The following is a 288,358-nucleotide window of genomic DNA, read 5'->3' as shown; positions in this document are numbered from 1 at the left end:
TCTAGAACTTTATTTTTTCTCATTTTTATAGTTTCAAATGTAAAATTTAAAAAAAAAATTTTTCATGTTTGATTTAGGGTAAGACAAAACGTAAGGTATTGCTAAATTTAAATTCCCTTCTCTAAGTAAGATGTAAGCTGGGCATGTGTACTGTACATCAGGAATTCCTCCAAAGGACATACCATGTGGAGAATAGAACCCAACATGTTATAAAAATAGTGCACTGGAGCCAAGCTCAAATGGACTAGAGTTGTCTTAGTTATGCCTCCAGGGAGCATGGCACATAAGGAGAACATATAAGGTACAATTCGCTCTTTTCCTCCATATTCAGAATTATACATTGAATCACCTTCTTGGGTACAAGGAGACAAACATAAGTGACTGTTGCCTAACTTTCTAATACTGAAAATTATTATGCTCACTTCAAAAATCTTTTTTTTTAAGCACAAAAGCATTACTTCTCACAGATTCTTAAATAATATAATATTTTGTGTCCAATCAAATATTATTATTGGGTATGGACCACAGTAGGACCACCTGGCAGGCATATTATTTGGGACCAAATCCCAACCTGTGTTTTTGTTTGTTTGTTTGTTTTTTAACACTACACAAAATGTCAATTAGACATTAGCCAGGGCTCAAAATGAAAACATATGCATGAGCCATTCAGAACTTATGAATAAATAAAAATGGAAAGGTCAATAATGGTCTTTCTTCCTCACTGTTACTAAGCTTTTGAATTAAGCTCAGGAAATGTATGCAGGTGGTTTTTGATTAATTTGATAGAGGTACATCCATGGAACCAATTTACAAGTGATTTGCAGGCAGACTAGCATTACTGAAATAAACGGTGCTATTACTATGATTTATGCTACTATTTCTAACACAAATGATAAAGTGAAATTTACAGTCCTTAATTACCACCATGAAAAATTGGGAGGAAAAGAAAAGAGCAAAGATTGGCAATTTGCAAACTTGTCATTAAGGCAAGATACAAAAATCCATTTGCTTTACTTTAAAAAAAAATATTGCACAAATAGGTCTTACTATATTGTTATCAATCCATTGGGGAGGAGGAGGAAGTTAAAAAACAAATAAGAAGAACTTGACCTTCAGATAACAGGAAGTGTGGTTTTGGGAAAGCAGCTGACAAAATGTAGGCTCTAGTTATAAAAAACAGGAAAGTGACAAAATACAACACAACTCTACATATTATTCTGACCCTCTCACAAGACCCGGTTTGTTCTTCAAATCACTTCAGTTTCATTTTTCAAAATGTCTTATAGCAGTTTTTTTTTTTAATTTTTTATTTTTTATAAACATATATTTTTATCCCCTGGGTACAGGCAGTTTTTTTTTTTAAAAAGCAAATTAAAGAAATCATATCTTAATTTTTAACTGAATGTTTTTTTTTCTTTTATCCCATTTATGTCCATATAGCACTGGAAGTCTGTTAAAGATGTTTTCAGAGGTATTGCTACCCCAGAATTCTAACAAAGCTACACAGAGGAGAACCTAGTTTAGCAGACACAGCTCAAGCCATGCAGTTGTCAAGAGGTTGTATATAATGTGAATGCCCAATTGCCTAGGCTAGGGCTCTTTCCTCTCTCCATGTTTAATTACTTCCTATTTTAATATTCCACCCAGGCTTTTATTTCCAATACTCACGTCCTGTGTGACTGACCTACTTACCAGGGAATACATAGAGTTCTAATGGATCTCCTAATCACTATTTGCTAAGTTTGGTTCAATATATAGCAATAACATGTAGTGGTCATTCACACTGCTTCATAGACTCATCTATGGCAAAACTCTGAAAAGTTACAAAACATACCAACTGGTTGTATATGAGGGGCAAGGGAGATGAAACAAACACAGCAGAAGTTTCTTGTCTGCATGACTTACAAAATAATGGTGCAACTTTAGATATAGGGATGGCACAAGCCAAACCTGGGAAATGGAGAGGTTAGTTTCAGAAATACTAAGTTTAAGTTGCTGGCAGGACATCCAGGTACAGATATCCAGTAGACATTATCAGGAATGTAGGACTAAATTCTGGAGATAATTTGGGCCCAGATATACAAATGTTGAAGAAATCTGAAAAAAAAAAAGTAGAGGCTAAAGGATGAAAGAGGGTCAGATGGCCATAGGGCAAAATGTAAAGACAAGACACCTGACAGCAAAAACAAAAAGAAGACGTATTTGGAAGATGGAGAAAAAAGAGAAGAATGAGATCAAAAAGAACTAATCAGAGGAGAAATTTAAAAAACCCTGAAAAGAATCCCAAGTAGAAAGGAATGATATAAATGTCACATGCTACATAGAAATCAAGAAGAATAAGCAGATTCCATTAAATCCTACTGACCAAGATAACTTCAGAGATAATTACCAAAATGATAGTTTAAGAAATAAACACATTTGAGCTAAAGGAGCTACAAGTATAGAATTTTCCTTTAAAAAATCAAACAGGAGGGGCGCCTGGGTGGCTCAGTGGGTTAAGCCTCTGCCTTCGGCTCTGGTCATGATCTGAGGGTCCTGGGATCGAGCCTCACATCGGGCTCTCTGCTCAGCAGGGAGTCGGCTTCCTCCTCTCTCTCTGCCTGCCTCTCTGCCTACTTGTGATCTCTGTCTGTCAAATAAATCAATAAAATCTTTAAAAAATAAAAATAAAATAAAATAAAAAATCAAACAGGAAAAAGCTAAGGACAACACTTCAGAGATGGATCAGTAGAAGGTGTTCTAAATAATAGATGTACAGCATATATAAGTATCTCATTGATATTTGATTTCTTGCCACTTCTTAAAAGTTTCTTCTTTTATGACTGGGGTATTATAATGAGTAAAAAGCCTTCAGATAAGTCTTTGATGGAGTTTATCCCTTTGTATGTAGGACCCCAATGATCATGACAGATAATTTTATCTTTGCCTTGTTCCCAGAAAGCCTAAGAACATTTGTGCATTCTACCACAAAGCAGTCTCTCCATTTCTACTTCCTATCAACACAGGCTTTCTTCCCACTCCATAAGCCTTCATTTTTTAACCAGCATTTTCTTCCTTTTAATCATCTTCCTCATGAGATTTTAAATTACAATAAAATTTTCACATCTACTCTAATAATCTCCTTAATTTCAAATTCATGCATTTCAGACTTTTCCTCAAGAATTGTCCATACTTCCATTCATCTGTATTTAGATACTGTCTCCTTTTCATAAGCATTTTCTAAGTCATATTTTCTGTACCATACTGAAATCCACCACGTGACATTTGCAATGCTCTGAAACAAAAAATTCTGGTTCTTCTAATTTATAAATATTTTCATCAATAGTTAATATTAACTAGATTTTGAGGGCTTATTCTATGTATCAAACATTTTGCATAGTGCTTGATATTGATTATCCCATTTTATCATCTCCAAAGCCCTTTAAAATGAGTATTTCTATCCACTCCAACCCCTGGACAAGGAAATTGACTGCTGTCAAGATTAGGTCCTTAATCTAAAGTCACATAACAAGTAAGCGACAAAACTAGAGTTTGAACCCACATTGATTTGACTCCAATGTTCATCATCTACCTCATGGAAAATTCTATTTCAATCCTTTTATAGCCCTACTTTGTAAGTATTACTGGAACACTGCACAAAATAAATTCTCATTACTGAAAATAGGCATCTGGATCATCCTAATGCAAAATACTCAAAAGGATAGAATTTAAGAAATTTTTTGTTCCTTCTTCTTAGCCTGTCTTCACAATTTACCAACATGCATCCTGTCTCCCAAGAGACCCATGAGTTGTTTTAATGGGTCTTTCCTCTGTCATTCTTCCTGTTCTTTTCTCTATCTTATTTACTTTGGGTGCATATTTACTGGTAGATAGTATGAATATGCATGAGATCACAATTTGAAATTACTCCTTAATTTTCATCAATATTATGATACATCTTCTAGAGTTGACTTTAGTACATATATTATTTCTTATCCAATATAATATATATCACATATCTGTAAGCATATATACACACTATTTAATGGTATTAAGTTAGTAGCATATCCTCATATTCTATAGCTTAGTGTGAACATGTTAATTTTTTTTATTTTTCTATTCATACACATACATATGTAATCTAATGGTATTAAACCAGCAGTATGTTTTCTACTAAGTAGTTTTCAGACAATGTATATAGTGGTTCTTTACTACATTCCTTTTATAACTTTTCTCTCCTTTCTTCTTTCACAATTAAAATACTAGTTATATTTGTATCTTCTCAAACAATTAAAAATTGAACAACATAATTATATTTAAAAGAAAATGCTATGCCTCTATGTGATACTTTCACTAGAACTTCCCTTTCCAATATTGTAGCCATTAGTCATACCTGGCAATTTGAATTTAAATTTAAATTAATTAAAATGAAAAAATAGTTAAAATTTATTTTCCCAGTTACAATAGTCACATTTCAAATATTCAAAAGCCACATGTGGCTAGTGGCTCTTGTTTTGGACAAAGAATATATAAAACATGTTCCAACATCATAGAAATTTCTATTGGACAGTGATGATTTATGATTTTCAGTAGATGAGTCAATCTTAAGTATGTTTTGCTACTTCTCTTATTACCCTCTATGAATGAATAAAGAAAATATGGCATACACATATAATGCAATATTACTCAGATTTTTAAAGAGAGGGAGATTCTACAATATAGGACAAAATGGATGAATCTTGAAGACGTTATGCTAAGTGAAATAATAAACCAGTCTGAGAAAGACAAATACTGTATGATTCCACTTATATGAGGTATCTGAAACAGTCAAATTCATAGAATCAGAGTGGTATGGTGTTTGCAGGGGTTAGAGGAATGAAAAATAGGGAGTGACAAATCAACAGGCATAAACTTTCAGTTTAGGAAGATGAATTAGGTCTAGAGATGAGGTATGTACAACATTGTACCTACAATCAACAATAATGAATTGTAAACTTAAAAGTTTAATAGGGTAGATCTCTTCTTTTTGTCCTTACCACAATAAAATGTAAAAAAAGCAAAAAAAGGGGGGGGGGCTATATCTGGCATGGTTCAGAGGAAAACAAATGGCAGAAAATAAATTATTCTTTTACCACTGGAAAAAATATTATTATCTTTCTTCCTATTTTTTTTATTGCCAATACATAGCCCTTATAAATTTTTCTACTACTACCACTTCGAAATAATAGTCTTGGAAATATTTTACAACATAATATCAATAATGAAAATGTCCTTCAATTCAAAAAGTCTCCCATAGCTTTTTCCTAAACAAAATAGCCAGTAGACCTTGAGTCATTTCTTCATTATTTCCCCTTGTTTCAAAACTTAAATAATAAAACAAAGCAAGACACACCTTTCTAATAGAATATGCAACTGTTTGTAAATTCCAGTGATGTTCCTACTGGTGGTTCCTTGCTGAGAATTTTGTTGCTAGAGTTGGAAAAGAACTCCCCAATAGTTTGTTGTGATTTTTATAGATGGGTCATTATTTCAGCTCCTAAATCCTCTATTTTTCCCACTGTCAGCAGCTTTATAATAGGCATCCGGTTTTGTCCTTGCTTTCCGATTTTCTGAAAAGCTTGAAACCAACAGACTAGACATGTGAAAAGTTGACAAAATTTAAGGTTGTAGTCTATAGTCTTAAAACACAAAAATAAGAACTGGGCAACATATACACCAAACCCCTAATCTTGGCCTTCTTAGCACACACTCTTTGACTGAGATAGCCTTGACAACAGAGAGATTACATCTTAATGCATTTATTAGTAGAAAAAAGATATACATCATACTGTTGTGTCTTAATGATTAAAAAGAACCACCAAAACACAGCATATGGAAACCAGAAAAAGAACCAAAACTCCTAAAAGCAGTTATATGTGGGAAAAAGGCTGGAGTGAAGAATACTGGGACAAAGGAATACTGTATTTAGTCCTATAAGACCTTCAGTTGACTTTTAAACCATGTGCATTTTACTAATAGTTTTTTAAGTAATAATAAAAAAAATTTTAATCTATGGAAATAATTTGTCCACCAGTTGAACATGGGAATTTTACATATTAGAATAAAGTGCAGCAATTAAAATGAGTGGATACAGGGGTGCCTGGGTGGCTCAGTCAGTTAAGAGTCTGACTGTTGATTATGGCTCAGGTCATGATCTCGGGGTCTTGAGATGGAGCCCTGCCTTGAGCTCAACATTCAGTACCAAGTCTGCTTGTTCATCTCTCTTTGCTCCTCCCCTCAAAAGGCACTCTCATTCTCTAATTAAGAAATAAATGAATAAATAAATAAATAAAATCTTTAAAAATAATAAAATGACTGAATACACACACACACACACACACAAGTGAGTGAACTATTGCAAAATATTTGGCTTTTGCCCTGTGTGTGTGTTTCTGCCCTGGAATGTGCTACTCACAAAAACATCTTAGTTAATAGCTCTTCCCAGTTTACTGAAAAAACTATACACTTCAGGGGCACCTGGGTGGCTCAGCGGATTAGGCCTCTGCCTTCAGCTCAGGTCATGGTCTTGGGGTCCTGGGATCGAGCCCCACATCGGGCTCTCTGCTTGGTGGGAAGCCTGTTTCCCCCTCTCTCTCTGCCTACTTGTGATCTCTCTGTCAAATAAATAAATAAAAATATTTTTTAAAAAAGACTATACCACTTCATGAACTTTTAAAATATATAAAATGTAATAGTTTTATAGGCACACACAGATGTTTAAAAAATAAGAAAATATATGGAAATAATGTAGACCAACTTTAGAATAGTAAAAACTGAAAAAACTGGAAAAGGTAAGAAGAGGAAATGAATGAGGGAAGAAAGAAGCATAAGAGATGGACCCTGGAGTCTATAATAATTTATTTTTCAATATCTATCAAGTTTAGGTGCTAAACATTAAATCTAGGTGGTGTGTGTGTGATTATTTTCTATACTTTTCAGTTGTTTAGAAATATTTCACTTAAAAAAATTATGCTTCTTTACTGTTTAAAGTGTCCTCAGTTTATATAAGATTTTCCAACTAAGTACACACTATTCTCTGCTGCTCTTTTTAGGAAGCAGAGTAGAAATTCTATCCCCAGAAGAGCAGTTATCATTATTAAATCCAATCTGCAAGGGCACATATAAAACAACAAGCCTTATTAATGACCTACTCATAAACTAGTCAAACAAGTGACTCATTAAAAAAAAAAATTAACCTTGGGCATATCAGTCCTACCCAGGCCCTTGAAGCAACTTGTTTTGCTCATTTTCCTATAACTTCAGAGAAGGAAATAAAGGTTAAACACCAAGTATATCAATATCCAAATTTCTAAAAATATTTAAACCTACATTTAAAAATAGTCATTTTAAAACAAAGATTGATTTGATTGAGTAAAAATTTCTAGTACTCACTGCAAACGCATCACCACTAAAAAGCAATAGGACTAGGTGCTGTCCATGCCTAAGTGCACAAAAAGAAAATCATAGCGATAAAGTTGAACTTAGGACAGTAATTCAGGCATTTTCAAATTAAAATGTCATCTAATTTTCATTTTTCTCTAATCTTAGTCATGAATTTTCAGTAGATCATTCTCAGAAAACTGTAGGTTACTTAAGTGATTGAACCTATGAATAATTGGTGGTGAGACACAGAGTACTTGCACTGATATACTTAAAAGGAGGATAACTGTCTTTTTTCCACTTGTGTAGATAATGTAAATATCTTCAACTTACAAAAAACCTACTATTAAAAAACTAAGCGTTGCCCATAAATCTAAACTTCACCTAAATTTTCAGCTCTATTTCTATTAACAGGGGAAGTTAATTGCCAGATAAAAGAATATCAATTTCAGGATCAGCTGTTTGGATTTGTGTTTATAATGATGAACAATAATAATGTAATTGTGTAGTAATATTATTAATGATGTGTTAATAATAATAATGTAAAATGTTGTACAATAATGTACAACACTGTACATGATACGTGCAAGTATTCCATTCACAAAATAGTCAGAGATGGCAATATACCAGTATCTGTTCAACCCAGTCAATTTATTGCCATTCACAAAGGAGATGTATGTGCATTAAAGTCTGCATTAAATACATACTTGCATGGTGCCATATTTACAAGGTCAGAAACTAAACTTGCCTCATCAAAAATCTTAAGGAATGAACATCTTTGAAGTATTCCTTAAGAATTCAGATTCTCAGAGGAGCAAGATGGCAGAGGAATAGAAGGCCTAAATATCATTGGGTCCCAGGAGTTCAACTAGACAGTTATCAAACCATTCTGAACACCTACAAATTCAACAAGAGATCTAAAAGAAGAATGGCAGCAATTCTAGGAACAGAAAAGCAACAACTTTCTGGAAGGTATGACTGGCAGAGAAGTGAATCCAAGGTGATATATGGGAAGAGAGACTGCCGGGGGAGGGACCAGCTCCTGGCAAGTGATAGAGTAGCAGAGCAAAAAATCAGAAAATTTAGAAGTCTGCTCCACTGAGGGATGCCTCTCCAGAGGCTAAGCAGCAGGGGTAGAGCTCTCATGGGGACAGTGTGGTCTCAGGAACCACAGAGACACAAAAAGACCAGGGATGTCTGAGTGTGGCAGAGCTCCCAGGTATCAGAGCAGGGAATCCAGCTGTAGAGACAGAACTGAGAAGTGGGCTCATAGCTCAGGATTACCTTACACTGTGATCTGAGGTGCAATTGGGCCATTGCTCTTTGGGCAGGGGCCCCGCAAGTGACAGATCTAGCGAGACTTACCTTCTTCCTCCAGGAGGAGTGATGCAGGAGTGTGCTACAGGAATCCACTGGGTTTGGAAACTCCAAATGGGCCCTGCACCAGAGATAGAAACACTTGGTCACAGGCTGGGTGATCACAGAGTGTGGCGGGAGACCAGGGAGACAGGAGGGATTGACTGCTTTTCTCTGAGGGCACACTGAGCACTGGGGCCCTGAGCTCTTGGCTCCTACAGACCAGAGATTCACAGGCCACCATTTTCATTCCTGTCCTCCAAAACTATACAGGAAGTGTTCAGGGAACAAAAGCTACTGAGAGTGAACCCAAGCAGATAATTTAGCCTGGTCCCTGGCAAGAGGGGTGCAATTACACTTTGGGCAAAGACATTTGAGAATCACTGCAACAGGCCCCTCTCCCAAGAGATCAGCAAGAACATCCAGCCAAGACCAAGCTCACCAATCAATGAGAACTGTGAAACTCTGGAGCTTATGGAAAGTAACACATAGAATTCATGGCTTTTTTCCCATGATCCTTTAGTCTTTCAAAGTTAAATTTTTTCAAATTGATTTTTATCTTATTCTATTTTTTAAAAATTTTTCCTCTTTCCTATTTTAACATTTTTAACTATTTTATCTTATCAATAGCTTTTTAAAAATGTTTTTAAATTTTCATTGTTATAGTCATATTTTCTCTCTTCATTGTATTTTACCTAATTTCTTACATACATATAGGTTTTATTTTTCCTTAAAATTTTGGGATACTCTTTCTCTAATAGATCAAAGTATACCCTAAATCTAGTGCATAGCTTTGTTCTAGTCTCCAACCTGATCACATTCTTCCCTCTTTGCTTTTTCTTCTTTTTCAACTAACTTCTTATCAATTCTTTTTTTTTGAATCTTTTTTAAATTCTCATCTTTACAGTTATAGTCCATCCCTTCATTGTTTTTACCCTTATTTTTGTGTGTATATATATATATATATATATATATATATACATATATATAAGATTTTCTTTCTTTAAAATTTTGGGAGATAGTTTCTTCTAACAGGCCAAAATACACCCAAAATCAAATGTATGTCTCTGTTCTCTTCACCAGCCTAATTATATATACTTATTTTTTCTTTTTTTCCTCCCCTGGTTTCATGTCTCTTCTGATTTGTTTTGTGTACATTTTTAGTATTTAGTTCTCTCACCTATTCTTATCCAGATAAAATGACAAGGTGGAAAAACTTACCACAAAAAAAAAAAAAAAAAAAAAAACAAACAAGAAGCAGTCCTGATGGCTAGGGACCTAATCAATATGGACATCAGTAAGATGGCAGAACTAAGTTCAAAATGACAATGATCAAGGTGCTAGCTGGGCTCAAAAAAGGCAAGGAAGATATGAGAGAATTCCTTTCTGGAGAAATAAAATCCTTTTCTGGAGAAATAAAAGAACTAAAATCTAACCAAGTTGAAATTTAAAAAGCTATTAATGAGGTGCAATCAAAAATGGAACCTCTTACTGCTAGAATAAATGAGGCAGAAGAGAGAATTAATAATGTAGAAGACCACATGATGGAGAATAAAGAAATTGAGCAAAGGAGAGGCAAACAACTACTGGACCATGAGGGGAGAATTTGAGAGATAAGGGATACCATAAGACGAAACAATATTAGAATAATTGGGATCCTATAAGAAGAAGAAAGAGAGGGGCAGAAGGGATATTGGAGCAAATTAAAGCAGATAATTTCCCTAATTTGGAGAAGGGAAGAAGCATCAAAATGCAGAGGCACAGAGAACCCCAATCAATGAAATCAATGATCAAGGGATCAATGAATCAATGAAAATGGATCCATACCCCACCATCTAATGGTAAAAATTACAAGTCTCAGTGACAAAGAGAAAACCCTGAAAGCAGCTCAGGACAAGAGGTTTGTAACCTACAATGGTAGAAATATTAGAATGGCAGGAGATCTATCCATAGAGACCTGGCAGGCCAGAAAGGATCGGCATGATATAGTCAGAGCAATAAATAAGAAAAATATGCAGCCAAGAATACAATATCCAGCTGGGCTGTTACTGAAAATAGAAAGAGAGATAAAAAGGTTCCAGGACAAATGAAAACTTAAGGAATTTGCAAATGCCAAACCAGCCCTATAGGAAATATTGAAAGGGGGTCCTCTAAGCAAAGAGAGAGCCTAAAAGTAGCAAACCAGAAAAAACAATGACAATATATATTAACAGTCACCTTACAAGCAATACAATGGCACTAAATTCACACCTTTCAATAGTTACCTTGACTGTAAATGGGCTAAATGCCCCAATCAAAAGGCACAGTGTTTATCAAACTGGATTTAAAAAAAAAAAAAAAAGACCCATTGATATGCTGTCTGCAAGAAACTCATTTTAGACCCAAAGAGGCCTCCAGGTTGAAAGTGGGGGAGGTGTGGAAAAAAATTTACCATGCTAATAGACATCAAAAGAAAGCTGAGGTGGCAACCCCCATATCAGATAAATTAGATTTTAAGCCAAAGACTATAATGAGAGATGAGGAAGGACACTATGTCATAATTAAAGGGTCTGTCCAATAAGATGATCTAACAGTTTTAAATATCTATGCCCCTAACATGGGAGCTGCTAACTATATAAACCAATTAATAACAAAATCAAAGAAACACATTGACAATAATACAACAATAGTAGGGGACTTTAACACCCTTCATACTGAAATGGACAGATCATCTAAGGAAACAAAGGCTTTAAATGACACACTGGACCAGATGGACATCACAGATATATTCAGAACATTCCATCCCAAAGCAACAGAATACACATTCTTCTCTACTGCAAATGGAACATTCTTCAGAGTAGATCACATCCTGGGTCACAAATCATGTCTCAACCAGTACGAAAAGATTGGTATCATTCCCTGCATAATTTCGGACCACAATATTCTGAAACTAGAATTCACTCACAGGAGGAAAGTTGGAAAGAACTCAAATATGTGGAGGCTAAAGAGCATCCTCCTAAAGAATGAATGGGTCAACCAGGCAATTAAAGAAGAATTTTTAAAATTCCTGGAAAAAAATGAAAATGAAAACACAACTGTTCAAAATCTTTGGGACACAGCAAAGGCAGCCCTGAAAGTATAGAACAATAACATGCCTTTCTCAAGAAACAAGAAAGTTCTCAAATATGCAACCTAACCCTACACCTAAAGGAGCTGGAGAAAGAACAGCAAAGAAAGCCTAAACCCAGCAGGAGAAGAGAAATAATAAAGATCACAGCAGAAATCAATGAAATAGAAACCAAAAGAACAGTAGAACAAATCAATGAAAGTAGGAGCTGGTTCTTTGAGAGAATTAATAAGATTGATAAACCCCTGGCCAGACTGATCCAAAAGACAAGAGAAAGGACCCAAATTAATACAATCATGAATGAAAGAGGAGAGATCACAACCAACACCAAAAAAATAAAAACAATTATAAGAACATATTACAAGCAATTCAGTTATTGCTTATTGAGGCTGTACTCTATACCTGCCCATGTTCTGGACACTGGAAATAATATAGGCCTGTGGTTAATAGTGCAGGCTCCTAGGGTAAAGGGGTCTGGGTTTGAATTCCAGCTCTGTCACTTAGTATACCTCAGTTTTTTATACTGCAGTTTCCTCACCTATAAAATGGGCAAGATAACAATGCTTTCTTCCCAGGTTAAAACCAAATAGGATTCTGAAAAAAAAAAGAAGAAGAAAAAGAAGAAAATCAAATAAATAAGATAATACATTCAATGTGATTAACATTTCCTTTTATATGGTAAATCCTCAATAAATATTATTTATAATTCAATCACATAGCATCTATAAAATAATGTCAATAATACAACCATTCATATTATAATCTATGTACTATAATTAATTGGACAAAAATTCTATGAAGAAAGGATTTTTGCCCATTTTTTCTTTTCATTACTGTATCTCCACTGCCTACAGGAGTGCCTAGAACATAGTAAGCACACCAAAAAAAAAGTTTTAAATAAATGAATAAGTAATCAACAAATATTTAAAATGATTTCATTTTCTTTATTATAGACATTAATTTCAAGAATTAGAAACTAACTATATGGAAAAATGCTCTATTAAGATTAAATAAGGGGTGCCTTGGTGACTCAGTGGGTTAAGCCTCTGCCTTCAGCTCAGGTCATGATCTCAGGGTCTTGAGATCAAGCCCTGCATCAGGTTCTCTGCTCAGCAGGGAGCCTGCTTCCCCCATCTCTCTCTGCCTCCCTCTCTGCCTGATTGTGATCTCTGTCTGTCAAATAAGTAAATAAAATCTTAAAAAAAAAAAAAAAGATTAAATAAAGGGATGCCTTGGTGTTTCAGTCAGTTAAGCACCAACTTTTGGTTTCAGCTCAGGTCTTGATTTCAGGTTTGTGAGATCAAGCCCTGTGTGGGGCTCCACGCTCAGCAGGGAGTTGGCCTGGGGTCCTCTCCCTTTTTCTTCTTCCTCTGCCACAACCCCTTCCACTCTATTTCTCTCTCTAAAATAAATAAATAAACCTAAAAAAGAGAGATTAAATAAAGCGTGACTTCTATCATACCAAGATAACCTAATTCCTTCAACATGCTCTCTTTGAAAAACATGGACTGTTATACAGGCAGTAACTACTTAAAGTAAAAATCAACAACACAAGAAACAACAGGTGTTGGCAAAGATATGGAGAAAAAAGGAACCATCTTACATTGTTGGTGGTGCAGTCACTGTGGAAAAGAGTACAGAGCTTCCTCCAATAGTTAAAAATAGAACTACTCTACATGATCCAGCAATTCCACTCCTGGGTATTTACCCAAAGAATATGAAAACACTAATTCAAAGGGATACAGCACCCCTATGTTTATAGCAGCATTATTTACAATAGCCAAATTATAGAAGCAACCCAAGTGTCCACTGACTGATTAATGGATAAATAAGTGGTATATATGTTTACAATGGAATATTACTCAGTCCATAAAAAAAAAAGAATGAAATCTTATCATTTGCAACAACTTGGATGACACTAGACAGGATAATGCTAAATGAAGTAAGTCAGCCACAGAAAGACAAAATACCCTATGATTTCACTGATATGTGGAATTTAAAGATTTTATTTATTTATTTGAGAAAGAGAGAGGGAGAGAGAGTGTGAGCAGTGGGAGGGGTAGAAGGACAGGGAGAGATAGAACCTCAAGTAGACTCTGAGCTGAATATGAGCCTGATGTAGAACTCAATCTCATGACCCTGACATTGTGACCTTCACTGAAATCAAGAGTTGGACACTCAATCAACTGAGCCACTCAGTCATGCCTTATATGTGGAATTTAAGAAACAAAACAAATGAGCAAAGGGGAAAAAAGAGAGAGAGACAAACCAAGAAATAGACTCTTAATTATACAGAACAAACTAATGGTCACCAGAGAGAAAATGGGTGAAGGGATGGGTTAAATAGGTGATAGGAATTAAGAAGTGCACTTGTTGTGATGAGTACTGGGTGTTGTATGGAAGTATTGAATCACTCACTATATTGTACACTTAAAACTAATATAACACTGTATGTTAACTAATTAAAATACTTTTAAAAACTATATACAAACTAATGATGTACTATATGTTGGCTAAGTAAACATAATAATTTAAAAATTTTGAAATCAATAAAAATAAGTAATAATAAAAAACTACTTACAATAAAATGCCTACTTCTCTACATAATGTAAATAAAATCTTTATATTGGAAATGAATGTGGTGAGTTAATTAAACATACCTGTTAGATACTCAGAGAAGTCTTAACACTGAAGAACTTAATTCTGAAACACTGTTAAACTCTTGATTTTCTTATCAATCTCAGGCTACACAAGACAAATGCTTTTAGCAGAAGAAATTAGAATATTAATAATTCTAATCTTATATCCCAACAACATATTTTAGTAGTTCTTGGTGTATGGCAAAATGGCTTATGCACATTTGTTTTTCCATTCAATATTCCAGAAAATCCACCAAAAGCCATCGTTGCAAAAGGAAAAGAAGAAAGAAAACAAATAATTTAAGTAACCCACCAGGATCTGCATTTAAGAATTATACAACGACTATGCTGGAGTTGTGAAGATATAATGAACACAGTCACTTCTATCACATTTTCCTTTTCCTTTTTTTTTTTTTTTTTCAAAAGCCTTCTAACCTTTGAAGAACTGCTCCTTACCCTTCTGACTGTATGCTTCAGGCAGGGCTGCCAATTACAATATCATAGCTTCTTTACATACTGAAGTGGGAAGAAGAAATCTATTTCTTTTATAGTGGCTACATTAGGATTACTGCAAGCTTTCAACTTCTTGAGTCATTTCCCTCACTACCACCTCATAAAAGAAGCCCCTCTCAACAGGAGGAAAGAATTTAGATAGATACACAGAGATATGGAAGAGATATAGGATGGATGGGGGGGTCAGACATGGGGATGTGGGAAGAGAAAAGAGGAAGAGAAAAATACCTATTGCCATCACTCTAATTTTTGGATAGAGGAAAACTGAAGCAGCACAACTAGTCCTCATCTTTTTAGGTTCCTGAGCCAGTAATTCTCTCTTTCTACTCACATTTCCTTGAGTTTTACTTTCTCCACTTACAAATAAAAGAATTTTGATGAATATAGTAGACTTTCAATTTTACTTAGTTATAAAATTTGTAGAGATACAGTTTAAGTTTATTGGTCAAACTATTTCAAGTCTTATGTATATTCAAGATTTTCAACTTCAGGAACTGTTTTTTTGTTTTATATTTTTAATGTTTTATCCATTTATAGAATTAAAATTACAAAACATTTGGGTTTTACTCATTGAAATTATTCTCTTTGAAATGTGAATGCCCACACAATAAAAGTGAAGAAGTGATTCATTTTGAAGAAATTATTCTAGCAATTCAAGTTAATATAATTATCATCAAGTTATTAACAAAAGGAGGATAGCACAAAGATTAAAGGGCATGGACTCTGAAGCCAGACTGCCTGGACTCCAGTTGAGACTCTTCCACATTCAAGGCATGAGAGCTTGATCAAGTTATCCAAAAGAGATATATTTCCTCACATGTGGTTAAAGGATTTGATATGTGAAAAATGCCTAGAATGACATTTGACACAATGTAAGCATTATATTAGCGTTAGTCATTATTGTTGCTCTTGTTATCCAAAATAACATGGTGCTTTAAAATGTCCCCTTGAAAAAAGGAAAAAAAAAAAGAGGGGGCCTCATTATGTTGGCTTGTTTTATCACTTCACAATTTGCTTCAGTGAAAGAAATGAGGATTAGAACTACTTGATAAATGCACAAAAGTTTAGGCATACATATCAAAACTGATGAAGCATTTTAGCACCAAATCCAAGAATGGCATGGTGGTTCCCTCTGCCACTTACCCTTTCCTCTAAAGAAGAGAAATGTAGTGGAAAGCAAATGACCTGATTCGGACTTGAGACTTAAAGAATCTAATGCTGATTGGTTTGGTTTTGCTTATTTTCTACAACAATAGGATGATGGTGTGTGTGTGTGTGTCTGTGTTTAAGGCTGCACTGTGATTCTAGAGATTGCATGCTCAAAAATACAGAGGACCAGGCATGCACTATAACCATGAGAAACATTCTGAGTCTTACAAATCGTAAAAACACACTGTAAGCTCAAAAAAAAATAAATAAATAAATCTGCTGACTATTTTGGCCATTGGGATGCCTGGTTATACATCCTAAGGTGAATAGTGATTTTATCTGGGTAGTAATATTACAGAAGTCTTTTATTTGTGTATGTATCTTTTCTTTTATCCTAAGTATTTTATAATGTATAGAATTTTCTTTTACTATCAAAGAAGAAAAATATACAAAATATGTAAACTTTTTAGAAAAAGTATAAGTTGATGACTCAGCTACACTGAACTGAATTTGCTAATTTGCTGCACCTAAGAAATCATCAAGCCTTAGAAGAAGAACACAGCATAAATAAGAACTTTAAGAAAAAACTTCATTGAAAGATAAAGGAATCTGTGAATGAGGTTAATTTAAGGAGGTGAAGAACAACCTTAGATGACTGGCTGTCATACATAAAAGTTCAGTGTAGCATTTTCAACAGGCAGAATGTGAAATGATTCAAATAGACTGAACATGGTAATTTCTTTTTCAGCATGGTAAAATTATATTTAACTATGCAAAATAACTAAATAATTTTTTTCTTTAAGGATATAGACATGCAATGCATCTCTGAACCATAGTCCTTGACTGAACATCTTTACACATATCAATATTGTTTGTCCAGCAAAATTAGAGTCAGAAGAATCCATATACACTTGTGCAGACTTTGTGTAGAAATGGGTGATGCCCTTGACACAACTGAATTTATTGCTTTAAATTTTATAGTTTTAAAGCTTAAAGCAAAGGCTTTGGAGCTCAGAATTCATCTCACTAGGAAATTATCTTCTAAATTTTGTTTGTTTATTTAAAGTCTATAAAGCATGGGGGAGGTATAGAACTTATTTAGTGAAATTGAATTAATATTCTAATAATAATATCCTAAAACATACTGGGTATCATGACTCCCTAGAAGCTCTCTACAGTGTTCGGCTCTTTGAGACTAGTTTCATGAAGTCACCAGTCCTGATTAATTTAAATCAGGAAGTGGGTCAACCTTAGGAAATATCATAATCTCTGTCACCTATGTGATTTTGCATTACAGAGGAATTGCATAATTTCTTTAATGCTTCTAACTTTGAACAATGCCTACAATAATAAATATGGGTGAGACTCATCCATATTTTGCAAACCAAACAGAATGTTTGAGAGTTTAACAATTTTTAAATCTACTTGAAAAACTACCCTAAAGCAGCAAGCAGGTTTAGTGTGCATTAAAAGAGAATTTATCAGCAGAGTTCTAACTCCAGGTACTTTTCCCTCTTGCTTTACAAAAACAAAACAAAACAATGTTTCAAGGCAGTGCACCTAGCAGTCCCATGGGCCTGTCTCTTGCTTCAACAGTTTTTGAACCAAACAAATCCAAGAATGCCCCTACTTTCAGCTGCAGACCACCCTCCAACTTCTTTTCCAGTAGCAACCTTTGGAACCATCTTCTTAGCCATCCTCTACCTCTGGCAACAAGCCAACACCCTATTTTGAGCATAGGTCCTTATTACCAATCAACTATGAGCTATCACATTCATGAGAATTATTCCACTAGGGTGGACGCTGCCCTCAACTGCCTGATTAACATGCATCTTCAAGCCTCCTATACCTACTTCTCTCTCTAGGCTTCTATTTTGACCGTGACAATATAGCTCTGGAGGACACGGGCGGCTTCTCAGAAACTTGGCTGGATTTGGCTGAGAAGCTCAAAGGCATCAACGTCTCTTGATGCAAAACCAGCTCAGCAGGTGTACCCTCTTCTAGGTTATGCAGAAGCTGTCCGAGGATGAGTGAGGTAAAACCCAGGATGCCATAGAAGCTGCCATGGTCTAGAGAAGATCCTGAACCAGGATATTTTGTATTTGCATGCCCAGCACTTTAGACCTGCATCTCTGTGACTTCCTGGAGAACCACTTCCTAGATGAGGTGGTGACATGCGTTAAGATGGTGACCACCTGACTGACCTCCCAAGCTGGCTGGTCTCCACTCTGGGCTGGGCCAGTATCTCCTGGAAAAGCTCATCCTCAAGCATGCTAGAAGCCTCCTAAGCCCTTGAGGGGCCTCTCTTGCATCTCCCTCTTGTCAGGGTTTCTGCCTGAGCCTCTCCCAGCAGACACTAAGTAGCTTTTTAACCACTCTGAGGCCCTCTTCCAAGCTGGGGACCAAATGGAAACAATAAAGGTTTTTGCAGAAAACAAACAAAAATGATTAAACAGCTGCAAATAAATAACAATCATTGTATTGAGAAATTTAATCCAAAAGAGTCAAGAAAGTAAACATTTATAAAAAGTTACATTCTAAAGAAGGGAAATCTAGACCTTAAAAAACAAAAGTTTTATATTCAGTATTACTGCAAACTATTAGAAAAGTCAATGTAACATTCTCACGACCTTGTGAATATTTAACATTAGAGAAATTTATCTGTTGTCCATACAAAATGTTTGATTCCAAACTTATATATATGTATATATATATATATATATACACACACAAACACACACACACACGCAATTTTACATATATTCTATTCTAGTTGTATCCTAGAGTGATTTCACTGAAACATTAATTCCACAGAGCTTTTATAGATAGTTAAGTATTAAATGTGGGGGACAGCTTAGAATAGTAGTTGAGTTCGAATTATGTCTACTACACTGATGTGATCTTGGGCAAATTTCTTAACTGCCTTATGCCTCAGTTTCCTAATCTATGAAATAAAGATAAAAATGGTATCTGGATCGTAGGACTAATGCATGAAGTGTTTAGAATAGTGTCAGGCACATAGTGAATAAGTGGCAGTTGCCATTGTTATTGATATTGCTGTTATGTAAAAAAAAAGTACAGTGGACAAACATGTTTGTGATATTTTGGGTCATTAATATAAAATAGATTTGTCTTTTGAAGGATTTTGGAGTTACTAATATGCTAATATTCACAGAGACTCTCCAAGGGACAAATAAAGTTTCCAATGCTTTCCAAACTTATCTCACTGGAACCTCCCCCCCAACATCATACTTTTCAAAACTAATATCAATGAACAGACCTGAAGGATGTAAGTAGTGAAAAAAGGATTTCAAAAAGAATTTTTTAAAAAGATAATACAAACAAATCTGTCTACTCTAATCACTTTAGTAAGAAATTTTTTAAATTCTAGTTCTAAAATCAGACCCAGAGCACCTGGGTGGCTCAGTGGGTTAAGCCTCTGCCTTCAGCTCAGGTTATGATCTCAGGGTCCTGGGATCCAACCCCACATCGGACTCTCTGCTCAGCAGGGACCCTACTTCCCTCTCTCTCTCTGCCTGCCTCTGCCTACTTGTGATCTCTCTCTCTCTGTCAAATAAATAAATAAAATCTTTTAAAAATTAAATTAATTAAAATAAAATCAGACATGCTTTGAATACCAGCTGCACTGATTATGTATTATGTGATCTTGGGCAAGATAATGAACATCTCTGAGCCTCTGCTTCCTTATTTGTAAAATAATGATCATATCCATATCTATCTCACAGGACTGCTATGAGGATTAAAGGGAATAATAAATATTGTACTTGCAATTGTAAATAAAGTAAAGTTAAGTTGTAAATAAACTACTTGCCAGAATGCTGTTAAGCTTGGGACAAAGATTCTGTTTGGACCATGTTGTGCACTGAGGTGTCTCCACTCCCCCACCCCACCCAAATGAGTCTATGATCCTCTGATGCTGAATGACTTAGAACCAGGAGAATTCAGATATCTCCAAATGTTTCTGGTTAAGACTAATTATTGTTAATATAAGATCTTTTTGAGTAATAAAATAATCCCAACTATAAAAGAACTATATAACAAATTATTCAAATTATTATCCAAATGAATGTGGAGTTAATATATATTACAGGAATTCAAAACACAGAGTGATCACCATGTACTGGATTATCCTAGGAGGCTTCACAGAGGAGGTGATGTTTTAGTCAGGTTGAAAAGAGAGAATTAGAGTGGGCAGAAAGAAAGAAAACTTCTATGTGTTCAAAGATTTGAAGCATTTAAGTTAAAATGACAGGCCCGCTTCATTGAAACAGAGGTTTCTGGAAGACAGAAACTGATCATGGTTATAGATGAGCCAATTAAAGACTTTGAATAGCAGTCTAACAATTTGGGGCTTGACCTTGCAAGCAAAATAGAGCTAATAATCTTCTTGAAAATCATAAAGTGGTGTTATAGGACCACCAGCCACATCATTGTGTATGGAATAAACAGGATCAGAAAGACACTGGCAGCAGGAACACTATCTGAAAGCATATTATAGAAGTTTAGATGGTCCTCAAGAAGTAATGTTGAGGATGGAAATGAAGGGACATATTCAAGGGACATCTCCAAAGAAGAATCAACATGATTTGATAACTACTGGGACAGGGAGGGTGAAAGGTAAATGATGACACAGGATCTCAAGACTGATAATGTGGAGAATAACTTAAGAGAAAATTGAAATTCAGAAATAACAGTGATTTTGTATGACAACAATCATATTTAGGTGTGAAAAATCTGGGGTGAAGGAAAAATATATTCAGATTTTCATTTCTTTAACAAAGTTGTAAATACATTTTCAAAAGAGATTTAAGAGAAAGAATTTCTACTCATCAAATTCTAGTAGCTTAAGAAATAGATTTTTGGGGAACAATATGGCAGAAGAATAGGAAACTGAAATATCATCAGGTCCAAGGAGTTCAGCTAGATAGTTATCAAACCATTCTAAATGCCTACAAACTAAACAGGAGATAAAAGAGAAGAACAGCAGCAATTCCAGGAACAGAAAATCATGTTCGGGAAGGTAGGACATGAAGAGAAGTGAATCCAAAGCCACAGGAAGATAGACTGTGGCAGAGGGGCCAGCTCCCAGGACAGTGAGAAAGCAGTGGAGCACAAAATCAGAACTTTAGAACTCTGCTCCATGGAGGGACATTGCCCCAGAGGCTAAGGAGGGGGTGAAGAACTCGCAGGGATAGTGTGATCTTAGGAGCCACAGAATCACAGAAAGACCAGGGGTGTCTGAGTGAGACAGAGCTCCGAGGTATCAAAGCAGGGAATCTGGCTACAGAAATGGAGCCGAGGAGTGGGATCTCAGCTTGGGGTTACCTTAAACCATGATCTGCAGCACAGTCTGCCACTGCACTTTGAGCAGGGACCACACAAGTGGCAGATCCAGGGACACCCCCGCTCCTTCCTCCTCCAGGAGGAGTGGCATGAGGATGTGCCTCAGGAATTGACTGGGTTTGAAGTCTCCAAACAGGCCCATGCACCAGAGACAGAAACACTCTGTCACAATCAGGTGAACTCAGAATGTGGTTGGAGACCATGAAGACAGGAGGGATTGACTGCTTTTCTCTGAGGGGGTCACTGAGGAGTGGGGCCCTGAGCACTTGGCTCCTCCAGGACCAGAGATTGGGAGGCCGCTGTTCCATTCCTGCCCTCCAAAGCTGTCCAGAAAGAATTCAAGAAACAAAAGCTACCCAGAGCGAACTTGAACGGATTACTTAGCCTGGTCCCTGGCAAGGACAGTGCAACTCTGCCCAGGGCAAAAACACTTCAGAATCACTGAAAAAGGCTCCTCCCCCAGAAGATCTGTAAGAACATCCATCCAAGACCAAGTTCACTGATCAATGAGAATGAAGGATCTCCAGGCTAGGCTAAAGCAACACATAGAAATCATGGCTTTTTCCCCACGATCCTTTAGATTTTCAAAGTTAAATTTTTTAAATTTTATTTTATTCTTATTCTATATTTTTAATGTTTCCTCTCTCCATTTTAATGTTTTTTTAACTATTTTATCAATACCTTTTTAAAAATCTTTCTAAATTTTCATTGTTATAGTCATATTTTATCCCTTCACTGTATTTAACTTCTTTCTTCTATACATGTAGGTTTTCTTTTCTTTAAAATTTTGGGATATAATTTCTCTAATAGATCAAAATATACCCTAAATCTAGTGCATAGCTTTGTTCTAGTCTCTAGCCTGATCATTCTTCCCCCCACTTTTTTTCCAACCAATTTCTTATAAATTCCATTTTTAGAATCTTTTTAAAATTCTCATCTTTCAGTCATAGTCCATCACTTCATTGTTTTTATGCTTAATTTTGTATATATATATAAGTTTTTCTTTCTTTAAAATTTTGGAAGGTAGTTTCTTCTAACAGGCTAAAATACACCCAAAATCAAATGTGCAGCTATATATATGTGTGTGTGTACATACATACATACATATTCCCTCCCTTTTTTTTCTCCCCCCAGTTTTGGGTTTCTTCTGATTTGAGTAGTATACATATTACTGGGGTTGTCGCTACACTGTAAGTATTTTCTTCTCTAATTCATCTATTCTTACCTGAATAAAATGACAAGGCAGATAAACTCACCACAAAAAAAAAAAAAAAAAGAAACAAGAAGCAGTACCTATGCCTGAGGACCTAATCAATATGGACATATGGACATTAGTAATATTTCAGACTAGTTCAGAATGACGATTATCAAGGTGTTAGCTGGGCTTGAAAAAGGCATGAAAAATATGAGAGAATCCCTATCCGCAGAAATATAATCCCTTTCTGGAGAAATAAAAACTAAAATCTAACTAAGTTGAAATTAAAAAAGCTATTAATGAGGTGCAATAAAAAATGGAGGCTCTTCTTCTGGGATAAATGAGGCAGAAGAGAGAATTAGTGATATAGAGAATAAAGAAACTGAGCAAAGGAGAGGCAAACAACTACTGGACCACAAGGGGAGAATTTGAGAGATAAGGGATACCATATGACAAAACAATATTAGAAAAATTGGGAATCCAGAAGAAGAAGAAAGGGGAAGTAGAAGGGGTATTGGAGCAAATTATAGCAGATAATTTCCCTAATTTGGCTAACAGTACACGCATCAAAATGCAGGAGGCAGAGAACCTCCCTTAAAATCAATGAAAATAGGTCTACACCCCACCATCTAATAGTAAAACTTACAAGTCTCAGTGACAAAGAGAAAACCCTGAAAGACCTCTTACAAGAAGTCTGTAACCTGCAATGGTAGAAATATTAGATTGGTAGCAGACCTATCCACAGAGACCTGGAAGAACAGAAAGGATGGGCATGATATAGTCAGAGCAATGAATAATAAAAATATGCAACCAAGAATACAATATCCTGCTAGGCTGTCACTGAAAATAGAAGGAAAGATAAAAAGCTTCCAGGACAAACAAAAACAAGGAATTTGCAAACACCAAACCAGCCCTATAGGAAACATTGAAAGGGGTCCTCTAAGCAAAGAGAGAGTCTAAAAGAAACAGAAAAGAAAAAAAAAGAAGAAAGAAAGAAAAAAAAGACAGAAAATATACAGTAACAGTCACATTATAGGCAATAAAATGGCACTAAATTCACCTTTCCATAGTTACCCTGAATGTAAATGGACTAAATACCCCAATCAAAAGACACAGGCTATCAAACTGGATTTTAAAAAAAGAAGAAGAAAAGACCCATTGATATGCTATCTGCAAGAAACTCATTTTAGACCCAAAGAGGCCTCCAGGTTGAAAGTGAGGGGTTAGAAAACAATTTACCATGCCAATGGACATCAAAAGAAAGCTGGGGAAGCAATCCTTATATCAGATAAATTAGATTTTAAGTCAAGGCCTATAATAAGAGATGAGGAAGGACACTATGTCATAATTAAAGGGTCTGTCCAATAAGATGATCTAACAGTTTTAAATATCGATGCCTCTAACATGGAAGCAGCTAACTATATAAACCAATTAATAACAAAATCAAAGAAACACATTGACAATAATACTGTAATAGTAGGGGACTTTCACATTCTCCATACTGAAATGGACAGATCATCTAAGCAAAAGATCAACAAGGAAATAAAGGCTTTAAATGACACACTGGACCAGAAGGACATCACAGATATATTCAGAACATTCCATCCCAAAACAACAGAATACACATTCCTCTCTAGTGCCCATGGAACACTCTCCAGAATAGATCACATCCTGGATCACAAATCAGGTCTCAGCTGGTACCAAAACAGTGAGATCATTCCCTGAATAATTTCAGACCACAATACTTTGAAACTAGAACTCAACTGCAAGAAGAAAGTTGGAAAGAACTCAAATATGTGGAGGCTAAAGAGCATCATCCTAAAGAATGAATGGGTCAACCAGGAAATTAAAGAAGAATTTTTTAAATTTCTGGAAACAAATGAAAATGAAAACACAACTGTTCAAAATCTTTGGGACATGGCAAAGGCAGTCCTGAGATGAACGTATATAGCAATGCAAGCCTTTCTCAAGAAACAAGAAAGGTCTCAAGTACATAACCTAAACCTACATCTAAAGGAGCTGGAGAAAGAATAGCAAAGAAAGCCTAAACCCAGCAGAAGAGAAATAATAAAGATCACAGCAGAAATCAATGAAAAAAAGAACAGCAGAAGAAATCAATGAAACTAGGAGCTGGTTCTTTGAAAGAATTAGTAAGATTGCAAAACTCCTGGCCAGACTTATCCAAAAGACAAGAGAAAGGATCCAAATTAATAAAATCATGAATGAAAGAGGAGAGACCACAGCCAACACCAAAGAAATAAAAACAATTATAAGAACATATTATGAGCAACTATGCATCAGCAAATTTGAAAATCTGGAAGAAATGCATGCATTCCTCGAGTCATATAAACTACCAAAACTGAACTAGGAAGAAATAGAAAACGTGAAGAGACCCATAACCAGTAAGGAGATTGAAACAGCAATCAAAAACCTCCCAAAAAACAAGAGTCCAGGGCCAGATGGTTTCCCAGGAATTCTACCAAACATTTAGAGAATATTTAATACCCATTCTTCTGAAACTGTCCCAAAAAATAGCAATGGAAGGAAAACTTCCAAACTCATTTTATGAGGCCAGCATTACCTTGATCTCAAAACCAGATAAAGACCCCACCAAAAAGGACAATTACAGAAAAATATCCTTGATGAACGCAGATGCAAAAATTCTCACCAAAATACTAGCCAATAGGATCCAACAGTACATTAAAAGGATTATTCACTACGACCAAATGGGATTTATTCCTGGGCTGCAAGATTGGTTCAACATCTGCAAATCAATCAATGTCATACAATACATTAATAAAAGAAAGTACAAGAACCATAGGATACTCTCAATAGATGCCAAAAAAGCATTTGACAGAGTAAATCATCCTTTCTTGATCAAAACTCTTCAAAGTGTAGGCATAGAGGGTACATACCTCAATATCATCAAAGCCATCTAGGAAAAACCCACAGTGAATATCATTCTCAATAGGGAAAAACAGACTTTCCCCCTAAGGTCAAGAACATGGCAGGGTTGTCCACTATCACCACTGCTATTTTAAATAGTACTAGAAGTCCTAGCCTCAGCAATCAGACAACAAAAAGAAATAAAAAGCATCTGAATCAGCAAAGAAGAAGTCAAACTGTCACGCTTTGCAGATGATATGATACTCTATGTGGAAAACCAAAAGACTCCACTCCAAAACTGCCACAACTTATACAGGCATTCAGTAAAGCATCAATGCATGGAAATCAGTTGCACTTCTCTACATCAACAACAAGACAGAAGAAAGAGAAATTAAAGAGTCGATCCCATTTACAATTACACCCAAAATCATAAGATACCTAGGAATAAACCTAACCAAACAGGCAAGTAATCTATACTCAGAAAACTGTAGAGTACTCATGAAAGAAATTGAGGAAGACACAAAGAAATGGGAAAACATTCCTAGCTCATGGATTGGAAGAATAAATACCGTGAAAATTTTTATGCTACCTAGAACAATCTACATATTTAATGCAATCCCCATCAAAATACCATTAATGTTTTTTTCAAATAAATGGAACAAATAATCCTAAAATTTATATGGAACTACAAAGACCCCAAACAGCTAGAGGAATGTTGAAACAGAAAACCAAAGTTGGTGGCATCACAGTTCCAGACTGCAAGCTCTATTACAAAGCTGTCATCATCAAGACAGTATAGTACTGGCACAGAAACAGACACATAGATCAAGAGAACAGAATAGAGAGCCCAGAAATGAACCCTCAACTCTATGGTCAACTAATCTTCAACAAAGCAGGGAAGAATGCCCAATAGAAAAAAGACAGTCTCTTCAACAAATAGTGTTGTGAAAACTAGACAGCCACATGCAGAAGAATGAAACTGGACCATTTCCTCACACCACATACAAAAATAGACTCAATATGGGTGAAAGACCTCAATGTGGGACAGTAATCCATCAAAATCCCTGAGGAGAACACAGGCAGCAACCTTTTCGACCTCAGCACAGCAACTTCTTCCTAGAAACACCGCTAAGGGCAAGGGAAGCAATGGCAAAAATGAATGATTGGCACTTCATCAAGATCAAAAGCTTTTGCACAGCAAAAGAATCAGTCAACAAAACCAAAAGACAACTGAAAGAATGGGAGAAGATATTCACCAATGATATATCAGATAAAGGGCTAGGATCCAAAATCTATAAAGAACTTATCAAATTCAATGGCTTTAATAGAAGTTTGGGAACACAGAGCGGGAGCCCCTCGTTCTGTCAGTGGGAACTGGAAGAGTGGGGAGAATCTCAAGGACTTGACAGAAGTTATAATTAAAGACATATAGGAACAGAAGAGGGAAGAAAAGCAGTATATTATAAATGGGAAAAATAGCATGAACAGAAAGCACAGAGCATGTTGAAATCTGAGGAGAGATGGGTGAGCAAATATAAACAGAGCATGCTGTGCATGGTAGAAGGTGGTGGGTAGAGGTGATATGGCCAGAGAAGCAGAGAAGTAAGGCTGGTAGAGTGGGTGCAGATCCCAGGAGCTAACATTAGAGTTTATGCTGAAGCCACATGGAACCACTGCAGGGTTTTAAGCAGAGAATTTACTGACAAGGTTTATGCTTTCGAAGAATCACTTTGGAGGATGTACAGAATAAAAATACTCTAAGAAATTTTGAAGTCTTATCTAAAATTTATTTTTCTATCCCAACTTCTCCTAACTACACTGGTAATCTTTCATTTTCAAAGTTATAGTCTTTATTTCAAATGATTCTTTTGAAATGTCTGAAGAAAAAAGGATCTTAAAAAATTGAACTCAACTCAGTAACAATGGAACTCTTTATTCTCTCTCTGCAAAATTATACTTTCTGAATGTCCCTGTGCTAGACACACTTATGCCTTCTCAATTATTCCTTTCTCTTTATACAAAGAAAATTAACCAGAGTTATTCTGACTGAAGGAAAGAAAGCAAAATTTAGAGCCAAGAATAAATTACCATAAGTATTGAATGCTATAGGTTTAAACAGCCATTAAGAAAACTATCCCATCATAAAATCAAAAAAAAATTATCTGCACAAAAGTTTAAAACTCCATACATTCAATGGTATTATTGTTCTTTTGCTCCTAAATATTCTCAAATTATGTCTAGCTCTGAGCTACTTTTCATAGAAAAAGCGTTGGAACAATTTTAAAATGTATTATGTTGAGGTTTTTTTCACCTTTCTTTACAAATAGATTATGTTCTAATAGCCCAAAATGGTCAAAAGCATTCTTACAGCAACTTGCAAATTTCAGTAAAACTATCACTAACTTTAGTAAAAATTCAAAATGTCAAATAATCTTAATTACACAGGAAATTTTAGTTATTTAGTTATATAGTTTAAAAATATGAAACACCAACAAGAAAACTTAAAGAACAAAATAAAATTAATATGCCTGGACAGAAAGCACATATTTTTTATTCTAATATTCAAATGTTCTCTGGTGTTAAACTTCTTAAATGAGGTATTTATTTTATTAAACACACTTGGTATATAAAGAAAAGCTTAAATGCAAAAAACAAAACAAAACCTCACAACACCATACATGGCAGTTTGGGGCTATCCTAGTGTTCAACTGCTGATGCAATTATGATGTCAACCTCCTTCCAAAATTCCTGATGTTTACTAAATTCTCAACTGCTTAAAGAATGCTTTCTTTTAAACTTGCGAAATTCCCATTTGATGCCAGCGCTACATAGAGCAGAATTTGACATGATGAAATTATAGTTTTAGTTTCTTAAATCAAATTTCCACAGAGGAATAATACATCACCTATAGTAACAGGGCCATGTTATTTGGACAAAAATGCTATGACTCCTGAAAGGCAACACTGAATTTTTCGAAACTGGAGTAAGTAAACTTCTAAAAGTCAAAAAAGAGCATATAACTCTAAACAGACATGTCTTGTTTAGCTATATAAACTTTCATTGATTTCTTTTTTTATTTTTTAAAATTGAAGTAAAATTGACATGCAATATTACATTGGTTTCAGATGTACAACAGAATCATCTGGGATTTTTATTCATGTGAAGTTATCATCACAATCTAGCTGGCTATCATCCTTCACCATACAAAGAAAAAAAAATTTTTTTCTACCTTTGTGATGAGAACTTTTAAGAGTTCTCTTGGCAACTTTCACATATGTGGTACAATATTATTGACTATAATAACCATGCTCTATATTACATCTCCATAATGACTCATTTATTTTACATCTGGAAGTGTGTACCTCTTGACCACATTTACCCATTTGTCCCATCTCCAATCCTTTTCCCATTTCACAACAACTAATCTGTTCTCTGTATCTACAAGATTTGCTCTCTTTATTAATTTGTTTTGGTTTTTCTTATATCCCACATATAAGTAAATCATACATTATTTGTCTTTCTCTGACTTAGTTCCCATAACATAATGCCCTCAAGATTTACTCACGTTGTCACAGTTGCAAAAATTGCATTATTTTTTATAGGTGAATAGTATTCCACTATACACACACACACACACACACACACACACACACACACACACAAACACACCACAGTTTCCTTATCCATTCATCCACCCAAGGACATTTAGGTTGCTTACATATCTTGGCTATTGAAAATAATGCTGTAGTGAACATAGTGTACTCATTTCTTTTTCATTTTCTTCAATAAATATCTAGAAGTGGAATTGCTGGATCATATGGTAGTTCTATTTTTTTTTATTTATTTATTTATTTATTTATTTATTTATTCACTCATTCATTTTAAGAAACCACATGCTGTTTTCTATAGTGGCTGTACCAATTTACATACTCACCAACAGTACGCAAGGGCTCTTTTTCTCATATCCTCATCAATACTTGTTATTTCTTGTCTTTTTTATACTAGCCATTCTAACATATGTGAGGTAATATCTCACTGTGGTTTTGATTTCCATTTCCCTGGTAATTAGGGAAGTTGAGCATTTTTTTACGTGTCTTTATATCTTCTTTAGGGAAAATGTCTACTTAGTCTCTCTGTTCATGTTTTAATTGGACTATCTAATTTTTTGCTATTGAGTTGTAAGAGTCCTTCATATATTTTAGATATTAACCTTTTATCGAATATATGATTTGCAAATATTTTCCCCATTCAGCAAATTGTCAGTTCATTTTGTTGGTTTTTAGTGCAGAACCTTTTTGGTTTGATGTAATCCCTTTTAATTACTTTGCTTTTGTTGCCTTTCAGAGTCAGATCCAAATTAAATTTAGTGTTCCTGGTTTCATTGATCTGTTCTATTGTTTTTTTTAGTTTCTATTTATTTCTGCTCTAATCTTTACTATTTCCTTCCTTCTACTGACTTTGGGCTTTGTTTGTTCTTCTTTTTCTAGCTCCTTGGGTGTAAGATTAGGTTGCTTCTTCAAGATTTTTCTTGTTTCTTAAGGTAGGCCTTTATTGTTATAATCTCTCTTAAAACAGCTTTCGCTGCATCCCAAAGATTTTGAACCATTGTGTTTTCATTTGCATTTGGCTCCATGTCTTTTTTTTCTCTTCATTTCCTCTTTGACTTCTTGGTTGACCCATTTATTGTTTAGTAGCATGTCATTTAACCTCCACATATTTGTGGTTTTTTTCTATATTTTTTCTTGTGATTGATTTCTAGCTTTATACCATTTTGATCAGAAAAGACACATGAGATGATTTCAATATTTCTCAATTTGTTGAGACTTATTTTCTAACCTTTCCAGAGAATGTTCCATGTGCACTTAAAAAGAATGTGTAATCTGTTGTTTTAGGATGAAGTATTCTGACCATCTCTGTTAAGCGTATGTGGTCCAATATTTCATTTAAATAGATTGTTTCTTTGTTGATTTTCTGTTTGGATGATCAATCCATTGATGTAAGTGGGGTCTCCCCTACTATCATTGTATTAATATTGATTTCTTCTCTTATTTCTATAAATAGTTGTTTCGTGTTGGGTACATAAATATAATTGTTATATTTTCTTGTTGATTTGCTCCCTTTATGATTATGTAGTGTCCTTCTTTGTCTCTTGATACAGTCTTTGTTTCACAGTCTATTTTGTCCAATGTAAGTATTGCTACCTCAGCTTTCTTTCTGCTTCATTTGGATGATAAAGATTTTTCCATCCTTTTACTTCCTATCTGTGTGTGTCTTTACTTATGAAATGAGTCCCTTGGAGGCAGCATATAGATGGGTCTTACTTTTTTTTCCATTCAGTCACCCTAAGTGTTTTAGTTTGAGCTTTAGTCAATTTGTATTCAAAATAATTAATGATAGGTATATACTTATTACCATTTTGTTGCTTATTTTATGGTTGTTTTTGTAGTTCTTTTCTGTTCCTTTCTTCTCTTGATCTCCTCCCTTATGATTTGATGGGTTTCTTTAATGATATGATTGGATTCTTTTCTATTTTTTGCATATCTGTTATAGGTTTTAGATTTGTGATTACTATTAGGTCTATATATAACATCTGATGCATATAGCAGTCTGTATTAAGTTGATGGTCACTCTTAACATTTGAACCCATTCTAAATGCACTAAATTTTTATACTCTCCTCTCCACCCCACTCCACCCCCTTTTATGTAAATGATGTGATATTTTACATCCTTGTATTTTGTGATATAAATAGTGCCCATTAGCTTTTTTGTTCCCAGAGATGTCTCCTAAAGATCCCTGTCCCTCTAGTGCATATTCTGAGATTAGTAAATAAATCTCCTTCCTGTAAACTCCATAAACTCCTTTTCAAACTGTTGCTTCTAATACTTTACCTTGGTGGGGTTGTTTGTTATGCTGTCTCTTTAAGGGCAGGGACTTAGTTTCCTATTGCCCTCCAGCCCTCCCAGAGCTGAACCTACTGATTTTTAAAGTACCCAGAGTTAAGTCCCACAGATTGTAAAATGTAAGCCCCACTGGTTTTCGAAGCCAAATGTTATAAGGACTTGTCTTCCAGTGCAGGTTCCCCATGTCATGTGTGAGGTCTGTTCCTCTCTCTTCTCTGTGCTTTTGGTGTTTCTCCAATTTGTGGTTAGTCTTGCCAGGAATTTAGTTCCTCATCGGGTCTCTGATGCTCCAATATTTTTCAGTGTGGCCTCCTCTTTAAGATTAACTGTGCAGAGTATGTTTTGTCAGTCTCCAAGTTGTTTTCTGGGTTAGTTGCTCTGATGTGGCTGTTATCTAGGTTTTAATATTAGCAAATGAATCTCCTTCACATATAGTCTAGGTATTTTTCAAACTGCTACTTTCATACTTACCAGTGAGATGAGGAGAGCTTAGGATCCTCCTACTCCACTATCTTCCCAGATTCCCAATGTTAAATCCTCATGTTGGATTGATCCCTTTATCTCATGATAAAGGGATGCCTTTCTTTGTGTTTTATTATAGGTTTGTTTAGTCTATTTTGTCTGATATAAGCACAGCTATAACAATTTTCCTCTCATTCCCACTTTCACAGGATATCTTTTTCCATCCCTCTTTCAGTCTTGTATGTCCTCACATCTAGATCAGTGTTTTATAACAGCATATAGATGGGTCTTGTTTTTTATATTTTTTTAATACATTCAGCCACTCTGTCTTTTGATTAGAGAATTCAGTCCATTTACATTTAAAGTAACTTTTTTAAAGATTTTATTTTTATTAATTTGACAGAGAGAAATCACAAGTAGATGGAGAGGCAGCCAGAGAGAGAGAGAGAGAAGCAGGCTCTCCGCTGAGCAGAGAGCCCGATGTGGGACTCGATCCCAGGACTCTGAGATCATGACCTGAGCCGAAGGCAGCAGCTTAACCCACTGAGCCACCCAGGCGCCCCTAAAGTAACTTTTAATAGCTATGCACTTATATCCATTTTGTTACTTGCTTTGTGGCTGTTTTTATAGTTCTCTCTGTTTGTTTGTTTGTTTTCCTTGCTCTCTTCCATTGCTGTTTGGTGATTTTCATTAGTGTTATGATTTTTTTTCTCATTATCTTTTGTGTATGTACTACAGATTTTTGCCTTGTGATTGCTGTAGAGGTCAAGTTCACATACTACAGTCTATTTTAAGTTGATAGCAACTTAAGTTTAACATATTCTAAACACACAACACTTGGTGTGTCTTATATATATATTATATATATATGTGTGTGTATGTATATATATATATATAATTTTTATTCTTTTAAATGTAAATGTTTTATGTTTTTGGTGTCACATTTTACATCTTTTTATTTTGTGTATCTCTTAATTAATTATAGTTGTAGTTAATTTTACTACTTTGTCTTTTAACCTTCATACTAACTTTGTGAGTAATTGATCTACTACCTTTACTACATATTTACTTTTACCAGTAAGATTTTTACTTCCCCAACATTCTTCTTACTAACTAACCCATTTTCTTTTTGGCCTAAAGAAGTGACTTTAACATTTAGTATAAAGCCAAGTTAGCAGCAAAGAACTCCTTAGCTTTTGATTGTCTGGAAAAATTCTTTATCTTTCCTTCATTTCTGAATGATAATCTTGCCAGGTAGAGTATTTTTCGTTCAAATTTTTTTTCTTTCAACACTTTGAATATATCATGCCACTTTGTTCTGGCTTGAAGAGTTTCTGCTGACAAATCTTATGGGAGTGCTTTTGAATGTAACAAGTTGTTTTTCTCTTGCTGTTTTTAAGAGTCTCTATCTTTAATTTTTGACATTTTGGGTATAATGTCTCATGGTGTAGATTTGTTTGGATCTATCTTATTTAGAACCCTCTGTGATTCCTGAACCCAGATGTCTGTTTCCTTCTCCAGGTTAGGGAAGTTTCAGCCATTATTTCTTCAAATAAGTTTTCTGTCCCTTTCTCTCTCTTGTATTCTTGGACCCCTTAATGCAATGTTATTCTGCTTGAAGTTTTCCTATAAGTCTCTTAAGCTATCTTCAGTTTTTAAAATTCTTTTTTTCTTATTGCTGCTCCTTTTGGATGAGTTCCACAACCTGTTTTCTAGATTGCTGGTCTGTTCTTTTGCTTCATGCAGTCTGCTATTGAACCACTCTAGTGTATTTTTCACTTCACTTATTGTATTTTTCAGCTCTGTGATTTCTTTTTGGTACTTTCTTATATTTTCTATTTGTTGAAATTCTCACCGTGCTCCTCTATTCTTCCCCTGAGTTTAGTGAGCATCTTTTGACCATTACTTTGAGCTCTTTATTAAATAGATTACTTATCTTTATTTCATTAAAGTCTTTTTCTGAAGTTTTATCTTTTTCTTTCATTTGGAACATATTCTTCTGTTTCCTCACTTTGCTTGACTGTATGTCTTTCTACATTTTAGGTATAACAGCTACCTCTCCCAGTCTTGAAGGAGTGGTCTTTCATAGGAGATGAACCTGATCATTCAGCCTTGCCTTAGCTCTTGGTTGTCTTTCCAACTTTTGTGACTACCCAAGTAACTTGATTTATTCTTGATAAATCCCAGTTATTGAGGTTGTACCAAGATATGTCAGTGTTCTAAAGGGTGGAATCTCAGCACCAACTTTCAGGCTGATTGGAAGTCAGATCTTCAAGCAACAACATTTAAGGTATGCAGATACATACAGTCTCATAGGATCACAATTTTAAACCCTGTTGGCCTCTAGACTAGGAGATCCGAGATGTCCCCTGGCCAACAGCTGAAAAATTAGGACTTCAGACAAGTGTATAAGCTTCTTTCTAGGAGGCACCTATGAGCTGTAGCAAAGGCAAAGGAGAATGCAAAGATGATATCTCCCTGTCTTGGGTCCCTGAAAGCTTCTCCATATCCTCTAGATGTATGGCAAACCTAAAGCCTATTTCTCAGACTGAAGCTCTAGACCAAGTAAATAAGCCTTTGTCATAGAAGACTGGGGATGTGTTTTATTCAGCTGTCTGTATAGAGCTGTGGGGGTGGTAGCCTGTTGAGAACTGTCTTTTGTCTTTTTTATTGCTACAGTCCTGTGGGGCCCAGTTCCAAGTCCTCCTGACCATCAGGGTCAGGTGACCAAGGGGCATTTTCTGTGTAGACTCCATACAAACACTAGCCTTAGCAAGGCAGTGGGGAAGTGTTGAGGCTGGGGCACACCCTCTGGCTTCAGCTAGGCAGTGAAAGAGCACTGGGAGTAGTGGGGCACACCTGCTGGCTTTAGCAGGGCAGTGGTAGAGTGCTTGGACTGTGTCTATCTTCTAACCTTAGCAAGGCAGCAGGAGGGTGTTGTGTCTGTTTGTGACCACGTGTGCTAACAAAGGAGCCAGGGAGAGCAAAAATGGCACCAATTAGTGCCTCCATCATTGGAGAATCCCAACTGTCCCCTGCCCCCTGGCAGATGTTTTAATATTAGCAAATGAATCTCCTTCACATATAGTCTAGGTACTTTTCAAACTGCTACTTCCCTCCCCTGTCCTGGGGCAAGTGAATCCACATTTAAGCTTTTTAAAATGAGTGTCTCTCTTCCCTACCACCTTTCCAGTCCCTTGGACATTAGCCTTATTGGTTTTCAAAGCCAGACATTTTAGGGGCTTGTCCTTTCAGTTCAGGTCCCAAGGTTTGGGGCACCTGGTGTGGGGCACATACCACACTTCTCAGAAAGGAGCTCTGGATTTGTGAGATCCCTCCCAGTTGTGGGTCACAGCAGTAGGGGTGGGGATTTTGGCAAGGTCGCATCTCTGTGTCTCCTAATTGTCTCAGAGAAGCCCCTTTATCTTTTGTTGTGGAAGAGCTATTCAGATAGTTCTCAGTTCTTTTTCAGAGGAAATTGTTCCATATGTAGTTGTAGATTTGGTATGTCTGTGGAAGGAAGTGAGTTCGGAATTTTCCTGTGTGGCCATCTTGTTGATAGTTTTCTTTCTTTCTTTTTTTAATTTTAGAATAGTTTTATTTATTTTTTATTTTATTTTATTTTTAAAAGATTTTTTATTTATTTATCTGACAGAGAGAGATCACAAGTAGGCAGAGAGGCAGGCAGAGTGAGAGGGGAGAAGCAGGCTCGCCACTGAGCAGAGAGCCTGATGTGGGGCTCGATCCCAGGACCCTGGGATCACGACCTGAGCCGAAGGCAGAGGCCTTAATCCACTGAGCCACCCAGGCGCCCCATTTTTTTTAATTTTTTTATAAACATATAATGTATTATTAGCCCCAGGGGTACAGACCTGTGAATCACCAGGTTTACACACTTCACAGCACTCACCATAGCACATACCCACCCCAATGTCCATAACCCCACCACTTTCTCCCTACCCCTACTCCCCCCCGGGGCCACCCTCAGTTTGTTTTGTGACATTAAGAGTCTCTTGTGGTTTGTCTCCCTCCCGATTCCAACTTGTTTCATTTATTCTTTTCCTACCCTCCAAACCCCCCATGTTGCATCTCTACTTCCTCATATCAAGGAGATCATATGATAGTTGTCTTTCTCTGATTGACTTATTTCACTAAGCATAATACCCTCTAGTTCTATCCAAGTCATTGCAAATGGCAAGATTTCATTTCTTTTGATGGCTGCTTAGTATTCCAGATAGTTTTCTTTTTTAAAAGTTTTTATAGGAAAATCTCCAATAATTTTCAAGTGATAATAACTGGAAACCAAGCTGCATTAAAGTTAGGGCTGAGCTATATCAAATTAGAAAATTTTATTTATAGATTTTCTACTTGCATCTACAAGGGCAGAGTTATAGTTATGCAATTATGTTGAGTGGATAGAATCAATGTAAATAACAGTCTGGGTAACTAGGCTATAAACTCCTTGCTATATCATTTCTTTAATTATAGAGCATACAATTTATGTTCAGCTTTTTCAAATAAGTACTTTTATTCTCTACCTAGCCTGTGTAGACACAGCGCTTTTTAAAAATCCAAAGAATTTATGTAGATTTCTATAGCCATTTTTAAATTTTTCTGATAAATACATTTGAAATTGTATTTTTCATATCTAACACTAGTACTGAATTACAATTACTTTTTTAACATTTTAATTATAGATGAGCAGAGAAATTATAAAATCAAACTAATGTCACTTGTAGAAAGATCAGCTTATTTTACACAATATATGAAGTGTCAGCAAAATAAAATTATTAGCTTTATCTAATGAGATCAAATCATGGCTAATAATTTATTTGTATTAAAATTTCACTGGGACTACTATTTTGAATTAAGGAAATGGGCATATATGTGATATTGGTACAAAGTTGCCTTATAGAATAAAATGGTGAAGTTATTTATAATCTGAATTTATTCATTTGCAATTATAAAAACATAAAATAATGTATTCAGGTAATCTAACAATCCTATGTATTATCATACATATATCAAATCTAAAGAGGATTTAATAAATAGCATTTTCATCCTATTAAGATATAAAACAACATTTAATTTTAAGTTTTAATTAAGCCTTATCTGTAAGCAATACATAGAACAAAATAGGGAAATAAAGCTTAAAATTATATAAGGGTCTCCTAAATACATTTCTAGCAACTAAAATAGTGATGAACTAGATACAAATAATATTATATGAGTACCATAGAATATAAACTCAGGAAAAAAAGTTACAAGACCCACATTGAACTATACAAAATTATAGTAACATAGAGCTTGTCCTACTGTAGAACAAGGTGATCTCTGAAATTACAAGGCAGTGAATTCAAAACTATAAAAAGGAAATATTACTTTATAACCTTTAGTTAACCTGTAGCTACAGTTCCATAGGAGGTCATAAAATCAAATTCTGTGGTTGGATTTAAAAGCTGGATAATTTTATGGCCACTCATAATATCAAGGTTCAAGCTCATTGCCTTCAGTGGCTGGAATAGAATTCTTTGATCATTCATAACAGTAGACTACTAGGTATAAATGTGTGTGGTACTATATTTTGTTTTAAAAGTTAAATATTGAAATAACTTCTTGGGAGTCAAATGACACTGTTTACCACATTAGTCTCCTTTCCAGCATATGTTAGAGGTGAAGAATGAAAGCCACAGGAGTCTATGTTTGATAAAATACTGGCATCAGACGGTTGTTAGTATTCCTAGTTCCAGGTTATTTCATTTTCAGTGATCTTCTGTTTCCAAACTGAAAAACTGCACTTTTCCAGAATGCTCACTCTTCTCCCCTACATGAGGATTTAGCTAATGAAGACATTTCTTATAACTATTATCTGCTTAAAAAAATACAGTCACAATGTCGTACTTAGGCATGCTTTTAAATTGCTTTTTAAAACATACTGTCCTTTCATCTTTAAACATTTTTAAGTTGTTATTTCTTGTCTCTGTGGCTTTGCTCATTCTGACTCTCACTGGAATGCCTTTCCCACTTCAAGGATCTATTTTAATTCCAGTTTTTCATGAAGTGATCCCTGATCTCCTCCGATTAAAGTGATAATCCAAACCCACCTTCTCTATCCAGCCTGTATTGCATCTATATTTCTAATCTCTATCCATTTCTGCCTCATTCAAAATGTATGCATAAATGAATATGGCTTACCTCTTGATTGGCTCTCTTCTAGAATGTAAAAATCTTATAAACCATTGCTACACCTAAGTCATCCCTTGTGCATTTCTATGCACCTAGCCAGTGTCTTCAATGTGCCAATTTTTCAGTAAGCATCTGTGACACAAAAGAATAATTAAATGAATGAGTTTTGATGTGAGTATGTGCTTCCTTGGACAATAATGCATATGAAGAATTACTTTGGTGGCATATCTGTTAGTAAGATCTTTACATAATTCTTGCCTCTCCTCTTCCAGCTGGTGATTATTTGCTTTTTTGGTTACTTTTGAAAATTCTAATACTTTAAAATAATAAAAAGAAAATTAACCAATACAAAAAATTAAAAAAATTCATAAAGCCAGTATTCATATGAAAAGAAATACTGTAGTAAAAATATATAAATTAAAGAATGCTGAGACTGCATTCTTTTAAACACAGTCTTGAGGTTGGTTGTTTCTGGGTAGAATTGAATGAAGCACCAAAAATATTATTTTGTTAACCTACTTCTTCCATCTAGTGGCAAAAAGCAGGAAGAAACAATGTCCTAGAAAAACACCATGATCAAATGGTTCTAAATGCCATTTCAGGAACTACTGAGAGTCTAACATCCAAGGTTTAAGTTCTAAGTATATTTTTAAAAGTATATAAAGTATATAAAAAAGTATATTTAAAATTCTATAAAAATAATTCTAGCAAATTGGTAGTGTTCACCTAGGGTAACAGTCAAATTCACTTAAATTCATATATGTATTTACACATTTTAACAAAAACTTCTAGTACAGATATAAATGTTTATATCACCCTGAACTAAATTGGGATGAATTTGTTTGGGTATGTAGTTACATTTCCAGACCAAATTTTAGATAACTATTAAGAATTCCATTATTCCTTAACTATAGGCACAGGGCTCCTGTGCTGTTATAAGCTTCAAGAAATATAATTGAGAGCCAGTGAAATTAACCTATCCCATTGGAATTTCCAGTCAAAACACTTCTCCAATAATAAGCACTGTACTTTACGACCTGTCAAGTGCAGGGTGGGGAAAGTAAAAAAGTTTAAAGGAGGCACAATCAGCTATTCTGCATTGTTAGAGCTCCTTCAAAGGCATTAATGAAAACTAACATATAATGAACAGCATAATTGTACATTTTCTGCACTCTCAAAGGCCACCAGCTTTATCCCCAATGCATGAGGTTTAATTGCCCCTCCAAGACTCTGTTTGCCACACTGCTGATGTAATTACTGTTTTAAAGTTAAATGTGGGCTATACAGAAATTTTTTTTTTTAAAAAAGTGTTCTCCAAGAGAGAAGTTTTTCCCTTCCCCTATTTAAGTGAGGCACATAACATGTTCACAATTTAGAATGGTAATATACATATAGAGTTTGTTGGGGCACCTGGCTGGCTCTGGACGTGGAACATGCGACTCTTGATATTAGGGTTGTGGGTTTGAGCCCCACTTTGGCTGTGGAGATTACTTAAAAATAAAATCTTAAAATAAAAACAAAAATAAATAAGTTAAGAGTCTGTCAACATTTAAAAATATATTAAGACTACATGGGGCACCTGGGTGGCTCAGTGGGTTAAAGCCTCTGCCTTTGGCTCAGGTCGTGATCCCAGGTTCCTGGGACTGAGCTCCACATTGGGCTCTCTGCTGAGTGGGGAGCCTGCTTCCCTTCGTGTCTTTCTGCCTGCCTCTCAGTCTACTTGTAATCTCCGTCTGTCAAATAAATAAATAAAATCTTTAAAAAAAAATTATATATATATATATATATAGAGAGAGAGAGAGAGAGACTACATATGGGGGCGGTGCCTGGGTGGCTCAGTGGGTTAAAGCCTTCGGTTCAGGTCATGACCTCAGGATCCTGGGAGGGAGCCTGCTTCTTCCTCTCTCTGCCTGCCTCTCTGCCTACTTGTGATCTCTGTCTGTCAAATAAATAAATAAAATCTTAAAAAAAAAAAAAAAAGACTACATAGGGGAAATATAAGTATTAGTGAATATCATAATTATTTCAAATTCGTATTTTTTATTAAAAGACTTTTTGTTTGTTTCCTAATTTTCAAGAACAAAGGAACCCTGCCTTAACACCCTCAACCCCAAAAGCAAATATAAATGTAGTAGGATTGGCTGCAATGCAGTGAAGCCCTAAGATCAGAGAATGGAAAAAAAATCATTCGAAAGCACCCAATCAATTTTTCTGTCTCTGTGTAATCTGAGTTGGAGTGAGGCTACAATATGGTAAAAAAAAAAAAATTGTAAAAACGTATTTAGAGAATAGACATATTATCATATTTGGATAGAATACATGCAATTCTACATGCCTATTCAAGATTTGAAATACATTCTTTGTAATTAATGAGGAAGAAAGGACTTATAATTTGCACATAAATGTATCTGAGTTATTACAGTCACTCACTCTTGTTTATTCTTCTGAAGTCACTTGCAATTATTAATTGATCATCTTTAACATGCAAAATATTTCTGAGGGACTCCCAAGATTACAAAAAAAATACAAGATAACTTCAAAATATTTTAGGCTTCTAAGTGAAAGGTTTTTCTTTGCATGTCACATACTTTTTCTTTCTGAATCTACCCATTGCTTTAAATAAAATCAGAAGATACAGATGTGCTCCAGTTTTGACTCAATCTATTGGACTTTAATATAGAATTTTTTACAAAACATCAAATCTTTCTGATTTACCCATATCAATCTGTATATCCCATGGAACACGAGGTTTGATGCTGAACATTCTTTAACAGTTCTAAATTGTTCTGCTAACTATTCACGAGCAAAAGGGCCTCTGGCATACAGTTTTCTTTCTCACCTTTTGAAATCAAATTGTTTTGGATGATTCTACAAGTGTTCCTGACAAAGTTTACCCCAACTTGACAATGATTTAAATGCAATACTTTCATAATAAAACCTTATTTATCTAAAACTCTAGTAATTAGAAATAGTCACTAGTATAACCAACATCTCATTTTTCTACTATCTAATAGAAATTTTATTGCACCACTTTTATTTTAAGCACATGGTGAAAAATGAAAAAAAAAAAAAAAACACTGATGCGAAATTCTTCCTAAGATAGGAAGAACTATGACCCTCCCTAAAAAACAGTAACTTCCCTGCAGGATTGAAAAATTATAAAAATGAGTCAAATACATCTTTGGTAAAGAGCAATATGCAGGGTCTCCACAGCATGCTGCAATAAGAATTAGAATCAGGATTGCCTTCACTTTTAAAAACTAAAACAGGAGCTCCAGGGTGACCAGTGGGTTGGCCTCTGCTTTCGGCTTGGGTCGTTATCTCAGGGTCCTGGGATCGAGCCCTGCATTGGGCTCTCTGCTCAGTGGGGAGCCTGCTTCCCCCCCTCTCTCTGCCTGCCTCTCTGCCTACTTGTGATCTCTGTCTCTGTCAAATAAATAGATAAAATCTTTTTTAAAATAAATAAATAAATATAAATAAAAACTAAAACAAAAAAAGGGCACTCAGCTGGTTAAGCATCCAACTCTTGATTTCGGCTCAGGTCATGATCTCAGGGTTGTAAGACTGAGATCTTGGTTGGGTTTCAGACTGGCGGTGGAGCCTGCTTAAGATTCTCTCTCTCCCTTTCCCTTTGCCCCTACCCCCGCATGTGTGTGCACTCTCTCTCTTTCTCTTTCTCTCTCTCTCTCTCTCTCTCTCTCTATATATATATATAAAACTTTAAAATGCATTCTGCACATTATTTATATCTTAATACAACTTAACAAGCTTACAACATTAGATTTCATATTTATGAGAAAGTTTATTTACTGTCCTTGATTGTATTTATTAATAGATAATGGTGATGGATTAATGTGGCAAATACATGGTCAGAACAAGGTAGACCAATATCATATAGACTAACTCTGATAGAGTCACTTATGGTCACTAAAAGCAATGCTAACTTTTTTTAAAAGTTGTTTTTCTTTTAAAATATCATAATAATATTATTAATGGAGGAAAAATGTTTATTGACTCATTGCATAAGTCTAGAGGAAATATTGTTAGCAACTTTTAATTAGTAATCAGCCTTTAGCCTCTAAGATGACATTTCTTACATCTTCTAAACTAAAATTGGGACTAGATCTTCATTAACTAAATTATTTTCATTTATTTGAACTTATTTCTAGGACTTACAGGAATAAAACATTTAGCTTATACTGTAGTGAGGAAAAGGCAAACTAGGCGCAAGTCATGTCCCCAAGTAGCTCAGTTTAGTTGGGGAGATAATTGAATAGATAAGACAAATGCAAAAATAATAAGGCACAATAAGAAAAGCATGTACATAAAGGTTTCATGAGATTTTTGGAAAGGAATTTTACTAACAACAAAACATTGAAAATTTGATGGGATATATGCATGTTCTAAGGAAAAGATTTGCATTCATTCATTCTTTCTTTCTTTCTTTCATTGATTCATGTGTCAGCCAATTACCCTACTAGGACACAGACTTAGATTTGTCCACTCTGTGAGAAGAAACTAAACAAAAAATTGTTGTAATTTCCTTCCCCACTAGCCAGAATATAGCCATGCAATGTGGTATATTTCTGAATTTCTTCACTCTTGCATTGTAGGGCCTATAGGAGAAGTTCACAGAAATCTGAAATTCAACCAACACGTCCAATTATATTTGCATGTGTATGTGTGTGCACTTGTGTGTGTGTGTGTGTCTGCATGGAAAGGAGATAAAAATGGGTTCAGAGGCATTTAAATGGTCAACTTGTAGGAGGACAGAGTGTTTGAAGTATTTTCTGAATGTAAACTGCAGACAGAGGTTTAGGAAATTAGAAGATTTTGTGCAGGAGGGAGGAAAAAATGGCAGAGGGGTAGGAGACCTAAATTTCATCTAGTCCCAATACCACAACTAGATAGTCATCAAACCATTCTGCGAACCTACAGATTCAACAGGAGATCGAAGAGAAGAACAGCAGCAATTCTAGGAACACAAAAGCGACTACTTTCTGAAAAGCAGGACATGCAGAGAAGTAAATCCAAGGCAATATATGGGAAGATAGACAACAAGGGGAGAGACTGGCTCCCAGCAAGTGAAAGAGCAGTGGAGCACAAAATGACAACTTTAGAAGTCTGCTCCATGGAGGGACGTCACTCCAGAGGCTAAGCAGCAGTGAAACCCTTGCTAGGACAGTGTGGTCTTAGGACCCACTGGGTCACAGAAAGACCAGGGGTGTCTGAGTGCAGCAGAGCTCCCAAGTATTGGAGCAGGAAAACCAGCTGCAGAGATGGAGCTGAGGAATGGGATCTCAGCTCGGGGTCACTTTAAACTGTGGTCAAAGGCATAGTCTGACTACTACTTTTCGAGCAGGGACCCCACAAGTGGCAGTCCAAGGAGACATTCCCTTCCTCCACTGGGAGCAGCAGTACAGGAGTGGGCTGCAGGAATCTGCTGGATTGGAGACTCCAAACAGGGCCAGGTACCAGAGATAGAAATGCTCGATCAAAGGCTGGCTGACCTTGGAGTGCAACCAGAGACCAGGGAGACAGGCATGGTTTACTGCTTTTCTCTGAGGGCTCACTGAAGAGGGGGGTCCCAAACTCTTGGCTCCTCTAGGACTGGAGATTGGGAAACTGCATTCTTCATTCTCCTCTTCCAAAGCTGAGAAGAAATCATTCAGGGAACAAAAGCTACTGAGAGAAAATCTGAGCAGATTGCTAAGCCTGGCCCCTGGCAAGGGCAGTGCAATTCTGCCTCTGGCAAAGACATTTGAGAAACCCTGCAGTAGGCCCCTCCCACAGAAGAGAGAAAGAGCATTTAGGCAAGACCAAGTTTACTGATCAATGAGAACTGCAAAACATCAGTGCTAGAGAAATAAAGCACATAGAATTCATGGGTTTTTCCCATGATGCTTTGGTCTTTCAAAGTTAAATTGTTTTAATTTTGGTTATTTTTTTTCTTTTTCTATTTTTTGAATGTTTCATCTTTCCTATTTTAACTATTTAATCTTATCAAAAACTTTTTAAAAAATCTTTTTAAATTTTCATTGTTACAGTCATATGCTATCTTTTCATTGTATTTAACCTTGTTTTTTGTATACATATAATTTTTTTTACTTTGAAATTATGGGATACAGTTTCTTCTAACAGACCAAAATATACCCTAGATCTAGTGTATGGCTTTGTTCTAGTCTCCAGTCTGATCACATTCTCTCCTTTATTCTTTCTTTTTTCAACCAACTGGTTATCCTACCAATTCCTTCTTTAAAATCTTTCTCAATTTTCATCTGTACAGTCATATTCCATCCCTTCATTGTGTTTACACACACACACACACACACACACACACACATATGTATAAATGTATATATTTTTTTCCTTTAAAATTCTTAAAATTTTAATTCCTTTAAAATTTTGGGAGGTAGTTTCTTCAAACAGACGAAAATACACCCAAAATCAAGTGTGTGTCTCTGTTCTATTCACCAGCCTAATCATATATAATTTTTTCCCCTTTCTTCTCCCCTCAGTTTCAGGTATCTTCTGATTTGGTTAGTGTATATTTTTCTGGAGTCATTCTTACCCTTAAAAGGGTAACAAAAAATGCTAAAGCATTCTGCTCTCTCACTCATCTGCTCCTCTCTGGACAAAATGACAAGGCAGAAAAACTCATCTCAAAAAAAAAAAAAAATAAGAGACAGTACTAATTGCTCGGGACCTAATAAACATGGACATTAGTGAGATTTCAGAACTAGAGGAGAGTGACGATTATAAAGATGCTAGCTGAGCTTGAAAAAAAGCATAGAAAATATTAGAGAATCCCTGTTTGGAGAAATAAAATCCCTTTCTAGAGAAATAAAAACTAAAATCTAACCAAATTGGAATCAAAAAAGCTAATAATGAGGTGCAATCAAAACCGGATGTTCTGACTGCTAGGATAAATAAGGCAGAACAGAGAATTAGTGTTACAGAAGACCAAATGATGGATAATAAAGAAGTGAGAAAAAGAGAGCTAACTACTGGATTATGAGAGAATTCAAGAGATAAGTGATACCATATGATGAAACAATATTAGAATAATTGGGATACCAGAAGAAGAAGACAGAGGGGAACAGAAGGTATATCAGAGCAAATTATAATAGAGAATTTCCCTAATTTGGAGAAGGGAACAAGCATCAAAATGCAGGAGGCACAGAGCACCCCACTAAGAATCAACAAAAATTGGCCAACACCCCGCCATCTAATAGTAAAACTTACAAGTCTCAGAGACAAAGAGAAAATCTTTAAAGCAGCTCAGGACAAGAGGTCTGTAACCTACAATGGGAGAAATACTATATTTGCAGCAGACCCATCCAGAGAGACTTGGCAGGCCAGAAAGGACTGGAATGATATGTTCAGAGCACTAAATGAGAAAAATATGCAGCCAAGAATACAATATCTAGCTGGGCTGTCACTGAAAATAGAAGGATAGATAAAAAGCTTCCAGGACAAACAAAAACTTAAAGAATTTACAAACACCAAAACAGCCCTATAGGAAACATTAAAAGGGGTCCTCTAAACAAAGAGAGAGCCTAAAAGTAACAAACCAGGAAAAAACAGAGACAATATACAGTAACAGTCAACTTATAGGCAATACAATAGCACTAAATTCATACCTTTCAATAGGTACCCTGAATATAAATGGGCTAAATGCCCCAATCAAAAGACACAGGGTATCAAAATGAATTAAAAAAAAAAAAAGACCCACTGATATGCTATCTGCAAGAAACTCATTTTAGACCCAAAGTCACCTCCAGATATAAAGTGAGGAAGTGGAAAACAATTTACATCAAAAGACAAGCTGGCATGGCAATCCTTATATCAGACAAATTAGATTTTAAGCCAAAGACTGTAAGAGACAAGAAAGGATACTATATCATACTTAAAGGGTCTGTCCAACAAGAAGATTTAATGTTTAAAATATCTATGCTCCTAACATGGAAGCAGTTAACTATATAAACCAATTAATAAAACCAAAGAAACACATCGACAATAATACAGTAATAGTAGGGGACATTAATACTCCCCATACTGAAATGGACAGATCATCTAAGCAAAAGACCAACAAGGAAATAAAGGCTTTAAATGACACACTGGACCAGAGGGACATCACAGATATATTCAGAACATTCCATCCCAAAACTACATAATACACATTTCTCTCTAGTACACACGGAACACTCTCCAGAATAGATCACATCCTGGGTCACAAATAAGGTCTCAGCTGGTACCAAAACAGTGAGATCATTCCCTGAATAATTTCAGACCGCAATACTTTGAAACTAGAACTCAACTACAAGAGGAAAGTTGGAAAGAACTCAAATACATGGAGGCTAAAGAGCATCCTCTTAAAGAATGAATGGGTCAGGGTGCCTATGTGGCTCAGTGGGTTAAGCCTCTGCTTTTGGCTTGGGTCATGATCTCAGAGTCCTGGGATCAAGCCCCATATTGGGCTCCTTGCTTCCCCTCTCTCTCTGCTTGCTTCTCTGCCTATTTGTGATCTTGATCTCTCTCTCTGCCAAATAAATAAATTTAATTTAATTTAAAAAAAGAATGAATGGGTCAACCAGGAAACTAAAGAAGAATTTTTTAAATTTCTGGAAACAAATGAAAATGAAAACACAACTGTTCAAAATCTTTGGGACATGGCAAAGGCAGTCCTGAGAGGAATGTATATAGCAATACAAGCCTTTCTCAAGAAACAAGAAAGGTCTCAAGTACATAACCTAAACCTACATCTAAAGGAGCTGGAGAAAGAATAGCAAAGAAAGCCTAAACCCAGCAGGAGAAGAGAAATAATAAAAATTACAGCAGAAATCAATGTAATAGAAGCCAAGAGAAGCACAGAACACATCAATGAAACTACGAGCTGGTTTTTAAAGAGAATTAATAAGATTGATAAACCCCTGGCCAGACTTATCCAAAAGAAAAGAGAAAGGACCCATGAATAAAAGAGGAGAGATCACAACCAACACCAAAGAAATAAAAACAATTATAAGAACATAATATGAGCAACTATACACCAGCAAATTTGACAATACGGAAGAAACTGATACATTCCTAGAGATGTAAAAACTATCAAAACTGAACCAGGAAGAAACAGAAAACCTGGAGAGACCCATAACAATTAAGGAGATTTTAGCAGTCATCAAAAATCTCCCAACAAACAAGAGTTCAGGGCCAGATGGCTACCCAGGGGAATTCTACAAACATTTAGAGAAGATTTAATACCTATTCTTCTGAAACTGTTCCAAAAAATAGAAATGGAAGGAAAACTTCCAAACTCATTTTATGAGGCCAGCATTATCTTGATCTCAAAACCAAACACCCCATCAAAAAGGAGAATTACAGACCAATATCCCTGATGAACATGGATACAAAAATTCTCATCAAAATACTAGCCAATAAGATACAACAGTAGTACATTTAAAGGAATAATCACCATGACCAAGTGGGATTTATTCCTGAGCTGCAAGGTTGGTTCAACATCCATAAATCAATTTGATACAATACATTAATAAAAGAAAGAAAAAGAACCATAGGATACTCTCAATAGATGCTGAAAAAGCATTTGACAAAGTGCAACATCCTTTCTTGATTAAAACTCTTCACATTATAGGAATAGAGGCTACATACCTCAATATCACAAAGCCATCTATGAAAAACCAATAGCAAATACCATTCTCTATGAGGAAAAACTGAGAGCTTTTCCCCTAAGGTCAGGGACATTTCAGGGATGTCCACTATTACCATGGCTATTCAACATAGTACTAGAAGTCTTAGCCTCAGCAATCAGACAACAAAAAGAATAAAAGACATCTGAATCACCAAAGAAAAAGTCAAACTCTCACTCTTTGCAGATGATATGATACTTTATGTGGTAAACCAAAAGACTCCAATCCAAAACTGCTAGAACTCACACAGGAATTCAGTAAAGTCCTGGATATAAAATCAATGCACAGAAATCAGTTGCATTTCTATACACCGACAGAAAACAGAAGACAAAAAGACAGAAGAAAAAGAAATTAAGGAGTCAATCACATTTACAATTGCACCTAAAACCATAAGATACTTAGGAATAAATATAATCAAAGAGGCAAAGAATCTGTACTCAGAAAACTATAGAATATTCATGAAAGAAATTGATAAAGACACAAGGAAATGGAAAACATTCCATGCTCATGGATTGGGTTGTGAAAATGTCTATGCTACCTGCAGCAATCTACACATTTAATGCAACCTCCATCAAAATACCATTGATTTTTTTCAAATAAATGAAACAAATAATCCTAAAATTTATATGGAACCTGAAAAGATCCCAAATAGCCAGAGGAATGTTGAAAAAGAAAACCAAAGTTGGCGGCAGCAGAATTCCAGATTTCATCCCTGTTACAAAGCTATAATCATCAAGACAGTATGGTACTGGCGAAAACAAGCAAACAACAACAACAACAACAAAAAGACACACATAGATCAATGGAACAGAATCGAGAGCCCAGAAATGGACCCTCAACTCTATGGTCAACTAATCTTCGACAAAGCAGGAAAGAATGTTCCATGGAAAAAACACAGTCTCTTCCACATGGCATTGGGAAAGTTGGACAGCTGCATGCAGAAGAATGGAATGGGACCATTTCCTCATACCACATACAAAAAGAGACTCAATATGCGGGGTGCCTGGGTGGCTCAGTGGATTAAAGCTTCTGCCTTTGGCTCAGGTCATGATCCCAGGGTCCTGGGATTGAACCCTGTGTCAGGCTCTCTGCTCAGCTGGGAACCTGAGAGAAGGAACTTCCTCCTCTCTCTCTCTCTCTCTCTGCCTGCCTATTTGTGATCTGTCTGTCAAATGAATAAATAAAATCGTAAAAAAAAAAAAAAAAGACTCAAAATTGATGAAAGACCTCAATGTGAGAAAGGAATCCATCAAAATCCTTGAGGACAACACAGGCAGCAACCTCTTTGACATCAGCTGCAGCAACTTCTTCCTAGAAACATTGCCAAGGGCAAGGGAAGCTATGGCAAAAATGAACTGTTGGACTTCATCAAAATCAAAAGCTTTTGCACAGCAAGGGAAATAATCAACAAAACCAAAAGACAACCAACAGAATGGGAGACGATATTTGTAAATGACATATCAGATAAAGGGCTAGTACCCAAAATCTATAAAGAACTTACCAAACTCAACAACCAAAAAACAAATAACCCAGTTAAGAAATGGGGAGAAAACATGAATGACATTTCTGCAAAGAAAACATCCAAATGGCCAACATTTGGCCATTTGGTTGAGTAATGAAACATTTGGTTGAGTAATGAAAAATTATTCAACATCATTTGGCATCAAGGAAATACAAATCAAAACCACAGCAAGATACCACCTTACACAAGTCAGGATGGCTAAAATTAACCAGTCAGGAAATGACAGGTGTTGGCAAGGATGTGAAGAAAGGGGACCCCTCCTACACTGTTGGTGGGAATGCAAGCTGGTGCAGCCACTCTGGAAAACAGTATGGAGATTCCTCAAAAAGTTGAAAATAGAGCCTATGACTCAGGAATCGCTCTACTGGGTATTTACCCTAAAGACACAAATGTAGTAATCTGAAGGGGTACACGCACCCAAGTGTTTATAGCAGCAATGTCCATAATAGCCAAAATATGGAAAAGAGACTACATGTCCATCAATCAATGAATAGATAAAGAAAACGTAGTGAATATATATACAATGGAAAGCTATGCAGCCATCAAAAAAAACTAAAACCTTACCATTTGGAATGATGTGGATGGAACTAGAGGGTATTATTCTAAGCGAAATAAGTCAATCAGAGAAAGTCAATGATTATGATCCCAATGATATGAGTAATTTGAGAAATAAGACAGAGGGGAAATGAAACAAGATGAAACCAGAGAGGGAGACAAACCATAAGAGACTCTTTATCTCAGAAAACAAATTGAGGGTTGCTGGAGGGGTGTGGAGGGGATGGGATGGTTGGTTGATGGACATCGGGGAGGGTATTGCTATTGTGAGTGCTGTGATTTTGTAAGACTGATGAATCACAGACCTGTACCTCTGAAACAAATGATACATTATATGTTAATTAAAAAAAAAAAAGACTTCAGAAAACAAAATTCTGAATGAATTCCTCACAACATACCTATACTCTAGTAAATGTTAAGGGAAGTTCTTTAGGCAGAAGAAAATGATGCCAGATTGAAAAAAAAAAAAAAACAACTTGGATTTCAAAGGAATGAAGAGCACTAGAAACAGTAAATATAAGGGCAGACATAGAAAAAAAAGAAAAAAAAACTTACTTTTCTCATTTTTAAATTATTATAAAATATAATTAAGTAATGAAAGCAAAAATAAAAATACTGTATTGTGGATAGAAGAGTAAAAAAATATATTCTAGCAGTGAATTGTATTGTGAATTCAAAGAACAGACATTACAAAACATCTACTCTTTGAGTAATACATTTAAGAAAATTAAAAGACAAGCCCAGCTATAGATAGGGAGAAAATATTTGCAATCTATACATTTGTCTAGGGACTTTTTATCCAGAATATATATGTTTTTAAACATCTCAATTATAAAAAGATAGAAATCAGCAAACTATTTGTACAAACACTTGAGAAAAAAAATATATGAATGGCTAAGAGGTAGACAGAATTATTGGCCAGTCAAGAAATACAAATTAAAACATTAAGAAAATAGCACATCCACACTTGAAGGTCTAAAAATAGACTAACAATATCAAGGCCAATGGGAATGTAGAACAAGAACCATTATGCATGTTGCTATTATAAAATGGTAAAACCACTTTGCAAATAATTTATCATCCTTTTAGAAGTGAAATATACTGTTACCATATAATCCAGTCCTCTTAGACATTTTCTGAAAAGAAATAAAAACTTATGTTTGCAAAAATACTTGTATACAATGTTGGTAGCACCATTACACAAAATAGACAGAAATTGGAAACAACATGAATGTCCATCAACAGGTTAATCAATAAATAAATTGTAGTATATCCATTTGATGGTATAGTACTGAGCAATAAAAAGGAAAAAACTACTGATACATGCAACAACATAGATAAATATCAAAAAACATCATGCCAGTGACATCCCAGACACAAAAAAACTGGGATCATAGTGTACAATTATGAACATATAAAATTTCTAGGAAAGGAAAAACCATGGGGCCAAACAAATAGATTAGCTGTTCCTTGGGTTTGGGGATGGGAGTAGGGATTGAAAATAGATAAGCAAGGGGGTATTTTCCAGTGGTCAAATTACGCATTTAAATGAGTACACTTCAGAGGCGCCTGGGTGGCTCAGTTCATTAAGCATCAGTCTTCAGCTCAGGTCATGATCCTAGGACCCTGGGATCAAGCCCTGGGATCAGAGGGGAGCCTGCTTCTCCCTCTTCCCCTGCCCCTCCCCCTGCTTGTGCACCTTCTCTCTCACTCATGCTCTCTTGTTCTCCCTCTTTCTCAAATAAATAAGATCTTTCTAAAAATTAATCTTAAAATAAATAAATAAGTGCATTATATTTTATGTAAATTTCACCCAGATGATATTGCTTTTTTTTTTAATTTTTTATTTTTTATAAACATATATTTTTATCCCCAGGGGTACAGGTCTGTGAATCACCAGGTTTACACACTTCACAGCACGCACCAAAGCACATACCCTCCCCAATGTCCATAATCCCACTCCCTTCTCCCAAACCCCCTCCCCCCAGCAACCCTCAGTTTGTTTTGTGAGATTAAGAGTCACTTATGGGGGGGCGCCTGGGTGGCTCAGTGGGTTAAGCCGCTGCCTTCGGCTCAGGTCATGATCTCAGGGTCCTGGGATCGAGTCCCGCATCCGGCTCTCTGCTCAGCAGGGAGCCTGCATCCCTCTTTCTCTCTCTCTCTCTCTCTGCCTGCCTCTCCATCTACTTGTGATTTCTCTCTGTCAAATAAATAAATAAAATTTAAAAAAAAAAAAAGAGTCACTTATGGGGGCACCTGGGTGGCTCAGTGGGTTAAGCCTCTGCCTTCGGCTCAGGTCATGATCCCAGGGTCCTGGGATCGAGCCCCACGTTGGGCTTTCTGCTCTGCAGGTAGCCTGCTTCCTCCTCTCTCTCTGCCTGCTTCTCTGCCTACTTGTGATCTCTGTCAGATAAATAAAGAAAAAATCTTTAAAAAAAAAAAAAGAGTCACTTATGGTTTGTCTCCCTCCCAATCCCATCTTGTTTCATTTATTCTTCTCCTACCCACTTAAGCCCCCATGTTGCATCACCACTTCCTCATATCAGGGAGATCACATGATAGTTGTCTTTCTCTGCTTGACTTATTTCGCTAAGCATGATACGCTCTAGTTCCATCCATGTTGTCGCAAATGGCAAGACTTCATTTCTTTTGATGGCTGCATAGTATTCCATTGTGTATATATACCACATCTTCTTGATCCATTCATCTGTTGATGGACATCTAGGTTCTTTCCATAGTTTGGCTATTGTGGACATTGCTGCTATAAACATTCGGGTACACGTGTCCCTTTGGATCACTACGTTTGTATCGTTAGGGTAAATACAATTTACCCTAGTGCAATTGCTGGGTCATAGGGCAGTTCTATTTTCAACATTTTGAGGAACCTCCATGCTGTTTTCCAGAGTGGCTGCACCAGCTTGCATTCCCACCAACAGTGTAGGAGGGTTCCCCTTTCTCCGCATCCTCGCCAGCATCTGTCATTTCCTGACTTGTTTATTTTAGCCGTTCTGACTGGTGTGAGGTAATATTATATATCACTCGGCATCAGGGAAATACAATGATATTGCTTTTTAAAATTGCATTCTGGCTTCTGTGTAGAGAATAGACTTGAATGGTGGCAGGGGAGCAGGGCAAGGGGAGAATCAGGTAGATGAGTTCAAAGACTACTACAATAATCCAAGGTTACAATAATCTAAGGAAGATAATAGTGATTTGGGCCAGAGTGGTAGTAATGAAGGTGTTAAGAAGTTGTGAGCTTCTAGATATATTTCAAAAATGGAGACTAGTTAAATGGACTAGATTTGGGTCAAGCAAGAAAGAGTTTTTGTTCTGAACTATAGAAGCCTTGCCGTTTAAAATGAGATAGACTTTAGGAATATCAAGAATAGTGACTGAAAATAGTTCTGTTTGGGGCATGTAAATATAAAATGCTCATCACACAACCTAGTGGCAATAGCAAGAGGTATATATGTCTGGGAACATATTAAAAGGATGAAGATATATGTGGTGGAATCATCAGCACATATATTGCATTTTAAATCACAATATTGACTGAGGTGACCAAGAGAGGGAATAAATAGAAAGAAGAGTTCTAAAGATTGAGTGTTGGCAAATTCCATTTTTAGGTTTTCTTTTTTTTTTTTTTAAGATTTTATTTATTTATTTGACAGAGAGAGATCACAAGTAGGTAGAGAGGCAGGCAGAGAGCGAGAGGGAAGCAGGCTCCCCGCTGATCAGAGAGCCCGACACGGGACTTGATCCCCGGATCCTGAGATCATGACCTGAGCTGAAGGCAGCGGCTTAACCCACTGAGCCACCCAGGTGCCCCAACATTTTTAGGTTTTCAAAGAGAAGGAACTAGCCAAGATGAATTAGAAGAAGGTGAACTGAGAAAGTGATATCCCGAAGACAAATGAGGGATATCTAGAAGCAACACTGTCAAATTCTGACATACACACAAATGATATATAACAACCTTATAAGGTTAATGCAAATTATCTAACATACCATTTCTCACCTATCAGGTGAGAAAAATCTTGAAAGTGCAATAACATACTCTGGTGAAGATGCTGTGGGATAAAAGCAACTATCATAGTTTAAAATGCAAATTTCCCCATAGAGCATAATTTTGTACTTTTTAGCAAAATTGTATAGGCATTTGACCTTAGACTCAGAAAATACCTTTCCAAGGAATTTATTTCAAAGATATATTGGCAAAAATACATGTCTTTGCAGAACAGCAATCTATTTCTTCTTTTACATGGGATATCCTAGGTGAAAAGAAGGTGATTAAGGGGCACCTGGGTGGCTCAATTAGTTAAGCATCTGCCTTAGGCTCAAATCATGATCCTGGGCTCCTGGAATAGAGTCCTGCACTGAGTTCCCTCTTGGATAGGAGTCTGCTTTTTCCTCACCCTCTGCCCCTCCCACCTGCCCTGCTCCTGCTCTTGCTCTCTTGCTTGCTCTCCTTCTCTCAAATAAATAAATAAAATCGTTGAAATAAAAAAAGGATGATCCAGTCAAATCTCTTTGTAAATCCAATCATGACCAATCTGGAAAAATATGTGCTAGCAAGAGATTCCTTACTTATGGAATGCTTTTAGCAGGATGTATTTGGTTGGTTTAAGATTACTTATGATAAACAAACCAACCAACCAACCTAGACTTGGATTTATGTGGTACAGATCCTTGGGAAATATCATATAAGCAGCATAATAATTCAAATATAAAATGGAGATGGTTCTTGGCTAAAATATAGCCTCCTTCAGTGTTAAGTCCTAAAGCTGAAAACATGGGTCATGTTGCCTGTGCCCTTTTTATGGAGAATATTGACCAAGTTCACCCTTCACCTAACTTTAATTAGCCATGCTAAGCACCTCCAGAATTGGCTAAATCCTTGTCAGTAGTAAACATTAATCAATATAAAATTCTAGGACAACAACAATAGATCACGCTTTTAATTAAGGAAATCATTGAGGAAGCAGTTTTGATTCCCATTAACTCCCTTTTTCAGCAGTCCTAGCTACCATATAAAACAGAAAGTTCCAAGGGATGCCTGGTTGGCTAAGTAAGTAGAGCATGTAACTCTTGATCTCACCGTCATGAGTTTAAGCCCCAGGTTGGGCCTAGAGCTTACTTAAACAACAACACACCACAGAAGTTTCCAAAACATTCCTAAAGATAAACAGTAGACTATCAAAGATCAAACAAAGTAGTTCCTTAGATTGCCTCAGTTACATCTAATATGGTAAAGACTGTAGAGGAAGTACAACAAGCCAAGGGGGCCTGGTATACACCTAAAAAACAATGCTTTATTCTCAATCCCAAATTCAGAATCCTGCCAGAGACAGTAAGCCTTTTTGTGTTAATGTGTAATGGAAATCAGTGTAAACTTACTGTACTGCCATAGCAATATATAAATTTCCTGGCATATTACCACAGTTTAGTGAGTCAGTACTTGGACTTACCCATTAAGAGCAAATAAATACACTACACAGATGTCATCATGCTAACTGACTCCTCAAAGGAAAGTCAAGAGGAGTTAAAACCATAGTCACCTTTATGACAATAGAGGATGGCTAATAAATCCAGCTAAAATTCAAGTGCAGCCCATCTGAGAAATTCCTGGAGCAACCAGAGCTATTCCTCAAACTGGGAGAAATAAGTTGTTGTCTCTTAAAAGACCCTTCCAACAAGCAAGGAAGACACCATTGGGAAGGCTATCTGAGTTTTGGCAAAATCACAGTGCTCTTATTAAGAATACTGTTAGTCACTATCTCAAAGTCATTAAAAATAAATCGCTTTTCAAGTGGGGTCCTGAGAAGAAACAGTCATTAAAATATTTACAGAGGATGATTGCACAGGGACCCCACTAAGACCTCATGATCCAACAGATTATGTAAGAATATCCACTTCCTAGGATATTTGCAGCTATGCAGCCTTTGGAAGAAATCAAATAGTGCTACTCCACAAAGACCTCTTGGATTTGGATTTGTAACTACTATGGCAGTTGCTCATTAAACTCCATTTGAAAGACATTTGCTAGCTTGTTAGTGGGTATTTGGTCAGTATCCCTGGACCACAGAAGGGCATTAGATAATTCTGAGGCTAAATAATAATCATGTCTTGGATGATGTCAGTGATGGAAAGTAAATGCTAATATGGTAGAGTGCCCTAAAGTGGGAAGTTCAGGGGGAATGCACTGAATACATAAGCAAGCTTCTCATCCATCCAATGAGAGAGCCCTCCAGGAATTTCCCTTCCCCACATTACTTTGACAACGTAGCTGACTGGTTCACTGATAGGATTCCTCGCTTGAAGTCTGTGTTACTGTTTGGAAATTGCCAACTATGTGCCTTAATGATAGGAAAAAAACAAAAACAAAAACAAAAAAACTTGAGGAGAGAAAGAACAGGCAAGTCTGAAGATGTGGCAGAGTTGAGAACTGCTAATTTAGCAGTGTGAGAAGAATTAGACTCCTGATCTTAGAGACCATTTGGATATTTACAGACTTTGGTGTGAACTCGACAGCAACTGGGTCCTAGCTCCTCACTAGACAATAGAGAATGCCCTTATGCGGCACTCAACTAAGTAAATCTCTGTGATAGTTAAGGAGAATTAAAGGGGGTCGTGTGGATGTTCACAAAACAAAATGATACAAAACATCCAGTTTCCAGCTTAGAGGGGAAATTGGAACACTAAGGAAGATGCTTTAATCCAATTCCTAAACTACCTATCTGGTAGGTATGCATGTTCAGATACAGTAGCAACCTGTGTCTTCCCTAGAGGACATCTATAAAAATCTTTACTATAACAGCTGGAATAAATCAAATGGAATCCAAAATTTACTGACAATGGATTCTAGAGACCACCACTATAATGGGGAATATAATGGGTAATATAGGAGAACTCGCTTCTTTAGGAAGAAGCAGAATAATCCTACAATACTAACTGATCTGTGGTCTAAAAAACATTATTTTAACTACATTTCTACATCTGTATAATAGTCAATTTATGGAAGCAGCCCAAGTGTCCATCCATAGATGAATAGATAAAGAAGATGTTTTATATAGAGATAGATAGATATAAATTTTTTTAAGCAATTTAATTTTTTTTTAGATTTTTATTTATTTATTTGACAGTCAGAGATCACAAGTAGGCAGAGAGGCAGGCAGAGAGAGACAGGGGAAGCAGGCTCCCTGCTAAGCAGAGAGCCTGATGTGGGGCTCGATCCCAGGCCCCTGAGATTGTGACCCGACTCGAAGGCAGAGGCTTTAACCCACTGAGCTATCCAGGCGCCCCCCCCCTTTTTTTATTAAGAATTGGAAGGAGTATACAGTGAGATAGGAGGGAAACCAAGAGAGTAGTTTCATGGAAGCAAAGAACTTTTTTTTTTTTTTTTAAGATTTTATTTATTTATTTGACAGAGATCACAACTAGGCAGAGAGGCAGGCAGAGAGAGAGGAGGAAGCAGGTTCCCTGCTGAGCAGAGAGCCCAATGCGGGGCTTGATCCCAGGACCCTGAGATCATGACCTGAGATGAAGGCAGAGGCTTCATCCATCCATGCTGTTAAAAATGGCAAGATTTCATTCTTTTTCATGGGCTTAGTAATATGATATATATATATATATATCATATATATACATACATATATATGTTTGTATATATATAGTAATATAATATATATCAGAGATATATATATCATATACATACATATATATGTATGTATATATCATATATCTATATCATATGTATATATACATACATGTATATATGTATATCTGATATATATCATATTACTATATATACATACATATATATACATATACATATTACTATATATATACATACATATACATGTATGTATATATGATATATATCAGATATATATATGTATGTATATATATGATATATATATATATATCATATTACTAAGACCATGAAAAAGAATGAAATCTTGCCATTTTTAACAGCATGGAGGGATCTAGAGAGTATTATGCTAAGTGACATAAGTCAGTTGGTCAGTTGGAAAAAGACAAATACCGTATGATTTCACTCATGTGGAATTTTTTTTTCGTATGTGGAATTTAAGAAACAAAACAAATGAACAAATTTAAAAAGAGACAAACCGAAAAACAGACTCTTAACTATGGTGAACAAACTTGGTTACCAGAGGGGAGGTGGTGGGAGAGTGAAATGGGTAAAAGGGATTAAGAGTAGGCTCATCCTGAGGAGCACTGAATAATGCATAGAATTGTTGAAACACTATATTGTACACCTGAAACTAATATAACACTGTATATTAATTATACTGAAATTTTAAAAAATCTCTCTGAACTCATGGATTTAAAAATAGTGTAGCTATGGGGGCGCCTGGGTGGCTCAGTGGGTTAAGCCGCTGCCTTCGGCTCAGGTCATGATCTCAGGGTCCTGGGATTGAGTCCCGCATCGGGCTCTCTGCTCCGCAGGGAGCCTGCTTCCCTCTCTCTCTCTGTCTGCCTCTCCATCTACTTGTAATTTCTCTGTCAAATAAATAAATAAAATCTTAAAAAAAAAAAATAGTGTAGCTATCCATTGCAGATTTCTCATTAATAGTGTTTTCCATCTTGGCTTTTAAATCTTATGACAATACTTTAATTAGTGGTCTTTAATAGCTTATTTGCTTTCTGGTATGGCAAGATGCTCCGGGTTCATCTTGCACATTGCCCGATATAGACAAAGAGCTAGCCATTTCTCCAGTAAGTCTTGGCTTTTATCCATTGCATATTCTTGCTTCCTTAGTTGTAGATTCATTGACTATATAAAGTGTAGATTTAATTCTGCGCTCTCTCCTGCTCTACTGATCTCTGTGTTATTTGTTTTTTGTTTCCTGGTTTGGTTTTGTTTTGTTTTTGGTGCCAGTACCATATTGTTTTGATTCCTATAGTTTTGTAGTACAGTTTGAAATCTAGGATTGTGATACCCTAAACTTTGTTTTTCTTTCTCAAGATTGCTTTGGCTAATCTATGGTTACAAACAAATTTAAGGATTATTTTTTCTAGTTCTCTGAAAAATATTCATATTTTGATAAGAATTGCATTAAATCTGTAGATTGCTTTGGGCAGTATGGATATTTTACATTATTTGTTCTCCTAATCCATGAGCGTTGAGTATCTTTTCATTTGTTTGTGGTATCTTCAATTTCTTCCATCAATGTTTTATAATTCACAGAGTACAAGTCTTTCACTTCCTTGGTTAAGTTTATTCCTATTTATTTTATTATTTATGGTACAATTGTAAATGGCACTGTTTTCTTAATTTCTCTTTGTGCTACTTTATTATTCATTATTAGTGTATAGAAATGCAACAGATGCATGCTATGATTTTGATCTTCTTGAATTTGTTGAAACTTGTTTTGTGGCCTAATATGTGACCTCTCCTGGAGAATGTTCCATGTATACTTGAAAAGAATGTGTATTCTATTGTTTTCAGTAAAATATTCTGACTATTCTGTTAGGTCCTTCTGGTCCAGTGTGTCATTCAAAGGCACTCTTACCTTGTCGATTTTCTGTTTGGATGATCTGGCCATTGAAGTAAACAGGGTGTTAAAGTTCCCTACTATTATTGTATTAGTCTCAATTATCTTCTTTATGGTTCTTATTAGCACCTTTATGTATTTGTGTGCTTCCCTACTGGATGAATAAGTATTTACAATTGTTACATCTTCTTGTTGGATTGTCTCCTTTATCATTATACAGTGTTTGTTCCACCTATGATTATATAGTGTCCTTCTTTGTCTCTTGTTACCGTCTTTGTTTTAAAGTCTCTCTCTATATTTTTTAATTTTTAATTTTTTAAATTTCTTTTCAGTGTACCAGAATTCATTGTTTATGCACCACACCCAGTGCTCCATGCAATATATGTCCTCCATAATACCCACCACCAGGCTCACCCACCTTCCCAGCCCCTGCCCCTTCAAAACCCTAAAGTCTATATATTTCTTAAAGATTATAAAGTCAAAACCCTAAAGTCTATATATTTATTAAATATTTTATTTATTTACTTGACAGAGAAACAGTGAGAGAGGGAACACAAGCAGGGAAAGTGAGAGAGGGAGAAGCAGGCTTCCCGCTGAGCATGGAGCCTGATGCAGGGCTCCATCCCAGGACCCTGGGACCATGAGCCAAGCAGAAGGCAGTCAATTAGTGACTGACCCTTCCAAGTGCCCCTTAAAGTCTATTTTACGCAATATACATATCGCTACCCTGGTTTTCCTTTCACTTCCATTTGCATGATAAATGTTTTTTCATCCCTTTACTTTCAATCTGCATGTGTCTTCAGCTTTGAAATAAGTCTCTTGCAGATAGTATATAGATGGGTCTACTTTTTAATCTATTCAGTCAACTTATGTCTTTTATTTGAACCATTTAGTCCATTTACACTCAAAGTAATTATTGATAGGTAAATACTTAATGCCATATTGTTATTTTATGGTTGTTTTTGTAGTTTTGATCCTCTCTTCTCTTGCTCTCTTCTCTCACAGTTTGCTGGCTTTATTTATTGAATAAATTGCATTCTTTTCTCTTTATTTTTTGCATATTTATTATAGGTTTTTGATTTGTGGTTACCATTATGTTTACATACAATATCTTATGCATATACCAGTCTGTATTAAAGGCGGTAAAGTTTGAACCCATGCTAAAAGCACCAAATTCTTATTCCTCTTCTCCCAATGTTTTAGGTATATGTAGTCATACTTTATGTCCTTTTATTTTGTGAATCCCTTAACTGATTTTTATTGATACACTTAATTTTACTGCTTTTGAGCTTCCTACTTTTCTTACTCTTGCTTATGATTTTTCCTTTCTACTTACAGAGTCCTCTATAACATTTCTTTTAAGGCTGGTTAGTGGTGATAAACTCCTTTAATTTATGTTTGGGAAATTCTTTATCTCCCTTCTCTTCTGAATGATAGCCTTGCTGGATAAAGTATTCTTGGTTCCATGTTCTTTCTTTCAGCACTTCAAATATATCATGCCACTCCTTTCTGGCCTGCTAAGTGTCTGCTGAAAAATCAGGTGACAGTCTTATGGGGTTTCTCTTGTTGTTCTAAAAATTCTCTTATTTTCATTAATTTAATAATTAATTAAAAATTCTCCAATACATTTTGTGACTTTAATTGCTATGTGTCTTGATTCAGACCTCCTTGGGCTGATTTTGTTGGGGGCTCTTTGTGCCTCCTGAATCTGGATATCTGTTTCCTTCCCTAGATTTGGGAAACTTGCTAATTTTTTTTCAAATAAATTTTCTCCCGCCTTTTTCTCTGTGCCCTTCTGACATCCCTATAATGCAAATGTTATTATGCTTGATGTATTGCTGAGTTCCCTTAATCTATTTCCACTTTTTACTATTTTTCTCCTCTCTCCTGTTCAACTTGATTGCCTTCTACCTACTCTGTCCTCCAGGTCACTGAGTTGTTCTTTTGTTTCCTTTAGTTTATTGTTTATTCCCTCCTGTGTATTTTTAATTTCAGATATTGAGTCCTTCTTTTCTGATTGTTATATTTTAATATATATTTTCCATCTCTTTGTTAAGGGTGTCTCTGAGGTCCTCTACTCTTTTCTCAAGTCCAGTGAGTATCTTTATGATGATGACTTTGAATTCTCTATCAGGCATAATGCTTATCTCTGTTTTGCTTAGCTATCTTGTTGTGATCTTGTCCTATTCTTTCATTTGGGACATTCCTTTGTCTCATCATTTTATCTAATTTTGTCTGTTTCTGTGTGTTAGGAAAGTCAGCTATGTCTCCTGCTCTTGAAAGGAGTGGCCTTATGAAGAAGAGGTCCTGTAGTGCTCTGCAGGACAGTGACAGGGGACACATCAAAACCATCATCAAAACCTGCCACTTCAGGGATGTGTGTTGCATGCACCTTGCTATTGTGACTAAGCCATGTTTGCCTTCAGTCCTCTTGTCTGCAATGGCTCTCTCTCCTGTTATAGGCAGTGTTTGGCCCCTGTGCTGTTAGTGGGCCAGTCTGGGGCTGCCTTTGGCTTGAGCTGTCAGACCAGGTATTTTCCAGAACTGCAGCAGCACCAAACTGCAGGGAACCCTTCCTGTGTTGTCCTCTAGGAAGTTCTCATTGGTGGGCAGGGCCTACAGACAATACATCTGCCCCCAACCCACTGCTGAAGCCATACCCAGACTGGGGTGGGTGGTTATCATCACCACTTCCTGGGGCAGAGTCACTTTGGGGTGGCGCTGGCCCCTGTTGGGGCTGCTTGCACAATGCCAGGCTTCTGACACAACTTTGGATGGGCTCTTGCTAAAGACATGTTGGAGGGTGTGTCTGCAGGAGAACGAGGGGTTGAGGCACACTCAGTGACAGCAAGGTTTGCATAGGTCTGCTGTGGGTGGGTATGTGCAGGTACCTGGGACAACTTGTGCCAAGTCTGGTTGGTTTGGAGGGAGTGGATCTGAAGAAACACCTAGAATAGGATGTGCTATTATCAAGGTAGGTGGAGGGTGTTTTCAGTGCACTAGTTCCTGCAGTTGTCCATGTGGGGGTTGGGGGTCCTGGGAGAGAAAAGGCACACTCCAGCTCCTTTGCTCTTGGAGAAGTCTCCCAAGGTTCTCTGCCCTTCTGACACATGCTCTGAGATATTAAATAAATCTTCCCATATACCCAAGTATTTTTCAAACTGCTGGGGCTTTTTTTTTTTTCTCTGTATCTCAGTGGGGCTGTTTGTTGTGTTCTCTTTAAGGGTAGGGACTCAGCTTCTCCCTCTCCCTTTGCCTCCCCCCCATCCTCACTGGAGCTCATTCTCTCTCTTTCAAATAAATAAAATCTTAAAAAAAAAAAAAAAAAAAAAAGGAGGAGACTGTTTCTTATTGCCCTCCAGCTCTCCCAGGGAGGAACCTGCTGATTTTTAAAATTGCAAGTGAAGCCCCATTGATTGCAAAAACTCCAGATTGATTGCAAAAAAAGCCAGATCTCTCTGCTTTTCAAAGCCAAATTTTACGGGGATTCATCTTCATCTTCGCAGTGCGGGTCCCCAGGGAGTGGGGTTTGCTCCTCTCCCTCTCTGCATCCATGGCATCCCTCCCTCCTGTGGACAGTCCTACAGATCTGTTTGGCTCCCAACGGTATCCCTGCCCTTCCTACCATCTTTGATGTGGCCTCTTCTCCACATCTAGCTGTGGTGAGTCTGTTCTGCCAGTCTTTAGATTGTTTTCTGGTTTATTTACACTGAAGTGGGTATTATGTAGTTGTATCTGTGGGACAGGTGAGCCCTGGATTATCCTACTCACCATCTTCCCTGGAATTCTGAGAGATAATTTTAGAAATCTCATTGGTCATTGCTGGAGATTGCTATAGCACCAATTATTCATAAAACTGCTAAATAAAAAGAATCAAGCATTTATACTGTAGAAACAGTGTTTCTTGGTATCCGAATAGTTGAATTGAGACCAGACCATTCTTAATAGAAATATTTCAGCTAAGAAATATGTAACAATGACAAGATGGAATTATCAAAATTTTACAAGCCCTAATTATTTATGAATTTAGTCAATGGTCATCAATGGCTCCTAATATCACAAAATGGAGACAACCAGTCATTATGCATCTCCTGACAGAATACAACACCATCTATGAAATACTCTTACCAAAAATTTAACCTGAATGTAGCCAAGCTATTAGATGTAATTCACAGAAAATATAGGAAGCAGATAAAAGCATGGGAATACAATTATCAAAATCCACAGTGCAGAATTTTTTTCTTTTTTCTTTTTTTTAGATTTTGTTTATTTGAGAGACCTAGCAAGAGAGAGCAAAAAGAGCATAAGTGGGAGGGAGAAGAAGGCTCTCCACTGAGCAGGGAGCTGGGTATGGGGCTCAAACCCAGGACCCTGGGATCAGGACCTGAGCCAAAGGCAGATGCTTAACTAACTGAGCTACCCAGATGCCCCCAGGCTGCAGAATTTGTAAAATATGAGGAAACTATCTAGAATAGTGGCAAAAACCAGTTTATTTTCTCTTGCACTGACTTGTCTTTTTAAATTATCTTAAAATGCAGTTTGTCATTTTAAGACCTGTGACACTCACAGTCATTTCATATGCAAAAATAAGCTGTCTTTAGATGAAGATGGCCTAGAAGATGACAGAGCAAGAAAACACCAATATAAATGAAACCTGAGGACACAGTGTGATTATCAACCTCTACCTCAAACTGCAAAAAGCAAGTCTGTTGTACCTTTTACTGTTTAAGCTGGTTTGAGTTAAACTTACTTTTACTTGTAAACCAAAGCTTCTTAATTTATAGATTAGATAGGGAGCTATATATTGTGAAAATGAACCACTTCCAATGAATAAATTTACAATTTGAGGCTCTCTATATGCAAGTTCTATCTATCTACTATTTATCTATCCATCCATCCATCCATCTATATTTCTGGGTTTTTTTTCCAAGTTATAAATAAAATCAAATTGAAGGGTAAAGTAGCAAGCCATCTTCCCTTCCTTAGTTTTTAAGCAGCACTGGAGACATGTTTAAATGTGAGGTTCCCCTCTAAATCTCCTCCAGGTATTAATCATTTAAAATATTTTGGATATTGTCTAGTAACCCAAAAAATAATACTGTGAAAAACCAGTGTTTAGAACCGGTTTCTGTAAACACTCTAAATTGATGGATCTTGAACATTTGTGACTAGATCCACATAAGAACAAAATTCTTGAAACAATGTATACACATAATAAATGTGAGGCAGTGTGATATTTCAGTTCTATTTAATTATCTGTGTGTTACAACCCACTATATAGATTCCACAATCCCTCCCTAACAGGTTTGCAGCCTACAGTTTGAAAAGTCATTGATATAAATTACTTATTTTTTTGAAAGCAGATGGTCCTCTCAGGAGAAAAAGATACACTGTCACCATTGCAAACAGTAAAATATTAAGGACAGGAAAGCAGACATTCACTATCTTTAGGTTTTCTACACAAATAGCCTAAAAGATTACTTGGAATAAATTACTATAAATGACTTCTGTTTCTGGTATGTAGATAAAAAGCTCTTCTAGTTATTGCAACTTCCTCAAGGGTGTGATTTGGTTGCCAAAGTTTTCAGATCTTCTAAAGTTTGTCTTTTGATCTTTGACAAAAACCATGTTAGATGTTAGTAAAAGCATTTAGCATAGAAGCAGCCTTGGTTTTCTGCCTCTCTAATGTTCTCCTACACTATGATTCATTCCCTAATCATGACAAATCCTAAGAGATCTGCCTTCACATTAGCCACTACCCCACTACCCAAATATACCTGTTTCAATGACAAGTTTTTAGGTGTGACACTGTTGCAATAAATAACACGCTACAGGGGCCTGTGGAAAAATGTGTTTCTCCTAGCAAGTAGCTTATTAGTAAGAAGTGGCTTGAACATTCATCTTCTCTGTGAGTGTACCACGTATGGTGGGATTTGTACAGATACCTCTCACTTTTCATAGATTAATAATTTCTTGTTTCCTATATTCCTCACACATGTATACTCTTAGCTCTGGTGATAACTCTTTTTACTATTCCTTATATGAAAAATGATAGTTGGTGATAAAGTGCTTCTGATTGTCACTTTAAAAATTTGCTCTATAAGAACAAAATTAGGGTAAGAAATGATCAGATAGTGCCCAGGAATGATGATTTAACAACAAATATGGTGCCCATATGAATCTTCAATTAGAAGATTCATTATGGGGGGGAGGAGTCAAGATGGCGGAGAAGTAGCAGGCTGAGACTACTTCAGCTAGCCGGAGATCAGCTAGATAGCTTATCTAAAGATTGCAAACACCTGCAAATCCATCAGGCAGATCGAAGAGAAGAAGAACAGCAATTCTGGAAACAGAAAAACAACCACTTTCTGAAAGGGAGGACTGGCGGAGAAGTGAATCCAAAGCGACGGGAAGATAGACCCTGGGGGGAGGGGCCGGCTCCCGGCAAGCAGCGGAGCAAAAGAGCACAAAATCAGGACTTTTAAAAGTCTGTTCCGCTGAGGGTCATCGCTCCAGAGGCTAAAACGGGGCGAAGCCCATGCGGGGTCAGCGTGGCCTCAGGTCCCGCAGGGTCACAGAAGGATCGGGGGTGTCTGAGTGTCGCAGAGCTTGCGGGTATTGGAACGCATTGGAAAACCAGCTACAGAAACAGAGCTAACAGGAAGATCACAGCTCGGGCTTACCTTGAACCGGTCACAGGCTAGGTGAGCTCGGAGCGCGGCCGGAGGTCAGGCAGACGGGAGTTACTGGGCGCTATTCTCTGAGGGCACACTGAGGAGTGGGGCACCGGGCTCTTGGCTCCTCCGGGCCAGAGACCAGGAGGCCGCCATTTGTATTCCCGTCCTCCGGAACTCTACGGAAAGCGCTCAGGGAACAAAAGCTCCTGAAAGCAAACCCGAACGGAATACTCAGCCCCTGGTAAGGGTGGTCCAATTCCGCCTGGGGCAAAGACACTTGAGAATCACTACACCAGGCCCCTCCCCCAGAAGATCAACAAGAAATCCAGCCAAGACCAAGTTCACCTACCAAGGAGTGCGGTTTCAATACCAAGGAGAACAACAGAATTCCAGAGGAGGTGAAAGCAAAGCACGGAACTCATGGCTTTCTCCCTGTGATTTTTTTAGTCTTGCAGTTAATTTAATTTTTTTCTTTTTCATTTTTTTTTCTCTTCTTCTGCTAAAAATTTTTTTAAACTTTTTTTTTTTTTTACCATATTCATTATTTTTAATGTCCAGCGTTTATAATACGAGGGCCAGAGCTCTTTCCCCACCTTAAGTTTATAAGTTTTCAATTGGCTTGTGAGGCCAATAGGGATACTTCTTCTTGTCTAATTTGGTTTCTGGGAAGGCTTCATTCAGGTCCTCAATGGTCATCTGATCGAACGGAATTATGTTCCTTAGCTTCTCCAGCTGTTTTTCGTATTCCACAATCCTGGCCTTTGAGAGAGACAAAAACTCAGCACAACTTTTCACATCTTCTTTTTCTTCAGCGTCCACCTGAACAGTGTATTTATCCTCTGGCACAGGAATCTTCAGGGCATTGAACTTCTTCTCAAAGTCATCTACCAAGCCAGCCTTCGCCACATTGGCCTTGTAGTAAGCCCAGTCGATAGCAGGGGGTTTCTCAGGGAGAGTAGCCAACTTGGAGGTAAGTGTCTCATTCCAAGATTTCAGGGAGTTAGCAATGCCCTTCTGGTTTCGGGGTATGATCTCCCCAAAAGCTACCCAGTCAATGGTTTTTAGAGCAAGTTTTCGCCCAGCCATCTTGAGATCCTTCACCGACCCCGGCTGCCCCAAAATTTTTTTAAACTTTTACCCTTTTCTTTTTTAATGTTTTTTAACTAGTTTATCTAATATATATTTTTTTCTTTTTTATATATTTCTTTATTCATTTTTTAAAAATTGTTTACTTTTATTTTTTTTCTTTTCTTTCTTTCTTTTTGAACCTCTTTTTAATCCCCTTTCTTCCCCCTCACGATTTGGGATCTCTTCTGATTTGGTTAAAGCATATTTTCCTGGGGTTGTTGCCACCCTTTTAGTATTTTACTTGCTCCTTCATATACTCTTATCTGGACAAAATGACAAGACGGAAAAATTCAACACAAAAAAAAGAACAAGAGGCAGTACCGAAGGCTAGGGACCTAATCAATACAGACATTGGTAATATGTCAGATCTAGAGTTCAGAATGACAATTCTCAAGGTTCTAGCCGGGCTGAAAAAGGCATGGAAGATATTAGAGAAACCCTCTCAGGAGATATAAAAGCCCTTTCTGGAGAAACAAAAAACTAAAATCTAACCAAGTTGAAATCAAAAAAGCTATTAATGAGGTGCAATAAAAAATGGAGGCTCTCACTGCTAGGATAAATGAGGCAGAAGAAAGAATTAGTGATATAGAAGACCAAATGACAGAGAATAAAGAAGCTGAGCAAAAGAGAGACAAACAGCTACTGGACCAAGAGGGGAGAATTCGAGAGAAGAGTGACACCATAGGACGAAACGACATTAGAATAATTGGGATTCCAGAAGAAGAAAAAAGGGAGAGGGGGAGCAGAAAGTATACTGGAGAGAATTATTGGGGAGAATTTCCCCAATATGGCAAAGGGAACGAGCATCAAAATTCAGGAGGTTCAGAGAACGCCCCTCAAAATCAATAAGAATAGGCCCACACCCCATCACCTAATAGTAAAATTTACAAGTCTCAGTGACAAAGAGAAAATCCTGAAAGCAGCCCGGGAAAAGAAGTCTGTAACATACAATAGTAAAAATATTAGATTGGCAGCTGACTTATCCACAGAGACCTGGCAGGCCAGAAAGAGCTGGCATGATATTTTCAGAGCATTAAACGAGAAAAACATGCAGCCAAGAATACTATATCCAGCTAGGCTATCATTGAAAATAGAAGGAGAGATTAAAAGCTTCCAGGACAAACAAAAACTGAAAGAATTTGCAAACACCAAACCAGCTCTACAGGAAATATTGAAAGGGGTCCTCTAAGCAAATAGAGAGCCTACAAGTAGTAGATCAGTAAGGAAGAGTGACAATATACAGTAACAGTCACCTTACAGGCAATACAATGGCACTAAATTCATATCTCTCAATAGTTACCCTGAATGTTAATGGGCTAAATGCCCCAATCAAAATACACAGGGTATCATAATGGATAAAAAAACAAAACCCATCTATATGTTGCCTCCAAGAAACTCATTTTAAGCCCGAAGACCCCTCCAGATTTAAAGTGAGGGGGTGGAAAACAATTTACCATGCTAATGGACATCAGAAGAAAGCAGGAGTGGCAATCCTTATATCAGATCAATTAGATTTTAAGCCAAAGACTATAATAAGAGATGAGGAAGGACACTATATCATACTCAAAGGGTCTGTCCAACAAGAAGATCTAACAATTTTAAATATCTATACCCCAACGTGGGAGCAGCCAACTATATAAACCAATTAATAACAAAATCAAAGAAACACATCAACCATAATACAATAATAGTAGGGGACTTTAACACTCCCCTCACTGAAATGGACAGATCATCCAAGCAAAAGATCAGCAAGGAAATAAAGGCCTTAAACGACACACTGGACCAGATGGACATCACAGATATATTCAGAACATTTCATCCCAAAGCAACAGAATACATATTCTTCTCTAGTGCTCATGGAACATTCTCCAGAATAGATCACATCCTAGGTCCTAAATCAGGACTCAACCGGTATCAGAAGATTGGGATCATTCCCTGCATATTTTCAGACCACAATACTCTGAAGCTAGAACTCAACCAAAAGAGGAAGTTTGGAAAGAACCCAAATACATGGAGACTAAACAGCATCCTTCTAAAGAATGAATGGGTCAACCGGGAAATTAAAGAAGAATTGAAAAAAATCATGGAAACAAATGATAATGAAAATACAACGGTTCAAAATCTGTGGGACACAACAAAGGCAGTCCTGAGAGGAAAATATATAGCGGTACAAGCCTTTCTCAAGAAACGAGAAAGGTCTCAGGTACACAACCTAACCCTACACCTAAAGGAGCTGGAGAAAGAACAAGAAAGAAACCCTAAGCCCAGCAGGAGAAGAGAAATCATAAAGATCAGAGCAGAAATCAATGAAATAGAAACAAACAAACAAACAAAAAAAAACCAATAGAACAAATCAATGAAACTAGGAGCTGGTTCTTTGAAAGAATTAATAAAATTGATAAACCCCTGGCCCGACTTATCAAAAAGAAAAGAGAAAGGACCCAAATAAATAAAATCATGATTGAAAGAGGAGAGATCACAACTAACACCAAAGAAATACAAACTATTATAAGAACATACTATGAGCAACTCTACGCTAATTAATTTGACAATCTGGAAGAAATGGATGCATTCCTAGAAACATATAAACTACCACAACTGAACCAGGAAGAAATAGAAAGCCTGAACAGACCCATAACCAGTAAGGAGTTTGAAACAGTCATTAAAAATCTCCAAACGAACAAAAGCCCAGGGCCAGACGGCTTCCCGGGGGAATTCTACCAACCATTTAAAGAAGAACTAATTCCTATTCTCCTGAAACTGTTCCAAAAAATAGAAATGGAAGGAAAACTTCCAAACTCATTTTATGAGGCCAGCATCACCTTGATCCCAAAACCAGACAAGGATCCCATCAAAAAAGAGAGCTATAGACCAATATCCTTGATGAACACAGATGCGAAAATACTCACCAAAATACTAGCCAATAGGATTCAACAGTACATTAAAAGGATTATTCACCACGACCAAGTGGGATTTATTCCAGGGCTGCAAGGTTGGTTCAACATCCGCAAATCAGTCAATGTGATACAACACATCAATAAAAGAAAGAACAAGAACCATATGATACTCTCAATAGATGCTGAAAAAGCATTTGACAAAGTACAGCGTTCCTTCCTGATCAAAACTCTTCAAAGTGTAGGGATAGAGGGCACATACCTCAATATCATCAAAGCCATCTATGAAAAACCCACCGCAAATATCATTCTCAATGGAGAAAAACCGAAAGCTTTGCCGCTAAGGTCAGGAACACGGCAGGGATGTCCATTATCACCACTGCTATTCAACATAGTACTAGAAGTCCTAGCCTCAGCAATCAGACAACAAAAGGAAATTAAGGGCATCCAAATCGGCAAAGAAGAAGTCAAATTAGCACTCTTCGCAGATGATATGATACTATATGTGGAAAACCCAAAAGACTCCACTCCAAAACTGCTAGAACTTGTACAGGAATTCAGTAAAGTGTCAAGATATAAAATCAATGCACAGAAATCAGTTGCATTTCTCTACACCAACAACAAGACAGAAGAAAGAGAAATTAAGGAGTCAATCCCATTTACAATTGCACCCGAAACCATAAGATACTGAGGAATAAACCTAACCAAAGAGGCACAGAATCTATACTCAGAAAACTATAAAGTACTCATGAAAGAAATTGAGGAAGACACAAAGAAATGGAAAAATGTTCCAAGTTCCTGGATTGGAAGAATAAATATTGTGAAAATGTCTATGCTACCTAAAGCAATCTACACATTTAATGCAATTCCTATCAAAGTACCATCCATCTTTTTCAAAGAAATGGAACAAATAATTCTAAAATTTATATGGAACCAGAAAAGACCTTGAATAGCCAAAGGGATATTGAAAAAGAAAGCAAAAGTTGGTGGCATCACAATTCCAGACTTCAAGCTCTATTACAAAGCTGTCATCATCAAGACAGCATGGTATGGGCACAAAAACAGACACATAGATCAATGGAACAGAATAGAGAGCCCAGAAATAGACCCTCAACTCTATGGTCAACTAATCTTCGACAAAGCAGGAAAGAATGTCCAATGGAAAAAAGACAACCTCTTCAATAAATGGTGCTGGGAAAATTGGACAGCCACATGCAGAAAAATGAAATTGGACCATTTCCTTACATCACACACAAAAATAGACTCAAAATGGATGAAGGACCTCAATGTGAGAAAGGAATCCATCAAAATCCTTGAGGAGAACACAGGCAGCAACCTCTTCGACCTCAGCTGCAGCAACATCTTCCTAGGAACATCACCAAAGGCAAGGGAAGCAAGGGCAAAAATGAACTATTGGGATTTCATCAAGATCAAAATCTTTTGCACAGCAAAGGAAACAGTTAACAAAATCAAAAGACAACTGACAGAATGGGAGAAGATATTTGCAAACGACATATCAGATAAAGGACTAGTGTCCAAAATCTATAAAGAACTTAGCAAACTCAACACCCATAGAACAAATAATCCAATCAAGAAATGGGCAGAGGACATGAACAGACATTTCTGCAAAGAAGACATCCAGATGGCCAACAGACACATGAAAAAGTGCTCCATATCACTGGGCAACAGGGAAATACAAATCAAAACCACAATGAGATATCACCTCACACCAGTCAGAATGGCTAAAATCAACAAGTCAGGAAATGACAGATGCTGGCGAGGATGTGGAGGAAGGGGAACCCTCCTACACTGTTGGTGGGAATGCAAGCTGGTGCAACCACTCTGGAAAAAAGCATGGAGGTTCCTCAAAATGTTGAAAATAGAGCTGCCCTATGACCCAGCAATTGCACTACTGGGTATTTACCCTAAAGATACAAACGTAGTGATCCAAAGGGGCACGTGTACCCGAAGGTTTATAGCAGCAATGTCCACAATAGCCAAACTATGGAAAGAAACTAGAATGGATCAAGAAGATGTGGTATATATATACAATGGAATACTATGCAGCCATCAAAAGAAATGAAATCTTGCCATTTGCGACAACATGGATGGAACTAGAGCATATCATGCTTAGTGAAATAAGTCAAGCAGAGAAAGACAACTATCATATGATCTCCCTGATATGAGGAAGTGGTGATGCAACATGGGGGCTTAAGTGGGTAGGAGAAGAATCAATATAACGAGATGGGATTGGGAGGGAGACATACCATAAGTGGGATTATGGACATTGGGGAGGGTATGTGCTTTGGTGCGTGCTGTGAAGTGTGTAAACCTGGTGATTCACAGACCTGTACCCCTGGGGATAAAAATATATGTTTATAAAAAATAAAAAATTTTAATAAATAAATAAAAATTTAAAAAGAAGAAGATTCATTATGTAGATATGCTCATCTTAAATTGTAAATTTGGACTTAAGTCCAAAAATCCATTAAGTATAAATTAACCTAATTAAGTATAAACTAACTTTAAGTATAAAGTATAAACTAAGTATAAACTAACATTAAGTATAACCTAACCTAATTAAGTCACTGAATCAATACCTAGTAAAATAGTATTTACAGAGTAAAACCATTGTGATGACGACTAAAGGACAAGTGGAGGTGGGTAAAGAGGACTGGGAGGGACAGAAACTTGGGACAGACAGAAAGAAGTGGGAAGCCCCTCATCGAGACCAGAAGAAGCAGCAGAAATGGCTACAGAAATTCTGAAAGAAATTCTACTTAGAAATCAATGCTTATTGGCTATGTACTATACAAATAATATTTTAGTGTAAGCATAGCTGGAACTAGAATAAATTAGTAAGATATGGTTCCTTTCTTTTTTTGTCTACTGTCTATTATATGTAGGACACAAAGGTGGCCTGTGTAACAGGAAAAAAATCTTTGTTGCAAGTCAGTCTGAGTTGTGATCTAGGGAAAAATAAGAACTCTTCAATTTCCTAAAAATGGGCTCATTTTCCCAGTCAAAACTAACCATCCCTGCATCTCCAGTCTATGTTTCAACAAGAATAAGAAGGTAAGACGAAGATGAAGAGCTAGGAGGGAAAAAAGGTTAATGTATGAATGTGTTTCCATCTCCTTTCCTTCCTTCATTAAAACCAATATCAAAAAAGAAAATACTCCAAGATTTTCCCTACACATGGAATTTTGAAATGTCTTTTAAAATTATTAAATTCAATAAACTCTCACTGAATGCCCACTGCACACTGGGCTCTGTGTGCATAGACATAGGCCCTTCAGAATTTACAGAGACTTATGGATAAATAATTACAATGCAATGTACTTTAGCCTGGATTCCCCTAAAAAGCAGACTGAAAAAAGAGCTATGTGCCAGTCATTAAATTTGGAATGCAATGCTAAAGAATCAGAAGAGGGATCTTGGAAAAATTAAATTGGATAAGCAAATATAAGGTTATGTTTTTGAGGTGATCAATACTGTAGGCAACTGAAGCTTAGGCACTGAAGACCCTTGAGAAACTGCACGGAATGCATCTCAGAATCGTCTACCCAGAAGATAGAAGACAGGAGTATTTATCCACCAACTCCTATCCCCCATTTCACAAGAACGCTAGCTCCCTGAACTTGCATATCTGCACATATATCAGAATAGCTGAGCAGATTTCCACAGGTGCCACATGTAACTGAAGTGTCAGAAAAGAACAAAAGCAAAAAACAAGAGATATGAGTATAACAGAGGTAAGGTTCTATGAAAGAGTGCAATGGGTGGGAACTTTAAAAAGATGGCCTGAAAAGATGGGAGTTGAAACACAAAAACTACCCAACACAGTCCACTCCTTGCAGCTTTCGGAGACACACATGTTCCATATCGAGACAAATCTACCACATAGTCTTCAAGGCAGCCACGATTAAGACACAGTGCAAATTATTTAGTGGAACAAGCTACAGTATCCACTGCTTCAACTGATTTCACATCTATAATTGATATCATCTCGCTCCTCTACCACAAATTCTACATTTCCCTCAGACTAGGCCAGATTCCTCAGCAAGTCCAGCCTGTTTGAATAATAAATAATCTAGACTTTCATCCTCAAAGATCAGTGTCCTTAGTTGCTTTACCCTGTCAGGCTGCTGCTGCTGCTACAGTTGCCCATTTCAGGTTATTATTTGACATTGAAGCAAGAAATGCTCCAGTGGATTGCCTAAGAAAGATGTACTTCATCCTGTCTCCATTAAAGCTGTAATTCCAGCTCTTCATGATAGCCAGGGTCATAGTCCCTTACAATATTATGCATTTATTTGCCTGATGAACTCCTGCCACAAGAAACCATGACTAGATAGTTTTCATAGGTTCAGGTTCACTGGAACACTTACTGGGTCCTACTGTGGAAGCCTTCCTACTTTACTTCAAACCAGAAGAGCCCATAGTTGCATCATGGTGATAGTAGTTGCCAATGTCCAACTTCAGTTTTTTTGGATCATTGGTTCAGGGTAAATATTATATCCTAGGGAAAAGCAGTCCAACCTTAGAGGAACCTTATACTTAGTTAACATGTTATAAGCCATTTCATTTCATCTTTCTATTAGTTTGGCTGCTTCCAGGTAATACAGTATATGATAAGACCCATAGCTACTATAGGAACATTCCTATTTTCATATCTCCTCTATCATAAAATTGATTCCCTGGTCTCGATGATATGATACAGGATCCCATGTCAGGAAATCAGGCATCCTGTAAACTTTCTGAATGGTGGTCTGGAAGCTGTGGTAGATGTGGTAGGCATAGAAAACAAATCCAAGTTTACAATAGATGCTGATCACAGAATAAATGATTTATATTTTTCTCAAATGGAAGTCCCATATACTCAACTTACTATCAAGTGGCTGGCATGTCTCCTCAAGAAATGGTACTGTGTTAAGGTCTTGGGATTAGTCTGGGCTGCTGAGATTTGAGGAATTAAAGAATAAGTCACTAGGTTCAATATGGTGATAAGGAATACATGCTATTGCACCCATACATAGCGCCCATCCCTATCAATGTGGTCCTTCTATTCATGAAGGCATTATGTAAACTCTAGAGTAGCTGAGGACAGAGGCTAGCTGATATCCACTGGATAAATCACTCTGTCTACCTGGTTGTTCAGGGCTTTTTCCATAGTGTCTCTGCTCTGGCAGGAATTAATGTGAAACATAAAGATCTTCATGCCTTGTGCCCATTACCATAAACCCATCCACATACCTCTTTCCCAAACTTCCTTGCCTCCCAACTTCAAATCTTATCCTCACAACTAGCCAAACCATTTGCAGGGGTCCTTAAATATATGTACTTAAGGACATTTCTCCACAAGTAAATGACAAAGTAGACTGCTCACTAGATGGCTCTCCCTTCATCACTGTCATCTGGGGCCTTCCCTGAATGGATCTGTAGTATGGGAACACTTCACTTTCAGCTAGTACCAACATATCAAAATAACACATTAGGTTTGTCTTTTTCCCTCTTCTGTTATTTAGTTGTGGAACTCTTCCCATGAAGCCATGAATGTAAGTTGACAGGAAGACATCCATGCAATAGAAGTAGGTAACAGGGTTCTGGGACATCTATTCATGCAATTTATTTTGTGCCTTCTGGACCTTGTCAGACTGGATCTTGAAAGTAGTACCTCCATCATATGATGGACTGTTGTTGTGCCCTCTTGACCTTATCACTTGGTAGATTTGATAATACCTACCTCATAATAGATAGCGCTGGTCATAGTCACTTGTATGTTTCATGGTCAGGTATTCATCCTTTACTAGAAGCCAGGGACACGGCAGAAACTTCTTTTCAAATATTCAAATATTTGAAATTATTCTTAGCTAAGAAGGCATGGCCTTGCTTCAGAAACCTAAAGAGTCTGTACTATCTTTCTCCTACTGGGACTTTCCAGAGACTCTATCCCATATCCTTACTCACCACAGAAACTAGCATGATCAGATCTACTGGGTGACACTGTCAATTGCACCATGGCCAAAACTACTGCAATATCCTCTCTTGCTCCTGGGAATAATCTCGGGGAGGGGAGTGGACCTATTAGACTTATTACGAGATGTCTGTAGCCAAGATTCCTTTGATCACTTGGTTTCCATGTGTCCCATTCAAACAGAAGGCCATAAAGCAATTCAGGTCCCTTATCAACAGCATCAACTCAGTCACTAAATTTACTGTATTCAGCATTCCCAAACATCTTAGTAGTTACCTTTCTTAAGGCTAGAGTTGTTTTGGGTGTGAGTTAGGGGAGTATTTATCACTTATTCTTAGGGTAACATTTCTAGTTATTAAGGAACCCAGCTTCTCTTTCAGTCAACAGGCTCTGTGTTTGAAAACTCGATTAGATCTATGAAAAGGGTGACAAACCAAAATGGTCTCAGAGCTGAAAATAGCCTACTGCTCACCAGCTCTCAATTTTTTTTTTTTTTTCTGGTTAATAAGTCAAGGCGGCTAGCTACCCATATCATTCTTAGGTACACCCTGGACTATTAGGTAAAGTCATGGATATCTGATGTTAATGCACTCTGACGGCCACTCCAGCCTTGCTGCTCATTATAGTAATTACATTCACATGGCTTCTGTTAATTAGTATCTCTCTAGGAATCTGATATTCTGGAAATTTATCATATTCATCAACACTAGACTTCCCAGTTCTATGGCAACACTGACTACTCAGTCCTGGGCTATAGAGACTACCTATAGTTACCCAGGTCACAACTGAGTTTCTGAAGAATGATGGTGTTCTCCTCTATGGTCTCCCTTATTTCTATTCTCCTTGAGGTAAACACAGTCAGATGGTGGGTTCTCTTGTCTCATATAACATTATACATTTATAGCCTAACGGCATAACATTATCAGCTTTCCAAGCCTTTGACCTTTCCTCAATACTCCACCAAGGCAATTTTAGAATTTCTGCTTCATATACGTATATAAGCCACCATTTTATCCAATTTCAAGAATTACCTTGGCAGCATATTAAGGCAAGTTTCAGGTGTCCTTGTCAAGATGTCAAGCACCAAGTTTAACATCCCATGTCAATAAACTTTTTCCCTTTCTAGCCACAGATACAGACTTTCCTAGAAACACATGTGCTCCCCTTATTCCAGGTCCTATATCCTTTCAGTGTGCACAATACTGCTCACCACATGTACTGATTATTTCCACCACCTTTTGGGAAATGCTGAGATGTGAACTTCCCAGGCAGGACAGTGCAAGATTTTATCAGGATACTCAAAATGGTGTGTAATTTTAAACTAATGAATTGTTTCTTCCTGGAATTTTCCATTTTATATTTCTGGACCACAGTTGACAACAGATAACTGAAACCTCTGAAAGCAAAACTGCAGATAAGGGGTGGGGGGACCGCTGGATTTCCTCATGGACTGTGACTTACACTCTACTGGAGCTCTGAAGGGCATGAGAAAACACCTAAATAAATGCATGCACTGTTTAGGTGGTGCGAAGAGAGGATCTGCACGATACTGTAGTGAACAATTCAGAACACAGCAAGGAAATGCATTTATACATATATTGAACAAAGAAATGATTTTTCTTTTGTGGTCCTGAAGCTGAAAAGCAAATTTGAAATAGTGATTATAAACACCACTCCCAAATATTAATTTTCTATCGGGTGCACTGTTTATATGGTAACAATGGACAAATTTTCCAAAACTCTGTGGTTGAACTGCATGCTCCTTTCAGAAGAAAATGTTATATAAGGTGCTTTTGCTTCCTTGGTATTGGAAGAAGGAAATTATTTCTTATCTAGATGAGGAAAACTTGAGAGGTTCTAAAGACACCAAAACAGATAAGAAGAGGATCTCTACCGGGTTTTAGAAAGTTTACAAACCACAACATTCAAATTCAGTATTTTTATGGTTATATCTAAAATATTTGTGCTTTACTTTTCCCCATATTATAAACAATTTGCTTTATATCTGAACCTGTGATTCAGAAAGATTGATTCACTTCTCAACTTAGGACACACTAAATCTCTCTTTTTGTGGATAGTTTTATATATGTTTATAAAATACCTTCAGGTATTTTACTAGTAAGTCCCTGTAGATTATTTTAAATATGACTTTCCTATCCCAAACCAGCATATTATTGCCATATGAGTTAGTTGCTATTGTCAATTTTTAAACTATTTTCTGAATTTATCTAGGATGCCTAATACTGATACCATGATATGTAGTTATGAAGATACTTACGGTCTTTTGTAAGTCAGTATTTACCTTATATCAGCTCTCTTTTCAGATAGAAAAACATGCTTAATAAATGAAAAAAATTAGTTAATAAGCCACATTTAGCTAGCACTAGTGATTGTTCAGTGGGACAATATACAGAAGTTAACTTCATTTATTTACAGCTTATTTTATAACAATATTTTATTAAGCTATAATTACACAAATCTTAAATGTATAGCTTGGGGAAGGTTCACAAATGTATACAGCTATGTAACGGTCAGCCAAATCAAGATACAGAATATTTCAACTACCCACTGCCCCAAATTCCCTCATGTCCCTTTTTCCAGCTAGTTTGAATGCCCTGCCCTTAACCGGAGCAATCACTGTTCTGAGATGTATCACTGCAGCCTAGTTTGGCCTATAATTGGCCTTCATATAAATAATTACACAGAATGTTATATCTGGTTCATTTTGCTCAACGTGATGTTTTCGAGACTCATGTCGGTTATGGCATGTACCAGTAGTCCATTTGTTGTCATAAGTAGTAGTAGTAGTAGTAGTAGTAGTAGTCTGACTATATTGCAGTTTGTCTATCCATTCTCCTGTGGATAGAAACTTGGTTGTTTATAGTTTTGTGCCATGAATAAAACTGCCATAAACTTTCATTTCTCTTGAGTATATGTCTAAGAATGAAACTGCTGAAACATAGAGTAGGTGTGTATTTAAGAAATTTTCAGTTTTCCATAGTGGCTGTACTATATATTACATTCCTATCCATATGGTATGAAAGTTCTAGGTACCCTACATTCCCATTATTGCTTGATATTATCAATCTTTTTCAGTTTTAACCATTTAACCAATGTGTATATTTTGTAATTTTAGTCAGTATCTTGTTGTGGCTTTAATTTGCATTTCCTTCAAAATAAGTGATGTTGACTTTCTATATACTTATTGGCCTTTTGTATTTTTTTTTTTCTGTGAAGTGTCCCTAACTGGCTTCTTATATTACTGGTTTATATTCTTCATATATTCTGGATAAATATTCTTTGTTTGATATGGATATTTTGAACACTTTATTCCAATCTGTGACTTGCTTCTTCATTTTCTTAATGGAAGCTTTTGATGAACAGAAAGTTTTGATTTTGATGAAGTCTAATCTTTTTCTTTGTTAGTGCCTTTCATGTCCTATTTGAAAAAAAAAAATGTTTCTCTACCCTGATTATAAAGATTTTCTCCTAGATCTTTTTCACTTGGTCAGTTACATTAATTTTTCTGTAAGCTGTCAAGTAGAGGTCAAGGTTTCGTTTTTGTTTTCATGATTTTTACAGTAATTCAATACCATTTGTTGAAAAGATTATCCTTTTCCCTTTTAAATACATTGGCACCTTTGTCAAAAATCAAAAGAACTTTAAGGGGGTAGGAGAAGAATCAGTGAAACAAGATGGGATTGGGAGGGAGACAAATCATAAGTGACTCTTAATCTCACAAAACAAACTGAGGGTAGCTGGAGGCAGGGGGGTTGGGAGAAGGGGATTGGGTTATTTACATTGGGGAAGGTATGTGCTATGGTGAGTGCTGTGAAGTGTGTAAACCTGGCGATTCACAGACCCGTACCCTGGGGATAAAAATATATTATATGTTTATAAAAAAAAATAAAAAGAACTGCATATTGTTCTCTTTCCGGTTTCTCTATTCTGTTACATTGATGTATTTGTCTAAATCTATGCCAAAGTTACACCGTCTTTATTATTGAAGCTTAGTAGTAAGTTTGGAAGTCAGATTGTATAAGTCCTCCAACTTTTTCTTTTTCAAAATTGTTTTGGCTATTTTGAGGTTCCTTGCTGTTCCATATAAAATTGGAGTCAGTTTGTCAATTTATACTCCCCAAAAAGTGGCCTGTGATTTTTAAGTGGGATTGTACTGAATCTATAGATCAATTTGGAATAGCAAATTAGGCAGCTTATTTTCTCCTATGTAAAGAAATCTATAGGTGGGCAGTCCAGATATGATACATTACTCTATTGCACTGTTTAGAACACAAGCCCTTTGCCTTACTGCTCAGGGGAACCTGGACTGTCTCCTCATTGATACAATATAGCTAGTGTGTTACCTCAGGTTTGAATTATGCAATGCAGGAAAAAGTAAGAGGAGGGCAAAGGACAAAAGGTAAAACATGTAAGGCAGCTGAATCTTTCATCTTTAAAACATCTTTTCTTGAAGTTCCACCTAACACTGCATACTCACATCTCATTAACCTGAAGTGTTTTTGCATATCATTTCTATCTGCAAAGGAATCTGGAAAAATGTTTTTGTGCAATGACCCTAAAAATTCAGGTTCTGTTAGTAAAAAACAAGAGGATAAATTACATTGTTGAGTAAACAACTAGGTATTCTGTACAAGTAATAAAAGTTCTTTAAAAAAAAGTTCTCCTGAAAGACTGCTAGCCTCTGAGTTAAGAATGCTAGTGAAAGACCAGGTTTGGTGGAGAAATTCATAGATGATATACTAGATGGCTTTAAACACTGAATTATATCACAACACAAAATTTGAAAAATTCTAGACCAGGAGTGTTTGATGTTTATAAAATAAAGTGAAGATATTTTGGCATCTGGTTTAACAGCATTAAGAAAATGTCATCTGTTTGTAAATGAAAGTAGAACCTGCTGCCCAAATTTAAGACTACTTCATTCCATTTCCTTCTACAGACTAAAAATAATCTCAAGACATGAAAAACAGCTGGTTATATACATATGTATCTTAATGATGCCTTAACAGATGTGGATGTCCTGCTTATCTGAAATAGGTCATTGTTTTCAATCTACTTCAAGAATGCACAGAAGATTCCAAGTAAAGAATCCGTGTATGTTACACGGAACTTTAAAAAAATGCACAAATAAGATGTTCCAGTGTCAGGCTGGCTAAGGTTTAGGGAGGTAGAAAGAGAAATAACAGTGTTAGTTGATAGAGTCAGGGATATCCGGGGTGATGGATATGCAAAGCAGATAGAATATGATGGCTCCTAGACTGAATGACTCTGAGAAACATTTTCACTTTCTAGATAAAGTCACCTACAAACTTTCTATTTTCTTGTTAATTCATATACAACGTGCTACAAAGATACTCTATTTTCACTGATCTCTATGAAAATAGTTGTTCTTGAAGTGTACTGGTGGTATCATGATTAAAAAGATTATACATATTGTTGGTTTACCTTAAAAGATACAGAGAAGAAATGATTGATATGGTCATCTACTATAGTCCTATACATCAGGTTTCTCTATTAACCACAGCTCTGATTCTGGTTGTTTCCATTCTTCTCCAAGCAGTGTATTAAAACTGAAAGGCTTGAAGTATTCCAGACGATGGCTAAACACAAAGAAAAAGAAGGTGGGAACTGAAATAAATTATGCATTTGTAAAATAGTTGTCCTGAAGGGCTATTTATTTGTCACATCTGTGACAGAACAACATTATAAAAATACCAAAGGTAAGAGGAATTCTAAGTGTAAAACTTTCTCACTCTTGCTATCAAACATTCAGCTCTGAAATTCACCCACATTTCAAAACACTCTCCTCTTAATTCTAGAAAAGCTCCCTCACAGCTGAGGGAAGAATTAAAAATCAACCCTCAAAACCTGACTGATTCTATCTAGCCTTAAACAAGTATTATACCCTTAGAGATGTTTTTACATTTTAATTTTGATACACTTTCTATGCTATATAGAAAATCATTTTAAAGTTTCAGCTCTGTAACTTAGAGGATTGACTACTTTGCCAAAGCAAAAGAGGTGAATGTAAAAAGGATTTAATCCTACTTATTTTCTTTCTAGGAAAACCATTTAAGTATTGTGGTTTAATGAGGAGACAAAGGCTTGACTAAATGTTACAATGGGTCTCAGCTGTGCAGGAAATCATTCTGCGCAGCAGACTCTACCTTGATTCTACCTTGAACAATGGTATACTCATACTTTCATCTAGGGTAAGTCTCTAATAACTTATAAATGAGAAGCCTGAATACAGGAAGGCATTAGCTGGTCAAGAACCAGAGAAACAAGCCATCTTGTTTTGAGGGCCCTGAGTAAGTTGCATTTGGATTCCTGTCCCATTCTGCTACCCTGATCAGACTGAACCAGGCTGAACCTGGTTTAGTCACACTCTCAATCTAGAATTAAGAAGTTAAGGAAACCTCCAGTTATGAAATGAATAGGTCACAGGGATAAAAAGTACAACCTAGGGAATATACTCAATGGTATTATAACAGCATTCATTGTGCAGAGACTGATGGTAGCTACAGTTGTGAACATAGAGTAGTATATAGATTTGTTGAATCATTATTTTGTACACCTGAAACTAATGTAACATTGTGTATCAACTATACTTCAATTTTTTAAAAATTAAAACAATAAAAGAGGTTAAGGAAACAACAGAGATGGATAAGAGGTAGCAAGAAGAGAAAAGCAAAAGGGAAGGATAAGGAAAAGGGTTAGGACTGGGGACAAAAGCAAAGGGAAAGGTGTGTCAGGCAGAATAAAGGAATATACTAGAAAAGATAAAGGCAAAGTGAGTGAAGTAAGAGCATAACAGGAAGGAGAAAGCTACAGGGAGAAGGACAGTATAGCACTTTCTAAAGGTAAAAAGGCAGGAAGTCAGTCTACCATGGCACAAAGCTCACCAGGATATCTCTGTTAGGCTCTCGTAAACAGGCAAACTCACCAGACTGGGCACCAAGCACACCCAGAGAGATACAGAGCAGGAATCTCAGCTTTTCCCTAGTAAAGCATTTGCCTTTACTGTGTTTACAGCAGTCCTTGAAGCACAAAGAAAGCTGGCCAAGAGCTACATTCTCCTTAAGTGACAGCTTCAGGAGCAAAGAGCTAAGACTCAAACTGAGGAAGTATAGGAGATACCTTAGCTTATATGCCTGCTGCGCCACAGAAGCCAATATCTCTTGTGATAACAACTCCACTATTACAATTTCTAACAGCCCCATGGGAAACAAGACTTCTAAAGGGAAATCCCAAAGACATGCTGCCCCTATCAGGTGTTCAGAGTTTATTCATAATTCCTCTCAGATCAGAATCAATTCACCAATTAAGGGTCATTATTATGACAGGCAAAATTGCCTAGAAATACAGTTGACATTTTTATCTTTATGAGGTTACCAGAGAAAGTAAGCTAGAAAGTTAACTGAAGGTCACATTCTCAAACAGCAAGAAAGGCTTTATTAACCCTTTACTCATACCAGAACACAGATGTCTCTGGCCATTTAACTCTGAAAGGAATCATAAATGAATTCGCAACAATATTTTGATACTTGCTGTTGCAATACTCACTAAGCAAGATTTTTCTCATACCACTATGGAAATATAAGTGCAGTGCTCTACTGACAGAAGTAAGAGAGACTATGTCTGTCCAAAGTCAGTCTGTCAAGTATTTACTGAGGACCATCAGGGAACATATGACTCTACTAGATATTTGAACACATATGTTTTCTTGGAGTGAAAAATGTTACTACTGTTCTACCCATAATTAGTTTACCAAAAACTCAGAGTTGGAACCTATCTTCATTTAATTTCTACTTACAAATCAGGTTTTTGTCCTTGTTGCAGTTCATGTTGAGGTATCGGGTAAAGAGCTTCATAGTTTCTTTTATCTGTTGATCCATGAATTGCAAATGAATTGAATTTTGTCACATTTGGTGGAAAATAACTCCAAGGAAGATAAGCTCTGCCTTCCCATTTTGTCTCTCCTCTAGACACTTTGTATGACAGAGCAAGTTCTTGCTACAGAAACAACATGTGAAACACATAAGGTAAATTCAGATTTATATTTTAAACATTCTATTTAAGATATGTATCTTTTACATATGTATCTTAAAGATTACATTTAGGGATTTTTTTCTAATATTTTTATTTACTTACTTTCCAGACATTTCTTCTTCCAGAGAGTAAGAGTACCAAATGTTGTCCATGACTGTCAAAATTAAAATTTGTCATGAGTGTTTGAAAGAAACAAATGTTACCTTCTTTACTTTCCTTCATATCTGCAATATGTGCTTATAACTCAGTTTCCAAATAATTAAAAGATGCAAATGAATAATGGATAATTAAAGAGAGGACTAGTGTGCTCAGTTACTTAGAAATAGCATCTTTGAGTTTATCATTTTTCAGACAACTGCAGTGAAAAGCATAAAGCTACACATGTCCAGACTGCTTTTTATATTCTGTAAATAAGAATTTATATAAAAAAATACTTCAACTGGTTAGATGGTACAAAGTATGAAAAAGGGGTGGAGAGTACCATAGTATCCGGTACTCAATAAAGCCCATTTCAAAAAATATGTACTCTAGGAGAAGCTGGCACCAATTTCAAAGTCTGAATCCAATAACTTTACTAAAGGCTACTTCCATGGGGGAAAAAAAAAAAAGAACTATCTGAAGCTCATTAGGAAGATAGAAAATAAAAACATAGATTGTCTACTACAGGTCAACAAGTTGAAGATTTTAATTTGTATCTATTCTCTTGCACAACTGTCCTCAACCTGCCTGCCTCTTGTATTTTCCTGCTTTTTACCATTAGTTTCAGACACTGGTGACACATTTTTCAAGATAAACAAAATATAACCTCATGTGAAATTCTATTAAGAGAGCATAATTGGGATTAATCAGGTCAGTTAGAATCAAAGGATTTTAAGTAATTATATGAAGCAAATTTACTGTCAGTGGAAAAGACTGAACATTTCTACTCAGATGCTCTGTTGTGATCTTTTCAGGGAAGACTTCCCTTCAGTAAACTATTCCAACAGAAGACAATTATTATTTTTCATTTAAAAGTTCTCTGCTTATTTTTATTATTATTATGCAACTTTCAGAATATCCTAGGAGGGATAAAAGTCCTTGCAAATCAAAACAACAATATTCTTCATGTTGCTTTCCCAGAGGTTAATTAACTGTCACAGGAGTTCATTGTCAGAAGCAAAACCATAATAATTGATTGATAACTGTCCCGTAATATATGAAGCCACATTACTCTACAGATTTTTAAACTTATTAATAATGTAACTTAAAATATATTTTTAAATTATTAATTTTATACATGTTTATCACATAATTTTAAAACAAAAGGGAATCTAATTATCCTATTCATCCATTTTCACTTTGTGAAAATAAACTGATATTATCATCTAATGAAATTAAAACTAAGGATAAAACTAGAATTTCTAACATATCCAAGTTCTTAACCGCTTTCTAGACAAGTAATAAACCTATTTGCCTTAGCTTTTTCACCTGTTTGATGAAAATAATCACACAGCAGTTGAAGTTTTCTTACCTCACAAGACAGTTAAGTCATATTTTTCAATAAAAGACACTGGCATGTTAGTTAAAAGGTGACAAAGATATATGATTATTCTCAAAAATATAATTATGAACAGCTAGGCTTTCCACATTAGAATTAGCAAGAAATCAAACTAAGGGAAAAGAAAATGATACCTAAAATATTTAAATCAACTGTTTGGGACTCTGCCCACCCTACAAAGGGACAGAGGCTACCGAATATTAGATACTGAAAGGTATTTAAAGGTCATTTAAAATGAAAAGTGGCAATACAAAGAAATATTTCATTACTAAATATTTTACTAATTTAGAATTTGTTATCATATAGATAACAAGTAGGTATAAATTTACTTTTTCACATATGCAGGGAAAAGAGTAAAGTAAACAAAGTAAACAGGGTTTCCAAATGACTGGTTAAATTTGAACAAAAGAGTCCAAGATTAATATTTTTAATAAGTCTAAAAAAAACTATGTGTCATTTAATTTTTATCCCTGGCACTGAAGACAAAGTGATGTAGTATACACTCAATAAATGAATGATGAATAAAGGAAAGAATATGCAACACATAAAATTTATATAATTATGCAACACATAAAATTTAAGTTTAATCTAGTTATTTAAAAAAATTCCTTAAAAGAAACTAGTTCAATTCATTGTATTTATATCTCCCTTTATTTCTGAATAGGTAATTCATAATGATATAAATTTCATAATAAGTAATGAAAGACAGTTCCTGTTATTTATAATGATTTTTCATTTTACCAAAAAACTTTCAATTTATTAGAAAACCAACCACATTAGTGAATTGAAAACAGTATCAATGTAATATTTTCAAACATTTATAAAATATGTTTTACTTGAGAATAAAGTATATGTAATTCAGATTAGCATTCTTCCTTTTGGTTGAGCTTTTAACATGAACCATATAATTTATAACCAGAAATTAACTATATTCAAATTATGAAGCTGTGAGTTAGAAAAAATTTTATACTTACGGACAAAGTTCAACTTCTAAATACTGTTCAGTTATGTCATTCAAGAAAAATGCTTCCACAACTTTTGAAAACAGAGAGAAGACATACCAAGAAATTTAATTTTACTTCACTAATAAATTATTTTTTTAGAGTATAAAGTGAATTAACTCATTATTTTTAACTATAATTCTATCTCATAAGAAAAGGGGGAAAGCAAATAAATACACATTGCCCGGAAGAAGAAATACATAAAAAACAAATCACCAATTTTTCCCATATCAGATTGTCCTAAGATTAAAAATATTAATAAAGCCTAGTGTTGGGTGAGGTTCTTAAAGAAACGAATGTTATTACACAGACTTTGAACCAGTTATCTTCTTCTAGGATTTAATCTTCAGAAATAATCAGAGAACTGGGAAAAGTAAGTATAATGCTATTCATCTAAGTATTGCTCAAAAATAGAGAATGATCTACATGGTTATTTCCTATGATATAAATAAAACTATTACACAGGAGAGCTCTTAAGTAAGTTATGGAATTCATATATTCCATGCAATAGAATATAATGCAGTCATTACAATCAAATATACAGTTGAATTCTTTTTAATATTTTATTTTTTTATTTGAGAGAGAGAGAGATGGCAAGAGAAAGCAGGAGTGGGGCAGGGGGAGAGGGAGAAGCAGACTCCCCACAGAGCAGGGAGCCTGATGCAGGACTCAATTCTAGGACCCTGGGATCATGACCTGACCCAAAAGCAGACATTTAACCCCCTGAACCACCCAGGTGCCCACCAAGTGGATACTCTTAATAAAAATACCAAGAGGGAAGGAGGTATGGATTGCTGCTACACCCACACACCAAAAAAAACCCAGACACTTAGCTCAAAAAGTGGTTTAGGGAAGGATTCCTGGAGAGGGTGCTATCTAAGCTCCACCTTGAAAGATGAGTTGGAATTGGGGGAAGAAGAATGATGGGAAGGACATTCCAGGGTGGAAAGAGAAGTGCAACCAAATGTACATGATTAGGAAATATCATCCCTTAAAGAACTACAAGCAGTCCGGTCTTCCTAGGCAAACATTTCAATGCACAGAGAAGGAATGCTGCAAAGAGAATAAGGGGCTAGGTCATGAAAAATCTTATATAAAGATCATAATAAGAAGGGCGAAACTATCCTGAGAGGACAGGGAGCCTGAGAAGGTTTGCAAGGACCTGAATTATGAGTTTGAATTTTCATTTTAGATCCATCACTCTGGCTTCTAAGTGAAGGATGGATCTAAGGGTAAAAAGACCATAAAGGGTGCTTTGACTAGCCCAAGTAAAAGATCACAAAGGCCCAACCTACGGTACGAAGAGTGTGAATGAAGAAGAGGTACTAACTAAATCAGAGAAATGTTAAGGAGGTGAAGCTGGTAAGACTCATAAATAAATCCAAATATGGAGAGTGAGAGAAAAGGTTATCTTGGAAAGCTCTCATATTTCTATATGTAGTAAACTGATGTATTATAGTGTTTGAGCAACTGGGGAAAGAAGCAGGTTTATGAAAGAACTGGATGAGTTGAGTTTAGGACTTCTTGAGTTTGGTGTCTGTGGTACCTCTGGTAGATAAGTCACACTAGTGTCTATACCAGCAGGTAGCTGATATATACAAGTTCTGTATCAGTAAAACATAACATGTTTCACATATGATAAAAATTAACACTGACAAATATATGCTATACAGAAGTTAGTATGGCCTACAGGAACCATCAAAGCTTTTTTTTTTTTTTTTTTTTTAAGATTTTATTTATTTGACAGAAAGAGATCACAAGTAGGCAGAGAGGCAGGCAGAGAGAGAGAGAAGAGGAAGCAGGCTCCCTGCTGAGCAGAGAGCCCGATGCGGGACTCGATCCCAGGACCCTGAGATCATGACCTGAGCCAAAGGCAGCGGCTTAACCCACTGAGCCACCCAGGCGCCCCCAAAGCTTTCTTTAAAAGAAATGAAACCTATATTAGACCTTGAACTAAGTGCATGAGAGGCAGGGGATAGGGAATAGAATGAGAAAAGGTACATGGGTGAGAATATGCATGGATAGTAAGACAATTAGCCTTTCAGAAGTCAAGCTTTTGGTTGACATATGATTCCACTTACATATTGAATCTAGAAAACAAAACAAATGAGTAAACAAAAGGTAGAAATAAACCCATAAATACAGAGAACAAACTCAGGGCTGCTGGGGGTGGGGAGAGTAAGGGGTACAGAGGGTAGGGGGATGGGCAACACGGATGAAGGAGAGTGGGAGATACAGTCTTCCAGTCACAGAATGAATAAGTCACAGAGATAAAAGTAACAGCATAGGGAATATAGACAGTGGTACTGGAACAGTGCTATGGAGACTGATGGTAGCTACACTTGTGGTGAACACAGCATAATGTAAAAACTTGTCAAATCACTATGTTGTAAACCTGAAACTAATGTAACATTGTTATATTAAAAAAGAGTTTTTGATTGAATAGGATAGCCCAATTTATGAGTATTCTGAAAGCTTAAAGGAAGGGTTTGAATTTCATCTCAGGGATAGTTATGGTTTGCCATCTGAGGAGTGGAATCATAAAGAGTATTTCAGAAAGATAAGTTTGGTAGCTTAATTATGATACATTAGAAGGGGATCATAGAGCAAATCTGGCACAGTGTAATTTTATGGCATGTCCTTTAGCCTTCATTTGACATGTGAGATTAATTGCCAGTATAAAATAAAAACTACATTTCCTATTAAGGCTGACAGTATTTCTATAATAAGTAAAACATCCCCAAACTTCCACAGAGAAGGTTTATAAGGTTAAAGTAGCAATTCGAAGATACTTAAAGACAAAACAGAAATGCTGAACTCTCCTTAAAATAGGTATCAGAAGTAAACGAAAGAACTATGGCAGCAATTTAAAAATCTGGATTTGTCATTGCCATTTTTCAGTGTTCTAGTTACATAGCTTAAGTCACATAAGTGATGGTGAAAAAGAATGAGAGATTGGTAGAGAACGGAAGAAACTGCGCATGTCAGTTGCTCGTAAGAGTGCTCACTTTCTTACAATAATAGTTCTAGGAGAGGTTATTATAGAGATTTATGTTTGCAGTAAAATACAGTACTTCCACTTACCTTCATAATTCCACAGTTCATTGTAAGGTTTTCCTGGTTCTCCAAGTGGGGCTGGAGGATCATTGAAAAATGGAGCACTAACTTCCACCATCACTCCTCCATCACCTGGATTCAGCCTGACAAACACTGGCTCATGCTTCACGGGAAAACCATCCCAAGTGTACTGAATTTTAAAATCCATCTGAAGACTCTAAAGGAAAAAAGAATAAAACAAACTCTTTAACAATTTACAAATGTTTCCTTTAGTTGGAAATGAAATTTTCAATGCCAAATAGCAGGCAGGAAGGCAGCAGAGTGACAAGAACATGGTTCTGAGAGTCAAAAGGCCATTTGTGTTATGGCAAACCATGGACAGGAGTTCTGTTGTAAAATAGGTTTTTGGATCCTAAAAGCTTTAGAACTAAGTTTAGATCCAGCCCAAGTTACCTTGTAAAGAGTATATCAAAATCATTTATTTTATTTTTTCAATGTTCCAAGATTCATTGTTTATGCATCACACCCAGTACTGCATGCAATACGTGCCCTCCTTAATACCCACCACCAGGCTCACCCAACCACACACCTTTTCCCCTCCAAAACCCTCAGTTTGTTTCTCAGTTCACAATCTCTCGTGCTTTGTCTTTAAAAACTGTAATTAAGTCCACCGATGACACTGTTCATATACTTAATAACTATAAGCATTATGAGTTTCTATGTCATCATTTGTCTCTTATTCTAAAATGTGCAGGTGTCTGAATTATTGGATCCCTTGGGAATCAAGATCATTCTAATAAAATTCGATCTGATTAAAAAAAATAACTCTATAAGTCATCAGAAGCACTTCTGCTAACACTTGTTTCTTTGGCTAAAACCCTTTCTTTTTAGGGTGGGAGTTGCAGGGCAGGAGGTACTCCAACCATTTCAAAGTTAATAGAGTTTAATACTGTCTTCCTTGGTCTCAGGGTATAGATTTTCTTAGCTACTTCAATTGTTGAAATTTCACATATTAAGTGACCACGTTTGGTTAATCCTTTATCTCCCAATTAGAAATGGGAATAGAATTAGCATTTAAACTTTGAAATAGACTAAATACATTTGATACAAGCAGTATTTGCATTTTTGCCTTTTTTCTAAGGATTAACTAGACATCCATAGCATTCTAGTAACAAAATTACATTTTTTTAAAGATTTATATATTTATTTATTTGACAGACAGAGATCACAAGTAGGCAGAGAGGCAGGCAGAGAGATAGGGAGGAAGCAGGCTCCCTGCCGAGCAGAAAGCCCAATACGGGGCTCAATCCTAGGACCCCGAGATCAAGACCTGAGCTGAAGGCAGAGGCCTTAACCCACTGAGCCACCCAGGCACCCCCAAAATTACATTTTTTATTAAACACTATATCAGGAATTCCATAAACATTATCTCACTTAATTTCACAACAAACTTACAGAGGAACCGTTTTTATCCTCATTACAAATCAAGAAACAGATTTGTCTGTTTGCCACATGGTTGGCAAACCATGAAACTGAATCAATGTAGTCATGTTTTCCCAGCTGAAGACATTTCAGGAATCTGCAAGGAGGTGCAAACCTCCTTTTAAGAGTGGTAGAGTCCCCAAATCATACGAGGTCCTTATGTCTTGTTCAGAAGATAATCTTGATTAGTAACAATGCTATTTCCAGACTTAAATTTCCCTTATCTGAAGTCTTTGAATGCATTTCCTCGCTTTATATGTTATTTTTACTGCAAATAAGTTAAGTTTTGGATAAATTTATTTCAATGAATAGATACTACTAGGTACCAATCATTGGGAGATCCAAATATATATGCTCTGTCCTACACAGGAATCCAAGATCTTTGAAAACCTTTTTCTAAAGTATATAGCTCTTCCTAATTTTTACTACATGTTAACAAATTTTAATTGATAACCTCAAAAACTTCAAAATAATTCTGGTATTACAACCCATTTGCAACTAATAGTACTTGAGAAGAGGATATATTTAGTAATTTATATTCTTTATTATTAAAGTAAGCACAGTGAGTGATAGGATTGTATAAATTGATTCTGATTTTTGTAGAATTTAGTACTGATTTATATGGAATAAAAACCTCAATAATAAACTGATTCTTTTTGTTGTTGTTGTTTAAAGATTTTATTTATTTATTTGACAGAAAGAGATAACAAGTAGACAAAGAGGCAGGCAGAGAGAAAGAGAGAGAGGGAAGCAGGCTCCCTGCTGAGCAGAGAGCCCGATGCGGGACTTGATCCCAGGACCCTGAGATCATGACTGAGCCGAAGGCAGCGGCTTAACCCACTGAGCCACCCAGGCGCCCTGATTCTTTTTTTTTTTTTTTAACCAACATTTTTTTTTAAATTTCTTTTCAGTGTAACAGTATTCATTGTTTTTGCACCACACCCAGTGCTCCACGCAATACGTGCCCTCCTTAATACCCACCACCTGGCTCCCCCAACCTCCCACCCCCCGCCCCTTCAAAACCCTCAGGTTGTTTCTCAGAGTCCATAGTCTCTCATGGTTCACCTCCCCTTCCAATTTCCCTCAACTCCCTTCTCCTCTCCATTTCCCCATGTCCTCCATGTTATTTGTTGTGCTCCGCAAATAAGTGAAACCATATGATATTTACTCTCTCTGCTTGACTTATTTCACTCAGCATAATCTCTTCCAATCCCGTCCATGTTGCTACAAAAGTTGGGTATTCATCCTTTCTGATGGAGGCATAATACTCCATAGTGTATATGGACCATATCTTCCTTATCTATTCGTCTATTGAAGGGCATCTTGGTTCTTTCCAGTTTGGCGACCATGGCCATTGCTGCTAAAAACTGATTTTCTTTAGTTGAAATATCAAAGCACATTCCTCATACATAAGTGGTTAAACTTCAATCCCAAATTTTGGTACTATTAAGTATCATCTTGAAGCATTCAGGAAGACATAAGAATAAGTCAAGATGTTAGAAAAGCTGATTAAATCTGATTCTTATACCAATATGCTGAGAGAAAATGCTATTCTCCTAACTTGGAGCTTGACAATCCTGGCAAAATATAATTTTGCAACTAGGAAGTTTTGACAGATTCACTCATTCTCCACAGAACCACCATATGTACAAAAATACTGTACACATTAGAATGATCCCTATCTTAATCAGTAGGGTTTCCACCAGGGAATTTCCAACTTCTCGCTCTTCAAGGCAATCATCTCTACGTCCACATGGAATTAAAGCACATTCAGTGATTGGATCCTAAAAATGGCCTGTAATTTCCATGCACATGTCTGGTCAGAGTGAGGTGTATTTTACAGCTTCAAATTAATTCTAAATGTAATCTTATCTGAAAGTTAAGAAGAAATTAAATATAAAAGCATAGCTACTCTAGTTGAGAGTATAAGGTATGGATACCTCAAGACTTTCTACTGGCCCTTTTCCCTGATTTTTTTGAGTAGTGTTTAAAATTACTGTAAGAAATGCCAATACTGTAAGAAGTGCCATGGCTGACATGCCCAAGGGTAGAATGTAATTTTGGCTTTAACTGCATAAAATGGTTTTAGTTTCCTGTTAGAATGACAAATTTGTTAATTTGCTTAAAGGACAATTATGTTAATCCAAGTGTGCATAATATTTATAACCAATATAACCTAAAAAAGTATAGTCCTACCCACTAATTTACAATGTAATCTAAAGATAACCTGGACCTAGACAGAAATAACTGATTCTCCTTCCAACTTCCAAGGGATACTGAGAACTGTCTCCTGAAGCTTAATTCTCATGACCTCTCAATTTTTTTGTCTGCACATGTGCTCATATGAAGTAAAGACAATTCTACTGTAAATGTCCTTTGTGACCTGTGCTAGTGTGTACCCCCTGCTCTACTTCCTGTCATTCTCTACTGCCTGTACATTGCTCTGTTTTGATTCACAGCATTATATACCACATGACATATTTGTTTATTGTCTCCTCATTCCCAACTAGAATGCCTGTAAGTAATAGGAACTCATTATTTATTTATCAAGTGAATAATCACCTTAGTCTCTGGATCCAAAATTTCATGATTCTAAGAAATCAGCTGTGTTTGTGGTATCACTCTCTTTCAACCAAAACAACTATAAATAAGGTGATATATCTAGAAACTTCCTTTCAGTTTAGTTTATCAAAAGTTTATTAACTACTCGCTTCTTTTGAGTACCATACCAGGTGCTAGGGAAATTAAGTATAAGCCTATGGGGAGTTAGAGATGATTCTCATGATTCTCAGAGATGATTCCAACCAAGGCTCATGTAGCTAAACCAGCTAGGTCTATTATCAGTTGGTTCATTTTGTAGTCCAATTTAATAAGGTTGGATCTATATACCAAACTAAGTTTTAAATGAGTCCAAGATTTACAAATAAAAAACAAATTAAAAAAGAAAAAATGATTTTTAAAGATGATCTTAGAGTAGAAAAGTCTTTTAAAATATAACCCCAAACCCAAAGACATAAAAGAAAAGAGTGATATATTTGGCCGCATAAAAATAAAAATAACAAAACTGAAAGCAGAAGTCTGCTTACACCCACCAAAAGAAAAGCACACCATTACAAAATCAAAAGACAGTTTCGGGAAAAAAATATCTGCAACATGTATTTCAGACAAATCAGTAACTTCTTTAATGTTTAAAGGGCTCCTAGAAATCAATAAGGAAAAAGATCAATATCCCAGTGGAAAAATGGGAAAAAACAGTTCGCAGAAAATAAATGCAAAATTTTCAACCTCACATGATAGAAATGCAAATTAAAACAACAATAAATTACTATTTTCACCAACTGGAAAGCTTGACAACATTCTGTGATATGAGGACTGAGAAATAATCACATTATTATTGTTGGGACATAACTGGTACAGCCTCTGGGAAGAGCAATCCCTCAAAATCTATCAAAACAAAAAAATGCAAATATTCTTTGATTCAGTAATTCTAGTTCTAAGAGTTATTACACGTGCACATATTCAAAAATGACATAAGTATAAAGATATTCACTGTGACATTGTCTACAATAACAAAATATCATAAGCAATTTAAATACCCATCAGCAGAGGAATGGTAAGGAATTTATGCTATATCATGGAATGAATTACTATGTACCTGCTAAAAAAGAGTAGAGCAACTCTCTCTATATATATCTAAAATATATTAAGTGAAAACAGCAAGGTGCAAAAAGTATGAATTTATTTTATTAAAAAAGAAGACTATTTGCATCTATGCTTGTGAAAGTATACACTATCTCAGGAAGCATACACAAGAAACCAGTGATGGCAGTGGTTACCTCTTTTGAGAGAATTATTTACTTGAGACAACAGAGCAAGGGAGGTTTACTTTCAACTGTTGTTACTAAAAACAAAACTACCTGGATTTTATACTATGATAGACACTATTAAAAAATAAATGAGTAATTTAAATATATTTTTGTAAAGTCCATTTTATGGCTGGATCTCTCAGAGTATGCAATCTACCTCTTCTCTATATTGTATATGCTGAACATTACTGAAATGTCAGAATGAATACTGGGAATATTATTGAAGGAATATATTCATTCAAAGTGATCACCAGCCTATTACACAATTTTGATGCTGGTTGTTCAGACTTTCTTAAAAGAATGTTCATTGCTAATTTGTGTTTTTCCACATTTTAACCTCTACTCTCCAAATTACCCTTTCATCAAAAAAGTCACAATTTTTAAATTATTTTCATGCTTGTCTGTACTATGGACAGGCCTTATAGAAGGAAATTAAGGAAGAGAAATGAGAAAGAACTCCTAAGTGCCTAGGAGACAAAAAACGTTCCACAAAGGTTAAAATTAGGAAGTTATGGAAAAGATGTTTTCTCAACACAACGTTTTACAAGGAAAATTTCCAAATTCTTCTATTCACGAAATATTCATTAGTTTCCTACAATAATTATTTTTCAGTTTGCATTCTGCTTCCACCTGCACCCCTACCTTATAAAAAAAAAATGGAGAAATGAGGAAGTGAGACGGAAAGCGGGAGTAAACTGTTCCAACAGAAGAAGCTGCTGAAAAATAAGTTAGCAGAGAAAAAGCTAACAAGACTAGGTCAAAGTGCAAGTAATGACTGAGGAAACACCGTGTAACAAGAAGAGAACACAGACCGGGAAGTTCTTTACCTTGCTCCACTCAGCTCCCGGCTTTCTGCAGAGGTGACTGGAGAGCCTTAGGCTCCGCCCAGATTCCTACACAGGCTGGGCCAGGGCTTGGAGGACTGAAGCCCACTCTATCCGGTTTTTGCCCGAGAACCTGGGTGGCTCAGTGACTTAAAGCCTCTCCCTTCAGCTCAGGTTATAGTATCAGGGTCCTGAAGAGAGCCCCACATGAGGCTCTCTGCTCAGCAGGGAGCCTGCTTCCCCCCCATCTCTCTCTGCCTGCCTCTCTGCCTACTTGTGATCTCTATCAAATAAATAAATAAAATCTTATAAAGAAAAAAAGGAGGCTAAAAAAAAAAAAAAGAAAGAAAGAAAAATGTGAAAGGACCACCATAAAACTCAATCACTCCACTGAAACTTGAGTGGTTTTTTAGATGGAGAAGAAAGGGTAATTCAGTAATATAAACACTGTGTAACAATCTTAAAATGAACTATAAATCATTAGGATTACAATAGAACACATACAGCAATAATTCACTTAATGTAACTAAAGGTTAACTGGCAATATAAGCAAAGCTGTAAATTAATTATATTACACTGGCCATAAACAATATTACCCTAAATGTAAATGATATTACATTGCTGGGACTACTGGGAGGCATATACATAGTGATTAAGGATTGTGACATTTTAATGCCTAGATTAAAATTCCAATTCAGGCACTTTCCATCTATGATCATCAACAAGTTACTGTAAAAAGGATTTTGTAAGTGAGATACATATATATATATATAATACCTATATACACAATGTACACTGTGTGTGTATACATATGTGTGTGTGTGTGTGTGTATATATATATATTTTTTTTTAGCATAGTGCCTAGCATATATGTAGTAAATACTCAGAAAAGATAAGCTGTTATTATTAAAGTATATACAGGTTTGCTTAAAGAAAATATTTCTCAAATGCCTTTCGGTTAAGTTAGTCAGTTAAGAGTCTGTCTTTTGGCCCAGGTCATGATCTCAGGGTCCTGGGATCGAGTCCCACATTGGGCTCCCTGCTCTGCAGAGAGTCTGCCTCTCCTTCTGCCCCTCATCAGGCTCATGCTCTCTCTCACTCTCAAATTAATAAATAAAATCTTAAAAAAATAAATTTAAAAAAAGGAAATATTTCTCTGTCTCAAATCACTAAAATTACAAGTTTCTTAAGTGCTTTTCCTATATAAAACTAGACGCAAGGCAGGATAGGCTAACTGACCCTTGATATAATAAAATATGGTTAAGTGCTCCAGAGATGTACAACATGGTTCTGGTTGGTTCAGTCTTACTTATCCTAGTAACTTCAGCATTTATCAACCTATTTTCCTTCATTTAGTGTCTCTTTCAGCCAAGACAGTGTGAACTTATTGTTTCTACACAGGATTAAAGGTAAGTAAATTCATAAAACAGTCATACATAAACTTTTAAACTTCTCTGTCCAGTCTGACCAGCAAACCCTCAGATGGTGAATGAAAAGATTACTCCATACACCTTAACAGGAGAAAGGAGAGGTCTGGGCACGAGAAGCCCTAGCAGAGAAAGGCCTTGTGCTAAATTTTGTCTCCACTTTTATTGGGGTCTTAGCAATACGTCAGGTGTAAGCACAAAGTGAGGAAGAAAGTGTAACTTTAATGGTCAGGATAATAACATATGAAGCAGCATGTGATAAGGATGAGGAGGCAAGGAGTTGGTGAAGTACGTGACCACCACAGGTGCTTGTTTTTCTTCAAAACCTAAATATTGACTCCCTTGATGAGGACCTTGAGCAGCCATTTTGGCCAGGAAATTTGGCCATTTTCGGCCAGGAAACTTCAAAGGAGACCCAGTGTTCAGGGACTCCTCCTTTGTTTTTCAATTAGTCTCACCCAGGGAGGCACATACAAGTCAGATTTTGTCTATCCAAGCACTGTGAATTCCCTCACTTCTAAAGAAAAGGTAATAATTTCTAGAACTACAGTATTTCCAAGTAATAGAATCACTCTGTATTTTGGTTGCTGAGAGTTACCAAAATGTCTATAGGATCTGTGGGTTTAATCCGGCAAGGATTCACTACACCTGAACTTTACAGTTACTCTCAGAATACCGTGCATATTCTACATGTTTAAGTAAAGTGATCACAATTTTCTTCTGATCTGAAAGAGCAGATATTACATTAACGTGTAGACAGTATTCAAATATTGTTCAGGTAAAGTATTACAGTAGACCATATGAAATTGAAGAAAATCACAATTTCATATGGCTCAGCCTAAATATAATTTACTCAAAACATGCTTTTAAAAATCTCTTTGGGGGAAAATAGCTTTTGTATTCATTTTACCGAAACTATGATTTTTGTTTTCTAAAAATCACTTTTGGTGGGAAAGGGAAATAAGGAGTTATAGAGATATAGAGTTTCAGTCATGCAAGATGGAAGAGTTCTAGAGATCTGCTGTACAACAATGTGCATATAGTTAAGACTGCTAAATTGTCTACATGAAAATCTGAGAGATTTCATATCATTTTTAAACAAGAATTATAATAATAAAAAAGACAAGCTTAAAAAGAGAGCTCCCAATTTCTAGGCCATGCTTCTCTTGGCTGGTTAAAATAAACGTAATTATTTAATTAATTTATTTATTTATGAGAGAGAGAGCGCGCGCACAAATGGAAAAGCAGAGGGAGAGGGACAACCAGACTCTATGCTGAATGCAGAGGCTTGATCCCAGGACCCTGAGATCATGACCTGAGCTAAAATCAAGAGTTGAACACAACTGACTGAGTCACCCAGGTGCCACTAAAATAAACATAACTATTGTGTTTATTTTTATTTATTTATTTTCATTATTTTTATTTATGTTATCATTAAGAGCTTTTTGAAAATCTCTTTTTTATGGCATTTGATGACATCAGAGAATGTTTCATATGGTTTTGACCCTGGCTTAAATCTCCAACTTTATATTCTTCATGACGATTTCCACATAGTCCTGGGTGCTCAATGTCAATTTATTATAAAAATTATTATTAGTAAAAGCTATCAATTTTCAGGAGTTTTCTTACTGAAGAAATATATCTAACATAAAAACGTGAAATTGGGGCTAGAGCATGGTTAAACCCATACTAAGTAATTTTTCTCCCACATCTCATCCTTGTAGTCAGTTACACTAATAGATACTTTCCAAGCACATCCACTGAATTCTTTAAATTCATTCCTTCATCAGATATTTACTGAATGCTCATTGAAGTTCCAGGCACTCTGTTGGAGCCTGGAGACAAACTACAAAACAATATGATTTTTGACTGAAGGAAGAAGCATGAAGTATTAAGGAAACACCTTTCTTGGGAAAGTGGGTAGAGGACACAAAGGAACAAAGCAAGCAACACTAGAGGGAATACTTAAAGGATGAGTGGAAGCGTAACAATTTTGTTAAACAATTTTGTTTAATAAGAATGAAAGATATTTTTAAAAAATCCACTGAAATACAAAAATCAGCAGAATCTTGTAAACCAGCTCCCCAAACTCTAAATCTCAAAACTGTAGCTTGTATTGAACTTAACCATATAAGCCAAATAGTTCAAGTACAGAGATAAAAATTCCAACTTCAGATATTTATTTTACACAATGGAAAGACCACTCATCATTTATATCCAGAAGGTTCTCTTTGCTTTCACCAAGAGTAATGTATCTTATCAACTTACACTGTAAATGTAGAATTAAGTTTATAACTGTTTGGTGCCAAATTAAACTACAATATGATAATATACAGATTTAAATGTAGGAGAATTTAAACACAAGCCCCTTGGGAAGTCAGTGAGGAGTTCATGAAGAAAGTCATACAATGACCTTCAAAAAAGAGTAGAAGTTTGCCCACTCCATCTCTCCCTCCAATAAATTTTTTGTATTAACTTCATGGCCACCAGACACCAGACCAAGTTCAATCTTCACGGACACAAAACTAAACTTTTTTAAAAATGATTTTTAGATCTATCTCCCTATGTAACAGCCAGTCTTTAGAGAAAGGGACCACCTCATTCTCTCAGTACTAAGTATGGAAAAAGCTTCAGGACTTCGAATATCTAACTGGACACAGCTGGACACATTTAAAAAATTTCTTAATACATTCTGCTAACATTACTTCCTTTATGTAAGAGTCTGCAAATAGGACAAGAAAACTTAAATTGTTAAAGAGAAAGCCAAATGGAGGGACCTCTTGACCTGTTTAGTGAAACTACTTCAATAAAAACTCACAATCTATTTTTTTTTTTTTTTTTTTAGATTTCTATCTATTTATTTAACAGATCACAAGCAGGCAGAGAGGCAGGCAGAGAGAGAGGAGGAAGCAGGCTCCCCACTGAGCAGAGAGCCCGATATGGGACTCGATCCCAGACCTTGGGACAATGACCTGAGCCGAAGGCAAAGGCTTTAACCAACTGAGCCACCCAGGCGCCCCAAAACATACAATGTATTAATGTATTAAAAAGCACTAACACTAGTGGCTAGCGTTTTCACTGCTAGTGTTGAAATTTCCCCGCAGAATTAAGATAAAGCTTAAACCCAGACAAAATCAATTTTTAATACTGGAAATTGTCATTTACCCCTGAATATAAAGCTTTGCCTATTAAAATGTAACTTTTTTCTTCTTTTCGAGGAAGCAAAGTTATTCTAAAGAAATAACTGGTGAGTTTGCAGGATCTTTGGAGTGCCTTTACCTATATGCCTTATTGATATAGTTACATATTTAAACAGCTATTTCCTTCCTCTAAAAGACCCAAAGAGGCAAGATCGTACTTAGCTGCTGGAGTTCAAGCCCATAATCAAAAATCCTCGGGAGGGTCAGCCTTGGTGGCGGGCTCTGAAGCCTCCAGACTGGGTTCCGCCACCAGCCGCAGAAATCTACTTATTTTCCACCCACTCTTTGCCTAGCGGGTTCTCCCAGTCCAGAAATGCCAAGTATCAGAGATCCTAGGAGCATTTAAGATATGCACCAGATGCCCTACCTACGTTTACATCTTCGGGATTTTCTTTAAAACACACACACACAAACACCGGCTCCAACACAGGAACACGCAAGCCAGCGAGCTCGCCAGCTGGCTCGCTAGTGGCTCAACCCGCTGTTACCCAGGTTCTCACAGCTCCGTCCGTACCTTGACAAATAGCCAATGGCGTGCAAGGACTCTAGGAAGCGCGATGGCGTAAGCGTGGACGTCCACGTGATGACGCAGACGGCGTTACCGTCTCCAAGGAGCGGTCCGGGGCACCGGTTTCAAAGTCGCAGGGCGGGCCGAGTGGACTTCTGCTGCTGGCCTCGGGTTTCCCCGTCGTCCTGGAGTCAGCCCGCACCCCAGACGCTCCTCCAAGGACGCCGCCCCCCGGCTGCTTGGCGGCTCCTTCGGCTGTCTCCTAAGTGGCCCGACACGACCCCGAGTGACCTGCGGGACGCCTGTAGCCATCCGCGTCCCCGTTTTCCCCGGCCGGGATTCGGGTGGCGGTGGAACAGAATTCACTTGGCGGGTCCCCAGCCGAGCTGAAATCTGAAGCCTGTTGCCGGAGCGAGGGGCTGGGCTGGGACTCGGGAGAAGAAGGCGCGGCGGGGAAGCCGCGTGAGGAGGATGCTGATGACACCGCCCGAGTGCCTGACAACCTCCGGAGCGTTGCGTTAGTTTTGTTTTCCCGAACAGCGAGTTCTGGGGTTTTTCTTTTTTGGTGATGGTGGTGCTGTCGGGGTTTTGTTTATTTTTGTCTTGAAGAAAGTGAAGGTGGTGAAATCTCCAAACTAAATTCTATCGAAATGGCTACAGAAATCGACTTTCTGAGAGATCAAAGTAAGCTCCGTATTCCTTTATTGAGAATTCTTACATGTAAGGTCGTCGTTGCTGACCAGCAGATATTTTTCTGATGCTTGCTTGGTGCATGGAAATTTGTAAAAACTTAAAAGTTAGCTTTGCAGAAAGCTTGGTAGTATGTGTGGGGATGTGTATATACTTAAGCAGAACCGTTTGGTAAATCCTTGGAGGATTCCTTAAGCTTACATGGGACTCTCCTAGACACTAAACATGGTTGTTTTGCTCCTCGCATGCTCTGGAGATATTAGAGTGCTAACGGCCAGGAATAGTTTCCAAGTCGGCCATTAGAACCTGGAGGCACAGTTCTGGCCATTTGTAAAGAGATGTTTATTGAACTCCTCCTGTTTTTAGTTGTGTGCCAGGCTCTATACAGGCAGAGCTGTTTCAAAGATGAGGGCAGTTCTACCCTCCAGGAATTTAATTTGGGGAAGGAAATACCTAAATTCCATACAGTGAAGTGGCAGCAAGTGCTAACGCTTTTGCCTCCGTTTCCTCATAGGTGTTGGAATGATTAAATGAGTATTAAAATTTGTAAAAGGTTTGTAATACCTGACAGTAAACAAATGTGCTCAACAAGTATTAACTACTACAGGATTATTATTAACTGTGGCCAAAGGAAGGTGCCATTTGTCCTGAAACTTGAATAATACGAATTTACTAAAGAACTGTGTCGATATCCCAAAGAGAATAGTATATTCAGCGTTGAGGGGATTACGAATGTGTTTGTTAAAGACTTGCGAGAACGTTGGCTTACATGGAATGTGGTTTATACAGGCAAATACCAGGTGGAGCTGAAAGGGATGAATGGGACTGGATAGTGAAGGACCTTGTCGGCTGTATGTGGAGTTTGGACCATTGTACAGGTTATCGGAACCACTGAAAGGAATTCGCTTGAGAGTAGCGTGATCAAATTGTGATTTGAAAAGCCTGGTATGGCTGTTACGAGGAATATGCATTATAGCAGAGCTGTTAGGTGACTTAACATACTGGTAAGAAGTGAACTAAGGTAGTACGGTGAGATTGGAGATTAGGGAATTTGAGAGAATAAGGTAGAGGGCAACTGAGGTTTTTGCTTTAAACAACAGGGAAGGTGGGAAAAAAGTGCTAAGTACCATTTTGGAAGCTTTAGAAACCAGTGGTTAAGAACTCAGCTTCTCAATTCATTCTGTCTAGGTTCGTATTCTGGCTTTATCTCTTTTCAAGTCTTTGACCTTTCGCAAGTTACTTAGCTCCTCTGTGCCTCAGTTTTCTCGTTTGTAAAATGGAAAGAATAGCACAATAAGGGTTGTAAGGATTAAATGAGATGACATAAATAAAGCATGGTTTCTAGTACATATTAAGTACACTATATATGTTATTTAAAATTATTGTTGCACTATAATGATACTGTAACATTAGCATTATTTCTCAAGTTTGAAGTGGGAATATCTGCCACCCTGTAAGGAAGACTGGCTGGCCACCATCTTGCATGGTGGGAGACAACAGTTTGGTGATGAGTTTGGTTGGGGTGGGGAGGGTTCCTGAGTCACTCAAACTATGAGTTTTGGAGGAATGAGCCAGCCAATTTTTCCTTTTAACTGAACCCAGTGTGCCAGTTACAGCTGAGTGGGTTACCCTAGTAGGCAAAACACCTTGACACCAGCTGCGGTGAATAAGGATGGCTTGACGTTCTCCCACCTATTTTAACCTTCTCTATACTGACTTCTTGATCTTGATTGCCTCTCTTCATTTGTTCCATTTGGATTAGGTGTTTCTCAACTGGCAACCCCTGTGATAAAGCATTAGCTTTACAAGTAACTACAGGCAATTCCAAACCTGACCATTCTTCTAGTAAACTCCTAACACATTTTCAGAACACCGTTCTCCCACCTCCATCTGAGAAGGGAAATCTGATAGTCCTTAGAGACCTGTTCAAAGAAATACTTATTTATCAAGCTAAGGAATGAAAAAGTCATTCTTGTAGCGGGGATTTGGGAAGTTTAGATGAACTTATTTTTTCTTTTCATTATCCCTGAAGTGTTCTTCACAGAGCCAAATTTTTAATTTTTTTTTTAAAGATTGTATTTATTTATTTGACAGAGACTGCATGAGAGGGGAGGGAAGAAGGTCAGAAGGAGAAGCAGATTTCCTTGCTGAGCAGGGAGCCCAATGCAGGACTCGATCCCGGGAGTCCAGGATCATGACCTGAGCTGAAAGCAGTTTCTTAACCAACTGAGCCACCCAGGCGCTCAAAAGTTTTTAATTTTTATGAAGTTCTCAAATTGTTCTTTTATGGATGTCATATCTAAGAAACCTTTGCTTAATCAACGGCTGCAAAGATTTTCTATGTTTTATTCTAAGAAATACCGTAATTTGGGGTTTTACATTTAGATTTATGATCCACTTGATTTAGATTTTCTATAAGGTGCAAGATAAGGGTCAAAGCTCACTTTTTTGCATATGAATGCAATTGAACAGATTATCCTTTCTCCCATCAATTACCATTGTACCTTTGCAAAAACCATTTGTCCTTGGGACCCTTGGGTGGCTCAGTCCATTAAGTGTCTGCCTTCAGCTCATGTCATGATCTCAGGGTGTTGAGATCAAGCCCCTCATTGGGCTCCCCACTTAGCAGGGAGCCTACCCCTGCTTGTACTTGCATGCTCGCTCGCGCTCTCTCTCTCTCTCTCTGTCAAATAAATAAATAAAATATTTAAATAAGATCATTTGGCCTTATTTGTGTTCATCCATTTCTGGACTCTATTCTGTTCCATTGATTTGTTTATCTGTTTGAGCACCAGTATTCCAGTGTTTTTCATTATTGCAGCTTTGTAGTAAGTCATAGAATCAGATGATGTTAGCCTTTCAAATGTGTTCTTTTTCAGTTATTTTGACTGTCCTATGTGCTTTGCACTTCTATATGAATTTTAGAATCAGCTTGTCAACTTCTTCAACTAGATGCTGAGATTTTGAGAGACATTGCTTTGAATCTGTTGATCAATATGTGTAGAATTAATATCAAATGATATTGAGTCCTCTTATCAATAAAAGGTATATTCTCTCCATTGATGTATCTATTCTTTTATTTCTCTCAGCAGTATTTTGTAGTTTTTCATATATAGGATTTGCACATCTTTTATCATATTGATCCCTATGTATTCTGTTTTTGATACTGTTGTAAATAGTATTATTCTTTTACTTTGGCATCTGATTTATCATTGCTAATATATAGAACTATGTCTCTTTTTTTGGTATATTATACCCTGCAACCTTTTAAACTCACTTATTCTAATAGGTTGGTTTTAGAGCTCATTAAATTTTCTGCATAGACAATCTTTTCATCTCTTGTTTTAGTCCCTTCTTTCCAATTTAGATGTCTTTCATTTCATTTTTTGGCTTATTGTACTGGCTAGAACTTCCAGTACAGTGTTGAACATGAGTGGTTGGAGTGGACATCCTTGTCTTTTTCCAAATCTTAGGGTTCAAACATCTATCTTTCAAAATTAAGTATGATACTAACTGTAGATTTTTTTATAGGTGTTTTTAAAAGGTTGAGAATATCCCTTTCTATGCCTAGTTTTCTGAGAGTTTATCAGAATGGATGCTGATTTTTTTTTCAAATGCTTTTTTTGCATTTATTGAGAGGATCATATTTTTTTTTCCATTTTTAGTTTGTTAATAAGGTGTCTTACATTGATTAATTTTATTTTTTTAAGCCTGCCTTACCTCTCTTTTTGGGATAAACTTCTCTTATTCATGTATTATCCTTTTTATATATTGTTAGATTTGATTTTTTAAAAGTTTATTTAAAATTTTCATTTTCTCTTTTCATAAGCCCTTTTTTCCCCTTCTAATCTCTTTGCCTGGTTTTGGCATTAGGCAATGCTTGCCTTGTAGATTTTGTTGAAAAATATTTTGTTTTCTTCAATTTTCTGGGAAAGTTTATGTAGAATTGACATTATTTCTTCCTTAAATGTTTGGTAGAATTTACCAGTAGTCAGTTGGACTTTGAGTTTTCTTTGTGGGAAGATTTTAAACTAGAAATTTAATTTCTTTAATAAATAGCTAGTCAGTAGTCTGTTATGTACTGTTGTTTTTGTTTTTTGGGGTTTTATTATTGTTCTTGTGTACTGTTATAAACAGAGACCCACCACAGATTTCATGTATCCAGAGTTCTCTAACTTTCTCTTTCATACTTTGTCTTGCCAATTCTTGTTCACTTGGTCTCCACTTCCTTAACTCAGAGAAATTTCTGATCTCTGAGGCCTGCATTTTCCCTCTTTGTGCCATGGCCTAGACTCTCCAGTCATTAAGGTGGAGCAATCATAGCGTTTACCTCATTTGTTTTGCATCTCTCATTAACGCTGTCTATTGTCTAGTATCTTGCAAACCATTATTTCATTTATTTGCTTTTGGTTGTATTGAAAGGGAAGGTGGTCCTTGTTACTTCTTGTTGGACATAAGCAGAAATCTATTCAAGTTACCCTGTTTTTGAAATCTTAAACACAAGTTTCTTGCTCCCACTGTAACTATTCTTTGGCTTCATCAGACTTCTATTCTGATTGGGTTATGGACATTGGGGAAGGTATGTGCTATGGTGAGTGCTGTGAAATGTGTGAGCCTGATGATTCACAGACCTGTACTCCTAGGGCATATAATACATTATATGTTAATAAAAATAATTTTTAAAAATTCATCAAGATCAAAAGCTTTTGCACAGCAAAGGAAACAGTCAATAAAGAGGCAACCCACGGAATAATGGGAGAAGATATTTGCAAATGACAGTACAGACAAAAGGTTGATATCCAGGATCTATAAAGAACTCCTGAAACTCAACACACACAAAACAGACAATCCTATAAAAAAAAAATGGGCAGAAGATATGAACAGACACTTCTCCAATGAAGACATACAAATGGCTATCAGACACATGAAAAAATGTTCATCATCACTAGCCATCAGGGAGATTCAAGTTAAAACCACATTGAGGTAACACCTTATACTAGTTAGAATGGCCAAAATTAGCAAGACAGGAAACAACATGTGTTGGAGAGGATGTGGAGAAAGGGGAACCCTCTTCCACAATTGGTGGGAATGCAAGCTGTTGCAGCCACTTTGGAAAACTGTGGAGATTCTTCAAGAAATTTAAAATAGAGCTTCCCTATGACCCTGCAATTGCACTACTGAGTATTTACCCCAAAGATACAGATGCAGTGAAAAGAAGGGCCATCTGTACCCCAATGTTTATAGCAGCAATGGCCACGGTCGCCAAACTGTGGAAAGAACCAAGATGCCCTTCAACAGACGAATGGATAAGGAAGATGTGGTCCATATACACTATGTATTATGCCTCCATCAGAAAGGATGAATACCCAACTTTTGTAGCAACATGGATGGGACTGGAAGAGATTATGCTGAGTGAAATAAGTCAAGCAGAGAGAGTCCATTATCATATGGTTTTACTTATTTGGGGAGTATAACAAATAGCATGGAGGACATGGGGAGATGGAGAGGAGAAGGGAGTTGAGGGAAATTAGAAGGGGAGGTGAACCATGAGAGACTATGGACTCTGAGAAACAACCTGAGGGTTTTGAAGGGGCGGGGGGTGGGAGGTTGGGGGAACCAGGTGGTGGGTATTGGAGAGGGCGCGTATTGCATGGAGCACTGGGTGTGGTGCAGAAACAATACTGTTACGCTGAAAAAAAAAAAGACATATTCTTTGAACTCTTCATTTTCCTCTTTTTCCTTAATTCTTTACCAGCTTATATTCACTACTTTCTCTGTTTTAAAAGATTTATTTATTTATTGGGGGGTTGGGGGGGGAGAGTGTGTGCACAATTTGGGGGGAGGGGCAGAGGGAGAGATTCTCAAGAAGATAACCCCACTGAGCACGGAGCCTGACATGGGGCTCTGTTGGACAACCCTGAGGTCATGACCTGAGTCGAAACCAACTCAACCAACTGAGCCACCCAGGCACCCCTGTTTTTACTACTTTCTTTACTGTAACCATTGCCCATTAGTTCATCTGCTCTTTTGCCAGTAATCTTTTTTTTTTTTTTAAGATTTTATTTATTTATTTGAGAGAGAGTGAAAGTGAAAGAGATTACAGAGAGGATCCACTGAGCAGAGAGCCCGATGCAGGGCTCGGTCCCGGGATCCTGGGATCATGAACTGAGCTGAAGGCAGTCGTTTAACTGACTGAGCCACCAAGGTGCCCCTCTTTTGTCAGTAATCTTGATATGATTATATTGCTTTTTTAATGTAACTCACACTCAGTAATACTTCATCCCTTGATCAGTTGTTTAATTTTCCTTAATAGTTTTCACACCCAACTGTTCAATAGCCTTAGATTAAAAAACTCAATGCTTTGGGTAAGTACCACCACAAGCTCACTAAAGACTGAGCTGAGATTTGAACTGAGACTGTCTGGTTCCAGTGTCTGTATTCTTAACTTCTATCCAACAAAGATACTTGTAAGAAAAAAAAAAATTATAGGCTTGTTTCACTTATGTACATACAAACTAAAAATCCTTCATAAAAGGGGCACCTGGGTGGCTCAGTGGGTTAAGCCTCTGCCTTTGGCTCAGGTCATGATCCCAGGGTCCTGGGATCGAGTGCTGGGATCGAGTCCCGCATCAGGCTCTCTGCTCAGTGGGGAGCCTACTTCCCCCTCTCTCTGCCTACCTCTCTGCCTAATTGTGATTTCTTCCTGTCAAATAAATAAATAAAATCTTTAAAAAAGTTACTGAATACAATAAAGACCTAGGTTAATGGAGAAATCATTAACATATCAAATTTGTGGATTAGAACACAATATATTAAGTATGTCAGTTCTTGATTAATTGTTAGACTTATGCATTCTCAAACTTAGTTTTGACAACATGATTCTAAAATCTAGTCGAAGAGGGTGCCTGTGTGGTTCAGTTGGTTAGGCACTCAACTCATGCTTTCAGCTTAGGTCATGATCTCAGGATTGTGAGATCAAGCCTCACATCGGGCTTTGTACTGGGTGTGAAGCCTGCATAAGATTCTTTCCCTCTACCTGTTCTCCTTACCCCCACTAGCTTTCTCTCACTCTTTCAAAAATAAATAAAAATCTAGTAGTGGAAGAGCTAAGAGAGTTTTAAAGAATATCAAGGTGGGAAATTTTATAGGCTGGTAATTAAGACTTAAAAATTTGATTATTAAATCAATATTAGATTTTCATATTGGTATATACATAGATCAGTGGAATAAATTAACACAGAAAAGACATGTACGTGAAACTTGTTATCTGAAAGAACAGCAATACAAATCAGTGGGGAAAAGGTATTTAGCAAATGGTGCTAGGATAATTGGCTATCCAAATAGGAAGGAAGAAATAATAAAGATACCTTTCCACATATATAGAAATATTATCTGCAGGTTGATTGAGAAATAAATTATATTCAGACATTAAGAAAAAATTTAAGAAGGTGTCTTTATGATCTCAGGACAAGGAAAGATTTAGATTTAAATATTTTGGATGAATGAATGAAAGAAATAGGAGACTTAAGTTAGAGTAAAATTTTCTCCTTATTAAAGGCAACCTCTGAGGATTGAATGTGTTTCCTTCAGTAATCCACAATTGACTTTTTTTTTTTTTTAGATTTTATTTATGTATTTGAAAGAAGGAGCATGAGTGGGAAAATAATATTTTTAGGAATTATGTATATGCGTAATTTTAAAGTTGCACTAATTTACGTTCTCACCAGCAGTTGAGAGTTTTCATTATTTTACATTGTCACCAACATTTTCTATAATTTTAGCTCTTTATTGTAATTTTAATTTGTATTTTCCTAATGTCTAATGAAGTTGAGCAGCTTTTCTGTGTTTATTTGCTCCCTGGGTAATCGTCATGTAAGGTGCCCATTCATGTCTACTTACCACAATCTATAGTCTTGTCTGCCTTTTAATTGATAGTTTTTTGTATATTCTAGATACAAGCCCTTTTCTGTTACATGTGTTGGAATACATTCTCCATGTTTGTGTCTTGTTAAGTCTCTTTGTTGAACAGAAGTTCTTAATTTTAATGTGGTTCAGTTTATCATGGTTTTTTTCACTGTGGTTAGTGCTTTTTGTGTTCTGATTAAAAAAATCTTTCCCTACCCTAAGATATATAAAAATATTCTATACTTGTCTAGAATTTGTTTTAGCATTCACAATTAGATCTTCATTTCACCTAGAATTGATTTTTATGGACAGTGTTTTATTTTTTATGAGGCTATCCAGTTGACCCAGAACCAATTTTAAAAAGATTCTTCTTTTTTTTTTTTTTTTTTCATTTTTTAAATTAACATACATTATTTGTTTCAGGGGTACAGGTCTGTGATTCATCAGTTTTGCACAATTCACAGCACTCACCACAGCATATACCCTTCCCAATATCCATCACCCAACGCACCATTCCTCCCACCCACTTCCACTCCAGCAACCCTCAGTTTGGTGTCCTGAGATAGTCTCTTATGGTTTGTCTCCCTCTCTTTTGTCTTGTTTCGTTTTTTGCTCTCTTCCCCTAAGATCCTCTGCCTTGTTTCTCTATTTCTACATACCAGTCAATCAGAGAAAGACAATTATCATATGATCTTACTGATACATGGAATATAAAGATTATTCTTTACTTCACTGCTTTGCAGTGCCCCTTCAATCATAATTCAGTTGTTTTAAGTGAATAATTCAGGTGTTCTAAGTGAATGTGAATTTATCTTTATATTCTTTGTTCTCTTCCATTGGTTAAATTTGTTTATTTTTATATAGCTATCATACTTTCTAAATGACTGTAACTTTGTGATAAACCTTGGTATCTGGTAAAGCAAGTCCTCCACCATTCTACTTTTGCAAGAATGCCTTCGCTTTTCTTGTTATGTTTCCACCTATATTTTAGAATCACCTTTAAATTTTTGCAGTATCATCTTTTGGAATGTTAACTGAGATTGCATTTAGGCTATTTGTAGATCACCTTGGGGAGAACTTCTGTCTTCACAATACTAACTCCTGTAAACCATGAGTATCTCTGTCCACTTAATTAGTCTTTAATTTTTCTCCTTATTGTTTCATAGTTTTCTGTACACAGTATTATACATCTTTTGTTTAAATCTTTTAGATTTATTCATAGACATTGGTTTTTTTAGTATGGTATTGTAAATGACATCTTTTATTTTAACTTTGTTGCAAATATATAGTAATATAATTAAATTTTGTATATTGGCCTTGTCTCCAACAACCATGCTGAAGGTAATTATTCTAAGAATTTATCTTTGTGTTCTCTGGGATTTAATTATACCTATACACGATTAACTATGGATAATGTATAATTTTTTTTTCTTTTCAGTCTTTATACCTTTTATTTCTTACTTGCCTTATTGCATAAACTTAGAACTCCACTAGAGTGTGAATAAATGTCAAGAAAATTCCTTGTTCCCAATTTGTATTTCCCAATTTCCGGGGAAACTTTTCAACGTTCTTGTCCTTAATATGATGTCTGGTGTGCATTTCTGTAGAAATCAGTTGTTATATCAAGGAAATTAACTTCTGTTCTTACATTCCTGAGGCTTTATCATGAATATATCTTAAATATCATCAGATGCTTTTACTGTAACTTGTGAGATGATTGTATTTGTTGATCTTTTTTTGTATGTTTATTTTGAATTTCTTTGGGGGTGAACTCTATTATTTCCTTCACTTGATCTTTGGGTTTAATTTGCTTTTCTTCTCACCTTTTGGGATAGACCTATATTTCATTGACTATAAACCTTCTTTTCTAATATAAGCAATTAAAGCTATAGACTTTTTTTAGCAACTTCTCAGGTATTACATTTTCACTATCAATCAATTCAAAATACATCCAAATTTGTTTTGTAATTCCTCCTGTGATCCATGGGTTATTAAAAAGTAATTTTTGAACTTCAAAATGTATTAAAATTTTCCCTTTTGGGTTTTTTTATTCTAGCTTAATTGCGCTACTGTCAAGTAACATGCCCTCTTTGGCTCTCAGTCCTTTTGAAAGTTGAGGTTTACTCTGTTGCTAGCAAATTATCAATGTTAAACAATCCATGTGATCTTGAAATAATTTTTCTACATTCACCGTGTTCTATGTTTTCTTGATGTGAAGAGAAATATTAAGCACCTTGCGCTTACTGAGAGCACTTGACTTTATTCCAGTCCTTCATTTTTATTATCTCTTACTCCTGTATAATTCAGAATCTTTGTCCTGCTGTTTCTTTTCTGTGTGGAGGTTTGTTCTGGAACAGAATTTTAGCCAATTTTCACTATTGGAAAAATATGACTATAGCTTATCTTTTCAGTTCTTTTCACTTCTAGTAGCAGGAATTTGGGGGGGGGGGATGGAGTACTTTTTTACTTCTGCTAGCCTGAAGAGTAAACCAGGAAGAATTGAGAATTAAAATGTAAGAAATCAGAACAATTAGTTCTTCGCAGCTATTCTTTTCCCACTAGCAGTAGGTCGTTGACCTATGTGTATAGAAGGGCCCTTAAATTCAAAAAACATGTGTTGAAATTGATGATTCATTTTGAGAAGCAGTGAAGACTAGCAGTTTTGCATTGGATATGTCAGATAATAACTATCTTGTTTGTAGTTTTTAAATATTGAGTATTAGCCAGTGAACTACAGTTTGGTTTTTTTTCTCCCCTTTGTTTCAGATCACCGACTAAATGAAGTTCTTAGACAATATCAAATGGAAAAATTTTCCAAATGTTCATCGGTGCAGGTATGTAAATTAGTTAAGGTCTAAAAAACAAGGTTCAGATTTGGTTGTAAATATGTTTATGTAAATATTCTACTTAGGATTATTCTCATGTGAAGTTGCCTATAGCACTTTGAAATTTACTTACAACTGGGATTTGAATAGGGAAACGTTTGTTTTTGCTTAATAAAAGTAGTTCTTTGGCCATAGAAATTGCCTTTTTTTCTGAATTGGAGGTTAGGTATTATGTATGATGTTAAAATATCTGATTCTAAAATGCGAATTCATTGACGTTTTGAAATGAAATCTTTTCTTAGGATATATTTCATAGTAAGCTTTAACTTGGAATTCTCATAAATTATGGCAAGCAAAAACTAAATCAAAACAGTAAACAATATACAGCACTGTTTTTAACACTTCTTTCCTTGGGTACATGTTCTTATTTAAATATTCTGTTAAAAATTTTTTGAACAATGAGATATGTTTATTGGTGGACTCCTGAGTTACACAATATTAAAAGAAAAACAGTAGCTCCTATATTAGTGATAGCAGCCTACTGAATTAATAAGGATGTATTTTGATCTTGACATCAATGAATCTTGTAACCAAAACATTGTTTGGGGGCGCCTGGGTCGTTCGTTGGTTAAGTGTCCAACTTTTGATTTTGGCTCAGTTCACGATTTCAGTGTTGTGAGATAGAGCCCTCCATTGCTCGGTCCTGAGCCTGGAGCCTGCTTGGGATTCTCTCTCTTCCTCTCCCTCTACTCCACCACTACTACTCCCACCCCACTCATGTGCCCTCTCTCTTAAAAATAGAATTGTTTTTAAGGTATTAAGAAAGAAGTAGTTTAAAAAGTAATAGTTTGAGGGAAATTGGAAGGGGAGGTGAACCATGAGAGACTATGGACTCTGAGAAACAACCTGAGGGTTTTGAAGGGGCGGGGGGTGGGAGGTTGGGGGAACCAGGTGGTGGGTATTGGAGAGGGCACGGATTGCATGGAGCACTGGGTGCGGTGCAAAAACAATGAATACTGTTACGCTGAAAAGAAATAAAAAAATTTAAAAAAAAAGTAATAGTTTATCTTGTTGACTTGACTATACTTACACTTTCTTTCTTTAGTGTATTGTCAACATTTAGCCTGCTGTTCTGTTTTTATTTACAAAGTCCAGACTGCGTCCAGAGGGTCTTAAATTTATCCATCCACTATGTTAATCAAGTTACTGTTTTTCTTATGTTATTTTGTTAGTTATGCTTAACTAAGAACTGTTATCATTTAGATGATAGAGAATTATAATACAGCAGCCTCTAAATTTTGTTCAGATTCTTAGGTTCTTTTTCTTCTGCTTAATGTCTTATAGAATATGTCTAAAAGGAGGATTCAAACAAAAGAGTGATTTTAAAGCCTGAGAAGATTTCTTGGCACAGTTTTATATCATACCTACTGTACATGGCTGACTTATGAAAGATGGTTTTACCAGATAAAGCAGTGATTGTATGTAGACCTTTAGATGCACTTGCCTTGTAAATTGTGATTAATTAATTAAAGCCTCAAGGTAACATACCAAGTAAGGTCAAGTCTTCTCTAATAGTATACACTCCTGTGCAATTACAGCTCCTTGAATTCTCTAAAGGTACATATTCTTCTTTTACAGATGCTATTATAGTCATACAATCAAACCTTGATTCCTAGCTTTTATTTTTGGTAGTAATATATTGTTACTGCATTAGAGTCTTCTGAAGTTCGCTGTCTCTTCAGAACACATTGCTGTCTCAAAATACCAATCCCCTTGCATCTTGCCTACCACTGCATATTTTGCAGTAATGAGAAAGGAGGTGATATGAGAATATGAGAAAGAGATTAATCTGCTTTCTAGCATTATAGTCCATATCCTTGGCCATATATAGTGCATTCTTCAGTTCTTCACCCCAGAAATGTTATACTAGTTTCTGAAAAAATACTGTAAAAAGTGAAAAAATTTGAAAAAAAAAAGAAAGAAAAGAAAATAATGAAAAAAATTGAAAAACTGTCAAAATGAATTTTTTAATTTGTGTTTTTTTTCTTTTTATAGTATTTTTACTTTTTTTGTGTGTTTGTAGACTTAGAAGTAGGAGGAAACCATTATTAAAGTTTATGTGAAACCCAGGAACACTGGCTGAGATTTCTTCTCACTAACTTTAATGATTGCTGCTAGCAACAGAAACCCTTCATAAATTTTATTTGGCCTTTTTGTTTAGCTGTGTTTCCCAGGTGTCAATTCTTATTAATAGATGCTCAATAAATATTTGTGGAATGAATGAAGCAATTATATCCTTCCTTTACTTTATTCCTGCTTACTAATTTCCCAACATCATTTGAGCTCTATATGCCATGTACAATGAGAGTTGAGATGAAAAAGTTATGATCAGCTTGTGAAATACAACAGTTCATGCTTTTTAGTCTATTTTTCAGGATAAAATCACAATGAAATTCCCTTCTTTCTCACACTAGGCAAATGGCCAGGACTTGTGTTAAATGAACATACTTTATGAAACTTTTCTAATATTAGAAAAATAAAGCTGCCAGAATTTGATATTTTTTTCTTATATTTTAAGTGGGAGTTTCAAACTTGATTTTCTGTAGAAACTGTGCTATAAGTGATAGTTAAAATTCATTTGTGCTATCACTATATAATAATCATTTATGCTTCCCATGGATCAAAGGAAGTTTTATGAATTGCCTTAAGGTTTTTTTGTGTAGTGTTTCTTAGGGAAATACATGATATATTTAGAATAATGATACATAAATTATATGGATTTAAACTGAAAGTTAGATTTTCCAGTGTGTGCAATAGCTTGTATGTTTAATATATTTGGTTCATTATACTTTAATAAGTCACTCCTCTTTTACTTATTTATTTTAAAGCTTTATTCATTTAATTTTAGAGAGACAGGGTGCATGCATGCACCAGGTGAGGGGCAGAGGAAGAGGGAGAGAGAGTCTTAAGTAGACTTGGTGCTGAGTCGGAGCCCAATGCAGGACTTGATCTCACAACGTGAGGTCATGACCTGAGCCAATATCAAAAGCTGGAAGCTTAATCTACTATAACATCCAAGCACCCCCGTTCATCTTTAAAAATAGAAAACCTCTTATAATTGTATGTGACCTTCCAAAGATGGTTTAAATAACAACTAGTTTCTTGAATGATCCCTTCAGGGTTGTTGTGAAATTTAGTTGTCTTCCTTTGGTTATTTTGTGTTTTATGTGTAAATAAAAAGTATGTCAAGTGGCACTGCTCTCTGAGAGCATGAGATCCAGCACCATGTCAGGCTCCGTACTGAGCACTGAGCTTGCTTAAGATTCTCTCTCCCTCTCTCTTTGTCCCTTCCCTGTCACATGCATGCACAAGTGTGCTCTCTCTCTCTCTCTCTCAAAAAAAAAAAAAAAAGGAAAAAATGATTTAGCACTTTAAAGAGAGTCTAAGTGTAAGAGTTTAGCAATTTCTGTACATTGACCTTCATTGATAAATGATGAAAATCCATCTCCCCATATATAAATGATTTGCTGCAACACTCAAAAATGTGCAACAACACTTTCACAAAATGCTAATCAGCCTATATTTTCTTCCAAAGGATGGCAGATAGGATGTGATTAATATATTTCATAGCCAGTGATATAAAGTAAGGGGCACAAAATTAAACATTCAGAATTATGATTAGAATACTTAGTGTGTATTTTCCTCAGAGGAAGTATCTGGAATATCCTCAGAGAAAGTATCCAGAAATTTTGTCTACCCAATTATAATCCAATATTATTGACATTCTTCTGTGATACACTCTCATCATCATCTCAGGAAGTCCTTTTGGGATCAAAATAATAGAAATTAATTGTAGAGTATCTGTTATTCAAGATATATAAAATGCTTTGTATGTTTATTTAGTATAGTTTGTTTAAATTTTGTTTTAGAAAATATAAAAAGGATATTTATAAATGCTTTTTTTGTGATCATAGCTTATTGGATAGGATTGTTAGTCTTGTTCACCTGAAACTAATATGACATATGTCAATTATATTTCAATTGAACTATATAAACATAAATATATGTAAATATATATATATATGTATATTTGGCTTTTATAAAAAGATTTTATTTTTTTAAGTGTTTCTACACCCAACATAGGGCATGAAACCCACAACCCCAAGATCAAGAGTCACACACTCCACTGAGTGAGCCAGCCCCATACCTCTATATAAGTGCTTTTATAGTCATTGTCAATCTTATTCTCCCAACTTGATTTTTTCCGCTAGATCTTGAATTATTAAGTCATGCAGTCTTTTATTCTGGAAGTTTCACTAGTAAGTGGGGAAGGATTGCTGAAACTATATTTTTATTCTTTTAGCTATTTTTCTTATATTTTGATTTAATATGTTTATCTTATAATCCTGTAATTTTTTATAATTTGGATTATTGGTCATTTACTCTTAAATTAGTATTTCCGTAACAACTATCATTAGGAAATAGTTTCAGAGCAGTGTCTTTATAGAATTCAGTTAAACTAATATATATTGAGTACCTCCTCTATGTAAAGCACTAAGCCAGAAGCTTTAGTGATATGAAAAGGTATATAATAAAATTACCATTTCATAGGAACCTAAAGACTAATAAAAATATCAGTTGAGACAAATATTAAATAACTAGGTATAAGGCATTTTATTCATATCTTAACCTTAAAGCCAAATGAGGGTATCAGAGAAAAAGGAGATCAAATATAGTTGGAGAGATCAGAAAAAGTTTCCTGAAGGATGTAGCATGTCTGATGGGTACTGAAAAGTAAGTAAGATTTCTAAAGAACTTCAATGAAAGCTAAAAGAAGGGGTAGTGGAGAGCATAGCAGATAGACTCACTGGCATGATGAGAAGCAAAAGGAGGTAAGAAAGTGGGAGTTGTATTTAGGGAGTAAAACATACTTCATTTTTTATACTGTGTTTGACATATACGAGAAAAGTAATGGAAAATAACATTAGGAAGAGTAGGTTTTGTAGAGTGCCTTAAATGGTTAAGTTGAGGAGTTTGGATTTAATTTAGTAAACACTGTGCAATTCCTAAATATTGTTTAGAAGAATGATAAGGTAGAGTGAAACTCAGTAAGAATAACAATTAAGAAACTTAAAATTGATGGGTGGGAGGTTAATGAGGGCTTGAATTATTATTTTGTAGAATGCCATCCATCTCCCACCTATTAGTCATAACACTGGTAGTTGTTTTGATTTTTATAAAAATTTCTAAGAAATTTGAGAAATATTTTTAAAGTTTGAATTACTTAGCTATCCCAAGAAGATTTTTAACTAACTTTTGAACAATTGAAAGTTAAAATATCACTTGTCCATTAATTAATATTTAAATAATACAATAATTATTTTTAATAGTCTAGGATTAATAAATCCAACCCTGAAATTACATAGACTACTGGATGCATTTATTCTTTAATCTATCAGAGTTCTCTCTGGAAGGTTATCCTTTTTGTATAATTCATCTTACAGTCCTAGATCCATGTCAACATGTCTGTTGAGGCTGTATATTTTGAGAAATCCTTTCCATGTTGGTTGGAGGTTCATAACATATACTTTGGTTAGCTAATAGAGTGTCCCCCATATTAAGAAAAAAGAAATTTTAAAAAGTAAAGAGCAAAGATTTATTAAGAGCTTTCTATATGTCAGGAATTATACTAAACACCTTGAGTATATTGTTCCTTTATTTAAATTTTTTTCAAACATACATCGAAGTACAGAAGTTACTAAAAATGGTATCTGGTAGCTAGCTACCACCCAGTTGTGTCCATTCTTAATTTTTTGCCATGTTTACTTCCACTCTTTTTTTCTTTATTCAGTCTTTTTTTTTTTTTTTAAGATTTTATTTATTTAACAGAGATCACAAGTAGGCAGAGAAGAAGAGAAGAAGACAGAGAGAGAGGAGGAAGCAGGCTCACTGCTGAGCAGAGAGCCTGGCTCACGGGCTCAATCCCAGGACCCTGGGATCCTGACCTAAACTGAAGGCAGAGGCTTTAGCCCACTGAGACACCCAGGCGCCCAGTCTTTTTTTTTTCTTTGTTAAAGAAATAAGACACTGCAGAAACAATTCAGTGTCTGTACCTCTTGTGCATTTTCTTCTATCCCTTTCCAGTGGTAATCACCATTCTAAATTTAGTGTTTTCCAATGGTATATATGCTCCCAGTACTTTTACTATGTATGTTCATATCTGCAGTAATTTTATTGTATCGTTTGGCAAGTTTAAAATCTTTTATAAGTGATATCATACTATATGTATCTGTCTGCAAAACTTGCTTTTTTTGCTTAAAATTATTTTTAAGAATTTGATACATATATCACAAGTTCATGCATTATATAACGTTTGTCCATTACATTCCACTGTATTATTAGACCACAAGCTATCCATTCTCCTATTAAAGGACATTTAGATTTTGTCCAATTCTTATATTTTGCAATAATCCTTAAGCTCATTGTTAAACATGTCTCCATATACACATTGTACTTAGAGGTTTTTTAGGATGTATACCTAGATTGGACTTTTTTCATCTTCAGGTTTACTAGAAATTGTCCGAGGTGGTTGTACTCGTTTTCATTCCCATTCATGGTATAGGAGAGTGCTCCTTGTAAAACATCTTTCTGAGCCATTGGTTGCATTGTCAGACATTTTGTTTTGGTCGGTGTGGTTGGTGTAAAATGACATCTCACTATTGTTTTATTTGTATTTCCCTAATTATTAATGATGTTGTGCTTGCTTTTATTTGTCTGATCTCAGATTTCCTCTTTATTTTGCTTGTTGATACTCTGTTCACTGACACATGTGGAAAGTTCAATTTGTGGGTTTTCATTTATCTTGTTTATATGCTTTATAGTGGAAAAATTTAAACATTTAATATAGTCAAATGTGTCAGTGTTTTACTCTTGTGTCTTAAGTCCTTTACTTGCATAAGTACATAGTTAAGTCTTTAATTAATCAGGAATTTATTATTGTGTATTATGTAGGAAGGATGTCTGGTATACGAATAACTTCTAGAATTAGCCTATTTGCTTTTGGGTTATGCCCATAGTGATACATATAAATCTTGTTAATTCCTTGAACTACTTATGGGATCCTATTGTATTACTTTCCTTTAGCCTATTGTTGGACATTTTATCTGTCATTATAGTAAAAGCTGCACTGAACATCCTGTATATCTCCTTGTGTTTGAGTATTTATTCATACTTTATACTAGATAATGAGTTTTTGGTCATGTTAAAAATGTTGCTGGCCTTTTAACTTTGCTTATGGTACTTTCAGCTGCATAGACGCTTTAAATTTGGGTGTTGTAAGAAATCTCAGTCTCTCTATAGATTTTACACCGGGTGTCTTCCCGCTAGAAATGTATTTTGAGTGGAAGTATTGGGCTTTGGTTGATATATTAGTGAACAAAACAAACAAAAGCCTCTGCATTTTTTGGAACTTAAGAAAGCTTTCTCTATCCCGAGGTCAAAAATGCAATTTTTTTCAATAACTGTTAAATATTTTTTAAACATTTGGATCTTTATCTGTAATTTATTTTTCCATATAGTACATGCTGGAATCTAATTTTATTTTGTTACCTAACACTGTTACTTAAAAGCAGTATTTTGTCTATTCAGTTATAATTTCACTTCTTTTAGATGTCATGTTTCTATAAATTTTTTATCTATTTCTGGATTTCCTATGCTCTTCTGTTTGTTACTGTGTCTGTACCACAGTGTTTTTTAAAATTATTTTTATTAATATATAATGTATTATTTGCCCAGGGGTACAGGTTTGTGAATCGTCAGGCTTACACTCTGTACCATAGTGTTTTAATCACTCTAGCATTAACAATGTTTTGATATGTAGTAGGGCAAACCCTTTACTCTTTTTTCTTTTCCATCCCTCTCCCCTTTTTTTTTGGCCAGGTTATCTTAGCTATTCTTGCACATTTACTCATTCACAAGAACTGTAAAATCTGTGTAAGATAAAGTTTCATAAATTATTCTATTGAATTTTTGTTTTGGAATTGCACTTGCAGTGAATTTTAAAGAATTAATATATTTATAGTATTGACCATTCACATATCCATGAATAGTATAGTACTATTTATTTATATCTTCTTTTATGTCCTTCAGTAAAGTTGATTTTGCAGTATAGTTATTGCAATGGTCTTTGTTTTGTTTTTGTTTTTTATTCTCAAGTACTACCTTTTGTTACAGTAGTGAATAGAGTATTATTTCCTTTTACATTTTCAAATTATTGCTGGCATTTGGGAAAGCTGTTCTATTGATCTTCTATGTGATAACTTAGTGTATTCTCTTATTAGACCTAATAATCGGTAGATTATACATAGATTTCTAGGTAAATGGTCAAATTGTCTGTAAATAATAATAGTGTTATATCTTCCCTTTCAACATTTAAATTTTGAACTCTCTACCCTGTTTCCACTGACTAGAACCTCTATACAGTGGTGAAGTTAGCAGTGATGGTGAGCAGCCTTATATTATACTGCATTTAATGCAGTGTTGTTGGTGTTTTACCATGAAAGATAGTAATTGATTTAGGTTTCTGGTAGATATTCTTTATCAAGTTGAGAAAATTCTTCCTATTTCAAGTTTGCTGAGAGTTCCTATTATGCATGGATGTTAAAATTTACCAAATAAACTTTTTAAAAATTAATTTATTTATTTTTAGCATAACAGTATTCATTATTTTTTCACCACACCCAGTGCTCCATGCAATCCATGTCCTCTGTAATACCCACCACCTGGTACCCCAACCTCCCACACCCCCCCACCACTTCAAACCCCTCAGATTGTTTTTCAGAGTCCATAGTCTCTCATGATGCACCTCCCCTTGATTATGCTGAGTGAAATAAGTCAAGCAGAGAGAGTCATTTATCATATGGTTTCACTTATTTGTGGAGCTTAACAAATAGTATGGAGGACATGGGGAATTAGAGAGAAGGGAGTGGAGGAAATTGGAAGGGGAGGTGAACCAAATAAACTTTTTTTAAAGATTTTATTCATTTATTTGACAGAGAGAGATCACAAGTATGCAGAGAGGGGGAAGCAGGCTCCCTGCTGAGCAGAGAGTCCGGATGCAGGGCTCAAGCCCAGGACCCTGAGACCATGACCTGAGCCCAAGGTAGAGGCCCAACCCATTGAGCTACCCAGGCGCCCCCCCCCCAAATAAACTTTCAACTCAGTTTAGATGATTACTTGTTTCTCTTCTTTTAAATTGCATTAAGATTTTCTAAGGTAAATTTTTTAATTGTATTTAATTTTAAACTACCGCAAATTTGGGGCTTGGATGATATGAGAAAACATTTTAAGATGCAATATTCTCTGTTATAGAAAGCTGTCTTGAAAGGAGATGGGAATGACACATTAGAAAACACAATAGTTGATCAAAGGTAAGGTTGAGTTACCAGAAAAATATTATTTTCTGAAGTATATTTATTATTGTTGAAATAATTCCTTTAGTATTAGGATGGTTTATTTCATAGTCTGCTATAATTAGATTTGAACATTGACTATACAAGTGGAAAAAAAGCCAGCATTGTAATCTATAAGAGTAGCTCTCAAATGGGGTAATTTTATCTCCCTCCTATTCATAACCTCTGGAGTTTCTAGAAACTGGCCCTCAAAAGTGGAGGGCTAAGAGAGACTGAAGGAAGAGGCAGATCACTCCAGATTGGTAAGTGGCAAATTTATTAAGCAATAGAACCTATTGACGAGGCTTGTCTTGGGAGAACACAAGACAGCTATATTTCCTCACCTGCCTGCCATAATCTTGGAAGCTTAAACTTGGTTCAGTCAGAAATATAGGAGGCCTTACCTGGATTCACTTACATACCCAATATAGATAGCCTCAGCATCACATTACTATCTTAAGGCTATATCCTTGGAGCTGCTTCTGGAAGTGGGGAAGGCAAGCAGAACACATATTCCAAGGGTAAGGGAGGGGGTGAGTAGCCTCCAGTTGCCCAGGTTCAGCTCAAGAATCAACTGGCAGTTGTTTTCTTGATGAACTCCTTCATTACCTCCCCTCCCTCAATATTTGACAATATCTGGAAGTATTCAATTGAGCTAAGATTGAGAACAGGAAAAAGACAAAGTATTGATTGCTGTGGATAGACTTATCATTAAAATGTTCATATTCAATTTCATTATGTATTATACATTGACCTATATTAAACAATATGTCCTTTTTTAAAATTATGTATTTTTTCTTTAGCTTTTTAGCTCCTCTTATTATTGAGTATGATAAGCATCTGGAAGAGCTACAGGGGCAGCTGAAGTATTATCAGGTATGAAATCATAGTTATCAAGCTTTTTATAATATTCTATTAAAAAGGTAAAATACACTTTTCAAAAACATTGATGATGAATAAAATATTTAGCAATAACTAATCAATTCTTGGCTGTCTGTAAGAGAGAAAGTGTAGTACGTGTGTGTGTGTGTTTTAAGATTATCTTTAGTTTTGCTTTTTAATCCAGTGTTCCCTTGCTCCTGATATCTCCCAAGATCTCCTAGGTGCTTGAAGCTCTTAAACTCATTATTATAAGCTTATATCTTTATTTTCCCCCAGGGAGATCCCAAACCATTCCATACTTTTAGACCTTTCTCTTTACCCTCATTCTACCTGTATTTCCCATTACTTAGAGGATGGATTTTTCACCCAATTTCAAATATTATGTCCATCAGATTATAGATGCATTTGATCAATTTCTAATATAGCCTTAAGCTATGGCATCTTTTTCTGAAATCCCTAGTAGTGAGGTTTATTTTAGGAGTGAACAGAGTGAAGAAACTGAGGACACTTCTATATCCTAGAATTTCTGAGATTAGGATATACAGCAGGCTCATGGAGAACTAAAATGATAGCACAACATTGCTGAAGATATAATCTGAGTTTCAATGATCGATATTTTTAGAATATACCTAATATTTATAATCTGTTTCTTTGATTTTAAAATGTTTTTTACATTTTCCTCCCAAACTTTGACCTTTCTGATTGTTGGATAACCATATAAAGGAAGCATTTGTTCAAGAGATGCTGTATGTCTCAAGCTAAGCTCACCAGAAGGTGGTAACCTTCTTAGAGTTTGAATATACTCATCATTGTGTTTGGTTTAGATACCAATCCCTGGATCAGTTCAGTTGGGTAGCAAGGTTAACTTAATTTTAATGCAAATGAAAGTATAGCATGTTTTTTTATATGGGGCTGTAAATGGGGCAAACACTAAAAACTTTATTTATATCTCTCTCCACTTCATGCAGGGACAGCAAGAGATCCTACCATATGCTTTGAAGTCTAGTGCATAATATGCCCTCAATTTTTGATGAATGAATTGAAAACCAGGACTTATTAGAACAAGATGATTAGATCTAGCTTAACAATCTCCTACTTATAAATTACTAGATTGACAAAGTATTTTACTAAAAGAACACATAATGCTTTCATTTTCTAAAAATAAGTTAGGGTTTCCATTGCATTTGATATTAATACTTTCATTTCCAGGATTAATCCTTTAATATAAATTTACAGAGTGATCCTGTAGACCCAAATTTCAAAAACAAGCATTTCTTTAAATTGCAGTTACTGTCTTACTGTAAGTTAATTAGATGTTTTCCTAGTCTTTACTATGGGCTTTTTTTTTTGCCTGTGGTCATTTAAGTTCGAACCTATCATAGTAATGTCTTTTAATCTTTCTAATTGACAATTAAAGAACAATAGAAAGCTCTGTTCTGCACAAATGGCATTTTGCTTTTCTTTTTAGGGCTAGTGAGTTTAAAGTTTCTGCTGAATTCACTCAAAATTGCTATAATGACATATTATGTGGTTCAATTGTTATAAAATGGGATAACTAGTTATCTTGAATTAAACTTTTAAATGTTTGATTTTTTATAATCTATCTGATTCATATATCTCTATAATCAGCTATTTTACTAAGGTGTTTAACTTCATTCCCCCATCTAACATTCTCAATCTAAGAGTGATTATTGAATTAATTACAAGAGAGAGAAAACTGTAGCAGAAGGCCCAAGGGTCTGTAACAAGAGTAATTGCTACTTTTACAGATGGAAAAAAAGATGCTGACAAATCTAAGAACAGTTGCTCACATGAATATTACTGACAAGTACTAGTTCTTAGGATCTATTGACCCAGTAAAAAGAATAGTTTATCCTGAAAGCAGGAAAACTATCACTGTATTTCTTTATATGAAAAACTCCCTTCCAAAAATGTAAATAAGGGAAAATTTGGTAATACAAGAGGTACTGCTGAGATTTTGTTTACTTCCAACTATTAAATATTTTGGAATATTTGACAGTAAAGAATCTCTAGTGTGACCATAATGATTCACCTTTAATCCTAGCTATTATATATACATTCTAACTATTTGAGTAATTTGAGTAAATATTTTTAAGATGCACCAATCTTTTTACAACTTTTAAAGATCTTGCAAGATTTTGCAACTTTTAAGATCAGTTTTGTTGTTTTTTTTTAGTGGCAAGTATCAGGATAATTGCTACAATAAAATACAAACCTCTTAATTACCATGGCATACAAGAGCTGCTGCCTGCCTTTCTAATTTTCTTTCACTGCATCATGACTCAATGTATGGTTTTACTTCTTAGTTATCTGATAGTGAATTCATTCATTTTAATTTAATTGTGATTCATTCACAAAAAGGACCTGGGAAATGTTCATCTTTCCTAAAGCCAGCTTTGTATTTAGAGTTGGCTGTTTCTGATTTCCTAGTCCAAGCTTCCACTAGCTTCTCTGGTTGAAAAGGAGGCAGAAGGGCTTGGAGGATTGCCTGTTTCACCCTTCCCTTGCCAGGTTCACTCCAGCCTTGGCTCCTCTCCTTTAGCCTAGGTTACTCAATCAAGATTAATGGACATACCATGAGTTGATTGCAGTTTTAAGTGTGATTTTACATGGTCTCCTTCCTGCTCTCCCCTAGCCCATTTACTCTCATTGAGAGCTGACAACAATGCCGGTGTTCTAATATTTTTGCCTCTTTGCTTTTATACATATATCTCCCTACTTGAAATGCCTTTTCTTTCCTGTTGAGATTTTACAATCCCTTCATCTCCTCAGAGAAAATTAATCATTCCAAACTCATTCTCTTTACAGTTTATATTTTATTCTCATTTTTATATGAATTAGTGATTTTTTTTCTCCATTTTTCCTATTAAAGTATATGTTGGTGACGATACAGGTTTACCAACGTTGTATGGTGTGGAGAGTTTAGACAGTTAATAAAGGTGGCAAATAGACTGAGCAAATTACTGCTAAAGATCTCTAGTTTCTTTTTCACCGTTAACATTTTACTTTTCCAAATACAAGCTGTTATCTGGGCTTCAACTAAACTAAAGTGGATTAAGAATACATTCAGGGTATGGGGATCATCTGGTATTTGTTACAGTGACATACTGAGGAATATCTCTCATCTGTTTTTTATAAACATCTACAATCATAGGACTGCATTTGTGAGTATTTCTCAGTGTGTCATATAAATATTTTCTTTATATTTCAAAATGAGTGTTTTATTATATATTCTTTATGTATTATTCTGTGCATCATTAAAATATCCAAATTTACTAGTGCTTATTAGAAGTAAAGAATCATTGTTTCTTATCAGTAGCCTAGTGCCATAGAATCTGACTGCTTGGTTAGGAATGGATTACATAATAGAGACCCATCTACAAAATATATTCAATATTTTAATCTTTCAGAAACATATGGGTGAGATGAAACTACAGCTTGAAAATGTCATCAAGGAAAATGAAAGGTAAATCAATTTAACTGTTGATTCCTTTATTGTTATCCTAGGTAACTTTTATTCTTCTTATTTGCTCTTTTATTCATATAGTACACTGGTTATGAGTGCAGACTCTGGAGCCTGATTTCCTGTTTGACCCCTGGGTCCATTACTTACGAGCTATGCAACCTTACTTGGGCAGTTACTTAACCTCTTTGTGCTTTAATTTTCTCATCTATGAATTAGAAATAATTATTTCATAGTGCTGACTATAGGGGAAAATAGGGTATATAATAAACACTTTATAAGTATTAGCAATCATTAATAGTATAGTTATTTTAGTCACGTATGTTATGAAACATACTGATAAAAACTGTCAACCCATCATCCAGTTAAGAGCTAAAAGAGGTTAACAGTACTGGTATACCTACCCATGTTTTCCTTCCCTATTCATTCCTCTCCTGACCTCTGCTGGATATTAGCACTTTCTTGAATTTCGTGTTTATCATTCCCTTGCTTTTTAAATTTTTTAATAAGTGTGTGTATTCCTAACAATAAATTATTCAGTTTTGTATTTTTTAAACTATATAAAAGTGATAATCATTTAGTCTTCTGGGACTTTTTTTTTTCTACTCAGCATCATACACAAACAAGCACAAGAGTTTCAAGGGATAATCTTGCTGGGTCATAGATTATGTAAATATTCAGTTTTACAATATAACACCAACTTAATTTGCAAAATGGCTGTACCAATTTACATTCCCACCTGTGATATTTATGAGTTCTTACTGATCTACATGTTTTTTTCAGCACTTAGTCTTACTAGGTTTTTTAATTTTTGTTATTTTAAGTCTTGAAAGGTTTTTCATTGTGGTTTTAATTTAACATTTCTCTGAATCTAACATTTCCCCATAATACTAATATGGTTGACCATTTTTCATATGTGTATTTACCCATGTGATTTTCTTTTCTCATTAAATGCTTGTTCATTTTTTTCCCATTTTCTATATACCTTTCCCTTATTAAATTATCAAAGTACTTTATATACCCTGTATTCTGAATATTTGTTAGTATGCCAATCTGTGTCAATGTAAAAATACTACTATAAACAATAACCATTGTAGAAATTTCAGAGAGGAAGGAATTTAGTTACTTATCTGTAAGTGCTACTAGGTCCCTGATTTTAGGATCATAACTTAGGGATTGTGATCTGGAGGTTGGATATTTATGTTGCTGCCACCATCTCTGTTGCTACTCCTACATTATCATTTCCATAAAGCTGGAGCCTTGCTATTAGAAAGTGAGGCACAGGGTTTTGACTGTAAGAGACCCTCATGTCTACCCAGTTTTGCTTGCTATCTGTCATACCAGTAGAGGAATATTCTCAGCTCACTTCTGTTTACCATAGCCCCCACAAGGGCTTCTCACTGGTAAAACTTTAATCCTACCCACAACTCCAGCTTCAAGAACCTCCGAGAAATAGAGTTTTAGACTTTCTGCCACTGTGCTAGATGAAAAGGGATGGGAGTGAATAATGTTGCTGCAGTACCGTACAATAGGTGTTTCCTGTCTCTGTTCCCAGGTTATGATAGGTTTCATGAAAAGAATTTTCTATTTTGTTTTTAATCTTAAAAGATAGTTGAATCCAGCTTTCTTCTTATGGTTGTTATTCTTTGTCTCTCTAACAAATCCCCTCTCAACCGGTGATCATAAAAATCTGTTTTTTGCTTAAAATGTTTAAAGTTTTATTTTATCCAAGTTTCTTAACTTTAACTTTAAAAGATTATATAGCTGGGCTGAAATCTGATATATCTTTTGTTGTTGATTTGTATAACTAGACCGAAAAGTAAAGAGGTAATTTTTTTTTTTTAGTTCTAAATTCATTTAAAACACAGACTCTTTTAAAGCTGGCATTCTTTTGTATGTATTTTGGTATGTTATATAGCAGTTTCCTTTTTTGTTGTTTAATATAATACACGTTGTTCTTTAGAATAATCTAGAACTCCCATGGAATTCGTATGTCTGGTTTTGACTATTTTGTCATCTTCTCCCTTCAATTTTAAAAAATATGTTTCACTATTTCTCCTTTTCTCTAATTTCTGAAAGCTTCATATATTTAAGCTACTAATATTGGCTGAAGTGTAAATAAGTCCTTTAATTGGGTTTTCAATTTTTATTTGTTTTTCCCCCAGGGAAAAGCTTTTCTAACTTTAACTTTTTATGATTTACTATTCTTTCTCAAAAAAGTTATTAAATAAACTATGCCATTCCTATTAAAGAGCATTGCTAAGATTTCTGAATCACCAATGTATATAGATTAAGCTTGTATTTTAATGTAATGGGAATAGAAAAAGGTACTATAAGGTCAAGACAATGATTGTATTTCCTGTATTTGATTCCACATACTTATTTCCTTTCATGTCTGGTTCTTTTTAAGCCAGTCTTTTAAAAATTTGCCTTCACCTATTTAATAGTAATGTGGTCATGTCTCATGAATGTATTTATTCCTAGTACAATAGGAAAGGAACAATAGAAACAAATGGATTCTGAGCTTATTATAAAGGCACTTTTGGTAACTGGAAAATTTCTCGGTTTTAAAGTGAATTCTTCTTATTATGTTTTTAGGGCAACATCCTACCTTTTATTATGTGTTGCAGTTAAGAACTGCAAAATCAAGAGTTTATCATTTTTAAGGAGAGTATCTTAAATGTGTGTACATAATCAGTTCTGAGTAATGGAAGCTAACAGTGACATGGATTATGTAGTAGTATGCAATTCTACACTGTTGGGTTTAGAAATGTTTTAATATTTACATTTTTATATGGGTGGATATAATGTAAGAATTCACTACAGATAGGAAATAATGAAGTTAAATCAGGCTAAGGAAAAGGTGAAAAAATACTTTCCTTCTCCCATTTTTAAATTTGTTCTTTGAAATCCAGCTTCTGTTGAGAACATATATTTTGTTTTGTCCTTTTTTTTTTTCTGTAATACCATCTTTTCTCCTCAAAACTTATCAGAGGAAATAAATTGAATGCAGGATTATATGTATAGCACTTTCTGGCACTAAATACTAATTTTTTATTATTTATTAAATTATTATTCAGGCTATTCATTTGTTGTCTCCATATGAGCCATTTTTAATTCTTTCATTCACCCCTGATTTTGTTCCAGTGTCCATGTGCTTGGGGGAGAAAAGCTGCTTCCACAATTTTATTTTATTTTTTTTTTAAGATTTTATTTATTTATTTGACAGAGAGAGATCACAAGTAGGCAGAGAGGCAGGCAGAGAGAGAGGAGGAAGCAGGCTCCCTGCTGAGCAGAGAGCCCGATGCGGGGCTCGATCCCAGGACGCTGAGATCATGACCTGAGCCGAAGGCAGCGGCTTAACCCACTGAGCCACCCAGGCGCCCCCTGCTTCCACAATTTTAGATGATAAGTCTTTTATTTAAACTAGTTTGAATTTATTTTTGCCAGGGATTGGTCTAGGAATGAACACAGAACCCTACTTTTAGCCAGTGAAGTATAAGAGAAAGTCTGTTGTAGAGCTTCTGGTAAAGAATCTTCTCCCTGATTTAAAAAAAAAAAAAAAAAATGGCTGGCATGAAGAAAACTTTACCTCCTTCCAGCTTGTCGTTTTAGAAAGTGGTTTATGAAGTTGATAAAACCATTTTGTATCCATGGGGATAGATATCCACATTGAAAGAAGGGAATTATAATGTGGAATTATTGAACTGCTGAAACAAATCTGGAACCACTTACCCTTCTAATTTAATATTAGATGAGGTAATAAAATAGTCATTCAGTCATTCATCTATAAGTATTTATTGAGTACTAAGTAAGTACCAGGCACTATTCAAGTGAATACATCAGTGATACACTGATAAAACAGACAAAAACGACCAAATATCCTTGGGGTGCCTGGGTGGCTCAGTCGGTTAAGCATCAGACTCTTGATTTTGGCTCAGGTAATGATCTCAGGATCCTGGGATCAAGCCCATTGTTGGTCTCCCTCCTCAGTGGGGAGTCTGCTTATCTCTCTCTCCCTCTGCCCTTCCCCCCACTAGTTTGTGCATTCACTCTCGCATGCTCTCAAATAAATAAATAAATCTTTTTTTTTTTTTTGTAAGATTTTATTTATTTATTTGACAGACAGAGATTACAAGCAGGTAGAGAGGCAAGCAGAGAGAGGGGAGGAAGCAGGCTCCCCGCTTGAGCAGAGAGCCAGATGCAGGGCTCGATCCCAGGACTCCGAGATCATGACCCGAGCCAAAGGCAGCGGCTTAACCCACTGAGCCACCCAGGCGCCCCAAATAAATAAATCTTTTTAAAAAATGATTGTCTTTACTTTTTGTTAGGCATTTTGTTACTTACATCCAAAATATACAAACTGATAGACTTAATTGTCTATCAGTTATCTGTCAAAGATTCATAAACTACAGCCTGTGGATCAGATTTGGCCTGCTATCTCTTTTTGTAAATGAAGGTTTATTGACTCACAGCGACATTCATTCATTGATATATTGTCTGTAGTAAACACTGCTGTTCTTGAGTTACTTGAGGTCTGTGAGGAAGAACATCCCCAAAAGTCTGCCAAAATCCTAAGCTTTATAAAGTGTTAAATTTCTGTTTCAAATCTCATATAAAACCAGAGCTACCCTGATTTCCCTATGTCTCTGTTTATAACCCAGTTTACTGTTCTTTTATTATGTGCATATACATACTCTCTTACCATGGTTCCCTTTGATTACTAGTCTCTCATCACGTCAGCCTTCTTATTTGGCTTTCTCAAACCTAGCAAACCAGTGATCCCCTGAAGACCTTACCTAATACTTTTGCCTAGAATACTCTTCTCTAGAAGACTAGTAGGACTGTCTACCCTTTTTTCAGCCCTTTTTCAGGAAAGCATTCCCTGACTACATTATCTAGCTGTTTCCAGCCTCTTCTTTTTTCTATAATACAATTTTATTTTATTTATGGCACCTATTACTACTTGAAATTATTTTTTTGCCTTTTTGATTATTTTTTTGTCTTATCTACCGGAATGTGTTCTTCATGCGAGCAGGGCCCTTATCTATTCTTTCTTACTGCTATATACCTAACACCATTGAATAGTGCTTTATCTTTTATGCAAAAACCATATAATTCAATTTTTATAATTTCTAGTTTGAGTTTCTTTGAAGGGTAAAACTTAGAGATCCTTTTGATCTCCTTTTATCTGTGATTTTATAATTTTTCTGATTTTTTTATAAATATTTTACTTATCTCTAATTCAACAGTAGTTACTTAACGACTCATCTTTATTGAGCATTTTGTTTTCAGCTTAGGTTTCATGGGGAAAAAAAACTCTTTTATAATTTAATTTTACCACCTTGGGTCATATTTAATTAAAGTAATAATAACAGGTTCTTGCAGCTATAATGTAGATTGACTGTTCCAACCTGTTTTTAGTATGCCTTCCTGTATTACAGAGGCTGGAAAACTAAAAACTAGCTCAGGATATGAATTAGGTTCTGCTAATGATAAGTACTTGTAGGAGACCTAAATTAGGAGGTAAGTAGGAGGGAAAGCAGTATCTGAGGATCTAATTTTGTGGCTGAGATCTAACAAGTGTACTGTAGCACTAGAGCTGATAATTCTGGGCAGCTGCTTCTATTGAAGCTAAAGTAAGTTGTTCCTACAGGCAATAACTCTCAGACAGTAACATCCTAATCCCAGGATCTCAGATGAAAAGGTGTGAACTTGAAACCAGCAGTTGGTGTAGTTCCTTCCTGATTATCTAGCTTCCTAATTATGGCCCACATATAAGTGGGCCATAGTTAGATTTTAGCAAATCAGTTTAGCTAAACCAGTAAGATTGACTTTTTCTAGAAACTGCACTAGAAAATAGAGATCAGCTGATCAGTGGTGACAGCAGGAAAAATGAACACTACTAGTTAATAATAATAAAGATAGGGATACCTGGGTGGCTCAGCCAGTTAAACATCTGCCTTCCGCTTTGGTCATGATCTCAGAGTCCTGGTATTGAGTAAGCCACGCAGCTCCTTGCTTGGCTAAGAGCCTGCTTCTGCCTCTGCCTGTAACTCCCCCTGCTCCCTCGTGCACGTGCTCTCTGTCCCAAACACAAATAAATAAATATCTTATAAAAATAATAAGGATAACACTGTCTACCTCCACAAAGCTTTATATGATTTTTCTTCTTACTCTCAAGCCATCCAAAATGATGGAACTTTCTTCTTTTTATTTTCTCAAGGCTCTTACATTTTTTTAAGAAAAGATTTTATTAATTTGACAAAGCGATGGAAGGAGCAGCAAAGAGGGAGCAGAAGAGGAAGAAGGAGAAGCAGGCTCTCTGCTGAACAGGGGCTCAGTCCCAGGATCCTGACATCATGAACTGAGCTGAAGAGAGACACTTAACCAACTGAGCCACCCAGGTGGCCCTAAGCGCTTACATTTTGACTTAATTATTATATATTTGAATAAGTACAACTAGAACCAGAAGTCTTACCATCTTGTATGTAATACCTCTTCAAGTATTTATTGAACATGATTCAATTACTGATGTCTGATCTTCAAGATTTATTAATGATATATTAAAAAAAGCTTTGGAAAAGATTAATTCCTTGAATCTTTGCAGTAATTAAATGGTTTTATTTTCTCAATTATACTGCTAATATTTTTAGAGAATTAGATAAAATAAATTTAATCAGTATTTGCAAATATATTATTACAATTATGTTTCAGAGGAAACGGCAAAAATGTATAAGAAAAATAAGCATAAAGATTAGAGGATAGGAAGAACTAATTAGCAAGTTTGAGTATAATATTTTGTTTATATGCACTCATATCAACCAAGAAGAATACACTGTTGTTTTTAAAGGACCATGAAACATTTATAAACATAGACATGGATTGCAAACCTTGCCCACTGTTATACACACATATGAATTTAAAGCAATATAAGTCATATAGTAAAATATTATATATATATATGATATTATATATGACTATATTTATAGTCATATATAATATCATATATATATATATAATATATGACTATATTTATAGTCATATATATAGTAAAATTAGAAATAGCAAAAAACAGCAGTGCCTGGCTGGCTCAGTCAGTTAAGTGTCTGCCTTAGGCTCAGGTCATGGTCTTGGGGTCCTGGGATTGAGCCCTGCTGCAGGCTCCCTGCTCAGTGAGGAGTCTGCTTCTCCCTTTCCCTCTGCCCCTCACCCTTACCCCATTATGTACGCTTGTGCTCCATCTCATATAAATAAAATCTTAAAACAAACAGGCACAGATAATTTAACTACATTTTCAACTAACTCCTGAGATGAAAAGGAATTGAAAACTGAAATTAAAAACTTCTTAGAATAAACAACATATCAAACTAGTGAGATGTAGGCAGACTAGTACTTAGAACATAAATCAATTAAAAAATAAAATTGAAAATAAGTGAACTAGGGAGTTTTGTTTACAATGATATCAAGACTAGGTAATCAGACTCCTGAGAAAAATTAGAAATTCTAGACAAAAACTAGAAAATTGGGACCAAAATTTGACAATAGATCTATTTAAATGAATTGGACTCAATGGAGAATTATAGGGCAAGACCAGGAAAAAAATGAAATCCAGGGATATGAGCCTGCTTTTTGGAGATGCCTTCCCCTAGGTAAATCTCCCTATCCTGGAGAAGGTGAAGAGAGGTTGAAAAACTGAGCTTGAAACAAATTTATAGGGCTAGAGAGATTAAATTTGAAAGTCAGGGGCCATTAGATTTGAGGGTGAGTGGCTCAGGAAGTTTCCAGGCATTGGGTTGGGATACCCTAGAAGAGTGACCCCCAAAATATACTAGTCCTAAAAAGATCTAAAACATAGCTAGGAATTATCTGAATCTCTGATGTTGATATAAGGTGATCAGAAATTGATAATGCACCCAGCCACCTGTGGGGGAAAAAAGAAGACTGTTTTAGAGGAAGATAACATTATTGCTAGATCTCACAATATCTCCAGATATTTTTACATGTAATATCAGGCTCATATTTTTAAGACAGCACAGCTTTTTTTTTTTTTTAAAGTTTTTATTTATTTTTCTTGACAGACAGAAATCACAAGTAGGCAGAGAGGCAGGCAGAGAGAGAGGGGGAAGCAGGCTCCCGCTGAGCGGAGAGCCTGATGCGGGGCTCGATCCCAGGACCCTGGGATCATGACCTGAGCCGAAGGCAGAGGCTTTAACCCACTGAGCCACCCAGGCGCCCCAGCACAGCTTTTTAAAATTGATAAGAAATAATAGAAATAGAATAATAGAAATAATAGAAAAAAATCCACAGGACTGGTCTTTAAAATAACTCTGCTTAATATGTTCAATGAAAAAAGACAACTTTGAGAATGTTGATAAGAGAAAAGGGAATGCTAAAAAAAAAAAAAAAAAACCAAACCGAAATTCTGAAACTGAAAAAAAAAATAATGAGATAAGATATAACTAAAGCGAGAATTAATGGAATCTAGTCCAAGTCTGAAGAAAATATCCTAAATGAATATCAGAGAGACTAGAGGATTAAAAAATACAGGAAATAATATAAGAGACATAAGAGAAATAGTGCAAAGGGCTAAAATTCATATAACTTGAGTCCCAGAAAGAGAGGGCAGAAAGACATTGATCCACAAATTAAAGAAACACCATGTATCATAAGCAGGATGGTACAAAAAACTATAGATACATTATTGCAAGATAAAATACGTAAAGGCAATTTTTTAAAATATTCAAAGCAGAAAAATTATCTTTGAAGAAACAGCAGTAAGCCATAAATGAACTTCTCAACAAAAATGATGGAAATAGGGAGACAGTGGAATATCTTCAAAGCTGAAAGAAAAACTATTAACTTAAAATTATGTATCTAATGAAACATTTTTCTAGAAGTCAAATAAGTACACTTTCAGATGAAAAGTGGGGAAAATTATCATTAGCAAAATTAAAATCTTAGGATATTCTATAAAAAAAAGGAAAGGGTAACTCTGAGAGAAAGTCTAATAAAGATAGCTATTCTGCAATGATAATAATGTTTCTAAAATATCTGTAGAGAATTAAAATACAAGGCAGCAATATCATAAATTTGGGAAAAGGGTAAATAGAGTTAAAATATTCTGAGCTTCCAGCATTACTAAAAAAAAAAAAAAAATAGAATACTAATTTAGTTTTGCTAATTCTATAAGCATGTTATAATCTCTAGGATAGACACTGAAAGTAAAGAATCCTATAACTGCCAGGCTAATAGAGTAGAAAAATAGAGTAATAAAAACATCTAGAACAATAGGAACTCTCTCTCATTCCTGGTGGAAAAGCAAAATGTACAGTCACTGAGGAAGACAGTTTGGTGGTCTCTTAAAAAATGAAACTTATTCTTATCATAACAGTCCAGCAATCATACTCCTTGATATTTACCTAAAGGAGCTGAAAACTACACAAAAACCTGCAAATGAATATTTATGGCAGCTTTATTCACAGTTGCCAAAACTTGGGAACAACCAAGATGTCCTTCAATAGGTGAACAGATAAATAAACTGTGGCACATTCAAACTATGGAATATTATTCAGCAATAAAAGAGAAATGAACTATCAAGCCAGGAGAAGATATGAAGGAGCCCTAAATAGATAATACTTAGTGAAAGAAGCCAATCTGAGAAGGTTACAGATTGTATGATTCCAAACTGTGTGCCATTCTGAAAAAGGCAAAACAATGGAGAAAAGGAGCACCTGGGTGGTGCAGTTGGTTGGGCGTCCAGCTCTTGATTTCTGCTCAGATCATGATCTCAGGATTGTGAGATCAAACACCAAAGTCTGTTTGCATACACTCTCTCAAATAAAGAATCTTAAAAAAAAAAAAAAAAAAAAACCTGTGGAGACAAGAAAATGATCAGTGGTTGCAAGGGGTTGGGGGAGGGGTTGGGAGTAGAGTGGATGAAAAGGCAGAGCACATAGGATTTTTAGGACAGTGAAATTATTCTGTAAGACACTAGTAATGGATACATGTCATTATAGGATGTACAACACTAAGAGTGAATCTTAATGTAAACTATAGACTTTGGGTAATTGTGTCAATGTAGGTTTATCGGTTACAACAAAATGTACTACTCTGGTGGGGGAGGTCATGCTGGAGGGGCCAAAGGGTATACTGAGGAATCTGTTTTCTGCTCACTTTTGCTGTGAACTTAAAACTACTCAAAAATTCTTATTTTTTTAAAAAAGAGTCACCTAAAATGATCACATTAAAAAAAAATCAAAAGAAAGCACATAAGTAGAGAAAATCATAATAGGCAGACATAGAAATAAATACTAAGGTAGTATATATAAGTCCAAATATATCAGTAATTAAATTTCAATGTATTACATGCTACAAATAGAAGAGGTATATCAGCTACATATAGAAGAATGAAACTGGACCATTCCCTTATACCATACACAAAGATATACTCAAAATGGATGAAAGACCTCAGTGTTAGACAGGAATGCATCACATTCCTAGAGGAGAACATAGGCAGTTACCTCTTGGAAATCGGCCACCATAACTTCTTTCAAGACACATCTCCAGAGGCAAGTGAAACAAAAGCATGAACTTTTGAGACCTCATCAAGATAAAAAGCTTCCACACAGCAAAGGAAACCGTCAGTAAAACTAAAAGGCATTCCAGGGAATAGAGGAAGATATTTGCAATAACATTACAGATAAGGACTAATATTCAAGATCTGTGAAGAACTTCTCACACTCAACACTCAAAAAACTAATAACCCAGTTAGAAAGTGGGAAGAAGACATGAACAGACACTTCTCAAAAACACATACAAATGGCTAACAGACATGAAAAAATGCTCTACATCACTAGCCATCAGGAAATACAAATCAAAACCACCTAACAACAGTTAGAATGATAAAAATCAACAAAACAGGCAACAACAAACATTGATGAGGGTGTGGAGAAAGGGGAACCCTCTTACGCTGTTGGTGGGAATGCAAGTTGGTACAGCTACACTAGAAACCAGTATGGAGGATCTTCAAGATGTTAAGAATAGAGCTACCTATGATCCAGCAATTGCACTACTGGGTATTTATCCCAAAGATAGAGATGTAATGAAAAGAAGGGGCACATGCACCTTAATGTTCATAGCAGCAGTGTCTACAATAGCCAAACTGTGGAAGAAGCTGAGATGCCTTTCAACAGATAAATGGATAAAGAAGATGTGGTACTTATATACAATGAAGTATTATTCAGCCATCAAAAACAATGAATACCCACCATTTGCATCTACGTGGATGGAACTGGAAGGGATTATGTTAAGGCAGTAAGTCAAGCAGAGAAAGACAATTATCATATGGCTTCAGCATAACCAATAGCATGGAGGACCATAGGGGAAGGGAGGGAATTCCAAAGGGGCATAAATTAAAGAGGGAGATGAACCATGAGAGAAGATGGGCTCCGAGAAACAATCTGTGGATTCCAGAAGGGAAAGGGGACAGGGGAGGGGTTAAAAAGGTGATGGGTATTGAGGAGGGCACGTGCTGTGATGAGCACTTGGTGTTACTCTTAACTGATGAATTGTTGAACACTACGTCAAAAACTAATTATGTACTCTACAGTGACTAACTGAGCATAATAAAAAAAAGTGTTGTATCGGTGGAGATTAAAAAAAGAAACCAATTATGATATACTTCTCAGAGAGATTCCTAAAATGTAAAATAGAATGGATGCAGATGAAAGGATGGAAAATAGATCCATCATGCAAGTACTACCAAAAGAAAGCTGATAATATTGGACACAGTAGACTTTAATGAAGAACAGATTATTAGACGTAAAAAGAGATATTTCATAATGATAAAAGATTCAGTTTTCCCAAAAGATATGACAGTTTTAAATTTGTAAGCACTCATTAACAAAGGCTCAGATGGAAAATTTTCAAATTTTCTGTTCTTCTAGAATCAAAAAATTCAATTATAGCACTGAGTGGCAAGACAGACCAATTAAATTTTTTAAGCACTTAAAAATGTCAATAACGAAAGGTTATTTTTACTTAGTTTTTATTTATTTGAGAGAGAGTGAAAGAGGGCACGAGAGGGGGTAGGGTCAGAGGAAGAAGCAGACTCTCCACTGAGCAGGGAGCCGGATGTGGGACTCGATCCTGGGACTCCAGGATTAAGACCTGAGCCGAAGGCAGTCGATTAACAAACCGAGCCCCACAAAAGGTTATTTTTAAATATGCTTTACTATTTTTTAAATATTTACTTTTCCCAACAGAAAATGTTTAGTAAGAGAAAAACGACCAAAATATAAATATAACAAGATTTTTTTTTTTAAAGATTTGTCAGAGAGAAAGCACAAGCAGAGGGAGAAGCAGGCAGAAGGAGAAGCAGAGTTCCTGCTGAGCAGGGAGCCCAGTGCGGTACTTGATCCCAGCACCCTGGGATCATGACCTCAGCCAAAAGCTTAACCTACTAAGTCACCCAGGCGTCCCTATAACAAGAATTTTTAAAAAGGCACCCCAGGGGTGCCTGAATGGCTCAGTTGCTTAAGCAACTTTATTTTAAATGGATGGATGCAGTTTCTTTGCCTTCGGTTCAGGTTATGATCCCAGGGTCCTGTTCCTTGCTCAGCAGGGAGCCTGCTGTTCTCTCTCCCTCTGCCTGCTGCTCCTTCTGTTTGTGCTCTCTCCCTCTTTCTCTGTCAAATAAATAAATAAAATTTTTAAAAAATTAAAATAAAAAGGCATCCCAAACCCCAGAGAAAAACTGTGATAGTAGGAAATACAAACGGATCGCTCTCAGTAATTGACAAAACAAGCAAACAACAACAACAACAAAAGGGTATGTGATATTTGAACAATGAAGTTAACAAATCTGTAAGGGACATATATTGAATACTAATACCCAACACCTTCAGTATACATATTCATTCAAAGTACACATACAGCATTTCCACAATTAACCAGTTTGAAAAAGTAACTCAGGGATTTTTAAAGTATCAGAATTACTCTGCTTATGTTCTTTGATGACAGTGAAAGTTATACTAGAATTCAAATTTTTTAAAGATAACTAGAAAATCCCCAACTTTAGTTAAGCAACTTCTCAATATTACATGTAAGTCAAAGGATTGACAATGAAAAATTAGAGCATGTTTTTAACTGATCGATAATGAAAATAAAGCGATAAAACTTATAGGTTGTAGCTAAGGCCATTCTTAGAGGAGAATCCAAAGTCTTAACTGTATATATTAGAAAAGAAAGTCTTAAAATCAGTGATCTCTAAGAATTTGCAAAAGAGGTTAGAAAAAGAACAGTAAACTAACAGTAAACACCTAAGGAATTATAAAATACCTAGGGAATCTGGGCACATTGGGTAAGAGCCAGCAGACGTTGAAAACTCCCAAGATTGGACACCCAACCCTAAGTACTAAATATACTAAAACAAAAATAAGCTATATATAGGTAGTCCTTGCTACGTATGATAGAGCGGGACTTTAAAAATGACCATGCAAGGTGAAACTGGAAAGTGATCTTAATAATCAATGGAAGAAAATTATGATTTTTCTGTGACCTTTAAAATTTTTTATAAAAATGATAATAGCTGTCTTACTGTTGTTTATAACTGTACTGTTGATTATAAGGGATAGGTTTTGTTATTGTTTTTTTTTTTTACAAAGAAAACATTTTAATTCTTAATGTTTCTAATGTTTTTAGTGTAAGTGAATATTAACTTTACTGTTTTTTTCATTTCATTCAAAATTACTCTAGGAGGTTTACCTGAGTTGACTTATGATGAAAATATCTGTATAATGGAAATAATGGAATATTATGCCATCATTAAAATATTTATAGGGAAATATTTTATAATCTGGAAGAATGCATATGTTTCAATAATAAAGTTTAAAAGCCAGGTTATAAGATATTAGCAATATGGTATATCTGTCTATTTTTAATGGAGAGCAAAAATTCTGCTAGAAAATATATCACACCATTACAATGGTTTTTCCCTGGAACTTGGGATGTCTTTTTTAAAACCCTTACTATATTTTATATTATGAAGTATTTTTTAAGATACCAGAAATATTTAAACCCATAATTTTATGTGCAGTTAATCTTCGACAAAAAAGCGAAGTATATGCAATGGGAAAAAGACAATCTCTTCAACAACTGATGTGGGAAAACTGGACAACTACACGCCAAAGAATGAAACTGGACCATTTTCTTACACCAGGCACAATAATAAATCCAAAATCCTGAAACCATAAAAATCATGGAAGAGAGCATAGGCAGAAATGTCACTGACATTAGCTATAGCAATAATTTTTTAGATAGGTCTTCTGAGACAACGAAACAAGAACAATAATAAAATACTAGAACTCATCAAAATAAATAGCTTATGCATAACAAAGGAAACAATCAGCAAAACTAAAAGGCAGCTTACAGATTGGAAGAAGATATTTGCAAATGACATATCTGCTAAATAGTATTCAAAATATACCAAGAACTTACATAACTCAACACCAAGAAACCAAATAATCCAATTTAAAAATGGGGAGAAGACATGAACATATATTTCTCCAAAGAAAACATAGGTGTCCAACATCTAAAAAGGGGCTGAATAGCATTCCTCATCAGGGAGATCAAATCAAAACCACAGATACTACCTTACACCTGTCAGAATAGCTATAATCAGAAACACAAGAGACAGCAAGTGTTGGCAAGGATGTGGAAAAAAAAGAACACTTGTGCACTGTTGGTTTGGAATCCAAAATTGTGTACTCACTATAGAAAACAGTATGGAAGGTCCTCAAAAAAGGTAAAAATAAAACTATACTACAATCCAGTAATTGTACTACTGGATATTTACCCACAGAATACAGAAACACTGATTTGAAAAGATATATGCAACCCTATGTTTATTGCAGCATTATTTACAGTAGCCAAATTAAGGAAGCAGCCCAAGTATCCATGATGAATGGATAAAGAAGTTGTGGGTATGTGTGTGTATACACCTGCAATGGAGTATTAGTCACCCTTTAAAAAAAAAGAATGAAATCTTGCCATTTACGATGCCGTGGATCAAGTTAGAGTATAATGTTAAGTGAAATAAGTCAGTCAAAGAAAGACAAATACCATACAATTTCACTCACAAGTGGAATTTTAGATACAAAACAAGTGAATACAGGGGGTGTAGAAAAGAGACAAACCAAGAAACATGGCCTTAGATGTAGAGAACAAACTGATGGTTACCAGGAGGGGGGGAGGGTGAAACAAGTGATGGGGATTAAGGAATGCACTTGTGTATAGAATTGTTGAATTGCTGTATTGTATGCCTGAAACTAATGTAACACTATATGTTAACTATATTGAATTTAACTATATTGAAATTAAAATTAAAAATTTAGAGGTGCCTGGGTGGCTCAGTCTTCAAGTGTCTGCCTTCAGCTTAGGTCATGATCCCAGAGTCCTGGGCTCCCTGCTCAGTAGGAAATGTGTTCTCCCTCTCCCACTCCCCCTGCTTGTGTTCTCTCTCTCATTGTCTTTCTCTCTGTCAAATAAATAAAATCTTAAGAGAAATTAAATTAAAAACTAAAATAAAAACCAAAGAATACTAGAAATATTTTAAAATATGAATGTGTTATTGATAAAATTTTTAACTAGGAAATAATCAGCAACCTCTGCCCTTTCCTTAGGGAGTAATTAATTTTTTTGTTGTTTCTAAAGTTAATTATTCTGTGAGTTTCATGTGTTTGATGAACTTTGCTTTCAATGAATATATTCTAAAAATTAAGATTGAAGTTTTCTAGTTTCAAGGAGATTTTTAATATCAGCAGGTAATTCTCTTTATTTTAAATGGATGGATGCAGTTTCTTTGGGAAACTACCTTGAGATGTGTTTATTATAAATAACATTTTCTGCTTATAATTTATGCATTAAAGATTTTTAAATTTTTCTGATACTATAAATGTATTTTTCCTTTTAGGTTTGTATCATTTTAAAGTAAATCAGTCTTTTAATGTGTACTTCTATAGCTTTCTTTTGCTAGCTGTTTTAAAATATAAAATATTTGTAATTTAATGTTAAGATTAATATTGAATTTAAGGTTTTCAGAGTTATGGTCAAGCTTATGTAAAATATGCTGAAATGTAAAGCCTCTAATCATCTTGATTGCATAACTAGCAACAACTTTATTCTACTCTGTTTATTAACTGGATTAAGTAAGGTGTTAACTGAGTTTTGTGAAACACAATGTAGACAATAAATAATCCAACAATATTTTATATCCAATTTCCTTTTAATTGACTACATGAAATCACGGTTACAGTTCCATTTTTTTTTCTGAATGGCTTGTTTCATAAATTAATAAGATATAATATCTGAATTTTACCTTCTTGAATAACTAAAATCTCCTTAGGACAAACAGAATTATGCTTGAATTAATTATGACAAATTTAATGCATTTGAAATTGTTATATTTTTATTTTCATAGCACAATATTTAATGGTGATTAACAATTTAATTTTTGAAGTCTACTTAAAACTTATTTTTGTGTAAAGAATTATTTTAAATAAATTATTTTAAAGACTGTTTTTTGTGTACAAATGTTTATTTAGTTTACCTTCAAATAGTGATAACTGTTGGTAAAATGAAATTACATTATTACTGTGTTAACTCTTTTCTGAAGGTTGCACAGTGAATTAAAAAATGCTGTTGAAAAGCAACTGGAGACCCTTCCCTTTGGCATAGATACGGGAAATGATATGTATACAGATGATGAAACAGCCAAGAATTTACGAGAACAATTACAACTAGCCAATCAAGTGAGTGATGTAAATTTTTTAAACTATATTCTGAATAAACAGAATCTATGTTAATCATTATTTATGAATGATAACAGAATAGCAAAATTAGTACTTACTGATTTTCTACAATTTATAAGAATAGTTAACAACTAACAAACTTGTAATATATACCCTCCCTAGTTGTTAAAAATATAGCTACCAAATGTATATTTTAATTGAATCATAAATCTGTTGACATGATTTTTATGTCTTATAAAAATATATTAATGCCAGGAGTGCCTGGATGGCTCAGTGGGTTGGGCATCTGACTTGATTTTGGCTCAGGTTGTGGCATTGAACACTGCATCTGGCTCCACGTTAAGGAGAGTCTGCATGAGATTCTCTCTCTCCACCTGCCCCTCCCCAAACTGGCTCACATGCATGCATGCACTCTCTTTCTCTAAAATAAATAAATAAATCTTTAAAATATATTTTTTAATGCCCTAAAAATTTTTTAAGGAAAAAAATAATTATCTACTCAGCTAAATTTACATTTTTAGTTTTCTGTGTTTTCTTCTGATATGGTGTTTTCCTCAATTTTCAAAGAGTATAGAATTATATTTCTCAAAAATTGTACTTCTTCTAATTACTTCTCCTTTTTTCCTCCCTCATAGTAATTGAATTATTTGGGAAGCTATGTTATATATACCTTGTTTTCAACACTGAAAATGTATAATCATACATAAGGGAATTTGGGGTTTTTTTAATCTTTTTTTAAAGATTTCATTTTTTTGCTTGACAGAAAAATAGCACAACTAGTCACAGCAGCAAGCAGAGGGAGAGGGAGAAGCAGCCTCTCCGCTGAGCAGAGAGCCTGACATGGGGCTCAGTCCAGGACCTTGGCATCATAACCTGAGGCAAAGGCAGCCGCTTAACTGGCTGAGCCACCCAAGAGCTCCAGGAATTTTCTTTTAATTTACAGTTTTATATCCTAGGCATCTCATATCTGTATGGATTTGAAACTCTGTTCTGCTTTCTAGCTGTGTGTCTCAGTTTCTTCATTTATAAATGGAGATTACAAATTCTTCATTGCAATTTTGATTTTATAGTTATGTATGGAAAATCATTTTTTGTGCCCTACAAATTTAATTTTAGAATTCTGATACTTATGAAAGTGATATTTAACTGATTAAATTAAACTGGATTTAAACAGTCTGTATTTACCATAATAAAAGAGCATGTATTTATTTATTTTTTAAAGGAACATGTATTAAACTGATTTTTTTTTTCATGTGTAAAGGGAAGGGATTTGAAAAAGTAATAGAGGAAAAAATAATGAGAAAGCATACTCTTCCAAACTTTTCCAACTTTCAAGCTCTAGTTTGAACTCTGTTCAAAATAATAATATCAGAAAGGATTGGTGAATATTTATATAGAAGTAAATGGAAATTAATAAAGCCGTGTGAAGGCTTTCTAACAGGCTATCAAAATTAGTGCACAATATGCAATTCTTGATACTCTAGAAAAAGATTATGATAGACCATATGTAAAACAACCCCCTGTTACATACCTTAAATATATACAATGATTATGGGGTTTTTTTCAACTTTGTTTATTTATTTGACAGAGAGAGAGAGATAGGAAGAGAGGGAATACAGGCAAGGGGAGTGGGAGAGGGAGAATCAGGCTCCCTGCTGCAGCGCACCATCCCAGGACCCTGGGATCATGACCTGAGCTGAAGGCAGATGCTAAATGACTGAGCCACCCAGGTGTTCCATACAATGATTATTTGTCAGTCATACCTCAAAAAAACTGAAAAAAAATTTTTTTAAAGAGGAAGTGGAATGAAAACTAGATAATATTTGTAATTTCAAAAGACAAAACAAAAACAGAACCCTGTCTCAAAAAGATCTCTCTGCAGTACTTTTGTTGCTATAATTTCCAATGTGAAATTTTATTAAAACTTCAAAATTACTTATTCTTTTTTTCTTATTAAACCAAACTTGTTCTCTCATTCCTTATCTTTTCCTCCTCCTGCCTATCCTCTCTTTGCCTTTCTCCTTCTACATTTTGCTCCACCTCACATTTTTTCTCTGAAGATGGTTCTATTTTTTTTTGCTACATTTTGGATCAGTCACTCCACAGAAGATTTGATGAGGTCCACCTGAGCAGTCAAAAAGGAGAAAGCTGATTGGTTATAAACAAATTTCCCACAAAATCTATAATGTACTTTTTAAATATAAAATTTCAACTAAATGAGAGTTTAGGCAATCTTATGAAATATAAATAATAGAAGATGTTAATAATGCAATAGTATCAAAACAGTGATGTCAGATATTCTGCTTATGGTTCATATATGTCTAAGTATTTTGTTTTTAAGGTGGGATAAAACATAAAACTGTTTTGGTATCACTAAATTGAAAGACCTTTGTGTTATACATGAAGACTAGCTGAATCCAAACTGAAGAGATGAAAACTAAGTTAAATACAATTTATAGTAAAAAATAGAATAATTTTTATATTATGTTTTATCAAAGTAATAAACATGAAGAACTTGACTGTTCAGATATCTTCATTTATTTCACAAGTATTAATTAGATGTCTATTAAATATCAGGCACTGATAGGCAAATTGTTGAGGATACAGTACAGAGTGTTGATCCTTGCTTTCGTGGAAAACAGGCTTTTGTTTCAAAAAAAACCTCTCATCAGACTTCTTGAGTTTGTTCTCTATTCTGTTTTCTAGCTCTGTAATGTTGGAAATGTCTTTTGTATCTTACTTTCATTTATATAGAGAGATTATAATAATTCTTATCTTATGGAGTTCTTATGGTAATTCAGAAATTCCCATAAAGCACTTAATGTAATAACTAACACACATGTAAATTAATAAATTTACCTATTATTTTTATCATCATCATTGTGAAAGAGGAAGGTAATTAAAATTGAGTTCAAAAGCTGTTGGGTAAAGCAAGTATAATTGCCTCGGGAGCTGATAACATTATTAAAATATTAAGTACCTAACTTAATATTTTTAGTTTGGAGTATTTTGTTCTGATAGTGTGATTTGTAAAAATCTCTCTGGAGGGCACATTGGCAGTAAGAGCCTTAGAAGTGTTTATATCCTTTGACCAATTAATTAGATTAGGATATCACATAGATTGTAGGAATATATCCTAAGAAACTGTGTGAAAATTGATGAATAAATATGTGTGTTATACTATTATATATGATAATGAAAATTAGGAATAGTTTAAAAATCTAATAATATGGAATCACTTATATTGTGATTTTTCAAATAATGGGTTATATACCATTTAAAGAATTTATATTAGTACATTGGTTCTTAATTTTTTTGTGCATTATATTCTCCTAAGAGCTTTTTGAAATAGAGATTATTATTCCCCTTTCCCAAGCTTCTGATTCAAGAAGTCTAGGCTCAATAGTTTTGTGTTTTTAACAGTTTCTGAGGTAATGCTGATGGTTTAGTCCTGTGAGAACCACTGCTTTAGAGAATTGGTTTTCTAACTATTTGTCCAGATAATTCTTACCATCAGGCAGGTTTGTAAAACTGCAGACTTTTGAGGTTATGATGTGTCTTCCTGACCATTCTACTGAGAAGAAAATGTTCTTAAGGAATTGAAATGAATTGTCCAGGATCATTCAGCCAGAAATCAGGGATTGAATTCAAGTCTTATGGCTCCAGATTCTGTTTGTCTACAAATTTTAAAACTATGTAAGTTTTAGGCAAAACTAACCGATGATGTAAGGATAGTAGTTACTTTGAGGGAATAGTAGTATCTTGAAGAAAGGGCTATCAGGCTTCTAGGTGCTAGTAATAACATTCTCTTTCTTGAACTGTGTGCTGGTTACATAGGTTCAGCCACTTTGTGAAAATTCATGATTTTCATGTGTGTTTTCCGAATGCATGTTATACTTCAGTAATAGTTTCCTTAAAACATATGAACCTCTATTTATTTTAAATGTATATTCTTTATCTTCTTAAAATGCTTATCTTTTCCCTATACCTTGTTACATTCTTACTAAAACAGAGTGGATTAGTTCTGACCTGGGATTTAAAAGTTTGGGCTTTGGGGGCACCGGGTTGCACAGTTGGGTATCTAACTCTTGGTTTTGGCTTAGGTCATGGTCTCAGGGTGGTGGGATTGAGGCCAGTGTTGAGGCCTGCAATGGATTCTGCACTGAGTGGGGTGTCTGCTTAAGATTTTCCCTCCCTCTCCCCCTCTCTGTATCTCTCTCTCTCTCTCTCTATTTTTTCAAGTAAATAAATAAATCTTTTAAAGTTTGGGCTTTGGAAACAAAGAGGTAAAGTTTTCTTCCTGATTCAGTCAACAACTTCCTGAGGAACCCTCAGCAAATGGCCAGAACCTGTTCTACTTTTCTTTTTAGACAACAAAAAGAGAATAATGCTCTGTGCCTACTAGCTTAGCATTTCTTACCCTTTTGGTTTCGGGACCCTCCTCCAGGATGCTTAAAAATTATTGTGGACCTTGAAGAACTCTTTTTTTGTGGTTTACATATCTATCAATATCATATTATAGATTAAAACTGAGACATTTTAAAAAACAAATGGGAACTGAAGAACAGATTCCACTACCCATCAGAGAGAGGACATTACATCATATAAACTTTGGAAAACTTCAGTGTACACTCATGAGACAATGAGAGTGAAAAAGGCAAATAATGTCTTCATATTAAAATGAACACAATTTTGACTTCAGGGGTCCCTATATCACACTTTGAGACTTGCTATATTGAAAGAATAGTTAATGACTCGAGAAAACTCTAATTGTAAAATGCCAAATGAAAATAGTATAGTACACACAGTATATTGTCTGATTCCTAATTTTGTTAAAAGAACAGAAATACAAACTTTTGTTCCAAAATCACATTTAAAAACATGAATGCATTCAAAATTTATAAAGATGGTTATACCTAGACACTAGCAGTATTTATTATCAGGTAGTAAAATTACAGGTAATTCTTATTTTCTGGTTTGCTATATTTTACCAACTTTCTACAACATTTATTACTTTTATGATCTGAAAAAAATCTAGTACTGTATTGGGGCAGTTTTCTTCTTTAGTAATTTTTAAGGCTTACATCTTATAGGACAAAAATCTTGCTTTAAATCCTTATCTCTGATTTAAGAGTTAAATTTTAGGGATAAGATCTGAATGAAAAAAATTCAGCATAAGGAATTTCATCTTTAGGTTTATTCTCTGAAACATTTTTGTTTGTTTGTTTTGTTGTTGTTGTTGTTTTTTAAGAGAGAGAGAGAAGGAGAAAGGGCAGAGGGTGAGAGAAAGTCTTAGGCATGCGGCACACTCAATGCAGAGCCCAGTGCGGGGCTCTGTCTCACAACCCTGAGATCATGGCCTGAGCCAAAATCAAAGGTCAGACGCTTGATCAACTGAGCCACTGAGGCTCCCCTTCTCTGAATTGTTATTAATACAAGTGCATAAATCAGAAATATAACTATACCATCTTTACACAAGTTCCATTTTTATTTTTGTGACTTCATATACTAGAATTCATTCTGCAAAACAGTATGATTCATTTGTACTATGCAATAGCCTGATAACAGTTTAGTGAATTCTTGATTCTTTTTGTGTTATAGGAAAAAACTCAGGCTATGGAACTCTGGCAGACTGTTTCTCAGGAGCTGGACAGACTTCAGACACTTTACCGGGAACATATGACTGAGGCCCACATTCATGTAGTGGAAAGTCAAAAACAAAAGGTAATCTCGGAGAGAGAGATCCGGAAGAATTTACACTAAAAATTGGCAATGGCTGTCTCTTATGGGTAGGAATATGTTTTAATTTTTTTAAATGTACGTGTGTTTGTATTATATGATTTGCTACCATATGTATTGCTTTTGTAATAATAAAAGGCTGTAAATTTCAAAGAAGTATTCTTGGATTTCATGGTTCTCTTACATATCAATTTTCATGTATATCTTCATTCTTGAGAAACTCCATTTTGAAGAGGAATGCCCAAATGTCTCCTGTGTTATTTATGTTAAATCTTTGCTGGTTAGAAAGTTCTTGGACAGTTAAAGCAATGCCTAGTATACATTAGGTTTTATAATGTGATTATCAGTGAAAGCTGTATTTCGTTCTAAGAAGCAGCTATATGATGATTCTGTATAAATGGATCCCTAGAGCTTATATATTGGCTTGTGACAGGAGCTATTATGGCCAGTGAAGAAACCTGCTCAAATATAATGACAATACTGTGTGAAGTGAAAATGTTAACACTCTTTCAGTTACCTCTAAAATAGATGTCAAGTGTATTCAGCTTAAATTAATCAGAATAGAATTATACAGTAGGAAGAAATCTTAATGATTATTAAGGCATTCTTTCTATCCACAGCTAGAATGATTTTTGTATTCTTTCAAAGTGGACATCTCAGCTTTTGCTTATATCTCTGTTGACAAAAACTTACTATCTCAGAAGACCATCCATTCCATTGAAAAATGTGCCTCCTTGATCCTTCCATTGGTTCTTTTTCTGCTAGAAACATTGAGAACTATGGGGTATTCCAATTTTGATCCCTTTTCTATGGGTTTTGAGAAGGCAGATGTTTAAATATATTTTTATCACTCCTTTCTCTCATTTATGGACTTTCCAAATTCCAGTGTATGAATGTTCCTATTACTATCATCATAATTGGGAATTTCTACCTAAAGGAGTGGCAATAATACTTACATGATGCATTGCAGTTTACAAAATGGTTTTTCTATATATGCCCATTTGAAAGTAGCCCATATGTAGTCTGAGCAAGACCTTTACCTCTGAGGGAGGGGACTCTCTTGAGGGAGAATGGACAAAATGGTTGAAGGGAATTGAGTAGGGAGATAAAGGCTTCTAGATATCAAATGAATAAGTCATGGGAATAAGAGGCATAATATAGGGAATATAGTCAATGATATTGTAATAACATTGTATGGTGACAGATGGTAGCTATACTTGTAGTAAATCATAGCATAATGTATAGAAAAGTTGAATCACTGTATTGGTTGTACACTTAAAACTAATGTAACATTATATGTCAACTATATTCAAATTTTAAGAATTATTTTTAAATACACACACGCGGCACTTTATCAAAAAGAAAAGGCTTTTACCTGTGAGATCTAGAAACTATTTGTAATATAAGTGACTACTCTGAGGCTATTTCCTCATCTAGGTCAATCAACTCCTGTGGTATTTTTTTTTTTTTACCTTTATTCTTGTACTGTAGCTGTGCAGTTAGGTTTTTTTGTACAAGCGTTTACAAATAATACTTCATTATTTTTATTTCTTTAGTTATCTATCAGCCTTTAGTTCTGTCATCCAACATATTAATAGCCCCTTCCATCATAACAGATAATCATACAGTTGGAAACTTGGGCTTTCAAGCCATGAGACTTTTAAGAACGGATGAGGCAATAATTCCTGTGCCACGGTTTATATTGCAGTTTTTGAGTAGGTTTGAATGTAGTCTTTCAGTATTGTACAATGTCTCTCCAATGTCTTTTTACTAATAGAGTGATTTCTAGAAATAATGCTCGTACATAAAACATAAATAGCCATGTTTGTTTCTACATTGTCACCTTATTTAACTTTGTAGTCATTTAAAATGTAGTCATTTAAAAAATTATTTCTTCAACTGCTAATTCACACAGCAACAGAAAACATCTAAATTCATCTAGACTTAAGCATAATTATTTTAGACTGATTTTAGGTTAATTTTACATATGGGCTTTAAACAGAATGTTATTCATGTACACCTCTACATTCCTACTGTAGGATCAATTGACCAAATTTCAACGGTTGACCAAGCAGCTTCATGTAACTAAAGAGAACATAGAAATGGTAAGTGAAAATATACTCTTTTCTCTTTATCTATCTTTTCCTTTCACATTCAATAACATGTCTGTGTTCACAATACTTACTGGAGACCTAAAGCTAATATCTTTCTGAGCTATCACCTAATCTAATAGTAATCTTAGTGTCCTTGGTGGTACTCTTGAGAGTAATCTAGACTCTGAGCTCCTCAAGAGTAGGACTCAGGCTTTATTCTTAGTATTTCATTTAGCATGCTGGTAGGTATATAATAAGAACTGTGGAACTGTTAAATGAATAACCAGTTTCTTAAGAATAATAGGACATTAAGAATCATTTGTTAGTTAGTTCAACTAACAAATGATTGGTACATCGAATTTAGATGTACCAGTTACACCAATAGATGTAATTGGTACATCTAAATTTCTTTTTTTTTTTTTTCTAAAAGAAATGCAATAGTTAGCCTTCCTTGTTCTGCTCACTACCTTTTTTCTCCTCTCACTTTTCTTTTCCTTTCTTTCTGGAATTTTATTTTACCTCATTGTTGAGTAATACAATTATGACATCCCGGGTAATTCCTCTCTTTCCTTTCTTCAGTTTGCTTAGCACCTCTGCTAATTCTCGTTATTACTTAATGAAAATGTCTTTGTTTAACAGTGGAGTTGTGCCATCAAAAGTAAGTTATTAAATTTTTTTCTGCTTTTCAAAATTTTCTCCTTAACCATGTTAAAAAATATATTAAATAAATTTCACCTTATTTCACTTTTGTTACTTCTAATCACTTAAAATTTTTGATAACATACTTTGTAGACATTTTAAATAGTATTAAAGTACTCCAGAACTAAATGACCGATATCTATAATTAAGAAATCATATTTCTATATGAAATTAATAGTTTAGGAGAGGAGGAGTCAAGATGGCGGAGAAGTAGCACGCTGAGACTACATCAGCTAGCAGGAGATCAGCTAGATAGCTTATCTAAAGATTGCAAACACCTGCAAATCCATCGGCAGATCGAAGAGAAGAAGAACAGCAATTGTGGAAACAGAAAAACAACCAATTTCTGAAAGGTGGGACAGGTGGAGAAGTGAATCCAAAGCCACAGGAAGATAGACCCCCTCACGATTTGGGATCTCTTCTGATTTTTATCCCCAGGGGTACAGGTCTGTGAATCACCAGGTTTACACACTTCACAGCACTCACCAAAGCACATACCTCCCCAATGTCCATAATCCCACCCCCTTCTCCCAACCCCCTTCCCCACAGCAACCCTCAGTTTGTTTTGTGAGATTAAGAGTCAAAAATCAGGACTTTTAAAAGTCTGTTCAGCTGAGGGACATGGCTCCAGAGGCTAAACCGGGATGAAGCCCATGCGGGGTCAGCGTGGCCTCAGGTCCCGCAGGGTCACAGAAGGATCGGGGGTGTCTGATAGTCGCAGAGCTTGCGGGTATTGGAACAGGAAAACCGGCTACAGAGACAGAGCCGACAGTAAGATCAAGCTCGGGCTTACCTTGTACCGGTCGCAGGCTCGGTGAGCTCGGAGCGCAGCCGGAGGTCAGGAGACCAGGAATAACTGGGCGCTGTTCTCTGAGGGCACACTGAGGAGTGGGGCCCCGGGCTCTCGGCTCCTCCGGGCCAGAGACCAGGAGGCTGCCATTTGTATTCCCGTCCTCTGGAACTCTACGGAAAGCACTCAGTGAACAAAAGCTCCCGAAAGCAAACCCAAGCGGATTACTCAGCCCCTGGTAAGGGCGGTGCAATTCCGCCTGGGGCAAAGATACTTGAGAATCACTACACCAGGCCCCTCCCCCAGAAGATCAACAAGAAATCCAGCCAAGACCAAGTTCACCTACCAAGGAGTGCAGTTTCAATACCATGGAGAGCAGCAGAATTCCAGAGGAGGAGAAAGCAAAGCACGGAACTCATGGCTTTCTCCATGTGATATTTTTAGTCTTGCAGTTAATTTAATTATTTTATTTTTTTTTTTTTCTCTTCTTCTGATAAAATTTTTTTTAACTTTTACCCTTTTCTTTTTTAACGTTTGTAACTAGTTTATCTAATATATATATTTTTTTTCTTTTTTATATTTTTCTTTATTCGTTTTCATTTTTTTTAAATCTTTTTTTTTTCTTCTTTTTTTCTTCCTTTCTTTTTGAATCTGTTTTTATCCTTTTCTCCCCCCTCACGATTTGGGATCTCTTCTGATTTGGTTAAAGCATATTTTCCTGGGGTTGTTGCCACCCTTTTAGTATTTTACTTGCTCCTTCATATACTCTTATCTAGACAAAATGACAAGGCGGAAAAATTCACTACAAAATAAAGAACAAGAGGCAGTACCGAAGGCTAGGGACCTAATCAATACAGACATTGGTAATATGTCAGATCTAGAGTTCAGAATGACAATTCTCAAGGTTCTAGCCGGGCTCGAAAAAGGCATGGAAGATATTAGAGAAACCCTCTCGGGAGATATACAAGCCCTTTCTGGAGAAATAAAAGAACTAAAATCTAACCAAGTTGAAATCAAAAAAGCTATTAATGAGGTGCAATAAAAAATGAAAGCTCTCACCGCTAGGATAAATGAGGCAGAAGAAAGAATTAGTGATATAGAAGACCAAATGACAGAGAATAAAGAAGCTGAGCAAGAGAGGGACAAACAGCTACTGGACCATGAAGGGAGAATTTGAGAGATAAGTGACAACGTAAGACGAAACAACATTAGAATGATTGGGATTCCAGAAGAAGAAGAAAGAGGGGAGCAGAAGGTATACTGGAGAGAATTATTGGGGAGAATTTCCCCAATATGGCAAAGGGAACGAGCATCAAAATTCAGGAGGTTCAGAGAACGCCCGTCAAAATCAATAAGAATAGGCCCACACCCCGTCACCTAATAGTAAAATTTACAAGTCTCAGTGACAAAGAGAAAATCCTGAAAGCAGCCCAGGTAAAGAAGTCTGTAACGTACAATAGTAAAAATATTAGATTGGCAGTTGACTTATCCACAGAGACCTGGCAGGCCAGAAAGAGCTGGCATGATATTTTCAGAGCATTAAACGAGAAAAACATGCAGCCAAGAATACTATATCCAGCTAGGCTATCATTGAAAATAGAAGGAGAGATTAAAAGCTTCCAGGACAAACAAAAACTGAAAGAATTTGCAAACACCAAACTAGCTCTACAAGAAATATTGAAAGGGGTCCTCTAAGCAAAGAGAGAGCCTACAGATCAGAAAGGAAGAGAGACAATATACAGTAACAGTCACCTTACAGGCAATACAATGGCACTAAATTCATATCTCTCAATAGTTACCCTGAATGTTAATGGGCTAAATGCCCCAATCAAAAGACACAGGGTATCAGACTGGATAAAAAAACAAAACCCATCTATATGTTGCCTCCAAGAAACTCATTTTAAGCCCGAAGACCCCTCCAGATTTAAAGTGAGGGGGTGGAAAAGAATTTACCATGCTAATGGACATCAGAAGAAAGCAGGAGTGGCAATCCTTATATCAGATCAATTAGATTTTAAGCCAAAGACTATAATAAGAGATGAGGAAGGACACTATATCATACTCAAAGGGTCTGTCCAACAAGAAGATCTAACAATTTTAAATATCTATACCCCAACGTGGGAGCAGCCAACTATATAAACCAATTAATAACAAAATCAAAGAAACACATCAACCATAATACAATAATAGTAGGGGACTTTAACACTCCCCTCACTGAAATGGACAGATCATCCAAGCAAAAGATCAGCAAGGAAATAAAGGCCTTAAACGACACACTGGACCAGATGGACATCACAAATATATTCAGAACATTTCATCCCAAAGCAACAGAATACACATTCTTCTCTAGTGCACATGGAACATTCTCCAGAATAGATCACATCCTCAGTCCTAAATAGGACTCAACTAGTATCAAAAGATTGGGATCATTCCCTGCATATTTTCAGACCACAATGCTCTGAAGCTAGAACTCAACCACAAGAGGAAGTTTGGAAAGAACCCAAATGCGTGGAGACTAAACAGCATCCTTCTAAAGAATGAATGGGTCAACCGGGAAATTAAAGAAGAATTCAGAAAAATCATGGAAACAAGTGATAATGAAAATACAACGGTTCAAAATCTGTGGGACACAACAAAGGCAGTCCTGAGAGGAAAATATATAGCGGTACAAGCCTTTCTCAAGAAACAAGAAAGGTCTCAGGTACACAACCTAACCCTACACCTAAAGGAGCTGGAAAAAGAACAAGAAAGAAACCCTAAGCCCAGCAGGAGAAGAGAAATCATAAAGATCAGAGCAGAAATCAATGAAATAGAAACCAAAAAAACAATAGAGCAAATCAACGAAACTAGGAGCTGGTTCTTTGAAAGAATTAATAAAATTGATAAGCCCGTGGCCAGACTCATCAAAAAGAAAAGAGAAAACACCCAAATAAATAAAATCATGATTGAAAGAGGAGAGATCACAACTAACACCAAAGAAATACAAACTATTATAAGAACATACTATGAGCAACTCTACGCCAATTAATTTGACAATCTGGAAGAAATGGATGCATTCCTAGAAACATATAAACTACCACAACTAAACCAGGAAGAAATAGAAAGCCTGAACAGACCCATAACCAGTAAGGAGATTGAAATAGTCATCAAAAATCTCCAAACAAACAAAAGCCCAGGGCCAGACGGCTTCCCGGGGGAATTCTACCAACCATTTAAGGAAGAACTAATTCTTATTCTCCTGAAACTGTTCCAAAAAATAGAAATGGAAGGAAAACTTCCAAACTCATTTTATGAGGCCAGCATCACCTTGATCCCAAAACCAGACAAGGATCCCATCAAAAAAGAGAGCTATAGACCAATATCCTTGATGAACACAGATGCGAAAACTCTCGCCAAAATACTAGCTAATAGGATTCAACAGTACATTAAAAGGATTATTCAACACAACCAAGTGGGATTAATTCCAGGGCTGCAAGGTTGGTTCAATATCCACAAATCAGTCAATGTGATACAACACATCAATAAAAGAAAGAACAAGAACCATATGATACTCTCAATAGATGCTGAAAAAGCATTTGACAAAGTACAGCATCCCTTCCTGACCAAAACTATTCAAAGTGTAGGGATAGAGGGCACATACCTCAATATCATCAAAGCCATCTATGAAAAACCCACCGCAAATATCATTCTCAATGGAGAAAACTAAAAGCTTTTCCACTAAGGTCAGGATCACGGCAGGGATGTCCATTATCACCACTGCTATTCAACATAGTACTAGAAGTCCTAGCCTCAGCAATCAGACAACAAAAGGAAATTAAAGGCATCCAAATTGGCAAAGAAGAAGTCAAATTAGCACTCTTCGCAGATGATATGATACTATATGTGGAAAACCCAAAAGACTCCACTCCAAAACTGCTAGAACTTGTACAGGAATTCAGTAAAGTGTCAGGATATAAAATCAATGCACAGAAATCAGTTGCATTTCTCTACACCAACAACAAGACAGAAGAAAGAGAAATTAAGGAGTCAATCCCATTTACAATTGCACCCCAAACCATAAGATACCTAGGAATAAACCTAATCAAGGTGCATGGAATCTATACTCAGAAAACTATAAAGTACTCATGAAAGAAATTGAGGAAGACACAAAGAAATTGAAAAATGTTCCATGCTCCTGTACTGGAAGAATAAATATTGTGAAAATGTCCATGCTACCTAAAGCAGTCTACACATTTAATGCAATTCCTATCAAAGTACCATCCATCTTTTTCAAAGAAATGGAACAAATAATTCTAAAATTTATATGGAACCAGAAAAGACCTCAAATAGCCAAAGGGATATTGAAATAGAAAGCCAACGTTGGTGGCATCACAATTCCAGACTTCAGGCTCTATTACAAAGCTGTCATCATCAAGACAGCATGGTACTGGCAAAAAACAGACACATAGATCAATGGAACAGAAGAGAGAGCCCAGAAATAGACCCTCAACTCTATGGTCAACTTATCTTTGAAAAAGCAGGAAAGAATGTCCAATGGAAAAAAGACAGCCTCTTCAATAAATGGTGCTGGGAAAATTGGACAGCCACATGCAGAAAAATGAAATTGGACCATTTCCTTACACCACACACAAAAATAGACTCAAAATGGATGAGGGACCTCAATGTGCGAAAGGAATCCATCAAAATCCTTGAGGAGAACACAGGCAGCAACGTCTTTGACCTCAGCCGCAGCAACATCTTCCTAGGAACATCGCCAAAGGGAAGGGAACCAAGGGCAAAAATGAACTATTGGGATTTCATCAAGATCAAAAGTTTTTGCACAGCAAAGGAAACAGTTAACTGTTAAAATCAAAAGACAACTGACAGAATAGGAGAAGATATTTGCAAACGACATATCAGATAAAGGACTAGTGTCCAAAATCTATAACGAACTTAGCAAACTCAACACCCAAAGAACAAATAATCCAATCAAGAAATGGGCAGAGGACATGAACAGACATTTCTGCAAAGAAGACATCCAGATGGCCAACAGACACATGAAAAAGTGCTCCATATCACTCGGCATCAGGGAAATACAAATCAAAACCACAATGAGATATCACCTCACACCAGTTGGAATGGCTAAAATCAACAAGTCAGGAAATGACAGATGCTGGCGAGGATGTGGAGAAAGGGGAACCCTCCTACACTATTGGTGGGAATGCAAGCTGGTGCAACCACTCTGGAAAACAGCATGGAGGTTCCTCAAAATGTTGAAAATAGAGCTGCCCTATGACCCAGCAATTGCACTACTGGGTATTTACCCTAAAGATACAAACGTAGTGATCCAAAGGGGCACGTGCACCCAAATGTTTATAGCAGCAATGTCCACAATAGCCAAACTATGGAACGAACCTAGATGTCCATCAACAGATGAATGGATCAAGAAGATGTGGTATATATACACAATGGAATACTATGCAGCCATCAAAAGAAATGAAATCTTGCCATTTGCGACAACATGGATGGAACTAGAGCATATCATGCTTAGCGAAGTAAGTCAAGCAGAGAAAGACAACTATCATGTCATCTCCCTGATATGAGGAAGTGGTGATGCAACATGGGGGCTTAAGTGCGTAGGAGAAGAATCAATGAAACAAGATGGGATTGGGAGGGAGACAAACCATAAGTGACTCTTAATCTCACAAAACCAATTGCGGATTGCTGGGGGGAGGGGGCTTGGGAGAAGGGGGGTGGGGTTATGGACATTGGGGAGGGTATGTGCTTCGGTGAGTGCTGTGAAGTGTGTAAACCTGGTGATTCACAGACCTGTACCCCTGGGGATAAAAATATATGTTTATGAAAAATAAAAAATTTTAAAAAAATCTAAAAAAATTGTAATCTGTGAATTGAACACTAAATTCTGATCTACAGTAGTCTATTTCCCAAAATAAAGATGAAGATGCAGTCTTCAGGCTTTCTTTTATATTTCATTGGAGGTGTTCATTCATTTATTCCTTAAAGGTGTAAGTACTAAGAATGTATTAAATCATATGCCAGTCACTGGTAATTCTAGGAGAAAGTAGTTTTCAAAAAGTGACTCATATTGTAGTATGAAATTTAAATTTAGTGTTTGAATATAATGCAGTGTGCATTGTAAAAGTGCATATAAAGTTTTATCAAAGTACAGAAAGGATACAGTTATTTCTGTCTTAAAGTGAATAGATGATGGCAGAATGGAATTCTAATTCCAGTGGGAAATAAAATAGGGTACTAAAAATACGAAGTCAATAAGATTGGGTAGAATATGAGAGAAGCACAATGAAAACTGCTTTCAGGAGAAACAGTTGGAGAGATGTATGTATGATCTGTTGGGATGTGAAAAAACTGAAATCAAGACTGTCAGTTAGGAGGTAACCATTCTATGTTGACTTTGCCCATAAGGCATATACATAATGATGATAAGGATAAGGAGTTTGTGCCTTCATGGTAAAGTCATCACTTAGAGAAGAAAATTAATTCCCTTAGAAAAATTTTTCCTACACTTGGAAGACTGCTTCCTATATTCCATTAGGTTCTGGTTGATTAGTGTACTGATTTTTATACAATTTTACCTACACTTGGAAGACTGCTTCCTATATTCCATTAGGTTCCTTTTTAGGCTAACCCTAAAGGATTCGAAAGTATGCCATGTATTTAGGAGACAATACCAGGGAGTACCAGTAGGGGAATGGGAAATTGAGACTGGGAAGAGAGAATAAGGCAGCCAGAGGGTTACTAAGGATCATGCAAATTAATACCTTGCTTAACTGAAACTTAATCCTACCAGTGGACTCTGGAAGCCGGTGTAGAACAGGCTGACTTACTCCACCATGGGGCACAGGAGTTTGGTGTATTTACATCCCAGTTCTCTTCAGTCATTGTTATGTGACTTAGGTAAAGAAAGAAGGCTCAAATGGCCAAAGAAAAACCATAAGACATCAAAAAGCAGTTGTATGTAGTTTGAAGTGAAGCAGGTGTCCACTAAAATAGTAAAGTAAAAGCAAGGAAAGATTGCCAAGGTTATATTTTACTGTCAAAAACTCTAATCATTTCATGACTTAGTTTCTTTCTATTTATATGTTCTACAGTTAATCTTTAAAGATGTAGTTTTAAATGTTCTAATACTGAATGTTTCTAATTTTTTTCCTATGGCAGAGTAACCAACACTTTCTGAAAGCAATAACTGAACAAAATGTGGAAATCGAGCGACTCCGAAAACAACTGAGGTATTTTCAAAAATGAATTTTGTTATTTTATTAATAATTATTTTTCTTCAGAATAAGTTATGATGCCATACTTTTTCCATGAGCATTTTTTTCTTCCCTTTAAGCTTCTGTCAATAGCTTTCTGTATATATGATCTGTTAGTACTGAAAAAGACTGAAATTGTGACGCTTAGCAGGAAGCAACTATAATATATATATATACACATATATATATGCAGGGATGTTCCTTGAAGGTAAAACCAGTGCCTATGGAAGGCAATCAGTTCTCTTAGCAATATTTTTTCTGCACATATCTTTGTATTCCCCAATAAGCAGACCCTGAGAAAAGGGATTTAGATGTAATATAAGTGAGCACCAGTAGAGGAGTGGGGAAGTAAGACTGGGAAAAAGACAAAGCCGATAGAGGGTTTTTAAAAATCAGGTGACTTAATACTATACATGTTTATTGTGGCTGAGTGGTTTAATAATCATTGCATTAATAGACTTCACAGGAAAAACTTTTTCACTTTTTTTCCCCCTTATTCATAATACGTAAAATCCACAAGTATGGATATAATAGAGTTTTGCTCTATGATGGAGTCATTTAGAAATATCTTTAAAGTATAATATAAATTAACATTTTATAAAAAATATAAATTTCTACATTGAATTTAGATGTCACGTCTTAGTCTCCTCCAGTCTATAGCAGTTCTTCAGTCATTGGCTGTCATCATTTCCAAGCTTCTGAAGAGTACTCACCAGTTATTTTGTTCCTTTGATGTTTTCTCAGGATTTAGACTGTGGTTATGGATTTTTATGAAGAATACCACAGGTGAAGTGCCTTTCTCATCTTATCACATCAGGGGATACATGATATCAGTAGGTCTTATTACTAGTGATGTAAACTTTGATCACATGCAAGGTGGTATCTATCAGGCTTCTCCACTGTTACCCTTTTTCCCTCTCCAGGGGTTTGTCACAATGTCCAGCCCCACTCTAAGGCAGAGGAATTAGGTTTTGCCTCCTGGAGGGAGGAGCATCAAGACATCTGTGGACTTATGTTAAGCCTCCATAGTAATTAATAAATACTTCGGACAACATACTTTGAGGCTATACAAATATCCTGGTTCTATAATTTAGATGTTTCCAAAAGCCATTTCTACATATATCATTTCCTTTGCCCTTCCTAAGAATCCTTTATTTAATGAGTAAATGGACCGAAAATGAAAAAAATATATATATACAAATTTCTGTTGGTTAAATGAACCTTGCTATTTATTTTTATACCATCATGTATTTTGCCCCACAAAATATTTTGCTTTTTTAATAATTTATTTTATAAAATGTTATGTACCACTTCTTATATTTTTATTGCCTTAATCAACTTCTTAATTTAATTTAAATAAATTTACTTTCTTTTGCCCTAGACATTTCTAGCTATGAGCTCTTATTTGGGCTTCCTTGTTTCTTTAAATGTTATTACTTTACAGTTTAAAATAGTAATGGTTTATTAATTGCAAGATTTTGTTCATGTTTTCAAGATGGAAGTGGTTTTTTTAAAATTATAAAAGTAATGTAAGTCCATTATAGAAGACTCTAGATAGTATAAAAGTATAACAAGTTGCAGTACAATTCTGGCACTAACCATAGTTAGTCCAGCCTCCACAAGTTAATAGCATAATTCCCAAGAAGACTATGCTCACTAAAACACAAATTCAGGGATCCTCAGGCCAAACACACGTCTGACCAATTGGCTATACTGTGTTCCAAATAACCTACCAGGCTTAGTAATTCTTTAGAATGGCTCAGGGAACCTATGATTAGTTTTATTATAAAGGTCACGGATCAGAACCAGCCAAAAGAAAAAACCCATGAGGTGAGGTCTAGGAAGGTCTCAAAATTTGAACTTTCATGTCCTCTCTCCATGGAACCAGGAATCATCACCCTCCTGGTGTATCTCATGTTCACAAACCAGGAAGCTCACCTAAGCCTTGGTGTCCGAAAATTTTATTGGATTTTTATTATTTGCATATGATTTATGTTAAATGTAAATACATATACTTTTTTTTTATATATCATTTTTCACAACGCCTGTAACTCCACTCTATCTCAAAAATAAACAAAAATTTTTTCATGTGTCTGATAGCCATTTATATGTCTTCATTGGAAAACTGTCCATATCTTCTGCCCATTTTTTGATATGATTATCTGTTTTGTGTGTGTTGAGTTTGAGGAGTTCTTTATAGATCCTGGATATCAACCTTTTGTCTGTACTGTCATTTGCAAATATCTTCTCCCATTCCATGGGTTGCCTCTTTGTTTTGTTGACAGTTTCCTTTGCTGTGCAGAAGCTTTTGATTTTGATGAAGTCCCAAAAGTTCATCTTCGCTTTTGTTTTCCTTTGCCTTTGGAGACATATCTTGAAAGAAGTTGCTGTGGCTGATATCAAAGAGATTACTGCCTATGTTCTCCTCTAGGATTCTGATGGATTCCTGTCTCACATTGAGGTCTTTTATCCCTTTTGAGTTTATCTTTGTGTACGGTGTAAGAGAATGGTTGAGTTTCATTCTTCTACATATAGCTGCCCAGTTTTCCCAGCACCATTTATTAAAGAGACTGTCTTTTTTCCAGTGTATATTTTTTCCTGTTTTGTCGAAGATTATTTGATCATAGAGTTGAGGGTCCATATCTGAGCTCTCTGTTCTGTTCCACTGATCTTTGTGTCTGTTTTTATGTCAGTACCATGCTGTCTTGGTGATCACAGCTTTGTAGTAAAGCTTGAAATCAGGTAATGTGATGCCCCTAGTTTTATTTTTGTTTTTCAACATTTCCTTAGCAATTCGGGGTCTCTTCTGATTCCATACAAATTTTAAGATTATTTGCTCCAGCTCTTTGAAAAATACCGGTGAAATTTTGATTGGAATGGCATTAAAAGTATAGATTGCTCTAGGCAGTATAGACATTTTAACAATGTTTATTCTTCTGATGCAAGAGCATAGAATGGTCTTCCATCTATTTGTGTCTTCTTCAATTTCTTTCATGAGTGTTTTGGAGTTCCTCGAGTATAGATCCTTTACCTCTTTGGTTAGGTTTATTCCCAGGTATCTTTTGGTTCTTGGTGCTATAGTAAACGGAATCAATTCTCTAATTTCCCTTTCTGTATTTTCATTGTTAGTGTATAAGAAAGCCACTGATTTCTATACATTGACTTTGTATCCTGCCACGTAACTGAATTGAGTTCTAGTAGTTTGGGGGTAGAGTCTTTTGGGTTCATCATCACTAGCCATCAGGGAGATTCAAATTAAAACCACATTGAGATACTACCTTACACCAGTTAGAATGGCCAAAATTAGCAAGACAGGAAACAACATGTGTCGGAGAGGATGTGGAGAAAGGGGAACCCTCTTGCACTATTGGTGGGAGTACAGGTTGGTACAGCCACTTTGGAAAACAGTGTGGAGATTCCTCAAGAAATTAAAAACAGAGCTTCCCTATGACCCTGCAATTGCACTGCTGAGTATTTACCCCAAAGATACAGATGTAGTGAAAAGAAGGGCCATCTGTACCCCAATGTTTATAGCAGCAATGGCCTTGGTGGCCAAACTGTGGAAAGAACCAAGATGCCCTTCAACAGATGAATGGATAAGGAAGATGTGGTCCATATACACTATGGAGTATTATGCATCCATCGGAAAGGGTGAATACCCAACTTTTGTAGCAACATGGACGGGATTGGAAGAGATTATGCTGAGTGAAATAAGTCAAGCAGAGAGAATCAAGTATCATATGGTTTCACTTATTTGGGGAGTATAACAAATAGCATGGAGGACATGGGGAGATGGAAAGGAGAAGGGAGCTGAGGGAAATTGGAAGGGGAGGTGAACAGTGAGAGACTATGGACTCTGAAAAACAACCTGAGGGTCTTGAAGGGGCGGGGGGTGGGAGGTTGAGGGAACAAGGTGGTGGGTATTAGTGAACGAACGTATTGCATGGAGCACTGTGTGTGGTGCAAAAACAATGAATACTGTTAAGCTGAAAAGAAATTTTAAAAATTAATTTAAAAAATTAAAAAAATTAAAAAATTTTAAAAGGATACTTCTATGGCAGGGGTGGGGTGTAGTGGTTGGCTTTCAATTTTAAATTAAAGTATTCAGAATAAATATCACTGAGCAGTTGAGATTCGAACAAAGACTTGAAGAATGTGAACTTTTCCATACAATTGAGGGAAAGAGCGCTCAAAGTATAGAACTTGCCATTGCATAGTTGGAAACATACCGGGGGAACAGCAAGGAAGTTGGCTGTGATCTATTGCTGAGTAGCAAACCATTCCAATATTTTGTGACTCAAACAATAACCCATTTAGCTTATGATATGAGGGACAATAGAGCAGTATTCTGGTCTGGGCTTACTGGGCTATATCTGCTAGATTTGCCCATGTGTCTCTAGTCAGATGGTTGGTCCAGTTATAATGCAATAGTTGGCAGTGGGTGATAAACATCTCTGGCAATCAGCAGTTTCTTTACCAGGACAACAAGGAAAGTCATACTTCTTCTCTTGGTCATGGCAGGATTCCCAAATATAGTAAGAGAGCAGATCTCAGTGTACAAATACATTTCAAGCCTCTCTTGAGTCATATTTGCTAATTACTTATGGCAAAGAAAGTCACCAGGTCAACTCAAATTATAGGGAAATAGATAACCCTCTTGATGGGAATATTTTCAGCATCATGTTACAAAGATGTGGATGTAGAGTGGGAAGAATTTGGAGCAATTTTTTATACTTTCTCTTACCTAGTATACAGAGTAGACTGAAACAGAGTATATGAGAGCAGTAAGAGATGAAGTCAGAAATGTTATGGAACGTGGAAGACAAGGTCGTATGGGGCCTTATAGGCTATCGTGAGGACTTTGGTTTTTTGCTGTGGGTGAAATAGGAATGGTTTTTTTGTTTCTTTTTTAGGAATGGATCTTAATAGAAGATTGACGTGATCTGACTTATATTTTATTTGATTGATCATTCTGACTTCCATATTGTAAACAGACTGTAATGAGAGAAAAATGGAAGCAAGGAGACCAGTGAGAAAGCTATCACAGTAATCCAGGCAAAAAATCATGTTGAATAGGACTGTGGTGGTGACAGTGGGAGATGGTTAAGATGTGGCCACTTTCTGGATATCTTTTTTTAATGTTTTATATGGTAGATTTAAGAGGATTTACCGATTGGCTGGAGGAACCAGAGAGATTGAGTCATCAAGGGTGACCTGTGTTGTTTTTGTTTTTTGGGTTTTTTTTCCATAAGCAACTGAAGAATGAAGGCAGAACTCTATGTATAGGTGGCCAGATTTGATGGGGATGGAGAAGTTGGGCCATATTGAGTTTGCAGTAACTACTGGAAATCCTAATGCTGATAACTATTAGCAAGCAGATCAGTAGAGATCTGGACTTAAGATATGAGATGTTTGATGATCAACATAAGAATAGTGTTAAAGGCCATGAGACTGGGATAGATAAGTACACTTGACTCATGAATAGCACCGGTTTGAACTTCATGGGTCCATTGTAAATGCATTTTTTTCTTCCTTAGAATTTTCTTAATATTTTTTCCCCTAACTTACTTTAAGAATACTGTATATAATATGTATAACAAAAAATATGGGTTAATCAACTGTAAATGTTATCACTAAAGCTTCTGGTAAACAGTAGGCTCTTAGTAGTTAAGTTATGGGGGTGTCAAAAGTTATATGTGGATTGTTGACTACATGGGGGGGGTTGGTGCTCCATGTTGTTGAATGGCCAACTTTTTTAAATAGGAAGATTAAATTCCCTAATGAGAATAAATCTTCCCAGATCTTTAAAATTAATCTCAATGTAAATTGTGTTAAAACCCCTATATTTTGTGTGTATATGTGTCTGAGAGAAACTTGGCAATCTAATCCTAACATCATTAAATAGGGAAGTGCCATTTGCCAAGGCCATTCTGTAGAAGAATAAAAAGCAGTGTTATTTGTAAGAGCATGAGTTTGACAAAATAGAACAGAATAAAGAGTAAATAGAAATTTAGTATATGACAGAGGGGGGATTATAAATCAGTAGGAAAACAATCATATGGGGACTGGTTGCTATCCATGAAAAAAAAGTCTGTAAGGTTTTGTTTTTCACATTTAAGTATTTATATGGTTTTATGGATTAAGTATCTAAATGTAAAAAGCAAGACTTAAAAAAAAAAACGAACAATCTCTCTTGAACATTTTGCTAGGGAAGTGTTTTTTTTTTTTAATTTTTAATTTTTCTATTAATATATAATGTATTATTAGCCCCAGGGGTACAGGTCTGTGAATCGCCAGGATTACACACTTCACAGCACTCACCATTGCACATACCTTCCCCAATGTCCATAACCCAACCATCCTCTCCCAACCCCCTCAGTTTGTTTTGTGAAATTAAGAGTCTCTTATTGTTTGTCTCCCTCTCAATCCCATCTTGTTTCATTTATTCCTTTCCTACCCCCCCCCATGTTGCATCTCAACTTCTTCTTATCAGGGAGATCATATGATAATTGTCTTTCTCTGATTGACTTATTTTGCTAAGCATAATACCCTCTAGTTCCATCCAACTTGTTGTAAAAGGCAAGATTTCATTTCTTTTGATGGCTGCGTAGTATTCCATTGTGTATATATACCACATCTTCTTTATCCATTCATCTGTTGATGGACATCTAGGTTCTTTCCATAGTTTGGCTATTATGGGCATTGCTGCTATAAACATTCGGGTACACGTGCCCCTAGGAAGTGTTTTTTTTTTTTTTTTTAAGATTTTATTTATTTATTTGACAGAGAAAGATCACAAGTAGGCAGAGAGGCAGGCAGAGAGAGAGAGAGAGAGGAGGAAGCAGGCTCCCTGCCTAGCAGAGAGCCTGATGCGGGACTCGATCCCAGGACCCTGAGATCATGACCTGAGCCGAAGGCAGCGGCTTAACCCACTGAGCCACCCAGGTACCCTAGGGAAGTGTTTTTTAATCAAAATTTAAATCCAGGCCAAAAAGGAAAGATTGATATATTTAAATATGTTAAATGTAAAACTTCTATTAAAAAATCAGTATGATCTCCCTGATACGAAGAAGTGGTGATGCAACATGGGGGCTTAAGTGGGTAGGAGAAGAATAATGAAACAAAATGGGATTAGGAGGGAGACAAACCATAAGTGACTCTTAATCTCACCAAACAAACTGAGGGTTGCTAGGGGGAGGGGGGTTGAGAGAAGGGGGGTGGGGTTATGGACATTGGGGAGGGTATGTGCTGTGGTGAGTGCTGTGAAGTGTGTAAACCTGATGATCCGCAGACCTGTACCCTGGGGATAAAAATACATCATATGTTTATAAAATATAAAAATAAATTAAAAAAATATAAAAAATCAGTATGTCAAATGAAAAAGCAACTCTTAGTCTGTGAGAAGACATTTGCAATGCATATAATTAATAGTACATTAGTGTTGAGATACATTAACTAGGCATCAGTAATAATAAGTAAAAGTCCAAGAATTGGGCAAAGTATATGAACATTTCAAAAGTCATAGCAATCAAGAAAATGCAAGTTAAAATAATGTGATACTATTTCTAAATACTGCTACTGAAATAATGTGATAATTGTGATACCAATTATCAGTATCAGAAATGTGTGGAGTGTAATAACAAGGTACAAAAGGAAATTATAGTACAGGATGATATAGTTTATATATTTTAAATACTTTAAACAGTAATGTATATTGGTTATGGATATATACTTTTTAGTTATATACATATCAGGGTATACAGTAAAATAAAATGTATATATGTTGTATGTGTATGTATATTATAAAATAATAAAATTTAAAAATTACTAGGACTGATCTACCCTAACTTCAAGTTAATGATTGTCTGTATTCGTAGAAGTGGGGCATTGGAAGCAGCCTAAGTGTGTGTCACTGAGGAAATGGATAGGTAAAATGTAGTGTTTGCATCCTGTGGAATATTGTGCATCATTTAGAAACATATATTTACATGTAAAGGTATAGTTTTGGCAACATAGATCTAAAAAACAAGGCTTTATTAAAGTAAAAAGGGATATTGATCTATAACATAAAAACACATGCATGTAGGGGCACCTGGGTGGCTGAGTCGGTTAAGTGTCTCCTGGGATTGAGCCCAAATTGGGCTCCCTGCCCAGCAGGGAGCCTGCTTCTCCCTCTCCCTCTGCTGTCCCCCTTGTTTATGCTCTTTCTCTCTTTGTCAAATAAATAAAATATTTTTATATGCATGCAAATAACAATATACATTTTACCAGTATATGTGTATGTCCAAGAATATATTGCATTTTCATGTGAACCTACGAAGTGAGGAATGAAAGAGGGATTGGGAATCAACAGAAAAATAAACAAATGAGAGCTGTTTTTCACAGCTAATAGTGAAATGGGTCTTGGAAAGAGTATTGTGATTAGCTCCACTCTGCGCTCAATGTTCAGAAAGAGTAGAAGAAAAAAGAATGTGACTTACAGTGTACATAGGATGAACCAGGGTGTGGAGATTCTGGAAGGAAGATGAATAAGAAAATTGATTCATAAAGACTTGCGGTCATATGATAATAGAAACTTAAAATGCATGTAAAAGATTCCATATAGGAAAAATGGGTGGAACTTGGTAATATAGGACTAAAGAACAGGGGAACAATTTCAGAATTTTATTGCTAAAGCTATCTTAATGATCATCTTAGTTTAACTTCCAGTTTTATGGAAGAAACAAAACTGAACCAAAGGTTCAGGAATTGTCTTATCTAGGGTTGCACAACGAATTCATGGAATTGGAATTCTGATCTTATAATTGCTAATCTGGTGAGTTTCTAAACCTGACTTTCTGACAGTATTCACAGAAGTAAGAAAGTCCAGAATGAGAGTTAATTATTAAAGGATCATGAGTGCTTACATTGACTTTTGACATCTGCATGGAAGTTTCATTTGGTTTTTGGACATTTGCGCCTAAAGATTTTAAATTAAGGTTAGATAATCAGTAAAGGTAGTTGTGATTTTCTAAAGCCTAAAAGTTTTTAAGTGTTTAATTGTCCGTGAGCAATTTTGCCATAATATTTACTGACAATATTCTGTAGCTTAGCATTAAGCAGTTCATGGTTGTATACATAAAACTATGCTTGCTTTTCCTGCCACAGATTTGGAAACATAAGGATAAGCAGATGCTTCTTTTAGAGTAGAGGGTGTTGCTTTCAAGCTTGACAGATTCTGAATGATGGGGCATATTGACATTACCAGAACTTGGGTTTTTGAGATGCCCCTAAAACTATGCCAAGAATAAATAAATTGAAAACTCTTTAAATGCTAGATTTGTTTAAGTTTCTACTTATACTGAAAACAATTAGTTTCATTTGCTATCTGGTTTTATAGTGCAAAAAAAAAAAATAGAATCATAGGAACTTAAAATGAAAGCTTTTATCATTTCCTTCTCAGTAGTGTCTGGTGAGGCTCTGTCATAGATAAAACTCTCTAACCTAGTTTCTAAGAACCTTCATTCACCAGCCCCCATCCCCAACCTTCCAGTTATGTACAAACTGCTCAAAGTAGTCATTTTACTGTTTCTCATGGAAAAATGTTGGTTTCTTCCTTTGGCCTTTGATCATTATTTCGTTTCTCAGAAAACTTACAACTTTCAAAATCTGGTTAAAATCTGCCTTCTCTGAGACTTCTCTCAATTCATCACACCAGATTTTTACTTTTTTCTTGTGGATATACTCAGCATTTATTCACTTTAAGATGAGATTTTATGCTATTTCTCTTTCAGTCCTTTTTTTTGGTCATATATTTTGTTTATAATGTATATTTAGCTAACTTATGGAAATGATTATTTTTCAAATCATGTGATCACATTGTATATCTGCCTTTTTTTTTTTTTTTTTTAATTTTAGAGAGCAAGTGAGCATGAGCTGCGGGAAGTGCAGGGGCGAGAGGGAGGTGGAAAAAATCTCAAGCTGACTCTGTACTGAGGGCAGAGCCCAATGTGCAGCTTGACCTCACAATCCTGAGATCATTACCTGAGCAAGATTCTAAGCAGGAATCAGAGGGTCAACCGAGTAGGCCATGAGCAGGATAAGAGCAGAGAGAGCAGAGCAGGAGAAAGAGAGAAGCAGACTTTCCACTGAGTGTGGAGCCCGATGCTGGGCTCTATCCCAGGACCCTGAGATCGTGACCTGACCTGAAATCAAGGGCTAGCTGTTTAACCAAGTGAGCCACCCAGTCACCCCTCAAGAATAACTTGTAAAAGGCATAACTGTAAAGATTGACTAAAGCACTTGCATAGAGATCCTTATTAACCTTTCATCAGATTGGCATCGTCAGAATAGTTATTTTAAAAAATATACATGTGTGCTCAGTGTAGAAATGGTCCTTAATAAGTTTCTGTATGACATAGCCTCAAAATTGTTGTAATTGGACTCATTTCACACATCTTTTGTGGATTCAACAATTTCCAAAGATGAGATCCCATTCAATTTTTCTAGCTTGAGGTTCTTTTTGTTATTTTCACTCACATAGGTCAAAGATACTAAACTGAGCTTCTTACCACCATCCAGTTCCTGCTTCAGAAAACCAGGAAGCATCCAAAATCCTTTGCTTTTCCAGCTCTACCCTCTAAATGTCTCTCAGGTCCTCCACTTTTTTATCACTATATTGTTACTATTTTGCTCAGTCCATCAATGCTGTAGTAACCTCCAAATTAACTTAGCCCTCCCCACTTTCTTTTTTCATAGTCCTCAAAATTATCTTTCTAAAATAAAGTCTAATCATGTCTGTCTTCTTCGATGGCTACTAAATGCCTGTAGGATTTAATTCAGATTACTCTAAATGACATTAAAGCCTTATGTGACTTGACCCTTGGGAACTTAACTCTGTATTTTGTCAGTCCTCACTTTAATTTCCTGAACTACTTTCGGTTTCCCAAACAAGCCATGCTATTTCATAATTCCCTACTTTTGTTCACATTGTCAGTCTGCCTAAAGTGCCCTTTGCTGATAAATGTCTCAACTTTCAAGGTTCAGCTCAAGTGTCACATTTTCTAGAAATCTTTTTCTAAATATTTATGGTTTCTTCTTTCTTGCATAGGAACCAAGCATGCCTACCTTTGTGCTTCAGCTGTAGATTGCTCATACATCTGTCAGAGCATTTTTAACACTTTAGTGTATATAATTCTTTACAAATTGATCTTTGCTAGTTTATAAGTTCCTTATTTAGCCATTTTTATCTTGCCATCATCTAACACAGTGCTAGACATGTGACAAGTGACAAGTGCTCAAAAAACATTTTTTGAGTCATTAAGTCAGTTAAATAGTTAAATTGCTTCTCATTGGAGGGGCATAACTAAATTTATGTGGGTTTTTCATTCACCCTTAGTCTTTTGGGGCACAACTCTTTCCTTGGACTGTAATTATTTAGAAAATTATATGTTAAATTCTTCAGTTGTGGAGAAACATATGTCTGCTTAGTAGTTTTCCTAATGCACACCTGGAAAAAAAAATTTCTAATATAACTAATAGTAGCCTTGTGGATAAACTAAGAAATTTTTCAATATTTCCCATTATGGATCCAGGCTTTAGCTTATATTGACTTTTAAATCTGTCTTTATTACTAATCATCTCTAGGTTTAAATGCATGATAGACACATTTGTGTATTTTTTATGTTTAGTGTTCTATTTAAATATGACATAAAATCCAGGAAATCTTTAAAATGTGATCATAAAATGCTTTATAACTGAACAGTTTTATTGAAGAGTGTAAGAGCTGATATGATAGGAATGTAATTTTTGGTATAATCTTATTATGCTTAGTGCAACAAAGTTTAAGTTACATAAATCACTATGCATATTCATTGTGTTCGTTAATTTTTTTATGGATGCATACTTTTTTCTTCAAAAATGTGCCAATAATTTTTTATATATTTTAGAAATATACGTATATACCTTTGCCATGTAATAGTTTTATTTTAGCTGAGATAAGAGATTTTTCTCAGATGTTTCATGTCCAAATTTGAATAATATTGTGTCTTCTATTATAAAAATGCTCTGGAAATCTGGAATTCATGGATCACCACTTTTGATTCATAGTATTTTTTGGAAACTATCCCTCATGAGAGATGGCCCTGTGCAGGTGTGCTTGTGATAAGAATTGCCACAGTTGCTTATGTGTTGGCAGCTAGTTTTCTGAGCATAGAAAACATGTATTAAGATAAGAAAAGGGCTTTGTTGGCATTTTCCTATCCCATCATACTCTTTCATTTCAATGTTATTTACTACTTCAGTGTAAACTTTATGAGGACAAGTTACGTACAGTGGCGCCTGGGTGACTCAGTCAGTTAACCATCCATCTCAGTTTTGGCTCAGGTCATGATCTCAGAGTTGTGAGGTCAAGACCCAAGTTGGGCTCTGCTCTGGGTGTAATACCTCCTTAAGCCTGTTTTCTCCTTCTGCCCATGCCCCAACCCCTTTTAAAAAAAGGTAGGGGTTACTTACAGTCACCCCCTTCTCAAAAATGTTTTTCTTTTCCTTTCCTTCTAAAGAAGGCATAAAGAATATTAGACTTACTTCTAGAATATACTGGTCAAGAGTATTCATAACTTAATTGTTTGGAACTTTTACCTCTAATAGGGGGTTACTGTTTTACTTCAAACTATGTATCTTACTGGTGTTTTATATTTTGCTAATACTCCACATTTGCACACCTAAACGAAGTATGTTCTTCTGAGTGGTGTGAAGTTTAAAGAGCATAGGCTTTGAAGTCAAACAGCTCTATATTTGTATTCTTATTTTTTTATTTTCTATTGACTTGGGCAGGATGCTTAACTGATTGAGCTCCAGTTTCCTCATCTTTGAAATAGAAATAAAATGAGCTTCTCTGCAGTTTTGCAATGTACTGTACTTTTACTATCTATGCTCTCCTCCATTCTACTTTGATATCCAACCTATGTAAGTAGGCTTTTGTAAGATATATATATAAAGTAGTCTCTCTTAGCCTTTCTTTTGTGGGGTTCTCCCAAGACCTCCAGTATATCACCTGATGTGATGTGATCCAGATGTCACCTGATTTTCTTCAGATTACTGTATTTTCTTTCCCCTTTTTGAAATTGCTTAGAAGAAGTCACTCATTGGAATTTCTTTCAACTTAGATTTAGTCCCACCTCTCTAATCTTTTCCTCAAGTTTACTGGTACCTTTTACCTTGTTTGCCTGAAAACAAAATTTCCATTCTTTTTGATGATTTTTCTGCTTCTTTAGTCTACTAACTGAAAGTAGACATTTCTTAAATTTCTAGCATATTATATGATCACATTTATCCTACCCAACTTAAAATTTAATCTCAGTAATACTGTTTCCCCGATATTTGCCTCTGGCAGTGATCACTTTGTGGAGCTCAGTACTTGAATTGGTAGAGCAAAGATTTTCAAACTTCTTTTTTTTTTTTTTTTAGCAGCAGAACCCTTTTAAAAATCTTATACATATAATCCCAATATATAAAAATGATATAAGTAGAACTGCTATGATTGAGGTAAGGAGTGCATATCTTCCCTATCTTGTAATTAATATTGTCATCAAACCTAGGAATTTTGCTTGGTACTTCTCTTTTGCTTTACTACCCCCCCCATTCAAATCTTTTTGGCTCTATTTCCGGATTATCACAAATCCAGTCATTAGGCATCCAATAGATGCCTCTATCCCAAGCCATCACTATCTCTTGCTTTTATGTCTTCTGTCTGATCTCTCTGCTTTCATTCTGATATCCACTGTAAATCATTCACTATACACCAGCCCAAGTAGTCTTCTCAAAACATAAAACAAATCACATCACTCACCTGTTTTAACACTCAGTGGATTTTCATTGCAATTGGAACAAATCGCAAATTTCTTACTGTGTCCAAAGGTACTTATATGATAGGACCTCTCTGCCTTCCTCTCTAATTTCTGCTTTTTTTTCTGTAATACATCCTAGCTAATTGTAATTTCTCGAAATACCTTTCTTTTACTATTTGCATTTATTGTTAATTCTAGCTAATTGTAATCCTAGCTAATTGTAATTTCTCGAAGTACCTTTCTTTTACTATTTGCATTTATTGTTAATTCTCTCTGCCTTACAACTTTCCCTAGATTTCCCTAAATTGACCCCATTGTCCTTTAGACCTTAGCTCAGATATTCTTATTAAGGTAGGCTCTTCCTGATGATCCATGTCTTTCTTCCTTTGTTCTATACCTTTTGCTTCATAGCATTATCACACTCTGAAATTACTTCATTTATTTTTTTACATATATATTGTCTTTCTCCCTCTACTACAGTGTAAACTTAATGAGGACAAGGGCTTTGTCTCCCTTCCTTACTACTGCATCACCAGTGCTGACAATAGTACTTAGTACAGTTTACATTACGTGCTTAATGAAATAAATCTAGGGCTCCAGAAATACAGTTTAAAAAAGAAAACTGAATGAGTCATCAACACTTGAAGCTAAACGTGTCCTGACTGTATTCACAGTGTCTGGCACGTTACAAGCATTCAATAAATATTTGTTCAAAGAATGAATGGATGGAATCTCTTAGATTCTATCCTGGTAAAATCTATGCCATCTTACCCAGTGGAACTGCTTACTTATTGTCATCATCACTCTAGATCTTTCCTGCCTCTGGTTCATTTATTATGATCTATTGGTTAAAGGAGGAGACAGAACAATCATTCTAGTCCAACCTTTTTCATAAATGCCAGATTTATTTACTTTATTTATTTATATTATATTCAGTTAGCCAGCATGTAGTACATCATTAGTTTTTGACATACAAATGCCAGATTTAAATTCTAAAAGTACAGCTCTGATTCCATTTTTTGAGCAAGTCCTTGCATTTAAAGTAATACAGATCACTTAACTTGTTAATTGACCCACATTGTAACCTCTCATCACCTTTCCAGTCTTATTTCCCATCTTCTCTAAGCAAGTCCTTCACTTTCCAACCTTCATGCTAGTACTTGTTCCTTCCTGAAGCTTCTCTTTGTCTCTGCTTGTGAAATTCACCATTTCTCAGCCAATTCTCATTTTAAATACCTCCTGCTTCAATATTCTCTGAGCTAAATGCAAATATACTACCTATTCTGAATCACAATACTTTCTTTTTATCTTGAGTAGTGCCTGAAGAAGTGTGCTTTATGGCCCTTCTAAAGATAACTATAGGGTGCCTGGGTGGTTCAGTCCTTAAGTGGCTGCCTTGGGTTCAGGGGTCATGATCCCAGAGTCCTGGGATCCAGCCATGCATCAGGCTCCCTGCTTGGCGGGAAGCCTGCTTCTCCCTCTCCCACTCCCCCTGCTTGTGCTCCCTCTCTCGCTGTCTCTCTCTCTTTCAAAAAATAAATAAAATAAAAATAAAATAAAATAAAGATTACTGTATCTCACCTATCTTTGCGTGCTCTGTACTACCTAGCAAAACATCTTTTGTGTCTGATACATGACAGGTGTGTGGTAAAAACTTTTGAACACGTCCATTGTATAAGCCTATATAATAACAGAAAATTAATGTGTTCTCCAGATTATCAGTGGTATTTAAAGTTGTAACACTCTATATTTGTAATCATTGTTTACAATATTTTTGCAAAGATAAAGATGTTGATTATGAGTTATTGTGTAAAATCAAAGACAGTAGCTGTAGAATCAACTATAGTGATTCTGAAAAAGAAAAAGAAAGATGCCAGGTACTACCCTTCCTTCCCCTCCCCCCAATATTCTGAAATAAGACTCAGAGACTATGGACATATGGTTGCAAAAAGCTCACTCTCATATACAGAAAATGTAGGGAACTACTAGTATGATAGAAAATTATATTCTAATATAGAATTCAGCATTTTGAACTAAATTATATGTAATTTTGAACTAAATTAGATAAAAATTTTATACAAATGAACTATGTTTAGACTGTGGAACCTCTTAAAATTTTAATAGCTCAGTACATGAATTATTATCCATGTTTTTAGAGTTTCTCAGCAAGTTTCTGTCTTTTGAATAGGTTTAATCATTACACTACAAAGATTGAAAGGAGAGAAAATTAAGATAAAACTTTTCCAAAAATAAATAAATAATAAATTAAAAAATAAAATGCAAGAACTTCTTCTTATTATTTCAGTTTCCTAAAAACAGCAGTGATCTTAAAAATTCAGAACTTTGTCTAAAATTATGTTTGGGGGGCGCCTGGGTGGCTCAGTGGGTTAAGCCTCTGCCTTCGGCCCAGGTCATGATCCCAGAGGTCCTGGGATCGAGCCCCACATCGGGCTCTCTCCTTGGCGGGGAGCCTGCTTCTCCCTCTCTCTCTCTGCCTGCCTATCTGCCTACTTGTGACCTCTCTGTCTCTCTCTGTCAAATAAACAAATAAAATCTTTGAAAAAAATAAATAAATAAAGTAAAATAAAATAATGTTTGGGGATTTTCGGAAGTTTTTAAGCATAAATGATTGGTTTATTTATACTAGATAATTACAGAAGTACTTATTAAAGTACTTGATGTGTGCATTTTTCTTTTACATTTAAAAATTTAGAATATTTGGGGTGCCTGGATAGACTCAGTTAAGCTTTTGCCTTCAACTCAGGTCATGATCTCGGGGTCCTGGGATCAAGCTCTGCATCAAGCTCTCTGCTCAGTGGGGAGTCTCCTTCTCCCTCTCACTCTCCTCTGTGCTTTCTCTCTATCAAATAAATAAATAAAATGTTTAAAATAAAAAATATATATATTTAGAATATTCAGCAGTAGCTGAATTATAGAAAGAGCCCAAAGAGTCCATCAACTAATGAATAGGTAAGTTGTGTTACACACACACACACACACATACTCACACAGAGACTAGACTATTATTCAGCCATTCAGAAAAAGAATGAAACTCTTGTCATTTGCAATGATGTGAATGGAACTAGAATGTATTATGCTAGGTGAAATGTCAAAGAAAAATACCATATGATTTCACTCATGTGGAGTTTAAAAAACAAAACAGATGAACATAGGGAAGAAAAAAAAAGAGAAAAAGCAGATAAAACAGATTATTAATCATAGAGAACAAACTAAGAATTGTTAGAGAGGAGGTGGTCATTTGTGATGACCACTGGGTATGATGTGTAAGTGATAAATCACTAAATTCTACTACTAACTGAAAGTAATATTATACTATATATTAACTGATTTTAAATAAAAAACTTGAAACAAAAAAATAAAAACTTAGAATATGTATCAAATCAGTAAAAACTGGGTTTTATTTCTTTCAGAACCTTAACATTTTTCCTTGTATGAAAAAATTATAAACATTTCTAGAACTCTGTTGATAGGAGACCACAAAAGAAATTTATAAAACTTTTCCTTAAAATAGGCTCACACTATATTTGATGTTTAGTCTAAAAAATTACAAATTGATAATTAAGACATTTTGATTTCTGTCTTGTTCCTAACCATTGAGGAAAAGCTCTTAGTTTTTCCCCATTGAGGATTGTAATAGCTTTGGGTTTTTCATAGATGGCCTTTATTATGTAGAGCTATTTTCTCTCTAAACCTATTTTGTTGAGAGTTTTTATCATGAATGGATATTGTCCATTGCCAAAGGTTTTTTTCTGAATCTATCGAAAGGATCATGTGGCTCTTATCCTTTATCTTGTTGATGTGATATATAACATTGATTGATATTGCAAATATCGAACAATTCTTGCCACACAGGAGTAAAGCCCACTTGATCATGATGAATGATTTTTTTAAATGTATTGTCAGATTCAGTTTGCTAGTATTTTACTGAGAATTCTTGCATCCATGTTCATCAGGGATATTGGCCTATAGTTCTTTCTTTCAGTGGAGTCTTTTTCTGGGTTTGGTAGCAGGATAATACTGGCCTCATAGAATGAGTTTGGGAGGTTTCCTTCCTTTTCTATTTCTTGGAACAATTTCGGAAGTATTAATTCTTCTTTAAATGTTTGGTAGAATTACCCTGTGAAGCTATCTGGTCCTGGGCTTTTATTTGTTGGAGTTTTGATTACTAATTGAATTACCTTTCTGGTTATCAATCTGCTCAAGTTTTCTATTTCTTCCTGTTTCATTTTTTGGTAGTTTGTATGTTTCTAGGAATTAATCCATTGTCCGATTTGTTGGCATATACCTTTTTATAATATTCTTTTACAATTGTTTGGATTTCTGTGGTGTTGGTAGTTAACTCTCCTCTCTCGTTTGTGATTTCATTTATTTGGGTTCTCTTTTCTTTTGGTAAGTCTGGCTAGAAGTTCATCAATTTATTCATTTTTTTCAAAGATCCAGCTCCTGGGTTTGTTGATCTATTTTATAGTTTTTTCAGTTTCTATGTCATGTATTTCTGCTTTAATCTTAATTACTTTCTTCTGCTGACTTTAGGCTTCATTTGTTCTTTTTCTACCTCCTTTAGATACAAGATTAGGTTTTTATTTGAGATTTTTCTTGTTTCTTGAGGTAGGCCTGTACTGCTACATACTTCCCTCTTAGGACTGCATTTAGTTCATCCCAAAGTTTTGGACCATTGCATTTCCATTTTCATTTGTTTCCATGTATTTTTTTTTTTCCTGTGATTTTCTGGTTGGCACATTCATTGTTTACTAGCATGTTGTTTAATGTCCATGTATGTGGTCCTTCCAGATTTTTTCTTGTGTTTGCTTTCTCATTTCATAGTGTTGTGGTCAGAAAAGTTACGTGGTATTATTTCAGTTCTTCAAATAATTTTCAAATATTTCAGTCAAGTATTTGTTCAGGCCTGTTTTGTGACCTAATATGTGATCTACTGGGGAGAGATTATTCCATGTGCACTTGAGAAGAGGGTGTATTCTGCTCTTTTAGGATGGAATGTTCTGAATATCTGTTCAGTCCATCTGATCCATTGTGTCATTCAAAGCCATTATTTATTTTCTGTTTAGATGATCTATCCATTAATGTAAGTGGGGTATTAAAGTCCACTACTATTATTGTGTTACTATCAATTAGCTCCCTTACATTTGTTTTAAAGGCTAGTTTATCCAATATAAGTATTGCTATTCTAGCTTTCTTTTGACATCCATTTGCATGATAATTGGTTTTCTGTCCCCTCATTTTCAAACTGCAGGTATCTTTACGTCTAAAATGAGTCTCTTGTGGGCAACATGTAGATGGGTATTGTTGTTTTTTTATCCATTTGCCACCCTCTGTCTTTTGATTGGAGCATTTAGTCCTTTCTAAGTGATTATTGAAAGATACGTATTTATTGTGATTTTATATCACTTGTTTTGTCACCATTCTGGTGATTTCCTCTGATCCTTTCTTGGCTTTGTCACTTTTGGTCTCTCCTTTGCAGTCCGAAGAGTCCTCTTTGATAATTTTTGCTGGGCTGGTTTATTGATCATGAATTCCTTTAGTTTTTATTTGACTGGGAAAATCTATCTCTCCTTCTATTCTGAATGGTAACCTTGCTGGATAGAGTATTCTTGGTGGCAGATACTGCCCATTCAGCCCTTTGACTATATATCATGCCACTCCCTTATGGTTTGCCAAGTTTCTGTTGAGAGATCTCCAGCCAGCCTTATAGCATTTCTCTTATAAGCAAAGGACTTCTTTTGTTTTTTGCTTTTAAGATTTTTTCCTCTATGACAGTATTTTGCAAATTTAAGTGCAGTATGTCTTGGTGTTGGCCCGCTATTGTTGATTTTGATGAGAGTTCTCTGTGTCTCCTGTATCTGGATGTCTGTTTCCTTCCCTCAATTAGGGCAGTTTTCTGCTTTTATTTCTTAAAATAAATTTTCTGCCACCTTTTCCCTCTCTTCTTCTCAGACTCTTATAATATGAATGTTATTACGTTTGATGGAGTGGCTGAGTTCTCTAAATCTGTTCTCATGTTGCAGGATTCTTCCTCTCTTTTATTCAGCTTCATTATTTTCCATTTTGTTGTCTTCCAGATCACTAGTTCACTTCTCTGTGTCTTCCAACCTGATGTTTATTGCATCACTACTTTTTCCAATCTCATTTATTGTATTCTTCATCTCTGGTGGATTCTTTTTTAACTCTTCAGTTCTTGTGGTAAGTGTCACTGATGTCTTCTCTTTTTCTCAAGCCTATTAAGTATCCTTATTATTGTTGCTTTAAATTCTTCATCAGACATGTTACCTATATCTGTTATCCTTAGATATCTGGCCATAGTATACTTTTCTTTCATTTGGGACAAATTCCTCCATTTTATCATTTTGTCTAATCTCTGCCTTCTTCTATGTGTTAGAAAAGCCAGCTATGTCTCCTGCTTCTGAAAGTACTGGCCTTATGAAGAAGAAATCTGGCACTTCAGGGAGTGGCTCCAGTGTGTACTGAGTATGCTCTGCTTTTGTGTTTTGGCTGCTCTGTCCTTTAGGCCAGTCATCTGCAGAGGCTCTCCTAGCCTCCTGTGGGCAGTATTCGGTCCGTGACTGAATGTAGTGTTTAAATGAGGTGTGCTCTGGTCTGCCTATGAAATGGACCTGACATCACCTCCACCAGAACTGAGGCCCTGTAAAACCCTCTGATCTGGAGATGTGGTGCGGGAAGGGGACTGTGCTGGTCTACTGGAGTAGGGGCCCACCACACTGAAACAGAGGCAAGCTTGACTAAGAAGGGCAGTCCCACCAGAGCTCAAGGGATTGGGGTTTGGTATAAGCAATTAAGGCAGCCAATATTCATGCTGTGCTGCTTCCCTCAGGTGGCTCTGTATTTATGTTGAGGAGTGGGGGAGGGAATTGGCACCAGCCAATTCAGAAAGGTGTGTCAGTGAATGCTGCCTATAAGAGATGCACTATGAGAAGAGCAAATAATCTCCCCAATGTGTGCCTCATACATTCTGCAGATCACTGTTCCCCTGCTGCCTGCTCCCAGTTGTTTGCCTGTCTTCTCTCTAAGAGCAGCACAGTGCCCTCTAGGCTCTATCCCAGTAAAGCCCACCAAAACTTAAAATTCCAGTGCTTCAAGCCCAGCTGGTTCCAAGAACCTGCAAAATTCAGCCCTTCATTTTCTAAGCCAAAGGCTTTGAGGAAATATTCTCCTTGTATGTTCCTCTGTGAATTCCCCCTTCTCTTGTCCTTCTCCTTGACCACAGCCCCTTCCCCTCTATAGCACCCCTAAGCCTCATCTCTGCACTTCTTACCTTTTTTGATGTGGTCTCTTCTCTCCCTTTAGTTGTGGAGTTTCTTCTGTCAATCTTCAGGTCAATTTCTGGGATATTTAGGATGATTTGATAGTTAGCTAGTTGTGTTTGTGGGACAAGATAAGCCTAGGGTCCTCTTACTTCGCAGCTGTGTTCCTCTCTGCTAATCAAATCCCAGAAATTTTAAATTGACAAGGAAGTGTACCTGAAAATGAAATATTATGCATTTAAAAAATATTCCTTTGGAGCAAAAAGTAAATATAAGTGTAGTTTTAACATTAAAATTGTTAGCATTTAGTTATTCTTATTTCTTTTTTAGCAAATGTGTTTTTCCAAAAAGGAAACAATTTTTGACTTTTATAAAATTATGTCCATAAGCAGACATATATCTAAGACATTTGCATATAAAATAGTATAAACACATAGATATTAAACATCCTTCAGAAAATAAAATTAGTATTATTTTTGTTGATTCCTTCAAAGGTTTTACAAGTGTGAATATTTGAAGGACTGACAAGTTTCTGCAGAGCATACTCACATAAGGCTTTTTTTTTTTTTTTTTTTTTAATTTCATGCAGTTAAAAAAAAGCATAAACAGGCATACAGGGTATAGGTGACATTCAGCCACAAGCATCCCTAGGGTCTTTAAACAAAGACATGCTTTGTCTCCAGATTCAGTTACCAAGATGTGTCTTTTTTTCCCCTCTACTCACATAGTCCATCCTTGTTGTCTACCTAGTACTAGGGGAAAACCATCAGGAGACAAATTCTGATTGGGGGTTACCAGGTGAGATTCATACTTTTTAAGCAGCACATCATAAATACTATTTTCCATTTTTTGGCCAAGAGTTAAGGCTAAAAATTCAAGCATCCCAAAGCTTTCTTGGCTGTAATCTAGCTCTATCATGCAATATGCCTTTAAAAAGGCAAAATTATGATAATAGTTTGCATTTGTATCAACTACAATAAAGTTTATAAAAGTGCTTTAATATGCATTAATTTATTTGAACTTTATGTTAATTTTGTGAGCTATGCAGGAAAATTGTTCTTAATCTGTATTTTACAGCTACAATTCTGAAACTCAGAAAGGTTAAGTGATTGGCCCAATTTACATGGCTTTTGTGGTGGTGGAGTGAGGTCCAGAGGACAGACCTTACATTTTTGTTTTAAGATTTTATTCATTTATTTGACAGAGATTGCAAGTAGGCAGAGAGAGAGGGGGAAGCAGGCTCCCTGCTGAGCAGAGAGCGCAATGTGGGGCTCAATCCCAGGACCCTGAGATCATGACCTGTGCCAAAGGCAGAGGCTTAACCCACTGAGCCACCCAGGTACCCCAGACCTTACAATTTTTATCCTAGAATATTTTTTAGTATTTCATGCCAGAAGTAAAAGTATTTAGTTCATTTCTATCTTGTGAAACAAGGTATATAATATATGATATATTATTTTTATATATTATATATATGTTTATATATATATTTTATATATTTTATGATATATTATTTTTATATATTTTATACATTATCTATAATATGTTTTTATAATTATATATAATTTGTATATTACATATAAAATTTTAGTGATTTCTATATTATGTGTAATATATAATTTGTATATAATATAGTTTTATATGGTTTATATATAGTTTTATGAATATTTCTATATCATGTATACACATAAATATACATAAATATCAAATTGGGTATGCAGGATCTAAAGTAAAATATCAAGATATAAATTATACCTGTTACTGTTTATCTCCTTTCCTTTTATGCTTTTTCATTGATTTGTGACATATTTACATGTCTGCCATATATATGCCAGGTACTGTGCTATCTCCTGAGTATTTAAAATTATTAAAATGTGATTCTTGCCTTTAATGATCTTATATTGCATATGTTCTTAAATATGGAATATACATTTTTAATAAACTCACAATTCCACAAGGAAGTCAGTGTTAATGTACAAAGTATTATGTATTATGCAGGCTGGCATTATAAGGTCTATTGCCTAGGAGAAGTTAGGGAAGACTGGAGATGAGGAGTCTTGAGCTACGTCTTGAAAATTTTTGAGGAATATATGAGAAAACAAGGAAGAAGTTTAGCCCAGTCAAACATGTCAAAAAGTAGACAAGGATCTGTTTTAAGAAACAGTGAGTTAGTGCTTTGTTACACCTGAAAAAATAATTAACATGAAGGGAATTGGCAAGAGATGAGACTCCTTGAGGCCAAATGATGGCTAGCCTTACATGCCATGCAGAGTGTTGATTTTGTGCCCAAAGAAATAGGGAATCCAGAAAGTGTTATTAAACAAGAATTTTTACCAGTAGAAAACCTTAATTTGCAGGTTATATAGAAATTGAATTAAGGAGGAGACCCACAGTGAAGACTTCAGTTTGAAAACCACTGGAATAGTCCTGGGAAGTAATGATGGGACCAATGGTTGGGCCATGAAGTGGAAATGGAATACACAATTAAAGACAATTTAGAATTAGAATCATTAGGAAAATTGGAAATCAGGAGACCAACTATTATAGGGTTTTGGTCTTTGCAGATTGTCCAATCCACCTCCCTGTTTTTGGACATAAAATAGCTGAGATACTTTGTGTCAGGTGAATTGTATTAGGCCACATTACTAGTCAGTGACAGAACTAGGTTCCTGACTCTGGAGTTTACCATATTGCACCCTATTCTGATTATGTCTCTAACTGATCTTTTTTTTTTTTTTCTTAATCATGCTGTGGCCTTACATTTGTTTGTAGTTTATAGTGCACCTTAATATACAGTATGTATTTTGACTTGTTCAGCAACACATGAGATAAGTAGAACATTGTTATCCCTGTCTGAAGACAGGAAAACCAAATCAGTGTGGTTGTTATGCTTTCTTAGAGTTTACTCAATTTTATCATTACTACTTGAATATCTTACTCAAGTTTTTCCTTTTAAAATATACAAAGTGTTATAAATGGTAGGTTTATTTATGGATTCATATAGTAACTGCAATCTTGAAATTCTCTCTAACCTTGAAGGAGATTTTAAATCAAAGCACTGAAGCTTTGGTTCATTTTGATAGAAAAGCCAATCAGTGCTACTTCTTTAACTCTGTAAATTCAGGAAGTTATAACTATATTCTGCTTAGCAGTGCCATTTTTTTAGGTGATTTACTAAGATGATAAAGTGCTTTCTCATGAAATATGAATCATTTGATTATGAAATATAATTTATCCAAATAAAGTATTAATGACTCCCACTTTATACCCATGCCCTTCACCTATATTTTTCTTCTTTACTCTTCCACATGCATTTTATCAGTAATAAAGGAGTCTTTCGGGTATCTACCCCTTAGATCCATTTTTAGGTGCATAAGAGTTATTGCCGATTTTACCAAATTTAGATATCTTTTCTAGCTTTTTAAATTCTTTATGCCCTATGAGAGGGTTTATTAATTTACTTTCTATTGTAGGCAAGGCAAGTTAGATCTGACAGTTGCAGTAGCCAAAGTGAAAGAGTTGACTATCTTGACGGAAGATCTTCAAGGACAAATCCAAAAGAAGGTATTTTCCTATTTCTAAGACAACTGGAAGCCTTTAACTTAGTGTTCTCTGAATTTTATTATTAAACTATTTTGGATTAGGTGTTAAAGAGGGTTGCTGGAAAGCAAATTAAAATCATTTTATTGTTCTCTAAATATAAAATATGAAATTAGGAAGCCAAATTATAATTTTGGAAATTACTTTACTTCCATTCACTTTCTCCTGAATCAGTAAAACATTGTAGTCATTCCTGAACACATCATTACTGAAAGACATTGAAGCTAGATCAAGTTTGATTAATTGGTAATATATAGGTGAAAAGAAGCATTTAATACTACATTTTGTGTTATTTGTGGAAATACTTATTGGCATAAGAAACTTTTGTTTTTTATGTGTAATAAGGACATTTCAGGAAGGTGTCAAGGAAATGTCAGGCTTTAGATTTAGGTGGATCTAATTATTAAAAATTATAGCTGTGGTACTTACTAGCTGTGTAAATATTCTAAGTCTTATTTCCTAATCTGTCAAAGTTGATTATAGATTTCTAATGATGGATTCCTTAAAGGCTTTTGTAAAATTTCCCATAGATAACAGTTATAAATTTGGATACATTCTTTAAAATCCTGGGACACACCCAAAAACAGAAAGACCCTGAAAGAGATACAAATGGTAAATTTTTTGAATTTCTGGCCCGAATGTTCTCGCCAACCCCCATAGCTATGGCTTCAGAAAATAACAGCTTTCTATGGACTTAAATAGCCAAGATCAAAGTTTAAGGTTGGAGAAGCAGCTGAAAATTTAAAGAAGAAATACTGGCAGCAAGAGAACAAGAACAACAAAAAACAGAGAGAGAAACCTAAATTCTGAGTATAAACTCTGACCAGATCCATGGCTGACAGCCAGAGTATGCATATTAAGGGTGAGGGAGGGGTTCAGTGAACAGGTAGGCAGTGACCTGAAAGAAAATTACTCTTAAAAGATAGAGCTATATGGAATTATATATTTAAGTTTGCTGCTTTTTATAATTGATTGCATTCCTGAAATGTATGCTGTTCAAGCAACAGAAAGCTAAAGCCTTAATGTTTGAAGTTCCAGAGGACAGAGCCCAAAGCAAGCAGAGCAGCTTAAAATTACAGGGGAATCTCCCAAGAGCAACAAAATCATGAAGAGGATGAGCCCTACCCCTGCCACACTTGACTGATCCTTAAAGTATGTAGGGACAGGAGAATTTCCAAGAAGCCTAGCTAAAAAAGCAATTGTGGAAAGAAATAAGAACTGATTACAGATGGCAGCTGCTGCATACTGTAGGGGAAACATTCGAGTTTGAATGGATGCAAGATAAAATTGCCTCCTTGAACAGATAAGCCAATAATCCTGAAGAACAAAACAGAATCCAAAGTAACTGCATTGCATTATCTGTATTATCCAGTTTTCAACCAGAACTTTCTAGGCGGGTAAGTGTGACTGATGGGGTTGGGATAGGGGAAGCCGTCAGTAGAAATTCACTCTCAGCAGACCCAGCTCTTGGATATAGCAAACAAAGACTTCAAATAAGTGGTTTTAAGTATGTTCAAGGAATTAAAGAAAACGTGTATTAAAGTAAAATAAAGCTTTAGTGATGGAGCAGAGAATGTTAACTGAGAAATAGAAAATAATTTTAAAAAATAGAAATTCTGAAGTTTAAAAGTAAAACAAAATAAAGATTTAATTAGATGGGCTCAAGAACAGATTGGAAAAAGCAGAAGAAATAAACAGTGAACTTTAAGACAGATCAACAGTGACACCTGGGTGGCTCAGTGGGTTAAAGCCTCTGCCTTCAGTTCAGATCATGATCTCAGGGTCTTGGATCAAGCCCCGTATCTCATCGGGATCTCTGCTGAGCAGGGAGCCTGCTTCCTCCTCTCTCCCTCTCTGCCTGCCTCTCTGTCTACTTGTGATCTCTGTCTGTCAAATAAATAAATAAAATCTTTAAAAAAAAAAAAAAAGAGCAACAAAAATTTTCCTATCCAAAAAAAAGTTTAAAAACTGAAAGAAAAATGTGGGGCATTGGGTGGCTCCATCACTTAAGCAGCTGGCTCTTGATTTCAGCTGAGGTCATGATCCCAAGGTCCTGGGATGGAGCCTAGGATACAGCTTCTTGCTCAGCAGGGAGCGTGCTTCTCCCTCTCCCTCTGCCTACCACTCCCCCTTCTTCTGCTCTTTCTCTCTCTCTTTCTCTCTATGTGTCAAATAACTAAATAAAAATCTTCAAAATAAAATTAAAAAATGGAAGAAAAATGAACAAGACCTCAGAGATCTGTTGGAAAATACAAAGCAAGCCAACAGAAGTGTAATTGGAATTGCAGAAAAGATGTTTAAAGAAGTAATGGCTGGAAACCTCCAAAATTTGGTGGAAAACAGGTAGGATAAACACAAAGAAAATTATTTCTACACATCACGAATGGAGGAACAGCGATAAGAGTAATGACTGACTTCTTACAAGAAACATGGAAGCAGAAAACATTGGAATAATATATCTGAAATGCTGAAGGGAAAAAATGCTCACTAAGAATTCTATGTCCAGTAAAACTGTACCTCAAAAATGAGAGTAAAATAAAGGCATTTTCAGATAAATGAAACAGAAAATTTGTCACTAGCAGAGCTGTTCTTCAAAGAAGGCCAAAAGAAATTCTTCAGGCTAAAAGGAAAGGGCACCAGATGGTGACTCAGATATAGGAAGAAAGTAAGAGCACACTAATGTACATATGAAATAATTTTTGTGCATCTTTTTCTTTAATTAATACCTTAAAAGATATGACTGCTTCAAAGCAGAATTGAGCAGTGTACGTGATGGATTCTTTTCTTTAATTTCAGTTAACATATTGGGTATGATTAGTTTCAGAGGTAGAGTTCAGTGATCTGTGCCTATGTGATGGATTTATAAAGTATGCAGATATAACATAACAATGGTACTCAGGACTAGGATGGTACATGGAAATAAATACATTGCTGCAAGACTCCAGTGTTTTTTCTGAACTAAATATTAACTCTAAATAAATTGGGATGAGTTAAAGATACATATTATAATCTCTAGAGCAGTTACTAAAACTTAGAGAGATATAGCTAAAATTCAATAGAATTAAAACAGTATGTAAAAAAATATGTAACATAACAAAAGGCAAGAAAGGATAAACAGGATTTTTTCTAAAGGTGGTACAAATCAGACCTATTTATTTCAAAGCATTGCTAGGTCAGAGAAGAAATATTCTATGATTATAATGAGATGCTGTATATCCACATTTTTTTTTTACTTTTAATTTTTTTTATTTTTTATAAACATATATTTTGATCCCCAGGGGTAAAAGAGCTTATTCTGAAGGCAGATTATCTGCATACAAATCCCTGCTTTGTTTTGTTAGATTTGCACTACAGAAATACTTTGAAATATTGGTATAAATTTATATGCAACAACTTTAGATTTTTTTCTAATATAAAAATAATAGTGAGGTTCTCTTCCCCCTTTTCAGTATGTGCATGATTTATTTCCAAACTGTTATTGCTTATTTTCCTTTTTAGTTGTTTGAAAATTCAACCTTATTACTTTTCTAGTTATAAAGGTAGTGCATGCTATTCGTAAAAATGCAAATAATATAGAAAAATATAAAGAAAAGCACAATGTAGATAGAAAAATATGTAATAGAGATAATGCAAGATTACCTCACAGTCCAATCTCTAGGAAATAATCACTGTTAACAAATTGTAGCTTAAAGACCTTTTTTCTGTGTATGTATATGCATATATGTTTAAAGTTTTTAATGTAAAATGAGTCATACCATAAATCCTATGCTACAGAATTTTTTTTAGTGAAACATTTCATGGATAGCTCTCAGACATCTAGGTCTATATTTAAGGACTTGATTAGATAATGCTGTATTGGTATCCCTTCTTTAAACTTACATTTTAAATTACATTTAAAATTACATTTTAAATTTTACATAACTTTATAGAGTGAATTCTTTATGTTGTATAATGATGTATTGTATTTTCACATACTCAAGTTTCCAGTTTGTTTATTTTCTAGGAGGAGGATATGTTGTCTGCTCAAGGAAGAGAGGAAGCATCAGATAGGCGTTTACAGCAGTTACAATCTAGTATAAAACAATTAGAAACAAGGTAAATTGTTAAATACATCTAGCTTTCTCTATAAGCTTCAAAAGGTTTTCTAATTTGGAGTTTCAGTTTATGATATTTTCTAGGATATGTATTTTATAACTGCTAAACAAACTATAATCATAGGTTTTAAATATGATTTATTAGACATTATTTATTTCAAAAAATCATGTTCAAAACATTGATTTATTTTGAATGTGTATTCGAAGGTCATTTCTGTCTACCTTTTCCCCAAAGCAGTCATAGTCACTCAATCCCCAAATCAAAAATGTTCTTTACATCTTAAAGCAGAAAAACAAAGTTGGGTAAAAATTAAACAGAAAAACTATCTTACTAAGTAGGTACCCAAGAGGAAAAAAATACTCAAATCATTATAGGTATTTTCTCTGGAGTCTTCTGGAGCAGTAATTTTCAGTTATCTTTGAGGGTCTGGGTTACTTTTTAAGTATATTCTATGGTTTTCTTTAGTAGGTTTCTTAATGTAAATGTGTACTATAAAATCTTCTGTTGTTTTTGTTGTTCCCTAATCTTTGTTAAATGTTCCCTTAAAAGACTTGAAAATTATCATGTGTGATACTTCACAAGGTAGAGTTTACAATTGTTAGCTGAAAAATCTACTCTGTATGATTGGAACCTTTTACACTCAGTCTGCTGCTCTGAGCACATTAAAAATTGAGATCTCAGTTCTACTCATAGATCCAAAGCTAATTTGTTGCTTGTTGAACAAAAGGAAAAAAAAGTATATTTAACCTTTTGTTTCCTCTTCTTCAAAGTATTAATAAAAATAATTTCTTTGTCATGGCAGTTGAGAACTAATTGATTTTAACTACTAACTTGAGATTCTGATGAAGAGTTGTGATTTTTAAGTGATAGGGGTTTTGGGTTTTGCTTTTCATTTTTCTAAACTTTTCAGCAGTTTATTGATTGCTTTGATTGTACTTTTGCTTTCCTGAACGTCTTTACATTAACCTTAGAGAAAAAGCCTGTGGTTGTAGATTTTCATTTCTATAGCTATTCTATGCTATACAAATAAATACTAAAAAATAAAGACTTAAAACAGTAAACTCTTGAATAATGAATTTTAATTCCTTTTGATTCTAATAGTACTGAGTTAAAATCAAGTTTTTTTTCATTCACTGGTGCTTTGTCTTTTTAGTGTTGAGAGTTTGGGGAATTTGTTACTGTGGTTTTAGGGTTTTTTTGCTTTTAGTATGAAGCTATAATATAACCTAACCAAATAATTCTCTAAGAAGAGATCACTGTGTGTCTAAGAAAATCTAAGGATATTTTTTAATGTACTGTATACAGCTAGCCACCTCTCATTTCCCAAAACTGGGAGAGTATGAGGTGTGCTAGAGCAGGGAAGTTCTATTGATTATTTCAATTCTTCAGTTCCTAATGGTATTCATACAACTGACCATTAATCTGGAAAAAAGTTAAATTGGACTTCTCTCTTACATCACACTCAGAAGTAAACTCTGGATGCATTTAAGATTTACCAGTAAAATCTTTTTTTACCAGTAAAAAATTTACCAGTAAAAATATTAAAGGTATAGCAATCTTTTGAGGAAATCTAAGAAATCATATTGAGCTGTATTAAAATGAACATTTTTAGTGTAGTAAAGATTTCTTAAATAGAGTCAGCAGGCAGAAACAGCCAAAAAAGTATATTTGGGAAAAATATTTATAGCATACAGAACACGCTGAGGGTGTATATCTTAATATTAAAAGAGAGTTCATATAAAGGAACAAGCAAATTACCCATCAGAAAAAAATTGGCAGAAAAATGCAGAAAAGAGTATATATTATGATTTTCATTTTTATAACACAAATTATGTTTTAAAACCTGTGGACCAATGTGTAATATCTGTGCATGTACACGTGTATATATGTATACATGATTTTATGAACATAGAGAAAAATACTCAAAAATACATGTTAGTAAATTAGCATGAGTTACCTGGGTAGAGACTGGGTAAAGGAAACCAAGCAAAAAAGGAAAATGTTTAAAAGAAAGAATAACTCATTCTTTAAGGAGTTGCTTTAAAACATTATCATGTAACTATATAATACACTGTGATACTGTAGAAAGTGTAACTTAGAGTCAGGATATCTAGGCTCAGTCTCAGCCCCACAGCTCATTAGCCATGTGGCCTTAATCAAATGCTTCACCTCTCTGGGTCTGTTGTTCTTTAAAATGGAAATAATGAGACTTACCTTATAAAGCTTTTTGCAGATCAAATGAGAAAAATACACGTGAGAGGAACTGGAATAGTGTTTGTTCTATTATAGATGCTCAGTAAATCTACTATTTTCCTTCTTCCTTTTAAAAAATATTTAACTTTCTTGGGGTGCCTGGGTGGCTGTGGGTTAAAGCCTCTGCCTTTGGCTTAGGTCATAGTCCCAGGGTCCTGGAATCAAGCCCCACATCGGGCTCTCTGCTCAGCCGGAAGCCTGCTTCCCTTTCTCTCTGCCTGCCTCTCTGCCTACTTGTGATTTCTGTCAAATAAATAAATAAAATCTTTAAAAAAAAATTTAACTTTCTCAATGTAATTATTTACTTTTAGACTCTGTGTAGCAATCCAAGAAGCCACCCAATTAAGAACACAAAAAGCACATTTGGAAAACCAGACCAGAGAATTACACGCAAAGTGCAAGGAATTAGAAAATGAAAAATATGAAGCTATTGTAAGAGCCAGAAATAGCATGCAGCTTTTAGAAGAAGCTAACCTTCAAAAAAATCAGGTAAGAAAACTAGTAAACATGTTTACAAACAATGTAATACTGAACTTTCACCCATATGACCTAATAAGGGAGTCAATAATTACAGAATGAACACATGATGTTCATTATTATTGAACATATTAATGAACATCATTATTGAACACAATGATGTTTCCATTAACAGACATAGTTTTCATAGTAAGAATTAATCATAAGACGTGATAAAACGGGGGCACATGGATGGCTCAGTTAGACGAACATGAGACTCTTGATCTCTTGGTCATGAGTTAAAGCCCCATGTTGAGTATAGAGATTACTAAAAAGTAAAATAAAACAGAGTATGATAAAATGTCAACCCTTTCCCAAAGCTTTCATATCAGATTATATGTCTCCAAATCTTATGTAAATAATCTTTATCTTCTATAATCTCATACTTGAAAAAATCTGCTATAGCACTTTATTGCAGTATACCCTATATTTTATTCGGTTGAATCAGATTAATCTTACTCATCTTTATTTCCCCTTCATCACCTACATAATTACTCTAATAGAGAAGAAGCTTAATTGGGAATTAAATTAAGCTGTAAAGATTTATTAACTGGAGGGTGCCTGGGCAGCTCAGTCATTTAGCATCTGCCTTCAGCTCAGGTCATGATCCCAGCATCCTGAGATCAGGCCCCACAGCAGGCTCCCTGCTTCTCCCTCTCCCATTGCTTGTGTTCTCTCTCTCGCTGTGTATCTCTCTGTCAAATAAATCAATAAAATCTTTTAAAAAAAATTTATTAACTGGAACTTTCATGTCACTGGTTTTTTATTTGTTGTTTTTTTTTAACCCTCTAACAACTGTGATTCCTGTGCTATCACTTATTATAGGTTTTTTTTTTATCACCTCCATATATATAATGGTATATAGTTCAAAGAGTTCGGTAAGTGGATAGATTTGTTTTTAATGTTCTTGCCACCTTTATTTAGAGATCACTAAATCATTACTTCATTTAACCAACATTCATTGAATACCTAACATATTATGCATAATTACTGGGAAATATGGGGAGTACATAGAAAATACTTTATTTATGTTTCCTTTTTTACCTAATAGAGGGCTTTCCAAGAGGGCTGTCAAAAACAAAACAACCTATATAAGTCACATATTAAGCTAATAAATAAAAAAATAATATTCAAATCTGTGAGAATGCAAAGGTGCTTATCATGCCTTTCAAGCTAATAATTCCATCTGTGAGTTGAATACTGTCTCTCAGAATGGTTGAAAGGCATAGCATATATGCTTATATATAAATGCCTTAAGTAGAAATAATAATGAAATAATTAATAAGTAGAAAGAATGTGCTTGGGAATTGCTCTAAACTCTTAAGTTAGCTAGAACAGTTCAGAGCAAGACAAAATTGTTTACCTTTCCCCTCTGAAGCCTCATCAGATGAGCATTGTTAATTTCAGGTCACTAAAGGTGAACATTTTGTATAAAACACAATGGACAGAGAAGTAGTGATATTCATTGCCTATCCCTTAAATCCTTTCACTCAAGTCCAAAGTCAACAGATCCGTAAAGAGGCTGTTTATGGCTACAGTATTAAGCTCCCTCCTGGCCTACTGTATAGTTATTATAGGACTCCCAACTTCAGTTGCTTTTTCCAAAACGTCAAGGATTCTCACCACTGATTAGACATGAAACACAACCTATTATCATTCTTTTATGATGCTTCCCTATTTCTTCATTGTCCTATTCTCTCCCACAAAGTTATTCATCAAAACAGCAATTACTGTATAATTTACAATAGCCAGGGTATGGAAGTAACCTGGTGCCCATCCATATATGAATGAATAAAGATGTGGTGCTTATATACAATGGAACATTACTCAGTCGTAAAAAGAATGATATCTTGCTATTTACAACAACAACATGGATGGACCTAGAAGATATAATACTAAGTGAAATAAGTCAGGGAAAATAAATACCGTATGATTTTATTCGTGTAAAATTTAAGAAACAAATGAACAAAAAGAAAGACTGTTAAATATGGTGAACAAACTGGTGAAGGGAGAGCAGGTGGGGGAGAAATAAGTAAAGGGGATTAAGAGTACACTTATCATGATGAGCACTGGGTAATGTATAGAACCATTGCCTATGCTAGCTCGGTAGAGCACACAACGCCTTGCTAGCTCCGTAGAGTACACAACTCTTGATCTCAGGGTCATGACTTCAAGTAGGCACGGAGTCTACTTAAAAATAATTAAATAAATAATGATTCTAAAAAAAGAACTGTTGAATCATTATATTGTACACCTGAAATTAATATACCTCCCTATTCTATTTGAATAAAAACACAGTTAATCCTCATTAGCTTACCTATTTAAGCAGGAGGAAATTTGTTAAATGTTTTAAAAAAAACAGATGGGGATGGTATCTTTGGAAGGTAATGGGATCAGAACACAGGGCCACTTACTATGTAATGATTAAAAAAGAGAGATTCAGTCATACCTAAAATTGGAGCAGTTCCAGGCCCAGAAAGGTATTTGTAGGGTTTTTTTGTTACTATTTTTTAATTAATTTATTTATTTTCAGCATAACAGTATTCATTATTTTTTGGTTATTTTTTATTTAAACTCAGCCAACATATGATATGGTACATCATTAGTTTTAGATGTAGTGTTGAGTAATTTATCAGTTGCGTGTATCACCCAGTTTAGAAAGATATTTGGTCTAGAGATGTAAATTTGAGAGTTGTCAGCATATAAATGATATTTAAAACCAGAAGACTGGATTAGACCATCAAGGGACAGATGGAGATATAGGACAAAGGACATAAGTATTAGGTAGTACAATTTTAATTTTTTTAATTCAGTTTTTATTTTAATTCCAGCATAGTTAACATACAGCATTATATTCATTTCAGGTGTGCAATATGTTAATTCAGCAATTCCATACATCATCAATGCTCTTCATGTCACATGCACTTCTTAATCCCATCACCTTGTTTCACCTACACCCTCACCCACCCATCTTCCCTCTGATGTGTAGTGCAATTTTTTTTTTAAAGATTTTTTTTATTTGAGACAGAGAGAGTGAGAGAACACAAGCAGGGGAAGAGGGACAGAGGGAGAGGAAGAGTGAGAAGTGGATTCCCTCCTGAGCAGGAAGCCCAGTGCAACTCAGGGCTCAATCCTAGGACCCTGGGATCATGACCTGAGCTGAAGGCAGATGCCCAGGCACCCCAGGTAGTATAATTTTTAAAGAAGTTCAGGAGAAGAGGAAGAAACAGCAATGTAAACTAAAAAGGAATGATCAGTGAATAAGGAAGAAAACCAATACTGTGGCATGCTAAAAACCAAATAAGGAAAGTAAAACAAGGAAAAGAGAGTAATCAGTTATCTCAAGTGCTACTGATATATCAAATAAGATAGTTATTCAAAATTGACTCATGAATTATTAATGGAGACTATGGATGGTGAAAGCCTGATTGGAGTTGGTGTAGTAGTATTGGAGATGAGCCAGCACAGACTTTAGAGGAGTTTTCCTCCAGAGAGAAGCAGAGAAATGGGTTGTGAATGACAACAGAACTGGGATTATAAGAGTATTTTTTTAGCTGGGAGAGGAAAATGATTGGATAAATAGAAACATCAAGGAGTTAGATGACAAGGGACATAATTTGAATAATACCAAATAATGGAAAGGAAGGGAAGTCCAAGAGATTTTTTTCCAAGACTTTAATACCTAGACTTGATGACATTTTTTACAGGAAAAATTGAAAAATAACTCTTAAGATTTCTAGGTATGGCCCTGGCTGAAATAAATACCAGAGTAAAATAATAAAGGTTTAGGACAAGGTCAGGTGAGAAGGTTAGGAAAAATAAGTATCATTCATAACAGGCAAAGATTCCAAGTGGAGATTTCCCAGAAGTGTAGAATAAGATGTTTGCTTTCAACAAAGTGATTAGTGGACAAGTTTTTAATCGTTTACTATGTTATCTTTATTAATAATGATGTGATTTATAATAACATCAAATGATTATTTTTCTGAAGGCTCTACTTGAGGAGAAGCAAAAAGAACAAGATATAGAGAAAATGAAAGAAACGGTCTCTCGGGTTACACAAGATGCTGCCATAAGAATCAGGAAAGAAGTAAGGAGTCTTTAAACTTTAAAATTATTTAAAATTCAAAATTTTACAACCTAACAAAATTTTACAACCTAACAAAATACTACCTAAGTTTTTGCCTAATGGACCTAGCTAATTAACTGTTAGCGAACTGAACCAATTGTGCTGAATTTCAATTAAAAATCGTCTCAGGCTACCCCTACCATTTGAGCTAGAATGGGGCTGAGGTAAGGACAGAGGAGGTTGAGGTTGAGATTGAGGAGAGAGAGGTTTAGGCCAGGAATATCATGATGATAAACACATATGAAGTGTAAAGTTAAAAAGAAACCTCAATAAAGAAACTCAAAATGCATAAGAAGTAAGAGAAGAAAACCTACCATTTGCTTGCAGAATCTTAGAGCAGCTTAAGACTGGAGAAATCTGGTTTGACCTCTTTTTTTTTTTTTTTATTGGTAAAGAAACTGAAACCATAAGAAGTTGTTGACTCACTCAAAATTATATACAAATTAAAGCCAAAATTTAGAGGCACCTGGATGGCTCAGTTGGTTAAACGACTGCCTTTAGCTCAGGTCATGATCCTGGAATCCCAGGATCAAGTCCCGTATGGGCCTCCCGGCTCAGCAGGGAGTCTGCTTCTCCCTCTGACTTTCCCCACCTTGTGCTTTCTCTTATTCTCTCTCTCAAATAAGTATCTTTATTTTATTTATTTTTTAAAGATGTTATTTATTTATTAAAGAGAGAGAGAGTAAGGGAGACAGAAAGAGAAAAAAAGAAGGAGCAAGGAGAAGGACAGAGGGAGAGGGAAGAAGCAGACTCCCCACTGAGCAGGGAGCCCAATGTGGGGCTCAATGCCAGGACTCCAGGGATCATGACCCAAGCTGAAGGCAGACAGTTAACTGACTGAGTCTCCTAGTTAAAACCAGGAGTTAGACTCATACCTTCTGCTCTACTGAGCCAGCATTGTTTTGATCACATCATGCTGGCACTTGTACAATGTGTGAGTTGTGTTGTTATTTTCAATTCTCTTATCAAGACTAAATCTGATATTTTTATGTAGACCTAATGAATTGTTTCTTGGTTTGACTTATGCAAATTAAAACTGGGAAGTGTGAGTTTACTTTCATATATTTTCTTTCATATATTTACTTATACAAATTAAAACTGGGAAGTGTAAGTTTGCTTTCATGTAAAGAAACAAGGAAAACATAACATCTGTTTGCCTTTTCTTTTGGTATGGATATGAATCAGTTTGTAAGTGGTGTGGTAAAGTTTGAAAATGTATTGTGAATTGTAGAGGAAAAAAAAGAAAAACCCATTTTAAGGATCAAAAGTAAATAACTTGCTTTAAGGTTCTACCTTTAAGAAGTAGCAGAACTAGTTGTAAATACAAGTCTATTGTTTCTTCAGCTCTTTTCTCAATCACTGTGAGAAATTGTTTCCCTTTAATTTTATATTCTTTTGTTTTTAGAAATTTTCAAACCCATAAAAGGTTAAAAGCTGTACAGTGAACACTTGTTTGCCCCTTACCCAGATAATTATTAATGTCTTGCCACACCTGTCCCATCTCTTTCTATACATACACACACTCTTTTGCCAAACATTTGGACATTGACTGCAGGCAGTACGACACCTCACTCCTGATATTTTGGCATGTTTTTCCCCAGAGAAAGGATATTTTTCTACACAACCACACCACTATTACCATATCTTTAAAAAAAAAATAAATATCACTTTAAGCTATACTCAAATTTCCTCAGAATATCCTCATTAGCTTTTTGTTATTTTTAAATCCAGAGTCCAATCAAAATTTATGTAGCATTGCATTTGACTGCTGTCTCTGTAGTCTCCCTCAATTTAACCCAGTGTTCAATCAACAAAACTAAAAAGCAACCTATGGAATGAGAGATATTTGCAAATAATGTATCAGATAAAGGGCGAGTAACCAAAACCTATAAAAAAAAATATTAGGGCGCCTGGGTGGCTCAGTTGGTTGGACAACTGCTTTCGGCTCAGGTCGTGATCCTGGAGTTCCGGGATCGAGTCCCGCATCGGGCTCCCAGCTCCATGGGGAGTCTGCTTCTCCCTCTGACCTTCTCCTTGCTCATGCTCTCTCTCACTGTCTCTCTCTCTCAAATAGATAAAATCTTTAAAAAAAAAATATCAAACTCAATACCCAAAAAATAAATGACTTAAAAATCATTACAATTCCACTAGCAAAAAATACTATTTTAACATTGTCCTCTGAATTTTCATTTAGTTACAGATTATTAATGATGTAGCTATCTATGAAACAAAAAATTCTGGAGTTGTATACATCAACCTTCAAATAGTGCTAAGCCTAGAAGATAGAAAAGTGAGGAAACTTTCTCTTTCTACATACATAATTCTGCACTGTGTGAAATTTCAAAGAATAGCTATTATTTTCATTAACTAATTTTAAATAAGCCATAATATCTTATAGAGCATGTAGTATAGCCTCCTTATATCCATTTATTATTTTAATGTATATATATTATTATTATTATTTCTCCCCATAACACATACCCTTTCCAATGACCATCAATCTGCTACCCCATCCCTTCAACCCCCCTCTCTTCTGGCAACCCTCAGTTTGTTTCCTATGATAAAGAGTCTCTTATGGTTTCTCTCCCTCTCTGGTTTCGTCTTGTTTCATTTCTCCTTCCCTTCCCCCATGGTCCCCTACCCTGCCTCTCAGATTTCCTCATATTAGCAAGATCATATGATAATTATCTTTCTCTGATTAATTTCAAGTAGCACAATACCCTTTAGTTCCATCCACATTGTGGCAAATGACAAGATTTTATTTCTTTTGATGGCATAGTATTCCATTGTATATGTACATACCATATCTTCTTTATCCATTCATTTGTTGATAGACATCTAGGCTATTAACATAGTTTGGCTCTTCTGGGCATTGCTGCTGTAAACATTCAGGTGCATGTGCCCCTTCAGATCACTACCTTTGTACCTTTAGGTTAAATACACTATAATGCAATTGTTGGGTTGTAGGTTAGCTCTGTTTTCAACTTTTTGAGGAACCTTCATACCATTTTCTAGAATGGCTGCACCAGCTTGCATTCCCACCAACAGTGTAGGAGGGTTCCCCTTTATCCTTATCCTTGCCCAAACCTGCTGTTGCCTGGCTGGTTAATTTTACCCATTCTGACGGGTGTGAGATGGTATCTCATTGTGGTTTTGATTTGTATTTCCTTGATGCCGAGTGAGGATGAGCACTTTTTCATGTGTCTGATGGCCACTTGGATGTCTTTGCTAAAATGTCTGTTCATGACATCTGCCCATTTCTTGATTGGATTATTTTTTCTTTGGGTGTTGAGTTTGGTAAGTTTTATAGATTTTGGATACTAGCCCTTTATCTGATATGCCATTGACAAATATCTTCTCTCCTGTCGGTTGTCTTTTGGTTTTGTTGAAAGTTTTCTTTGTTGTGCAGAAGCTTTTGATCTTAAGTCCCAGTAGTTCATTTTTGCCCTTGCTTCCCTTTCCTTTGGCGATGTGCCTAGAAAGAATTTGCAGCAGCTGAGGTCAAAGAGGTTGCTGCCTGTGTTCTCCTCAAGGATTTTGATGGATTCCTTTCCCACATTGAGGTCTTGCATCCATTTTGAGTCTATTTTTGTGTGTGGTGTGAGGAAATGGTCCAATTTCATTCTTCTGCATGTGGCTGTCCAATTTTTGTAACACCATTTGTGGAAGAGACTGTCTCTTTTCTATTGGACATTCTTTGCTGCTTTGTGGAAGATTAGTTGACCATAGAGTTGAGGGTCCATTTCTGGGCTCTCGATTCTGTTCCATTGATCTGTGTGTCTCTTTTGCACCAGTACCATACTGTCTTGATGATGACAGCTTTGTAATAGAGTTTGAAGTCTGGAAATGTGATTCCACCAACTTTGGGTTTCTTTTTCAACATTCCTCTGGCTATTTGGGGTCTTTTTAGGTTCCATATAAATTTTAGGATTATTTGTTCCAATTTTTTTTAAAAAGTTGATGGTATTTTGATAGGGATTGCATTAAATGTGTAGATTGCTCTAGGTAGCATAGACGTTTTCACAATATTTGTTCTTCCAATCCATGAGCATGGAATGTTTTTCCATTTCTTTGTGTCTTCGTCAGTTTCTTTCATGAGTACTCTATAGTTTTCTGCATACAGATTCTTTGCCTCTTTGGTTAGATTTATTTCTAGGTATCTTATGGTTTGGGGTACAATTGTAAATAGGATTGACTTCTTAATTTCTCTTTCTTCTGTCTTGTTGGTGTATAGAAATGCAACTGATTTCTGTGCATTGATTTTTATATCCTGACAATTTACTGAATTCCTATATGAGTTCTAGCAGTTTCAGAGTGGAGTCTTTTGGGTTTTCACATGAAGTATCATATCATCTACAAAAAGTAGAGTCTGATTTCTTCTTTGGTGATTCAGATGCCTTTATTTCCTTTTGTAAGACTTCTAGTAGTATATTGAATAGCAGTGGTGATAGTGGATAGCCCTGTCATGTTCCTCACCTTAGGGGGAAAGCTGTTAGTTTTTTCCCTGTTAAGAATGATATTCACTGTGGATTTTTCATGGATGGCTTTATGGTCTTGAGCTGTGTACCCTCCATCCCTACACTGTGACGAGTTTTGATCAAGAGAGGATGCTGTACTTTGTCAAATGCTTTGTCAGCATCTATTGAGAGGTTCAAATGGTTTTTGTTCTTTCTTTTACTAATGTTTTGTATCACATTGATTAATTTGCAGATAATGAGCCAACCTTGCAGCCCAGGAATAAATCCCACTTGGTTGTGGTGAATAATCCTTTTAATGTACTGTTGGATCCTATTGGCTAGTATTTTGATAAGAAATTTTGTATCCATGTTCGTCAGGGATATTGGTCTGTAATTCTCCTTTCCAATGGGGTCTTTGGTTTGGGGATCAAGGTAATGCTGGCCTCATAAAATGAGTTTGGAAGTTTTCCTTCCATTTCTATTTTTTAGAACAGTTTCAAGAGAATAGTTATGAATTCTTCTTTAAATGTTTGGTAGAATTCCCCTTGGAAGCCCTCTGGCCCTAGGGTCTTGTTTGTTTGGAGATTTTTGATGACTGCTTCAATCTCCTTACTGGTTATAGATCTGTTCAGATTTTCTGTTTCTTCGTGGTTCAGTTTTGGTAGTCATACATCTCTAGGAATGCATCTGTTTCTTCCAGATTGTCAAATGTGCCCACATATATTTGCTCATAATATGTTCTTACAATTGTCTTTCTTTTTTGTTTTTTTAAGATTATTTATTTATTTATTTGACAGAGAGGTCACAAGTAGGCAGAGAGGCAGGCAGAGAGAGAGGGGGAAGCAGGCTCCCTGCTGAACAGAGAGCCCGACATGGGCCTTGATCCCAGGACCCTGAGATCATGACCTGAGCTGAAGGCAGAGGCTTAACCCACTGAGCCACCCAGGCGGCCATAATTGTATTTCTTTTTTTTTTTTTTTTTTAAGATTTTATTTATTTATTTGACAGAGAGAGACCACAAGTAGGCAGAGAGGCAGGCAGAGAGAGAGAGGAGGAAGCAGGCTCCCTGCTGAGCAGAGAGCCCGATGTGGGACTCGATCCCAGGACCCTGAGATCATGACCTGAGCCGAAGGCAGCGGCGTAACCCACTGAGCCACCCAGGCGCCCGTCTTTTTTTTTTTTTTTTAAGATTTTATTTATTTATTTGACAGACAGAGATCACAAGTAGGCAGAGAGGCGGCAGGGGGAGTGGGGGTGGGGGGAGCAGGCTCCCAGTTGAGCAGAGGGCCCGATGCGGGGCTCGATCCCAGGACTCCGGGATCATGACCTGAGCTAAAGGCGAGGCTTTAACCCACTGAGCCACCCAGGCGCCCCCATAGTTTTATTTCTTTGATGTTGGCTGTGATCTCTCCTCTTTCATTCATGATTTTATTTATTTGGGTCATTTCTCTTTTCTTTTTGGTATGTCTGGCAGGGGATTTGTCAGTCTTATTAATTTTTTGAAAGAAACAGCTCCTAGTTGTTTTGTTGATCTGTTCTACTGTTTCTTTGGTTTCTATCTCATTGATTTCTGCTCTGATCTTTATTATTACCAGGTTTAGGTTTCATTTTTTTTCTTCTCCAGCTCCTTTAGATGTAGAGTTAGGTTGTGTATTTGAGAACTTTCTTGTTTCTTGAGAAAGGTTTGTATTGCTATATACTTTCCTCTCAGGACTGCCTTTTGCTATGTCCCAAAGATTTTGAACAGTTGTGTTTTCAGTTTTGAATGTTTCCAGGAATTGTTTTAATTCCTCTTTAATTTCCTGGCTGACCCATTCATTCTTAGTAGGATGCTCTTAGCCTCCATATATTTGAGTTCCATCTTTCCTCTTGTGGTGGAGTTCTAGTTTCAAAGCATTGTGGTCTAAAAATATGCAGAGAATGACCCCGGTCTTTTGGTACCAGCTGAGACCTGATTTGTGACCCAGGCTGTGATCTATTCTGATCTATTCTGGAGAATATTCCATGTGCACTAGAGAAGAATGTGTATTCTGTTGTTTTGGGATGGAATGTTCTGAATATATCTGTGATGTCCATCTCATCCAGTGTGTCATTTAAAGCCTTTATTTCCTTGTTGATCTTTTGCTTAGATTATCTGTCCATTGCAGTTAGGAGGGTGTTAAAGTCCCCTACAATTACTATATTATTGTCGATGTGCTTCTTTGATTTTGTTATTAATTGGTTTATATAGTTGGCTGCTCCCATGTTAGGGGAATGGATATTTAAAACTGTTAGATCTTCTTGTTGGACAGACCCTTTAAGTATAATATAGTGCCTTTCCTCATCTCTTATTATAGTCTTTGGCTAAAATCTAATTTATCTGATACAAGGATTGCCACCCCAACCTTCTTGTGTTGTCCATTAGCATGTTAAATTGTTTTCCACCCTCTCACTTTAAATCTGGAGGTGTCTTTGGGTCTAAATTGAGTTTCTTGTGGACAGCATATTGATGGGTCTTGTTTTTTTATCCATTCTGATTCCTTATGTCTTTTGATTGGAATATTTAGCCTTTACATTCAGGATAAGATATGAATTTAGTGCTATTGTGTTGTCTGTAAGGTGACTATTACTGTATATTGTCTCTGCCTCCTTTCTGATCTGTTACTTTTAGGCTTTCTCTTTGCTTAGAGGACCCCTTTAAGTATTTCCTGTAGGGCTGGTTTGATCTTCACAAATTCTTTTAGTTTTTGTTTGTCCTGAAAGCTCTTTATTTCTTGTTCTATTTTCAATGACAGCCCAGCTGGATATAATATTCTTGGCTGCATATTTTTCTCATTTAGTGCTTTGAATATATCATGCCAGTATATCATATCCTTTCTGGCCTGCCAGGTCTCTGTGGATAGGTCTGCTGCCAGTCTAATATTTATACCATTTTAGGTTATAGACCTCTTGTCCCGAGCTGCTTTCAGGATTTTTTCTTTGTCACTGAGACTTGTAAGTTTTACTGTTAGATGACGGGGTGTAGACCTATTTTTATTGATTTTGAGGGGGTTCTCTGTACCTCCTGCATTCTGATGCTTGTTTCCTTCCTGGAATTAGGGAAGTTCCTGCTATAATTTGCTCCACTATCCCTTTTAACCCCCTCTCTCTTTCTTCTTCTGGGATCCCAATTATTTTAATACCATTTCATCTTGTGGTATCACTTATCTTTCAGATTCTCCCCTCATGATCTAATAGATGTTTATCTCTCTGTTTCTCAGCTTCTTTATTCTCTATTATTTTGTTTTCTATATCACTAATTCTCTTTTCTGCCTCATTTATCCTATCAGTAAGAGCCTCCACTTTTGATTGCACCTCATTAATAGCTTTTTAAATTACATCTTAGTTAGATTTTAACTTTTATTTCTCCAGAAAGGGATTCTCTGATATCTTCTATGTTTTATTCAAGCCCAGCTAGCATTTTTATAATTGTCATTCTGAACTCTAGTTCTGACATCTTACGAAATGTCCGTATTGATCAGGTCCCCAGCTGTCGGTACTGCTTCTTGTTCTTTTTTTTTTTTTAAGGTGAGTTTTTCTGCCTTGACATTCTGTCCAGAATAGAAAAGAGTAGATGGATGAGAGAACAAAATGCTAAAAGAGTAACAACGACCCCAGAAAAGTATACACTAACCAAATCAGAAGAGACTTAAATCTGAGATGAAAAGAAAGAAAAAAAATATGTATCTGTGATTAGGATGGTGAATAGAACAGAGCCACACACTTGATTTTCAGTGTATTTTGGTCTGTTAGAAGAAAATGCCTCCCAAAATGTTAAAGAAAAAAAATATATATTAAAGAAATATATATTAAAGAAAAAAAATATATATATACACACCCATATATGTATATATATATATATATGTCCCAAAATGTTAAAGAAAAAAAAATATATATATACACACCCATATATATATACATATATATGTATATGTATATATGTACATATATATGTATATATATATGGGTGTGTATATATATATATTTTTTTTCTTTAACATGAAGGGATGAAATATAACTGTAAAGATGAAAATTAAAAAACATTTTAGGGGCACCTGGGTGGCTCAGTCATTAGGCATCTGCCTTTAGCTCAGGTCGTGATCCCAGGATCCTGGGATTGATCGCCGCATCAGTCTCCCTGCTAGTGGGAAGCCTTCTTCTCCCTCTCCCACTTCCCCGGCCTGTGTTCCCTCTCTCGCTGTGTCTGTCTGTGTCAAATAAGTAAATAAAATCTTTATAAAAATAAAAGAAAAAGAAAATTTAAAAAGGTTTTTAAAAAGGAATAAGATAAGTTGGTTGAAAAAAGAGAAAAGAAAAAGAAAAGGAGAGAATGTGATCAGGCTAGAGACTAGAACAAAACCATATGTTAGATTTAGGGTATATCTGTTAGAAGAAACTGTATCCCAACATTTTAAAGAAAGGAAGGCTTATATGTGTACAAAAAAATAAGGTTAAATACAATGAAGGGATAGACTATGACTATAAAAATAAAAATTAAAAAATATTTTTAAATGGTATTGATAAGACAAAATCAGTAAAATAGGTTAAAATAGGAAAGAGGAAACATTAAAAAAAATAGAAAAAGAAAAAAATAACCAAAATTTTAAAAATTTTACTTTTAAAGATTACAGAATCATGGGAGAAAAGCCATGAATTCTATGGGCTATATTCCCCTAGGACTGGTGTTGCACTGTTCTCATTGATCGGTAAACTTGGTCTTGGCTGGATGCTCTTGCTGATCTTCTGGTGGAGGGGCCTACTGCAGGGATTCTCAAATGTCTTTGCCTGAGGCAGAATTGTACCACCCTTCCCTGGGGCCAGGCTAAGTACTCTGCTTGGGTTTGCTCTGGTAGTCTTTTTGCCTTAAAACTTTCTGTACAGCTTTGGAGGATGAGAATTAGGATGGCAGCCTCCCAGTCTCCAGCCCTGGAGGAGCCAAGAGTTTCACCCCCTTCACTGAGCCATCAGAGTAAAACAGTCAGTCAGTCCTGTCTCCTTGGTCTCCAGCCACACTCTGAGCTCACCCAGCCTTTGACCAAGAGTTTCTATCTCTGGCACACAGCCCCAGTTGAAGTCTCCAAACCGAGCAGATTCCTGCAGTGTGCCCCCACACCACCCCTCTTGGTGGAGGAAGGGGGGTTCTTCCTGGATCCGTCAATTGTGGGGTCGCTGCTCGAAGAGTAGTACCCCAACTGTGCCTCGGATAACACTTTAAGGTAACCCTGAGCTGAGCGGCCCCTCCTTCACTCTGTCTCTGCAGCCGGCTTCCCCACTTGTTACTTAGGAGCTCTGCTGCACTCAGGCATGAGTCCTGAGAGCATGCTGTCCCAGTGAAGGCTCCACACCCCTTAGCCCACCCCACCCCCACTTAGCCTCTAGAGTGACGACCCTTAGCAGAGAAGACTTCTAAAAGTTCCGATTTTGTGCTCCACTGCTCTATCACTTGCTGGGAGCTGACCCCTCTCCCTGTGGTCTATCTTCATGTGTTTTGCCTCAGATTCACTTCTCCACACGTCCTATCTTCCAGAAATTGGTGTCTTTTGTGTTCCTATAATTGTTGCTGTTCTTCTCTTCGATCGCCTGTTGAGTTTGTAGGTGTTCAAAATGGTTTGATAACTATCCAGCTGAATTCCTGGGACCAGAGAAATTTAGGTCTCCTACTCTTCTGCCATCTTGCTCCTCCCCTTTACATATATTTTTTAATGTTTTTGTTTGAAAACATTAAGCTGTATTGGTGATAATTGCCCCACTTTTCATAATTTGACATGTTCTCCAAATATGTAGAATTAATCTATTGAATTGGGGATTACTTATGTCTAATGACTTTAGAAGTATCTTTTTATTAACAAAGTAAAATATCTTCTGACTATAAAACTGAACAAAATGAGATAATAGGTCATTTCTTTAAAATACAAAAATAGATTTTTTTCCAATCTCTTTCAAACAAGTGAAACTTAATGTGTGAAAATAACATTATTTTATTTTTTTACTTTCTTTTGCTTTTAAATCATGGCTTAAAATTTGTGATCAAAATTATATTCATCCAGTTAGGTAATATTTGCGCCATTATTGGCCTTTTTTATGTCTTTCTCATGTTAATTATCTTACTGTTTGGTTTATAAATACTCTTACTATCCATAAATTATCAAAGAAAATGTTTACATAAGGAAAGTGATGTTAGGGTAAGAGAGGTGACTTTAGTTCCTATACAGACTTCTGAACCCCAATCACATTAAACTGTCTCTCAGATTTGTGTATTTGCTCGCATAATAAGATTTACATTGTGTTTTATCAGATACTAATCTCAAAATATTTTCTTTGAGGGACGCCTGGGTGGCTCAGTTGGTTGGACGACTGCCTTCGGCTCAGGTCATGATCCCGGAGTCCCGGGATCGAGTCCCACATTGGGCTCCCTGCTCCATGGGGAGTCTGCTTCTCCCTCTGACCTTCTCCTCGCTCATGCTCTCTCTCACTGTCTCTCTCTCTCAAATAAATAAATAAAATCTTTAAAAAAAAAAAAAAAGAAAGAAAAATATTTTCTTTGACTTTTGCACCATAGGATTTTACTGATGATACACGATCAGTTTCAGTAATCCTAAAGTCTTTTTAATAAGTTTGAATAGTTTAATTCACTGAACTTATCAGCATTACTATAAAAATATTTCAAAATATATTTACTACTATGGTCATAAACCCTCATACTAGCTGCATCATTTTTAGATACTAAAAAGAATACTTTGGGTTTAAGAGACAGACATGACTGCATTCATAGAAACTAAAATTTTTATATCCTGAAAGCCATGACTTAATTTCTTTGTGCCTTAATCTTACTCATCTATAATGTGGATAATAACTACTTAATCAGAATCTTGGTGAGAATTAATGAGGTAATAACACTTAAATAAGTACTCTAAACAGTTCTTCACACATCAGACTTCAGTAAATGTGAACTATGGTTATCACTGACCCATAAATAGGATAGATTGAGCCATCATATAATTATTCATAGGCAAAGTTTGTACCAAATTAAAATCTAAAATGGAGCTCAGAGGGACCCACATATCTGTCATGTCTTCAGAAAATTAACTCATATTAATTAACCAAATTAAATATATGTGAATGTAATAAAATATGTCAGTGTTATAAAGAAAGCTTACCTCATGTTTTAGAAATAGTATATTTTATAAGCCCCTAGAAAATTTCCAAAAATCTTTAGATCATACGTGTTTACTGATGACACAGCATCAGTATCCGTATTCCTCGTGTCTTTTTAAAAAGTGTGAGTAGTTATTAGAAAAATATATTGTTAGGAACCATCCTGATGAGATGTAAATAATTCTTCAAAATATTCTGTATACCTAAATCATACTGTTTCCGAAGTAATTTAAATGTTAATTCAACTAAGTTTCCCTCACAAAGTAATTTACTTAGTACTGAAATATGTGCAACATAAAAATAGTCTTCTGTTTATAAAACAAAAGTGCCTTCAAAGTTATTAGTTATATTTTTAGTGTGTAACTCAGTTTTTCTCTTAAAGTGCTCTATGGCAGGAGTTTTCAAAAGGTGGTGTTCAGAGACTCTGCAAGGTCAAATCTAACTTTCATACTTATGGTTTTCTGTTTGCTTTTTTCATACTCATTCTCTCATGAGTATACAGTATAGTTTTACAGAGGCTAACAGTATGTAGCAACACAGCAGATTGAACATAGAAGTAGATACGAGAATCTAGCTATTTTCTGTTGAACCAGACATTAAGGAAATTTGCAAAAATGTTAAATACCATTCTTCTAAAAAATTTTCAGTTTTGGAAAATATACTTATTTTTCATAAAATGTGTTACTTATGTTAACCTGTAATGCCCTCAGTTATTATCTTTAAGGAGATTAGTAAGTATTTTGAAATTTTCCCAGTTTTCACTTCTAATATTGATAAATTTTGAGAGACACTCACTCTCACCCCTATCACAGTATTGACTCTTTAATATACCATGTGTTTATTTACTTTCTATGACCTAAAAGTTACATATTTATTTCTTATCAAAATAATTATCCTAAATATTTTTATTGGGCATTAATCATTTTTTGAGAACCTAAACAATTTGTAAATGTCTTAATTTATAGGTTGCAAGTGCAAGAAAACAGTATAACATACAGATTTCTCAACTAACAGAAGAACTTTCAGCCCTTCATATGGTATGTTAGAAGACTATATTGATATTTTCTCCTGAATATTGATTATTTTAAAGGCCAGGATACATTTTAATGAATCTTGTAATGGGCATTCTTGTTCATTCAGGTGATACTTATTAAGCCAGGAATTAGACTAGATGTTTGGAGAAGAGTAAAAATCAAAATAAACATGTGTTACCTGCAATCTTGGAACTTATGGTCTAGCAGGAAAGATGGATGGCATTTACCACATTTTACTACAATTACTTTTTTTAACAAAGAACACACAGAATGCTATTGAAGCACCCATTTGCAACTGCTACCATATGCCAGGTTCATTTGGGAGATGAGGGGGAAAGAAAAAGTATATATGACAATGGAAAAGAAGAAAGACAAGCTACCCAAAAGAAATGAGTACTGAAGGATAAATAGACAAAGAGAAAAGAAAAGAGTACTTGTATGTCTAGAGGTGAAATTAAATATGTAAATTTAATAACAAGATTTGATGAAATGGAATTTAATAGCTTTGCTTACAGGGGGAATAAAAGTACAAGAATTTTCAGAGATTAGGAAGATGTTTTCAACTTCACAAACTCTAATATTTTCTGAATCTCTATATTGCTTTTAATCTTGATGGTAAAACTTAGCAGTGAATTATGTCTTGTAATAAATATGTTACATTATGTTCTCTTTCTCTATCTCCTGTCTCCCTCCTTCCCTCTCCCTTTCTCTTTCTTCATAAAAATCTTAACTTTCCAATTAGATTGTAAATACCTCAGAGTAGAAGAGTCTTAGGCCTCCTTTTATTTTTCCCATGGCCTAGCCTAGTCTTTTCACAGCATGTTTTTTAATATTTATTGACTGATATTTAAAGAACTCTGAAAAAAGGAGCATATTTTTCACATTCTACAAACTCTGTAATGTACATGATGAGACTTTTGTCTATGATTGTAATAGAATAAGAAACAGTGTTATTTTTGTTTGCTTAATGTCATCTGTTTTAAGGATGGAGGAACATTAACTAAAATTAATGGGATGCTGTGTGGCCAGTTAATCATGTCTAATTATTTGTTGTTTTTCAGTTTTGCTTCCTCTTCTATCACCTTGCTGTTTTGCTTTTTCTCTTATGTGAACTGATTTAGCTATCAACAGATTCACAGCTTAGAAAAAGACGATCCTACCCCAATCCAACATCATTTAATGGCTTGTAAACTCTGGAGGGACAAGAACACTATTTCTTTCTCATTTCCCAAAGGAATGTGTGTTGGATAAGATCTGCAGAGATTTTAAGTATAGTAACTCTTAACAGCCACAACCAGAGTTATATAAACTCACTTCAAAGCAAAAAATTTTCAGTTTATTATGAAGTATTTCTTACAATTTATAGTAAAACAATTGTAATCCATAGCTAAGATGGATTTTTCTTTTTTTTTTTTTTTGAAGATTTTATTTACGTATTTGACAGAGAGATCACAAGTAGGCAGAGAGGCAGGCAGAGAGAGAGAGAGAGAAGCAGGTCTTCCACTGAGCAGAGAGCCTGATGTGGGGCTCGATCCCAAGACCCCGAGATCATGACCTAGGCCGAAGGCAGAGGCTTAACCCACTGAGCCACCCAGGGGCCCTTAAGATGGATTTTTCTAAAGATATTAAGTATTATCTGATGTCATGTTGATTCCATGGGGAAAACTGTACTGATTAATTGAAAAGTGTATTCAACTACTTTAAAAAGCAGATTTTCTCAGGTAACTCAAAAACTCAGACTACGGTTTGAGACATAATAACCTGACATCAGCTTTTGACATATTCTTACGTACCAATTTTACCACCTGAACCATAAAGATGAAGTCAAGGAGAGAAGTTAAGCATACTTTAGCTAACCCAAAACTAAGTTATGCTGGTAGGAAGAAGAAAAACTCGTGTTTTAGGTTATCGTGCAGATTTTTTGATAGATTTAAGAAAAGGCCAGAGCCAGTCTAGTCACATATCTCCCTTGGAAAGCAGCACAACTTTTACTTTCTCCTAAGGGTACAATTTCTTCTAAGAATACTCAAGGTTTTAATTCTGCCAACTAACAGAGATTGCTATTAATCTACAGCAAATGAGTAAGAAGATTGGTTATTAATTTTATACAAGTTAAATGAAAAGTTCATTATGATCTTTTTTGGATCGGTGAATTAAAAAAAAAATCTTTTTAATTTTGAATCTCCACATCTGTAGGTATTTAGATATCTTTTTGTTATTTTCTAATCCAGTTAAATAGATGCCACAGATTATAATCTGTATGATATTGATTCTTAAAATTTTTTATGATTTTATTTATGGTAGACTATAGGGTATGATTTTGAAAATACTCCATGTGTACTTGAAAAAATATTTACTATCATTTGATCATATCTTTCCCAAAAGATAGGAATATTGGTGGGGATTAATAGCAAATATCCATGAAAACCTTTAATAATAATAATTTTAAATGTTTGCTTTGGTATTACAGTGAATTTTTAATAGAATTAATGTATGTCTCTGTAAAGGTTTCAATTTACTGTCTTATTTTAACTTTGTTATATGAGGTTAACCCAAAATTCTTTCAGTTGTCATTTATCCATGAAATGGTGGATTGGGTGTTGAGAGATGCATAATGTATTTATCACAAACCTTTCTTTATATATCATTCACCAGTTTCAGAAGTGGGATCCAACCTTGTTATTAATACCTATATTAAAAATCATATGAGAATCATATCAATAGCTGCAGAAAAAGCATTTGACAAAATCTAACCCCCATTCATGATAAACTCCCAGTACACTAGAAACAGAGGGGAACTTACTCAACTTAGCAAAGAATATCTACAAAAAGCCTATAGCTCTGAAACCAAAGCTTTCCCAGTAAATCGGGAACAAAGCAATCATATGCCCTCTCACCACTGCTTTTCAGCGTCAAGCTAATGCAATTTGACTGAAAAAGGAAATAAAAGTTGTACAGATTCGGAAGGAAGAAATTTGTTTGCAGATGACATGATTGTCTATGTAGAAAACAAACCAAAAAAAGAACCAAAAACATGGAACAAAGAAACAATTTTGGCATACAAGGTTGTAGGATACAGAGTTAATATACAAAAGGAAATTGTTTTCCCATATACCGACAATGAACAAATGGAATTTTAAATTAAAAACACAGTGCCCAACTTTTGTATCCACATGGATGGGACTGACGGAGATTATGCTGAGTGAAATAAGTCAAGCAGAGAAAGTCAGTTATCATATGGTTTCACTTACGTGTGGAGCATAAGGAATAACACAGAGGACATTGGGAGATGGAGAGGAAAAGTGAGTTGGGGGAAATTGGAGGGGGAGACAAACCATGAGAGACGGTGGACTCTGAGAAACAAACTGAGGGTTTTGGAGGGGTAGGGGTGGGGGTTGGGTGAGCCTGGGGGTGGGTATTATGGAGGGCATGTATTGCATGGAGCACTGGGTGTGCTGCATAAACAATGAATTTTGGAACACTGAAAAAAAAAAACAGTGTCATTTAACTTAGTACATAAAAAGTTACTTAGTTATATATCTAGCAAAATCTATATGAGGAAAACTCTGATGGAAGATATCAATGAAGAAGTAAATAAATGAAGAGATAGCCCATGTTCATGGATAAGAAGACTCAAAGTTAAAATGTCAGTTCTTCCCAGCCTGATCTATAGATTGAGTACAATCCCAGTCATATCCTAGCAAGTTATTTTCTGGATAGTGACAAACTGACTCTAAAGTTTATCTGGAGGAAAGGCTTAGTATCCAAAATCTATAAAGAACTTATCAAACTCAGTACCCGAAAACAATTAATCCAGTTAAGAAAGAGGCAGAAGACATAAATAGATACTTTTCCAAAGAAGACATCCAGATGGCTAACAGGCACATGAAAAGACGCTCAGCGTCACTCATTATCAGGAAAATACAAGTCAAAACCACAGTGAGATACCACCTCATACCTGTCAGAATGGCTAAAATTAATAGCACAAGAAACAGGTGTCGGGGAGGATACAGAGAAAGGAGAACACTCTTGCATTGTTGGTGGAAATGCAAACTGGTACAGCTTCTGTGGAAAACAGTGTAGAGGTTCCTCAAAACATTAAAAATAGAACGATGTTATGATTCAGCAGTTACAGTACTAGGTATTTACCCAAATGATAGAAGAATACAGATTTGAATGGGTACATACACCTCAGTGTTTATAGCAGCATTATCAACAATAGCCAAACTACAGAAAGAGCACAAATATCCTTTGACTGATGAATGGATAAAGAAGAGGTTGTGTGTGTGTGTGTGTGTGTGTGTGTGTGTGTGTAAATATATAGGAATGTTACTCAGCCATCAAGAAGAATGAAATCTTGCCATTTGCAACAAAGTGGGTAAAGTTAGAGTGTATTATACTAAGCAAAGTAAGTCAGAGAAAGACAAATACCATACGATCTCACTCATATGGGGAATTTAAGAAATGAACGTATGGGAAGGGGGAGGGAAGAGAGAGAGAGAGAGGAAAACAAATCATAAGAGACTCTTAACAATAGAGCATGGGGCACCTAGGTGGCTTAGTTCATTAAGTGTTTGCCTTCAGCTCAGGCCATTATCCCAAGATCCTGAGATTGAGTCCAAGGACAGGCTCCCTGCTTGGCTGGCTACTCAGCAGGGACTCTGATTCTCCCTCAGCCTGCCCTCCCCCATGAATGCACATGTGCAGACACACTCTCCCTCTCTCTTTCTCCCCCCATCCCTCTCAAATGAATAAAATCTTGAAAAAGAAAAAAAAATAGAGAACAAACTGAGGGCCAGTGGAGGGAGGTGGGTGAAGGATGGGCTAAATGGGTGATGGGTATTAAGGAAGGCGCTTGTTATGTTGAGCACTAGGAATTGTATGTAAATGATGAAGCACTGAATTCTACTCTTGAAACCAATATTGCACTGTATGTTACTAATGAGAATTTAAATAAAAATTCAAAAAACAATAATAAGTTTTAAATAAATAAATAAAGCTTATCTGGAGGGACAAAAGATCCAAAATAGCCAATACAATATTGAAGGAGACTTAAAAAAAAAAAATCAAAAGACTGACACTACCATATTTCAAGAATTACTCTATAGCTATAGTAATCAAGCGAGTAGGATGTTGGTGAAAAAAAACAGACAAATAGATCAGTGGAATAAAATATAGAATCTAGAATGGAATAAAATATAGACCCACATAAATGCAGTCAGCTAATCATTGACAAAGATGCAAAAGCAATAATACAATGGTGCAAAGAGAGTCTTTTTAACAAATGGTGCTAGGACAATTAGACAATCACATGTATAAGAATGAATATGGATACAGACTTTACACCATCCACCAAAATTAATTCAAAATGGGTCATAGACCTAAATATAAAACAGAAAACTTTAAAATTCCTAGAAGAAAATCTAGATGATTTTGGTTTTGACGATAAATTTTTGGATACAGCATCTAAGGCATGACCCATGAAACAATTGATAAGTTGGACTTCATTAAAATGAAAAATTTCTCTGTGAAAGACACTGTCAAGAGAATGAAAATTCCAACCGTAGACTGGGAGAAAATATTTGCAAAAGGCATAGCAGACAACTATTAACCAAAATATACGAAAAATTTTTAAAATTCAATAATAAGAAAACTCAATTAAAAAGTGGACACATGGGCTCCTGGTGGCTCAGTGGGTTAAGCCACTGCCTTCAGCTCAGGTCATGATCCCAGGGTCCTGAGATCGAGTCCCGCATCTGGCTGTCTGCTCGGCAGGGAGCCTGCTTCCTCCTCTCTCTCTCTCTGCCCATCTCTGCCTACTTGTAATCTCTCTCTGTCAAATAAATAAATAAAATCTTTAAGAAAAAAAAAAAGTGGACACATGTGATGAGCACTGGGTGTTCTATGCAACTAATGAATCATTGAACACTACTCAGAAGCTAATGATGCACTATACAATGGCTAACTGAACATAATAAAAAAAATTGTGGACCAAAGATCTTAACCCCAGAAGATATACAGGGGCATATAAGCATATGAAAAGATGCTACACACCATATTTCACCAGGGAAATGCAAACTAAAACAATAATGAGCTGTTACTCCTTATACACATAGGTACCTGATACACCTATTACCATGAGCAAAATTCAGAATACTGATACCACCAAACTCCGGGAAAGATGTGGAGCAACAGGAATTCTCATTCATTGCTGGTGGGAGTGCAAAATGGTATTATAGCCACTTTTGAACACAGTGTGATGGTTTCTTACAAAACTAAATATGGTCCATATTACCATATGGTCCAACAATTGCACTCTTATGTATTTACCCAAAGGAGCTGAAAACTTATATCCACACAAAAACCTAAACATGAGTGTTTATAGCAGCTTTCTTCACAGTTGCCAAAAGTTGGAAGCAACCAAGATGTCCACACAAATGGACAAATAAACTGGTACATCCAGACAATGGAGTATTACTCAGCACTAAAAAGAAATGAACTATCAAGTCATGAGAAGACATGGAGGAAATAAAAATGCATATTATTAAGTAAAAGAAGCTAGTCTGAAAAGCCTACATACTGTGACTCCAACTGACATTCTGGGAAAGGCAAAAGTATGGAGACAGTAAAAAGATATTATCAGGGGTTTAGGAGGAGAGAGAGATGAATAAGCATAGGTGAAACACAGAGGATTTTTTAGAACAGTGAAACTACTCTGTATGTGTGCATTGCCACTGGTGCACAAGTTGCCCTCCATGTTTTGGGGCTCCAACAGTGTTTTGTAACCTCTGTATGATACTGTAATGGTGGATACATGTCATTATAAATTTGTCCAGACCCATATGTACAGCACCAAGAGTGAACTCTAAATTATGGGCTTTGAGTGATAATGTTGTATCAATGTAGGTTCATCAGTATCAGGAAATGTACCACTACAGTGAGGGCTCTGCATATATGGGGGCAAGAAGTATGGCAGAAATCTATAACTTCCTGTTAACCTAAAACTGCTCTAGAAATAGTCTGTTAATCACACAGGATGAGTTATGAACATAGGAGAAATCTCAAATTTTACACCATAAAACCACTTTCCATAGATTAGCAATTTACTGTATGAACATATAAGTTTCTATATGAACTGTATAAACACTAAAGTTTCATTTCTTGTACACTAACAATTCTGCTCTAATGAAAGACAATAAATTTAGATTAATCACCTGATTCGTAACATAGGGTTAAGTAACATCGGGTTAATTCATTATAATCAGAATTCATTTGGGGTCACAATTTAGAAGCTCATTTTAAAATTTAAAAACACCGATACACAGTACTCTGTAAAATAAAGTTACGCTAAAGATAATCGAATATCAGTAGTGTACTGCCAGTAAGGATGTTCATCTGAATCATAATTTACAATTAGTAGAAAATAAATCATACCCATTCTCAAAAATAAATAGATAAAAACAAATAGCTATGAGAAACCAGTCATTATAATGGTTATTTTCAGTTTTACTCTCATTTGCAAAATACTAAATTTTTTTTTTAAAGATTTTATTTATTTATTTGACAGACAGAGATCACAAGTAGGCAGAGAGGCAGGCAGAGAGAGAGAGAGAGAGAGAAGCAGGCTTCCTGCGGAGCAGAGAGCCCGATGCGGGGCTCGATCCCAGGACCCTGAGATCATGACCCGAGCCGAAGGCAGCAGCCCAAACCACTGAGCCACCCAGGCACCCCATGCAAAATACTAAATTTTATCAACTGATTGATATGCTTGCTTGCTCAGTTTTACTGATTAAAACCTTTTGAGCAGAAATGTTTCATGATCCTGCTAATAAAACTTTTACTGTGTCCATTGGCTTTTTTTTTTTTTTTTTTTTGAGAGACTATGTAAGCTGAGGAGGGGAGGGGCAGAGGGAGAGGGAGAGAGAGGATCTTGATCAGACTCCCCACTGAGCACAGAGCCCAATGCAGGACTTGATCTCACAACCCTGAGATCATGACCTGAGCCAAGATCAAAAGTCAGATGCTTACCAATTAAGCCATTCAGGCTCCGTTTTTTGCCCCCCCAAAAAAGTTTTAGACTTTAAATACCTGTGTGCTTATTAAGGCCACAGGTTGTCCTCAGGGTGTTTTGTTACTGTCCAGATCTGTGTTCCCTTTTAAAATATGTGATAAGTGTAGATGAATAAAACTAATATGAGAAAAGGTTCTTATTTTTTTTTCTCTCTGGAATCCTTCAACCTATGTCACCAATTTAGAATGTTTACTTAGAACTCCTGAGATAGGTAGCTCTTTGAAGATAGAGGTTTTTTTGTTTTTGTTTAATAATCAATATGGTCCTGCTATATTGATAGGGTAAGTGTGGTATTCTTGTAATGAGCAAATCATTTAATTCATCCATTTTTCCTTAAGATTTTACAAACATATATATTTACAATATGAATTGAATTTATAGGAATGTGGTGAAAAACAAAGCCAAATTGAACAAGCCATTAGGGAGAAAAAAGCCGTGGAAGAAGAACTAGAAAAGGTAAAACAGAAAAAATACCTACCTACAACTCAGCTGCAAATGCTCACTATTACTCTCCACTTTCATCACACTATTTAGTAGCAACCCCTACATTGTAAGTGAGTGTTTTTATTTGAAATATATTCACATTCTTACATTTCTTTGTAAGAATATCCACAGTATTTGCACTTTTTACTTAAAGATATGTTTTATGAAGTAGCTATATTCCTTGTTTAAACTTCATCCCAATAGTAAATTTTACTTGGTCTCCCTTCTGTTTTTAAATTTAATGCCAACTTTTATTGGGTTTAAGCTATCTATAAAAACAAGTATATATAAACAGAAAATTATAACATTACTCTGATTTTAACCTTTTAAAAGTGTAGATTTTCATTTCTTAAGTAGGAAAATATTATCCCAGAATTTGAGAAAAAATAATGTGAAAATTCTGTGGTTTAAAATTTTATTTCTTACTTAAATACCTTTTTTATCATCAGTAAATATCCCACTCTTTTTTAATGCCTTGGGAAAAAAGGGAAACGAAACTTGTTGCAGCATATATTGTGTTTTAAGTTGCTGCATTAGGAACTTTTGTAGAAGTTAAGTAACTTACCCATGCTAACAAATAGTGAATGGTAGAGTCAAAATTTAATTTTCAAAGAACTACGTAATATAAAAAGCATGTGATGTATCTGTATTACTGACGTAAAAAGATCATGACATCAAATAGTAAAAGAGTCACTTACAAAGCAGCACACAGGAAAAATATATATGTCATGTTCTGGGTAGGACCCTTATGGTCACCAGTCTCCTGTGATGTTGATTCCTTCCGAGTTACTATCTGTTATGGAATAGGGATAGATCCTACTTAGATTGCTACCTACTATACATCATGGCTGTGATGAAGTTTTAAAATCACATGACATAGAAAGGAACAGGCTTATTTGAGAAAATATAAAAGAAGACTAAAGACAACAGGTAAAGAAAAGACAGTTCCCTAATTCTCCCACATTCCCAGACAAGTGTGCTAAAGTCAAAGCACTGTGTCCTGTGTAAGGTAATATAAATATAATCTTTTGCAGATTTACCATGAAGGCAGAGTAAATGAAAGTGATTACAGAAAACTAGAAGAAATGCACCAGAGATGCCTGCTTGCAGAGCGTTCAAAAGATGATCTTCAACTAAGACTTAAGACAGCAGAAAATAAAATAAAACAACTTGAAATAAAGTAAGTTATTCTTTTCGATTTTCTGTTAACATTTTCAGAATTCATACACTTTCTGACAGATTCTTTACTTTTTTAAAATAGAACTTACATATATGTTAAAAAAAAGAAACTTTTCAGCACCAAATAGAAATTTTTAAGCTTATTTTTTTAAGATTTTATTTATTTATTTTACAGAGAGAGAGAGCACAAACAGGGGGAGCAACAGGCAGAGGGAAAAGGATTATCAGGCCCCCAGCTGAGCAAGGAGCCCTATGCGGGGCTTGATCCCAGGACCATCATGATCTGAGCCGAAGGCAGATGCTTTAAGCTTCTTTCTGAAAACTGATTTCATCAGGAAGAAAAGATTTAACAGTATTATGCCATTTTATTTTAAATTTCTCCTTTTTGGCAGTTAATTAGAATGCTCATAAGATTGGGTGTTTTTCATACTAACTATGCAGCTTTTATAGTAGCTTCCTTATAATTGTTTTTATACTTAGTTTATACTTATATTTCTTTTGTTACTGAATATCCAAAATAATCCATCATGTTTATTTATTACATTGCTTATTAAAATGGTAAATTTATAGTCTGGCATATACCTTCTGAATATTTTTTTACCTTTCTCCCCCAGAGTGTTACTTAATACAGTAAAACTTAATTTGAATTGCATGAAATCTCAGTCTGTTACAGAATATGTTTAATAGATATTTTAAAAATAAAGAGGAATAGTGTCAGCAATATAGTGGAATGACTTGGAGGTACCTGGCCCATGTCCCTCCACAGAAAAATATATGAAAGGCATCCCTGGACAGAAGTGCCTTTATGAGAGCTTTGGGATCCAGGTAGGAGGTTAAAAAACACTGTTGGAGCCCCAAAACAGGAAGGGAAGCTTGTGCACCAGTGGCAGTGCACATTGTGGTTTTATCTATGGACCAAAACAACCCCATCTTCCTGTGGTTCTGGCTCTGGCCCTACTTACCCATAGTCCTACACCTGGCCCCCTCTACTAAGGGACTCAGCAGAAGCCATTCCTGTGGGTACTTCTGATAACAGGTCTGCCAACCTCAGAGCTGACTCTTGTCCCTCCAACCCAACTCTAGTTCCACTCTCCTATGGTCTGGAAGCAGTACTGCCCTCGCAGGAACCAGCCCAGTGAACTGAGAGGAGTACTGATTGTTCCCCAGCAGAAGTCACATACGACAGCAGACTTAGCAAAAACCACAAGATACAGATCCAGCAGAAGCCACACTTGTGTCTTGTGACCCAGCTTCAGTCCCACTCTACCACAGTCCAGAAGCAGTCCTACCCACCCATGGACCAGCACAGTGACATGACAGGAGCACCCTTAGGAACCCCCATGAGACATAACACCTGACTATATTCCTGAGTACATGCTTGCCAACTATGAACCTGGCAATAGCCGCATGACATGGTTTCAGCCTTGCTCAACCACAGTCCCAGAAGCTGCACTATCAGTTGTAGGACTTCGGGGGAGAAAGTCTGTGTGCCAGAATCAGTCTGTAAAGACTGGAAAAGGAATCTGCTTCTTCAGATACACAGATACCAAGAAAAGAATCTGACAAACATGTTAACACCAAAGGAAACTAATAAAGCTCTACTAATTGACCCAAAAGAAATGGAGTTCCATGAACTGCTTGACAAAAATTTTAAATGTTGTCTTAAAGAAACTCAATGGACTATGAGATAAGACATTTGACTAAATGAAATCAGAAAAATGATACATGAACAAATGAGAAGTTTAACAAAGAAATAGAAACCATTAGATCAGATGATAGGCCACAAAACAAGTCTTAGAAAATTTAAGAAGATTGAAATTATATCAAGTATCTTTTCCAGCACAATGGTATGAAACTACAAATCAATAATGGGAGGAAAATTGAAAAATTAACACACTCTTGAATGATCAATGGATCAAAAAAGAAATCAAAGGAAATAAAAAATACCCTGACACAAATGAAAATGGAAGCATAATATACCAAAACTTATGGGATGCAACAAAATCACTTCTCAGAGGGAAGTTTATAGCAAAGTTTATAACAATAAATATATATTAAGAAATCTCTCAAATAAACAACCTAACCTTACACCTTAAGAACTAGGAAAAAAAGAAAAATACTAAGCCCAAAAGGAAGGAAGTAGCAGAGATAAGAGTAGAAATAAAAAATTTTTACAATAGGAAAGATCAACAAAGCTGAGACTTAATTTTTTAAAAAGATAAAATTGACAGTCTTTTAACTAGACTAAGAAAAAAAGAAAACTCAAAATCAGAAGTAAAAGAGGGGAGACATTATAACTATACCACACAAATACAACAGACCACAAGAGACTACTGTCAACAATTACATGCCAGCAAATTAGATAAACTTGAAGAAATGGATAAATTCTTAGAAACACATAAATCCCTTCTAAGACTGAATCTGAAAACTAGTAAGGAGACTGAATCAGTAATTAAAAACCTCCTTGGGTTTTGGAAAAGCCCGGAACCAGATGGCCTCACTGGTGAATTCTACTAAACATTTAAAGGAGACATAAATGAGAGTGCCTTCTCAAACTCTTCCAAAAAAGTGAAGAGAGAACATTTCCAAATTCATTTTATGAGGCCAGTATTACTCTGATACCAAAACAAGGACAGTATCAGAAAGTAGAATTCCAGGCTTAATACCCATGATGAATACAGATGGAAAAATACTCCAAAAAACATACTAGCAAACAAAATTCAATAACACATTAAAAGAATCATATGCAATTGTCAAGTGGAATTAATACCTGGGGGGCAAAGATGGTTCAAGATATGCAGATCAGTAAATGGGCTATACCACATTAAAGAATGAAGGATAAAACTTGTGATCATCTCGATAGACACAGAAAAAGCATTTCACAAAATATAGCATCTATTCATGGTAAAAAATTCTCAACAAATTAGAGAAGAAATGTACTTCAACACACGAAAGGCCATATATAAAAAGCCCACAACTAACGTCATACTAAATGGGGAAAAGCTAAAATCTTTTCCTTTAAGGTCAGGAACAAGACCATGGTGCCCACTCTTGCCACTTCTATTTGGTATAGTAATGGAAGTGCTAGTCAGAGCACTTACAAGAAAAAGAAAGAAAATGCATCCAAATTAGAAGTGAAATTGACTCTGTTTACAGAGAACATGATCCTATATATTGCAAAAACCCTGAAAACCTCACCAAAAAAGTCATTTGATCTAATACATAAATTCATTAAAGCTGTAGGAGGCAAAATCAACATACCAAAATCAGTTGCATTTCTATACACTAACAACAAACTATTTGAAAAAGAAGGAACAATCCAATTCACAGTAGTTTCAAAATGAATAAAATACTCAGAATAAATTTAACCAAGGAAGTGGAAAAAACTTTACACTAAAAATCATTGGTGAAAGAAATTGAAAGTCACATATAAATGTAAAGATACCATCTTCATGAACTGGGTGAAATAATATTGCTAAAATGTCCATACTATCCAAAGCAATCTTCAGATTTGATAAAATTCCTATCAAATTTCCAATAGCATTTTTTTTAAAGATTTATTTATTTATTTGATAGAAATCACAAGGAGGCAGAGAGGCAGGCAGAGAGAGAGGAGGAAGCAGGCTCCCCGCCGAGCAGAGAGCCCGATGCGGGACTCGATCCCAAGACCCTGGGATCACGACCTGAGCCGAAGGCAGAGGCTTTAACCCACTGAGCCACCCAGGCATCCCTCCAATAGCATTTTTAGTAAAAATGAAAATCCTAAAATTCATAATGGGGGCATCTGGCTGTCTTAGTTAAGCATCTGCCTTTGGCTGGGCTCATGATCCTGGGGTCCTGGGATCAAGGAGCCCTGTGTTTGGCTCCCTGCTCAGCAGAAAGCCTGCTTCTCCCTCTCCTGCCACTCCCCCTGCTTGTGCTGTCTCTCTTTCTGTCAAATAAATAAATCTTTTTTTGAAAATTCATAATGAACCTCAGAAGATTTTGAATGGACAAAGCAATCGTAGGATGAACAAGCTGAATGCATCACAATTCCTGATTTCAAAATATATTTATAAGTCTTTAGTAACCAAAACAGTATAGTACATGTGTAAAAAGTAGATACATAGATCAGGAGAACAGAATAGAGAGCCCAGTAGTAAATGCATGTATTTATGGTCAGCTGATCTTTGACAGGAGTGCCAAGAACAGGCAAGGGGGAAAGGATAGTCTTTTCAATAAATGGGAAACATTTCCCAACATCCAGTTGGGAAAACTGGATGTCCACATGAGGAAGAGTGAAATTTAACCCTTTTCTCACGCCATATACAAAAACCAATTCAAAATGGATTCAAAACTGAAATGTAAATCCTGAAACTGTAAAACTACTAGAAGAAAATGGGGAAAGTTTCTTGACGTTGGTCTTGCACTGGTTTTCGAATCTGACCCTAAAAGTACAAATAACAAAAGCAAAAATAGACAAGTGGAATTTTATCAAACTAAGAAGTTTCTGCATAACAAAGAAGAAAATCAAAAGAATCGAAAGATCACCTACAGCAGGTGAAATATGTGATTTGTAATTTGAAATATTTGTAAACAATACATCTAAGAAGTTAATATCCAAAATATATAAGGAAGTTGAACAATTCAATAGCAAAACAGATAAATTGCTTTAGAAATAGGAAAAGGACCTGAAGAGATTTTTCTCAGAAGACATACAAATGGCTAACAGGTTTAACAAAAGGTGCTCATCATCACTGGTCATTAGGGAAATGTGGATCAAAATTACACTGAGCTGTTACCTTACACCTGTTGGAATGGCTGTTACCAAAAAGACAAAAGATAGACTCCAGGTAAAGATGGCAGAGCAGGGTTAAAGCTTTTGGCTGACTACATTCAGCAAATGTAAACTTACCCAGATTGAATATGCTTTTATTGCTGTAGCTGGAGGAGCCCCTCCAGTGGGAATTAAAGCTGCAGATAGTGTGATATTAGCAACTGAGATGAAACAAATCCATTCTTTATGATGAGCAAGGTGTACACAAAGTAGAACCAACTACTGAGCATGTAGGCTTGGTGTATAGTGGCAGGGGCCCAGATTATAGAGTGCTTGTGCATAGAACACAGAAACTAGCTCAGTGATACTATCTTGTTAAGCAAGAACCTATTCTAGCAGCTCAGCTGGTATAGGAAGTAGTTTCTGTGATGCAAGAATATACTCATTCAGGTGGTATTCATCCATTCGGAGTTTCTTTACTATTTGTGGTTGGAATGAGGGGCAACTGTATTTATTTCAGTCAGATCCATCTGGAGTTCACTTTGCCTGGAAGGCCTCAGCAATGAGAAAGAACTATGTGAATGGGAAGGCTTTCCTCAAGAAAAATAACAAAGACCTGGAACTTGAAGATTCCATTCATATGGCCTTAAAGGAAAGCTTTGAAGGGCAGATGACAGAAGATAACATAGAAGTTGGAACTGCAGTGAAGCCAGATTTAGGAGGCCTACTTCAACTGAAGTTAAGGATTACTAGGCTGTTATTAGTATAATAACAAAGTGATTGGAAAATCCAGAATTTCAGATAATCTCTCTATTTAACCATGTTTAAAGTATGTTTTGTTTTGCAGGCTTTTTGCATACTTATTTCTACATGGTTTAATGGACTGATGTTTTTTAAATGACACTCATAAATCACAATAAACTGTTAAATTAAAAAAAAAAAAGAAAAGAAAAAGAAGAAGATAACCAGTGTTGGTGAGGATGTGGAGAAAAGGAAACCCTTGTATATTGTTGGTGGGACTGTAAATTGGTATAGCCACTATGGAAAACAGTGCATGGAGTTTCATCAAAGAATTTTAAAAACTACCATATGATCCATTTCTGGGTATATATCCAATGAAACAATATCACTGTCTCAAAAAAGATATCTACACTCCTATGTTTGTTGAGGTATTATTTACAGTAGCCAAGATATGAAAACAACCTAAGTGTCCATCAAGAGATGAACGGATGTAGAAGGGGGAGAGTAAATAGATCTAGTTATCCCCCCATTCTCTATTTTTTTTCTTACAATTTGTTGAAAACCTAGGCTGTTTGTATTCTAGTTTCCTCTGCCCACATGCATATATGTGATGCCATTTATCTTGTTTCTCTGTCCCATGTAATTCCTAAAAACTAGTAATCAAATCAAGAGGCTTAGCCTGATCCATTTTACATTTTTTTGTAAGAATTCTTCATAAATGATATATTTTTGGACTTCAGTTTGGAGGCACATAGTATGTGATTATTTCTGATGTTAGCATCTTTCTGATTTTATCATCCTTTGATGATTGTAGCCTAGATCTATCGTTAGGAACTTTATCAGCCAAAGTTGATATAGGAAAAAAGAGCCAAAGTATTATGGAAATAAAAGACCATATATATTCCCTCTGACACTTATTGACCAGGGTAATGTTCATAGTATTTGATTAGCTGGATTGAAAAAAAGGAAATTTTTAAAGATAGGAATAAAAATTAGCAACATATTGAAGCCATATACATGTTTGAAGTTTGTGTCACCCAGTAATCCATTGTTGAAAAAGTTCAAGAAATATAACCTGTTTAAATTGATAAAACAAAAGGCTTATAGAACTGGAAGTTTATTTCTTAAGAAACATTTTAAGTCATATAACAGGAAAATATGAAATAGGTCTTATTATAATTTAGTAATACAGACAGCTAATGTGTCTTCCTATGGAGTTGATTTAAGTGATAAAAGAATTTTGATCATTACCTTCCTTACCATTAGTTTCAGTTTATCCCCTTGAGGACTTCATTACACAGTGATTCTCACAGTTAGCAAAAATTTGAAAAGAAGTTCCACATAGATTTTCTAGGTGAGTAGTAACAGTTCAGCTTATTAGTTGAGATTGCTAAATTGGTTGTATTTGCCTGGGATAATACAACATTGTGAAACTACATATTTCAAGTCTACAGTGAAGAGAAATGGGTCAGAGCAAAGAATACAAAAGTCTGTACTATAAAACATAACTTCTTGACTTTCATTACAGATCATTGTTTAAAGGTTCCTTTTGTTCTTTAAATCAGTTCCTCGGAAGAGATATCACGTTGCCAAGAAATGATTCAGAAACTTCAAAACGTATTGGAGTCTGAGAGAGAGAACTGTGGATTTGTCAGTGAACAAAGGCTGAAACTTCAGCAAGAAAATGAACAGTTACAGAAAGAGACTGAAGATTTAAGAAAGATTGCTCTCGAGGCTCAAAAAAAAGCCAAATTAAAGGTATTTTGAAGCCTAGTTAGAGTTAAGTGTGTTCTTGGGAAAGTCAAAATATAAAAAATATTTAAATATTTACCCAGTAAAACATTTCTAAGTCTTTTTTTTTTTTTTTGGCCTTTTCATCAGATGACACTAAATCATAATGCAGAGCATTAACCAGTCTTTTTTGTATTGTAGAATTTGGCAAGCGTACTTGAAAATGATTGCTTTCACTATCCACACACACATAGAATTCTTTGCAACCATGAAATACACTGATATTGTTGCCAAAGCAATTTAAGCAGTGCTAGCAAAACTATAGATTAGATAACTTTATAGACTGCCATCCTCTCTTCTTCTATAATAGCCTCTTAAAAATTGAAGTCTAAAACCAGCTTTATAGAGCGTGCTACATCAGTATGCTCTGAGAACCTCTCATAGATAGTCTGAAATTTCCATGCAAGGGGGAGGGCAAGGGACAAAAGTCTCCTTTGGAAAAAAAATTCTCCTTTATTTTCATTCTCCTCTCCCCTTCCTCATGTTAATGTTTAACATACTTTGAAAATAGGAATGAGATAACCTGTTTAAGGGAGTTTCAAGAAGCACAGATGTCATTTTGAACATGTTGCTTGCCTTACCCCATTCCATGCAACTTTTATGAAAGTTGTCATTAACTCTTTATGATAAAGAACTGTATCTTCCAGTTTCATAAAAAGAATATGAGGTGGCAATATTCATGTTTCACTTTGTTTTTTGTTGCTGTATACTCATAAGAAGTTACATTCCAACCTAATTCATATCAACACATATTTATTGAATGCCTCCTACTGCAAGCATCAAACACTGTAGTTATTTATAAAAGCTTGAACTCTAAAAGAGAGCCTTATACAGAGAAGTTTCTACTTTATGCTTTAGTCACTGGGGATTCAAGACTTGATATAAAGCTACAGTAATTAAGACAGTGTGCTATCAATATAATAATAATTAGGTTGATCAATGGAACAAAACAGAGTCCAGGAACAAACATTTTTCATAATCACCTTATATATATCAAAAGCATCACTGTAGTTCAATATGGAAAGAATTATCTTTATAATAAATGATGCTAGATCAGCTGGGTCCATATTTTAAAAATAAACCTTGACCTCTGTATCATGCCATACATTTAAATTAATTTTGCTGCCTTGTAGACCTAAATGCAACATATGAAACAGTGGAGTTTCAAAGAGAAAAATCTGCATGATCTTGTGTAAGAAAGAATTTCTTAATGTGAACACAAAAGACAATAATCATAACATAAAGATTATTTGGATTTTATTATATTAATATTATTGGGTCATCAAAAGACACCATTAAGTACAATGCTGGATCTGGTTTGCCAGTTTTGCCTATTAGAAATCACAACCTTAATTGTAAAAAAAAAAAAAAAAAAGATACCTTTAAGAAAGTGAGAGAAAGTATTTATAATATAGGAAGGAAGTATTTGCAATACATAAAATATAGATAATACATGTATCACATACATTTATACTATAATAATATATAGATGCACGTTTATATAATATAATACAAACAAAAAAAGACTATAGACTATAAAAGCTGTTACTAATTAATAACGATAAAACAGCAATTAATAAGGAAAAACAGGTACCTTATTTCCAAAAACATTTCAGCAAAAAACTGAAATATGCACTTCACAAAAGAGAATATGTGAAAAAATGTTTAACTGCATTATTTATCAACAAAATATAATTAAAATTACAATGAGGTTCCACAGCATACTTACCAGAATGGCTAAAATTTTAAAAAAAACTAAGAGCATCAAGTGTGACAAAGATATAAAGCAACTGGAACTTCCATATAATACTTTGGGAATGTAACTTGATATAACCACCAGTTAATGGTGTCTTTTAAAGTTGGATATACAGACATACAGTGCCAAATAATGCCGGCTTCATACCCACAGATATGAGTGCTTATGTTCATGAAAACATTCATATAAGAATATTCATGGAAGTTTTAATCCTGTCAAAAATTGAGAACAACTCTAGTGTCCATCCACAGGAGATTCCATAAATAAATGGTGGTGTACTCACATCATGAAATAGATACTGGAATAAAAAAGAATGAGCTATGTCTATAAGTAATAAGGGATGAGTCTTCATAGACCTAATGCTGAATAATGAAGCCAGATATTAAAAAGCTCATAGACCATTAATTTCATTATATGAAAGTGAAAAATAGGCATAATTACCTATGAGGATGAGATCAGAATAGCAGTTACTATTTCAAAGGGTGAGTAATGATTAGAAGGGCATATGAGGGAGCCTCCAGGAGTATCTAAATCAGAGTGGTGACTCTGGTATGTCAGTAAGTGTGTAAAACTTGAACTGTATCCCTAAGACTTGTGTAGTTCATTATAAGCAAAAGATAAATCTTGGCAAAGGAAGGTCAGTAGGATTGTAGATAAAACAAGAATAGTTTTGAGTTTGATGCTTATGGAAGCTGGGTGATATGCATATAGGGATTCATTGTAATATTCTATTTTGTGTATGCTTGAAAGTTCTCATACTAAAACATTTCCATAATAAAATAAGTCCAGGTACTTTGGTGAAAAAATATTATATCTTCCTCTTATATTTTAAGTTTCATATTATAAATTTCATATGGATTAATAACTAAAAGCTACTAGTAACACGATAAAACAGTAGGAAATGTAGGCAAATGTATAAATGATAGGTGGAAAAGAACTTTTCTAAAAAGCGAGACCAAAATAAAAGGAAGAAATTGCAAATGAATATATTAATAGACTTAAGTATATAAAGTTTTTAAATATTTAGGACCACTTTTTAAGTGTTTAGAAAGGAAATAACTGGGGGAAATAATTTTAATAAATATGACAGAAGACATAAACCATTTATATATAAGGAGCTTTGAAAAATATTAAAGGTGAATATTTGTAACCTATAATAACAACATGTATGAGACATGAACAGAATTCATAAACTAAGGAAACAAATTGCTAATAAACAACTTTTTAAAAGTTTAAATTCACTGTTGATTAACTGGATAGTTACCAGTGTGAGTGAGTGTGCAGCTGAGAGTTTAAAGTGGTATAGAGTCTAAAATTTGTTCATAAGAAAATAATTAGAATATTTCATAATTTTAAAAATGCAACACTATTCATAATAAATTAGAAACAACTTATCTAGAAATAAAGGAACAATGAAATGGTACATATCTGCAAAATACTTTATTGAGTCATCATTAAAAATTATTTCCAAATAATTTATAATACTTTTATATTGCTGTGTTCTAAGTTTAAAAATAATAAGGAAAACACTTGAATATATATATATATATTGCAATTCTGTATACACTAAATTCTAAAATTCATAAATAAAAACAATGATGTAGAAGGAGAGGTAGTTATTCTGAGTTGTAGGTTACAGAGAACTTATATTTGTTTTTAATTTTTTAATTTTCCATTATTTTACAATATACATCTGCTTTGGGGTTTGGGTTTTTATAATGGGGAAGAGAGGAGTCAGTGACTTTCCCCTACCTGGTACTACATTTTGTTTGTCTATCTTTAATAGTTCAGGATAGTAATTGATGTTTTAGAGAACAAAAGAATGACCAAAAGCTTATCTATCCCACGAATCCCATCAAAACTGCCTTTTTGCCAAGTCTGAATCTAGCTTAAGAATTATTGGTAAATAAGGGGCAGAACTTAACTAACTAGATAGCTATAAATTTTATCTTATAAAGGAGGATCACTGTCAGATAACTGCTGCTTTTTAGCTGATTCCTTCTTTGCCAACATAGGAACCTAGTGCCACACTTCACTGCTTTTCTTCCTCTTGAAAAAGAGTGTGATCTTCCATAGAAAAACTGAAACGAGCCAAACACATCAAGACAGTTGGATATTGAGAGGTCAGTTGGCTGAGAACCTTACAACTTATTATATGAAACTTTCATTTGATCTTAAGGCCACTGCATTCCTTTAAGCCCTAGCTTTCCCCTTTTCTTACGTCTCTGTTCTTTCTGTCAGGGCTCTCATTTCTTTGTGTCTAAATGCTCCTCATAAGTTCATAAAATTAGGAAATGGATAGTTTTAGCATTCCAATCTGTGTGAGTGGTTCTCTGCAGGGGAAGAACACAAAAGAAAAAGGGAGGGAGACCATGAGTAATTTCTTCCTCTACCAATATACTGAATTTAATCATCAGTCATATTTTTGTTACAGGAAACCTGATTATAGCCCAGAGTCTTCCAACATCACTGCCAGCCTGTCCACTTTAACAACTGAAATATTATCAACTAAAGGATCTGGGGTGTGTTTAAACACTAAATTTTGATACCAAAAAGCCATCATTCACCTTGTCTACAACAAGTGCTTTCATAACTTTCCTGTTTTAGGTGCTGACAATGTGATGAAGACATGGTCCCTCTGACCAAAGCCCCTCCTTAAAAACATAATTTTTGCATTGAGATGGACAAACTTTAAACATATATTTACAAACTAATAAATGCTTTTTAGGAAAAACTTAGGGCTTATGTGTTTATAAGCTTGTAACAGGGAACTGGTTTTGTCTAGATAGAAGCAGTAATTGAGCTAAGTTTTAGAAGTTGAAGAAAATACCTAAGACAAGCAACAGGGGTAAGATTATTACAGGCAAAGGAAAAAATTGTCAAAATGAGCCAAGAATGAGAAGGCATTGTGATAGAAACAAAGAAAGAGAAGGGAGTATTGGCACAACACAAGCTTGTACAAATAGGCAGAGACCAGGTTATCATAAAGGACCTCAAAACAAGGCTTGTCAAATTGCAAATAGATGTTCCAAGAGGAAATGGGGAGTTAACTAGGCAGGCTGACTTCTAAAACTGTATAGATACATATATCAATATGTAATATATATGTGAGAGATGCAGACAGAAATACACAATTCCGCCTAACATAACCATGGTTTCTCCAGACAAAGTTGAGATTGAGGCAAAGAAGGAAAAGGAGTGTATTCAAATCTAAACTTACAGAATCCAATAATACAAAAATTAATAAAGTATCAGGGTCAAGGAGCCTCAGGAGGCTCTAATACAATACAGAATTAATAAATCCAAGGTGGTTTTCCCGGGGCCAATATTTATAAATTCTTAAATTTCCATTTGTGTACTATTGGAGAAAGAAAATTTAAGCAATTTAGGAAACACGTTGCATTTAAGCAGAAGTAGTAAGAACACCGTGTTTGAAGTTTACCCCCATAAACCATGGATTTTGCTGTTGTTGGGTTTTCTTCGGTGTTGAGAAAGTTGAGTCCCTGTTTCATCCTTTTTGATCTTGAAAATTATATATTTATACGTTGTTTATATATTTTATATATATTAAATATATACATATTTAACAGATTATTAGAATCTATACCAGCTGTGATGATTTTAAAGGCACACTACTTTAAAATACCTTAAGATACTCTTTGTAGTATTTCTTTAGTATAGTAAGATATAGATGGCCCTAGAGTACACCAAAGAAATTGTCCTAGTAACTATTTTCTCAACTGACTCAAGGATGGTAATAGGTAGTTTCAGTCTAGATGCATGCAAGAGAAGGCAATTCCTTACATACATTGAACACCAGAGACCATTAGGGCTTCATTCTCTCCCTGATCCCCAGTGAAGAAAGCTTCTAGAGTATCCAAAGAGCATCTACTTACGTTTATTCTGCATTAATGTATTTTTACTGTATGACATAAATTATCTAGAAATCATGGAAGATATTTCCATATGAGATTCTAATAATCATTATAGTCCTTTTTCCTGAAAAAAAAAATTTATATCACAACGGAAGTGGTAAAGAACTTCTTGTATATTATTTTCTTTTTTTTTTTTAAAGATTTTATTTATTTATTTGACAGAGAGAGACCACAAGTAGGCAGAGAGGCAGGCAGAGTGAGAGGGGGGAAGCGGGACTCAATCATGACCCTGGGATCATGACCGGAGGTGAAGGCAGAGGCTTTAATCCACTGAGCCACCCAGGTGCCCCTTGTATATGATTTTCTTTACAAAGCTCTTTGAAAGAGTTTGAAATTAATATGAGGTGACTTGAGATTTTGAGTTGTTGAATACATTAAGGTGCCAAGAGGGTGGTACACTTGGAGAGGTCATAGCTCTGTAAACTTTTTTTTAATGGCTTTAGTAAAAAACTCTCAACTACTGACAACATGAATATTTTCCATGGATTCTAATAACAAGTTAAAGTAGATAATAAGAGCAGTTTATATTAGATAGTATACTTTTTTCCTACTGACATTTTAAGGTATTGAGGAAAGTGTTGCAAAAAAATTATGGTCCATCATAATTCTGGTTTCACTAAATTTATGTTGTATTATAAATTTAGGCATAATAAATATAATTACATATAAATCCACAATAGAGGATAAGTCTTCATTTGTGATGAAGACATATTATAAACTTAATTTTTATATAGATTTCTTATCCAAACATTTCTGTGCCACAGACAACACAATGATTGATTTCTTTTGTGTATTATCATTGATCGGTGTATCTCCTACAATATCACAAAAAAAGATGCTATGTTCATTTTATTCCTTAGATCAGTACAATGGAACATGAATTTTCAATAAGGGAACATGGATTTGAAGTTCAACTGAGAGAGCTGGAAGACAGTAATCGAAATTCCACTGATGAGCTAAGGCATCTCTTAGTGACTCAACAGAAAGCAGCCAATAGGTGGAAAGAAGAAACAAAGAAACTTACTGAAAGTGCAGAAATTAGAATCGGTAATTTAAAGTAAGTCCCTATTGTTTGATACATTTTACAGAATAAATTAACATTTAATGTCCTTGCCATAGTGTTCTTTAAAATGTCTTGTATTTTTATTAAGTGAATATTTATTGAACTGTTTTGAAAATTATTAAGCATTATAAACCAGAACTCATACTGTATATTTTTGTAAATTTTACACATATTCTACAAAATATAATAATTTTTGTTGGAAATAGCTGTTTAGAATCTTTTTTTTTTTTTAGATCTTATTTGTTTATTTGACAGATAGAGATCACAAGTAGGTTGAGAGGCAGGCAGAGAAAGAGAGAGGAGGAAGCAGGCTTCCCTGCTGAGCAGAGAGCCTGATCCAGGGCTCAATCCCAGGACCCTGGGATCATGATCTGAGCCGAAGGCAGAGGCTTTAACCCACTGAGCCACCCAGCACCCCAGCAGTTTAGAATCTTAACAGTCTTTGCATATAAGCATAGCATAAAAATGTTTTGTGGTTGCAACAGAATTTGATTGATTTGCAAAGCCTTAAGTATTGGCTCTGTGGCCCTTGAAGAAAACATTTGTTGACCCCTGCCCAGAAAGTACTTGAGCTTTTTATGCTGAATGCAATGGAGATGCTTTGGAAGGCTTTGAGCAAAGTGAAATAAATGATCAGGCTTAAATGTTCAACAAATCAGTTTGATTACAGTTTGAATAGACTGAAGAGGAGCAAAAGTAAAAGGGAGAAGGTAGGCGAGTACTGTATAATTGATACATAAAATGTAATTTGGATTAGGTTTTAAAGGGTTGTGTTAGGGTCCGTGATCAAAGGAACAAGACTGATATAAAGCGAAAGTCAAGCAAAACTTTATTTCGCATCAAGCATCAAGAATCAAACTGACTGGTCAGGGCTATCTCTTACGAAAAGGCGATGACGATGATCCCGACAAGGTCACTCCCAAGAAGGCCGCTCTGGAGGAGGCTGCTCTAGATGAGGCTGCTCCGCAGATGAGGCCGCTCCATGATCGGAGCCACTCCCAAGAAGAGGCCACTCTCAAGATGAGGCCGCTGCTCCATGAGGTTGCTCCCCAGACAAGGCCGCTCCCAAGAAGAGGCCATTCTGGACAAGACCGCTTCCCAGACGAGGCTGCTCCCGACGACGAAGAGGCAACAATGACAGCGACGATGACAAGGAGGACAACCCGGATGACACAGACTCAGCTCCCCATGATGCCACTCTGACAAGGCTGCCACCCAGAGGAAGCCACTGCTGCAGACAAGGCCGCTCGTGGCTCGGGGTGGCGAGGCATTTTGCGGCGAGGCCGTTGGCATCTCAGGGCCACTGGCGTCTTGGGACCGCTGGCATTCCAGGGGCTGCAGGCGTCAGGACCGCTGACCGCTGGGCCGCTGGACTGCTGGACCGCTGGTGTCTCGGCACCGCTGACGTCTAGGGGCTGCAGGCGTGGGGGACCGCTGACCACTGGACCGCTGGTGCCTCAGGACCGCTGACCACTGGGCTTCTGGACCACTGGTATCTTGGGACTGCTGACCGCTGGGCCGCTGGGGTCTCAGGACCGCTGGCCTCTAGGGGCTGCAGGCGTCAGGACTGCTGACCACTGGACCACTGGTGTCTAGGGGCTGCAGGCGTCGGGACTGCTGACCACTGGACCGCCGACGTCTCAGGACCATCATCAGCGCAACTGCCAGAGGCTGCAGCTCCAGGCTGCTGAGGCAGGACCACTGGAAGCTGCAGGCTGCTGGAGGCTGCAGGCAGCGGTTCGGGACCACCAGAACCGCTGGCAGGACCGCCAGAGGCAGGGCCGCCGGAGGCTGGAGACTGCCGGTGCAGGGACCGCCGGTGGCGGACCGCTGGCAGTGGTTATAGCTCTTACAAGAGCTGTTATAGCTCCTTCACTCCGCGGACTCTTCTGCTCCCGTCAACTCTTCCGCTCCCACCAACTCTTCCTTCTGCTCCCATCACAGCTCTCCTCTTCCCCTGCTAGCCTCGCACAGCAACCTTTATGCGGTTGGTTGAGCCCCACCCCTATACAGGTGGCCAATCGGATCTCAATTCACCCTAGTGGATATACACATGCTGCACCGATTGGACATCTCCACCTGGCCTGCCCCACCCCTACATCCGGGGTCCACAAGCAAGTTCCTCTGGGAGGGGCAGGCCCTTACAGTTGGAGATCATTAAAAAAAAGTTTGAGCCATGTTAAATATGACCTGCCTAGAAAACATTTTAAATCAGATATCAACTAGTCAGCTGAGTCTGTAAGTTTGGAGTTCAGGGAAGAGATTGCAGCAGGAGCTATACATGTGGGAGTCAGTACTGTACACGTAATTTTTAAAGTCATGGGATGAGAACATGTAGAAAGGAAGTCTAGGTAAATTAAGCTGTCTGAGGTCTGAGTTCCAAGTCTGGAGAGATGAAAATTCCATTGAAAGAGACTGAGAAAGAATAACTAGAGAAATAAGAATCAAGATAGAATGGTTAAAAAAATTTTTTTTCAGGAGTATAAGCAATAATAATAGGTGATATTTACTTATACGCACATAACATGTTTGGTGTTCTAAGCGACTTAACACGTGCTTAATCTTGATAACAACCCTACAAAGTGGATAACATTATTGTTTATTTTTACAGAGAAACTGAGGCGGAGGAAGGTTAAGGAACCAATTCAAAGTCACATAGCAAACAAAATGGCCAGTAAAGACAATATGCTCTTAACCATTGTTTTATAAAATGCTACTGATTGGTTGAGAAAAGTGAAGACAGAGAATGGACCTTTTAGTTTGGCACCCTTTGATGGTCTTTGTGAACTATGTTAAGAGCAGTTCTGGTACAATAGTGAAATAAAAATGTACTTAGAATGAATTTAAGAGAAGTAGAGAATTTCTGCTTCCAGTTTAATGGTGAGCTAAGCAATTTGAACCTCCACCACAACTAAAAAAGTTAGATGGATTATAAAACCCATCTAGAAGAGCATTAAAGAACTAACAAATAATTATTACCAAATTTGCCTTATCCCAGGAATGCAAAATTATTAAAACATTAGAAAATAAGTTAATATAATTTATCACTTTAACTTTTTTTTTAAGATTTTATTTATTTATTTGACAGAGAGAGAGATCACAAGTCGGCAGAGAGGCAGGCAGAGAGGGAGGAGGAAGTAGGCTCCCTGCTGAGCAGAGAGCCCCACACAGGGCTTGACTTGAGCCACCCAGGCGCCCCACATTAACTTTTTTTAAAAGAAAAATCATAAGGTCTTCTCAATAGATACAGAAGAATCATTTGATAAAATTTGATATCCATTTATATTTCAAAATAACTCTAACAAATGAGGAATAGAATTTCTTTAATTTTATGAAGTTATCTATTGTAAAGCAAACATTATTTTTTAATGACCAAAAAATGTTAGTAATTTTCCTTTGAAGATTGGGAAGATATAAAAGTTTATTATTACCACTTCCATTAATATTTGTATGAGAATTCCTTACCAGTGCACTGTGGCAAGAAAATGAAAGAAAAGGTATGAAAACCAGAAAGGAAGAAGGAAAACAAACACAGATGACTGTATATAATTAGTATATATAAACTGTATATATAGAGTATATATAGACTGTATCTATAGTATATATAAAACATGACTATATGTAGTACGTCCAAAATTAATAGATAATAGGTTAATATACAAAAATCAATTGTATTTCTACATATCTGCAACAAATATTTCAAAACAAAACTTCAGTAAAATTTACAATGCATCAAAAAACATCAGATGCTCAGAAATAAATTTAACAATGTGTGAGACTTCTACATGGGAACTATGATATCAGGAAGATTGAAGAAGGCTGAAGTAAATAGAGATCAGGTTAATTGATCAGAATACTTAATGTTGTAAATTTGTTAACAACTTCCCCTGTCTAGCCATCTGTAGATTCCGTACAGTCCAGATAAAAATCCTAGCACATGGAGCAGTATCCTAAGTATATTAAGTGAAAAAAAAAAAATTCTGTATAGTACGTATAGTATTCTGCCCTTTAAGATGGGTGTGTGTGTGTACATATATATACAAGCCTGCTATACATACACTACATTCATACACATATGTGTACATTCTCTTCTTAAAAATAGGTGACCAGAACAGTAATTAAAATGGTTATCTATGAGGAGAGAGAAAAATGTAAAGCTAGACTTCTTTGAATGAACTTCGTCTTATAGGTATATAGGCTTGAGTTTGACACTATATAAATGTTCTTATAACTGTCTTTTAAATAAAAATTTTTTAAAAAACCTAAAAATCTAAAGTAAAATTAAACAAATGAACTTAATTGTGTAGAAAGTTGATGACTTAACTGCACAGATAAATTATTTCAGGTGACATTAAACATAGTAACTAAACTGTATATCCCTACTGAGATAAATCCTAAGGATAAAAGCGAATGTAAAAAACCATAAACTGTTTTTAGTAGTTAAATCATCATAAATAATATTGATGTTACTATTACTCTGACTCTTATAAAGAAATTGAATAATTATAGAAATGCCTTTAAGAACCAGGATTTTTATAATAAGAAGGAAGAGACCCAAATAAAACTTGTATTTCTGCATTGAAATTGGGAATATTATCATGGGAACTCATGACGTGTTTTACTCATAAAAATATGTATTTCCTGGCTCGGTCCTGTATTTCCTCACTCTGTCCACTTAAGGGATCCTAAGAGGCAGTGACCAGTATTCTGCTATGAGATATCCTAAAAGAAACCGGAACTCTCTAGAGAAATGATTGATTACAGCTATAGGATAGGAAAGTACAATATGAGCCTAGAAAACAAAAGGGGAGGAAGGTATCAAGATTATTTGGCCCATTTTAGAAGGACCCAGGAGCCAACTTAAGTACGCCCCTTCTGCAGAACATCTGCAGTAAATTGAAACATGTCAAATATATTAAAAATCCATGACTTCAGAATGATACTAAATTTAAAAAAGCCTTTGGTCACCTTTAGAAGATCCTATAGAACTGGCTCTTTCTGAAAAAAGATAAAGGAGAAAATCAAGCTTTTATTGTACTTTTTCTTTAGTCACTACTATAATAGCCCTTACTTCATTGGTTAGGGAACCAACATAGGTATTTTGCTAGTTAGTAGCCCAATGTGTTTGTTCTGATTAGGCATCCCAGAACCAGGGAAATAAACACAGAATAGGAGTATAGAAACACTAGTTGTAAGACTTAAGCCAAGAGTTCATTGACTACCTGATCTGCATAAACCTGTCCTGGTTGGGGGGCCACAGTGTCATTTGGGTCTCTAGGAATTTTTTCAGCAACAGTGTCCAGTAATCCTGAAGGTGTCTGGATTCTTCCTTCCCCACTGCGTGGTCATCCATTGCACCCCACTGCTTGGTCACCTAATTTTGGAAATTAGGTCTTCACAGATCTCTTAGGGGAAGGCTATGTATATGAATGTATAACAGATTCCTTTTAAAGGAACCTGCAACCCCTTTCTTTATTCAAGAGGCTTTGAGTCTGTGACCTGACCAAGTCTGAGAAATGGTTATAGGGCTGTAACACTTTCTTATAGTGATTCAAGTCAGGTTTGCTTTTCTACTTCTCCAAGTCATGTAGTAGATCACCCATCTATTTCAGTTCTAGGGTCACAGTGATCAAACTAGCAGATCCCAAAGATCTCTGCAGATCAAACTCTCCTGGTAACTATTTCAACTCTGCCACCCATTCTAGTAATGATGACCACATTTTCTTTGGAGATTTAAAGCTGCTACATCACCCTTGCCATTGAGAATCCTATCATCAACATTGAATTCAGGAAACACTACAGAGCTCCGCAGGGATACTGGAGCAACTCTCATGACTGTATTTCACTCAGTCTCTGTGGAGAAAATGTGCTTTGGATCCTTCTGAGGGCCAGAGTTGAAGGATGGATGAGCTGTTTTTATATTAAAAAAAAAAAAAAACAAAAAAACAAACCTGGCTGCAGTCTTCCAGTCTCCCCCAGGCTTTAGTAACTTCCTCTACACTACTGATTCTCAAATGGGGATTACTTTGTCCTTCTCCCCTCCCTGGAACATTTGTCTTGAAAATATCCAAACACATGTAGGGATGATTCTGGATCTAGTGTACAGATGCCAGGGATACTGATAAACATCCTATAATGCACAGAACAGCTCCTCACAACAAAGGATTTTCCAGCCAAAGATATCAGAAGTGCCAAAGTTGACAAACCTTGCTTTACACCATAACAAGGATTTTCTTACATTTCAATATCATTCAATATAGGTTACCCTTGAGCCCAAATTATGTTCAGCTAACCAAACAAATCAAGTCACTTGAGCTAACCTGAATCCATAATGTCTGCTTTGTGAGCCCACATTGAAAAATTTGGCCTAATCTAATGCTATTTCTTCATCTTTAATACGACATCCTTAGGATCCATTCTCGCACATACTCCCCAGGTTCTGTCTACATAAAATTGGCAGAATCGTGTAATGATTTTAGGGTATTCTGCCTCCTCACAGGTCTTGTTTTGAAGGTCATTCCCTAGATCCTATCAGACTTGACTGGCTATAGATACAGAAATAGTGAATGAAAGAATGAATGATGGCGAGGTGAGTCCTGAAGGGAATCATCTCTTCCTTGTAAAGCAGCCCCTTCAGGGGAGACTGTAACGAACTCCTTAGGCAGAGGATACTTACCTTTCCAAATAGTGTGGAACTGCTTCTACTGGCAAAGGAGACATATAAGAATTTAGGGATTCAAGACCCAGCTTCACTGGAGTCTGTCTGAACACATATTCCCATCTCAATTTTCAGGGAAAGAAAGACCCTACAAAGTTGGGAATTCAGTTTGTATTATAATTTAGTAACATACAGGGTTAGACTTTGCATTTGATTATCAGAAATCTCAGCTTTGCAACCAGAGGAGATAGGGTTTCTTTTAACATAGTCATAAGAGCTTTCAGGACCCTAACCTGGACTTTGAGCTCAGAATTTAAAACTCTGAGCTCTTTATTGTGGATCCTCAAAGTTCTCCAGTGTACCTAGAAGTCCCATTATGTTCTTCATTCGGTACTGTTTTATGTCCTTAACTCCTTGGTCACTCAAAAATTTATCCTTTATAGGCGCTTGATTATATAGGTGATTTAAGTATTTTGCCATTGTACAGCATGGATTACCACTGTATCCTTTATCAGTGGACTTTAATCAAAGCAGAGAACCAATTCCAGATAATCCAGAACCAGTTGTAGAGTACTCATTCGTGAGGTTATATTCCTCCAGGACTACTTCTGGAATTGAAACAAATTCCTATATGTATCAGGGTTTCTTCAGGAAAACAGAGCTACTCTGAGTGATATAGAATATGGGATTTTGGGGGGGAATTAGGTCTGACACAGTTGTGGGAGCTGGTAGAGAAGTCAATGCAATGCATCTGTTGTTAAGCCTGAAGTCACTATGGGCCAGCTAAGCTAAAGCTGGATATGAATGAAAGCAACTCTAAGGACAAACTGGAACCCTGTTTTCATTTATCTGTCATCATCTCCAACCACTGCCATTGAGACCTGCAGGAAAAGCTGGTACCATTTACTGTGCTTCTGCACATGACTCAAGAGGCTGAAAGAAGACATCTGCCAAGAGGTAGAAGACAGAATTTCTGTGGATCCAAGTAGTGCTCCACACCAACATAGTGACCTAACATATCAGCAACAATGTGCATGAATTGCCACAGTGCCAGGTGCCCTGTCACCCTTCAGCGTCTGTTGCACAAATTTCTTTTATGGTCAACACCAACCCAGGACCAGGCAGGGAAGGGAATGCTGGGAAATGTAGTTCCAACTTAGCTAAATTGTTGTAGTCCAAAGCTGCCATCATGAATTTATCATAACTTAGTGATGTTGAGCAGTTCACAATGTTTACATAAGAAAATAGGAAACCATATAATATAAAATAGACTTAAATGATCATCAATCTAAAGATTACATTTATGATAGCTATAGCTTGTTGAATATATACTATTTGACACTTTACAAACTCACGTAATGATCACAAAAACTTTATGAAGTAAATGCTCTAATCTTCCCTGTATTAGGGTTCTCCAGAGAAACAGAACTAATAGGATGTATGTGTGTTTAAGTGTAAAACAGTTATTTTAAGGAATTGGCTTATGTGCTTATGGAGCTTAGCAAATTTAAAGTGTTTCTGAGGGAAAAAACTGACAAGCTAGAGATTCAGGAAGGAGTTGGAATTTGAGTCTAAAGACATTTAGGCTGGGGACCTGAAGAGCCATTGTTACTATTCAAGTTCGAAGGTCATCTCTTGCAGAATTTCCTCTTGCTTGGGAGAAGTAAGCTTTTTGTTCTATTAGGCCATTAACTAATTATATGAGGCCCATCCACATTATAGAAGGCATTCTGCTTTACTCAAAGATTTAAATATAAATCTCATCTAAAACATTTCACAGGGACGCCTGGGTGGCTCAGTCAGTTAAGTGTCTGCCTTCACCTTAGGTCATGATCCCAGAATCCTGGGATCAAGTTCCGCATCAGGCTCCCTGCTCAGTGGGGAGCCTGCTTCTCCCTCTCCCTCAACTCCTCTCTCTGCTTGTGCTCTCTCTCTCTCTGACAAATTAATAAACAAAATGTTTTTTTTTTAATTTTCTTAAACTAAAACTAAAATATTCTCACAGAAACATCCAGAGTAGTGCTTGATTAAACACCTGGGCACAATGGCCCAGACAAGTTGACACATAAAATTAACCGCCACACTCTCCATTTTACACGTAAGGAAACTCGAAGCTTTAAAAAATTTATAAAGATCCATAATCCATTGTTTGCAATTTTAGATTTGAGAAAACTCTAACAATAGAATTTTCCTAAGTTAGGTGGCTACAGTTCGGGTAACAAGACCTGACTTGAACCGACAGGTGGCTATTTATGGTATAGGTATATCTATGTCTGCACATATACCCATATACGCATATAAACATTTCATTTATCGTGCCTATTCGTATGTTCTACTAAGAAATATTTCTGACTCTTATAATCTTTATCCAACTCTAAACCTCTAAAATAATTTTCTTGGATGTCTTAGGCTTGGCTTAATATTGTATATGTAACTTGTACATATCAGCTAATTACTCCCAGGAGGTTATTGATAGTGAATGTGTTTTATTTTAGTTTATATTCTCTGAAGTATCAAGCAAAGTACTTTTCCAAAAGAAAGCACATAGAATATAGAATGTAATAGCCTGGAGTCTGTCAAAATAGTTTTAACACAACCCTATCTATTGTTTTCATCTGGGCTAGAAAGCTTGTTAAGGCCCTTTACAACTTGTGACTTCAGGAATAATCACATTTTATTAAGGAATTTTTACATGATTCCCTGGAGTTGTCCCATTATTACATAGGAGTCTGTGAGTTGTAAGATCATCCATAATTTTTGGTAGGATATTTTATTCAGGAAGATCAAAGAACATCTTCAAAAATTATAGATATCTTAGACTTTAAGTCTTATAGATCTTAGATTCTGTACATTTGTATTTTCATATATAAGAAGAAATATTTTTAACCAATAAACAACTTATTTTATGCAACAAATATCCTATAAATCGAATTTTTACATCTGAAATCATCTTAAATGCTCTGGTTCATTCTTTTAAAATAACTGTAAAGTAAGTGCTCTGGGAAGGAAAATTTGTATAGTTGTTTTCAATTATAGACAAATCAGTGCTTCTCACAAATTATTTTTCCTCCAAAACATAAAGGGAGGCAGAAAACAAAATAGAGTTGTCCCCACATGTGGTATACATAAAAGATCAGAATAGAGTGAAGATGAAAAAAAGAGTAGACTTGAATCACCTTAGAGGAAGATGGGAACACACTGGTAACATTAAACCAGATGGGCTGTAATCATAAAAAGAAATTGAGTGAAATACTTTTTTTAGTGAAAATATGCAGAATAAATTTGAAAACATGAAACTTTGTTAGCTGTGTTATTTTGTTTTGTTGTGTTGTGTAGCTATCAATTAACATTTTATTTTTTTTTAAGTTTTTAATTCCTGTTCATTAACATACAGCATTATATTGGTTTCAGGCATACGATATAGTGATTCAGCAATTCCATGCAGTACCCAGTGCTTAACATAAGTGCACTCCTTAATCTCCATCAGCTATATAGCCCAATGCCCCATTCTCCTCCCCTCTCTTAACCATCAGTTTGTTCTCTGTAAGAGTCTGTTTCTTGGTTTGTCTCTTTTTTTCCCCTGGGCTCATTTGTTTCTTAAATTCCACATATGAGTGAGAAATCATATGGTATTTGTCTTTCTGTGACTAACTTATTTCACTTACCTTTATACTGTCCAGCTCGGTTCATGTCATTGTAAATGGCAGGATTTCATTCTTTTTATGGCCAAGTAATATTCCATTGTATGTGTATATGTATATGTACACATACATACCACATTTTCTTTATCCATTCTTCAAGTGATGAACACTTGAGCTGCTTCCATATCTTGGCTATTGTGAATAATGCTGCTATAAAGATAGGGGTGCATGTGTCCCTTCGAAATAGTGTATTTGTATTCATTGGGGAAAAACCCAGTAGTGCAATTGCTAGATCGTAGAGAAGTCCTATTTTTCACTTCTTGAGGAACCTCCACATTGTTTTCCAGGGCGATCGCATTAGTTTACTTTCCCACCAACAGTGCATGAGTGTTCTTTATTCTCCACATCCTTGTCAACACCTGCTGTATTGTGAAGGGCACATATTACATGGAGAACTGGGTGTGGTACATAAACAATGAATTCTGGAACACTGAAAAGAAATTTTAAAAATAAATATTAAAAAAAATAAAACCTAACTATAGACACACACAAAAAAAAAAGAAAGAAAAGAAAAGAAATGCAAATGCCCTTTAGCAGTACACTGGATAATGGAATTCATTTTTATTGCTCTATATTATCCTGATACACCTAGACATTCCTTCTTCTGGCATATTCCTAAAACTGAAATTGCTGAGTCATAAGGTATGCATATTTTCAACCTTAGTAGAAAATGCCTCAGTGTTTCCCAAAATAATTGTAGCTATTTACATTCTTGCAAGAAGTAGAGTACATGAGAATTTCTGATAATCCTCATCTTCACTCAGTGAATTAAACCAGATGTGTTAAATTGTCTACTCTAACAACTACTGGTTTCTCATTGCAGTTTTAACTTGCGACTCATATTTCTACCAAAGTTGAACATCTTTTTATATGTTTATTGGCCTTGTGAACTTTTATTTTGTGAAGTGTTTCTTCAGGCCTTTTAACCATTTCTCTATTGAGTTACTTTTTTTTAAAGTATTGCAAGTATCTTCTCCTATTCTGTGGCTTATCATTTCTCTCCTCCCCAGTTCCTCTCTTTTGATAGTTCTTAATTTTAATGGAGTCATTTTTATCTCTTTGGTTTTATGATGACTGTTTTGTGTGTCTTATTTTAAGAACTCTCTTTCTATCCTGACCTCTAAAGATATTCTCTTTCAGCTTAACTGATTTATAGTTTTACCTTCTACATTTAAGTTCTTATTTAATCCAGAATTGATTTTGTGTACAGAGTAAGGTAGAAGTCTGTTTTTGACAAGTGGTAGTCATTAATCCCTGCATCCTTTAATGACAAAATTGTCATTTCCTCACTACTTTGTAATATCCCCTTTGTCATAATTTCTGTCCAAATTTGTGTGTGTGTTTCTGAGCTTTCTTATGTTTCACTTGTTTGTCAGTCTATCCTGTATCATTACCATACTGCTGTGTTCTTTATAGCTTTAGAAGATACTTTTGAAAACAAACACAAGATTAGAAAAGTGATTTGATATCTGATAGAACCACTCCTGTTAATCGGTTTTTCAAAAATATCTGTTGTTAGCCATGGGCATTTCCATATTTATATAAATTCATATTCATAAAATTGTGTTTTTAAGTTCCATAAAGAAATGTGATGAGATTTTGATTGGTATTACATTGGCTCTCTAAGTAAACATGAAGCAAGTTAAAATAATTGGAAATTTTAAAGATTCCAGTCTTTTGGACATGAATCTTTCCATTTGTTTACATCTTTTTAACACCTCTCAATAAGGTTTACTAATTTCTTTATACAAGTCTTACATGTCTTTGTTAGATTTAATTGGTATTTTTTACTCCTCAATATTTTTATATTATAAATAAAACCTCTGATTTTATTTTCTGACCTTTGCTTGTATAAGAAATGGAAATGCTTTTGATACTGATTTTTTTTACCACTAACCTTGCTCAATACAAAAGCTATAGATTCTTTTGGATTTTTCAACAGCTTTATTGTGGTATAATTCGCATACTATATAGCTCACTCCGTTAAAGATAAAATTAACTGATTTATGGTAATTTTACAGAGTTGTGCAAGTATCACTTCAATCAGGTTTCAGCACATTTCCATCAAACCACAAAATCCGCCATGCCTCTTTGCGGGCAGTACCAAAGTCCTGTTTCTGGCAATCAGTAATCTACTTGCTGACCCTTTAGATTTGCCTGTTATGGACGTTTCCTATACACGGAATCACACATTATGTGTTCTTTTGCATCTGGATTCTTTCCCTCAGTATGTTTTTGAGATTCATCCATATTGCATCATAGATCAGTATTGAGTATCTTTTTATTGATGAGTCAGTGGAATGGATATATACCACATTTTGTTTATCCACTCACTAATTGATGGGCCTTTGGATTGATTCCACTTTTTCTTTTCATTGTGGTAAAATATACATAAAACTTTTACCATCTTAGCTATTTCTAAGTATATATTTCAGTGGTATTAAGTATATTTACTTTGTAATGTTACTATCATGACCCATCCTTTTCTGGAACTTCTTTTCATCTTGAAAATTGGAAACTCTGTACCTATTAAACTAAATTCTCCTAGTGCCCTCTTCCTTCTCCCCTGGCCCCTGGAAACCACCACTTCACCTCTGTCTCCATGACCTTGACTACTCTAAGTACGTCATATAGGTGGAACCACATGGTATTTGTCCCCTGTGATGGCTCTATTTCACCCAACACAAAGTCCCCAAGGCTCATCCATGTTGTAGTGCGTGCCAGAATCTCCTTCTCTTTTAAAGCTGATGAGGGACTTACTTTTTGTTCTCTGTATACTTCACAGCTTTTTTGTCTCTCATTTCTTATTTATTACTGACTTTTTATGTTTAGGTGATTTTCTTTAATGAAACCTTTGAGTTCCTTTCTCATTCTCTTTGTATATATTTTATAGCTGTTTTCTTTGTGATTACCATAGGGATTACACATAACATCCAAAAATCTGATCCTGTGTAGCTCTGTCCCCACTCCTTTCAGTTGTTGATATCACAAAATTATGCTTTTATACACTGTGTCCAAAAACATAAACAACTTTTTCCAAAATGTATTCGCCTCCTACATTATATAGGAAACAAATATAACTCTACGTTTTTATTTTTTACCTTGTTTAAGAGACTAATACATTTTTTAAAAAACAATTCGTCTAAAAGCCAGTCTTATTACAACTTTGGTTCATACCTGTACATTTTGCTTTCTATAAGACATTAATGCGTGTGTTGGGTTTTGTTTATATATAATTATACCATCTCTGAAGATAACAGTTTTATTTATTTCCAGTCATCCTATGTTTTATTTCCCTTTGTCACCTATTACACTGATGAGATCGCTAGTACAGTGCAGAATCAGAGTGATAGTCAAGGATTCTTGGCCCTTTCTTCAATTTCAGAAGGAAAGATTTCAATCTTAGTCTTTTGTATGATGTTTTGTCTGTTGGAGAATAACTTCTGTTAGATTTAGGAAGTTTCCTTCTCATTTTACTTAGTTTTTATCATAAATATTGCATTTTATAAAAGCTTGTCCTGTATTATTTGAGGTAACCATTTTATTTTTTCTTTTTAATCTGTTAGTGGGATAAATTTTATAGATTTTTGCTAGTGTGCCAAGTTTACATTCCTATAATAAAACCAGTACAGTTGGTATACATTCTTATGTGTTGCTGGATTTGGCTTGCTAGTATTTTGTTTAGTATTTTTTCATCTATGTTCACTAGAGAGATTGACCTGAAACTTTCCATTCTTGAACTTTCATTGTTAAGTTGTAGTATCAAAGTTATGCAAGCCTCAAGAAATTGGAGACCAGTGATTTCTGTTTTTGCATAAACTTTGTATTTTAGAAATGCTTATTCTTTGAATATTTGGTAGATCTCTCCAATGAAATTCTCTTGGCCTGGAGTAGTGGTGGTGGTATTTTGGGATTTCTGTGGTAATATCTTTGATTGTTATTCCATTGAACAGTTATAGAACTCATCAAATTTTCTTTTTCTTCTTTGAAACAGTTTTGGTAAATTACATTTTTCTATAAATGTATCCATGTCTTCTGAATTTTCAAGTATTTTGGGTGCAATGTGTCCATAATATATGACGTCTGAAGTATCTGTTATGACAACCCTTTTTGCATTACTGATGCTAGTATTATCTGTACCTTGTCTGTTTTGTCTTTATCATTCCCACCAGAGTATTATGTTTCATTACTCTATAAATAACTAATCTTTCTCTTAATTTTATATTTTTACGTATTTTATTTCAGCACTTTATTGCCTCTCTCTCTGCTTTCTTTGCTTTCATGTTGCTGTTCCTTTTCTATCTTCTTGAAATAGAAGCATAGCTCACAAATTTGCACCTTTTCTTTTCTCTTAATTTGAATGGATTATTAAATGTTACAGATTTTTTCCCAGATTCAGGCATAGTCTTACCATATGAGTTTTGATACATCTAGTATTTTCACTCTTATTTACTTCAAAATATTTTCTAATTTTCATTATTTCTTCTTTCAAACCATGTGTTATAAGTACATTTTTAAATTTCTAAACATGTGGGGATATTTTAGTTATCTTTTTGTTAATTACTTCTGTTTTCCATAGATCTGTCTCTTAGAAACAGTATATGGTTCTGTTTTAGACCATTTAGTTCATTTATATTCAGTGTAATCCAAAGTATATTGAGATTTGTTATCTTTATTTTATTTTAGTACTTTCTATTTTTGTCATCTTTGCTTTCTTTTTCTTTCCTCTCTCATCTTTTTTACTAACTTGGTGTTTTTGGGGTTTTTTTAAAAATCATTCTACTTCTCCCCCTAAGCTTTGGAAATTAAGTAACTCTGTTTTCTTTAGGTTGTTACCCTAGAACTTATGCCACATATATTTACCATAGGAAAACCTAAAGTTAGTCAAAGCATTTATCCTCCTGCCAGATAATACAAGAACTTTGGAATATATTAACACATTTATTTCCTTTGTCCAAATTTTATATTATTGTTGCCAGATTTTAAAGTCTGCTTTGTAGTGTTTTTATTTCTCCCCACTAATTGTTTTATATAATTAGAGTTCATTTTTATTAGTCCATATATTTACCACCTTATTTGTTCTGCATTTCTTCTTAAATCTCAAACATCCCAGGTAGGACTACTTACCTTGTATCTAAATTATATCTTTTGGAAGTTGCTTTAATGAGGGTATTCAGGTGATGAATTCTCAACTTCTGTTTATAAAATATATTTATTTTATGTCCATATTTGAACAGTATTTTGCTTGCTGACAGAATTCCATGTTGAAGCTATTTTCTTGCAGAAAATTAAAAACAACATTCAGTTAATCTCTGACTTCTGTAGTTTCTGTATAGAAATCATCTGTCTACTTCACTTTCCACCCCTTTAAAAGTAATCTTTTCCTGTGGCTATTAAAATGTTTTGTTTTTTTGTGATTTCACTGTGATATATCTAAGTATAAATGGGTTTCATTTGTTGTATTTTGTGCCTTTTGTTAGTGTAGATTAGTATTGGTTCAGAAAATTGCTAGATTCTTCAGATATGGCCTTTGGAAATGCCTACCTCCTGCTATGATAGAGAAACTGGTACCAGACCTAACTTCCCAACAGAAACAACTAGAAAACTGGACAAAATGTTTGAAACAGTTATTTTTTTCTGATCCATGAGAGACAAGAAACAAGATAAAATGTAGAATCATCTTGGATTTCTGCCTAAGGATCCTTTCAGGACTATGTTTCAGGGAAGGTAATCTCAGCCACTGCCAGGTCTGATGCCTGAGTAACTGAAATTTTCAAGGCAGAGAACCAGAGAAGATAGAACTACACAGAGAAAGAGCTTCAGAAATCTGCATAGTCCTTCTGAATGTGTTTCTCACTCATAGAATAAAGCTTGAAAAAGCCAGGCAAATAATGTCAAGGGAGTTGTAAGCTGAAAAACATCAAGAGCTCACATAGGGCGGGGAATATTAGAATTCTGCCCAGCCAGAGTGGAGAATCCTTGTTGAATACATATTGCATGCAGTAAAGATTCCAGAGTCACTTTACCTTATTAATAGAATTAAACCAGCCCAGAATGAAAGGTACTCTAAATTCACCTTGACAAGACTTAAAAACCAAGCCTCAAAATAATCTAGCATGTTCTCAAGTAATTTAACTGCCCATAAGAACAAATCCAAAACTTTTATTACTAGATAAATAAAAATGTTACCCATAGCCAGGAAGAAAAAGCAATGCATAGAAACACACTCAGAAATGACAGAGGTAGCACAATTAATAGACAAGAACTTTAGCAATTATAAATATGCTCAGTGATTTAAAGGAACACATGAAGATGATAAGAAAGGGAGTATACAAAAAGGAGCCAAATGGAAATTTGGACATGTAAATTATATTGGAAAGTTTTTTAATTTGCTGGATGTGATTAACAAATTACACACTGCAGAAGAACAGATCAGAGAACTTGAAGACAGACAAAGGCCGGAAAAAAAAGAAAAAAATAAACAGAGAGTCTCAGTGACCAGAGAGACAATATCAAGTGATATAATGAAGGGTGGAGGTAGGAGTTAGGAGTATTTTAAGAAATAATGGCCCAAAGTTTTCCATATTTGATGAAAAGCCTTTCTGTTGATTATTGATTACTATATAACAAATTACCCCAGAACTTAGTGGCTTAGAACAAAATTTATTATTTCACAGTTTCTGTGGGTCAGGAATCGAGGCATGTCTGAACCAGAATGCCTCTGACTCGGGATTTGTCATGAAACTGCAGTCATCTCAAGGCTTCAGAGGAGAAGATTCACTCCTGAGTTCACGCTAAAGGTATGGCAGGCCTCAGGTGTTAACTGTTGTTGGCAGATGTCAGTTCCTTGCCTCATGAGCCTCTTTATATGTGTACTCACAGCGTGGCAGATTGCCTCCCTCAGAGTGAGAGCTGAGAGAGAAAGAGGTAGAGAAAGGGAGGTAAGGAGTGAGGGGAAAGCAAGACAAAGGCTGTGGCCTTTTTTTTAAACCTAATTTTAAAGTGATATCCCATCACTTTTACCTTTTTCCATTGATTAGAAGCAAGTCATTGAGTATAACCCCCTTGAGTGTGGGGTTCTGAATACCAGGAGGTAGGGAAATTGGGGGCCATTTTAGAGTCTACCTACCAAAACCATTGCATCACACAATATACAAAAGTAACTTGAAATGAATCATAGTCCTAAACATAAAAGGAAAATGACAAAATTTTTAGAAAAAACATGAAGAAAATCTGTGGAAAGCAAAAATTTCTTGGGATGCCTGAGTGGCTCAGTTGGTAGGACAACTGCCTTCGGCTCAGGTCATGATCCCGGAGTCCCGGGATCGAGTCCCGCATCAGGCTCCCAGCTCCACGGGGAGTCTGCTTCTCCCTCTGACCTTCTCCTCGCTCATGCTCTCTCTCTCACTGTCTCTCTCTCAAATAAAATCTTTAAAAAAAAAAAAATTCTTACATAGGACACAACAAGAACGATTCATTAAAAAACTTAATAGACTACGTTGTATTTTTTTTTATTTTTTGTTTTTAAAACCTGTACGCTTTAAAAATCACCATTGAAGAAAAGGGAAACAAGACTGTGAGAAAAAGATTTGTAAATAGTATAACTGACAAAGAACTTGTTTCAGATTATTAAAAACAAATCTTACAGTTCAATAATGATAACACCAATTTGTCAGTTTACTGCAAAGTTAAGTGTGTCATTACTATATGACCATGCAGTTGTACTCATAGATACTTACCCAAGAGAAATGAAACAGATTCACACACAAAAGAACTTGTGTACAAATATTTGTAGCTGCTTTATTTATAACAGCCAAAAATGGGAAACACTCCAAATGTCCATCAAGAATTGTGTGGATAGGGGCACCTGGGTGGCTCAGTGGGTTAAGCCACTGCCTTCGGCTCAGGTCATGATCTCAGGGTCCTGGGATCAAGTCCGGCATCGGGCTCTCTGCTCAGCAGGGAGCCTGCTTCCCTCTCTCTCTCTCTGCCTGCCTCTCTGCCTACTTGTGATCTTTCTCTGTCAAATAAATAAATAAAATATTAAAAAAAAAAGAAAAGAATTGTGTGGATAACCACACAGCGATAAAAGGGACAAACCACTGATAAGTGCAACATGGATGATTGTAAAAAATGAGATGAAACAAAAGCCAAAGAAGATTGCATACTGTATGATCACACATGAAATTCTAAATAAGACAATTCCTTTTTTTTTTTTTTTTTTTTTTAACAAAAAGAAAGTCGTTTAATCCCAGTCTCTAAGGAATGGATTTGAAGAGCCAATGGAGTGCTCACAGACTCTAAAAACAATTCTAATCTAGTGACAATAATACACTGGATGCTTAGGGCTGGGGGTGGGAGAATGACTACATGGGGTCATAAGGGAATATTTTGGTGTGAGGGACATATTCTGTATATTAACTGTGATTATAGTAAGTGGGTAACACATTCATCAAACCTTACTAAGCTCTATACACAAAATGGCTACATTTTATTTCCATAACCATACCTCAATAAGCTTGATTTTAAAAACAAAACAAATATTGCCCCTGTGCAATTCCCTCTCTCCCATCCTTCTGGGACTCTGCTCAAAAGTCAAATGTTAGACTTTTATATTACATTCCTATGTCTCTCTTTATTTCCATCTTTTTCTTTTCACTGTGCTGTATTCTGACAGTTTCTTCAAATCTAATATTTTATAAGTTCTCTTTTTGTGTTCACTCTGCTGTATGTGTCTATTGAGTTTTTATCTTAAGGTTTTTTTGTTACTACAAGTTCTATTTAACTTTGTCATACCTGCCATTTTATATTCTTACAACCTCCTGTTTCTTGCTGACATTTCCAATTTTGCCTTGCTTTTCTGTTAAAATAGTAAACATTATTTGAAATTCTACATCTGGTAAATTCAGTACCAGACAGGTTTGTTTCTCTTGGTTCTTTGCAAGTTGTCTGGTTTCTCTAGCTACTTGCTAGTAATTGCCCTAGAAAAATTTTGTTATGGGGTTTACATAGAGAGGCTTTGCCTTTGCTACTTCTGGGTGCCATAGAGCACTTCTGGTTTTAAGCACATGATGAAAGGAAGGCTTTCTGGCCTTCCATAGATATTTGTTCTTTGAGGTAAATCTGTAAGATGGCTGGTCTATGGCCACTTCACGAAAATGTTTCTTTTTCTTTCTTCTCCTGTTTTGCTTATGACCAAAGTAGCTTCTCTATAGTCCTATATGACTTTGCAAGGAGGGATGTGGATTAAGATATGGTTCACCTTTATCCTAAAGGCGTACACCCTTGGGGTCCCAGATTACTGTTGGGTGTGGTCCCATACCCCTTCTCTGAGTGGTAACAGAACCAGACCCTAAATATGTGGGTATTGTAAATGCCTTCCAGGGCATAAGAAGCTTTGATGTTCTTGTGTTCTGCTTATTTTTCTCATTACAAACATCCATTCAATAATTGTCTTGGGATTTTTTTATATATTTTCATTTCTTTAATGCTTTTAAAGTGTTGTAGAGTTTTTCATGAATTGATAATTCTGCATGGCTTCATATGCTTTTACTGGATCCAAGCATATAGTCTTCAAAAATATCCATCTCATTTAGCACAATGATTGATGTGTCTTGGTGAAAACCTGGCAAAAATCTTTAGATAATTTTTGTTTATATGTGTCTCTGGTCAATTACAGCATCCTGGAAGTTGAAATGGACTGTAGCTACAAAATAGATCAATTAGAACTGTTACAGGGAATTAGTTAGCATCAGTGTCATTAGAACCAATGTTGCACTTATGAAACATATTACTTCTAATTAACAAATATTGACAGTTGATATTAGTATTATTTCTTAACTAAAATATGTTGTATACCTTTGTGTCTTAACTGTATTACTTTGAGATACAGTGAGGCCAGACATAGATCGAGAGAGAGACATGGGAAAGAGTTCTATAATTTCTTATATTCACTGTTCCTGAGGAAACACAAGACCACTCAGGGAAAGCACCAGCGTTGGCCTCAAGGTAAAGGAAGTAGGGTTAACAGTGGGCAGGTCCCTTTTTTGTAATTTCCATGGAAGGAATGAGGCAGGGTAAGTAGTTTTAGGAATGACTAATTTGAATGATTTCAATGGGCTCGGGTTGTCTGATATCTGGTCCTGAGGCAGTTAAGGCAACTGTCTAGTAGCCCTGATTATGAGAGCCCAATAGGCAACATAATTGGGAGTGTGAATTTCATTGGCTGCACAAGAAGGGAAACTGATGGGCCTCTAGCTAGGGCCTCAAAACTGAGTCAGGAAAACATTTTTTCATGTGTCTATTAGCCATTTGTATGTTTTCATTGGAGAAGTCTTCTGTTCATTTTTTGACGTGATTATCTTTTTTGTGTGTAGAGTTTGAGGAGTTCTTTATAGATTTTGGATATCAGCTCTGTTCTGCTGGCCTATCTGTTTTTGTGCCAGTACCGTGCTGTCTTGGTGATCACAGTTTTGTAGTAGCTGCAGTTGCGCTACTGGGTATTTGCCCCAAAGATACAGATGTAGTGAAAAGAAGGGCCAACTGTACCCCAATGTGGAAAGAACCTTCAACAGACGAATGGATAAAGAAAATATGGTCCATATATACAATGGAGTATTATGCCTCCATCAGAAAGGATGAATACCCAACTTTTGCATCAACATGGATGGGGCTGGAAGAGATTATGCTGAGTGAATAAGTCAAGCAGAGAGAATCAGTTATCATATAGTCTCTACTTGTAGAGCATAAGGAATAACACAGAGGACATTGGGAGATGGAGAAGAGAAGTGAGTTGGGGGAAATCAGAGAAGGAGGCAAACCATGAGAGACTGTGGACTCTGAGAAACAAACTGAGTGTTTTGGAGGGGAGGAGGTTGGGGGGGATGGGTGAGCATGGTGGTGGGTATTAAGGAGGGCATGTATTGCATGGAGCACTGGGTGTGGTGCACGAACAATGAATTTTGGAACACTGAAAAAAATTAAATTTTTAAAAAATCATCCTAATATTTTAATCTTTAATGGCAAAGGAATTAGGAAAAATAGAAAAATACAGTGATTTATAAATTTGTTTAAAAAAAAAAGGCAACATTTAAAAACAACTGTATTATACCATGAAGCAACTAATAGTTTGGAGTCATAAGCCTAGGATATAAGGATACATTATTTTAATAGTACAGAAGTGCCTAACTGTGATTTATTTATATCACAATGTTGAAATGAAAGATGAAAAAGTGCCTGTTATGTTAGCTGAGAACCTAAAAACATCTTTAAAAATGTAGCACAATTCGTAACTGTGCTTCTTCCTTAGTGAGAGACTTTCCATACTGAGGATGTCCTGTAAAGATTTAACATCCCATTTTCTAACATAATAGCTTTTTCTTCAGTCAGTGTGCTTTGATGATTAGAAACTGTAAATCTACTCTGAGAAAGCTTTTGTCACTTGGCAGATATTTTGCATCAGGCTTAAGAAAAAGGCAATGCCCCTTCTTTGTGGGTCTCTTTACACTTTTCCATAGTTCTTGGGGAAAAAATAATAATAATGAGTAAGTCAGTTTGGTTTAATATTATTTTTGTATTAAAAATTACATGTAGATTATTAAAATGATGAAAACTTTGCAAAAAATAGGGCACATTAGAATTTTATATATATTAATATATAATTAATATGCTTAATTATATTCTAATTATATTATTAATATATTAAATATAAATTTTTATTATATTAGTATAATATAATAAAATATTATTTTATTTGATATTTGAAAATATCCAAATCTGCTCTGATTTGGGGTTTTGTACAGCTTCAAAAGTGTTCAACAAGATTATCTATATCTTGGCGATCCCTTGACTCCATTAAGTTCAGAACTAAGTTCAGAATTGCAATTTAAAGTGTCAGATGCTTCAGTTTGCAAATTTATACAGGTGCTTCCAGAAACAAAAGCAGATACCTAAAAACTCACTTTAATTTGTGTAAAAAACATCTGAGTGGCCACTCTTTTCTAAGCATTCTGCTAGATCCTGTAGAAACACAAAGATGAGTAAGACAAGATCCTACTCTTAAGAAATTACAACATCCCATTACCCACTTTTGTTCCTCCTTGTAGCGTTCATCATTAACAGTAATTGCATTTTATATTTATTTCTTTATACTTTTTATCTTTTCTGCCTCACTATAATATCAGCTTTATAAAGTAACTTGTCTCTTGTGTTCCCCACTATATCCCTAGACCATAAAAGAGTGTCCAACCCTAGTAGATACTCAGAACATAATTTATTGAATGGATGAATGAAAGCTAGTTGATTTTTTTCAATTATTGTTTCTTTTCTAGGACAAATTCTCCTTCCAATTTTGATCCTTTATGAATAATTTTAGCTTTTGAAATGCATTTGAATTTTGTGAAACATCATAAAGTGTAATGTGTCCCCATTATCCAAGAAACTAAGAAACATAAATTCCCATAATTATACCACTGCCTTATAGTGAAACTTTTCATCTCATAAACATTCGAAAATGCTACCCATTCTAATAATTATTATGAAAACTACTGATGTTAAAGGAATACGTAGTCCAAGACATAGGCACCAGGATTGAGTGAAAAAGTTTTTTAAAACTAGTATTGCTCATAATCAAGATCATACTTTCAGAGGATAAACTGTTACACAAAACAATGTGTCCAGGATTATTTATCCATGTTTAAACTCATGTTTGAACTCCTGTTCTAAAATTTCAGGTACACATTGGTCATATATTACAAAACTATGTGAACTCTGCATGTATATTCATAGGCACCAATACATCAGTAGTTATTGTCACATAATATTTGTTGAATGAATATGAGCATAACAATTTATGTAAACATAAAGGCCATACATAGTATCGGGCACTTGATAAGTATTCTGTAAAATGTCCATAGGTGACTCAGTTGCATTATTGAAATGTAACTTTTTATTTTTTTATTTTTTTAAAGATTTTATTCATTTATTTGACAGACAGAGATCACAAGTAGGCAGAGAGGCAGGCAGAGAGAGAGGGGAGGAAGCAGGCTCCCCACGGAGCAGAGAGCCCGATGTGGGGCTCGGTCCCAGGACCCTGGGATCATGACCTGAGCCTAAGGCAGAGTCTTTAACCCATTGAACCACCCAGGCGCCCTGAAATGTAACTTTTTTTTTAAGATTTTATTTATTTATTTGACAGAGAGAGATCACAAGTAGGCAGAGAGGCAAGCAGAGAGAGAGAGAGAGGAGGAAGCAGGCTCCCTGCTGAGCAGAGAGCCCAATGCAAGACTTGATCCCCAGGACCCTGGGATCATGACCTGAGCTGAAGGTAGAGGCTTAACCCACTGAGCCACCCATGCGTCCCCGAAATGTAACTTTTTAGAGGAGTTTTTCCCACCAGTAGTACAGGACCAGAGAAGAATCCCTGAATTCTGGGATGCAAGGCCAGGTTCATGAAGAAGCAAAGTAGGTAGCTCCATGATTCAAATGTTTCCTAGAATGAGACTGGTGTCAAAAAACAAAAAACAAAAAAAACCTCAGTATGCTACCTGTCATACCGTCACCATGATTAAATTCTTTTGAACACTGGAAATTGTTTTTCATAGACCTCTGGTGGTGTTTTTAGCTAAAATTCCGGTGTTAAAGTAGTCCTGTGGTTTCCAATAGTCAGAATCTTGAAAACAATGTGGATATGGTCCATAGAACGACAAGTGGAGATTGCACTGGCTTCTCTCCTTGGCCTTTCCTGTACCCTCACAGTCAGTTGCTGAGTCTGTCCAATCCTGTCTCCTTAATGTTTTTCAAAGACATTTGCCTTTATCCTCACTTCCTGTACCTTAGTTTAGGCAAACCCTCAACTCTTACCTGGATTCCTGCAACAGCTTTCTGATTGATTTCTGGAACCCTAAATTTGTCTTCCCTCTAATCCATTTTCCACACTGTATGCCAGAGATGCCTCTTATCCATGTCGTTCATTCGTTTTACTCTCCCAGCCCTTCCCACCCCCAGTTAAGAAGAAGGTAGCCACAGGGATTTTCTCATCTCGCCCTTACATGTATCGCAATAGCATTTCTTATCACTGTCTGCTTTTTATTACTCTCTTCTACTTAAGGAAATTTTAGAGAAGAGTACCTGGTGGCTCAGGCCATTAAGCATCTGCCTCCGTTCAACTCAGTTGTGATCCTAGGGCTCTGGGATCAAGCCCCACATCAGGTTCCCTCAGGCTGCTCCCTTTGCCTGCCGCTGCCCCTGCTTGTGCATGCGCATGCACTCTCTCCTTCTCTCTCTCTCTGTCAAATAAATAAATAAAATCTAAAAAAAATTTTTTAAAGAAAATTTTAGAGAAACCACCATCATCTTAATTAAGGTCCTTTTATTATAATAAGGAATTAATATTACCAATTTAAAAGATCAAAATTATATCTAAAGCACCCAGTCCTTTCACAATAGCTGCTAGCTAATAAACCAGTTAGTCATTTCTCCTCATTAAACCGTTAAACCGTAGGGCATTGTTAGGTAGTGAAACTGCTTTGGGGAGTGTGAAGCTGCTTTGCCATTATCCAGCAAGGAATCCTACCTTTTAAAAGACAATAGCAGTGAACTTGACAGACAAAAAATCCTTGCCCTCATGGAGTTTTCATTGTAATAGAGACAGTAAACAAGAGAAATATAAAATATGGTAGATACTGAGTGCTAAAGAAAAAGATAAAGCAGATAAAGGGAATAGATAGTAGTTATATTTTTAGAAGGGAGTATAGTTTTCCAAAGAGTTAGCGGGGATAATTGTCCTGAACTCTACTGATGCTTTCTCTTCTTCCTTTTGTTGAATAAACTCTGGTTACAGCCAGTTTGGTGTCCTCCCTGTACCTTCAACCGTTCAGCTTGAAGTGGCTGGACAAAAACACACAGCCGTGCTTGTGGTCTCACTCTAAATTCATGATCCCCAAAAGGATCTTTATACTCACCAGGCAGTCAGTCTGTAGATTCTACTCTCCTTGGCATCTATTTCATAACCCTCTTGTCCTTCCTCAGGTCTTTTACATCTCCTCCCACCATCACTTCCATTTGGTAACTTCAGTTCCTCTTTCACCAAGAAAAGAGAAGCTATCAGAAGACTACTGCATTTATATTGTTTTATTAACATTTAACGTATTATTTGTTTCAGGGATACAGGTCTGTGATTCATCAGTCTTACACAATTCACAACACTCACCATAGCACATACCCTTGCCAGTGTCCATCACCCAGCCGCCCCATCCCTCCCACCCTCCTCCCCTCCAGCAACCCTCAGTTTGTTTCCTGGGATTAAAAGTCTCTTACAGTTTGTCTCCCTCCCTGGCTCCATCTTGTTTCCTTTTTCCCCTCCCTTCCCCCACAACCCACTGCCCTGCCTCTCACATTCCTCAAATCAGTGAGATCATATGATAATTGTCTTTCTCTGACTGACTTATTTTGCTTAACATAATACCCTCTAGTTCCATCCACGTGTCATTGCAAATGGCAAGATTTTGTGGTTTTTGATGGCTGCATAATACTCCATTGTGTATATATGCCGCATCTTCTTTATCCATTCATCAGTTGATGGACATCTAGGCTCTTTCCATAGTTTGGTTGTTGTGGACATTGCTGCTATAAACATTCAGGTGCACATGTCCCTTCGGACACTACGTTTGTATCTTTAGGGTAAATACCCAGTAGTGCAGTTGCTGGGTCATAGGGTAGCTCTCTTTTCAACTTTTTGAGGAACCTCCATACTGTTTTCCAGAGTGGCTGCTCCAGCTTACATTCCCACCATCAGTGTAGGAAGGTGCATTTATATTTCCATGTGCATCTTTTCCCGTATACCCTGTTGTAGTAAAATAAACTGGCCCTGCTCCAATATAAGGCCAAATTCTTCATTTGTCCCATAGATTTCATCTCCATTTTGCCATACTGCCTCCTGTTGAATTCTCAAATAAAACAATCTTTTTTTTGAAAGTAATTTCCATAACAAATAGAGTGCTTTAATATAGCAACATGAAGTGGTCAACTACCCTCAAGAGATAAATAAATAGAAATAATTCATGGAATAAGAAATATAAAACTAACCAACCAATCTTCTAAGGGACATTCCTACCTAAATGAAATCTTGGGTATAAATTTGTTTCGACTGCCCACCCCCTCGTCGTGCTAGTGCACCATGGTCAGATTTGCTCTGCAGATCATGTTGGGTTAACAGAGCCCTGCCTAGCCCAGTCAAGAAAGTTTGTGTCTTGATGCCAGTTGTACCTTGAATCCAGTCAATATAGCTAGGATTTTTTTCAGTTTCAAACCCTACTTACCCTGTTCTCTGTCTAGCCTTCAAAACTAGGTTTTGGTAAACAACCTTCCAAACCCTAAGTAAGTTAAAGCTACCAAATTTCCAGTAATTTAGTGATTTTTTTCTTACCTCTTAGATAAAAGGAAAGAGTGCTCGCTTCGGCAGCACATATACTAAAATTGGAAAGATAAAAGGAAAGAAAGGGAATAGAATTATTTCCTTCAAAATCAAGAGACTAATACCATCACTTGACACTGAAAATGTGTAAGACTATTTTTCTTACATTATGCAATATTTTTAAAAATAGCTTTTAACATCATTAAAAAAAAAAAAAGTAACTATTGCCTTACCATCCCAAATACTGCATTCTACCTGGGGAGTCAAACTATAAAGATCTATACCAATGGAAGCTTACTCTGCTACCACGTTTTTAGCAGTTCAGTCTCTATTTTTAGTGATTTAACTCTTTCTTTTACCTTTTCTGTGAATTTGAATTTATATCAAACTCAGTTTGTGTGTCATTGCTATGAACTTAAACTGTTCTCAAAGCTTCTTCAGTAATGTTTCAGAATATGAACTTTTCAAATCATCCATTCAGCACATAACTGAAGGCATTATGTTCATTTATTTCCAGTTTACATAGAATCTTAGATGACTGTGTATGGTTTCCCAGAGTGATCTCCATCTTTTATGCGTAGCTCTTAATTCAACGGCCTTTTAGACATTGAAAAATATAAGCTTAGACTCATATATTTATCAGTCACCTTAAACAATGAAGTACTAAAATATATTTTTAGAGACCAAAAAATTTTCTCCTAACCATAAGTGACTGACTTAAGATCTTAGTGTAAGTATCAGTTGGGGTATATAAAAAGCTAACATACTAAATTCAAATCCAAGATCTGCCCCACAAATGTGTGATTATGTATAAATCACTTTTTCCAAGCTTCAATTTTATCACTTACAAGAATAAAAGCTACATTAGGTTGCTAAGGTTATTTATGAAAAAGTATAAATATCAAAGTATCTCATAAACTGTAAAGTTCTAGCAAATCTATATTTTTATTCAAATTAGAGATATACTCAGATTTTGTTCTTTAATTTTCTTACTGTCTCTGAATTGCTACTTCTTGACTGTCCTTGAGAGATTTTCAACATCCTTTTCAATTTTTATCATGATCTTATCCTTTCAAGTTCAAATGGATATTAGTTATTATCACTACATTTCCTTCTGCCATTCTAATTCAGTGTAACCGTTTTTAATAAATTCACAATAAACACATATGGAAAGAATCCTTTGAATGCTCTTATTAGAGACAGGAGCAAAAAACCAAAGTAGACAAAAAATATCCAGACTCTTCTAGCCACCATCTCTACTTCTTTTTTGACCGAGCACTGATTTTTAGTAAATTTTAAAAGCCCCATGTTCTGTGGCATTTTGGGTTCATTGAGTAGATTGAAAAGGATTGCTCAAAAGTAAATCGATTATCAAAAATAGATTACAATTTTTACTTGCTTTGAATTTTTAGATTAGTCATATTTCTTTAGACTTTTTTAAAAGGAGTAATTATGCTTAAATTAACAATTTTTGTTATATAATTTTTTATAAAATTATAAAATTATGAGAAAATATTATATATTTTTTAAGATTTTATTTATTTATTTGACAGACAGAGATCACAAGTAGGCAGAGAGGCAGGCAGAGAGAGAGGGGGAAAGCAGGTTCCCTGCTGAGCAGAGAGCCTGATGTGGGGCTCCATCCCAGAACCCTGGGATCATGACCCGGGCCGAAGGCAGAGGCTTTAACCCACTGAGCCACCCAGGTGCCCCGAGAAAGTGTTATATTCTAACAAGGTTTCATTGCATATATTTAAGATTTTGCATAGGAAAACCTAGCTTTCATAGGTTATAGTTAACCTTTGCTTGATATTCCTATGTTGATTGTTTAAACCATAGTTGGAAATAGAATTATATTAGAATATACTAAGAAAAACTTTTTCCATGTCTCTGTGTCACTTAAATTGTACTAGTAAGCTCAGACATATCAAAACTAAAATGTTAACTTTCAACATAGGAATATTTTCACAAGATTTTGCATTAAGATTGTTTCCTTTCACAAAAGGATTATATATTTAATAACGGTGAGAAACAGTATGTTTTTAGCACATAAGGAAGCAGTACAGCATTAGACATAAGAGCACTAACTCAAAAGTCAGTCAAACCTGAATTTGAATCCCACGCAGCCCCAATCCTTTCCACTTATCTGTAAACCCCATATGTTATAGTAAGACTTTATTCATATGATAACAAATATAAGATGTTAGCTCCATGCCTTGTATGTAAAATGTTTAGGAAGCAAACAGTGAACTCTGGGCTTAGGGAATCGCCTTTATAAATGCTAAGAGATTGTTATAGTCAAAGTAAACTATGATATAATGCACGAGACTTATATGAGAAGTTCATGTGCTTATTCCATTTTTAATTTATGAAAACATTACTAGTTTAAAAAGCACTAGATTTTAGGCAAGTTTATATATATAAATTGTATCTCTCATCTTTGGAGATATAAATAACACTGAGGAATATATACAAAATCAAGTCAAAAATCTTCTGCAATAGAAATGTAGCTACTAAAACATTTTCACTGATACATCTCACCTATTGATCAAAATAGAGAATTACATGGATACCACAATAAATTTATAATTTTTGAAGTAGAAAAAAAATGCTTATTCCAATGAAAAAATATTATGAATGTGAGGATCTATACTGGACGTATTTACAGTAACATCCATATTGGGCTTTAGCCATTTGATGTGTGGTATGTTGTACCAGTAGTGCACAAGGCTAACTCCTAGATGGTATTTCTGTATCTTTGGGGATGGATTCATTTGCTACCCTCAGAAATGGTTTTGTTTTCATAATGATTCAGTGGTATAATCCAAGTCTTCAACCTACTAGGTCTTTCACTAATAATAAATTACAAAATAAACTACAGAGCAGAGCTTAAAAAGCAAATGGCTCATTTCATGCATCTGACTTTCCCTGTAAGAGTTTCTCTGTATATACCATGAATTTCTGTATTCTACCATTCGAACAAGAAGTGTTTATTACTAGCTATCAAAAATGAGCTCTGGGGGGTGCCTGGGTGGCTCAGTTGTTAAGTATCTGCCTTCAGCCCAGGCCATGATCCCAGGGTCCTAGGATAAACCCCCCACCCGCACCCCTCTCCCATCAGGCTCCCTGCTCAGCGGGAAACCTGCTCCTCCCTCTTCCACTCACCCTGCTTGTGTTCCCTCTCCCCCTGCCTCTCTCTTTCTCTGTCAAATAAATAAATAAAATCTTAAAAAAAAAAAAACCAACTCTGAAGGTTAGGTCCTGGCATCCTGCTTCCCAGTGTGCCATTATTGTGCCATATTAAGCATCAAAGCTTTCTCCCTAAAAATGTGCCCCTTAAAAACTTAGTGCTAGTCTGTACTCAACAAATCTTGAAATACTTGGCTGTTTGCCTCTGTCCTCTCTACTTCATAACACTTAAATTCATACAGGTTGGCTATTTTTCTTGCTTATTATGTGTCCACCTATTTACTACAGTTAGAAAAACATTAGAGACAAAACCAAATACCAGCATAGCCACAAAACCTTTAGGATGCTAGAGTCCTCTCTGGACTACCTGTGCTGCCTTTGGAAACCTTTGTTATATCTGATGACTGACAATCAAACAGTTACCAGGTACCTGTGATTTCTTAAGATCATACCATAAGTAAATATAACCATAATTAAATGTAACACAAAATAATTAAATAATTTTCCCATAGAAGAAAGTTTTTCATCTTAGTCTCTTTTGAGAGACTAGTATAAGCTACTATAAAAGCTTTTTAAAGATCTGAGCTCTGGGGTGCCTGGGTGGCTCAGGGGATTAAGGCCTCTGCCTTAGGCTCAGGTCATGATCCCAGGGTCCTGTGATCGAGCCCTGCATTGGGCTCTCTGCTTAGCAGGGATCCTGCTTTCCTTCCTCTCTCTCTGCCTGCCTCTCTACCTACTTGTGATCTCTGTCTGTCAAATAAATAAATAAAATCTTAAAAAAAAAAAAGTCTGAGCTCCTCTGTGGTATCTTCTTTCAGTTTGAAGTTTGCTTTAATTTGTAAAATTTTATTAATTCATCTATAATTATTCCCTCTTAGTTTCTCTTTTATCTTGAAATATATGTAATATGGAATTTTGAGCTTCCAAGAGGAAATAAGTTTAATAGTTATTATTAATGTATAATGTTTGTAAGTCCTATATCTGTAATAATCTTACTAGAATGAGACCCTGTTATTTTTATAGGTTAAATCAAAAACATTTTTTAAAGATTTTTTTTAATTTATTTTTTTATTATTTATTTATTTATTTATTAGACACAGAGATAGCACAACTGGGGCATCTGCAGGGAGAAGCAGACTCTCCACCGAGCAGGGAGCCCAATGCGGGGCTCGATCCTAAGACCCTGGGATTGTGACCTGAGCCAAAGGCAGACACTTAACTGACGAGCTACCCAGGCGCCCTAAATCAAAAACTTCTATAGGAAAAAAGTGAGATGAGAGTTATCCTACCACATATTAAAATATGTAAAGCTGTGTGGTAGTATTTACACAGGGATAGATAGTTTGAACAGAAATTTTGGTCACGATAATATGCCATTTCAAATCAATAGTGAAAAAATGATGTTGAAAAATTTTAAATCATTTAGAATATGGTAAATTATAGGTGGATTAACAAGCTAAATAAAATTGTATTAGAAGAAATAGGATTATTTTTATATCTTGGAATGGAAAGTTCTTTCTAAATAAAACACAAAATCCAGAATACAAAAAAGGAAACTATTGATTAATTGATTTAACCATAAAAATTAAACTTTTATGTGAAGAAAGGTACTAAACAAAGATAAAAGACAAATGACAAAAATAAAGGACTAATATGCAGACTTGATGAAGAATTCCATAATTAAGAAAAAGATTTTAAAAAAAAGAAAAGGTTTAACAACCAATAAAAAGATGGACAAAGTATGTGAACTGGCAGCTCATAAAAGCAGAAATACAAAGCACCTTTAAACTGAGCAGATCAGGTTCAGTCACACTATTTGCTGAAGAAATGCAAATTTAAACAATAATTTTACCCAGCAAATTGACAAAAATGTAAAAGAATTCTTATGCAATGTCTGCAAATACATGAAGAAACAGGAAAGGTGTGCATTATTGGTGGGAGTGCCTTTTTATAAGGTAATGTGGCAGTATCTAACAGACTTAAACTGTACAGATGCTTTTGAAATTCCAGGTACAGGAATCTGTCCGAAGAAATACTTGCATATATGTAAACGTGTTAATATATTTGTCCTGCCACCTGTCAGATCCTTCGCATCTTTAATCATGACTGTTAAAGCAGCTTCTTTCCCTCTGGTTTCTCTGCCAGGCGTTTTATTCTGCTCTATTCCATCTTTCATACTGCTATCAGAATTATTTTCCTGAAAAGCAGTTATGATTCTGGCACTGCCTACTTAAAGCCTTCTGCTTTACTATTGCCTATAGGTCTTTTATAGTGTTTTCTCCATGTTCCTATCAGAAATCTGCCTGTCTACCTCAATCCTTCATGTTCCTTGTGCTCCAGCCACACCAAACACCCACTTCAATAAACCCAACGTGTTCAGCCAGCCCTTTTACGGCTCCTAGTCTGCACTCTACTCACTCATCACATATTTATTGAATGGCCTGTTCTTTAAGTACTGATGATACAGTTTTGTTTTGTTTTGTTTAAAGATAGTAGATTATTGATGGGAAAGTAGAATTACTGCGTGTGTATAAGTGTGTGTGTGTGCATGCTTAAAATCAGATAATAAGTAGTATGTAAGAAATTGAAATCAGTAAGTGTGATGATGAATGGGTGGGGACCTGAAAATGGTAGACAAGGAGGATACTATGAGAAAATAAATCTTAAGATAATCTAATGACAAAGAGGATCCTGTCATTTAAACATCAGGAGAAAGAAAAGAGATCAAGTAGTGAGCAAAGAGAACAGTTAGTGCAAAGACCCCAAGGCAGGAATAAACTTGGTATGTTTGAAGTGAAAGAAATAGTATGCAAAATAAAGGCAATAGTGACAGATTTGGGAAATACATTAAGTATTGTCAGCCACCACAGCAAACAAACCCTGACATCTCATAGACTTAACACAACAAAGGTTTTCTTGCTCATACTATACATATCAGACAGTTTTGCAGAAAGGCTCTGCTGGTAGACGTTCCACCATCTTGAACATGTGGTTTCCTGAAATCACTGAAACAGGGAAAGCAAGGGATGGAAGAACACTGGCGCTTAACTAACTCAACTCTGAAGTGATACACATCATTTCCTTTTACCCTCATTGGCCAAACTAGTCATAAGGACCCAGTCTAACTGCGTAAGAGTCTAGGAAATGTATATGGAACAAACAGAATGTTTAGTGAACGTTGTCTCTGCTTTAGACAGGAACCTGATCTTGTAGGTTTTTATTAGTCATGTTAAAGGGTTTTAAATGTGAATTGGCAGTGGTCAGTTTTGAAAAAAGTTACCTGATCTGTTTTTTTTAAGATTACTCTGGCTTTTATGTGGAAAATGAGAGTGAATAATAAAGCTGGGGGGAAACTTAGAAGGCTTCAGAGACAAACCATAAGTGACTCTTAATCTCACAAAACAAACTGAAGGTTGCTGGGGGGAGGGGGGTTGGGAGAAGGGGGGTGGACATTGGGGAGGGTATGTGCTTTGGTGAGTGCTGTGAAGTGTGTAAACCTGGTGATTCACAGACCTGTACCCCTGGGGATAAAAATATATTGTACGTTTATAAAAATAACTAACTAAATAAATAAATAAATAAAAATTAAAAAAATCTTAGAAGGCTTCTACAAGGTTCTTATTATGAGTTAATGGTGGCTTAGACTAAGAAGAAAAACAAAGGTGAATTTGTTAGGAATTTTTTTTTAGAGGTAATAGAAAGTGCTGATGGATTGGATGTGAAATATGAAGGAAAGTAGTCTGTACATGCTATTTCTTTGTAGGGATGTCCTTTCCCAACTCCCATCTGAAAAAAATTTTCTTCCTTCTAGACCCAACTCAAGTATTATTTTTTATAAAATATTTTTAATTCCCCTGACAGATCAAGTCTTTCCTTTTATTTCACACCCATACCGTTCTGCTCATTCTTTATGACACTTACTGAACTTCCTATTTGCATCTATTCTTTTTTTTTTCAAGTTTTGTTGTTGTTTGTTTGTTTTTTTGCTTAGTATCTATTTTCTTCTATAAGACCATAAGCTAACATCTTGCCTGGCATATAGTTGACCAATAAAATTGTATTTAACTAATTAATTAACTAATTAATTTATGGCATGTAGTATTATCTAAAGAAAATTATTTTTCTGATGAAAATATTACATATTGTCCATTCATATACATACTGTACATTCAGTACGATTTTATTGATATATACTTATATAAACATATATATTTAATATGAACACACAGCATTTTAGCCTATGGAATTTTCTTCAGTCTCTAAAACATTATTCTTGGCTATATATCTGTAATGTTTGGCTGCCGTAACTGCTTTTTTTTTTTTTTTTTTAATAGAATGAGAGGCAGCTGCAGGTACTGGCAGATTACAAAATGCATAATTACTAAAAGTAACTGAAGCATATTACAGTATAATTCAACAGAAAAAAACATCTGGCACATGCTATGTTAATTTGTCATAAGAGAGTTTCAAAGAAAGCACTTTCTACAGCTGGCAGATCCATCATTTCCTTGAAACGAATAGTACACCTTTTGTTTTTAATTCTCTAGTATAATATAGAATAGAGGCTTATGTGATTTAATCTTTAGTCATCACTAAAGGATTTCAAGCATTGAGGAAATTTCCCTTATGCTATATCAACCAAAATATACATAGCTATTCTTACCTTAAATTGTGCCTCAATAATAACAGAATTATCTGAGCAATTACAGTAATTGACGATAATGTCTAAGATGTTGGCCCAAATTTCAAGCTCCCATTCCTTAAAGCACCATAACTTCTCTTTTTTTAAGTATACATGGTGTTTTCAAAGAAACTCATGCATTATAGAGAAAACTTTGTTTCAACCATACTTCTCAGTTATTATACATGCCAGTGATGTTTAGAATTGAAGCACATTTGGAGTGGAAGCTCTTCCCTTCAGCATGGTCTGAATGATAGAAATAAATCAACTATACAAGAAAGCCAGGGAAATATTTCAGGCCAATAAAGAATAACAAGTATGAAGCTCCCGTATTATGAAGAAATAAATCCATGTAATTAAAGTATAGTGAGTCTTGGGGCACCTGGGTGGCTCAGTGGGTTAAGCCTCTGCCTTTAGCTCAGGTCATGATCTCAGGATCCTGGGATCAAGCCCCCATCAGGCTCTCCGCTTGGCAGGGAGCCTGCTTCCTCCTCGCTCTCTCTCTGCCTGCCTCTTTGCCTACTTGTGATCTCTGTCTGTCAAATGATAAATAAAATCTTTAAAAAAAAAAGTATAGTGAGTGTAGAGAGAGAAGGTATAAGGTTGAGGAACTAGGCATAGACCAGATCATGAGAATCTTTTAGGGCATTTTAAGTAAAATATTTTTACTTATTATAAGTAAAATATTTAAGTAAGACTAAATTAAGAGAAAGACCAGTGTACAGTAGTGGAAAATTATTGAAGAATTTTAAACATCCTTAGATCCTTAAAAGATCAGCTTGGCTATTGTGTGGAAAATGGACTTAAGGAAGGGGCAAAAATGGAGTCAGGGAGACCAGATATAAGATTATTACAGTATTTGAGGCAACAGATGATAGTGGCTTAGAGCTTAGAACTGAAATGGGGAGAAGTAGGCAGTTATGAAATCTATTAGGGAAGTAAGACAAATTTATTTGATGTCAAATACAGGGAATGAGTCAAGGGAGGAGTCAAAGAAAAGCCTTGGCTTAGACTTGAACCTCTGGGTAAATGGTGAGGCCTTCTACTGGCAAGGAGGAAACCTGGGGTGGTCGAGATAAGAAATAGTTTGCATTTTGGACAGGCTACATTTGAGTTGCTCATTAGTGTTTCTTTAGTCATGGAATAGATGAGATCACTTAGGGAGAATGCGCAGATAGGGAAGGAAAAAACCTGGGACTATGACAAAGAGTGCTCTTATATATCTAAAGCTGTCATGTCTGCTTTAACCTGTGGTATTTTTAGTTAACTGAATGAAATTTGAAACCTTCCTTTTTTTAGTAGTCAGGTCTTTTGAAGCCATATACAAAATTGAGATCACAGTCTTCACAATTACTGACCATTTTGCCATATACTTAGGATTATTGGTTTTTTTTAGAGAGAATCTTTATTTTGCCTTTTGGGTCTAATATTATATGATGCCACAGATACACTTTACTAATATCTCTTGAAATTATGAGGCAATGTACTATTTTTTTAAGATTTTATTTATTTATTTGACAGAGATCACAAGTAGGCAGAGAGGGAAGCAGAGAGAGAGGGGGAAGCAGGCTCCCTGCCAAGCAGAGAGCCTGATCCAGGGCTCAATCCCAGGACCCTGGGATCATGACCTGAGCCAAAGGCAGAGGCTTTAACCCACTGAGCCACCCACCCAGGTGCCCCAAGGCAGTGTACTTTAATTGAGAGAAGATTTTGATTAAAGACCTGGTACGAACCCCATTTTTTCATTCAATCATTGCATTACCTTAGGAACATTGAATAACTTCTCTGAGTCTTGATTCAGTCATAACATTAGGAACATTGAATAACTTCTCTGAGTTTTACCTCCTTTACTTAGAAGATGAGAATAATAACTGCTTTGCAAACTTGAAGTGATAATAAGGTACAATAGTAAAGTCGAGGTACAGTAGAAAACTCCTTTGGCTAGTGTCCGCTTAATAATCATAAAACAACATTAACCAGTGAAGTAAATCTCTGTGCAAAGAATGCTCACCAATTGTCCAAAGTGTTCTAAATGCCCTTGCCTTAGTCGACTGCATTCTAATGTTGTCATCTGTCACTTGTTTTACAAGTGTCACTGTTTGCTCCCAAACTAGGTTATGCCAGTTGTATTTGTTTTGGAAATATATAAGTAAATATACCAGTGATATATGAGTACAGAAAGAAAAAATTATGATGTCTTTCAAAACTAAATTGGATACTTTGGAGAATTTGCTATTGCAGTACATTTGGACAAACAACCCTGAAAGAACAGAAGGAATATTGTAAAAATCTAGAAAACTCTGTATTTGGATTGCTTGCCAAGTGCCCTTAAATGCTTGAACCACATTAATGAAGCCAAAAGTGGAAATAATTATAGATGATACATTATGGATGTGGTTTGTGTTAGAAAGACATCTAACATTAAAACACTCCAATCAGTTTGCTCATACTTTAAAACATGAAGATCTAAAAAAAACTTTGTATATTCTAGAGGGAAAGTCCAGACAAAATCCTTATCCTTACTTAAGCCTCAGACCTCTTAAAAATCTCAGGAAATCTGTGGACTGTCTTCCCAGAAAGGACAGTACACACAAAATCTTGCAGGTAATTTAGGGTGCTTGAGAGCATACCTAAAGTTTATCTGTGGATGACAGATGAGAAACCCTTGCCTTGCGTTCTCACTCTCAACCTACTTGCATCTCAGATTGATGAATTTGATGACTTATCAATTTTCAATTAATGAAATTATTAGTTTCATTAATAATTTGTTTACTAAACATTTAATGTTTTCTTAACAGATATAGCATATATTCCTTTGTTGCTAAATTTTATAAAATTTTGGTTACAGGGAAGGCAGTAAATCAATTACATTTTACAAATGCATTTCAAAATTACATTTTGTAGGCATGACTAGGATTTTATATCACATGCAATGAACTATATATAAAATTATGCACATTAGCTAGCTACGTCACCTAACTTTATTTTTAAATTTCTCTATTTTCAAATTTTTTCATATGTAAAACTGGGAATCTCGAAGGGTTATCATGAAAACTAAATAATGTAAATAAAACACCCAGAAGTGCCTGTCACATAGTAAGTAAGCATTATGAAAGTGTTTGCTGTTATTCTCACCATCATCATCTTCACTATTACTTGCCAAGCTCTATTGAGTACCAGATCCTAAGGATACAAAGATGAATAACAAACTTGCTTACCATCCATTGGGGGTTACAGAGCTTGATACACAACAACATATTTATACAGATTAAAAATAATTCAAGTAATCATTTGAATCTTTGTGGTCTTAAACTTTGTGAAAAATTATTACTATCCAATAGTACTTGTCAGAAATTATTACTATCATGTAAAATGTGTAAGTGAATGGTTTAGGTATCAAATTATGCAGTAGGTGTTTTCTGGAAAGGTCTTTATTATAAACTGAATGTTGGCTGACTTTATAAATGGGATCATTGTATCATCTTAATCTCAGTAGTACTCAAAGGTTATTTCTCATTAGCACTAATGTGCATAGCTTTACCTTTAATTATATTTGGCCTAGAAGACTGGCCACTTCAATCATTTTGCCTTTCTTCCTTTTGTTATGTTATGTTGTAGCAGTAATTATAAGCTATGCAAAATACTTGAAAGTAAGCACAGTAATTTATTCTACATTATTATTACACTAACAGAAAGCAAAGATAAAACATATGGGTTTGTCTATCATGGAATCAATGGTAGTTACTCAGTGTCCTTGTAGACCATATCTTGTATGGATGAAGCCATTTCCCTCGTAGTTCTATTATGGCAACAGTTATGTGGTTACCACCATATACCTTGTCTTGGCACATAATGTTCAGTAAATATTTGTGGAATTGATTTGTTGGTGACTTTTTTAATTCTCTCCTATATATTTATAGCAAATTGCTGATTTTAACAATTATTCATATACATATAGGTCACTTAAGGGGCTACCAAGGTTTTAGGCTGTGTAGCTCATTTGGAAAAAATTCAAAGCTGAAGTTACTTTAGAAGTGTTAATCTTCTGATTTATTTAAGAAGCAGAAGGTCAAAGGATAAAAACCAATCCTAAATTAACTGGGTATTTTGATACTCAGAAATTTGATCTTTTTAAAAATTATTTTTAAGATACATTGTTTCTGGGATGCCTGGGTGGCTCAGTTGGTTAATTGTTTACCTTTGGTTCAGTTCATGATCCCTGGGTCCTGGGATCAAGTCCCACACTGGGCTCCTTGCTGAGCAGAGAACCTGCTTCTCTCTCTGCCTGCTGCTCCCTCTGCCTGCCACTCCCCAGCTTGTGCTCTCTCTTGCTCTCTCTCTGACAAATAAATGAATAAAATCTTAAGAAAAAAAGAAAAGAAAACTATACTGTTTCTGCTTCTAACCTGAGAATCTTAAAATTATCTTTGGTCAAAGCAAGATAATGCTTATATGTTAGAAAAAAAAAAAAGAAGAAGCAGAGGAAGAAGACAGCCAGCTCTATGCATAAGATAAATCCCTCTATTAAAGCATAAAGGATATGAATGTATAAAATATAGCACATATACAACCAAAACATAAATGCCAGTTCTGAATATACTACAACTGAAATGATGTTGGAGTGATTAGTATTACCTTAAATTTCCAAAAATTGAGTTCCTCTAAGAAGCACGGTATATGAATTTTTTTTTAATTTTTTATTTTTTATAAACATATATTTTTATCCCCAGGGGTACAGGTCTGTGAATCGCCAGGTTTACACACTTCACAGCACTCACCAAAGCACATACCCTCCCCAATGTCCATAACCCCACCCCCTTCTCCCAGCCCCTCTCCCCCCAGCAACCCTCAGTTTGTTTTGTGAGATTAAGAGTTACTTATGGTTTGTCTCCCTCCCAATCCCATCGTGGAGAAAGGGGAATCCTCCTACACTGTTGGTGGGAATGCAAGCTGGTGCAGCCACTCTGGAAAACAGGATGGAGGTTCCTCAAAATGTTGAAAATAGAACTGCCCTATGACCCAGCAATTGCACTATTGGGTATTTACCCTAAAGATACAAACGTAGTGATCCAAAGGGGCACGTGCACCCAAATGTTTATAGCAGCAATGTCCACAATAGCCAAACTATGAAAAGAACCTAGATGTCCATCAACAGATGAATGGATCAAGAAGATGTGGTATATATACACAATGGAATACTATGCAGCCATCAAAAGAAATGAAGTCTTGCCATTTGCGACAACATGGATGGAACTAGAGCGTATCATGCTTAGCGAAATAAGTCAAGCAGAGAAAGACAACTATCATATGATCTCCCTGATATGAGGAAGTGGTGATGCAACATGGGGGCTTAAGTGGGTAGTAGAAGAATAAATGAAACAAGATGGGATTGGGAGGGAGACAAACCATAAGTGACTCTTTTTTTTTTTTTTAAAGATTTTATTTATTTATTTAGGCAGAGAGGCAGGCAGAGAGAGAGAGAGAGAGGGAAGCAGGCTTCCTGCGGAGCAGGGAGCCCGATGTGGGACTCGATCCCAGGACCCTGAGATCATGACCCGAGCCGAAGGCAGCACCCCAAACCACTGAGCCGAAGGCAGCAGCCCAAACCACTGAGCCCAAACCCTAAATATGAGCTATTTAGAATGCCCCATAAGTGACTCTTAATCTCACAAAACGGTATATGAATCTTAAAAATGCATACTATAGGGAAGAATCACAATAGTTTATGAGATTTTATAGTAACAAATACTTTATATGTTTAATATGAATAAATGTACATTTTAAGCCAAATAATTCCTCAAAATAATATTGAAAACACTTGAGTGGTTTTAGAACATATGTGTGTGTGGTTTTTTTGCTTTTTTTGTGTGGTAAAATTTACATAAAATTTAACATTTTTATAGTTGCAATAAAATACACATGAGATTTACCATCTTAATCTTTTTTAAGTATATAGTTCAGTTGTGTCCAGTGTATTCACATTGTTGTATAGAGATGTACACATCTCCAGAATACATGAGCATGTCATAAAAAAAATGAGCTCTTTAAAATATGGGTTATTAAAAAGAGACTATTTTGCACATAAGGTATTTTTGTTTAAAACATAAACATATATCTCATTAAAAATGATTCTATTTTGTTAGATTTTTGAACAATGATATTAATGGCTTGGGGTGGGGGGCTGTCTCTTGATTAATAGGAGTGAGCTGAGTCGACAGAAACTTCATACCCAAGAGCTGCTTTCTCAGCTGGAAATGGCAAATGAAAAGGTAGTTGAGGTAAGATAATGACTCTCCCGGGAAGTACTTTCTGCTGCAGCTCAATACACATGTTATAGAATTTTACCTGAGCCAACTCCAAATTAATTCTCAACTTGGAGATGACCATACAGAGGTGAGTACTCTTTGTAGAAAAATCATCCATAACCCTAAAAGTCCACATTTTATAATGTGAATAAAAGCTTTGAAAGTCAGTCATTTATCATATATAAAAGACAAAAGGTAGAGTTCTTATTTTAGTCTCACCATTGTAACATGCTGTATTGCAGAAAATGTGTTAAGATCCCCTTCATTTCTAAGCATGTCTAAGATTATATTTTTTAGCCCATTCCTTGTATTGTGTTTTATTTCAACACATAAGATACGTAGAAATTACTTTTGTCTACTGGAATATATTAAAATACTCCTTCAGATTAATGCTTAGAACTAAATGCAGCAAGAGCTCATCATTTTTCTCCTTGAATCTTTAAAAAAAAAAGTTAACAATTTCTAGATTATGATTAGAGCTTTCTAGAATTCTAGTTCTTCATTTGATCTTCTAACTTCCTATGTATTTGTTGGAATTTCATTAATAGGCTATATTTTTGTGGCCATCTATAGAAGCCGTAATGAAATCATTATTCTTAATTTTCAAAGCATTATAACTTGGTATGAGCTATTTAGAATGCAAACAGTAACTCTTAAAATACTCATTGTAGTTTTCAAAACTTCCAGGAATCTGTACTTAAGGAAATAATTGAAAATAAGAAAAAATTTAAAGGTAGATACTCAATACAATAATGTTAATAATATTGGAAGATCAAAAGCAATCAAAATGATCAGTTGAAAAAGAACAGTTGCAAATATTATGATTTACCTAACCTGGAATGTTCCTTAACCATTATGGTAGTAGCACAGAAAAATGCATATTGTATGTAGTCTGATGGTACCTATGAAAATGATAATTATAAATGATGGGATTTCCCCCTTTTAAATTTAAGACTACTTATTTAAATATCTTGGCAAATTGAAACAGCCAATATAGCTCTCTTCATAAAATTTAATTTTGCTATTGGGTACAATAAGAAATATAATAAGCTCATTTTAACAGTATGTTGTTATTTCAGTATTTTATATTACTATGCCTGACATTCACTGTTATCACTTATATGTTAGGACCTGGGAACTATCTAGTTCTTCATAGAAAGTGTGTTTTTCTTACTATTTCTTTTTTTTTTAAATTTTATTTATTTATTTGAGAGAGAATGAGCGAGAGAGAGCATGAAAGAGGAGAAGGTCAGAGGGATAAGCAGACTCACCAAGGAGCTGGGAGCCTGATGCGGGACTTGATCCTGGAAGTCCGGGATCATGACCTGAGCCGAAGGCAGTCGCTCAACCAACTGAGCCACCCAGGCGCCCTTTTCTTTCTATTTCTATTTAAACTGGTGTTATCCTCTCAATTCAGACAAGTGCCAGAAAACCACATTCTAGTTGTACAAAAACTTTTTTCAGGCTAGTAATATGAAGAGGACGAATATATTTTATAATTGATAGTTTCTTTGATCCTGTCTGCATGACAGCATATTGTGACAGATTTATATTCATGATGTCTGTGTAGTTTCCTGAGGCTACTCTAACAAAGTATTACAAACTTGGTGATTTAAGCAACAGAAATTTATTGTCTGACAATTCTGGAGGCCAGAAGTCAAATCAAAAAGTCAACAAGATTGGTTTCGTCTGAGGGAGAATCTGTTCCATGCCTCTCTCCCCTGCCTCTGGTGGCCTCATGCGTCCCTTGGTTTGTAGATGGTATTTTTCCTGTATCTTCATGTGGCCTTCCCTTTGTCCATGTCAGTCTCTATGGCCAAATTTCCCCTTTTTATGAAGGGACTAGGCATAATGGATTAGGATCCACCCTAAAACCTCATCTTACCTTAATTATCAGCAAAGACCCTATTTCCAAATAAGGAATGCATTCACAAGTACTGGGGGTTAAGACTTCAACATCCTTTTTTAGGGACATATTTCAATCCATACCAATGCCTAATAACTCTATTAATGGCCCTCATGCCCTCTACGTGCCCTCCCCATGTATTGGGGAGCATGTGAAAACAGAATTCTTCCTCCTTGGAGTAACACTTTTAACATACAAATCATTTAATACAAGTCTATTTCCTTAAAAATCAAGACTTCTAGAATGAATATTTTCTGTTCTTTGCACTTTAATAGTGGCACCATCACAATTTCTCTAGAAGCTTGCTCTCACATAGTGGTTCTGAATCACTACCAAACATTAATACCACCTAAGTTAGAACTCAGTAAGAGTGCTGATTCTCAAAATTCATCCCGTCCTGCTGAAGCTCTGGTTTTGAGGCCCAGCAGTCTATGTTTTCATATTCCCAATGATTCTGAAATAGTGAGCTAGCATCTCAAGATTAATATCAAATATTGAAAATCTTGGTCTTTTTTTTTCTTTCTTTCTTTTTTAAGATTTTATTCATTTATTTGACAGAGAGATTACAAGTAGGCAGAGGGGGGGAAGCAGGCTCACTGCTGAGCAGAGAGCCCGATGTGGGGCTTGATCCCAGGACACTGAAGGCATGACCTGAGCCAAAAGCAGAGGTTTAACCCACTGAGCCACCAAGGTGCCCCTTGGTCTTAATTTCTGATTCACTTTGATTTTAGATTTAATTCACTTTCTTTGGAAACATAGGTTGGGGAGGGGCAATGTAGTTAAAGTGTGAAACCAGTTTTGAAATTTGAAGTTCATAATTTGAAAAAATGTAAATTTGGAGATAGATTATCCTTGCATTTTATAAGAAGTAAAGTGATATTCAGATTTTTCACTGATTATTCTACAAAAGCTTTTTGTGTCACTTATGGATTTCTAACTTGTTTGTTTTATATTTCCCTATAACAGAATGAAAAACTAATTCTAGAGCATCAAGAAAAAGCCAACAGACTTCAAAGGCGTCTAAGTCAGGCAGAACAGAGAGCGGCTTCAGCTTCCCAGCAGGTAGGGAGCTTCCTTATTATCCCTAGAGTAAATAGTCTGAGTAGATCATAGATAAGAAAAGTTCCCAGAGAACTCAAAGTTTTATTTTTACTTGATTAAACTATTTAAAATTAGTATCTCTAATATCTGAGGTTGAAAAAGTAAACATTAAAAAAAGAAATCAAGGGGTGCCTGGGTGGCTCAGTGGGTTAAAGCCTCTACCTTCGGCTCAGGTCATGATCCCAGGATCCTGGGATCGAGCCCCACATGGGGATGTCTGCTCAGTGGGGAGCCTGCTTCCCTTCCTTCCTCTCTCTGCCTACTTATGATCTCTGTCTGTCAAACAAATAAATAAAATCTTTAAAAAAAAAAAAGATGAAATCAACATGAGTCTCCTAAATTGACACCTAAATCTAGAACTGTGCTGTCCAATATGATAGCCACTAGCCATAAGCAGTACTTCAAATTTAATTATTAAAATTAAGTAAATTAAAATTTGAAATCCTCATTACCCTGGCTGGACTTCTTTCTTTCTTTCTTTCTTTCTTTCTTTCTTTCTTTCTTTCTTTCTTTCTTTCTTTCTTTTCTTTTAAGATTAAGATCTGTTTATTTGAGAGAGAGGGAGAGTGCACATGCGAGTCGGAGGAGGGGCAGAGGGAGAAGGAGAGAATCTCAAGCAGACTCCATGCTGTGGAGAACCCAATGAAGGGTTTGATCCCACAACCCTGAGAACATGACCTGAGCCAAAATCAAAAGTCAAATGTCTAACCAAATGAGCCACCCAGGCACCCCACACTGGCTGGCATTCTGGTGCTCAGTAGCCATATATAACTATGGTTCTCATATTAGACAGCATAAATAGAACTCTATGATCACAAAAAGTTATTCTGGACAGCACTGCTCTAGAATTTTGTTCTGTCTAGCCATGATCAATGACAGATTTGGAAGTAGAAAACATTGCTTTGGATATAATATTTGAAATCATCCTTTATTTTTATTTTTATATTTGAAATTGTACTTTTTTTATTGTAGTTTTTTTTTAATTTTTTATTTTTTATAAACATATATTTTTATCCCCAGGGGTACAGGTCTGTGAATCACCAGGTTTACACACTTCACAGCACTCACCAAAGCACATATTGTAGTTTTTAAATGGGAAAAATGACTTATAGGTTAAGTTCATTTAATGCACATTTGTATATAACCATATAAATCTAAAATACTGTATAGAAGTTTTCCAATGGGAAATAGAATAGAAAATGCATAACATCAATAAAATACGAAGGGGGTAATTACTCATAATATACACATATCATATAAAGTCAATGGGCCATTTATTCTAAAGTGGGAGCAATAGTCCCTCCCTCCTATTAGGAACAGTGTGAGATCATCTGGCAATTACAAAGATAGTCTGGAAACAGTTTAGATAGACAGATGGATAGATATAGATAGGCAGGCAAAGAAACCATGTTACTACCTTATTAAATACATTTGGTTATAAATGTACTGTTTCAATCAAAATTAATATGCGTAGCTATAACAGTACTTCATACATAGTACAAGAGCTCTACTGAATTCAGTTTACGTGTGTGATATTTATAGAGTTTTTGAAATCTACCTCTGATATGAACAATGCATGGCAGTTAAAGAAAATCCAGTAATTTGCCCTTCTGTTCCCCTCCCTCTTGAAAGTAAATATAGCTTTATCAAATAAACTTATCTTATTAAATTATGAATTAATTAAGTAGTTTATCATTCAAGAAAGCATTCATTCACTTAGATTATAAGTTAACATGAGCCAAGGTATACTGGGAAGTATCTTAAAAGTGTATGTTTTGGTGTCAGGCACATAGCCTGGGGCCATTAAGTAGCCATGTGATTTGGGGCAATTTCAACTTTTCTAAGCCTCAGTGTCTTCATGTTTGATATAGAATAACACCTCCATTATAGACTTACTGAAAAATCAAAGGAATTAATACATATAAGCACTTAGCATAATCATTAAGTTGTTAGTAAATACTTAGTTATATAACAAGTTAAATCTCTACATCACAATCTTTGGAGCTTCAAGTGTACCTTTTTTAAGGACTTGGGTAAAAAAAATTCCTACTTAAAATCAACTACCTTGATTTCTATATAAAAGGAAACAATTATAGAACCTTAATTGAATAACCCACTTGGCATCTCGTTTAGTCTCCCTCCTGACAGAAGTAAACCCAACACTGATGTTTTTCTCCTGTTACTTAAACTCTCTGATGACAAAGATTTCACCATTCTCTTTGTGAGTCTTTTTTTTTTTATGTCGTGTCAGTAACCACTTTACTGGTTTTTCCTTAAGCTTTTCTCCTCCATCTTGTTTACATTTAAAGATGAAAAGTAATCATTCAGCATTCTCCCCATCCACAAAAAGGAATCATTCCATGGAGTTAATTTTTTTTCTATCCTAAATGAGTCCAAGTTATAAATTTTCTCTATTAGACATACATTCAGTTTTTTTAAATCCTTATCTTTGCTTTCTCTGAATTCTTTCTAATTTTCCCATCTTCCTTTAAAAACTGAAAATTGCTATTAGAAAGACTCTCTTGCTAAGGGCCTGACACTTAATGAAAGGAAGGAGTGGAGTTAGAAGATTATTATTTCCTCTGATGTGCATGTCAAACATACCAGTATAGCCCAGCATCATACATGAGCCCTGCATTGTACCAAGTCCTCCATGCTCTGAATGTGCTGCTCTGATCAACTTTTTCTGTACAGTCTTCCTCCATCTTTGGACTATAGTTATATGTTCTAAGTGTATTAGTCTAAACCACTGAAAGCCATACTATATTCTTTTGATATTAAAATCAATGTGGTGAAGCCTTTTTATGCAAGAACACAAAACCCAGGAACTATGAAAAGAAATTAATAAATGTGAACATGTAAAATTTCAGGTGTCTGCATTTTTAAAGTCATAAAGTCAATAACAAACTGAGAAAAATACCTGCAAAACATGAGACAAAAGTAATATTCTTAACATGTATGTAAAGAATGGGTAAGTCAACAAAAAAAGTGCAACAGTACAATAGAAAAGAATAAAAAATATTCACAGAAAAGACAGATGGCTTTTAAACATTTGAAAAGGTGCTCATCCTCACCCATAAGACAAACACAGGCTTAAACCATAATCACATACCATTTTTCACCATTTCACGATCATGTCAGATCATGAAGTCTGATAATACATTATGCTCGCACTTGCACACATCGCAGATGTAAATGTATGTTGGCGCAATTTCTTGGAGCCATGGTTTGGCAGTATCTTTCAAAAAATTATGATGTTTATCACCTTTGACCCAGTCGTTCTAAGAATTTATTCTGCAGCTGGTGTACTTGCACCTGGGCAAGTCTGTGCAGAGAAGCATGTCAAAATACTAATTGCAGCAATGCCTATAATTTTAAAAGATTAAAAGCCATCTAAATGCCCATCAATAGGAAGCCAGTTAAATTATGGCATATCCATACAGGGAAGGTTTGCTGCTGTTAAGGAGAATAAAGTAGGTCTCACATGGAGTCATTGGTACAGTAGATCATTTGGAAGGAAAAAAAAGGTGAAAAATATGTACAGTACTTTATCATTTTTAAAATAAAAAGAGGTGAGGAAATATATGTTATCTATTCTCATTTAGAATGTATTTCTAGAAATATACTTAGAAAATGGAAATAGTGGTTGTATCTGGAAAGAGGGCTATAGAATGAAGAACAGCAGTGAGAAATCTTCTTTATAATGCATACTCTATTGTACTATTGGATTTTTTTTTACTTTGTGTATATAATATCAACTCCAATTGATATTTGAAGACTATTTATGTATTAGAGCGTTCTTATTATGATCTGTCATCATCTTATTACCAACCTAGTGTTGTGCTTGATCACACTTAGTTTGTATTTTACTCACTTTTCTAGTTAACTTTTTATTTAGATGGTTTGTATCACTGAAATATGCTTTGGAATTCTAAGTACTATATATCACTCTTAGCTATGGAATGTCATATTTGACATGCATGTCTCTAGTGTAATATGGGTATTACAAGTGTAAAACAGACATGAACACCAAAAATGACCTCTTATAGGACCCCCTCCAGTAAGATTATTTTCAATAATTGTTAAGTTTTGATGCATTATACTTTGTATTAGTATAAGATTTTCATAGAAAAAGTAACTACTTACTGATTGTCTATTTTAATTGCAGCTCAGTGTGATTACAGTGCAGAGAAGAAAAGCAGCCTCCATGATGAATCTGGAAAATATTTAAAAATATTCATAGCTCACTCGCAGAACTTTAGAATTGGGAAAGCTGTTGGACTAGAAGTGTATTGAAATGGTAAAAACCTGCAGAGAATGGTTAAGGCTTGTGCCATTTTGCATAAGCATTTTCCATTCTGTTTTGAGGGTTATTGGAAAACAGAACAGTGGCAGCTTCCTGTAAGTAAAGAAAAGATAACCTTATATTGAGCTTCAGTGGAGAATAAAGCCAGCTGAGAAGAATTCATTGCCTTCATCAACATGTCTGTTTTTCAATTCCCCCTTTCTTCCCTTGGAAGACCGTAATAATTTTCAAGCTATACTAATCATGAGAAAGAGATTTTTTAAGACAATGGTAGAATTCTAATATTTCAGGTTCCATGATTTGAGAATTTCACATCTAATTGTTACTCGTAACTCATTTTTTTAAGTTCCCAAGTATCCATTTTATTATAAACTCATAAATGTAATAAATTATGCACTTTCTAAAATGATGCTGTGATGTATTTTAATGTATAATTGTAGTGATTCATTTTCAATTTATATGATTTCCAGTATTTATCAGATATTTAAGAATGGGAGGTTTTGTTTTTTATTTTGCTCTCTTACTCAAAGCAGTACTAATCAAATGGAATCTTTAAGTCTGAGAATGCATGGGCATTAAAATATTGCAGTCTAGTTGACTTTCACAGATCCACATAGTTAGCTATTTGCTGCTCCTGGTTTGAACTTGGGACACCCTGCTTTCCAGTGACAAGTGCAGGAAAGTTCGCATCTGGTTAACAAGTTAGGAAACTATTGTAGTAGTCCATATAAAAGATAATGAGTTGAATTTGAAGTGACATGAAAACCTGCATGTGTGAATATTCAAGCAGCCGTCAGTCAGAAGCTTAGGACTGGTGTTGGCAAACTGGGACAGGAAGGGAGTCTTTGGCATGGGACTGAAAATCCAAGCCATGGCGTCTAGAAGCTTGCCTGGAGGCTTTATGTGATGTGGCAGACTACCTCTTCCCCCTCATTTCTTGTGCGGTAGCTCTGATGGCAGCCTTCTGCTTCCCTCAGTACATCATCCTTTCTTCCCCCGGGATCTCTGTGTCTCCCTTGCCATCTGCGTGTTCTTCAAGTCACCACTGCCAGACATCCCTGCTCAGAGAGTCTTCCAGCCTCCAGACCAGGTCAAGTCCCCTTGTAGTTCTCATAACATGTGCTGGATTTTTGATTCCCAGCACTTGGGAAACTTCATAATGAACTCTTTTTGAATCTTTTCTCCAATGCCGTCAGTCTACAGACTCCTTGAGAACAAGATCCATGTCCGCCCTGCTTCCTTGTATTCTTAGCAACCCAACATAGTGTCTGGCACACAGAAGGTATTCAGTAACTGTTTTGTTCAAAAACTGGAGAAGAATTTTGAAGGACAGGACCTTTGAAAAATGTCTTCATTTTGTTGAATGAGTTCAGGGAGAGGAGTCCTTGAAGGAGACTGAAGAGGAGCAGGGAGAAGGCTGTCGTCAGGAGAACTGAATATGACAAAAACTAAAGGAGGCAGGGACCCCTATCTTATGTGTAGGAGGAGACAAATGGTGGCTAGTGTCAAATGCAATGAGGAGATGAAATAATACAAAAATGAGAGTTAAATGATAATTAGGCACTTAGCTTACTTTCATTTCCTCAGAATTTTTCATTTGATTCTCTAATGTAAATTTCTTCCCATGTCATTCACAGGCTAATTTCCATGTAATAAAAGTTATGTTCATATTCATGTTTATAGAATATAAAATTTATTTTTAAAAACTTTTTAATTAGAGAATATGCTAGAATTATATCATACCCAAAAAATGAGACTGTAGGAGGAAGCACTTCAGAAACTAACATTGTGGACAAATGGAATATAAGTATGATTATTGTCATTTTTTAAGAAGAAAATCTAACTTCTCAGACTCATTTCTTCAAGGTCTTTCAGCATAAGCACTTTCTTTAAACTTTGGCCATAGGCACCGACTCTTTACATTTGAATGTTGATAACCCTCTCTCCAGTTGGATCTCCTTGTATACTCAGATTGTCTCCAAATAAAGGATAGGCTACTAATAGGCAGATGATAGGCCTTTCTTACCTCTGCTGAATTTGAACAGAGGTAAGCTGTGTTTACCCACAGAATTGAACATACATGGCTATTTTTCTTTCAGAAAAGTTTGTTAGCTAGATTTCCAAAGTAAAAATGTAGTGGAGTCTTTGACTTTTCTCATATTGGTCAGTCTTGCCTTCATTTACAAAGATAGTAAATATCATTTTTCTGTGAACTGTATTTTAGGAGACAGAAGAAATGAATAGGAAAGAGAGAAAGAAATGATGTAAATCTGAAATTGAAGACAACACAGCCAGTTCATTTTATTTATTCATGTTTCTTTATTTGTGTCTCCCTGAGGAAGAAAAGAGATATGATTACCTCTTCTTCCCTTTGTATACAAATATGCAAATTGGGGCAGCCAACAATCTTCTAATTTCTCCTCTGGTGTGATCACTGTAACTACCCCAAATATGGGAGAACATTAGCAAAAATTCAGTCATTCGTTTATTCAGCAAATATGAATATTTCATAGCTACGCAGTCTGCCAAACCAACTCTCAGACAAATCAAGGAAGAATGAAAAAATACTTTAAACATTTTGGTATAAATTCTGTTCTTTAACCATAATGTATTTTATCAATTTTTCCAAAATAGCAAATCTGTAATGGGCTTTTTTACAAACATTTTGATCAAAAATAATTAGCTTTTTTTAGTTTATTTTAAAATGTATATATACATAGAGATATGTGCACAGAGAGGAGACAGACACGGCATTACCTCAGTGTTATGTATGAAATCTGTCCCTTACCAGCCCTTCAGACTTGTTCAAACGTGTGCCTCTGGGGCAGTGTTAACTGTCTTACCTTAGTATTTATATGGAACTAAATAAATATGTATGTACTTAAGTAACAAAAATCATGGGGTGGGTGGGAAGGATCTTTAAAGTAATATTTATAACCCTGGCACTCACCCAGCTACCAAGGAAACCAATCTACACTAAGGAAGTGGTCTTACAGCCCAAGGGTTCACCACAAAACATGCTCACATGCCCCCACTTTCCTGTAGACACTCCCATGTACTAGTTCTAACATCATTCTTGTTTCTTCCACTTAAGTGGAATGTAAGCATGTGAAAATAACATTATGGAGCGAACTTTGAGTCTTCTCTAGTTTATTTCTTTCTAAATATACATTCTTAAGTTCACTATTTAGAAAACAAATTACTGCTGTTACTGGGCACAACTGTTGAAATTCACTGGGGTGGAGGAGGTGGGGATGGCACAATCCACTTTGAGTCCTTTTGCTGGGCAGGCACTGGCCTCTGGAAGTGCTCCAATTTTCCATATATCCTCCTCCATTCATTCAATAAATATTTATTGAGCACCTACTTTATACCAGATGTGCTTAGGATACATCAGTCTTGTGCCCAGAACCAAAAATTATATTCAAGGTGTAAAAAAACTATTCCTTTGTTATAGAGCATGACAGAGAGGTGGGGAAGGGATAAGTGGTAGAAACGTAAGTGTGAGGAAGACAACATACTAGAATCCCCAGGGCAAGGGTATGGTTCAAACTACATGCCCTTCCACTTTCCCAACCCCAAGACAGTCTGACATAGTCTCTTAGGGAGGCACGCTTTGGGAGTTACTATATAATTTCTCATTAGTATTTGGGATGAGAAAAAAGAAAAATTACTATTCTAGAATGTGCAGTTCCATTAATGAGCTTAAAATCAAGTTTGGTTTTTTGGAATTTGAATTTCACTGTTGGGAGATATTGAGCATATTTTTGACTCAAATCTTAAAGTCTTTTCCAGAGGTTTTGTTGCTGAGCCATATCTTTGCCCCAGAAGCCAGACTGGTCATCCATTCCTTTTAAATTTTGTTATGTCATTACTGGGTGCTGCTGAGGTCCTTTTAGCTCCCAAGTCTGTCATCCAGTTTGCTACGTATAAGCATAGGGACCATTTCTGTTTTGTTTGTTTTAGTGCTATGTTTCTTTTATAAATACAACCTTGTATTTATGGCAATGCCATCTACAGATTTGGTAAACATACCACCCATATTCTCATGATAATCATGAAAAAGATGAGAACTAGACAGATGTGAATACAGTTGTTCTCTTGGAACACAGTAACCACCAGCTACCGTATGGATAATTAATCAGGATCCGTGGGACCTGGTCATTTCAGCCTGTTTTTAATCTAGCCCATTTGCTGCTGCTTCACCATCACAAAAGTTAACAAGAAAGACCCAGCATTCTGTCCAGCGAAAGTTCCTTTATGCCACAACTGTCATACTTTACAGACCTAACCTGGTAATCCTGTCCAAGAAAAAAATGTATTCAGATTTTTTTTTTTGAAGAATTTATCTATTTATTAGAAAGGGAGAAAAGCAGACCATGCTGAGTATTCGGGGCTCAATCCCAGGACCCTGAGATCATGACCTAAGCTGAAATCAAGAGTCAGCCACTCAATTGACTGAGCCACTGTGTGCCCCCAGATAGATTTCTTTTTAGTAGATCCATGTAGCAGCCTAGTAATCACTGGGTTTTGTTCTTTTTTTTTATGTTTATTTAAAACCCTGGAAGCTTTTAATATGGCATCATGGAAATTTTCATTCAATATTTTCAAAGAATTAAAAAAATCAGAGCAAAATGTGATGCATAGAAAATCTGTTAACACTAAGATTTGTGAAGATTAAAAATATGAGACTAGCATCTCCTTTCATATAAACTGTAGGGGATAAAAGAGAATGGGAAAAGTTATAATCATGTTTCTACAAGTAACCAAAATTTTTTTGGAATGTATTGGGGAATCTTTCCCTGGATCTACAGTACTCATCCTGATCTTTATGACTAATGTCTGTGTATTGTCCTATGGAAGATACGTGCTGGCATTTTGCATTTATTACCTCATAGAATTCAACAGACCTTCTGGTTAGAGTTTTATCATTCCCTTTCCAAACATATAAGGTACTATAATCGTTAAGCAACTTGCCTCAACTAGTCCTCAGTACTCAAAGTGAAAAAAAATGCCTTTCAGAGGTCATGTTGAATACCATGCTTCTTTTGACAGAGGAAATCATACAACAGGATATCAACTGCTTTACAGTTGTTAAACACAACATATTTATGTTTTTTGGTAAATACAGGATTTTTTTTTTTTTTTTGGTGAAATTGTTATCACCCACTAAAGAAATCTGGAAGCCTTCAAAAAAGTTTTTTCTAACTTCCTTTGCTTAGATATATGTTTTCTGCTAAAGTTATTTGACTTTTTAGGTTATGGCCAATTTCTTTTCAAGGTTTGAAAAAATTACCAAATCCCACTTGATAGGAAGATGCTTTTCCTAAGAAGTTTCCTATATAATGCAATCTCTTTAAGATTTCCAGACTTTTTGAATGAGTGATTAACAATTTCACCAAAAAAAAAGTGTCATATGTCCCAAAAAGTCATAAATATGTTTAGCAATTATAAAGTAGTTGATAAAATATTTTATGATTTCTTATGGCAAAACAAGCATGGTATTTTAAAGCATGATGTTTAAAAAGTATATTTACTCACTTTAAGTAAGTACTTGGGAGTAGTTGAGGCAAAGATATGATCACAAGGATTTAATATGAAAAAGAGAGGCTCAGACAATTCAAACAGGAAAGCTGGAGCAGAGCCATAATTAGCAAGAGAAGGAAAGCGCCCTTTGAGGCTGCTACATGGTGGAGGGAAATGCCAGAGAAAAAGATTTGCTTCATAAAGAAATTGTATCACACTGGTAATAAACCTGAAATTAGAACCATCAGCCAGATTAGTGGGTAAAATAACCATAATTAACCCATAATTTAAAATGCAGTATTTCAAACAGCCATAAGTAAGCCCAGCAGTAGTGAGACTATCAGGATACACTATTGATAAATTAGGAATGATACATGTTTAAAAAAAAAAGGAATGATACATTATTTTTTTAATCTTTGCTATTTAATTTGGCATTGCTTGATTTATTCATTTCTGCACTTGATCTTAGCCAAAAGCCCAAGAAGTGATGACTTATTTATAAAAACTAAGCAGACTTAATGTACTTTATATCACAAAAAACACTGATGTGAAGGTTTCGCATAGTATCAGTTTAAAGTGTGCAGACATTAGTCTTTTTTTTTTTTTAAGATTTTATGTATTTATTTGACAGAGAGAAATCACAAGTAGATGGAGAGGCAGGCAGAGAGAGAGAGAGAGGGAAGCAGGCTCCCTGCTGAGCAGAGAGCCCAATGCGGGACTTGATCCCAGGACCCTGAGATCATGACCTGAGCCGAAGGCAGCGGCTTAACCCACTGAGCCACCCAGGTGCCCAGACATTAGTCTTAATTCCAGATCCATCAAGAAACTATGTAATTTTAAATAATTCTCTAACTTTCTGAACCATGTGTCAGGACATAGGAGAATTAAGTTTCTGGTGGCAGTTATCCTCTTTGATGGTATATGCATAATTTTATCTGTAAATATGTGTGTGTATGTGTGTGTGTGTTATGTGTAGGCTACATAAATGTATAGGAAATGAAACCAATACCATTCTCCCTAGAAGGCAGGGACTGACCACAAGCCGGTCATGTTGCTCATTATCCATTAGGTTATGTCCAGTCATTCAACCGGTACATGAACATGTTTTAAGCCAACATTGTTTTACTTTATAAAAATTCATTGAACTAAAGCTTCCATGTATAATCCTGAGTATACTCAAGACACACTATTTGATGTCAACTATTTTATATTCTGAGAGGCAATAGAGCCCAGGGAGTTCAACTTCAGCCTGATTGGGATTAACTCCCAACTGACCAACTGACTTTAAGCAAGTGACTTAATTTCTGTGCCTCCATTTCCTCATCAGCAAAATTAGGTAGTGGTGCCTACCTCACATTGTGAGGGTTAAGCAAACTAATATGCATAAAATACAGACCAGTGTCTGCCATTTGATAAACCCTTTTTATCTGCAGAAGTCTGAAGGGTTCCCTGAAGGCTAAGTAGAATGACAGAATCCGTTTTTATTTCAGGTTTTCACTATGGAGATGGCATTGTCAAGGTTGTAGATACTGGGGACAGAGAGAGGGAGGTATAAATTTCAGCAAGACTTGGGTCAAGGAAACAGATAAGAGGCTGCAGCTATAATCCAGGCAAGAAATGATAAATCTTGAATTACGTGGCAGGCGGTAGAGGGATTGAGAGTAGTGAAAAATACTGCAGTGAGAAACAGACCTGGCTCACCATGTGGCTGTGGGAGTTAAAGGACAGACGCACAAAGGACTCCCTGGTTTCGGGCGTGGATGACATTCTCAAAGGCAGGACAGGGAAGAAGAGGAGGAGCTCCTGGATCTCCAGCGCCTACGTAAATCCGGGAGAAAACACTCAGTAAGCAGCCCATGAGAACTCGGGAAGAGCTGGACTGCACAGACCTCAGAATCTGCAGCAGAGAATCCCTGAAGTCAAGGGAGTAGATAACAGATTTGCCCTAAAACTCATTTTCAGTGACCAGGCAATCTTCTCTTCTCTGCCAGACTAGAACACATCATCTGATGCAGTTCTGAACATTAAAGGGACATCATATTGAAGATTTCGACCTTGAAGTTAATTGCAAAGTTTGCTGCAGATGGCTAATGTTTCAAAGGTAGAATCTGTTTTCTAAGTGATCTGGGTAAAAAAATGAACACGAGTCCCTGGTGCCACATTTCCCATCACATATTGCAGAACTGCCGATGATAGGCCCTTCCTTTGGCTCCTGGGGACTTAATTTCCCTGGGGAACTATTGTGGTTATTCAACTTTAAGACCTTGCAGAAGAACCACTGTTACTCCTCTCTGGGGTCTTACTCAGAGCAAGCAACATGGAAGTAAATAGTCACTAAGGAGGAACAAGGAGAAATAAACAAGCTTTTAGCCAAATGTATGAACAATTCATGTTCAAAAAAAAAAAAAAAACTGGCCAAGATTTTACAAAAATTATAAATTAGGGACAGTAACACCACCCTGTTGTGGCTCATAATCTACCAGAGAATCCAGACTATAAACCCATAGTAGCTTTGCTGTTCCCAAGATAAAGGAAAGTGTGTTTCATTCTATGCTAATTTCTGCCTGCAGTGGTTAAATAAAGACTGTTTCAGGCTGGGAAAACAAACCCAGAAATTAGAACTAGGGTCTAGGCCCGGTTCTGCCAGTGCTTACTGTTGTAATTTTGGACCTACCTCC

General features: G+C 35.6%; 3 protein-coding genes and 1 pseudogene across 11 annotated transcripts; 2 read left to right on the top strand and 2 right to left on the bottom strand.

The window, feature by feature from the left end:
* Positions 1 to 66,645: 66,645 nt before the first annotated feature.
* Positions 66,646 to 67,261, bottom strand: LOC123387893 (ATP synthase subunit d, mitochondrial-like). Its single transcript, XM_045066419.1, has one exon. The coding sequence runs from the start codon at positions 67,212 to 67,214 to the stop codon at positions 66,729 to 66,731; it is 486 nt and encodes a 161-aa protein (XP_044922354.1). The 5' UTR covers positions 67,215 to 67,261; the 3' UTR covers positions 66,646 to 66,728.
* A 12,666-nt stretch (positions 67,262 to 79,927) lies between these two features.
* Positions 79,928 to 101,198, bottom strand: CUNH4orf33 (chromosome unknown C4orf33 homolog). Of its 3 annotated transcripts, none has more exons than XM_013053901.2 (6): positions 101,109 to 101,198; positions 89,823 to 90,012; positions 86,712 to 86,772; positions 84,303 to 84,354; positions 83,965 to 84,164; positions 79,928 to 81,748 (listed from the first exon to the last, which is right to left on the bottom strand). In XM_013053901.2, the coding sequence occupies exons 2-6, from the start codon at positions 90,001 to 90,003 to the stop codon at positions 81,643 to 81,645; spliced, it is 600 nt and encodes a 199-aa protein (XP_012909355.1). In that variant the 5' UTR covers positions 90,004 to 90,012; positions 101,109 to 101,198; the 3' UTR covers positions 79,928 to 81,642. The 3 variants fall into 3 exon arrangements, with proteins under 3 accessions (XP_012909355.1, XP_004747970.1, XP_004747971.1); XM_004747913.3 differs by lacking the exon at positions 101,109 to 101,198 and adding an exon at positions 100,962 to 101,096; XM_004747914.3 differs by lacking the exon at positions 101,109 to 101,198 and adding an exon at positions 95,971 to 96,136.
* SCLT1 (sodium channel and clathrin linker 1) lies at positions 101,174 to 280,563 on the top strand. Of its 7 annotated transcripts, XM_045066434.1 has the most exons (22): positions 101,174 to 101,786; positions 112,464 to 112,531; positions 113,867 to 114,000; positions 121,892 to 121,950; positions 122,775 to 122,847; positions 126,285 to 126,340; positions 143,013 to 143,148; positions 148,750 to 148,872; positions 150,927 to 150,992; positions 159,646 to 159,716; positions 184,338 to 184,428; positions 188,468 to 188,559; positions 191,124 to 191,301; positions 195,320 to 195,418; positions 208,053 to 208,124; positions 216,574 to 216,648; positions 217,710 to 217,855; positions 224,917 to 225,109; positions 231,694 to 231,890; positions 272,736 to 272,814; positions 275,714 to 275,809; positions 280,017 to 280,563. In XM_045066434.1, the coding sequence occupies exons 3-22, from the start codon at positions 113,974 to 113,976 to the stop codon at positions 280,077 to 280,079; spliced, it is 1,992 nt and encodes a 663-aa protein (XP_044922369.1). In that variant the 5' UTR covers positions 101,174 to 101,786; positions 112,464 to 112,531; positions 113,867 to 113,973; the 3' UTR covers positions 280,080 to 280,563. The 7 variants fall into 7 exon arrangements, with proteins under 7 accessions (XP_044922369.1, XP_004747972.1, XP_012909354.1 ...); XM_004747915.3 differs by lacking the exon at positions 113,867 to 114,000; XM_013053900.2 differs by lacking the exons at positions 113,867 to 114,000; positions 195,320 to 195,418.
* LOC106005366 lies at positions 221,757 to 223,390 on the top strand (annotated as a pseudogene).
* Positions 280,564 to 288,358: the final 7,795 nt, after the last annotated feature.

This window comes from Mustela putorius, unplaced genomic scaffold (assembly GCF_011764305.1).
Source record: "Mustela putorius furo isolate JIRA1106 unplaced genomic scaffold, ASM1176430v1.1 tig00003866_pilon_pilon_pilon, whole genome shotgun sequence".
Taxonomy (NCBI): Eukaryota; Metazoa; Chordata; class Mammalia; order Carnivora; family Mustelidae; genus Mustela; species Mustela putorius.
The sequence above is the reverse complement of the archived record's forward strand: the minus strand, read 5'-3'. Positions and strand labels throughout refer to the sequence as shown.

Excerpts from the sequence above, each read along its gene's own strand:
- SCLT1 (XM_004747915.3), top strand. The coding sequence starts at position 101,753 with ATGGCTACAGAAATCGACTTTCTGAGAGATCAAA. Across the intron at positions 195,419-208,052 it reads CCATAAGAATCAGGAAAGAA|GTTGCAAGTGCAAGAAAACA; the intron begins GTAAGGAGTCTT and ends CTTAATTTATAG. Across the intron at positions 225,110-231,693 it reads AAAAAAAAGCCAAATTAAAG|ATCAGTACAATGGAACATGA; the intron begins GTATTTTGAAGC and ends TTTATTCCTTAG.
- CUNH4orf33 (XM_013053901.2), bottom strand. The coding sequence starts at position 90,003 with ATGGATTTTAAAATTCAGTACACTTGGGATGGTTTTCCCGTGAAGCAT. Across the intron at positions 86,773-89,822 it reads TGAACTGTGGAATTATGAAG|TTGTGGAAGCATTTTTCTTG; the intron begins GTAAGTGGAAGT and ends TGTTTTCAAAAG. Across the intron at positions 81,749-83,964 it reads CAAGGACAAAAACCTGATTT|CCATCGTCTGGAATACTTCA; the intron begins GTAAGTAGAAAT and ends CTTTGTGTTTAG.
- LOC123387893 (XM_045066419.1), bottom strand. The coding sequence starts at position 67,214 with ATGGCTGGGCGAAAACTTGCTCTAAAAACCATTGACTGGGTAGCTTTT.